General features: G+C 38.6%; 1 protein-coding gene across 1 annotated transcript; it reads right to left on the bottom strand.

Annotated features, from left to right (window-relative positions):
- Positions 1-51085: 51085 nt before the first annotated feature.
- TRPM3 (transient receptor potential cation channel subfamily M member 3) lies at positions 51086-200973 on the bottom strand. Its single transcript, XM_035558507.1, is given in 26 exon segments — positions 51086-52535; positions 62203-62335; positions 63517-63716; positions 64270-64420; positions 72515-72689; positions 77642-77893; positions 80025-80153; positions 84846-84986; positions 92596-92763; positions 95308-95536; positions 96432-96721; positions 100116-100256; positions 106785-106835; positions 109417-109551; positions 111541-111641; positions 120168-120240; positions 144903-145026; positions 159828-160002; positions 163033-163058; positions 172741-172747; positions 175463-175499; positions 178060-178067; positions 179580-179751; positions 188373-188497; positions 191407-191620; positions 200850-200973. Coding segments are annotated over 26 exon segments (4710 nt in total). The 5' UTR covers positions 200853-200973.
- Positions 200974-261208: the final 60235 nt, after the last annotated feature.

The raw sequence follows: 261208 nt of genomic DNA, 5'->3' as shown, positions 1-261208 counted from the left end.
ACCGGGCGGCCAATGGGAAGTGAGCCGGCTGACGTCACTGCGCGGCCCTCCGCCAATCGCAGGCGGGCTGCGAGGGGGCGCGCGGCGCGCGGGGAAGCCGCCCGGTGGCCACGCCCCCGCCACGCCCCCCTCCCGTGCGCCCCGTCGGGGCCGGGCACGGCGCCGCCCCCCCCGCAGCCCTGCGCCGGGGCACGGGCGTCGGCCCCCGGTCACGGCTCAGGGACGCGGCCGCGTTACCGCCGGGCCGACCCCGGCAGCCCCCCAGGGCCGCACCAAGCAGGCCCAGCCCGGCCCCAGCCCGTTCTGCCGGGCGGCGCCGGGACAGCGCCCGGCGGTGGGCTCGTCCCTGCTGCCGTACGGTGGGGCCTCGCAGGTCCCGTGTTAGCAGCGGGGACGGGCATCTGCGGGATGGTGCTGAGCGGGAAGCGCTGGTGGCTGAGCGCACCCCGGGCAGGGCGACGAGACGCTTGGTGTGGTGGTGGTGGTGGTGGTGGTGGTGGTGGTGAGCGTGGTGATGGTGACAGTGGTGGTGATGCTGGTGGTGGCGGTGATGACGGTGGTGGTGGTGGTGGTGGTGATGGTGAGGTTGGAGAGGAGGGTGGTGATGTTGGAGATGGTGGTGGTGGTGGGGGTGGGGGTGGTACTGGTGATGACGGTGATGGTGGTGGTGATGGTAGTGATGCTGGTGGTGACGGTGGTGGCAGTGGTGATGCTGGTACTGGTGGTGACGGTGGTGATGATGATGGTGACGGTGATGACAGTGGTAGTGGTGATGCTGGTGGTGGTGACGGTGGTGATGGTGATGGTGCTGATGATAATGGTGGTGGTGATGATGGTGGTAGTGATGATGGTACTGGTGGTGGTGGTGGTGGTGATGGTGGTGACAGTGATGGTGGTGACGGTGATGACAGTGGTAGTGGTGATGCTGGTGGTGGTGACGGTGGTGATGGTGATGATGCTGATGATAATGGTGCTGGTGATGATGGTGGTAGTGATGATGGTACTGGTGGTGGTGGTAGTAATGGTGATGGTGGCGACGGTGATGGTGGCGACGGTGGTGGTGATGATGGATGGTGATGATGGTGGTTGTGGTGATGATGGTAGTGGTGATGATGGTGATGATGGCAGTTACGGTGATGACGGTGATGGTACTGGTGACGATGGTACTGGTGACGACGGTGTTGATGGTGGTGGTGCTGAGGGGGGCTGGGCACACAGCCAGCCGGGGCACAACACGCAGCACATGGCGAGGACAGCTCAGACCCTGCCGGCCCTCCTCGCCCCTCCGGCCGCCCCGCTCCCGCTGCGGCCGCCCGGAGCCTCTCTCCCCGCTCCTCTGCTGCCGGCCCCGCTGCGCACTGCGGGCTGCAGGCGTACGTGCGGCGCGGCGGCGGCATCGCCGCTTTAAGGCTCGGCGGCGGGCGGGGGAGGCGGCGCGCCGGGTTCAGCCGAGGACACAGCCCCAGTTCTCAGAAATCCCCGCGCTGCGGGAACATCGCGCTCCGGCACCGCAGCCCCGCCGCCTGCCCTACATCGGGGCCGCCCCCGCCCGCCGCCCGCCGCCCGCCGCCCCCAGGCCCCAGCCCCGACGGGGGCCCCGGCCCCGTGCCCCCCGCTGTGTGCCCCCACCCCCCCCAGCCCCGTCCCGCTGGGTTTTGGGGTCCGGGGTTTGGGGTCGGGGCGTGTGCAGGGCGCGGGGCGTGCACACGGGACACGCGCGTGTGACATGTGGCGGTCGGGCTGCGGCCGGGGGCGCCCCCGCCAGCGCAGTCCTTTGTCATCGTCCCGCACCCGGGGGGGGGGGGGGGGGAGGGGGATCTTTTCCGTAAATTTTACGATTTTTTATTACATACGTCTGCGAGTCAGTGTTATATTTATATATATATAATAATATATGTTATAATATTGTATAATAATATATTATATATTATAATATATATTATATATATATATTTATAGATATTATTTTATTTATTTCATTTCACTTTATTTCATTTTATTTATTTCATTTCACTTTATTTCATTTATTTTATTTCATTTTATTTATTTTATTTTATTTATTTTATTTTATTTTATGTTATTTCATTTTGCTTTATTTCATTTTATTTCATTTTGCTTTATTTCATTTTACTTTCTTTCATTTTATTCCATTTCCATTTCATTTTTTTATTTTTTTTTATTATTTTTTTTTTTTCGTGGGGGCGCGCCCAGATCCCGGCACCAGGAGGGCGGGGGCCGTGGTGGGGGTGCTCAGCCCCCTCCCCTCCTTCCCCTCCCCCCCACACCGCCCCCGGGGGGAGGGGCGTCCCGCCGGCCCCTCCCTGCCTCACCTCAGATGCCCTCCGCCGCTCCCCCCCTCCCTTCCCTCCCCCTCCCCCCCCGTCCCCCCGCCCGCCGCCTCCATCTCACGCCCTCCCCCGCGATGTCACAGGCAGCGCGGCCGCCTCCGCTAACATGTCCGCCCCCGCGCCCGCACGGCTCCGTGTGCGGGTGTGTGTGCCGGTGTCTGCGGGTGTGTGCTGGGGGCGACCCCCCCGGGCCCCTCCGGACCCCCCCGGGCTCCGCACCCCCGTGCCCGGGCTCCCCCCTGCCCGCCCCGTCCCGGCCGCTCCGGGGGACCGCGGGTTCGAATCCCGCTGCCCCGGCCTCGCCCAGCGCCGCCAGGCTGCCAGGGCTGCCTCTGCACCCGATGCGGGCAGAGCCACCACCGGTGGCCCTGGCGCATGCACGGCTCCCCAAACCATTAATTCTCGACCAGCCTGCAGCGCTGATGCCTTCTCACGGGATATGTCCTGCGGGACAGCGCTGCTCGTCCAGGGGGCTCCGGGGGTCGGGGGGGGGAGGGGGAGGGGGCAGGCAGGGAGACAGGCTGGGCAGCGCCCGTGCTCCCTTATCCCAGGGATCAAAATCACTTTTCAGGCGTTTTCCAGTGTAACGCTGGGTTTCCAGCTACGTGCGGAGATTTGTCTCCTTTCCGTCCCCGTGAGTGGTGTTTTGTATCGGGAACAAAATACGTGTTTGGGAGGCTTGTCTGGGCTTACGTGAGGCTTCTGCAGCATTACGGTTGGAATCGAAGCCGTGTGTGTTTTTCTCCCTGGCCGACTCTCCTCGGGAAGCGAGGATCTGTTGCAGTCTCTCACCGCCGCGCCGCTGTGGCTGCAGTGCCTCCAGCAGTGGGAGTCCTGAGGCACCAGCGCGGGCTGGACTCGGAGCTTTCCGAACCGTGGCGTTGGGAAGCCACGCCGGGTGCTGTGACTGCAGGAGTACGTGTAAATAAATTTACAATAATGTTGCAATTGCCACTGCTGGTGGCATCACACAGTTCAGTTGTGAGAGGGTTCCTTAGGATGTTTAATTCATCCCCAGCAGAAATTCCTTCCGGACAAAACAAAGACCCAGAAAGCGGCTCTGCAGAAAGGGCTCTGGTGGTCCTGCTGGACACCAGGCTGAACGTGAGCCAGCAACCTGCTGCAGCAGCAAAGAAGGCCAGCGACACCCTGGGCTGCATCAGGAGGAATGGTGCCAGCAGGCCAAGGGAGGTGACCTTTCCCCTCTGCACAGCCCTGGTGAGGCCTCACCTGGAGTGCTGTGTCCAGTTCTGGGCTCCCCGGTACAAGAGGGACATGGGCACACTGCAGAGAGTCCGGCAAAGGGCTGTGAAGGTTCTGCAGAGCCTGGAGCACCTCTCCTGTGAGGAGAAGCTGAGAGCTGGGACTGTTCAGCCTGGACAAAAGATGCTCAGAGAGATCTAAGTCAGTATAGATATCTGACGGGAGGGTGTAGGGAAGATGCATCCAGGCTCTTTCTGATAGTGCCCAGCGCCAGGACAAGAGGCAGTGGGCACAGACTGGACCATGAGAGGTTCTGACTAAACATCACTTTGCTGTGCGGGTTACAGGGCACTGCCACAGGCTGCCCACAGAGGCTGTGCAAGCTCCCTCTGTAGAGACCTTTAAGAGCCTCCTGGACATGGTCCTGAGCAACCTGCTTGAGGAGGGCGTTGGAGCAGGTGACCTCCAGAGGTCCCTTCCAACCCTAACCATTCTGTGCTTCCGGGATCTGATAGTTGGGTAGGATCACAGAATGGTTTGGGCTGGAAGGACCCTTAAGGACCACCCAGTTCCAACCCCCTGCCACGGGCAGGGACACCTCCCACCAGACCAGGCTGCCCAAAGCCCCATCCAGCCTGGCCTTGAGCACCTCCAGGGATGGGGCATCCACAGCTTCTCTGTTCCACTGCCTCACCACCTTCACAGTGAAGAGTTTCTTCCTTATATCCAGTCTAAATCTACTCCCTTTTAGTTTCAAGCCATCGTCACTGCAGGCCCTGGTAAAAAAGCCTTTCTCCCTCTTTCCTGTAGATACCAGAAGGCTGCTGTAAGGTCTCCTCAGAGTGTTCTCTTCTCCAGGCTGAACAACCCCGACTCCCTCAGCCTGTCTTCACAGGAGAGGTGCTCCAGACCTCTTATCATCCTCGTGGCCCTCCTCTGGGCCTGCCTTCACAGGTCCATGTCTCTCTTGTGATGGGGCCTCAGCGGTGAATGGGCCAGTCCCTGCAGGTTCAGAGTTGGTGTCTGGGAACACATGACAGGTAAAGCAAAGAGTCTGAACACGTTAATTTCCTTTCACAATTTTGACTACTGCTGAGTAACGTCCTTATACTGATTCCCATGTGTTCACTTGTACCGGTGAAGGGGTCTGGTGGGCTCTGCAGTGTTCTACGGCTCATTCCTCTACTGCTTTGTCAGCTTTCAGGATTTACTTACGACACAGTCTTTCAGATATCAATTCACAATCTTCAAGAGAAATGCGAAATGAATGTGCCTGTGCTTGCACATATGTCCCACATTGTCAGAAATCATCTCTAATCACAAGGGAGAGACTAAAAACCTTCCTGGTGCCCTAAGCCCAACCTCTTAGTCCCTTTGTTTTTCTAAAACAAGATATTCCATTCCAGAAAGTTTTGCCTCAAAAAGTTATATTCTAAAAAAACGTATTCCAGAAGATCCTGTTTTGTAGTCTGGTTGTACCAACACAAGCTTTTTTTTAGTAGTAATCAGTTAAGAACATTGTCTTACTCATTAAGGTTATCTCAACAGTTACATTTTCCCTAGAATGTGAAAAATGCTATTATAGCCCTAAACCAGAGAAAATATTGGATTGTTAGTTTAGACTGACAAAATGCTTTTCTACTTAAGTCACCCATTTACTTTCATGGTCACACTCTTTCTTTTTATGCCACTGTTTTAAAGTTAACCTCTACTGAGTTTTAGGCAAAATCTCTTTTAGTAAGTTTTACTTTAAAATCAACTTTAGAGACTTGACTGAATTATTCTGAAGTGTGTGGAAAATCAGCATAGGTAGTGTTATTTATTTATTTATTTATTTATTTAGAGAGTCAGATGAGGTTTTAGGCACCTGGAGAAGCATACGGACGCTTGGATTTTACTCAAATTTGAATTTGCAAAGGTGTGATGGTTTCTAGTGCCAAGAGAGCTTAAACTCTAACTTCTCTTGATTTTCCCCAATACTCTGCTCTCGTGCACACCCCCAGACATAAACTTTTGGTTTGTATATCTGCCTAGATTTCAGACCCTGCTAAGAACACCGAGGCAGCTGTATCAAACCTACCAGGCGAAACATGCTGTCCGTAGCAGTGGCCTGGGAAAGAGTTTGACATCCTTCTTCAAACATTTTCCAGGCCTCTGGCCATTTGCAGGTTGGAGGCGCTGTGATAACTTCACATTTGATTGCAAAACGCCCAGGAGCCCTGAGAGCAGAGCCTAGAGTTCAGGCCTTGCCCGAATCCCAATCTCATACACAGTCGATGGGTTTTGTAAGGAAGGGTGGAGACCGCCTTGCCCAGCCCAGCCCAGCCGCCTGAGCACTGGGTTTCAAAGTGGGAACTGCGGATGTGAATCCCCTCAGGAAACAGCAGCTCCCTTAGATGCTGGGGTCAGCCACAGCCTCAGAGCACATCAGGGTGGGGAGGCTGGTTGTAAACTGCATGCTGGGCAAAGCCTGTCCCCAGCTTAGCTGGGTGAGATTCCTAATTTCTGGAGAAAACCGTGGCTAGAGGCTAATTTTCTTCTTGGTTGCTCTACTGGGTGCACTCGTTGCTCTGAGAGCCTCTCCAAGGCTACCATTGCAGAGCAGACAAAATCATGCCCTGCTCTTGATTCTGAGATAGATGATTGCAAGTCAGCTCCGGTGTGGGCAGTCATCCCAGTGCTGAATATAAGCTGGTAAGTCCTGCTGGGTTAAAGGGGATATTAGGTCATGCTCACTCTGCTGACTTAGCTGCCTAATTTCTGGTCCGTAGCACAAGCAGCGCTAGAGCAAGGCTTTGTAGCACAGCCTGAGATGTACAGCTCCTCTCTCACATGATGTACAGAGCCTGAAGTGCCCACCTCAGAGCTCCAACCCCCACACGTCTATGAAAAGTGCATAGATATTGTCACATGATGCATCACCGCTGCCTCAGTCATTCGCAAAGCAGGCTCTTGTCAAAGCAAAGGTTCAGGGCTGAGAAAGTTGTCACTGCAGTTACACTGATGCACACACCAGAGAGATGTCTTCTTTTTTTTTTTTTTTTTTTTTTTTTCCAGAGCTGTCAAGTAATTTCCACCTAATTTTCTCAAATATGAGTGCCTCCAACACCAGAAGACTTCTGACTTCACAAATGTAACAAGCTCCATGCTCAAATACATATGTTTTTGTGTCTGTGACTTCACCATGGTGGATTGTCGTGCATGGCAGCACTGCAGATTTGTGTAGTTCAATGTGTAGAGAAAAAAACTGTACAGATAAAGGAAAAGAGATGAACAGAGTTATCAGTTAGTTGGATTTAATTATAACTTGTAAGGAAAGCTAGTTGACTGAGCTTGCATTAAAAGAGCTTGGAGAGACAGATGATCTAATAGGTCTTTGATTTCTGAGGTGAGAAAGTGGGAAAGGACATGATTCTCTTATGAGTGTGTGTTCCTCCTCTTTAACGTAGATATTTTTATAGCTGTGCAACTATTTCTGTGCATTTCACTTGTTTGAAATCTAGTAAGAACAGTAATTAGCACTCATAATAGAGCATTAAGGTGAGTACTACTTTTTTCCTTTTTTTTTTTTTTGGTACAAATAGCAATACTGAGTCAGAGAGATGACGTATCTTGCTAAGGGCTCTGAAGTCCTTGAGAAAGTCAGAGTGCAGGACTCCGAGTTTAGTTACACGCTGTTCGGCATTTCAGGTAACTTTTGCTACTCTGAAGGGTAGCCAGGCCACCATTAGGTCAATCTAGCTGACTCTAAACCAATTTTTCTATTTCTTCTTTAGGATACAAAAGAGAACAAATCTTAGAATGAGTGTAGCAGTCAAAATGCCAATTTTGGGTGACTTTACGCTGTTCATTTAACGCTGCTGACACTCAAAATCAAAGAGTGTAAAAGCTGCAGAGGATTATTTTTCAGGTGAGGCAACAAGACAGCAGTAAGGGAACTTTTTAGGACTAATCACACAGTGCTCCCAGTACCAAGGCCATCTGCTGGCTTTGTCTACTTAGCCAACCTTCGCTGTGAGTAAGTTCTTATTTCCTCACTGATGCTGATCAAGGTACATCTACTGCTGCTGCAAATGTAAAGCTAGTATGAAATAACCTTTCTTACTGTTTGAAGGAGTTGGGTAGAGAGAGAGAAGAAATCTATTATTTAGGCTTTCTTAATTTTTGCAGCTCCCCTCACCTTTTTGTGTTTCAACCTGACTGAGAACCTTCTGTCACGAATGCATGTGAGTCAGAAGTCCATATATATTTAGCTAGTTTAGTTTAGTTTAGTTAGTTTAGCTAGTGACACTAGAAGTCACACCAGCCAGAACTGGTAACACTGAATTGAAAATACCGAATGTTTTCTGATGGATTATAATGAAAACATACATTTTGTCTGTCTCTGACTTCCAGCACCCGAAAGCCCACAAACATTTAAGCACGTTTCCACTGCTTGCAAGAGAATTATAATAAAATTATCACTTAGCTGCTGCCAGCATTTCACATGAAGTTCTTTATAAATATTAATCTAAATGACCTAACTTACTAATTAAGTAGTCATCTGTGTACAGCAAGTGGTACTTGGTGGTATGCAGTGGGTGTTAAGCTACCCCCAGCAGTTGCATGTACAAGGAACTTATTGCTCACAATGCTGGATCTGTCAGGAGCTTCTTTCAGATCCATAACTCGTCCTGCCTGGAATTCCGTGTGAGATCAAATGATGAAGGTTAATGTCAGTAAACATTTACCTGTGCAAAAGACATTAAATAACTATGATGTTCCTTTTAGTATCCATCACAGTTTTTTTGTGCAAGACGGTGGACTGAAATTCAATTTGCCTATTAATGTTTACACCAGCAGCTGTTTTGAGAATTTCAGCACACATTTCATCAAACAAACAAACAAAATATTTACTACTGTATTTCTCTCAAAGCAGCAATGGCTTTTAAGTGACAATAGAAGAAGTTCTGGTATTTCTGCAGAAATGAATAAATCTTGATTTTTCCTCCCGGGAGTCAACTGACTATTCTAAGCAGGAGATTTACATGGATGTACAACTTTGAGAAGCCTACTCTCTGTGCTTGTTAAGAATCACAGCTGTTGATTTCAGTGCCTATCTTCTTCTATTGCAGCCCCTATTTCCGATGACAAAAAAGTGATTGGGAGTTATAACTTTGAATTCCCATCAGTGTATGTAAAAAAGACCAACACTAAGACTTTTTTTCCTTTTTTATGTATTAGGGTTTGCTGACTTTCAATCTGCTGTACAGACAAGGTCCACAGAGAACAATAATACTCAGCAGGTGCCAATAAGGACACAATCTGAGAGCTAATTTAATCTGCTACTCAAGTTGCTGAAGGTAGCAGCTGGAATTTCCCTAATTATCTTCTTCCCCTTTTAGCTTATAAAATAAATGCACGTTATGAAGTAAGTATTGGGGACAGAGAGGATATAGAAAGGATTCATTCTTTCCAACAGATTAAAACTGTGCTTTGTCCTAAAGAATTGTTAGAGACCCTGAGCATAAGTAGTTGCCATTGAGAAATTTGTATATAGGAGATAACAGAGCATCCTTATTTTGTAGTACTTACTATGTTGAGATAACAGCCTTGTTTTTTAGGGGATTCCAATCCACTGTTCTTGTAGAGATGATTTAAAACAAAACAAACAAACAAAAAGGCATTTTGTTATTATAATGATCTTCCGTCTCAGTCCGATAGTTTCAAAGTGATTGCCACATTTAATAGATAATATTATTTCACAGTGGAGTAATCTGTCCTGCAAGAATGTAAAAGATGTAGAAACACTCTGATAAAGCATAACACCAGTTCAAGACAATATTTCTCCTCCTACCAGTGGTGAACACCGGAACAATGACAAACACTACCTGTCTTATCTGGATTATCACATATACAGTGCCCTCTGGTCCTCTAGGTATGCGGGAATGCAGATCCTCTTAGTGATGGTTCATGTCCTCCCTTTGGGAACAGCTCGCTCAAGAGTTCTCTTAAAGCCTGCCATGTATGTTCCTGGCAGTTTTTCTGTAGTCACCATGTCTGTTGATCACTTGATATCTTCCCATAGGTTGTTTGTCCTACTGCACTGTGAGTGGCTGGTGTTTTCGCTGCTGTCCAGGATGATTTGTAGCATTGTAAAAATGTGGTACAATACTTTGAATTGACTTAACATGCCAAGTATCTCATACTTTCATCCTTTATTTCAGTGTTGCACAATGGATTTGCAGTGCAATTTATTTTTAGGTGATGCAAGTAATAAACATCACTCTTTATTTATTTCTTTATTTTCCCCAGAAAGAGCGTACAGTGAAAAAGTCTTCTAGGAAAATAGAAAAAGGGGTATACTTCTCCAGATTAAACTCCTGAGGTATTCTCTCAGCTACCAGGACATTCCTAATGTAATCAATAAATAAAATAAAACCTTACACTTTCTGAAAGATGCCAGTAGGCATGGAACTCCCCCAGATTAATTTATTTATCACAAACATTTTGTTTCACTGACTGATTCCACTCTACTCAGCCATGGTGAGACTACACATGGAGTACTATGTCCACTTCTGGGCTCCCAGTACAGGAGGGACATGGACATACTGGAGAGAGTCCAGTGGAGGGCTGTAAAGATAATGAGGGGACAGGAACATCTCTTTTTTGAGAAAAGGCTGAGAGAGACAGGACTGTCCAGCCTGTAGAAGAGGAGTCTGAGAGGGGATCTTATCAATGTATACAAATATTTTAAGGGAAGGTGTCAAAGTGATGGGACCAGACTCTTTTTGTTGATGCCCAGCAACAGGATGAGAAGCAATGGGCACAAACTGAAGCACAGGAGGTTCTGGTTGAATATGAGGGTCACTTCTTTGCTGTGAAGGTGACAGAGCACTGGAACAGTTTGCCCAGAGAGGCTGTGGAGTTTCCTTCTCTGGAGATACTCAAAACCTGCCTGGAGGCCATCCTGTGTTTTAGGTGATCCTGCTCAGCAGGGGGGTTGGACCAGATGACCTCCAGAGGTCCCTTCCAACCTCACCATTCTGTGCTTCTGTGATGCTAATCGATCTATCAAAATAAGAAATTAATGTAACCTTCAGAAGTAATATATCAATTTAATATCAATTTTCTTATTTCTCTTTGAAAACATGCAGTAAATTATAGTGTCAGCAGAAAGTGAACTTCTTGAGTTACTTTATTCTAGTGTCCCAGACATAGTCACTCAAAGTGAAGTAACCCATGATGTGATGAACTCCATTACATCCTGGGTTAGTGTAGTTGGCAGTAGTAGTTAGTGCTGGTAGGGGGCTGATGTATGGAATTAAAAGTGTCAGTCCTCTGCTGTTGCAGGCAGATATTTTTATTTGCTAACAAAATGCACGATAGGAAAGAACTATGAGATGATCATGATATTCATTCTGTATGGTGCCCTCCTGAGGAATTTCCTAATATTTCAAGAGCCAGACAAGGGAATCTTCATTTCAGCCCTTGCTGAAAGTAGTTACTTCTTCACAGCAATGAAGAAAAATCAATTTTCAAGCGACACAGAAACATAGGGCAAGAACTGAGGAATGCCTTCTATGCAGTTGCAGTAATACATTCAGAGAGTAACTGTTTATACTGGAATTTGAACAGGAGATTTCAATTATCCAATCTTTCCTTGATGATGGCAACTTTTTAGCTGCCTTGTATGGACAGTTCTTCTTCAATGACAGCTGAACAACATTTCCTAAATCTACAGATTTCTAATTCCAAATAGTTTTATTCTGACCAATAAGGAACAATGCAACTTTTTGAATTATTCAAGTTGTTTTTCTAAAGGGCGTGTGTATTCTCTGAAAGTATTTTGTTTGATTGCTGATCAGCCCCATTGAACTCATCAAACTGGTATTGCTAGAAGACACTTTTTACTGAAAAATTGCATGCAATTTTGATGCTCAAATTGTTTTAACACTTCTCTTTCCTGATGTGTGTATATGGCTGGTTCTGCAGTGCTAACAGGCTGCCTTTGGCAGGGGAGAGAGCAACTTTTAACTCCCAACCTTCTGATGCTCATGCTCTTTTTTTTTTTTTTCTGTTTATTTTTTTGTTTGTTTGTTTTTGGTGTGTGTGTGTGTGTTTGTGTGTTTGGTCATTTCCCCCTCTCTACCCCATGTGTTCTCTGCCTATGCCTACAGTGTGGTACATGTACATCCATCCCGCTTCATTTTACCACTCCTTTTTAAGCCATCAGCCTGATAATGAAGCTCTTGATGAAACTGTGAAACCAGTAGCAGCAACAATGAGTCTTCACTGTTCCTGTAGAAGACTGGGGTGTTTGATATGCGTGAAGCTTTGTGCAGATAGCTACCACTACAAACTGCCATTTGTTACTGTCAAACAAGTGTTACAACTATGTAAAAGTGTTGCTCTTCTCTAGCAAGGGATTTATACTTGGAAAAGAAAACAAAAAATAATTAGTGCTTTATCTTTGTTTCATCCATGCCTAAAGTGTATGGATGTTGGCTGATGAACAGAAACCCTGTTCTCTGTTACTGCGTACAATGGGGTTGAAAATGACAAAGAATTGGCTTGAGCATATTATAAATAGCTGAGATAAAATGCCTGTGACCTGATACCTGAGTCACCAAATATTTTAACTATTTGCATATGGTTACTATGATTGTAAAACGTATAACCTTTCCACATAACTGTGTATTTATAGATCTTTAATAAATATGTAACAGAGACATACTGACAAAATCTGACATACTGATAACCTATTTTGCTTTTGGTTGTGCTGGAAGTGCTGAGTTTGGGATTCACATTGCAGAGAACTGAGAGGAAAAAAAAATAGCTTAATTACAAGGTACCCCTCCCATAAACATCTCCCAGAAAAAACCACAAAGTTTTATTGATAACAGTCTACTTATCTACAGGCAGTGTAGCTGATAAGCTTCCTGTCTGCTCAGACAGACTGAATATAGCACACCTTATGAAAAAATTTAGAGCTGTCTCTAATACTCAAATATTTCTACTTCACTTCTCATCTTTTATTTATTTATTTATCTGTTTTATTTATTTATTTATTAAATCTCTGATATGACCAGAGTTTTCGTTCTCCTGGGGCAGATGCAGTTCTAGTCTGTAGCTGAAGAGGTGAGGAAATGGGAATGCCAGGTTATATGGCTGGGAGTAGGTGGTGCAAACAGGAGGGTTAAAAACAGCTGAATGTTTCTGACCTGTATGTCATATTTCTGCATGTGCACACAGACATATGCACAAGCACACAAGTGCAAATGTGTGCCTGTCCTCACACCTCTCTGCCATTCATAAAACTTTGCAAGCTATTCTGGCACAGTCTTTGCAAAAGAGCAAGGGCAGTCTGTAGCTGCTGTGGCAGCATTCACAAGCTTACTTCTACTCCTGTGGCTAGCATGTGGATCTCCCTGAAACAGAATGGAAGAAATCAAAGCTAACTCTTGACATATTTTTAGTTTGCAGCTGATCAAATTCCTACAGCTTCTAAGGATCAAGGAAATTGCTGAGCAAGGCCAATCCAGCCCTGAACGCTTCCAGGGATGGGACATCCACAAATTCTCTGGGCAACCTGTTCCTGTGCCTCACCACCCTTATAGCAAATTATTTCTTCCAAATATTTAATCTAAATCTACCTTCTTTTAGTTTAAAGCCACTCTTCTTTTCCTCTCACTACACTCTCTGACAAAGAGTCCCTCCCCAGCTTTCCTATAGGCCCCCTTTAAGTATCAGAAGGCTTCTATAAGGTTTCCCTGGAGCCTTCTCTCCAGGCTGAACAACCCCAGCTCCCTCAGCCTGATTTCATAGGAAAGGTGGTGCCACATCAGCCTCGTGGCCCTCCTCTGGGCTTGTTCTAATACATCCATGTCCTTCTTGTGCTGGGAACCCCAGAACTGAATGCAGTGCTCCAGGTGGGTTCTCATGACAGCAGAGTAAAGGGGGAGAATCACCTCCCTTGCCCTGCTGGCCACGCTGCTTTTGATGTAGCCCAGGTTATGCTTGGCTTTCTGGGCTGCAAGCACACATTGCTGGCTCATGTCAAGCTTCTCATCAACCAGAAGAGAAGGGAAACTGAAATGTGTTTCTGAGCATGCGCTGTATTCTACACTATATTCCCTTGTATGGTGTAATTGGTGTTTTTGTAATTTCTTACTAGGATATAAGAAATGCGATTTGCAGTGAATATAAATCTATGTGGACAGCTAAATCATGGTCAGTCATTCTCTCTTAATTTGAGATGACTCTAAGATGGACAGTTCATTTCCTGGTGCTCTCATATTTAGAACCTTTACTCCATGGTACAGAGAGAGAAAAGCCTGTAGACTCTTCTTCTGGTTTTAGATGAAGACCAGGATGATCTGTGTCTGTTTAATCATCTACAAGGAAATCAAAACAAGGTTTCCTCTGTCACTCGGTGCTGAAGTAGTGCCACCGAGGACCTTGAGTTTGATGAGAGATAGTAGTCTCCCCTGTGTAGTAAGTCATTACCACATTATCAGGGGTAGTACTGGAGCGTGTTAGTATTTGGATATGTTTACCAACTCCAGATGATTGCCAAATATTTGTTTCCTGTCTACAGTATGAATATTGAAGTAAAAATAATCATATTAACTTACATAAATTGCTCAAGACCTATTTCTCAGAGTTTTTATTCCAAGAGGAGAATGTCCTTAGAGTATAAAAACTGGAGGAAGAGAAGTAGTTGTCCTGAGGGAGCATTTGTTCATAATGGGGAAAGATCCTGAATAGTGGGTGTGAAGGCAGATTTACTGATAAAAGACCTCAGTAAACTGCTTATTAACACTGTGTAGCTCAGCATCTATGTCATGAGAGAAAGAGCTGGCCAAGCCATTGGCTTTAAGAGGACTTTAAGCCTAACTTGAAACCCTAATTAGCAGTGGCCAGTACAACACGTGCTCCTGTGTTACCAGATGGTACTTGTGCATCCCTGCAGTCTTCCCTACCATGTTGACTCTGATTGATTTCCATCTTTAAAGGCCGTACTGTTGCATGGCCTTCCCCTTCACCATTGCAGCTGCATCTATCCCTGTTGGAAAATGCAGACCAACAGAGGATGTTTGCAGTACCTGTTACGATGGCATGCATCTGTACAGGGGAGAATAACAGCCATACCTTTCCTTTATGCTGATGTTGGCAAGGGGTGTTCTCTAGCACTGTGACATGATAGATGCTTATATATTTCTTTTGATTTGTCTCTATGGTAACAGACTGCCAAAAGAATGGATCTGGTGTCTGGGAGCTCAGCCATGAGCATAGGGAAAAAGGAGGATTATACCCCACCAGCAGGAAAGGCAAGCCCAAGAATAATTTATTTAAGCAGAGATTTATGGGTGGAAGACTGGAAATAAAATACATACAACATAAGATGCTCAAGAAGAAGGTATTCTCCCAGTTCTTGTTTGTCAGATGAAGGGCGAGTTGCAACATTTGTCCACACCTCATAGAGAAAAGGAATGGGCGTTCTCCAGTATCAACATTTGCTTTTATTGGTAATGCTTCGACACAAGTCCTAATGTTGCTTTGTGGGTAACCACCAATTTTTCCGCCTTTCTTCCACCTTTGTCTTCTACTCCAGTCCATTCAGTGCATGGCAGTGCAAGCATACTTCTGGAAAATTCAGTTTGTTCATGGGTTTCTCCACTGATTTGCTGTTTCAAGCTACAACAAGTTCAAACACCCTTGCTCACTTTCAGCTTTCTCTGTGATTCAGCCTCATACACTCCTTTTCATTTACTATGCCACGCTATCATCGCCTCCCTGCTTTGCAATTGGGTTGTTGAGCTACATGTATATTCACACCTTGCAGTTTCTAGGTTGGGAAACAGTTCCAGCTGCATTTCAGGGTGAGAGCCAAACGTGCAACAGCTTTGCCTGTGCCTTCAAAGCTCAACATGAGAATTGAAGGAAACAACAGTGGAATATACAGCATATCAAATGTTTTAGGAACCATTGAAAATGAAAGCCAGAATTAGAAAATAAAAATGATGAACTGCAGAGACCTTCTTTGTCTACCATAGGCTACAAATTTATTTTCTGTTTGCAGCACTGCTAAGGCTATCCCAGCCACTGTGCAGGTTCATGGAAAACACATGTGCATGTGTATTTTGTGCACACATACATGATGAAGAGGGTTTGCTGTAATATGGTAAGTATCAGTCTCTTCAATTTATTTTATGTGAAACTGACAATTTAAAGTATTTTAAGAGAAGGTGCTTGTCTTTCACGTTCATTGTTTTTTTTTTTTTTTTTCCTACACATAATAAATATTTAGAAAACTGTTCTTGTATTTCACAAGCATCTGCAGAATTGGGGCAGCATATTAACTGTGAATAATAAAAGATACAGAAAAAAACACTTGTGAAATCATTCCTTTGAAGCTGAAATAAAGACATGGTTACACCCGGAGATTAATTATGAAAAACTGGATACTAATGCAGTGGCAATATGCATAGAGACTTTAATCCATTCAGCTGAGGAGGGAAGCATGGATGAGTTGAGGGGGAATATTCTTCTGTCTTAAAATGATCAAAGAACTTTAGTATATTTGCAGAAATTGGTGGAGACAGATGACAGTCAGCGAGGGGGAGAAAGGGCGACAGTTTAAAATAAATAATGATATCAGATGAAACATGGAATGAACATACAAAAGATGGCAGGAATTTGCTCTGGAGGTTGTGCAAAAATTCTGCAGCTTTGCAGAAAATAGTAAACTATGTGTTTCCTTATAAATGTCTCTCTTGATTTGTGGGAATCCAGTTGTTTTCAGCTTTCAGCATGACAGTTATAAAAATAGCACAATGTAAAAATAATGTACGTACAATAAAATGGTAAAAATGTCCAAGGCCTGTTCACTAAATGAGAATGCCAATGCTTGAGTTGGACTTTGTATATTTTCTTTTGGCTGTGAATTTCATGATTCATTTCATAGTTTTTCCCCACCCTTTCTGAAACCCCTGCACCAACAAGCCAGAGGTTCAGTCCTGGAGGAGACGAATGAAGAAATGATGGGTTTGGACCGGACATGCATGTTTTTTAGGGAAGGAAATATTAAGAATGAGTAATGCTTGCTTTTTTTAAAAAAATAATATATTATTATTATTATTATTATTATTATTATTATTATTTATTTTAACCTACCAACAACTCTGGTAAGCCTATGGTAAATCTGGAGACAACGATGTCTGGCAGAGCGCCCTGTCCTCCATCCAAGATGAAGAGCCCCTTGTACTGCCCAGCTGGCTGGAGGCACCCAGCACCACAGCTCCAGCGCCCCATGCCCCAATGCTCTCAGCCTGTGGCGTGGCACTGGGCCCCCAGAGGCACTGCAGACCCCTGGGGTTCCTCCTTGGCTGCCTTCCGCTCTCAGGAAACTTTACCCTCCAGTTGTTGTCTCCATTCTAGGAAAGAACAAACGTTCCCTCTTCAGGGCCTTTTCTCCATCTCAGCCTTCACGAGTGACCTCGGGTTTCATTTCACTGCTGTGCCCTTGTGCTAGGAACCAGCTGTCAGAAAAAAAAGTGTATTTGGGATTTGTTATTTTTTTTTTTTCCAGACCCAGGATTCATTACAAGTGATTATGCAAGAATAAGCCTCAAGGCTGTTATGTACGTAGAATGCTTCTGGCCTTTGCAGCTTCTCCCACCTCTGTATTTCTTCAGAAAGAGGAGAAAAAGCCAGATTAGATGATGAGGGTATAGTACAAATCTTACTCTTCTATATTTAAAGCGTAACATGATCCAGTGACTGCTGAAGTAATGAATCACTGTGATTTACATATACAGGTCAGCAGAGGACATCAGCACACAGCTGAAAACATCCCCAAGCCTACACTCTCCTTTACTACTCCAATTCCAGCCAGATATGTGTGCTTTCCTGTTACAGATCCTGTTAACCAGCTGCAGGCTGGGAGATGAGGAGGTCGCACTCCTCGTGGCTGGGAGGAGGCCTGGCAGCGACGGCTCTGCTTGCTCCCCCAACCCACAGCCTAGCAGGGCAGGAGGTGCTCACAGTTTAGCCTCTGAGTTCCCTCAAAGCCAGCGCCTAGGTGAAGCCAGGAGCAGATCTGGGCTGCCATCCAGGGGTCCGGGTGCTGGTGACACACACATACACTTTCTCCATTCCCCGGCCAAGTCATGTTTGAGGGAGTTGAGAAGTGGGACAGGCAGGCTGGTTTCCTTGGAAATGCTTTTGCTATAATTAAACCCAGCGGGGGGGGGTGTGTGTGGTGCGGTGTAGAAGTGAAGGATCCCCCCCCACCACTTCTGATCGAGGGAAAAAATAATCTATTTGCACCCGGGGCTGGAATATGGAGGAATCCACCGGGCTCGATCCCTGCTCCACATGCATGTGCCTGAGCGCGCAAGCATGTGTTTTCTGTACACGGAGCGATCTCTGGACGGCTCGGATATTGCCAATGTCCCTCTCGTAGCGCCGCGGCTGAGATCATGTTGTTGATCTTGTTTTACAGCAGCCCTGACTGTTGTGCAGAGTACAGAATGTTCCCTCCCGTGAACTGAGGTTGAACTTCTCCAGCCCACTTTGTTTCAGGAACCACGCAGATATACGGCTGGGGGGGGGGGGGGGGGGGAGCAGAGAGGGAGGAAGGGAGGGGGAGCCAGTTTTAAAAAAAGCAAGAGGGGTGGAAGGGAGGAAGTTCCCAAAGGGTTTGTTTCATCTTAAGTATTTATTTTTTTTTATTTTTTATTTTATTTTTTAAGTTAAAAAAAAAACACCACCACCACCAAAACAAACAAAAAAACAAACAAAGCCAATCAGCATCAATAAATAAATATACTTTGAGGAAAGATGTAAAAAAAAGACAAGGCAAACCCACGTTCACAGAAATAGATTTATGGCACTATTGTTTCTTTGACTGTATGTCATTGTTAAACAAGCACGTCTCTTTGCTTTGCTGCACCTCTCCCCCTGCCCTGAATGCCTCACTTCAGTTCCTTTCCCAAAGGAAATTGAAAGTGCGGCTGGCTCCACCTGAGAGAGAAGAGGCCAAAGGTTTGACGGACACCTCACCTCACCCCCACAGACGACTTTTTTTTTTTTTTCTTTTTTTCCGAGAGTACACCTTCAAAGCCGGTGTCTCTCAGAAGTTTTCTGTCACTGTGGTGCAGTTCTCAGGCCAGGCTGCGGGGGGCTGCCGGGACCAAAGGAGCCTGTGAAAGGAAGGTGTTAAGGAATAAATAAGTCGAGGAGTTTCAGCCTGCAACAGGTGAGCACGCCAGCACCCTGAAGAGCCTTGCTGTCACTGGTGTGCTCCAGGGACTGCACTGCCACGGGCTGTCCTTATAAAAGGATTGTTGAAAGGAGTGACTGGATTAGCAGCACACTTGGGCATTCTTCTTGTTTAGTGCGGCCAGCCCCGTGCCAATCTTGGATCAAAATGAATCAGGAATCTCAGGAGACTTTGTTAGCTCCTTTGTATAATTTCTTGTATTTCATGCAAATCTCACACATTCATTGCTTTTGAGAGACTTTCTGTCTTTCTCTAATTTTCTTTCATATGGAGATCACAGAGTTAACCCGCTCACTCAATGTCTGTGTTCTTCGCAGTAGCTAATCTCACCACCTAGTCCAGTTTAACTAGCTTTTAATTTATTTCTCAGTACTGACTAGATACCATCTGCATATATTTTTTTTGGCAGCAAACTGGGATTTATATCACTACAATGTGTTATATCCTTGGTGTGTTCCACTCCATTAAGCACCTCATCAAATCCTTTAAGAATATTTTTTGTAGCCTGCTCAATAGCTAGATGATGCACCCTTTTGTGGTTTGTTGTTCAACCCCAGTGAGCTATAACTTTTTTTCCCCAAAACATACGGTAATCTTAACTCTCAGATGTGGAAACATGCAAAAAAGTCCCCTCCAGTCTCACTTTGAAGTTAATTCCCTGTGTATTGCAAGGAAAGCTATACCATGCCCCCTCTGAAATTTGGGTAGGCTGCCTCCTGGAAGATGCCCCCTGACAGTGCAAGAACAACTTCCCAGGTAGCACATGCTCAAAGCATAGCTCCAAAAATTGGTGAACCCGCAACCCCATTTTGGTCTGCACTGTGCCCTTTGCCATCTGCTCCCCAGCTGTGCATTGGCAGCTGGTACAGCCCATGGGTCAGAAGAAGGGTAGGCAGGGTGGAGGCACTGTGTCTTCCTTGTTCTCTTTCCTCCACAGGAAACATGTCCTTGTCCCATGTCCCCATGATACTCTTTTCCCTCTTTTTCTTTTCTCTCATCTCAAAACTGCCCTTCCTTTTATGTTCTCAGGTGCTAGCACCTAACACTGCTCTGCTCCTTGGCAGTTGATGTGGCTGCTTCACAGCCTGGTGCATTTTATCTTATCTGCAGCACTTCAGAGCTACATTAGCCCTCTCTCTCTGTGCTTTGCCAGGCTGCTGTGCTGTAGCTATCCAAGACCCATGCAAAAGTAATCCAAGGTCACTTCCTTTCTGTGAAATGGGGGTGAGCTGCTTTGCTCAGGCTGTGGACCAGGATGACGGACAGCTGCGGGCAGTTGTTACTGGGCAGCAGAGCAGAGCGATTTCACAGGGTGGGAAGTGGATGGGTATGCTTTGCAGGTACGGTGCTCCAGGAGACTTCTTGAGCTTTTTGTGGTGGTGGTCACCTGTAACCGATCTGTGTGCCGGATGTTCCCAAAACACAACAGACTTTTCCCCCTTCAGCTACAGCACTAGCATCTGTGCAGCTCAGCGGTGACTTGTGTCCTGGTTTCAGGTAGGACAGAGTTAATTTTCCTCCTAGTAGCTGGTAGGGTGCTATGTTTTGGATTAGGATGAGAAGAGCGCTGATAACATGCTGATGTTTTAATTGTTGTAGAGCAGTGCTTACACCAAGCCAAGGACTTTTCAGCTTCTCGCTCTATCCTGCCAGCGAGCAGGCTGGGGGTGCAGCAGGAGCTGGGAGGGGACAGACCCAGGACAGCTGACCCAAGCTGGCCAAAGGGGTATTCCATACCATCTGACGTCATGCTGAACAATATATAGGGGTGGCTAGCCGGGGTGGGGGTCTGGCTGCTCGGGGATAGGCTGGGCGTCGGTCAGCGGGTGGTGAGCAATTGCATTGTGCATCACTTGTTTTGTGCACATTATTATTAGCAGTACTATTACCATTATTATTATTATTATTATTATTATTATTATTATTTTGTCTTAATAAACTGTCTTTATCTCAACTCACAGGCTTCACTTTTCCATTTCTCTCCCCCATCCCAGAGAGGGAGGGGGGAGGGTGAGCGAACGGCTGTGTGGTGTTTGGCTGCCAGCCGGGTTAAACCACAACAACTTGGATAAGGGAGTTGACCTGTCTAAGAAGTGCTCTTTTCTGAGTTATTTTTGTCCAGATTAGGACAGTGACCTGACCGAGCTCACAGACCATGGGGTATGGGAAGGAGAGGAACTGGAGGTATGGCTAACAGAGGTAGGTCAACCGTTTTTTCCCCCACCTGTCTTATGTATGTTTGAAGTGACCTACCTTGAACAAATCCGTAGGATGAATGAGGCTCTTTGATGAGACACATTGGGCTACAGGCCATAAATTTGGGTTCCCTTTACTACACAGTGTTGAATGCAAGCCCCGCACACACAAAAAAGTATGGTTTAAAACACACCTATCTATTTACTGTTTGCTAATTCAGCTTATCTGCCTATCTCCTGACACTGCTCCCTGGCTCCTATGAAAGCTTCCTATCTTTCCATATGTTACAGAGCAGGTCAGTGTGCATAACAGAGCTATGGACATGGCACAAAGACTAAGACGTTACTTTTTTTTTTTTTTTTGTAGCTTTTTACACCACTTTGTGAAACAAGCTAGCTTTTATATTCTAACATTATGTGATGTGTGTCCTTGGTAATCTGGACTGCATTTACATTGTGTTTGGAGACACTGCTCTGCAGGAAGTTCCACTTTAGCTCTGTCTGCTGTAGAATTCATTAAGAACTATTATTATTATTATTATTTTAAACTTCAATATTTTCCCACTAGCTGCATCTTTTTAACTTTTATTTATTTATTTATTTATTTTTTTATTGGTGCCTCTTTGTAGTTTATGAAAACAGGGTCATGCCCTTGCAAAACATTTGTTTCATTATGTTCTTTGTACTTCTACTACTTGCAATGAGGTCTTTTTATTTATTTATTTATTTATTTTTCATCAGGGAGACTGTGATCACTTCTGTACTGGGAGATGGGATGGCATGTTTCTTTACCCTTCTGGTCTGCCTTCATGAGCTTCTGTGTGCACAGAAGCACGGACAATTGCATGAACTCGGTGTTTCAGTGCTTTCCTCTTAGAATCTCAGTTTCTACAAAACCTGCAAAGGCCTAATAATCTTCACAGAACCATGGCCATTTGTCACAATAATTTTGCTTTGACCTGGCCATTGGCTACACTACAAACTAATTTAATCCCTAATTAATCCATTTGATAGCAGTTCAAATTCAGAGGACTTAGCCTTATTCATTGGGGTGACCCGGCACATGGCTGTTTCAAAGGAAATGTACCTTCTGCAAGTGAATTCTTGTGCATGGGTGGCAGGAGTCACCACTATTTTTTGAATAATCCTTTCCAGCAGTTTGCAATTTTCTCTGCACATCCATAGGAACAGATTATAGGTCTCCAAAACCTCTGGGCTTGCAGCATGCTGCAGTGTGGAAGATTTAATTCTGCATCATTTTCTTTCAGTACCACCTTATCGGGCAATAATGGAAAGTGTTATGACCATTTCCAGCAATTTTGTCATGTTCTTTTCCAGTTTGGAAGTTGCAGAAAACTTATTTTTCTCCATTTTCAGTTGTTTTTGGTACTGTGCATTACTGAGTTAACACAAAAAAAGAATAGCTCCACTGTCGACTGTGAACTAATGTTACCATGCAAGATGAGCAGTGGAGGGCATTATTGTCAATTCATTTGATAATGATGGCTCACAATAGCCTATTACTTTTTCTACAGGCAGGACCTCCAGCCAGGTGGGATGAGCACTTCCTCAGTCATTGTGCTGCTGTCAGTCAGCACAAGGCAGACAATCTGACAGAAGACTTGGAGTTAGTCATCATTATGGTGATGATAACTGATGCTCTCCAGAGCAGCCAGGGAGGTGGAGGGTGATGCTGTCCTCATGTATTAGAGCATAGATAAAAAAATAACCAGACAGCAATGAAAACTGTGGAAAAGTCTAGATGAACAATGTTTGCTCTTGCCTTCTGTCTCTATCTACAGGTTCACAGATGTAAAATAATGAAAAGGTAATAATTTTTTATTTTTTTCCCAAAACAGAGTCTTTCATCTGTGTCTGGAGAGGAAGCAGATGTATATTGTCAGCAGTCCCCAGACAGAGGCATTGTGGTCAGGGTGAACTCAGATACTGGGAATCCTGGAGGAATGCACACAGTGCAGCCTGCTTTGATGCCACTTGAAGACGAGAGCACCATGTCCTTCCTCCACCAGCATAGCTCTGTTCTGTCAGCTCCTGCCTCCCACCTTGTGGGGTTCCAGCACTTCAATCAGTAACTGAGTGCTTCTCTGCTTTTCCTGGCCTTTCCTGGCTTTTTCATCCTTTGCAAGTTTGTCTGCTGTAGCCCCAAGTCAGAGGCTGATAGCTGTCTACAACTCTTCCCCCTCCACCTTGGGTTGTGGTTGGTGTGGTGGTTTTACGCGGGTGCATGGCCGAGCTCCACCACAACCACTCTCTCACTCCCCCTCCTCAAAGAGGAACAGGGAGAAAATATGATGGAAAGGGCTCAAGGGTTGAGATAAGGACAGGGAGATCGCACAGTAATTATCGTGATGGGCAAAACAAACTCAGCATAGGGAGATAGTAAGATTTATTGCTAATTACTAACAAGCTAGAGAAGTGAGAAACAAAGGAAAGAAACCAAAAGCACCTTCCCCCCCATCCACCCTCTTCCACCTCAAACCCCCGAGCGGCGCAGGGGAACGGGGGAATGGGGGTTATGGTCAGTCCATAGCGCTTCTTCTCCGCTGCTCTGTCTCAGTCACTCTCATGCCTCTCATGCCCTGTGCTGTGGGGTCCCTCCCACGGGATGCAGTCCTTGGTGAACTGATCCTGCGTGGGCTGCCCACAGGCAGCAGCTCTTCAAGAACTGCTCCAGATATGGGTCCGTACCACGGGGTCCATCCCTCAGGAGCAAACTGCTCCAACCTGGGTCCCCCATGGGCAGCAGCTCCTGCCAGGTCACCTGTTCCTGCGTGGGTTCCTCTGCACGGGCTACAGGTCCGGCCCGGAATCTGCTCCGGCAGGGGTCTTCCCCAGGCCGCAGCCTCTGTCAGTGCAGGTCCACCTGCTCCACAGTGGTCTCCTCCACGGGCTGCAGGGTGGAACCCTGCTCCACCGTGGTACTCCGTGGGCTGCAGGGGGACAGCCTGCTTCACCATGGTCCTCACCACAGGCCGCAGGGGACTTCTGCTCCGGCGCCTGGAGCACCTCTCCCCCTCCTTCTTCACTGACCTTGGCGCCTGCAAGGCTGTTCCTCAATCCTCTCACTCTCCCAGCTGCAGTGTGGCGCAGTGTTTTTTTTCCCTGTCTTAAATATGCTCTCACGGAGGCACAAAACAACATCACTTATTGGCTCAGCTCTGGTCAGCAGCGGGGCCCTTACCAAACATGGGGCAGCTTCTAGATCCCTCTCACAGAAGCCACCCCTATGGCCCCCTGCTACCAAAACCTTGCCACGTAAACCCACTACAGTTGGAGAAGCCAAAGAATCAAGATTCATGAAGACCTAACAGTATGAAATTTCATGTCAGTAATAGGGAATGCATGTATTACATTGTAAAACATGTACTAGGATGTTAAATACATGTGTCTATACACATACACATCTATGTGCACCTAGGTTTTTTCATATATACATGGAAAACATCCCTATCTCTATATCTATATGCAGGTATACTTCTGAGAACCTATAACTGATTACTTTAACATAGAACCGTAGAATTAGAGAATGGTTTAGGCTGGAAGGGACCTTAAAGATCACCCTGTTCCAACCTCCCAGGCAACAGGCAGGGACACCTCCCACCAGAACAGGTTGCTCAAAACCCCATCCAGCCTGGCCTTGAACACCTCCAGGGATGGGGCATCCACAGCTTCTCTGGGTAGCCTGTGCCAGTGCCTCACCACCCTCAAGAAAAAGAATTTCTTTCTAATGTCTAATCTAAATCTACCCTCTTTTAGTTTAAATCTGTTAATCTGTTACCGTTTGTCATGTCAGGCCTAGCCTGCCTGCCTGCCTTCCTTTCCTTCCTTCCTTCCTTCCTTCCTTCCTTCCTTCCTTCCTTCCTTCCCTCCCTCCCTCCCTCCCTCCCTCCTCAGGAGGCCAAGCAGCATTACAGTTCACTCTGAGGAAGCAAGATGCACAAATGTACCTGAGACCAAATTACATCTGGAGAAGGACAGTCAAAAATAGGGTTCAAGTTCTGATCCCCAAATACATTCAAACCTTGGTTTAGTGCCTAGGGTAGGAGAAAAAGGCTAGACCACCCATAGAAATTCTGGATTCTGCTGCACTCCAAGCTTCTGGACTGTGTTTTTAACTGTTGAGATCAAAGGTTTTACCTGTGAGTTTTTTAGCTCAAAGTGCTTTAAGAATACCTACTGTGGTGCGTTTTCGCTATCTACGGACTTAGAAAATAAATGTCTGATTTGAGATTCAGTTTGGTGGAAATCTGCAAGGCTAACTTTGATTTTGGCAGGATGGAATTTGGTTTCTCTGTGTAGTTAAGTGGCTTTCATTTAGTTGAATGAAAGTGGTAAGAGCTCATTGAAAAGGCAAATAAATTGAACAAAACGTCTTTCTAGTCCAGAATCACAGAATCACAGAATCACAGAATCGTCTAGGTTTGAAGAGACCTCCAAGATCACCCAGTCCAACCTCTGACCTAACACTAACAAGTCCTCCACTAAACCATATCACTAAGGACTACATCTAAACGTCTTTTAAAGACCTCCAGGGATGGTGACTCAACCACTTCCCTGGGCAGCCCATTCCAATGCCTAACAACCCTTTCAGTAAAGAAGTTCCTCCTAATATCCAACCTAAACCTCCCCTGGCACAACTTTAGCCCATTCCCCCTCATCCTGTCACCAGGCACGTGGGAGAATAGACCAACCCCCCACCTCGCTACAGCCTCCTTTAAGGTACCTATAGAGAACGATGAGGTCTCCCCTGAGCCTCCTCTTCTCCAGGCTAAACAACCCCAGCTCCCTCAGCCGCTCCTCATAAGACTTGTTCTCCAGACCCCACACCAGCTTCGTTGCCCTTCTCTGGACTCTCTCAAGCACCTCCATGTCCTTCTTGTACTGAGGGGCCCAAAACTGAACACAGTACTCAAGGTGCGGCCTCACCAGAGCCGAGTACAAGGGGACAATCACCTCCCTAGCCCTGCTGGCCACACTGCTTCTTATACAAGCCAGGACGCTGTTGGCCTTCTTGGCCACCTGAGCACACTGCTGGCTCATATTCAGCCGACTATCAACCAGTATTCCCAGGTCCTTCTCTGCCAGGTAGCTTTCCAACCACTCATCTCCCAGCCTGTAGCGCTGCTTGGGGTTGTTGCGCCCCAGGTGCAGGACCCGGCACTTGGCCTTGTTGAACTTCATACAGTTGACCTCAGCCCATCGGTCCAGCCTATCCAGATCCTCCTGCAGAGCCTTCCTTCCCTCGAGCAGATCGACACACGCACCTAACTTGGTGTCATCTGCAAACTTACTGAGGGTGCACTCGATCCCCTCATCCAGGTCATCAATAAATATATTAAAGAGGACTGGCCCCAGTACTGAGCCCTGGGGGACTCCACTAGTAACCGGCCTCCAACTGGATTTGACTCCATTCACCACAAGTCTTTGGGCCCGGCCATCCAGCCAGTTTTTAACCCAACACAGCGTATGCCAGTCCAAGCCGCGAGCAGCCGGTTTCTTGAGGAGAATGTTGTGGGAAACAGTGTCAAAAGCCTTACTGAAGTCAAGGTAGATAACATCCACAGCCTTCCCCTCATCCACCAAGCGCGTCACTTGGTCACAGAAGGAGATCAGGTTCGTCAAGCAGGACCTACCTTTCATAAACCCATGCTGACTGGGCCTGATCGCCTGCTTGCCCTTCAAGTGCCACGTGATGACATTCAAGATAATCTGCTCCATGAGCTTCCCTGGCACTGAGGTCAAACTAACAGGCCTATAGTTCCCTGGGTCTACCCTCCGACCCTTCTTGTAGATGGGCGTCACATTTGCTAGCCGCCAGTCGACTGGGACCTCTCCTGATAGCCAGAACTGCTGATAAATGATGGAAAGCGGCTTGACCAGTTCTGCTCGTTCTCTCAGTACCCTCAGGTACCCTCAGTACCCTCGGGTGGATCCCATCCGGCCCCATCGACTTGCGTACATCCAAGTGCTGTAGCAGGTCACCAACCATTCCTCGTGGATGGTGAGGGCCACATCCTGTTCCCCATCCCCTTCCACCAGCTCAGGGTACCAGGTATCCAGAGAACAACTGGTCTTGCCGCTAAAGACTGAGGCAAAGAAGGCATTGAGTACCTCAGCCTTTTCCTCATCTTTTGTAACTAAGTTTCCCCCCGCATCCAGTAAAGGACGGAGATTCTCCTTAGTCCTCCTTTTTGTGTTGATGTATTTGTAAAAATGTTCTTTGTTATCTTTAACGGCAGTAGCCAGATTGAGCTCCAGATGAGCTTTGGCCCTTCTAATTTTGTCCCTGCACAGCCTCGCAACAGCCTTATAGTCCTCGTGAGTGGCCTGCCCTCTTTTCCAAAGATTATAAACCCTCCTTTTTCTCCTAAGCTCGAGCCACAACTCTCTGTTCAGCCAGGCCAGTCTAGTTTTGTGCCAGCTCGTCTTTGGGCACGTGGGGACAGATCACTCCTGAGCCATAAGGATTTCCTTCTTGAAGAGTGCCCAGCCTTCCTGGACTCCTCTGCCCTTCAGAACCTCCTCCCAAGGGACTCTACTAACCAGTGTCCTGAACAGCTCAAAGTCAGCCCTCTGGAAGTCCAAGACAGCAGTTTTACTGGTCCCCTTCCTGACTTCGCCAAGAATAGAGAACTGAACCATTTCGTGGTCACTCTGCCCAAGACAGCTCTCGACCACCACATCTCCCAGCAGTCCGTCACTGTTTGTGAACAGAAGGTCTAGCGGGGCACCTCCCCTGTGTTGTGGTTTAGCCCGGCTGGCAGCCAAACACCACACAGCCGTTCGCTCACCCTCCCCCCTCCCTCTCCGGGATTGGGGGAGAGAAACGGGAAAGTGAAGCCTGAGAGTTGAGATAAAGACAGTTTATTAAGACAGGGAAAATAGTAACAATAATAATAATAATAATAATAATAATAATAATAGTATTAATAGTAATAATGTGTATGAAATAAGTGATGCACAATGCAATTGCTCACCACCCGTTGACCGATGCCCAGCCTATCCCCGAGCAGCCGGCCCCCCCTCCACCCCAGCTAGCCACCCCTATATATTGTTCAGCATGACGTCAGATGGTATGGAATACCCCTTTGGCCAGCTTGGGTCAGCTGTCCTGGGTCTGTCCCCTCCCAGCTCCTGCTGCATCCCTAGCCTGCTCGCTGGCAGGACAGAGCGAGAAGCTGAAAAGTCCTTGGCTTGGTGTAAGCACTGCTCTACAACAATTAAAACATCAGCATGTTATCAGTGCTCTTCTCATTCTAATCCAAAACATAACACCCTGCCAGCTACTAGGAGGAAAATTAACTCTGTCCTACCTGAAACCAGGACACCCTGGTAGGCTCTCTAACCAGCTGCATCAGGAAGCTATCTTCCACGCTCTCCAGAAACCTCCTAGACTGCTTTCTCTGGGCTGTGTTGTGCTTCCAGGATATGTCTGGGAAGTTGAAGTCCCCCACGAGAACAAGCGCTGACGATTTCGTGGCTTCTGCCAGTTGCCTGTAGAACTCCTCATCTATCTCCTCATCCTGGCTCGGCGGTCTATAACAGACCCCCACCAGGATGCTTGCCTTGTTGGCCTTCCCTCTGATCCTAACCCATAGAGACTCAACCTTATCATTCCCAGCCTCAAGTTCCTCAACATCAAAACACTCTCTAATATAGAGAGCCGCACCACCACCCCTTCTGTGCTGCCTGTCCCTTCTGAAGAGCCTATAGCCAGATACAGCAGCACTCCAGTCATGAGAGTGGTCCCACCATGTTTCCGTGATGGCAACCAAGTCATAGCCTGCCTGCTGCACAATGGCTTCCAGCTCCTCTTGTTTGTTACCCATGCTGCGTGCATTAGTGTAGATGCACTTCAGTTGGGCCATTGCCTTCTTCCCCGGCTTTGCCATTGTTCCCCCTGGTACAGCTCCAACAAGCCTAATTTCAGCCCCATCCCCCTTCTTTCCTAGTTTAAAGCCCTCTCAACGAGCCCTGCCAGCTCCTGGGCTAGGATCCGTTTTCCCCTTGGAGATAGGGACCCGTCTGCGGTCACCAGGCCGGGTGCCGAGTAAGGGAGTGCAGAGTGGGAAGGCAAACAGACCTCATTGCTATCTCAGGATGTATTACAATGGTGTGTTGTGGAGAGGTTTTGCAGGCCATGGTGGTAAGATGGGAATGGTTGCAGAAGTTTCTGGTAGAAGGGGAAAACCACTGGATGCTGAGGGCATCCCATCCCTGGATGATCTGGATGCCAAAAAGGAGTGCTTTGATTTTTGCTTGTTTAAAAGGAGTTGAGTTGGAGGTGGGCCTACTTTTGGGTAGCTTTTTCACATGCAGAGGATATGACTCATATTGGGAATGTAGTCTGTGATTTGAGTATAGATGAGTATTTTAGGAATATATGTGTACTTAGTAATGAAGGTATCTGGATATGTATCAGAGAAAGGGCTGTTTTTCTGAAATTTTGTGTTGAATTACCTGACATACATTTATTGCTTTTCAAACTGTTACACATATTTGAAGTGACAAATCAATAACACTAAAGTATCAGAGGTTGTAGCCTTATATTTGAGTGGTTGTATTTGTATTTAAATGTTAAATTAGCATTTTTTTTGATAAAACAGCTAAGTAGGTTTCTGTTGGTATCATTGATGGCCTAAAAGTTCAAATTTTACGCTAAAAAACCTTAGTAAGTAACATTTTCTTGTCAGACATTCTGACATAAATGTTTCCATATGAATACATGTATCATCATGATTTTTTTTGAAACTCCTGGATACAACTATAGGGACATTTTTCTTCTCTGCCAGGTTTGTTGAATATATAACGTATATTCTGTGAAATGTACGTGAAACCAGACTTAACAAGCCTGGCAAAGCAGAATTTTCTTGTGACAAGTTCTTCATTCTGAGAAGAGGCTGCAACAGCCAGTAGGAACTGATACTGGTGGTGGTGGTACAGGTGTTGAAATTCAGGGAACTCACTCAAATGTCTGCATATGAATTTAGATGCCTAATTTTGAAATTCCTGGCTAAGTGTTAGTCAGCCTATGAATTTCTACAAGCCATACCATGGATCTGCAATATCGAGTGAACTTTGAACTAAAGATGATTGACTTAGGGTGGTTATAATCTTTGACTTGTTTAGCAGAGCCATATGTGTAAAATAATAATTTCCTAATCACCTGGAACTATTTTTCTTCTCTTTTGGTTGTAGATCACAAAGAAGTAGTTTTATTTATTTATTTATTTATTCATTTATTTTAGAATTAATTTGGCCAAGCCAGATGTTAAAGTAGTGATAGTTTACAAGTCTGGCTACTAGATTTGTGTCATGCTTTTTCAGTGATCGTAGGTGGAAGAAGTTTCAAAGACATTTTTCTGGCAACCTCACAGAAGTTTTGAATAGAAGGTAGAAGAGTGACTGTCCATTTTTCTTCGTTTCTGCTGAATTGTGATGTCCAATAAGTTTATAATTATTTGCAGTTGCAGATAAAAGGAAGTTTGTCCTTGAAAATAAAGCTAATTTTGTATTTTTTTTTTAAGAACAAAGAAAAGTCATTAAGACCTCCTTAACAGTCTTGCCCTACGATAGAGAAAACTCTTCTATGAAACAGATATACTCAGTAAACTGAATGAGTGACAAAGTATGCCTGAAAAAGAACAGATGGATCTGTCCTAACTTTGATTTTTTTTGCTTGTTTGTTTTGTTTTGTTTTATTTTGTTTTGTTTTTCCTGTTGCTGTTAAGGTTTCCCTTTTAAATTCCCAAGTTTCTCCTGTATCACTCAAACAGGACAGTCTGTACTAAGCTCCTCTGAGGGCTGACAAACAGGGAGAATAGAAATCCTTGCCTATTTAAATACCACATGAAGACAAAAACAAGATACAATGTCATTCACACAGCTATGGATAATAAACACTGCAGGGGCTTACACCGCTGGTAGAGCCCTCTCTGGGAGCAGTGCAGCTGTGTCCCCAGCTGCTTTTTGCTACCTTGCTGGATGCAGCTGCTGTGGTCGCTCTGTGCTTGCACTAGCACAGCATCTGGGAGCCTGAGATGGCTGGGAGCTTATATTACAAGAGTGGGTAGGAAACAAGGAGACAAGTACAAGGAAGCAACCTGACAGCACCATACCACCTCACCAGCAACCCAGCTGGCTGAGTTTTCTGTGGGCATTTAGCCTTGCACAGGGCTTTGCAAGATTTCTGGTGGAGTCCTTCCCAGGGATAAAAGGCAGCATGTGAGGGAGGCTGGCTTTTTGACTGATTGGAGAAACAGAGGACAGGCAGAGGCATTTCAGTTTTTATTGGTAATGCCTCTGTCTTTATTAGTAAGGACAATTGTTCTCAGGGTACCCATCCCCCTGAGATGTACAGCACTGACATGGAGCAGGTTGAAACTCCTATAATCCAATGGAAAACTGTAAGTGACCAACTTCATTACTTGAACATTCGTAAGCCTATGAGGCCAGATGGGATTTATCCAAAGGTACTGAAGGAGCTGGCAGAAGTGCTCACCATCCCACTTTTATGACAACCCTCTCCCGTGCTTAGCAGATGAGGGAAAGGCTCTGGATGTTGCTTACCTGGATTTTGGTAAAGTGAATGACATCTTTTCCTACAGTGCTCTCCTGGAGAAACAGCCTCTTCATGGCTTGGGCAGGTGTACAGTTTGCTGGGTGAAGAAGTGGTGGGCTCAAACGGTCATAGTGAATGGAGTTCAACTCAGCTGGCAGCTGGACAGCAATGGCATTCCCCAGGGCTCGGTAAAGGGCCCAGTTCCTTTTAACATTTTTATCAATGATCTGGATGAGGGGATCAAGTGCACCCTCAGTAAGTTTGCAGGTGACACTAAGTTGGGCAGGAATGTTGACCTGCTTGAAGGGAGGAAGGTTTTGCAGAGCGATCTGGATAGGCTGGATTGATGGGCCGTGTCCAGCCACAGATCAGTCAATAGGGTTAAGTGATGGGTCCTGCACTTGGGTCATAACAACCCTGAGCAGCAGTTTAAGCCTGGGGAAGAGTGGCCAGAAAGCTGCCTGGCAGAAAAAGACCTGGGGGCACTGGCTGAGAGCTGGTTGAATGTGAGCCAGCTGGGTGCCCAAGTGGACAAGAAAACCAACAGCATCCTGACCTGCATCCGGGATAGGGTGGCCAGCAGGACTAGGGAAATAGTTGTTCTCTTGTACCAGGCACTGGTGAGACTGCACAACAAATGTGCTCAGTTTTGGGCCCCTCACTGCAAGAAGGATATTGAGTTGTGTTAGTATGTGCAGAAAAGAACTGAAAACAAAACTCATGATGGAACTAGAAGATGGAACTTATGAGTGACTGAGGGAAATGTTTATTTTTTAGTCTGGAGAAGAGGGGCCTGAAGGGACACCTCATTGCTCTACACAACTACCTGAAAGGAGGTCCCAGCAAGAAGACTTGGTCTCTTTTCTCACATGACAAGTGACAGGATGTGAGGAAAATCTCAGGTTGCAATGGCAGAGGTTTAGCTTGGACATTAGGAGGATTTTTTTCGTGGAGAGTGTGGTCAAGCATTGGAATGGGCTGCCAAGAGCAGTGGTGGATTCCACATTCCTGGAGGTATTTAAGAGACATATGGACATGGCACTAAGGGATATTGTTGACTGATGGAGTGTAGTGATAGGACAAGGGGTAATAGCTTTAAACTAAAAGAGTGTAGGTTTATATGAGATATTCACAAGAAATGCCTCTCCACTCAGAGGGTGGAGAGGCGCTGGAACAGGTTGCCCAGAGAAACTGGATGCCCCGTCCCTGGAAGTGTTTCAGGCCAGGTTGGATGGGGCTTTGGGCAGCCTGGTCTGGTGGGAGGTGTCCCTGCCCATGGCATGGGGTTGGAACTGGATGATCTTTAAGATCCCTTTCAGCCCAAACCATTCTGTGATTCTATGACCTGGTAGGTCAGGTGGTTGGTTGGACTTCATGATTTTGAAGGTCTTTTCCAACCTAAATGATTCTATGATTTTATGATTCTATGAAATAAAAAACAAATGTGTTATCTAGAGTAAAGTGTATTAGCTACATCCTCAACATATATTCCTGTCCTCTATTAGTCACTGTTAGTCACTGCTGAGAGCTTGTGTTGGCAGTGAGTCAAATTTTTCTCAGTTCAACAGATAGTTGCCCACTGTGGTCATTTGGATTTTGGAGTCTGTGAGGTTGTGGATTGCTTGAAGGTTAGAGTTAAACTCTCTCCATACCCACTGTGGTGCTTTTTACTGAAGTTCATAATTTTGCAGAGCAGTAACCTGGAGGAACGTGCAGCCCCCTGTTCTGCTGATGGATAAGATCAGATGCTTTCAGTACAGGCTATTATTTTAAACCAGGTTATAAATTAAAGAGGTCACAATCAACTTGAAAGTCAGATTTTCCTTCTGACACACTTTTCCATATTTCTGCAGATAAAAGACAAGACTCTTTCAGCTGCTCAAGCAGCTGTGCTGCTTTGTTAACATTTCTGTGTTAGGTGTAGCATGTAGATTAAGTTCCCTTTGACTTTTTCCTCAGGGTAGTGTGTTAGCTTTTACGTGGGTCTTTCACAGCAGTGCAAGGGTAAAGAGGCATTCAGGAGCTACTGAGTCTTAAAAATTAATTTCAATAGTTCAAAAACTAAATTTTGAGTTATCAATCACCTTATGGAGTCTGTGTATTGTATAAATTAAATGCTGGTCTAATTCTTGTCTTTTTTAACCTAGTAAGTCAGGATTAGTACCACTGAAGAGAAATGAAATATAACTCTTGTGAAGTTAGAGGTAGACAAGAGACCTCTTAGGCATATTCCCTTTCATATTCTTGGCATCATGGAGAGCCTTCACATTTTAGCAATTCATGTAAACTGCTAGAAGCTCAGAAACAGGATTTTTGCTGAGGAAACCATCTTTCAGCTGTCAGGCCATCTCTGGCATCTGAGAGGGAAGACACAGGGACAAGGATGTATGGTGCGCAGGGGCGGGAAGTGGTAGGCTGGGAGCTGCCCTGGGGCAGGCACTGGGACACTGTTGGTGGGGAGTGGGCACCCCCTCTGTGGCTGGCTGGGGAATGGGAACGACCTAGTCCCTCGGCTCCTGGCTGCCAGCCTTGTGGGTGACACCAGCTGCCACCCCTCACTCCTTCATTTCAAGCACAGAGCTGCCACATTAGAAGCTCCAGCTCCACTACGGTCTAGTACAAATGCACAAGGAGTACCTGGTGGGGCAGAATGGGTGGGTTGTTCTTTTCTTTTAGGAAAACTGCAAACAATTTAAGGTCCCAAGCTGCTAATATTAATCTTTGGAAGTTGCACATTCAGAAGTTGAGAAAGGTTGCCTTTGCAGGTGCCCATTCAACCTCAATTAGACCCCTGAGGCTTGTGTGTTCAGCAGTCTGTAATTATATGACTACATACCATCCTATCCACAGAATTTTTACTCAGTGCACAGGATGGAATTTTTTTGGGATGAATAATCAATAAAAAGATGTGTGGTACAAAGGAATAAATATTTTTTTTTTCTGTAGGAGTCAGATTTTTTTCTTTCCAAAGTCTGTATAAAGACAATTAGTATCTAACAACCCCTTATACATGGAAAAATATATTTGTACTTTGGTGTTTTTTTATTATTATTATTTTTTTGAAAAAAAATTTCTTCTCAAATGGGAATGAGACTTATCAGTTATCTGTTATCTTTTTTTTTTTTTTTTTAATAAATAATTTAGTTACCAAGGAACAGAAATAGTATTTTGGCTTCCTGGTTGCCTGAGTTTAATTTTGATTCTTCCTGCAGGCACACACTGATGATGACAAAGCCCTTTCAGCCCTGGTGCCATTAGGTAGGGGACTATGAATCCTCTCTTCCTTTGCCTGCTTCACAAAGAGGTGGAGAAGGCAGAGGGGGAGCTCAGCCTTGGCAACTGAGCAGGCAGATGTCAGTATGCTCAGACAGAGAGGAAAATTTTCTGGTTTTAGGTGGGCTGTTGAAGAAGGATTGTTTTGGCTTCTGTAGCTTTTCTGCATCCTAAATTATGGTATTTTCTGTCACAAAATACTTCCCAGTGGAAAGCTTCAAGTCAATGGTCATTACAATGAAGGAATAGAAAAGAAAATATGAAGGAGAAATGTTCACTGAAGGACTGGGCTTTGTCACCATTTTTGCCACAAAGTTCTAATGGATTTTGGTTAAGTCATTTCAATTAAAATTCTGACTGCCACCAAATGTCTCTCATTTTCCAGATACTCGACCTGAGGCTATTTTCAAAGGCAGCGTATGCTCACAGCTGTAAAAAATCTATCAAGATTATCTCAAATGGATAACGTTCAGTATAAAACATGTTAGAAGTTTGGATGGCAAATTTTTCAAATTGAGTTTCCACCATTACAAACCGTTTTGTAAACTGAGATTATCAATGCTTAGTCATGTCAGAGTTATTGCAGAAATAAATTAATTCATAAATATGTAAAAATATTTGTTAATTTAGCAACAACTATTACAGAAACCCCCAAAATGAAATTAAAAGTTGATCTTAAAAAGTAGGAGCATAAGGCATGGACTGATGAGAAAACAACATAGATGCTCATCAATTTAAACCAATCCTGGGGAGGAAGAATACAATAGTATTTGAATATGTAAATAAATTTATAACTTTGTGCAGAAAGAGAATGCATAAATGACCTTTATTTTGTTAAGATTTTAGGGCTTTGCAACATTAATCCTGCTTTATATTATAGGATATAAAGAAACTGAGGATTGTTACTAGAGTTCCCTGTACCTTCAAAGTATAATGAAAGAAATTATAGCATTCATTTTACCAGTTAGAATTTTGAGAGACCTGAGAGTTGTGCAGGAACCAGTGACCTGCTTGTATTGAAACAGGCTTGTTGTGCAGATCCCATAGTGAGCTAGACAGATAGCTGACGAATGTCAATAAATATCTGCTTACAATTTAAGTAACTTTGGTGAGTGTGTGACCCTTTTGAATAACTTTGATAACTAAATTACAAAAATACTGGCTGAAGGAGCAAAGCTCAGCTCTTTAATTATTCTGATATTAAAGCACCCATGAAGGTACTAAACATCTTTGTGCTAAACATATTTAGGTGCTAAACATCTTTGAATGTTTGATCCTGAGTCACAGACTGATTAAATAGAAGTAGAAATATTATCTTCTTATTGTCTAGACTTGAGTGGGGAGAAGACTGGCTTTTTCCTGCCACCTAAATACCTGTGTGTTTCAAGTGTACTAAGAAGTGAATTTTCCTTGAAGCCTTAATTGAAGCAGTGGTTCAAGTGCTAATTGCAAACTCTTTACAAGACATGCTTCAAATTCATGTGTACAAGAAAAAATTTTCCCCCAAAAAAGGATTTAGATATACTCCAGTTTGTCAGAGTACCTAAAATGTCCTGGTCTCTTATTATCTGGTCAGAGAGAAAGAACTGCTGGTGAATAATCAAAAACAAAGAAAGCATTTTCTAAATATTTGACAGATAGTTCAAGCAGATAATAGATCTGAGAAGACTAATACTACTTCATGTATAGTTCACTAACAGATGTGAACTTCATCAAGATCATTTATTGTATTATTGAAAAATATGGACCTCAAATGTTACAATCGTGTAAAGCTTATTTGAGATTTCTTTTTTCTTGTAAGACTATATAGGGCATTGCTCTTCCTGTCTTTTAGTTATTTGCCCATTTTCCAGTGCTTTTTTGAAAAAAAAAAAGTGAAAGTTTTCAAGATGTATGATCAATTTTATGACATTATTCAAATCTTGTTTGATTTTTTATATTTTTTTTTCTTCTACAAAAGCAGTTAAGGTGCCTGCAGAAGTACATGGATGTGTCAGTGCTTTTACAGGAGAGAGAGAAGGTCTGGGTTGGGGGCACTGCAGAATATTTGACCAGAAAATTGCAGGGAAGAACGGCAGGATCTGTGAGTGGCATGACCCTTTCAGCTGGTGTTCATAATCTACAGTCTGTACAGAAAAAGGTACAAAGCTCAGAAAACTCACAGGACCGTACATGGACCAGATACTGGTGCAGATGACAATAGTTAGGGCACTGTCAGTGGCCTGTGAAGCACTCACTCAGCACAATTGTACTCCTTCTGTGCATCAAAATCCAAGTAAATCTATGCCAAAAAAAGATAATCAGCAATCTGCTTAATGAGGCCCTGTGATCCCACAAGTGGTGGTTCACATTAGTGGCTCTGGAAGAAGTGAATGCATCTTAATCAACAACATGGTGGGAAGCCAGCTGCAAGGATCACCTGTACCCACAGACAGGTACCTGAAGCCATGGGACTCCAATTGCAACTGCAAGTTAGTGTATTGCTCTCAGGGTGTACCTTTAAATTAGGGTTTATTCAAATTTCCTCTTTAACAAGTACTTAACTCTTTTGTTACAGATTGCTAATTGTGCCTTGGGCCTTCGGTTTGGAAGATTTTTATTTATATATTTTAACAGCACTGCCCCTCTGAAAGCCAACTGTGGCATTTGTTGTGCCCTCATTTACAACAACAGTAAATGGCCTGTGAACTCCTCAGCACCTCACCTGTTGAAGCCCCGCAGCTTGCTTAATCACAATTTAGTACCTCCTTGTACCATGCAGTGTCCTCTGCTAGCAGGTGAACCATTGGTCTGGGATGATTCAGCTTGTCCTTGTTGGAAGATGGTAGATAGTCATGGCTTCTCTTGTACTTAGCCATTGCTACAGCTAGCTGAAATTATTGCAGTGTGTGGTGCACCACTATAGCTGCAATTTCACCCGAAGCCCGCCCCAGCTCCTGTGTCACCCAAAGCTGCCAAGAGAAGAGGTGGCAGCTGGCAGGCTGAGTTCATCCCTGCACCAGAGGTGGCCTCATCAAGTGCAGTCTGACTCTCTGTGCTATCCGTGTGTGTGGCAGCCATGGGATAGCAGGTGTCAATGGGTAAGTGTTCTAGTTCTTTTATTTCCAAGACTAGGCTGGGGAAATCACATGGAAATGCTGAATGAAGGGGGCTTATGTCCTTAACTTTTCATTGATTGCAGCTCTGACTAGTCATTTGCTATGAATCACTACCATTTGTGTGCACAAGTAGGCTTTAGGAGATTTGGAAAGGTGGCTATCAATACTAATGGCAGTAAAAGTAGTATGTTTCTGGAGTGTGCTGCTGTAACAGGAATAAAAGCCAAATATAAATCCGTTTCTTACAGCCCTGATTACTAGGACTGTCATGCTGGCAGCTAGGGCAGTGTTTTGGCCTGATACTCTAACAATAGCTTTTACACAGAAATTCAGAGCTGTTAAGTTTCCCTGTGTTATTAAAGAAGGGATAAAAAACCTTTCATGCAGCTACTATGTAAATTCTGATGAATCATTGCAGCCTACAGGGTTTATGAACAACCAGCATATATGAGAAGTGGGCAGAAATAAATATTTTTATTTTATTTTCTGTAGAAAGACATAAGAAATGTAAGGCTGATACATCCTATTAAGGCAAAATTTGAGGCAGCTATTACTCATGTGATTTTAGACGCTCCTTTACTTGGAGCAGAGAGCCATCACCACCCATCACACTATGTATTGCTGGCTCAGGATGGTTTCATTTGTTGTGTCAAGTTTTGCTTCTAGTCATTTAAGCATGCAGTCTGGGTAACTTGGTTGCTTCAATGGAGAAGACAGTTGACCAGTTTGGGCTTAGCCAATGTGAGACTTCAGTCTTCACAGTATCTGTTTCTCCGTGTGTTTGCATTTTTGATACTCTGTTCAGAAAACATGAACACTGATGTTCCTTTCGCTCCATGATTTTTTCTTTATTTAATGATAGGTTTATTTCTCAAAGTTTTCTTTTATTTGAGTACTGAAAATACTCCTTTCAATCTTTACATTCCTGTCAGGTGGTCACTTTCAGCAAGGTTTATTTATTATTCATATACACATAGTTACTCCTGGCTTGGACATGCTCACTCTGCTCCCATTTCCATTGAGCTATGGCTGCTCTACTTACCACAGTGGGAACATGAGCTGGTTCACAGCAATATAACAGAGGTTGCTTAATATTTCTGAATGTTCATTTAGTACTGTTTATTTTTTATTTTTTGAGATGGAGTGGGTAGGGCTTAGAACTGGCTTCAGAGGTTTCAGAAGAACAGACCAGGCAGAGATTGCCAAGATATATATATATATTTTAAATCATGGATAGTCTTACTTTATATTATTATTATTGTTATTATTATTATTATTGTTATTATTATTATTTTTTTATTTTTAATGCAATAGCAGTTGTGGTGTAGGTGGTCCTATGCTGTTCAGAGCCCTGAGAGAAACAAACCTGGGAGTCTTGTGATTGCTGAGACACTTTGAGACACTTGTGTGAAGGCGGCAGTCATTGGATTTCCTCTGTATCAGCTTTTGCACTACAGGAAGGAGTAGAAAAAAGGTAGCAGAAGATCCATCCTAAGTTCCAGATTAATTGACTGGCTGAACTTGTGACATTGCCACAGTAGGGGATTAATATCTTTAATGTCATTTTTCACAATTTCCAGTGCTTTCCCCTGTGTGATGTTTCTGTTGGCAGATGTGAAACAAGGATATGGTGGCTTATTACCAGATCACCAAAACGGCATAATGGTATGGCCATTTGAAGCTAGATCGATAGATCTGCTCAGCTCCTGCCTAATGCAGTAGGTGCTTACAGTTTCTAACGGCCCACATTTTCCCATAGTCCCTTGGGAGATACATAACCTGTACTTTCTATGCATGATTTTGCCAAACAGCCGGGGGCTTAGCTGATGTATGAAACCTCTTTTGGAATCATTAAACAGGTTTCCCCCTCTCTCTGCCTTTTTCTTTTGCTCTCCAAGCCCAGGAGGCTTAAAATAGGTCACCTCAGAACATGCCTAATAAAACAGGGAGCAAGGGAAACAGCTGGTTATGTCAACAGTGTCCCCTTCTATTATACAGCATATAAAAAGTACTCTGAACTTTGAAAGATTTCCCACATTTTATGATCCTTTCTCTGCCTGACACTCTTCAAACTGCACTGGGGTAATGCCTTAACCTAGCTTTGCTCTGGGCTTTGGAGCCCTATGGCTCAATGAGCAGCTTCAAACAGTCTCCTGGCTGAGGGTGGTTTGCCCAGGAATACTCACAGATGGAAAAGTCATTAACTGCTCTCTGGGGAGGTGGGAGAATAGGATTTGTCTGTTGAGAGGACTTAGAAGAGAGATTGTACCCAATTTTCCTGTATGAATATTGCAAAAAGAAGTGTTCTTGGTAGTGAAGGGTGAACATAGCATGAACACATTTTCTCCTACTTGTCTAAGGGAACAGAATGGGCTCTGTCAGGGGGACTTAGGTTCTAATTAGGGACCTGATTTTTCAGGAGATTTGTTGTTATACAGTCCTCTGCATGTTCAGAGAGTTCCCATTGATTTCTATCTGTCCTGTGTGCTCAGCCCTATGGCACACAAACAAACCAACCCAAAAATTCAGAAAATGAGAAGGACACAATAATTATCACATCACCTTGGAGTTCTTCAGGAACGTTGTTTTCTGATTAACAACTCCCAAAGACAGTGTGCCACAGTCTAAGATAGCAGCCAGTTGCCTGGTGTGTGATCAGTACGATACAGTTGACTTTCTGATGCTCCTCATCTTGATAGATGTGCAAAAGCCCCTTAATGGAAAAAGCTCTTCACACAGACAACCTTCCTCTCTCCAGACTTTCTGCGCCTGTAAAGCCAGAGCAGGTTTTTGTCATGGAAGGTTTTGTGTCTAAAGTGGTGTACTATTATGTGATTTTTTTTTTTTACATCACACTTTCCAGTGTCTGCTGTGCAGAATTCTGTTACGGGAAATAATTTAATAAAGAATTGTAGTGAGAATCCTCCTGTTTCTGCTTTTGGTGGCTGGTTCCAAAAAGGCATCCAATATCCCAGTGCTGTAGGTATAAGTAAGTCGTCATCAGTTCTGCATGGGTACAAAATATCTGTACGATAAAATATCTGTATGAAAAATAATAGTAATAAAAAAAATCCACATTGCTACTCATTGATTTTAAGGTATACATGCAAAATTCAGATTTTTTTTTTGATTGTTTATTTTTTCATTTGCTTGTGTTTAGTAAGAATAAGTTTTTTGTTTGTTTGTTTGTTTGTTTTTCATTTGTTTCCCTGGTTACCTTTACCTCCAACCAGGAATCATACCGGAAAACTTCAATCATAACGATTACAATGTTTAGCAACATTCTGAACAATTAAAACATGACTAAAGTTGCCTGACATTTCCATTTATAAGAAATAATATTACCATCCCCATATATGATTGAGTTTCAAACTGCAGATGATATCAACTTAAGGAGTTATGCTATTTATGCAATTCTTTTCATGTTGGACTTAGAGAAATTGTGATGAGCATGGGTAACACAAATAGATCAGGCACTCTGCTTCTTCCTCCAAAAACCACTTGTTAGCATAGTGCCAGGTCTATCTACAACAGAGCCCCAAGGATTTGTTTCAGAGGGCTTCCCACTTCAACCTACCCGTGTTCACAGTCCTAATTGATAGTACATGCCAACCAAAGTTCAGGGTGGCTCGGTCAGTTTTGGTTACAGCCAGGGCCTGCCTGGCCACTGCTGGTCCCCCGTGGCTCCTGCACCACCTGGGCCTTCAATAAGGGATGCTTCAAGCGGCTGTCCTGGGGCAAGCTGTGAAGCTCGCTCTTTCCTTTGTCCCTAAGGCCCTCAATTCCCTTATTTCGAGTCACAGAAATGCTGTCAGCGTGGGTGCCTCTCGGATAAGAAACAGTGACATCCAGCGGCCACTTGGACAGAAATGTCACCGTATCCCAGAGCCGCTGTCGGGACGGTGCGGCGAGCAGGGACCTTCGCGTCTGGGGAGGGGGGAAAAAGCCAGCGGAGAAAGGTTTGAAATGCTGTGAGTGCCTGTGCTTTACCATGCAGGACACACGCTTTCCTCCATCCTGCTCTTGAAGGCTGCTAGCTTTCAGTGTAAATAACTTTAGACACAGGTGGAGCAAGCCAATTTACCCCTTTCGCATCAGGAAGCTATCCAGATTTGCAGACAGCAGTACTTCACATGACATGTTACTGTAAATGCAACTTGGATCCTAGGCTCTACTCAGTACAGGAGGGTAAACTGGCGAGTCAGCTGGACCTGCTTGCCCTTAACACCTCGTTATGAGGTGTAGTGGTCACCTCCGAGTCCTGTAGCCATCGGGGTGTGGGACCTGGTTCTTGCATGGCACTGCATAACACTGACCTTCCTCACAACAACTGGGCTGCTCATTTCCATCTGCACCTCAGCCTCCGCTGCAAGTGCTTTGCCTCATTTGTGTTGAATCAGCGTTTCTCTTAAAACGTGATAAAATATAACATTTTGATTATGGTGTTAACTCCACCAGCAGAGAAAGAAAGGGATTTTTTTTTTTTTTTAATAGAGGCCAGGCAAAGGTCTTAGCCATTTCTTCAACATGAAAACATTATTAGGACAGTTTAAACAAATAATACATGCTGTACAATATTTTCTATCGTAGTGTACACTCTGGAAAAGTTAGGGATAAATGTTTAAAGGACTGCAGTGGTAATGAAGACCCTAGCTATGGCTCTACATAGTGAAATAAAGGAAAGGGAAAGAGAAAGGGAATTACATTGTGATGCCCTTTCCAAGATGTCTGCTGCCACTCCTTTCTGACTGGAGTGGAGATGAAGGCAGTCTGTTCTGGTTAGAAAGCCAAAACGCTTCAGGAAGAAAATGAACTTCATGGGAACTGGGAAACAGGTCACATTTTCTTAATCTTTGGCCTGCTCCTGCAACAGGGCAGCTATTCACCATCCCTTAGATAAGACTGGAGCAAACAGACAGAATGTCTTTTCAGATATTTATCAAAGCCACTCAACAGCCCCACTGAGAAGGGGACTGTTCATTCAGTAATAAGCACAAATTAATCATTGTAGCTCTAAGTTATATGCCTAAGTTATGATTCTCTGATGAACATACTACAGTATTAATAAAATAGATAGCATTGTAGAAATGGGTTACTCACGAACTAACCCTATTACTATTTTCAGAGATAATGTGTAGTTCCTGAAACATCCTCTATGGGAAGAAGCAGGTTCTAGCTACATAGCATGACTGATGTGAATTTTAGAGTTCATTGTTCATATTTTCTGTTAAGTAGACTGTTTCCCTTCTCCCGCCCCTAGATTATAATACAGTTACTGTAGTTCAGCAGCTGTGGTTTAGAACTCAAGTTTGAGTGTGACTCCTATTTTTAAGGACTGTTTTTTTTTTTTTTTTTTTTTTTTAAATTCAATCAACCATATTTATTATTTTTACTGATATTTCCAGAAGATTTGAATTTTGGTAAAAGTTGTATATTAAATTTCAAAATTTTCATTAACAGATAGTGCTTGGCAGTTGAATTTTTGTAATCTTTCAAGTAAAGGAAAAGTAGATTATCTGTTAACATTTTCAGCTAATGTTTCAGAACCTCAGCATGTTTTTTTTTTTTTTTTTTTTTCCCAAGGTTGTTAAAAAAAATTCTAGCTTTACACACTGAGAACCAAAATCACCAGAATATTTTGTGAGGATAATTCTGTGTCTTTCACAGCTGCTTCAATGATGTGCATGAGACTGTTTAACATTTGGCTATCTGTTTATGTTATAAGGAAAGGTGTGGCAAAAAAAATAAGTTTTTGAAGGTGGTAGGCTCTTTATCTAAGGTATCTCTATCTCTGTCTAAAGTATCAGTCTCTCTAGCTGTCTGAATAGCTGTCAAACTTCTTGTTTTGAAATGCACGCTAGCAAAGGCCGTTTTTTTCATAGCTCTTAACCCACCCTTAGCTCTCTGCAGCAGTTGCCTGTATTTGCAGTTGGACGTCTGTTCATGGGCTGCTATTGTTATTTTGCACGACCATACTACGGTAACCTTCCCTTAGATACTACTTGTCATTATTGTTTCATAAAATTCTGCAACTACTCATGCTGCAATTATTTGAAAATTTCATAATCACAAAATTTTGGAATTTTATAATTTTTTTCATTGTTGTTCCAGAAATATAAACAGGGTCAAATTTGAGGTTGATATGCAAAGACTGTGAAGATGTACAAGCATTCCTATACTCTAAGTTCTTGCTGTATTCAATTGTGAGGATAACAAATCAGGGTTGAATGTCACGGTCAACTTCAAATGGAGTTCTTTGCCATTATGTGTTAACTAGAGTAAAAGATACCAGACCACTGCCCTATAAGCTATAAGAGTGCAGCTTGTGGGCTTAAAAATCAAGTCATCACTTTCTACAGGCATATACTAACTGTCTGAATTCAGATGAAGGTTTTTCCTGTGAAAAATCTCAGGAAGGACCAGGTACATAGTGTTACCTGGAAAGAAACTGTCTTGCACAGATCTGTGTGCATATATGTGTGTGTAAGGCTTCAAAGCTCCTACAGTCTTTACTGAATGGCACTCTAGGAGAAAGGATTAGATAAAATCTCATTAAGGAATTTATCATTTCCTTCTGAGAAATCTGAAATAAAGAACACCTTTCTGAACCATTCCCCTCCTGAAGTGTGACTGATTTGTGCAGAACTATCCTGAGTATCTGATACATTTGTGTTCAATGGGATATTTGTTTCCTGTGTCTCTTTTGCATTTAGTTAAAACACATATTATCTCAGTGAAGAGTCACTTGCAGAAGGAGCAGATCCTGACCTTGACTTACTTTGTGTGAGTGCCTCTTTTTTCCAGCATATTTGTGAGGAAATACCAGGGCTGGTTGTAGAGCAGCATGAAGACAGAGGTAATGACTTCTTTCTTGAAGAAGCTGAGATACAAGTTCAGAGGAGGTCATGGGTACTTGTGGCTTCCCTGGTTTCTGTTGTTTTCAATGAACCTTCTTTAGCTACAGAGCCAATGATGCCACCCATCTGGGTAGTGTGCCATACAAATGAGTGTGTTTCTTCAAGACTATGTGGAAACAACTTAGAGTGGACCTGCAATCAATACTTATATCTAACAACTTGCTGAAGTGGGAGCTGTAAATAAAAGAAACTATCACTTCTTTTCAACAAACACATCAAGATGTCTGTCTGTCTGGGTTCAAACTTGGGTCTGATAATGACCAGGAGAAGGGATACCTGAATGACACCCCATCTCAGAGGTAGAAGTAACTTAGAACATTCAAAGTGTCAGTGTGCAAGGCAGCAAACCATTTTTTTTCTTTTTAAAGCTGTAAAGTTAGAACTAGAGCATTGGGAGGTCTTTAAGAAAAGCAGTTTCCATCACACTGCTCTTTTATTGCTTTGAAGTAAATGACCATGAATAAATGTACCAGTAAGTACAGATGTTTTGAACTACATCTTTTCTTTTATTGCAAAACAATTGTTACAGAATTTCAGAAAGTTCTACTGTAGTAATTGCCAACTTCTGCTTTTTATTACATATCTAAACACAGTCTAAAAGTGCATTGTGAATCCAGTAGACCTTTGGAAAATACCATTTTCCCTAGTGATATACATTTAGACAAATCATACTTGAAAAGCTTCATATTAGTAGGAATTTGTTTAAAATGACATTTTAATCATTTTTTTCTCCCTTTATAAATGATTGTTATACACTTACAAATGATAACCCAAATAATAAACGATTAAATAGCTATTAGTATAGTATATTGCAAACACTGTTCCAGACAGCAGTAGCAGCATATAGACTCTCCTCATGTACAACAACTGCAGTGGTGGAAGAAGAATATAACTTTAATACAATTTACTCTTGTGAAGGCATAAAATTGTATTTCACAGCCAATTCCCACTTCTGTCCCCTTCCCCCTCCCTACAAAATACTACAATAAACAAGACTTATCACTTCCCTGCAGCAGAAACAGCAGCAATTTCATAATCAAACATTTTTCTTAATCCCTTTTTTTTGAAATTAGTACTCTGTGGCTCTATGATAGATCTGAAAGCATATAGCAAAAAATAATAGGTTAGAGACTTTCACAACTGCTTTGGCTCAATGGCTCAGTCATGAGACTGCCCACTTGATGATGACTTAGGATAAGCTGTGCCATGACTCAAAGTAATATAGAGATAGCAGAATAAATCCATTCTCTGACAAATGTCAGAGTAACTCCTTAGAAATCTTTTTTTTTTTTTTTCCATCAGATTTGCATCAGCAGTGATAAGACCATAACTGTAGTCAATATTGCAGAAGAGAAAATTATATTACCCATAGTGTTCACCCTGTGATTAGCTATAAAGCTGCATAACTCTTACTGGGGTGCAGACAGTTGGTCCCTCCACATTCAGCACTAGTGTTTCTATGCAAAAGTGTGGCAAGGCCAGTGAATACCATCCAGAGTAATGCAGTGTTTCCTTATATAAGCAGACACCTCAATGCTTTACTTCTGCCCAGTTTGGACTATGCTGTTGTTTGAAGTGGATGAGGGAAAATTAATGCTATAAAGCTTTCCTATTTCTTTTGAAGAAGGTGATCTATACATGACATCATTTAACAGAACTGAAAATGTTGTCTTTTTTGAAACAATTGTGAATATTTGTGCAAAAATGCAAATATACTATTATTTTGAAGCAGGGGGGAGACTCACAACTACCTAAGCATTCCTAGGGAAATCCAGGAATGACAAGCTCACATTTTCCCTTCTGGTGATTATCAAATCCTCTTAACTGTATAACCTGAGCAACATAACAAGACATTTATACTTGTTTTAAAAATTTGCACCATGAGTTTATAGATAATTTTGTTTCACTGGCTCACTCTAAACTAATACCTTTGATAAATTCTGTTCTCAGGACAGAGATACTTGTTCGTTCCGACTGCAGTCATTGGACTAAGGCTTTGTGCTGCTATCAGCACATTTTTTTAGTAGTTATATGTGTAGTTGCATTTTCCACATGCTGACAGTTTCTAGGAAACAAATCATTTTCTTCTCTTACAAAAAATATACCTAACTAAGATATTTATCCCCTGACAAAAGGCTATCCATTCCACAAAAGGTACAAATCATTTTTTTTTTTTTTTTACCAAAAATCTATAAATGGAAAATGAAAAAAAGCGGTCTATATTTGGAACCCAGAGGGCTTTCCTTATGTGCATGAATGGATATTTTGGGTGTTCATTATATTTTTAAATTATCCCCACACTGCCATTTATTAACTGGCACTTGTGCTAAGAACAATAATGTAGCACCTTATCTCTTCCAAAAAAGAGAGAGCCAAATGTCTGAGGACTGCTGTAGGTTCGCATTTTGTGTTGAATATTTCAATTTCATAAAATACAATTGTCATTTAAAAATAATAAAAAAGTCACTCACTTTGATAAAGATCAAACATAATGGAAATAATGTAAACATCCAAAAGCTTGAATTCATTCCTAACTGGATTCGTCTTTACAGGCAGGCAATAGCAAAATGTTAAGTTTCATAGCAGTCCAAAGAAACTCATGGAACAATGCATGCATTTTCGTTGACACAAAAAAAGACTGGACTGTAAGGAAGAGAAACTATCTCAGTCATACCACACGGTTATTGTGAAAGAATAATGTGCTATAATCCAATACCTAGGACAAGTGTATACCCCAACTGTAGAATAGCATCACTTAAACTGGTAACAACAGAACAGATTACTATAGGAAAATATTTATAAAATACTGTACACTGCTTCCTCAGTTGGCCAGCATATGTAAACAAACAACTAAGTTCAGTTGAGTTTCAAAATATTATTAAAGTTCATTCATCTTATAATCTTTTGCATAACATGCCAGTTCATCTTTCACACTACCACAGCTCACCTGTCACAACCCACAGTGGCTCATTAGAGGTTTACACATCAGCTCATACAGACATTTAAGTGGAGCTATACAGAGAAATGTGTGAAATATACCTAACTCACACACTGTGACCAGAAATGCATATTCCATATGTATGCTAATAACTGGATAGTGGAACTTAATGCTTGATGCAACATGTGCTATTTTATTGAATGTTACAGATTTACAAACAAGACCTTATAATGTGATATTAAAATTGTCCTGTAACGTTCACTAATATTATCACATGTCACAACTATACTGGTTTATACATGGGAGATATGTATATATGTGTAGATATATAATTCATAAGCGCTATCCCTTGATACAGAATATGTCATATGGCACAAGCTATAGGTACATGATGATGGATGATAAGACTTTTACTCTCACTAAATGGTCATAGTACATTGGGAGGGGGCAATCTGGTCCCATTGCAAGAAATGGGTGTCTTACCACCAAATTCAGAAAGGAGCAGTTTGATGCAATACGTAAAAAAGAGATGAAGATGAAATAACATAACATCCATCATAATATATTCTATAGAAACCACATTATAGAATAAATGGGAAACATTCAGGAAAAGAAGTGTTCTGACATCTTGCAATCACACTTTTAACATCTGAATTTACATTTTATATATAATGGCAAATTTTAAGAGGTAAATAAAGTGTCCTGTTTCCTTTTACCTGGAATGTGTGTTCCAGATCAATAAAGTGCTGTATCTTAAATGTTTATACAGCTTCTGGGTTTGGCAAATTCCTTTACCCTGACAAACTAAGCGATAAAATCTACCCCAGAGGAGAGCCCTGTGCCTCGAACTAATCACTGCTGACGAATTTCTAATGAATTTGAAGTTCCTCTAGAGTAGGCCAGAAATATGGTGGAGGTGGAAGAGTCCACGAATAGTTTTAGAAGACATTCGTAAAAGTAACAAAGAAAACAGAGCGAGAAGATCCCCCTATACTCATCAAGGACAGATAGATTTGGAGAAGCCTTAGTAAAAGGCTGCTAACAAAAGTTGGCACATTTGAAGCAGATTGTTAAACACAAGTTCCTTTGTCCCTGGGCTTTTTGCTATTGTTCAACAATCAGCCTATTACAAGCATGCTTCATAATGCACAGAAAGGTTTCTGACCTTTCTTGGTGTTGCCATGTGACCATAATGCTGCACATGGACTGCAAGGCAATTGCATAAACATGGTGTCTTGGTGGAGTTTAGCTCACTGAAAGCTTGGTCAAATAGGATAAAGAAAGGAACACATTGGTGCAGGAAGCACGAAACACATTGTGCTTAGCGTGTCCGTGTTGCAGTTCTCTATGTAATGAACTTTCCAACGTAGTGACTCAGTACCTAAAGGTATTCACCTTCTTTGCCTCTTGTCTTGAGCCAGATGATTATTTTTATGTCTGCATTTGTTGCCTTACAGACTTTACTCTCACACGATCCTTAGAGTCTCCCAGTGCGAGATCCTAGTGAGAAAATGTCAGCCTACATTTTCAAAGCTGCCTTAGAGGTTTGGAAGATAATTCCCATTTAAATAAATGGGAAGCATGTACCCCACTTGCATGTGCTCTTATTTAATAACAAAAAGGACCTGATTCTACACAGATGTTGGTCATTGTAGAGATGTTTTAATTTTTAATAGCACTAGCTTCACTCTTTTCAAGCTTCAAAGTCCCTTCATAGAGGATGTGAAATTTGGTCCAGTTGATTTTTATGCTTTGCTAACATCTTCCTGTCTTCTGCACACCCTTTCTCCTCTGACCACAGTGATATCTTTCCTTAATAAGTTTGAAATTCCTGTTGATACTGTGGGCCCTTAGAAAGTATGTGAGTGAGGTTAGTGGAGTCTATTGTCTTTAAACAAAACCCACAACTGTATTACAGATCAAATATGCTTTCTCCCACTAAAATGCGTGTTGTGTAATATGTTGCTGAACAGTGAACAGTGGAAGCATACTTGCAACTGACGTAATTTGTTGTTAACAGACAATTCCAGTTTCATTCTGGTTCTTTAACTTACCTTAAAAACATATACTACATACCTTTTAGTGTTTTACAGTATTCTGCTAAGAATGCTTTCACTTAAGCAACCTCAGCCTAATTTGGTTAATCTGGATTTAGACCAGGTAAATCTTGATAAATCTTATATAGTTTGAAATGTTCAAATACAGCAACATCATCATTAAAAAAAAGAAAAAAAAAAGAAAAAAAAGTGTATAGTTTTAGGTGAGAAAAATTGGCAGCTCAAATGGAACAGCAAGAAGAGCCTGGTGGCAACCTCATGGGTAAACCTCTCCAGTCTGTACAATTAATTAAACAGAGCATTGAGAACCTGACAGTATTGCTGTGCTCTGCTCTGATCACCCCATTCTTACTGTTCCATCACATCCTTTGATTTAATGAGACAACATATTGATGACAGATGTGGTAAAAAAATAAATATATGTTATTCCGCTTAATTACATTCATCCTAAGCTTGCTCAGCTGTCCTAGAATCTAGAATGCCTATTTTATACAGGAAATCACCTGATATTTTAACGTAAGTTCTTCCTCCATTTAAGTTGCAGTACAAAAGGTGTTTCTGTTCCCTTTCTGCTTTTTTTTTTTAATTTTAATTTTTATTATTATTTTTTTTGTGACACTAGAAGTTGATACAAAAAGAGACAAGTGAACTTTATGGTTGTTATCTTGTTCATCTTTCTTCATTTACACAAGAGTAGGGAAGTAAGGTATTTGGGAGACTTTAGGTTTATTTGCTGCCAGTTCCTACAGAAATAACAAATGCTTTTCATCAGTCATCACAATGATGAAACAGATGAAAAGGAAGTCGTGATTGAAGTTTAGAACATCTAATTTGTACATTTCTTTTTGCCAGTTAATTCCTGTGTCCTAAAAACTTGTGAATAATAGATCTTAGGATGCCTTCTAGTAAAAGGCAGATTTCTGAACTCAGTTATTACTTGAGACTTCATAAAGGGGGCTTTTTTTTTTTCTCGTTGTTTACTGAGGTGTTCATAAATATTTCATCCCTCCCTTTTTCCTTAAGTGCAAATGTCAACTGGGTCAAGATGCAGTAGCTCTGCAGGAGCTGCTGAGACTGACAAATATGCTCCCTTGACCAGTGGCTGATGCCAACTGGAGTTGACATGGAATGATATGAGGTGTGTTAATTCTTCTAAGGAAAATGGACTGGAGAGCAGATGATCCTGCCTGCAAGCTTTGTCTAGGCCTAGCTGTGCTTGCTTTCAAAGCTACGGAAGGCTCCTGTTCTCGATAGTCTCCTCATGGACAGGTTGTCTCCTTTGCTCTCTGGCCTCGAGGACTTGCTCCTCTGGAAGGGGTTCCGCAGGCTCGTTGCATTTCGCTGTCTGTCAAGTTTATCACTGATTGAATAGCTCTTCCGTGTGTGCTGTGCATACAGCATGTTGGACTCCTCTGCAGAGTAGCTGTTGGCCCTCTCTATTTTTGGAAGCGGGATGCTGTTGGTCAGAGTTCTTGTGGCATTGCCATCTTGAGGAGATAAGGGGATTCCCTTCTTGTCTTTGGACTCAATATCTTCATGATCAGAGCTTGGGTGGCTTAGTTCTGCTTCTCTCTCTGGGTGGCAGCATCCCAAGTCTTCCACCTTGCCCCCAAGGCTTCCAGGAAAACTGGCCCTCTCTGCGATGGTCTGGGGAGCGCTCACACACCTCGTGTCTATGCAGTCTGTAATACTTGTGTACTCTGCTGTTTTGACTGGGACGCCAAGGCTGCTGAAGTAGCTTCGAGATGGTGAGAACATAAAACTGTGAGATTTCACAATTGGTGTTTCCTCCAGAATGAACGGAGTTGTAGCCAGATAACGACTGCTTTTGGATCGCTCTAAAGTGTGGTACAAGGGAGGGTCTGAATCCCAGGGGATTTGGCAATCTGTGATTTGTGAATAGTCTGAAGAAAATGCTCTTGTTTCTATTCCAGATGTTTCCTCATAATCAAGACTCCTGCCAGAAATCTTTTCACTAGGTGTACTGCTAATATACGCACTGTTAGCTAAAATGGAAGAGGCTATGTGAGCCTGTAGGGCTGCATCTACAGTACCAAGAATATTTATGGAGCTGTCAAGAGGCTCTGTGTCAGAATGCATCTCATCCATTGCAGAAACATAGATGTCTATACAAGACGAAGGCCTTCTGGAGTCTGGGGCAATTGACAAAGTGCTGGTAGGGGCTAAGGGAACCTTTCCTTCTTTTGCTATCGAGTGGGAACTGCTAGCCCGGTGCAGGCTTGGAGACCTTTCCTTAAAAATGCTTTCAAACTTTTCCAACCCACACTTGTCCTTCATATTTGTTGCATAGAAAGAGTGGCTTCGCATGCGGGGTGTGATTGTAGGAGATGTTGGGGACATGGACTCCTCTCCTGCAGGATCTATGCTCTCTTGAAGCTTGTAAGTATTTCCTTCCTGACTATTGAAGCTACTCTGCCTCACAATGTAGGCTGCATCTGTACAGTCAGATGAGGTCCTGGATCGTATCTTGGTTGTCTCACCTCTCTCTATGCCAGTCAATTTTTCTAAGGCTGTCACCATTCGTCCTATCATATCTTCCAGCTGAGCAAGCCTGATGTCAACAGTCTGCAGAGAAGCCTTCATGCAGTGCTCTCTCTCATTTACTTCTTCCAGTCGCATGGCCATGTTCTCTACCCTTAAAGAAGGGAAAATAAAATGGGTTAATTTCCACAAAGCAGTGATGTTCAGCCAATAGGTCATTGAAACAAATGGAAATAAATAGGTCTTAACATTCGGAATCAATGTGCACCTCGTGTGCATCAAACATTGCTAAAAGAGGTTCAGCAACCAAAGGTTACTGCTTACTCAGGAAATTGCTCCAGTAAGTTAACCAGTCAGTGTCTGCTCCTGATTGATTATAACATAGAGGGGATTTTAGGTATGCTCTATCCCAGGGACAGGGGCTATTACAGAAATGTTATTATGATTTGCTACCTCTCTGCTGCCAAAACTTCTAATTAAGTGGTTACAAATGAATAAAACTTTCCGCACATGCCACAATATTGCTCTCAGTTGTACTACAGGCAGAACTATTGTAGTTAACTCCTGAATTAAATGAAGTCATGGAAGTGGGTAATGTACTATAGAAGGAGGGAAATATCCCACATTATTCTTCTGGTGTTCCCCCCATATTTGTACCAGCTACTGCTGTTTGGCCTAACAAAACAGTTTCCTTGTTCTCTGATTCATATTTAACTCAGATACATAGAAAAAGATTATCAGCATAGTACAGAATGTAGGTAATATGTATATAAGAAAACTGCAAGGAGTGAGCATTGATCTAAAAAAATGTAGTGTGCAACAGGGTACACACATCAAGACTGTTCTGTTCCTGTGTTTGTACCTTTTGTAGTCTGTGGTAGTAGTTTAGGGATTGAAATGATGGGCCATGAAGATACTTATTAGCTCCCTATCATAATATTTAAGTACTAATAGCTAATAATTGAATGTGTGAGCTTAATTTAAACTTCAGTATAACTGTTCTATATACAGGATTGATTTAGCTCATTTTAAAATGTATTCATCTGTAAAGTGAACTGTGTACTAATTTATGCCAGTGGCTTTTAATCATTTCTGTTTGCTGGCCTAAAAACTTCTAAAACTTCTCTAAGAACTTCTAAAAACTTCTCTACTGCTTTTGTATGGAGTCTTCCAATTTCATAAAATAAGATTGCCTTTAGCACATATGAAATTCCTTATAATTACATTTCTCTGGTAGTAGTCCCTGGAGTAGACCAGGGAATTCCATTATCTGCCAAAGAGATATTAAAAGCTGCATATTTATGTAGTTTGTTTACTTACATATGCCTTATTTTAGGGTTGCACTTCTGGGTTTCCCTGTCCCTATTGCCACTGGAAAATGAACAGTGAAGTGACAAATACCAAACAAAAGGTTTTCCACACTTTTCTCAAGTCTCTCATTCTCTGTTTGTTACTGCAAATCATACTCAAAAGTTAATATGCACTCCATCAACCATAGCTGGGATTTCTGATGGGATAAATATTATACTCTACTACTGGTAGATAAATTTCCAACAGGACAAGTGATTTGAAACTGGAAACACCACAAACACTCCTGCTTGTCCAAAAGGAAATCAGATTTTAGGCAATAAATGAATATTGGGCAGCATTAATATCTGGTACGTCACAGAAGTTTAGGGAGTGAAACAGAAGTTTAGGGAGTGAAGTCTGACTACCATGTGGTGTTGAGCAGCAACCATCCATCCATACAAGAGAGGAGAAGGAAGAGAGTGGCACCAAACCCTGCAGCACGGCTTGTATTCCCAAGAAATACGGGCTTATTGTGTTGAAGACCATGAATTTTGAAAGTACAAGTAAAAAACTCCAATCTATAGATTTGAAGTGTTCCATGAATCAGCAACTGTATTACTGTCATCAGACTTCAGCAGATGAAAGATCAAATAAGCTAAGACCCCTGCAAAGAAATAAACCTGTAGTTTCAAGCAATCTCCTTCTACTCAGCTTATTATTATTTAGCCACTAGACTATTTCTTCTGTCAACCTCCTCTAACAAAACAGACTAATGTTATTACAAGCACAGGATATAATTTCATAGTAAGAGAGCAGTTTGTATAAGAAGCAGTTGAATTTTCCCTCATGTTATTAGTTATTTAAACTGCTATTTTATCAAAGAAATTATACTTTTGAAAAATTTATCAGCTAATAACTGAGTACCTGGTCACTCAGACTCCATAATAGCTTCTTGATGATGATGACGGATATAGCTTGACAGTTCGAGTACAGTTACACATGCTGAAAATCCTGAGTAACCCTGTGGTCTATTTGACCTAAAGGAAAGTGTTTTGCCTGGATATTAACAGAGCCCGACACAAGACGTAAGGCCAGTGGTATTGCTGGCCAAGACAAAGAGAGGATTCTGGGTTACTTGGACTGGTGGTTGCCATGGATGAAGCCCCAAATTTGATCACATTGATAGGGGTGGGAAATTTATTTAGAAATGTAACAAGGTAAGGAGAGTGCAGCCTGGGTTCAGAAATAAAGGGTAACCACAGATGTACTGTGAGGTACATAACTGAGAGGTACATACATGTGTTTACACTGGATGAATCCCAGGAAGGAAGAAGGAAGGAAGGAAGGAAGGAAGGAAGGAAGGAAGGAAGGAAGGAAGAAATCTTGAGTGTTAGTCTCCTCCAGTTTCAAAGCTATTAGCTGACTTTAGTCATCTTTTGTTTTACATATGACACGTCCACTCCTGGACCTTTCCAACAAATATTTATACTTTTAATTTTGGATATTCTCAATATTTTATGCTCAATTCCGTAATCATTCAGCACACACAATAGCACCATGCTCTGTGAGTATTCCCACCAGAAATGTGATAAAATCCCATCAACTAAACACTGAGGACATAAGGAGATATGCTCTGGAGAAATACAGTCATAATCTGGTCCTTAAAATGTTTCAATAAATGAAAATTTATATTGTCCTGTGTTAGATGATATTACACTCAGTGAAAAGACAGCCAGAGCTGTGTTTCCTTCAGGAATAGTTTCGAATTAAAAGACTATTTCAATGTAAAAAATAAGTTTTTCATAGAATCATATCATAAAACAGCTTGGGTTGCAAGGGACCTTAAAGATCACCTAGTTCCAACAGCCTTGACAACACCTCCCACTAGATCAGGTTGCTCAATGCTCCATCCAACCTGGTCTTGAACTCCTCTACGGAGGGGCATCCACTTCTCTGGGCAACGTGTTCCAGTGCCTCAACACCCTCTGAGAGAAGAATTTCCTCCTAACATCCAATCTAAATCTCCCCTCTTAGTTTAAAATGATTCCCCCTTGTTCTCTTATTTTCTGCCTGAGCAAAAAGTTGCTCTCCATCTTTTCCTATAAGCACCCTCTAAGTACTGAAAAGCTGCAGAGCTTCCCAGAGCCTTCTCTTCACCAGGCTGAACAGCCCCAGCTCTCTCAGCCTTCACAGGAGAGATGCTCCAGCCCTCTGATCAACTTCATGGCCCTCCTCTGGACCCGCTATAACAGCCCCACATCCTTGTGCTGGGGGCCCCAGACTTGGACTAGCACTCCAGGTGGGGCCTCACGGGGACAGAGCAGAGGGGCACAATCACCTCCCTCAGCCTGCTGGGGGCGCAATCACCTCCCTCCACCTGCTGGCCACCCTTCTGTTGATGCAGCCCAGGATGCAGTTGGCCTACTGGGCTGCAAGCATGCACTGCTGGGTCATGCCAAGCCTTTTGTCCACCAGAATCCCCAAGTCCTTCTCTGCAGGGCTGCTCTCAATGAGTTCTTCTCCCAGTCTATGGTCATGTCTGGGATTGCTCCGACCCAGGTGCAGCACCTTGCACTTGGACTTGTTGAGCTTCATTAGGTTCACATGGGCCCACTTTTCCAGCCTGTCCAGGTCCCTTTGGATGGCTTCCCTTCCTTCTGTTGTACTGACTGCACCACTCAGCTTGGTGTCATCTGCAAACTTGCTGAGGGTGCGCTCAATCCCATTGTCTATATCGTTGATAAATATATTAACAGCACCAGTCCCAAGACAGACCCCTGAGGGACACCACTCATCACTGGCCTCCACCTGAACATAGAACCACTGACCACTACTCTTTGCGGATGACCTTCAAGCCAACTCCTTATCCACTGCATGGGCCACCCATCCAGTCCATATCTCTCCAATTTAGTGATTAGGATGTCATGTGGGACCGTGTCAAAGGCCTTGCAGAAGTCCAAGTAGATGATATTGGTTGGTCTTCCCTTGCCAAGTGATGCAGTCACTCCATCATAGAAGGCCACCAGATTGGACAGGCAATATTTGCCCTTGGTGAAGCCATACTGGCTGTTTCAGATCACCTCCTTGTCTCACATGTGCCTTGCCTTGCATATGTTCTCTTTTAATTATTTTTTTTTTGCTATAGATAGTATTGCTGGATATATATATATAATATATATCCAAATACATAGCAAATATATATATTTGCTGGAGATAGTATAAACCTTTAGGCAAATCTCACAATATCCATGTATGATGCCTCTATTGCACCTGTGTCTTTCCTTACAGCAAGATTTATCTCATGTATGAGGGGGTGCCAAGCCATCTTAGCAGATGGGCATGAGAACAGAAAAAGAGAAGGCTAAATCTAAAATGTGCATTGAGTGTGTTTTGCTGAAGCTTAAAAAATTTTAATAGAAAAACACAGACCAGCTGAAGAGAATATTCAGTAACTGGGGAAAAATACAAGCTCAGAGCTGGGAATCTGACAAAGGTGTTACATTATCTGTGACCAACCTTTTAAATTATGGTTTGAAAGACGAAGGATTTTGCTGGCATTCTCTTTGGTTATAGTCATTTTTAACCTCTGCACAGCTGTTCATCTATAATTTAATTTAAGCAATGATTTAATGGGAGTGAGGTACTCTTTTCAGAAGTAGACCTCTTAACTGAATCAAACCATTAAATGAATTTTAGAATTGGGTTCACAAGTCCCTTTGTGGAGCTCTGTCCATTTTTTAGGCATCCTTTATGTCTGCAAAATCATTTTCAGCCGTTGCAAAGACTGTAGATGCTGAAAGTCCCTTAAAGAGGGGATCCACATTGCTTGTTATAGGTGACTGTAGAATGCTTTTACTTTTCTGGAAGCAGTTCCCAAGCTTGTAACAGGCTATTGGTACTGTACCTGATATTTTTTGGTAAGGTATCTCTGGTGTAAGTGGACAGCCAGTTTTTCCAAGTGTTGTGATTTTTGCAGGTTAAGGATATTGTGTTGTCCTGGCTGCCTTCCTGTCTGGATCCTAAGACCACCAAACTCTTTCTGACTATAGAGAGATGCAGTGAGATTAACAGACCTTTCCTAGCCCCACTTTGCACATATGGCCTGATCTGGTAAGGTCAGTATTGACCCTTTTCTGTGCACTTCATTTTGCTCTCTCTGAAACCAGGATAACAGCTATGTCTTCATTCTCAGACACTGTTAATGCAATTGCACTGAAGAACTGTAAGGTGTTAAGGTACTATAGTTATGAACTTCAGAGATGACATAATAATGTCTACTCCAACCAGTTTATCTGATTTTTAAATACTATTAGGATGTCACACTCCTCCCTTTGGAATCAACAAGAGGTTTTTATTGGGTCAAGACTTGGCCATATGGCCAAGAGTCTTGAAAGTAGAGTCCAACTCTACTTTCCTCCCTGGTCTCCAGAAGATTCACTAAGATTTGCCTTTGTGATAAATGCACTTAAAGAAAACACCTTACAGCTTTGTACTGCTTTGTATTTCTCACCGTAATCACTTCCTCTGATCTGTATCATTAACTCAGACCTACTTCCATGTGCCTGTGCTAGATCCTAGCAAACAGAAAAGGACAGACATCAAGAGTTTCATGTTTTTGATTTCTGAATGTCGAAACGATCAGGTAAAGGAGGCATTCTGTGTGGTAACAACAACTGTGGATACCTCTGTGATGTTTTTTGCAGTGAGAATGGTAAGACTGAACCCACTGAGGCCACACAAGATGTCAGGGTGAACTATTCCAATGTGAGAGTATAAACTGCTTCTTCTTTTAGGGGAGTCAGGCAAGGCACTGTGATCCTGATCCAGAACAGCCACTGAGACCATGGCTGAAATTGCTGGTTTACGTACAGTTCAACACATCAAGAAACAACATCTCTTGTTCTTTTGCTTTCCTGAACTCCTTCCTGCCTCTGGGACCAATATAGGCTGAACTTCAAGGCAAGACTTTGTTCCCATCTCCTATTGTCCTTCCAGTGCTAGACTTCTATTCCTTCTTCCAGGATTACTGGGGTTTGCACCCTGCTTTTGCAGCTGCTTTTCCTTCAAGTAGTTGTACTGGGTCTGGCTGGGATGTTAACTTTCCCTGCAGCAGCCTATACAGCGCTGTGTTCTGCACTTGTAGCTAGAACAGCAGTGGTATCACACCAGTGTTGTGCCTGCTGCTGAGCAGTGCTGGCACAGCATCAGGACTCTCTCTAACCCTTCTAGGGGGTGGGCAAAAAAGCAAGAAAGAAACAGCACCAGGGCAGCTGACCTAAACCAACCAAAGGGATATTCTACACCATATGATGTCACACTCAGCAATAAAAGGTGGAAAAAGGAAGAAGAGGGGAGGGGTGGGCTCTCGTTGCGAAAATGTCTGTCCTCCCGAACACCGGCTACGTGCGTTGAGGCCCTGCTTCAAGGACATGGTCAAGCATCGCTCATTTGTGGGAAGTAGAGAGTAATTTCTTTCCTCTGCACTTCCACATAGCCTTACTTTTTTTTTTTCCCTTCCCCCTCCCTTTCCCCTTTCCCTTTTTTCCCTTTAGTTAAATTGTTTGATTAATAATAATCTTTCCTTAATAATTATTTTTTTACCTTTAATTGAATTATCCTTATCTCAGCCCATGAGTTGTTCTTTCCTTTACTTCTTCCCCTCCTCATCTAAGGAGGGGGAGTGAGAGACTGGTTGTGGTGTTCAGCTGCCTAGCATGGTAAAACCACCACAGTAGTCCCTGGGGCATTCTGGTAGATCCAACTGCAAGTAGAAGATGTTTAAGGGGATGTTTAAGAGGTGAAAACATTCTTGTGAGCTAAGCGCATCACAGATGCCTGGAGGAGAGGGAAGGCTCTGAGCAGTCCAGGTGGATATGCATCACACAGGCCTCATCCCAGTTCTTCTTTCTCCTCCAGCTAAACAGCATCCTCAGCTTTCTGGAAAAGGAAGGTCTTCAGTGCAAAGGGAAACTCCACACACATTCTCAGGATATTCTGGGTTGATATTACACCATGTGAAGTTGAGTTAATTGGCCAGATGGCTAGGGTGATGATCTCATGGCTATAATGTACATACTGTGCTTGATCTAGTACTACAGGTTAATGACTGGACATTGGAAGAGAAACTGTAGTATTGCATCTTCTCTGTTTTCTTTGCTTTACATCTTGCTAATTGTACAAAGACATTTATATATAGAACCTATGAAGTACAAAGCTGGGTTTTAAATATTTAAATGTTCCACAAGTTGGGAAAAAGAAGTTTGGTATTTTAGGTCCTGAGCACTTCAAGGGATACAAGTCTGACCATAATTGCAGACAAAATGACAGACCTGGGAATGTAGTTCTTAAAGTGAGCAAGATTTAGGATACTTATACAGCCCAGATCTGAGCATATTTAATCTAATGCTTTCAAACTTGCCTTGTCTGGGTAGAGTATTGTAGTGGGTTTAGAGGAGAGCTGTTATGAGATGGGACTTCACTGCTGGAGGTCATAGTAGTGGAATATCCAACTTTCTTGTGTTTAGGTTTGGAAGTAGACTCTGTAACCTATCCTCACAAATCCTATCCTATCCTCACAAATGGCCTTCCATACAGAGCTGGGACTTGCTGGTTATACACTATTGACTAAGGAAAATGTACGTTTAAATAATTATTTCTCTGTGAGGCTCAGGTGTTTGTCTTCATTTAGGATTCATAATCACAAACCCTCCTCTGGAATGAAGTGCTTTAAGTCATTAACTTAAAATAAAGAGAAGGACTCCTTTCCTATAAAACAGGAGCAAAACAGAGAGCAAAGACTATTATAAATTCAGTAGACTATTACAAATTCATTTTTTCAGTTCATAGAGTATTTGCCTACAGTAGGGGAGGTCCCAGCATTTATTTATACAGACTTCTTTCCTTGGCCACCAAAAATAAAGCTATGAGCAAACAGAGATTTGAACTTACAACTACCATTTCCAGGTTAGTTTTCTGATCTCTGGAGTATCAGAACACAGGAAACCTTGGACCACAGTTCAATTTAGCCTGCTGTCTTTCTTTGAAACGTAAGTAATTCTTCAGTCTCCAGTCTTCAATCACCTTCAGCTTAGGAGTAAAATGATTTCTATGTATTTAGTAGTCCTAACAGGATTTCTCTTCCATAAGCTTATCTAGTCTCTGTTTTAACTAGCGTCGACTTTTACCTAACATCATCAGCTTCTTTTAGACCTCATAATCTTTCAAGAATTCACTCTATTCTAGTATTTACTGCATGAAAAGAACATTTGTTTTTATTTATTTTGAACAGTCTCCTGTTAGATTTATCTGCTGCTCTCCTATTTCTTGTTTTGGGAGAGACAGCAAACAATTGATTTCTACTCACCCTCTCCTTGCATGCAGAATTATATAGGCCTCTGTGGTTTCATTTCTGATTTTTCCCTTCCAGACAGAATAGAGTTTTATTTGAGGATTACCTTGTGAAGAAGCTATTCCATGCTTTACCACGCTTCCCCTCTAACACCCTTTTCTAAAATACGTGTCTTGAGAGTACTATTTTCAGGAACACAGATGATTAAAGGATATTATATTTGCTAATCCTGCTCTGGGATAGATTTAGTTCAAAAACAAATTAAAAGCACATTTTCTTGCCTACAGGAAACATATTTTATGCATAACTGCATCAGGAGCTGTGCTGGAAGTTTACATATAAATAGAAGAGTGTTATGCCCATGTACTCAATTACAGCGATGACTCTCCTGATTTCTTTTACATGCATTGATGTTAAAGCATAGTATTCAGTGTACAGAATATTCAGTGGTTCTTAAGTTTCATGAGTATTTGACAGGATATCACCCTAGAATATTTATTGGCAACAGTGCTGTGCATCGAACAACAAGCTCTGTACTCAAAATTTAGCTCTGTTGCTCAGCTGCTATATGATGAAAGCATGTATTGGAGATTAACAGATTCATTAAGTTTAGGACTGTTAAATTTGAAGACTAGAAACGTGCACTAAACTCATATATTATCTTAGTCCTCTGCGCTTGTTATCATTCTAAGTGAAATGTCTGGTTCCTTTGGAATTAATGGCAAGATCCCTGTTGCTCTCAATGAAACTAGTCTACCTAGCACGACCATCCCAAAGTAAAGCTCTTTCTTTATCTAAATGGTTATCAGGTCAGTGCTAAAGCTCTAGTTTTTATTGAGGAACTCTCATTTACTCTCCCACTGTGTTCTGACCACTTGTGCCTCTAAGTTCTGCTTCAGAAAGTGAAATGCAAAGAGGAATTGTATTTTCCTCACTATTTCATTTGCATACAATTGTAACTGGTTAGATGATCCAAAGTTTTCAAAATTTTGAGGAACATTTGCTTTAGTGAAGAAGAAAAAAAAAAGAGAAGAGAAATTCATCACCTTGTATCACTCTACTTTTTCATTAAGATTTACTTAAAATTACCTCAAATGTTTCCCTTTTCAAGAAAAAGAAAGGAAGGGTGAGAAAGGCAACAAAAACATATTTCTAGATCAACATATGAGAGAGCAAAGTGCACCTTTCTGAAGTGACACGGATTCTTTCATCATTGGAGGAATTAAATCTGTCATCCTTCTCTCTAAAATATTCTTCTATACACTGCTCTTCAAAATCATGGACTTTTTTCAATTCATCCTCAGTTATGAAAAGTTCTGTAGAAACAATGGAAAAAATGTGAATTTGGCAAAGCATTAACATGTGAAATTAGGTACACCTTTCTTATAGCAGAATTCACAGACTGAACTTTCAAAATTAGGCTTCAATTTTACCTGGCATTTTGGTACGAAAGCAAAGAGATGTATCTAATTTCCAAATTAGTGGCTTCAATTATAAGTGATTCTGGAGATAGCAACACTTAAGCAGGCAAATGCTGTACAAACATGAATGTATTTTGATTACATGAGACCTAAACACAGCTGTTGGTCAGGACCTGGAGAGACAGTGGGAGCCAAAACTCACCTGTAACCTAATATAAATTTAATCATATTTGGAGACTAGTAAGAAAGAAGTAGTAGAGTACAGAGGGTCTGCTTGACATGGCAAGAGATGAAATCTGCAGGCAGCAGCAAAGGCTATGTCAGACACAGTGTGATGTGACTGGGAGGAGAGCACTTGCATCTCTCATGCCATCACAGGACTCCAGCTCCTTTCTTGCGGAGAAGTGGGCTGTGGCATGGGTTTGAGTTGGGAAGAGATGCACATCCGCTAGCTCCCTACTTCTGTCATATACACTGGGGGAGGTGGAGTTTTTCTACTTTGAAGAACTAGATAAGGAAGAGTGAAGAAAGTGTTATCAAAATAATCTGTCAGGTTTTCCATCATGCTTATGGGAGTTCTTATTAAAGTGTCTGGAGAAACCACTCCTCCACTTTGAATCAATGTCAAGAAGAGAACATGTGTCTACAAAATAATTACTCCTTACCATCTCTCATCTTATCTAGGCATAAAGTGTGTTGAGGGGACACGTGCTATTTGCTCAAAAAATAGGAATGCTATCTCTGTGTTTTCTGCAATAAAACTAAAGATCTGGAAGTGCAAAGAACTGTAAAAATTCCAGTAACAACAGTCTTCTAGCAACAGCAAAACAAAACTCTTTGTTTTGAAGGGAGAAACAACCCAAAATATCCAGGAACAACATTGCCTCATTAATGCTCTGAGGAGAACTGAGTGTTAAGGAATGGAAGTAAAACTAAGTGATCAGGTGGGAGCTTGCAGTTAATAGTTCTCTGTTGAAAAGGTTATCAAAGTGCTGGGCTTAGCCTTCATTCATGTCAAAAACAGATATTACAAAGAGAATTGGAAAGTCCCACTCTGTAAATTGTTTAAGGCTTACTTAGTCCATAGTCTCTCTCATCTGGGTCACTTTCGTGTTTCCGCCATCTACAGCAGAGGTGTTGGAATATCATAGTCATGTGGCTGAAAATGATCAGAGGTGGTGGGAGAACTGGCCTTTCATGAAATGTCATGATTAGTTGATACCTTTGAAACTTCCATACTTGGTTGGATATGGATTTGACTTCAAAAAATGTATTGCTAGGAGGCAAGAAGAGAAAATAACATCAGATTAAAATGTTTTTGAGTACTTTGCCAAAAATGATATGACAGCACCCTAATTACACACATTTCACTAATAGTGGCAAACTTTTCCTTGTCATACATAAAAAGGAAGAACAAAAGAAAACAGCTAGTAAGTTTGTTCTTCAGTGATGCACAGTAGAAATCAGTCATTTAAAATGTTACTACTCTTTATTCTTGCTCTGTGCAACCACTTAGTTTTTCAACAAACCCAGTAAGACAGGCAAGTATTTTTATTCTTGTCTTCTATATTAGGAGTAAATGATGTCATAACTGAACTTCAAATTTTTGGATTTTCTACTCTCAGTCGCATTGGATGTCTGTCCTTGGAAATGAGATAATGTAAAAAAACTGGCATTTCCCTCACTGGAGACAAGCTACTACTTTATATCTTCTCACCTGCACATACTCTAAAAATGGCTTTCAGCCAAAGTCTTCAGATTAGCTGCCTTCTTAGACCATGAATAACGCCCACCACCCCCAACTCCATTCTTTGCAATGTGTCACTCACTTGAAAACAGCAATCAGAAGGTTCACCAAAAGGATGTTTGCAACCAAGAGGTAACAGGCCATGATGGCAGGAACAATCCATGCTCCTGTTTTGCAGGGAGGCAGCTGGATTATTTTACCATCTTCTCTTGTTTCATTCTGACCACAAGGGGCTGGGAACAAAAATACAAAAATACAAACCAGGAATGAATCTTATATTTTCAGTGCTTTTTACAGAAATATTTAAATGTTTATGAAGGCCTGCCTGCCAAAGCAATATCTTCTAAATAACAGTGCCATGGACACTCCTCCCAATAAATCTGCAATTGCTATAGGTGGTGGTGATCACATGCTTGTCAAATTTATCACTTATTTTAAAAGCTACACTTCTTGACGCTACATGTTATTTCCCATGAAAGTCAAGATATTCCCCTCAGAAATTTCAGGAAGCCTGTCTCATGTAAACTGCCTGTTCTGTTTAACTGAAATATCTTAGTACTCTGGTATTAATTAGTGGCTGTGCAAATGAAATAATCAAAACGGTTAATCCTGCAAACTATTTTTTAATGGTGAAAGTTTTTATTTTTTTATTTTTTTATTTTTTAATAGAAAAAAAGAAATACATGAAAATAAAAAGTATATATTATTTCCCGTGCACTGCACTTCCCACAGCCCCTCTGGGAAGAATTAATAATGGCCTTCTGCTATTGACTTTTGACTGCATTCCTGGAAAAACAGTGGGGGAGATTATCAAGTCTTTATTGTACCAGGTAAAGGGACATGTAGGTAACAGAGTTGCCACCTGTTTCTTTCACAAATGTTTTGGAACAAAAATGACCAAAATTTCCTCATTATGAGCATTGTAGAACTGAAGCAAAGAGGGAGAAAAAAATGTGAAATAGTTGTTATTACTATTCAGGAGGTTTAGCATGTAATTACTTCTGTCATACTACTATGACAGAAGGATACATCCTGCATCAGGTTCAAACATGAACTCTCCCAAAGTATTCAACACACAGAAAAAAAAAAAAAAAGAAAGACAAATACAAGCAATACTACATTTGCAAGCAGTTCTGCTGTGTCTGGACCCACATTATCTCTAGTCCTTTGTACTTACAGAGAAGCACTTTATTCCTGGAACAGGCTAAATATATGCAATTCTTTATTTCTTACAAAATATTATATTACAGGCCCTTTCAGTTATTTGCTCCAACCAGTGGCTTCATTTAGATGTTCAAAATACCATCTGTGAGCTGCTGGATTTCTTGAACTAGGTGCATTCAGCCTCCATCCAGCAGAAACTGGGACATTCAACACCTCTTGGTATCAGCATTCAAAGTGAGACTTTTTTGTTTATGTGGAAACAGTAATGTTGATTCAGAGCTACAAAGCTACAATAGAGTACCAAACCCCATCATGATCTTACCAGTAACACAGAAATCATTATAGCAATTGATGAAACCTGTTGTCCTTCTGTGTGTTACAGCACAGAAACAATAATGTCTTTTATGGTGAAGAGAAATTTCTGAAAAGCGTATCTTAAACTTTAGATCAATGATATCCAAAACTCAGCTTTAAGTCTTGCTATAATCTATTATTCCATTTTTCTATTAAAAAATATTTTCATCTAAAATATTTTCCATCTTTGACAACTACCAAGACAAAAATATTTTCTCTAACTTGATTTGACTGCAATAGAATATTTGGAAAACCATTAATGTGTCCCTGTCAGTTTATGGCACAGGGTGGTGTCTTCCTTGAAAACAAGCCCCCATAATCTATTCATACATAGGTGTTTGGCTTGCCTTGAGGTTTTGCAAAAGTTTTCTCTTCTGTCAGTTCTGTTGGAGAAACAGAACATAACATTCCTTTAAATAACAAAGGAATACTAATCTTATGCCTTACTTTATGGAGATCTAAGCCAACATTCAATCTTCAAATCTTCAGCTGCGTGAGAAAGTGTGACGTGTGTCCAAAGTTCTGAAGCCTGTGTTCTAATGCATATGACTGAAATTAACATCTATTTCCATTTTAAACCATAACATTAATTTTAAAGGATTGTTCTCCCACTATTAAATAAACTATTTGTTAAAAACAATTACTCCCAGAAAAAAAGGAAACAGAATTTTCACCCTTTGCTACAGGGAGGAATCTGGCAGGTGTCTAAGAGTGCGAATGATACTCTTTTTAGACAACAAAGACACTTGCTTACTTTTAAGAATTTAGAATTCTGATTGATGATTTATATTTTGAAAAATGTAGGAATTTTTGTAGTACATGCAGTAACATATTGTAATGACAAACTTTTTCAAAGAACAATTTTAAAGTGTATGAAAACATACTCATATCTTTCTACATGACAGCCTTGCTTTAGCAAAAATTATGTAGAGTTTGTAATTCTAGTGAAATGTTTTGTTAAAACAAATTCTGTTAGTATAACTACATACATATTCCAGGTAACTGAAAAACCCAGGTAGTCCTGGATTTGACCTGTAGGTCATTTGATGTAGGCAGGACATTAAGCCCTGAACTTGGGCTTTGAAAAATGGTAATCGGTTGGAGTTTTAATTTCAATTACATGTATTAACTTCCCTCAGCTTTCAGATATTGAACCTTGACAGCTGTGGTGGTATGTACTTTTTGCATCTTTTGTTTCTCTTTTCATAGTCTGCCTCTATGCTTATGTTTCCTTCCTGGCTCCCCTTTACCGTTTCCTGTGCAGGCCTTTCCTGTTACATATCTAATGCTTCCTCTTTCCTGGCCAGCAAACTGGTGCAAAGCAGATAGCAATAGCCCACATATCTGGTGTGCTTCAACCTGACCAGTTTACCAGGCTAGTCAATATTGAAAAAAGGCTAAGTGAGCTGCTTAGGGCTGTCCACTTCTTGACTAACAGAGAAAATACTGAACTCTGGGAACTCTGAATCTCACGTCACTGCTCTTTTCATCAGTAGAAACATTCAGGGAACTGAGAAGTATCTCATTACTTGAAGAAAGTTGCTTTAACTACAGTATTGTGACCTTACACATTGCTTCTTGCTCTCAGACACATTAAAATTACTCCAAAACATATCATATTTTAATCATAATTTATAGTAAATCTCTCTAGTTTTCTTGTTTTCTTTCTCCCTCTTCCTCCCTGCCTTAAAAATATCCATCCAAATGGAACCTAAAAAATAACCTCATGGGAGTGACAGGAAGGGGAAGACTGCTGCAGCTCAAGGACAGGGAGATTCTTGAAGTGGTGTGTAGGCAGTGAAAAAATATTATTCTCTGCCTTTGTCTAACAATACAAAAAATATTGCCTGTGCTGCAGAGTTGTAACACAGATGAAAGAGAAGGGAAGGGAAGGGAAGGGAAGGGAAGGGAAGGGAAGGGAAGGGAAGGGAAGGGAAGGGAAGGGAAGGGAAGGGAAGGGAAGGGAAGGGAAGGGAAGGGAAGGGAAGGGAAGGGAAGGGAAGGGAAGGGAAGGGAAGGGTGGGAAGGGAAGGGAGAAAGGAGAGGAGAGGAGAGGAGAGGAGAGGAGAGGAGAGGAGAGGAGAGGAGAGGAGAGGAGAGGAGAGGAGAGGAGAGGAGAGGAGAGGAGAGGAGAGGAGAGGAGAAGCATGATTTATTATATTTTGTGTGAAACTGCTCTGTTACTTCAAATTCCAAAATAATCCATGCAAATGACAACCCTTAGAGGAAGATACCACAGAGACATACAAACGATGAAATGTTTAAGATTGTATAGAATTTTGTATAAAACTTTCATTCATAATAAGAAACCTTTGAGAACTTAAACAAATTCTAAGAGACTAAGAAATGTAAAGAATTTAAATAAAAGTCATTTGTATTAATTATATTTTCCTCTGAAGTTCATTGGATAGTTGCATAATAATTTGTCTTTCATATTCTACTGAAACAACTGCATTCTGATTACTTGGCATTGCTCCAATATAAGCCAGAAAGAAAAGGAGGCCCCATCTTTTTCTCTTTACACATATAGGGTTTTCCAATATGGCAGTGGGCAAAGGGAACAAACAGAACTCAGATTGATCCTCAGATCCTCAGATTTCAGATGGCACTTGAAATACTGTCAGCTGGAAAGAAAATCCAGATGCAAATCTGACATGTGAGACTACAGGCAAATCTGAAAAAAGACCAAACAAAAAAAAAAAAAAGAGAAACCAAGCCCAAAACCATGTTGACTAACAACAGTCCCAGTTGCTCTACTTTCTGAATATAGGAAAATGTGAGGTCTGCTGCTTTTTTTTTTTTCTTTTTTTTTTTTTCTACAGGTCACTGCGATTTCTCAAGTTGTTATTTACATCATTTACCTATCTTTTCTACCAAACTTTTTTTTTTTTTTTTACCCTGGAATAATCCTTTCCTCTTCAGTATTTCTATATATTTCCATATCCTTAATATCCTGGAGGGACAGATAGCTTGGCAAGGTGAAAAGATAGTTCTTTGCATGTAACATCTGTGTTCTGAAGTTTTATGCTAGTATTGCCAGCAATAATGCTGAAGTAAGTGAGGCAAACCAAGGGAGAGATTTTACAGCATTTGTGGGTTTTCTTCTAGACAGGCCTTCACTGCTAAGCAGCTAAGCAGCTAGCTGCTGCCCCATGGATCCTATCAGGCAGCAGAAGGCTGAGCTAGACTAGGAAAGGCAGCCTGAAAATGAGACAATTCTACACGCCATAACCAGTTTCCTGGCCTGGACCCCCTCTTGTCCCCAGCTAGTGCAGCTGTGATGAACTGTCAGTCTGAGAGGAGCTACTTTGAGACTGGTTTTGCTCTTTGGTTTAATTTGCCTAAAAAGTTAAACACAATTCTAAAAGATTTACTTTGTTTTTGTTTGTTTTGTTTGCTTGTTTTTTACCTTTTACATCTGAATGTTTTTCACGAATTTGCAGGAATGTAGTACTTGTGTACATCACTGACAATTAACCATACCACTGGAAAGTGTACCCGTACTCCCAGAAGTAAGGATATATTTCTGTCCCTACTTTTGAGTTGAAGGTGTGATCACATTGTCAACAAGACACTAATACACACTCCAGTTAATATACGTATTTTAAACATGAAATGAATACAGACAGTATGGGTAAAAAGTGTAAGTGTACAAGACATGCATTATTTTAGAGAGACATATTTGACTGATGTTTTAACAGTGCAACGTGTTGAGATAAAAGTCAAACTACATGCAGTGGATGGTCAGGCTACCAGCTGATGAAATGTATCCAGACATTACATCTGGTCAGCCTTAGTGGCATGCTCTACAATAAACAGAAAGTGAAAGAAAAGAAAAATAAGTCAGGAACTTTAGAGTAACATACATTTTTTTGTACATTTCTCAGAAACACAAGGATAATCTCCAGGAGCATGGCTCAAATATACATGCATTTAAAATATTAGCATTTTTACTGAATTCCAAACTTGCAAATAATGTTGTAATATTAAGCACCAAAATATAAAGAAAAAAAACTACACAACTTTAGGTTTGCTATAATAACAACAATAATGATAATAACCTGCTCCGAGCTATAAAGTTCAATTGTAGTTTAGATGTAGCATAACAATTTTTATCTTAGTTGAGAAAGTACAAACATTGTGTAGTACTCTAACATGAATACAGTGGCTGATTTAGCTTAGAACAACTTGGAAAATAGATAACAATAAATTTCTGAACGGTGAAAAAATGTATCCTAATAAAACCTTTTGGGTGCCAATCCAGTCATTTTGATTGAGTAACAGTATCACCAACCATTTGCTGCCAGTCTATTCCAGAGGTAACATTTCTTGAGACAACCAAACCTCAGACAGACATGACATATTGCATATAATTTGTGCTGCAAGAGTGGCAGATTCTAATTCCCTGCATCATCTGTCTCTCAGGAAGGAGGAACTAGGTGCTGATTTTCATTTTGGCATCACCACTTTCTCTGCAACTCCTAGTTTCCTCGACAGAGAAGAGCAACACATCTACACCTCTAGCTGGGGATGAAACCATTAGGAATTTTACTTTCCCTAAGCCTCAGAAGTAATTACTCTGCATCTTTTTTTTTTTTTTTTTTTCAAGGTTTAAATGTTGGGCATCTTAATAGTGTACAAAACCACCTCTAAATTCTTATGCAAGGGCATGGAGCCTGCCACCCTCTTTTTATACTTAAGAAATGTGCTTCATTCAAAGACAGTTTATTTTGCTAGGTTTCAGGGTTCTAAACTATAATCAGCACTTCATTAAAAAATACCAAAAACTATTTATTCAGCCAATTGCCACATTTGTTTCACTATGGTAGTTACTAAGAACAACATCAATAAATGGCCACTTGCAGAGGGACAGAATTCTGCTTGTGCATGGAAGTCATAGTTTTAAACCTTTATCCTTCTATTACACCTTTGGAGCAAGCTGACATTTTGAATCCTCAAGTATTATGCCTTTGGAATGAAATGAATTTTTAAAAAGAAAAGAAAAGGAAAAAGGATAAAAATGAGGGGAATTGGGTGAAAAGCTAAACTCAGGGAGGAGCTTTGTGATTTTAGGTATTTATGATAGAATCATAGACTGGTTTGGATTGGAAGGGACCTTAAATGCAATCTAATTCCAATCCCCTTGCCATTGGTAGGGAGGGACACCTTCCTCTAGATCAGGTTGCCCAAAGCCCCATCTAACCTGGCCTTGAACACCTCCACAGATAGGGCATCCACAGCTTCTCTGTGCAACCTGTTCCAGTGCTTCATCACCCTCTGAGTAAAGAATTTCTTTGTTATATCTAATCTAAACCTACCCTATTTTAGTTTAAAGCCATTACTCCTTGTCCTATCACTACACTCCCTGACAAAGAGTCCCTCTCCAGCTTTTCTGTTGGCCCCTTTTAAGTACTAGAAGGATACAATGAGGTCTCCCCAGAGCTTTCTGTTCTCCAGGCTGACCAACACGAACTCCCTCAGCCTGTGCTCACAAGTCCTCATTTACATACTTTCTGGCATGTCTTGCTGCCTCGGAGAACAATGTGTAAAAATAATCATAAAAAAAGAGGTTTCATCTGCATCCATCGTAACAATTCTGTGCTACCCAGGAAAAAGAAATAAACATGAAACTGCTGAAACATCTGACATGGGATATGTCACTCTGAAACTCTGTAAGTTCTCTGTCCATCTGAAACTGTGTAAGTTGGGGTAATTCATGATAGTACAGATACATTTATTACCTTAACCATTTCAGAAAAAAGCAACACCTTTTTTCCAATCAAGCTTTGTCAATGCTAAAGAAGTAGAAGATAAATTATGAAAACACTTTTCCTAAGGTGGTGCTTAGGATAGAAAAGAATACCTTAAACAGAGTTTTAATGGATGCCATCTGCCACTGGAAGAGATACTCACTTCTAAATGCTGCCAAGACATTGCACATTTAGGTAGGAATGATTAACATCACTTGCATGTCAGTATTTGTTAAAGATACATTGTTTGTGATTCTTAGTTTGTTCTGTTTGTCATCTATTGCATCACTCCTCATGACCACCCCTCTCTTTTGGCATAATGCACCGGGTGGAACTAGAAGGTTTAATTGAAGTAGAAAACTGCCATTTTCCTGATCACCAGCCAAATTAATCCTGAAGAGATAGTATATGAAATACTGGCTTTTGTTCTGTTTGCATTGACATGAGCACACTCTTGCCTTCCAGTAAATAAATAAAGCAAAATTCTTATAACATATGTACTCTCCCCAAAGAATTGCATCACATTGTTTAGCATAAAGGTGGTGACAGTGAGTAGGTAACAGAGAAAAGAAAACACAGTGGATTAGATCCTCATGAAGTCCAGGAGTTAAAGGTCTAGCCAAGTACTATTATATTTGATGCTTAGTATGAAATTAGGTAAAAGCATTTAGGTCTAAAATCAAACAAATAGATGAAAAAAAAAAAAAAAAAGAAGTGACATTTTATGTCTCAGATAAACCAAAGAACTCATCATGGATACCTGGAAGGGTATCCCCATCACCCAACTGGTAAAAAGGAAACATTAAAACATTCTTTATATGCAAGATAATTTAGCATTACAGATATCTGGTTAAATAATTGCAAAATGATGCCAGAAGCACATTCTAGAACTGACACCACAATATTATAGCTGTAAAAATATTTTGTGACCATTCTCTGTGATGAAGGAGTCCTCTATCCTGAGCCATTTATTGAGCACACATACATGATCTGGTAGGACATCATCTGATCAAAGTTGGATACCTGACTTTGGAGTATGAGAATCATAAACTTGCTTACGGTCTATCTGGTCTGCAAACACTTCCCCATAGATCATCCAATAAGGCATGTAAAAAATGTTTTTTGCCAGCTTCCATGAAGGCTCCTCATTGGGGAAGAGAATAGCCTGTCTTGCGACACCGAAGCTCATCAGAACCACCAACATGATGATGACAAAATACATCATGTCGATCATCTGAATGTCACGAGAGGAAAAGAGAGAGAGAAAGAGAGAGAAGGGACAAGAATTAAAGAAATATATTTGTCCATGTTTCCATTAGTCTATGCTGCAAAAAAAAAGTTTTTAAACCTTAGAAAGAGAATTTTCAGAAACTATTTCTGAAAAGATGTTCTCAGTTTTACACATATCATTTCATTTTGAAAGAAGGGAAATGGTATTCTTGTGTCTTTGATTTTTCCCAGTGTTCCTTTTAAGAACTATATAAATGTTATGAATAGGCCTGAAAACACAAACTGCCATCTGGTCACACCAGTTGCCTGAACAATAATATAAGTCCACTGGCATCAGCAGCCTGGCAAGAACAAGGGTTGTGAGATAATGTATTGTTTACAGGCACCTATTGGCAACTGTATCAAAACAAAAGGTCCGAAATGGATTACCTTATTTGCTGGTACCCATTGTCTTGGTGAAAAGGAAGGAACCTGGATATAACATAAGGAATAATGAGTGGCAGACCAGCCTGTTATTGCAACATAAGGGACACCATACTGGTAACCAGTGAGAAAGGAAAGCTGTGATACTGGCTGGACTAGAATTCAGCCTGGTGGTGGTGTCCAACAAATGCCATATTAAAAAAAAAAAAAAAAAGGCAGATAACACAGGCACTCAGCCCTACTTTTCTGCATTGTTGAATACCTCATTAGCATATGCACAGCTTTAATTAGTGCCTGCAAACAGTATCTACCCATTCAAAATGTTCCTGGAAAAATTGGAACAGCAGTCCTAGGAGGTTCTCAGTATGGGCTGAAGATTAGAACAGCTGTGCTAAGCAGTATTAGTGAGATCCTCCAGAGAGTGAAGTAAAGGAGGAGCCTTGGGCGTCAAACAGGTACAGCACAGATATACTCAAATGTTTGAAAAATAAAAGTCAGTCCTGTAAGGTCTCTGAAAAGATCCCTTTAGAACTCTTAGTTACAGGTTTATTTATAGGCCTTTTTTTTTTTTTTTAAATAAGGCATGTTATGACAGAGGCATGTTACTTCCATGGCTGTGGAAGTAACTTCTGTCTCTGACCAAAGCTCAAACCAAAGAGCCTCAAAACTTTCTGACTCTTAAACCTGTTGGTCTCCACTTTCTCTGGCACAGCTACATTCTGAGTTCACTGCAAGGCAAGTGTGCAACCAACATGCACCTTGACTGGTGGCTCTATAGCTCCATGTTGGACCTGCCACAGCTGAGGACCAGAGTGGTTCATTTCAAGAGCCGGTGGAACCGGGCTACTCACTTCCAGCAGATGGATCTGCCACTGCTGTTAGGGTTTTTCAGTTAAAAGCACAAGGATGGGGACGTGAGGAAAAAGTAACACTATGAAACTACTTAACAGAGAAAAGAGAGGGATACTGAAGAGCAAACAGAAAGGGATATTCTCATACTTACTGAGAGAGCAACTGTAAGAGAAAGAGACCTGTAGGGAAGGGCCCTGGTAGGAGAGTCTTAACAAGACAGAATGAAGGAATTGAGGTAGGTGAAAAGAAGCAGGGAAAAATAAAAATCTTAAAATAATGCAGGAAAGGAAGAAAAAAAATACATCTTGGAAGATGAGACATGTAAATAAATGCCTTAAAGGAATAAAAAAATGGAAAAGTAAATCATGAACATTTTTATGTTTTTTTCAGGGCATTAATCTTTCAAGAAAACCTGGTTGAAGGGGAATTCCAGATGATTATATCTCAGACAGAAACCTGAAATGGGGAAGCTGCATAATTACACTTAATTCTTACTGCTTTTAGAGAAGAAATATGGAGATGAAACCTGTATTCTTCCTTCTTCTCTGATAAAACTTTGCTTTCATTTAGAAAGATGATATGATATGATAATATATGATATGATATGATATGATATGACTGATATGATGTAATAAACATAACGATTACATGCTGGAAATTAAAAAAAAAATCTTAAATGCTTCCAACACTTCTGACCAAGATTCACAGAGGTTTGAACTCACTTTGCAAGAAATTAAATTTTCACCGTTATTCTCCATTCAACCAGTGTATTAGTGTTTCCCTCCTTCAACCAGATATCATTCTAAAATGTCAGTAGCTTGTCTTGAATTGAGTGAAATAGATGGGTGTGTTTCCACTGACTGCAATGAGCAGTGTATCAGGCCCCTTGGCCTGCAGGCTCAAATTACAATTGCTATTTTAACAAGGCAATGACTGTTTCAGTCATTCTGAAGAACCCTTTAGTCACCTATTCAAATAGCTGATAAAACAAAGATCTTTTGGTGCAGTTTTATTAAGAAGTTGGCTCCATTCCCCTTCACTCCCCTTTTTTTAATCAAAGAAACTAAGAAAACGTAGACATTCCCATACAGAAGGGGAACTGATATACTTCTGACTCTCTTGACATGCACAGTGATTGCATTTCATTCTGAAATAGGCAGGAAGTAAATCTACCATTGTGCAGAGATTGGAAAAGCACACTATAATAAGCACATTCTGTAACTGAAATTAGTAGATAATAATAAACTTGGCCATTCATCTTCTTCCTCCTCTCTTCATCCTTGCTTTTAAACCTCTGAACACTATTTCTGCCTTAATTTAATTTGCATATTTGTTCACAAGGCCCACTAAAGCCTATTACTGCTATTCTGTTGGATGCAATGGAGAGGCAGGTGAAGAGAAAGTTCCTTTATATTGGAAAGATGAAAAGAGTCATCTGTTCCCTCGTGAGTCTAAAATTTGCTTAAACAGAAGCTCAGTATAAAAGCTCAGGCTATAGATTACATTAAATATAGTCTGCTGAGGAACTCAATAGCTGTGATGGGCTTACTTTTTAGAAACAAGTATAAATTTATTGTCTCCACAGCACTGAATGGTACTTGCAAGATGATGAAATGAAAAAGAGACAACCAAAGAGGTAAATGTGCCTGTGATTTAAACAGAAATACACAGGGGAGCCCATTGCAGCCCAGAGCAAGCAGGTGCAATCCCAGGGAAGTCTGTGCATGTTGTAAGTGGGTTGGCCATTACACAGGGGAATAAGCTGGCCAGAAAACAGTTGTGAGAAGCAAATTTATGTAACTCAAACCAGCTGGGCATTGCATATGTGGGCAAAATAGATGTGCCAGAGTTGCTGAGTGCATGGAAAACTGGATGAGGTGTGAAAATCAAATAACAGGAAGGCATAAAATAAAACAACTTCCCCTGTTAAAACAGATGCCCACACCTTCAGAGAAATCTGGTAGCTGAATTCAAAACTCTCTTAGTAGATGCTAAGCCTACAGACGCTAGTGATTTTCCTACATTAGTTTTCCAATGAAAGTGGAGTGAAGCTTAATTCATTATACACATGTAAGAATGACAAAGGAATGAATGTAAATTATATTGGTGATTTCAACCACTTCCTTTCTGTGTTGACTCCAGTGGAAAAAAAAAAAAACACAAAACAAAACACTGTTTAAACTACTGGTGAAGCTGGGTCCCTATCAGTCCTCCATAACTCTGATTGCTAGAAGTTTGTTATTCATGATTGACTCGTTTAATATTGAACAGTTTTTTGGGCTGCCTTTGCTAACGTAACAGCTCTGAAACTTTTTGGCCATGACACCTGTGAAAATTAACGCAGAATCGAAGGATAGTTGTTTTTGGTCCTTTCTTGTCCTGCTGTCCTTTTCCAGTAATCCACAGCAAGAACTCCTGAGTGTTCCTGTAGTGGTGCACTCTGGAGCACTGCAAATACCCAACCATCAACAACCTGCTGGCTTCCTTGAAGGAAGGTGGCAAACTTCAAAATTCTGTTTGCAGCAAAAACACTGGGCTTGTTGTGAGTAACATAGTATCAAAGAAGAATTGTAGTCCATGCATTCATATATGTCCCTTTTTCCTGTGATGGCGAGGAAGTAGGGTCATTGGCTCTTCATTTTATGGACAATGGTAAGGCAAACAGAACACAGGACCTATTTGAACTTACTCATTATTGTCCACATATCAATTAGACAGCAGTAATAATATTTATATTTAGGAAATTTAATATTCAGTTTGGCTCTTACTGAATACTGACCTCAGGGATTATTTCATCCTGATTTTTAAAAATAAATCTTAAGCTCTAGAATGCATGAAGCAGGCATTATTTACATAACAAAAGCTGGCTAACTGTATCTACAACATAAACATACGTGTTAGCACATATTTAGCTACGTGTGCAGGTACCCAAATATCAGTGACCTGTCCATGTGTTTCTGTAAACTCAACAATTTTCTTTAATGCAGATAAGCAAAACTGTGCTTTAATATAACGCTTCTGCTGACATAAATATACATATATATATATATATACAAAAAGGTAAACGTTATACATACAGCAATACATATCACTTGATCCACTTTATATGAATTTACTATTATGTAAACTATTAATTCTCGTGCCACACTGTATACATGTGATGCAGCCAGGGGACAGAGGCTGCAGTTAGGCACATAAATTTCTCATCTCACAGAAATATACCTGAACAAGCAAGAAAGACATGTGGCTACGGAACAGAATAGAGAAATGTCACAGTTTTAATCTGACCATTATGGTTTTGAACATACTTACTGTAACATAATTTCTTTGATTTTTTTTTCAAGCTAAACAAATCTCTCTCCTCTGCAACTAGTTGAGAATTAATACTCTATGTGTTTACTGCAAATGAGGCACAGAGGTGTAGATGGCTTTGCTACTGAAGAGAGATCTGAGAGAAAGACAAGCAATATATCATCTAACAGAATAGGGAGAGTCTAATCCCCAATTCTGGGGGTCTGTGCAGATGATTTGATTCAATAAGGGCCTGATTTTTAGCTTACGTGAAAATGCTAATCTGTTAAAAAAAAACACAAACCTGTAGTGATTTAATTGGCCAAACCAGAGACACTGAGTCAAGAACATGCTGGCAAAAAACAGAAGGGGTTCACCAACTTCTCTTACCATTTTTCCAATCATCATAACATATGGTCCCAAATACTTGTTTACTCCAAAGATGTCTAGTAACCGTATATACCAGTAAATGATGTTAACACAGTATATGACCCGGCCATCACTCCGGAGTGGCAGATCTTGCAGACGGAGGACCATCCCAACAGAGAACAGGAGGATAGCTATGAGATCCGTAACATTCCAGTACTCTTGGAGCCAAACTTTTACCTTCTGTAACAGTTTCCCAGGCTCTGACATCAATATCTGAAGGACACAGGACATAGAGAGGAAAGGAGCTGAATTGTCTTAATTTAAGCCTGAAATAAAGATAGGTGCCACACAGGCCACAGTCAAAACTGATAGCTTCCTAGCATATAAATACTGCATGTACTCTCTGATTTTTTTTTTGTGAAACCTGCAAATTCTTCTAGTCTTAGGCTGCATCTATGTGCAAAATATTTTTTTTTAATAAAAATATACGTAATATATATATTAAAAAATATTTTAAAAAAGGAAGAAATCCCCACAAAATTAGAAGAAATGTAGGTATGACTTTCTGTTTTTCAAATTGATTGATCCTAGTTAGAGTCTTGGAATAGAGGAAGAAACAAAGAAAGGTATTTAATCAGGAAATTCACTGTTGAATAAGCTATAGATTTAAAGAAAATTATTCTAAAATATGTATCAAATTGTCAAGAAATAGTTACTGACCATAAAGATCTGGGATTGGCATTAAAACCAGTAAAAGACTAGCAATCACTTGGACTTGTTTTTGGAAATTCAGTTCCACAGCTGACAATATAATTCATAAAAATAATTAATCTTACCTTATGAATTTATCATCATTTTATTTGCAAGATCATTTGGGAGAGCTGATTGTTTTCCTGAATTACTGCTGAAACTATTCCTCAAGTGATTTCTATGAATAATTCCTAGCTTTTAGTTAGTTAACAAGCTGTTTGTTTTAATTTTCTATATTTAGCCTGAGAACATTTGAGCAGACTCATACAGTTCCTTAAAGAGAGGAATGCCATTCTTATAATTTTCTTATAATTCATCTTCGGAATGAATTTTAGGCTCATCTTCCTTGAACAATCTCCAACATCTGCTTAGAAATTAATTCCCACAAATGCTCTTGATAAACTTTTGTGGAAAGGACAATTTAGGGTGAATGACTAGATATAAATGGCACACTCGATTCCTGCCAGCAGTCTCCCACCTACCGAGCCAGCGGTGCTTTGTCTCCATCAGTGCTGCAGAGCCCCCGTGTGGCTTGCCGTCTCTATTTCCCTTTTTCTTTTGGTTAGCGAAGGACACTCGCTCAATTAACGTCTTTTCCTCTGCTCTTTTTATTTATAATGTAGTTTGCCGTGCAGTGTTTGAAACCTATATTTGGAGTCTAAGTGGTTGTTGCAAGACCATTTTCTGCTAGTCCTCAAAAACATTTGCTGCAGAATACACAGACGTAAATGGCAACAAATTCAGCCCAGGGGTACAAATGTGCTGTTTCAGCTGAGGTCAATGGGACTCTCACCTACTCACATCAGGGATGAATTTGGCCTCTGGTGGCATTGTGGGATAAACGAGCATTTGGCCAAGTGAAAATGGCACAGAAGAGGCTGCAGCTGGGAGAGACCACGAGGGGCAGGGGATGGCAGAACAACGTCACTCTGCCTATAGACTGAGCACCACCTTAAATAATTTCTTAGCTCTACGTGTCTGCTCTAGCATTTTTAGGGAGACGCATGCTATTGCTGGACATAGTAAGAAATTTCAAGATTAAAAAGGGGAGAACCTATCAGAAATATGCTGTAACGCTCACCAGGGATTTAATTTTTCCCCCAGTTATGGCTGCTTTTATTTAATGCTTTCACATGAGATACTTGGACAGACAGAACAATTGTAAATTTTGAATGAATTCTACTTTTGGTGAAGATTCAGGCATAGACTTTTTGGTTATCATTCTACTGTCATGTCTCTGTGTCCATTCCATTATACTGTATCTCCCTTCTCTATCCCTAAAACATACTTCAAATCCTGGGCAACATTTCAAGGATGATGGCCAAGCTTTAAGGTATATCAGAATCCCACCCCATACTTGTGAATGACATTTGACATACATCATGCAGAAATCTGAACAGAGAAATTCCATGCAAGTAAGGTTATTATACAGAGAAAGAAAGGGATTCTTGATTTAAAAATGAAGGAAGATAGAACTTTTAATGCTGTGTTTTTAACAATCCATCTGCTTTTCTGAAAAAAAGAGAAATTTTATGTTAAGCCCATTCATCAAAAAATATCCTGAGAAAAACAATAAAAACAAATATTAAAATGCATAAAGACACACCACACATTGTATTTTTCATTCTGTCTTTTGTGGTTGGGTTGACTTTACCTCTCTCATCTTCTCTATTCCCAGAGTGAAAATGTATGAGATGACAATCCATTCCTGTGTAGATGGCCAGCGATCCATCTTCACTAACACTATATAATTGAACAGCATCAAGTAGCCTATATATGCCAGCTGTAAAGAAACAAAATTAAATGAATATCAGTAGTCGCTACATTTACATAGCTGAGCCAGTTTCTCAGGTATGATTTGATGTTCCTAATTCCAGTGTAACCAGAGTTAAACAGACCAAAGAAAGATCAGAGTACTCTGGGTTTTAAGCTCACATTAACATACTAAGTTCAGATTAAACTCACACTAATATATACAATGTGGAATCTACAAAATACATGTACATATATCCTCTCCTCTAGCTACACCTGCCTCTCCAACAAAACTATATTGATGCTGTCCCCTCAGATTTTCCCACAGTGGTGGGGACCACCATGTCACATATCGCAATGCCAACTACCAGACAGTGACTTACTAAGTTAGCTATGTGAATACTTCTCCCCCATCCACTCCTAATAACAATTGCTTGTCCAGCACCTCTGCTCTTTGTTTCTTCTCCTTGTTCACCTAACTTGGGGTCGCTGACAATTCATGTCTTTTTTGCACGATCCTTGCTTGGTGCCCAGAAGGTTCTAAGTATCGTTAGAGATGTCCCTACTCAATGAAGTACTGCTTTAACTTCCATCATCATTCCTCCCCCAAATACTGCCACTCCTACTCACTTTGCTGCAGCAAGTAGCCATGCAAAGTCATACATTCATTTGCCTTATAGTCTCTGCAAGTTTTTGTTTTGTTTTGTTTTCTTTTTTCCCTTCTCTAATACATCTACATTCTGGCCCAATTTTTGATACAAATGAAAATAGGGTTGAAGTTTTTGGTTTCTTTTTCCTTTCTTTTGTCTATGTTGAAAATAATCACTCAGTCAAAGAAACACAAGTGAGCAAATAGTACCATCAAATTCATGAAACTCAGAGAAGCCTAACTGTCACTCTGGAGTGTGGACTGTAGCAAAGGTGAGCAGCTGGGGCTGGGCTCTGCGGTGACCGGAATCCCTCTTCCTATCTACTTTGCCTTTCATACAGCAGCCCTACAAGAACCTTCACCTGAAGCCAAATTTAAATCAGAGAAAAGATGATTCAGTTCTGTGCATGAACATTTTAATCATTGTTGCAGAATGCTTATTGCATACATTTGTATTTCAATACAGTTCTTCCGCAGTTTCATAATATCCACAACTATTTTTTACTCAGTATCAGACTTCAGATGAAACAACCACAGAGGGTCTTGGGACTTTGGGGCAGGATTATTTTAAGTGTTCAGCACCTCACAAAACAGAATTTATAGTCTTGCTGTATTTGTTAGAGAAAATTGCTTCTGCTCTATGTAAAAGCCACAGGATTCTTGTTTTCCTTTCAGTTGCTGGTTTTAAGGGTACATGAGAATTCCTTACATTGACCATAAATATCTGCACAGATAGGACAACCAGTTGAATCACAGCTTCTCATATGCTTAAAACAGAGGAGGAAATGATTTCATGGGTCCTTCAGTTTGTGAGTGACAATGGATTGCAGATTTCAGGTCTGGAGATATCTTGGTTTTACCTTACCACTCCTGAAGGAAACTGAGAGCAATATTGACTTAGGTCAGCATCTAGAGTATCAGCTGAGTCAGCAGAAAAGCTATTTGGGCAGGCAGAACCACAAGATTCTTAGTGTAACTAGGGGCTTTTGATTTTTATTCTTTTTCTTTCCTTTGCTGTTGTTGTTGTTGTTGTCATCATTGCTGGTTTTTGTTAATCAAAATTTACTGAAAGTTACTGGATTTTTTTTGCATAGAAAAATTTGATTTAATCTTGATTTAATGATGAAGTGATGCTGACACCACACCATTTTTACCCCAAGAAACCATCCCTTCAGACCATGGGTGACTTCCTCCATCTCCCTCTGCAGGAGGGATGTTCCTTCCAGGAACATGTGCTAGTCCCACATTACTGTCAAATTTCAGTACAGATGCAAATACTGGTACTCAAGATTTTTTGAAAGTGCTATTAAACAAGTAACTGAACCTTCTTTATTTTGCTTTTACAAAGAGCTAGGGTCTGCCATTTTTACCCCTGAGTCCAGTGCCTGAAGACACTAAGCAGAGGAGTAGCTGCTAGGAAGTTTCTAGGATGGGTTCCTCCCTGCCCTCCTGTGGATGTTGCCCTATTTTGTGTATATTTGAATATGTACCACTGTAAGGGACAAACCAGCAAGAGAGTGCTTCAAAAGTGGGACTACCCTCCTCTTTTCTCACTGATTGCAATAATTAAATGATCACAAAGTGACTTGCTTCCAAAATTAAAAACTTAGGGCAAAGCTGTTCTGATGCTTGGAACATGACTCTTTTTGGGGATTCAATTCCCTTTGTACCTCTTCCTTCTCACAGGAGGTAGAAATGGGGCTTCTTACATCATGACAGCATCTCAGTGTAAAACTCACAGTTAAATGGGGAAGGCTGTCCTCTTCTCCTTGGACAGTCTGTGGGCTGAAACCTTTGGATCATGATTTTCAGTGCAACAGCCACAAAACAGAACAGAGTAGTTGACTTTTGAAACTACTGCATGCCCAGAGAGAAAGGCAAAATTTCTTTTTGGTTGAGAAAAAGCTGTTTATTTTGCCTCATCTGCTGAGCCAAAATATTTCTTACACAGAAATTCCTACATCTAAACCACTCTTGTTTATTTTAAAAATGAAGGTGGATAAAGACAAGTAGATATAAAATAATCAAATGATTTTAAATGGCATGCAGTAGCCACATTTCTTGCATTATGGAGTTTGGAATGTAAAATTTTGAAGATTGCTTTTGAAATCTATGATTAGTGTTTCTGCCTGTGCATTTGTCGTAAGTGTGATAGGCTGCACAATTTTAATGCTCATCTGAAACTTTTTTTAATTTTTTTTTTGCTGTCCTGGAATTCCTCAACATACCCAACTGGCCAAACATTGCAACTGGAATGCACCTTAATTTGCTCTTGAAACTTGGTATAGGCAAGATCCAATTTTAATAAGTGACCGTAAGTGAGACCTGCCTCAGGACATAAAACTGTAGAAACAGGTCTAAAAGGCAATATAATATTGATCTTTCTCCCATTTCAAAATTGAGTTAATAGGGAAAGCCAGGATGTTTGTTTCTGTTTACAGTGAAAAGACTTTTCTGGTTATACATAATATATATTGCAATTGATAATGAGACCAGGCTACTGATGAGCAGTTTCTAGACTCATCATGCTGATTAACTTCTAACGGCCACAGTTCAGAAAGTAGTAACTCCAAGTTGCCAAACTGGAACTATTTGCTAGCATAAGCAGTCCACTACAGTTTGGTTTCTATAAATGTGAGTTGTTCCTGCTTTCTGTAGACATATTATCTGGATTTCAGTAAGGCAATTTTTTCTTTTAAGAAGTCATCTACAGAAGGAAGCAGACAAATGCATTCATTGTTATTTGCTGTGCTTTCAGCAGAATGATGGAAAATTTAACTGGGATGGACAACAAGAAGTCAGCTGACCGACTCCATAGTGCCAAGGCACAATTAATTGCAGTGTGCCATATTGGACACGTTTTGACAAGATAAACTTAGAAATCCCTAACAATGGAAAATCTACTGTCTCCTTACACGATTTATAACAATACTTCTCAGAACACGTAGAAGCTGTTTCCTAACACCTTACCAAGAATTGCCTTGATGCAGTCCTATTCAGAAAGGATTTGGACAGTATTCTTCAAATGTTGTCCCTCTTTACAGAAACTTACACATATTTGAAGACTATTGCATTCCTTCTGCAGGACTTTTTTTCTTTTTTTTGGGTCCTTCAAACCGGTACACATTTTTCACATGATGCAGAAACTGAAGTGGGTTATAATATTCCAGTGAAGCTGATTGAAAAGACTAATTCCCGTGTTCATTTTAATTTTGATGTCATCCTTCTACATTCTAGAACCATTTACAAAACTTCATCATCCAAGTTTTGAATGAAAATATCAGATGGTACCTGATGTAGGAGAGACCCTAATAGAATCCTTTCCAATCCCTGATTCCAGCTGGATAGAGAATAACTAACATCAACTCTTGAGGATCAATCACCAAAAACCTTTTTATCTATGTAATAACTTTAATATAGCAATTACTAATATATTTGTGAGAATACCTAGTAAAGTTTTTGACTTACTAAAATATATGACCTCAGCTGTTTTCTGTCCCATGTTCAAGATTTGTTTCTTTGTAACATAGGGATATTAGCTTGGGTTGACATAGTTTGTCCCTGAAAAATGTATGTCGGCTACTATTCATATCTTTGTTATCTTGTGGCTACTTACACAAACACGTTCTTTGAGAGACACTTTGCAGACCAGTAAAATTAACAAAGCAAAAATGTTCCAAGAAAAAATGTGTTCTGTCTGTTTCGTATTTTCATCAATTATTATCTTATTTGAGATGGTGATTAAAACCAGCTTTGTATTGGGCTTACTATTGGAAACGCTCCTATTGGGTATTCCTTGGGAGCACTGATTGCAGCAAGCTACTACTTATTGTTGTACTTGAAGAAAAGTTTGCACGTAGTGTTTAACCATTAACTTCCTGAATAAAGTGTGCTGAATTTAAAACACTGAAAGGTTTGCAAGTTCTATTTGACTTCTGCACAAGATGTTTATTAAACTATTTAAGCCCTCCAATGCACACAGACACAGACTTTCAAAGAAATACACAATATGACCTTAACCCAATTCCGGTGCTTGTCCAAATCAGTAGTAATAAAACAAGAAGGATATCTTACTGTGTAAAACCAAAATTTAACAATAGGAGCATTGTAGAATTCATAAATCTTTCTTCCAACAGGAATCAGTCTGTGCCTGCTCTGAACTTCCTCTTCCTCTTTCTTTCTCGAGGATTCTCCATTCCCTCGTCCCAGCATCGCCTACAAGAAAGGACACTTTTATGTTCCTTTATTTCTGAAGAGCAAATTAAGCTTTTTTTTTTTTTTAATTTTCAAATGGAAATTATTCCAAACTTATCTGATTTCTTGATCTTAGATAAAAACAAGTGACCACAGCCATGTGCAAAATATTTCATTCTCAGATTTTCTTTTATGGAGGGAAGATGCACTTTAGTTCCTTCTAAATTGAAGAAGTAATGCTTTGGCAGAAGGCATCAACACCAGTGTGAAATCCTTGAATGGTGACCAAAAAATGAGATGTGGAGAACATTTCTCCTTTTGGCTGTATAGACAGCAAGATTTTTTACCTGACAACAGTTTCTTAGTATGCACTTCACAATAAACAAATACGCTCAGAAAACAGGTAAGTTTTGCTTTTAAACAAACAGAAGATCATAAAGCTGATACTGGAAGTGAACAACAGGAGGAAAGATGAGTTGGCAGCTTCTGGACTGGAAGCAATCAAACTAATGACAGTTCTTCTGTTGATCACAGGACGCATCATAGACCATGATACCATAGTGAGCTCCACGTGGATGTAAAGGACTGAGGATGCAGAGTTCACTGCAGCATTAAGGCCTTAGATCACAAGATCCTTCTACATGAACACAGCTTCTTCCATAATGAAGTTCCAGAGTGCTCATGCACTACCTCTGGTAACCATCAATTGTAACCATTGTACTACAGACTCACTGAAAATCTACTGTAAGCTACAGAAACATGTACTTAAGAAGTCTTCAGTTATGAGTACAAAGCTATCATGCAAAAGATGCTAATATTATGTTTACTCTTAACTTCATGCTCAGCTTCAGAGAGAAGTGGAAGGAGTAACTGAACGACACACTCCTGAAGTTAATGCTAAAAGAAGTTACCACTTTGTATTTAGAGTACAGACTGATCTATTAAATATTCTTCTGAAAAAATATATATTTATATATAGTAATAGTGGATTTTTTTTAAATATTTATATATAGTAATAGTGGACTTTAGTTCCCTGTGTACAGAGAAAGTTCTTACTACTTAGTTTCTTAGTTTGTGGCAACAGCTATAGGCTACAACACACTTCTGCACATGAAAACAACTGCAAGAATCAAGATACAACAGTCTTAAGTAATTATGGAGGGATTGCACAATGATGGTCTTATTTAAATACTTCTGCAATGTTTGTACAAGTAGATCAAAATATTTTAGTAGTTGTATGTTAACTGAAGTAAACTTTCAACATCCCTGAAGATAAATTCTTTACTATGAGGGTTTTGAAGCACTGGAACAGGTTGCGCAGAGACGCTGTGGATGGCCCATCCCTGAAGGTATTCAAGGCCAGGCTGGGTGGGGCCCTGGGCAATCTGGTCTAGTAGGTGGCATCCCTGCCCATGACAGACGGGTTGGATCTGGATTATCCTTAAGGTCCCTTCCAACCGAAACCATTCTGTGGTTCTATGATCCATAACTTAAAAATATGGGAAACTAAATCACTAAAGAGAACAATGATATGCCAAACATATTGTCTTGAAATTAAGAGGTCCTTCTTTTAACTGTCTCTGTGTTCTCTAATTCAAGAGGATATTCAACACATACTTAAGTAGTGAACTTCAGGTGAGCTTTTCAATCTGGTTCTAGTGCCCTGAAGGAACACGAGTTGCAATTCTCACATATTTGATTGTAAGAATCACATATGGGTCTCATACAGGTCTTTGGTCCAAAAAATAAAAAAAAATGTAATGACCACTTTTTTTTTTTCTTTCAGTCAGAGTAGACATTTGTAACATTATTAGGACCATGTATAGTCCTAGATGCCTGCTCTCTAATAGTTCCACTTCATTAATAATGCAGTTAGTTTTTTTCTCTGGTTTATTACTTTCCATGTGATCTTTTATATGCTTGAATATGACTGTGCACAGATGTTGCCCTTCACACTTCTAATAAAATTGAACAAAGATTCATGACACAGGTATACCATACTGAAACTAGCCTGCTGATAACATCTTGAAACTGCAGCCTTTTTGATGAAGTTACCTATTTCCTTTACCTTTTTATGCCTGCAGATCTCTAAGTTTATTCCCATAAATACATATAAAAAATGCATATTAAAAAAATTAAAAGACACCCCCTGTTGATTCTCATACAGCCCATAAAAACTCTTTAAAATCCAGAAAGAGCTTCATAAAAAAAAAAGAAAAAACTGAAGTAGCTGTTAAATAGAGAAGTAAGTTTCTTATTAGATGAGCAGATAGCCTACAAGAATGTGAGGCTTATTGCATATACCTATAGTAATAGAGGCTATACTACCTTCACAGAACCCCGGGTATCATTACCTGAAATCTACAAAACCAAACTGATTCCCCAGTCTTTAACAAGGATTTGTTAAGCTTTGAAATATTCTAGCCTAGGAAGGTAATTTCTTTGTTTCTCGCTACCTCCTGACACTGTTTAGGGAAAAATGCCATCTGGTGCTTCAGATTTTTCTGTAGTTTCTCCCAAGGCTTTGTCTCTGCTGTCCTCTGGTGCCCAAGAATTTTTCAGGAGAGTGAAAATAAATGCTGACAGCTTTAACAAATGAGTAGTGCTGTGCTTTTGTGAAGGGGATTATTTTACAGTTTAAATCCTTCAAAATTTTATAAAAATAGTATTTCTGACATACCCTTCACCCTCATTGAAATCAGTGAGTTGTGTGTGTTTTAAGGATAAAGCTCCTTCAGAGTGACGATTTATGCTCATGGATGCTGATTTCTTGTTTGTTATTGCTTTTTTGTTCATGAATGATGCTCTAATTTTATCTTGTTATATTTTTGAATTAACTGTGTACTGTTCAATACTATCCTCTCCCCTCCCCCATGCTACAGATGGGGAATTGCTCTGAGATGGCTGGGGATTAGATTTGTCCTAATGTCCCTGACTGTTAATTATATCATGGTATTAACAATTTGAAAAGCCTCCCCATCAGAAAGATACAGAAATAACCCAAGTCACTGTGTTAACTGAATAGCTGCAATGCCAAATGTGAACAAATGTGTTTCCACTTGGAGGGGGAAGCAAGAAGGTGGGAATAACTCAAGACACTGCTCTGTGTAGGCGGCATCTCTTTCTCTAATACACAATTCTGTCCATGATTCACTATGAGTCATGCAAGGTAAGCCTGACAGCAGTGCAACAGTAAATTACTGTACAACTGCATCATTGTGGCCTGAGGGGGTTGATGTGTGTGTACTTTTTACATGGAGATTTTCTGTCTCCCCCCCAATTTTGTTTTGTTTACTTGAGGACTGGTCATTGACACAAAACCAGGACAGTTTTGGGTTCTGTATTTTTTCGTTAAGATACGTTAATGATCGAATGATATTTTATCTGTTTTTATAATTAAATAGCAAGAGTTTTAGTCCTGTTAGCATGATCATAGCTCTTCACAGTTAATCCTTAGTGAAATGTACATGCTTCACATAGACTTACCCTGTACTCACAAGGAACCAGTGTGGAAATAGTACATAGATGGGTGGATATACATGCCATACCTCTCCCTGTACACCCCCTTGTATCCTGCAGTGTGCACAGAAATGCTGCCTCCATGCTAATTTTTCCAGGGCTACTGCTCTCTGCATTGAGCTGCTGGCAGGAAAAATGTTTAATGCCTTTGTGTTCTAGGTGTACAAAATTGGATTTTGCACATGCTCATTGGTTCTTTAAGGTGAATAGAGAGCAGAAATAAATCACCAGGAGCTCAGCTCTCCTAGCTGCTGAGCACTGTGAGACATGGAGAGTGCTGGAGCATGACAGGGACACAAGAAGTTTCTGAAACACTCAGAGAAATGGAGGGAAATCCCTTATTATGGAGGGGGCCAGCACTGGCGCTTCTGCCTTGTGAGCCCCAGCAGAATTTCCCACTGCTGTTTTCCAGATGGGCTACAGGGGTGCCTCACTCCTGGTGTGTGAGATGCTGCAAGCACTGTACCTTGATAGCATGGGTGAGATCGGGTGGGGGCATGATGGCACTGCTCTTCAACTTTTTCCACGTTAAAAACTGCATTTTTACTGATTTAGTTAGTTCTTGCCATGGAAAAAAAAGCTTAAGCATATGTACTATGGGTAAGACACAGGTCTACCCAGAGGTCTTGTTGCTGGTGAACAATCCTAACTCAGACTTTTAGTGCCCATGAAAGTCCAAACTTCCTATTCGGTGTGGAAAATTAGAAAAAAGCAGCAAAAAACAAACAAACAAACAAACAATCTTCTAAAGGACTTTAATGAGTTATTCTGTATTGTGAAATAACACCATTTACTGGGAAACTAGTAAGTGAACAATAAGGCATTGAAGGAGGATTAGGATGCTCCTAATTGCAGTTTGTAGAATCAGTGTTATTTTAAGATGAGGCTAGACCCCTGAGGTTTCTGACCAGCCTAAAAATTAGCACCGAAACTAAGGTTCTCACCAGGATATTGTACAAATACAAAACGTCTCTGGCCTTCAGATTTTAGTGCCTTTCTGCTCCTCTAGGTCTTAATAAGCAGGATTAATAACTAGTAGCTCCTTCTATAAATTCTGGTAAATTGCTTGGTGCCAAGGGAATGGTGATGAGAGCAATATTTGAGAGTGGTTTTGTGAGTAGCTGCTATAAGGAAAGTCTGTTGCCTAGCATCTAGGTGTTAAAGGAATGTGTGCCCAGCACTCTCAAATATGTGTTATAAAGCTAAACGCAGGTGTGAGTAACAAGTAGTTTACAGTAAATAAACACTGCATCTTTATATAGTATACCCAAATGTTCACCTACCTACCAGTTCCTTTGAGAGGAGTGTAAAATAAGTATATATTCCGCAGATGCACCCATGTGGGGACTTCACTGTTGCTATTGTCTATATGATCACATTATTCTGTGCAAGTGAGGTATAAAATAGTGCAAAAATCACACTAGAAAAATGCAGTCCAGAGTAAGAAACTGACTCTTGTTTTATCATTAGTCTGGGCTAAACTTCACAAGAAAAAGATTTCATAAGATATCAATTCACAGATCTTGATTATATGCGATCCCTTTATCTTAGTAATACCTTTATAAAAATTCATGTGGTTATAAGATTACAGGAATACGCAGGTTTCAGTAGTATTCTGTGTAAAGGATTATGAATAAAACTAGGCAGATTATTTGGATTACAGAGTATTTGCTAGAAATGGATTTTTGAGGTGACAAAAAGTGTTATTAGTTTGTAAATATTATTTGTTTAAGCTTGAAGCTGAACAAGGCTTGGAAGGCCAAACCATGGAAAATTTTGGATTTTCAATGATCCTGTGTCAAATAAACAGATTAAAAAAATGCACTGACCCCTTAAAGAATCGATTTGTTAGTCAAGAAAATGAAAAAAGGGGGGGGGGGAATGTGCACTTCATTTTGAATATAAATAATATTAGTCAAGATTAAAGTTAATCACTGCACCAAAATATCAGTTATTAAAACAGATTATATTACAAATGCTTTGCAGCAGGTGTTATGAATAATCGCAAAGTATGGTTAGGGTCAATGGCTGATCTATTGAACCAGAGTTCAGCAACTGATTAAACATTTGTGATATGAAATCATAACCATTTATTAATCTTAATGAACTATGAATAAAGTATCCTGAGTATAATTGTGGCTAAACGTTAAAGTTCTCAAAGGTGCTTCCCAAAATACCTGTTAGATATCCTCTCATTAGTGGAGAAGAGGCCAGATCTAACATGTCAGGCAATTTGATTTAGGTCAGAACAACACAAAATTTCAGTCTGAAAACTTTTCTTATATCTAAAGCATGATAGTAGCAAAACTCTCCCTGACACAGTGCTTGAAAAGGACCAGGTATAACTAGCTATGGTGTACAACAACAGAAATATATGCAAAGTTCTCTGCTAGCAAATAACTTCTCCTTACCATTGATGGGCACAGCTGGCATTGCTCTAAAACCCATATCAAGAAGCTGCATTAGAAGTCCTAAAACATGCTATAGATAATATGGGCAAAGAAAAAAAGTCAGCAGAAGTGTGTCAAAGATTTTTTTTTCTGTTCTGATTTGTCAACAACATGGGGGTACTCCTTATATTTATAGAAAAAGTTGTATCTGTCAGAAACTTCACTAGAAAGATGCATCGAATTTGAGGGAGTAGAAGGGTAGATTCACAAATGGAAAAGAGCAACAAGATTGTCAGCACACTGCAAGGAGAAGGGAGGGAAAAATCTAAGATTCATCTGGAAAAGAGTATACAGTTCAGCACATCACTTCCTTGTAGCAGGAATCAGAAGATAAAAAGGAAACAGTATTGTAGACAAGAAACCAGGAGCTGGATTATTAACTCCAGAGAGATGGAAATGACTTCCTCCCCAAATCTCTCCCCATTGCCAAGAAAAAGGCAGTTTACAAAGTGCTTATTTGATTTGAATAGGCACTTCATGAGTGGATCAGAAGCCAGGGGTAATAAATTGCAATTAACAGCTAATGAGTGGAGAACAGCCCATAGTGGCTATTCTGGCTTCTGGTCCTTCCCAACCGCCAGGTTCTTGCCTGCAAGCGAGTCCTGTAGGTGGGTCTTGTGGGCTGCTCCTTCGGCTTGCCTGCATATTGGGTCCTGTAGGCAGGTCCTTCTGCCTGCCTGCAGACGGGGTCCTGAGGGCAGCTCCTGCTGTTTGCCTGTGGGAAACAGTCTTTTTTTTTTTTTTTTTTTTTTTTTTAATTAAGCAGGAAAATCCCTTTTTACTTCTACTCCTCCGTCCTAACCCTGAAGGACTAGTGTTGAGCTTTAAGTCTGTCAAAAGACACCACAACCAAAATTAAAACAATGCAAACTAAGCTAAGCCAGGTCTGATAACTCCTGGTAACTATGGTTTTCACTCCTGATAATTTTAACTCCTGATATTTGCATAATTTTCAGATCTTTAGCTATCTGATTCTCTTTGTCCTGTAAATTATTAATCTAAGACTATGTTACTAATACAAGACCTTTCTTACACAGTTCTGTTGATCTATAAAAGCTTTTAGCAAGGGCTGAGCTGTCTAGCTACTTGCCAGTGTCCAGTCGATTAAAAATGCATGTGTAAATGTGTGAGAGGCACTGACTACAAATTCACAAATGGCTTTGAAAAATGTCACCATTGTTTTTCTTGCCTATTTGCACGCTTGCCATCTAATTAACTAAAAAATAGTAAATAAATTTCTAGCTTCCACAAATCTCTGCATATTTCCAACTGAAAAAATAAGAAACAATCCTCCCTTCCCCAACAACTTGTGAGCATCTTTTCTACCAGAGAGGTGTACTCCCTTTATCATGGTCAAGTTCTATCAGTCCTGAAATTTGTATTTATCTGAATCTTGAATTTATTTCAGGTAATGCAGCATCAAATTGGATCAAAATATGAAGATATTACATTACAAAGTGGTGCTTCAGTATCACCATGTACTACTGCAACATCAAGACACAATGATGCCAAATTATTTTGATTTGCGCTGAAGAGGTGGGAGCATTAGGAGTGGTATCCTATCATCTGCTAAATGTATCAGATGACCTACAGCACCCACAAAATAGCAAACTGAGAGCACTGAGGCTGCTCTCAGTTTGCTATTTATTGTCAGCTCTTACAGTGAGTTCCATGTCCTCCTCCTCTTTTTCTTTCACTGGTTTTTCTGGTTCTTCTGGCTCCTTTTCTTGAAGATGGATTTCATTGGCCTGAGACATGTAAGGCATATCATCTTTGTTCTTGAACTCCAAGCTGAGGATTGAAGGAGGAAGTAGAATTCCTAGAATTACCTAAAGCAATGATAATAATGATAACAATAATCATCACAGTAAACAGAACAATCATGATGGTTATTTAGAGTCAAATGGAACAACTCCCTTGGGACATTTGAGAAAAGAAATATACTTGCGCAAGTGAGTTTCCATGGCAATAGAGTATTTGTCACTTGGGGTAATGTTTTCAGAGCTCTGTAGTGAAACAAAGCATGTAAATTCTATTACCACTGCTATGAGTGCTATGGCTAATTGTCTCTCTTGAGTATTTCATCGAATGAGATAAAACGCTTTCTCATCAGATATATATTGTTAATATATGAATGCATTTACAAAATATTAAAGAGGGTCAATGACGGTGGTACCATGGTTATGTTCAGACTTTGGACTTGCTGATTTCTGAGTTTTATGTAATAGAGAACATCAGTGTAAATGACATAATAGAGAATATCAGTGTAAATGACAGACAGGAATTATCAATTTCTATAGACAGGGTCTCAAGCTCCCTGTGTCCATACTTAATACACACAGGTAGTCAAGACTTAAACGTGAATCTGAGGACAGGAAGCACAGCCATCAGTAGCAAATGTTGATGTGCTTAGCTATGCAGTTCCCTTAGATTTTGCTTCACTAGCTTGGCAGCCTACATTATGCTTATACTAATACCAACTACTCCTTTTCTGCCTTCTCTCTCTTATGCTGAGGGAGTGCAGAAAAAACATCACATTTACCTTGTATGGATATATGCAATGAATAACACTTGGGGTATAACTGAAGAGTTACCATAACAATACAAGAAGAAGTGGCCAGTCTGTATTCATAAACACAACAGCTTTTTCTATTTTTGCTGGAATCTCTGGAAAATCTCAGATGACAGTGAAACCAGTTAGCTTGTAAACTGGTTGGAGATGGTGACTGCTTGTGTTTGTCTCATCAGCAGACAGCATGTGTGTGTTACTGAAAACACCCAGGTTACTGCAGTTAGCAGCAGTGAGCATGTGCGCAGCCTGTTCCCAGCCTTGGACAAACTGAGCACCTGGCTGCCTGCACTGCTCCTGCACCCGGCCCATTTGTCAGAGGGTAAAAAGCAAACCTGACTTCCCTGAGAGAAGTCCAGGCAGGATTCACAATTGCCTCTCCCCTTCCCCTTGGTGCTGCACCTCCTTGGTGGGATGATAAGAGAATTAGGCTCAGCCTTCTTGCTGTTTGCCAGTTTCAATGAGAGAAAATTATTTGTGGGAAATAATCCATGACTCATACTTGTCAATTATCTCTTTTCTGTGTTGCCTCCTGCTCATGTACCCTGCTTTACCTTTAAACAGGGTCTGCTAATGAGCTTCAATGGAATAAAACACAGACTGTAAACTGAGCAAAGGATCCTTGTGAGGGGCCCAGCTGTTACGAGAAGCTGAAAGGAAACAGCATTTTATCTTTTGTTATTCAATGTGAAAGGAAGCTCTGTTTTATGGCTTCAGATGTATGTGCTGTAAAAGTGAAAGCATGCAGTGGAAAATTAGGTGCTGCAGGGACCTCCACCTGCCCAGGTGGAGTATCTGCAAAGCCAAGCAAGGAACAAGGTAGCAGTCCCCCATGAAGGGCACGGAGCCCATGACAGAAGACAAAAAAATAGTAAAAATGCCTCCAACTACAAGAATGCTTTCTATCTGTAAGCAGAACAACATCTAAGTGCAGCTCCTGAGGGAGGATAGTGAGGATCCTGTTAATCACTCCCATTCATCATCATTACTGCATTATACACAGTATGATAATAATGCAAGCAGTCATCACCGTTCTCACCATTACCAAACACAGCAAAGCAGCTGAGAAATTACCACTTCTCACACACAGAAATCATACAGGAAAGAGAGGGTCTTCCCTGAAAGTGCTTCTCTGTCAGCTAGGGGGAAGAGAAAATTCCTGACTTTGTGCTCTGGTGAGAACTCTGGTGAAAGTGGCAGCCCAGGTTTCTTCTGAACAGAAATTCACATCACAGAACCCACCTTGCTCTGTTAGCAATTATGCAGGTGGAAGTAAAGCTTAAGCAACTTCGGAAATTGGAGTATCATCTGTATCCCCTTGGTTAGTTCCTTCAGGGCAATCATCAGGAAGACTGGTGGGGGACTGCAAGAACATTTGTACTGCTCTCTTTGACCTGTTCTGGGGAAGGCTGTTGGATTTCTTTTACCTTTCTCTAGTTGTTAATTCACTTTCACATCCATTTTCTTTATTTAAATTTAAGAACTTGGCTTAAGAACCTCAAGTGTCCAGGCAGAGTGATGAACTAACCTCCTGGCTCGATTCTGATTGTGGTAACTCACTGACTTTGGAAGGGGCTTTGAGAAAGATAATAAAAAAAATAAGTAATGGGTTTTGAACTTGGGTTTGTGATAAGCTCTCTGATGAAATGTTAAAAACAGGAAGAATATACCTTGGTTAATACCACTATGAATAAGACCCCCAGCATAATGTTAATTGAACAAGTTATTACTAATTTGCTGTGAGCCCCATCACCATCTATCAGAACTCCTCTGGCTATTAATTTTACTTTAAAACAATGCTGACCTTTAGGCCAGAATTTTTGCGCATCCGGAGACGACCCATCCACATGTCTGTGAGCAGCATTTGGCTGCAAGTGTGAGCAATGAAGTCCCTGTGCTTGGCTGCCACTGCGAGCTGCAGGCATGTGGCATTGCTCCAGTTCTTCAGCTCATACGTCAGCAGTTTCATTGCCAGTTGCTCGTCTTGCTTGTACGACTGGTCCAACAGCTCCACTGCCAACTGGCCAAAGTCCCTGCAACAGAGGGACATTTGATCATTCCTCTTAGGCCACATGGTCTGCTGCAGAAAACACCCCTCAGGAAGTGACAGCCTCTGTAGCGGGTGCATCACCTTCCATCATGCAAATCGTGATGTTGACTGCATGCACACAAACCCACTTTTTCAAATGTGAGTGGCTAATGGTAGGCATATAAATAAATGGCCCAGCTTAGACATGCTGAGCACCCACAGCTACCAGCTGTCTGCTCCCACCTGCCTGCCCACCTCCCTGACATTTTCTGGTTGAAATCTGTCGGTTATCTGCAGTCTGGAGGACTGCTAGTCTTCTGTTTGCTCACGACTTCATGGTCAAGTCTCCTGGAACGAGGAGCATCTAATAAGATTTTTTGAATTATCACAATTTTCTGTCTCAGTCTTTTAAAATCAGAAAAGATTATTATGAAAAGTAGTGTTTTGTCCTGCTCACCTAAGTAGGAGCTATTGGTTAATTACCACTTCTGCCTGCATATGGTGTTCATAAGGATTTCAACAGTTGTCCTGCTTAGAATGAACACAGTGCCTTGCAAAAGCACAGAGAACGACTGCAGCCTGTCTGTTGAGGCCTCAGGGAGAACTCATATGCAGTATAGATAATTCACTAACTTCTTGACACCTTCTTATTCAGAAGTTGCCTTGGTTGCAATATTGCTTATTTGGCAGACAGATTGTTTAAAAGCCATTTAGTCTATCTCCAAAGGGAGAGAGACTTTCTCTACAATTTCCCTACAATTTAGAAGTGGAAGCAAGGTACAGATAAGCAAATTTAAGGCAGGGTCAGCAGCCTCTCTCCCTCTCTCTCTCTCTTTTTTTTTCCTAATTATTATTATTATTTTCTTCATCCATTAAAATGTGTATGAAAGAAAATCTACCTGGAATTATGGTTCAGCTCTTGGGATATGTCATCCACCATGTCATTTTCTGATGCTTCATGGGCCATGGCTTTGCAGAGCTTACAGGCCACCAGTGCTTTAGCCATAGCCTCCTCCCCATGCTGCCAAAAGAAGAGGGCCATCTTCTGACGCTTCATAAGCACGGCCCACACCATCAGCTCATGGAACGGGAAGGGAAAATGATTGATCTCAGGGTCATCCAAGTCAATATCAACTTCTTCTTCTCTTTTCTTCGTTGTTTTCCTCCCTCGCCGCAAAGGGACATCATCCTGTGAGAATTGTAGAGGTTTTTTTTTTTTTTTTTTTTCCCCAGTGAAGGAACTCAGTCAATTCACACAATGTATCGGTCAGTATCTGAGATGTCAGATACATTCCCTGCAGGCCAGCCCATTCAGCTTTTTTGGATAAAATATTTAATAGCACGAAACAATGGCAATAGTTTTTGTTCATGCACTGTAATTATGAAGTCAATAGGCCCATACCTAAATATGGGGAAAAAGAGCTTTGGACTATCACTCTGAACTGCTCTTTCTCCCTGAAAGCACAAAGCATGACAATGCCCAGAGAGCCACTTTGAAATAGCCATCATTAAAATAAAGCTAAGCATTCATTCAATTACAACATCTGTTATAAAGCATCTGCCTCATTCCTCCTACTGACAGTACATATCCAAGGGATGGTCTCATCTTCTGAAGACTTCCTCCCTTCTTATTCCTAGTATTTTGTATCTTTATCTTCTCAACAGAATCAGAATCACCTTTCTTTACACCCAGTCTGCCTTTCTATCCCGTGCTTACCTCTTCTTTCTCCAGTCCAACATTGTTTCTATAGCTAGCCTCAAATGAGAGGGCAGGGCAATCACCAACCATATGAGGTTTAACAAGAGAAACTGCTGGATTTTGCACCTGGGATGGGGCAACCCTGCCTGTACATACAGACTGTGGGACAAGAGGCTGGAGAGCAGCCCCATGGAAAGGGAGCTATGGGTTTTGATCATCAGCAAGTTGAACATGAGCCAGCAGCGTGCCCTGGCAGCCAAAAGGCCCAACTGTACCCTGGGGTGCATCAGGCACAGCACTGCCAGCTGGTTGGGGGAAGGGATGGTCCTGCTCTGCTCTGCGCTGGTGTGGCCTCACCTTGAGTACTGGGTACAGTTTTGGGCACCACAATATAAGAAGGACATGAAGCTATCAGAGAGTGCCCAAAGGAGGGCTACAAAGATTGTGAAGGGTCTAAAGGGCAAGACCTATGAGGAGCTGCTGAGGTCCTTTGGTTTGTTCAGCCCCGAGCAGAACAGGCTGAGGGGAGGCCTCATGGCGGCCTGCAGCTCCCTCAGGAGGGGAGCGGAGGGACAGGCGCTGAGCTCTGCTCTCTGGGGACAGCGACAGGACCTGAGGGAACGGCATGGAGCTGGGACAGGGGAGGGTCAGGCTGGGTGTTAGGGAAAGGTTCTGCACCCAGAGGGTGGTCGGGCACTGACCCCAGGGCAGTGGTCACAGTACCAAGCCTGCTGGATTTCAAGAAGCCTTTGGACAATGCCCTCAGACATAGGGTCTGATTTTTGTGTGGCCCTTGGTGGATCCAGGAACTGGACTTGATGATCCTTGTGGGTCCCTTCCAACTTGGGATATTCTATGATTCTCTCTCTCTCTCTCTTTTTTCAGTTTTAGCTTACTTTTAGTATTTTATGTTTTTTTTCAGATGAGCTGACCTGTTCTGTGCTGCATCTGCAGATAGCAAAATAAAAGTTGTAGTATAAATTAAACAAACAAGAAAACAACACTATCTATTTGAACTATCAGGGTAGACAGAAGCATCAACAAAACTGATGAAAATTTGACCCACAGAAAGATTTCCACACCAGTCTCTTCAATGGCTTCATTTCTTTGAAATCTTTCTAAAATTACATAGTAATCTGACTGAAATACTGCATAGGCTGACAGATCGAAGCATTTTGTTTAACCTTTATCAAAATAACCCTGATGCACAGAGGTTGCAGAGCCTTCTTTTCTTTTGTCTACCTGTTAGGTTTTTATTAAGAAATGTTTCTTAATCTGGCCCTTGCATAAACAAGTTATCTGGATGAAAATTACAACTGGTGTGGCACATTACTCATTAAAAATTTGAAAACAACTATTGGTGCCTTCATCAAAGTGAACTTAAATATTATCTGGATATCATTTGTATTTGTCAAAGAAGAAAAAGACATTAAGATTTATCACAGGTAGCCTACCTCCATTCCCAACAGTTTCAGGGCTTTTGGCTGTACAAAAAAGTTAGAAAAATGTTATTTCTCCCAGAAGGGTGATGAAAAATTACAACTATATGTGTATATATACATGCATGAGTGTGCAACGCAATGTATAACATATAGAGTATAAAATATGCAATATTTAATGTAAATAATCTCTATATAATGAAATGTAATCTAATCTAATACACACATATAAATCAAATAAATAACTACACAGGTGTTTAATTCAACCTTGAGTTTGACCCTATTTCACCAAAACAAACAACAGAAGACATACATATGGATTCAGATGTAAATTCCAGCTGGATTGTGTCTGTTCTAGTAGAATGGAAACAGGAATTACTGCTAAGAGCCACTAGCATGAGAGAGTTTCTGAGGAGTGCTTCAGTGTTTTGGCCATTTACCTGGCAAGCTTTTATTGATATGAATCTGCTCTATGTGTTGTGTCAGTGTCTGTGAAATCTCTACTTAAATGCTTTTCTTAATGGAATATGACTAAACGAAGGAGGTCTCTCCTCGCAGCTTTGGTTACTACCCTTCCTCTCAAAAGTGAAGTATGAACACGTAGGGAAAGAAAGAACCCCCTTGTTATGTGTTATGGCTGTAAATTTTCCTCAGAGCTGTTGCTCTTTATAGTGACTTTGAACAATATTCAGTAGTATGTATTGCTAAAACCTGGACTGAGGCATGAAATGAAAATGTGAGGCAAAAATAGGCAAAGAACTACAAATCTTGCTGGCAACAGTTGATCAGAATTTCCTTCAAGTTGGATTGGGTCAGTGGCGTTATTATTACAATAAGTATATTTTACACTTTAAAAAGATAACAAATTTACTTTGGATTCAAAATTTTGAAACCTATCAAGCAAGAAAACTCCAAAAAAATCTGAATGGTATTTTTGCTATGATCTCACTGACTTAGCTGGAGACACGTGCAAGCAGTAAAGCCTGTTTTGAGTTATGGGTTTCTTTGCTCACATAGCTTCTGGCCACAATCAAGAGGATGAGTCCTGAGACAGGACATGAATCTATAAAAAAACAAGTTTTCTCAAGTCTAACCCAGGTGCCCTGTGGTATTGTTGGTACAAATCAAAAGACCGGTCTTTTGAAAGCTGTGGATACTGGTAATTACAGATTTTAAATCCAGGGGAGGCTGCTTTATGTCGTGGTCTCACCAGGGCAGAAGGACAGCTCAACCCAGTAATTTTTTCATTAAACTCATAAAAAAATGCAGCTGACCTACTACAATGCATTTCAGTGAAATAGTTGCTATGTAAGTAATGGAAATGAATCTGTAGCCTGAATAGTGTGTGCATGCAGATTCCCCCCAAAGCCTGGAACCATCCAAGAAACTGTTGCAATCCCTGCCAATGGGTGCAGTCATACAGAGAGAAGCAATTTGTTCCTTACCCTCTTGGGGCCAAATAAATTGTGGTACAGTGTTCTGAACCGTTTTCGGGTGTAATTGCAGCGATATGCTCCTCCCATCAGGTACTCTATCACCAAACCGATATCAATCAGGCTAATTCGATAATCAGGAGGTAAATTTCCCTGTAACAAAAATAAGTAGGATTGTGGGGGAGGGAGAAATCATTATTACTGGCATTGTTAAATATACTTTATAAAGATGTTAGAATGAAATAAATTAAAATAGTTAAAAAAATAATGTATTATTATACTGGTTAATTAATTCACCTTAAAATAGATCCAACCGAAACCTGGATATTCTCGCTTGGAAAGAAGACACAAGTTAAATAAGAAGGTGAAGAACTTGTTGATAGTAACAGAAGATAGCATCAGTACACAGTGCTCATATTCTTCAGCTGGGAAAACAAGGAACATGACTGCAGAACAAAAAGCACGAGGATCAGCGCACTTGAAAGGTCAGGCACAGTTGCTGAGCCCTAGTCCTGCAGGACAGCACCTCTGCTGCACCATCTGTCCCTCACATCTCTTGTCCTGGCATCTCACGTCTCTGTTGGCATCCCTTTGCACTGCCTCATCTGCACTGCTGAGCCACTGTGAAGTGACATTGTGCAAAATTGATAACTTGCATGAAACCAGCTTATACATGTGATCTTCTCATCCTGAAGTGTTTCCTTGCCACATTCCAGGAAAGGAAGGACAGTGAGGAACAGATATGTTAGCTACTCTAGAAGACTTACACACCTGTTCTGGGGATGATGTACAAATAGACTACTATCATTGCTTAAATTTCACGCATATTATGAGGAAAATGTATGTATAAAAGTGAGTATGAAAATTGTAATAAACAAAATATCTATGGTTAATTCTTTGGGGGGTTGATCAAGAAGAAAAATATAGGACTAGCAATTTTCCTAGATGGGCCCTCCTTGAGCTCCCAAAGTATTTTACTGAAAAATCCTCTAAGCACAGTAATTCTGCTACCTAAACTCCAGCAGTGCCAAGGAGATTGTGTTCCAGAAAGGTGAACTGTGATTGTGACAAGGGTCATTAGCAGGATCCTGAAAAATATTTCTACATACTCACTCTTCTACTTCTGTTCCATTCTTATCTTCTGCTAAATATAATATGAATATCCTCTGACTTCAGCATGCACCTTTCATTTTGAAGGGAAAAGGAACTGTAAATACATTCATATCCACTCTGTGAACTCCCTTACAGATAACTTCCTTCTCTTTATTGTTGGGTCTGGAAATGGCAACACTGGTTTGAGTTCTGGGATATACATGGCTTGCTAAGCTACGAAGAAAGACTCCAATAACAGGTTGTCTCTTCTGCATTTTAGTTTGAGCCTTTGAATCAAGTGGGTATTTTGGTTCTCTTGGAACAGTAAGTCTGACAAGACACCTATCAGGCCAGAACAAATTCAGAGTGGGCTGGTCTCAGTGATGTGCTGATGCTCTTGGGGCTCTCTTGCAACAGAAGACCAAAAGCCCAGCACCAGCACACCTGCTTTTCTGTTTCCCCATGGAAACTCTGCAAGGCAAACTGGTCCATTTTCAGGAGGAGAGGATTAATGGGGAGGGGACACACCCAAATCAAAATTTACCTCTTTCTGTAAATCATTGCCACTGAATTTTTTGGACAGCAGTTCATGGTTCAGCAAGCAGTTCCCTACTGGAAAAGAAGGCATGATTCAGAAAATTCTGAATAGGTCACCCAAATCTGGAGATCTCATTAAGGACCGTACAGATTTACAACTCGGTCCTGTATGTCATAGTGCAAGAGATGTGGCCACAAATTAAAGGTAGAAATAGAGGTAAGTAGTCTGTTTGTGAACTGCAAGTGGTAGCTTTGGAAAAAAAGAGAAAATTACTTTAGCAAAAAAAAAAAATAATAATTTTTACAGTCAACACTGCAGAAGAACCAGGAAATTGTAATTTTTTGCTTCAAAATTATTCAGTCCACTTTAATAAAATAATCACATTTCCTATAATGATATACAGCACAGATTACAGTTAGCCTGTAGCTCTTTTTATGTGATCATCAAAAGAAGGTTAATAATTCACATGAAGCAATTTTATGACTGCCGTGTTTTGCTGGAAATATCTGCATGTCTGCCTGGCTTCTCTGCAGATTTGCTTATTAGATTCAGAGCAGAGAGGCACTAATGGAGAGCAGATGGCATCTGGTTCTGCAGAAGAGATAAAATGGATGCAAAGATCCTCCTTCCTCTTCTACTTCAGCCAGGAAAAGAGAGCTTTATTTCAGTCCCTGCTCACCCTGCTCACCTGACAGCATGCTGAAAGGCTGAGGAAGTAGAGAGAGAGGTAGCACTGTGGTGCACTGGCGCTGGGTTGAAATTCAAAAAGATGTAAGATCAAGCAAATTTAGTGGCAAAAGGTGAACTGCCAATTATGTTTCAGTGCTGTCACTTGGCATATCCTTTACCAGTCTTCCTACTCTTGGCCAGTCTGATGGGGGGAATATTGCTATGGTTTGCAGGACTGCCTATTTAATCAGTTTATTTGAAACCAGGCATTTCTATTCTGAACAGTTTAAAGAAAAATCAACATAAATCTAAAATTTTAACCCTGCTATGTTTATTTGTGTTCCCAAATATTCTCCCCTTTCCAGAATGCTTAAGACAATTACAATTTTTTTTTTCTAGAACAAGGTTGAAGTCACTAGCAGAAGTGGGAGTAAAAAAGACAGAGTTGTAGTTCTTCAGCAGACTCCTGGTGTCTTAATATAAGAGACTGAAACTGAATGTTCTGATGTTATTAGCTTGAAAAAAAAAAACAAAAAAAACACAACAAAAACCCCCAACAACTGTGCAATTAACAAAGCACAACAGGATTCAGGCTGCATCATGCATTACAATGTGTGACTTTCTTGATTATTCAGAATGGCAATCAGTTGTTCTGATTTCTGAAATTTCATAAAGAGATTTAGATACAAAAAAATCAATACAGTTACTTTAATGAAAGATGCTCTTAAACCTTCTAGATAATACTGAAACACTTTACTACAGAAAACTCCTAAAACCACAGCAGATATGTATGTTTTATGCAGACATACTTGTAAGTATGGCTCCATGCTAATAAACACAGAATTGCTTTTCCAAAGTGAGCAACCCTAATAAAGCCAATTGGACTAGCCTTGTCTCAAAAGGGGTATGCATATACCAAAACGTCTGCTGTACCAGTAGACACCTTGAACTACCCCAACAGCGGTGATCTGCCTATACATAAAACACACTGGTGCAAGTGGGCCAGAACACCTCCAAGAACAGCAAAAATTTGGGTGGGCTAATTCCAGAACAAACAAGGTGGTCAGGAATGACAGAGGAGAAGTTTTTTTTTTTTTTTTGGTGTGGTGAGGGTGTGATAACTACCCCAATTAATAATAAATTAAACTTTTAATGCTGAGACAAAATTTTTAGTGCTATTGCACTATCCTTTTCCTGAAGAAGCTTCAACTTTAAAAGACAATCATTTTTTTTTAGTGTTTTTTTCACCTCGTGTGTTTTTATGTTCAGCTGATATAAACCCTCTGATTTTGCATACTGAGGAGCAGATAATACTTTCAAAATTCTGTATAATACCTGCTAGTTATCTGGAAGAGTAGACAGTAGTGGCAGTCCAAAATAAAGGACTTTGAAAACATATGCTACCCCACAGTGAGATTAAGACATATTTATTATGTACCAGTTTTGAATTAAAGAAGAAATTGATCTGTTAATTTTCACTACTCATTAGCAAGTTGTTAGCAAAGGAGTTTTTCTTTACAAGCAACCTGTAGAGGGCAATATCTGCTTTTGAAAATGATGACAGGCACAACCAGTATTCTTCCTTTCTCTGGATGCATCAGTTTGTACAAAGAAGGGGAAAAGTCAACTGTGTAGGTTAAATTCTGTACCCCTGACAGAAGACGTCAAAAAGGTCATGATAAAAATGATGCAGGCAGAGTTGGCCTTGTACATAGTTATGGAACTGGGAGGATCAAAAAGAGAGGTGAACACAGTTCTCTCTAAAGCAGAGCAATTAAGAAGTAATTTGCCTTATGAATTGAAATATCTAGAATTTAAGTCCTCTGATTATGGTAAATTATTTAAGAGTCTTTCTCTGGGCCTCTTCAATTTGCTGCCTAGGCTGACAGTCTTCACAGCAATTTGCATTCAGGAATCCAAAGAAGAAAATAAATATTTTATTTTGTAGTTTTATATGTTTTTGTGTGTATTTGTGCATGCCTGTGTGTGCATTCTCAGGGTATGTGAATGTGACTTCTGTTGTGCAGCTTCTTTGTGCTGATAAGCAGACCGAGCGGTCTTTCAAAAACCTCCCAGTGATTTTTATAGCTTTGTAATAGTGACATTAAATAATACGTCTATAATTTGTTAGCAGCTCTTTTCTGATTGATAATTCACAATTACTTAGATGAAAATAACTTTCAATAGCATGTACCTTTGTGCATAATGCATGTTTTATTGGGATGCAGGCATAAAAAAGTCACATAGTATGCATGTCCTTCAAGTGTTGTCTCAAGGTGACACACTACATGGTTGTATTTATGATTTGTGATACTGTAATTAAATCTGAGAGTTTAGGTATCTGGCTTCAATATATATATATATATATACACTATATATATACTTTTATATATTTATATATATGTATATATACTAGTATATATCATACTCAAAAACTAGCATCAGCAACATGGTCTGGTTTTCATGCACAGTGGGCCACTTAACTGTCAAATAGCAATGTCCATTAAGAAGTTATTTCCAAGAAGGTGTTTTCATTTAAAGTGGTGTCAGATCTGCTGACAGATTTACAGCTTGGTTGACTGGTGAGGTATCTCACTGCTTGGGTACAGGCTATAGTGAGCTGTCACATTTTTTCTTGTGAACTGTAGTTGTTCCTCATCACTGACAAAATGAGAAATACATCCACAGAGGTGCAGTATTCTCTGTATTCTCTGAAGAAGGTGCTGAGGGGCTACCACAGACTATTTATTTTCAAAGCCCTTAACTATATTCTAATAACACTACATGTTGTCTTCACATAGTGGGAGTTACTGGAGACTTTAGATGTGGATAGAGGAAAGAAAGATGCATTTAAGGAAAAAATCACTGTCACCTAATATCTAGCAATCACCGTGGACAAATAATGTCGTTAAGTATAATGTAAGTACATTTAATGTCAATGCCTTTCAATGTACACCTACAAGTAATGATCCTATTTGACTATTTTCATTTTTCAAGAGCTCCTTAAAAATACATCTTTCCTTATTGACTCAGATAAAGATGATACTATTTTAATTACTCAATATACAAATTGTTATGGCTTTGAAGAAGGACTTGGAAAGGTGATGCTGGGAGGAGTTTGAAAAGTCTGTTTTAAAGTAAAGAGACCAACACTTGTTTCAAATTCTTAAAGGTGCATAGAGAACAGCATATTTAGTAACAAAAGAAATTAGTTAACTTGGAGAAGCAGACAGTCTAAATGTGTTCCAGCTTTTCTCTGCTCCAGCCAAGGGATTGTGTTTGTGAGAACAGTTTTGGTTTCTTCTGTAGACATTTCACATTTTTTGATGTCACTTAATATACTGTATAAGTGAACAGTACTGATGCCATGTAACACACTAAACGAAGAAAAACATCAGAACCTCTCTAAACATCACTACTGATTATTCCGTAGCGTTATTTAATAGAAAGATGAATTCTTAAGCATTGCCACTCCCCTTCCGTATTTCCTTTCAGTTCTGCTCAGCTACCAGTGACAGAAGAAACCGCCAAAAGCTGTGCTTTTACAAAAATTCTCCATTCCCTTCTCTCTAACTATTCCCATGTACAGAAATCTGCCCTTTCAAATACGCCAGCCTTGATGTCTGGGTTACACAGTGAACAAGGTTGCAATCTGCACATGCTTGGGAAGAATATCCAAGCTGATAAGGTCAGTTACAGGGTAAATCTCCTTACTTGATCCTTATTTTTAAAGGATGACAGACTTTTATTTATTGCTGCTGCTGTAACACTTTTAATCCTGCACAGCAAATACCTAAAGGTTTTTTGGTGTCTCCTCCCTGTCGCTATATCTTTCTATGTTTCTGCCCTACCCTCTTAATGGCTCTTTATAATTCAAGATGCTGGAAATTAACTTGATAAGGGGACAGAGAAAATTTGTGCTATCTTTTTTTATATGTTTCTTCTGAGGAAGACAGCTACATCATACCACAAAACACAGAATGAGGAACCATTTCAATGAACTAGGAGCCAACACAAAGGTAACAGTTATTTCACAGACTCAAAAGTTAATTAACAACATGAAAATTAGCTTTGATGATAGTTGCAGGTATGGAAAAATACAGATAACAGCATAAATCCACAGGGTATACAAGAGCCTACAATCCTGCTAGCAGAAGCACTATAACTCAAGCATCTAAGATCACAGCAAAACCAAGCCCAATAACTTGCTAATTGTGCATTGTATTCAGAAAGTTAATATTCAGTACAAACAGACAAGACATTCTGTAACAGCAGGGGAAGGAGAAGGTTCTAACTGAAAGCTCATGCAAAACAGAGATTGTATCTAGCTACAGAAAGCAATCATGACATTATTTCCAACCTACCGTCTGCTGGGCTCTTACCTTTTTGACGTCCCTGACTAGATGATACAGAGTGTTGGATGGTCCATGTCTCTGTAAAGGACAAATACAGAAGAATAAAATAGTTTTGCACTGTCCAGGGCCATGCAAGATATAAATGCTGAAATAGCTGTCTCAGTTTAGTAGCTTAAGAACCAGACAACTGAGAACAGTTTAAATATAGTGTCATATGTATATATATTTTTTTAATCAGTTAAAAGTATAGTGTTTTGACTGACCTTTTTTCACACAAAACCCTTCGGTAAGGAAACCAAAAGAACTGCCATACTACATCAAACCTAAGGTCCTAGTCATGCAGAATAGTCTCCAGCACAATGTGCAGAACCTCTGGATGAGAGTGGAAAGAGGAGCAGCAGGTCAGGCACCAGCCCTCCTGTGCTCAGCATCTCCACTTCCACTGTTGTTGACTCAGAGAACCTCTGGGCCAGAGGCTGCATCTGTGTTGTCTCCTCTGACAGCAACTAATAGTACACAGAGTCTGTGAATTTGCCTAATCTTTTGAATCCTGACCTGACATGCAAAGATCTCGCAGGAATGACTCCCAGAATTTTATTTGCATTTTGTGTGGAGAAGTACATTGACTTCAGTTGAGTTTTTGTACTGTTTCTGACGTTTTCAGAGATTGTAGTAGGAGGCCTCCTTAGCTATGACTGGCAATAGATGAGACTATTGCATATGTCAGTATTTCCGTACATACACTGCTCTGTGCTTATCAACAGAATTTTAGGTACCCCAATCACTGAATGTGATGAGACTTTTCCTGCAATTCTTCATGAACAATTTCAAATTTGCTTGTCCAAAGAGATGCCAAACCACCTGCACATATTGTCCCTTCAGTAGCCTCTGTCACATCATCTCTAAATAGACTGCATAACAGTGACCCTTGCATAAGCTCTTGAATCAACCATCTTTTGTGGTGAAAACAGACCATGTATTACTACTTCTTTCTATACGTCAAGCAGCTTTTAAGTGCCCCCCTTTTCTTCTATGTCATGACAACCAAATTTCTTTAGTAACCTTTGAGGATGAACATTATTAAATATTTTTTGGAAACATAGGTATATGAAGTAGAACTTCCTCATTCTCCTGCATGTTGACTTCAAAATTTGTAATAAATGTCTAAGGTTTTGCATTTTCCTACAGAATCCATGTATAATTTTTTTTTCTTGACATAAAATTGATCCGTGTCTCTATTAATTCTATTCTTTATTGTATTTTTAGACATCTGCCATGACAGAAGTCAATTTCACTGGTCTGTAGCTTCCCAAGTCACTCTCAGGGCTCTAATTGAAATTAAATAGTTTTTATTTGGTCATTTTCTGGTTTTGATGCTGAGGCTACCATGGATATGTGCCTTTCATCACACTTGCTAGCTTAGGGATTTCACAGGTAAGGTCTTTTGGAATTCTTGCATGAATAATTTATAGTGATTTCTATGGCTCACATAAAATTTGTTCTAAAAGGCCTTATTTTAGATGTTGAACATTAAGCTTTCCTCAGACCTACTCCCTGTAGAAACTCACCTTGGTTCAAGTAATACAGTGCTTATCTTTGTGACAAGAAATCTCATAGACCTTCTGTTCTTAGAATATAGATGTCAGATATTTGGCAAGATTTAAGTGATCAAAGATGGGACATTCTGGCTATATGTTGGCATAGGTACTTGTTCCTCCATATTTTGCCTGAATTTAATGAATTCTCACATTTGATATTTTTGAAAGACTGACTTCTGGTCACCATCAGTACAGAACACCTCTGGATAATAGCCCAGTGTGAAAGCTTATGGTGGCAAGGCTTTGAAAAGTACTGGCAAAACAAAACTTTTTGAAAAGGCCTATGTACTATACCATGGCCTCTTTTCCACAGACAGAACCTGTAATCCTAAAACGTAGGCAAAGCTTGAAGAATTTTTTCCATACCACTGTACCAATTCAAACTCCTTTGTTTCTCTCAATAGGCGATTATGATCTTAATGCCAGAATGTGTTTTAGAGCTGGGAACTCAGAAGCAATTTGAACCTGTGCAGTTTTATGTACATCTTAAAGGTAAAGATATAAAACTTGCAAACAGGCTTTTAAACATCAAAACTGTAATTTTTGGAACATTCTGTGAAGACACAGGAAAGTTCTTCATTGTAAAGACATGTGGCCCTCCTGAAATCATCACATTACACCTTTAACTTCAGAATATTATCCGAATAAGTTTTCTATCATTTGTTTTCTTGTGTGTGATTTTGGTTAACCTTTGCAAGATTTTTCAGGGCTTGTACACTCAGGAGTCATGTATCACAATCATACAGGTCCCAGCTTGCTAATTACTGCCTTCCATCCAGTGCAATTTGCCTAAGTCTGAGGTCCATCATATTGGAAGTACAATGACCAGAAATCAGCCAGTACCATGTGGGGCTTAATGCAAGTTTCATAAAATATGTACAACAGTTCAGGTGGGTAAGACACAGTGAGTTCCATTATGTGAGAGACAAAGCTAAGAGAAAGCGTGGACTTCTAACATGGAAAATTTCTGCAGCAGATGTTGGCTGCCTTGTTGTTGCAATATGAGTGGGGGCTAGAACAATGAATACAGAGTAAGAAAATTTGCCTTAGGTTGGCCCTACCGTATTGTACAATTCCTCTAGCCGGGAGATGGTGAGAAACCGATGCATGCTTACTCCATTTTCTATGAGTAATTTCACAAAATCCACTCTGTCCAACACCAGTGCATCCAGCATTGCCTGCTCAAGGGAGCCCACCTGCAAAGCAAGTGATTATTTCAGGCCATTCCTGGGCATCACAGGCCATATCCGGCTTGTCATGTCACTCTGGCACAAGCAGGGAAACGTGGCAAAAATTGTAAGGGTTTTTTTTTTTTTTTTTTTTTTCTTCACTTAAAGTGGGGTAATCACAGTTTTAGTCTATATTTGTTTCTCTGATTCAGGGCAGCATTTCAGAAATGAGTGTCAGAGTGTTAAGATTAACATACTCTAGGAAATCCAGATAAGGAACAAGGAACCAAAACATAGTAAACTGGTGATAGTACCTCTCCACTATTCAGTGTCTCATTATTTTCTTTATATCATTCTTTCCTGACAAATATTTTGTTTATATTGTGTATATTTGTTATGTATACAAACACTCACTTTAATTCCATCTTTACTAGCTTTTTCCTCAATTTGTGATGTTGAGACTCAAGGAAACTTTGACACCCAGGAAGTGGAAATAGTTTCAAAAATAGCATTTCTTTGAAGGTCCAAATGCAAGAGGTCTTCCTATACATAGCCTCTCCTTTTACATCACTTTCAGGTTAGGGAGAGGTGGAGGGATGAGAACATACTTCATGCTTTCAGCTTCTAGCTTGCAAAATGATTGCATCTTGCAACATTTATTTTTTATTGTTTTATTTATTTTATTTTATCTTATTTTATTTTATTTTATTATTTTATTTCATTTTATTTTACTTTATTTTATTTTATTTTACTTTATTTTATTTATTTTATTTCTATGATGTAGCAATAAAGATAAGGACAGCTTAGTACCATTTAAATGTCTGCTGTGTTTTGTTGCATGCTTATGCCCAGTATTTGAAAGCAAAATAAAAAGTCTTTTTCTCTCCATAATGGAAAATGCAAGGATTTTTGAAATTAGCTTTAAGGCACAGCAAACTCCAGAAACTACATTTTAAACAAGGATATTTAAACAGAAAATATTTCCTTTGTAATAATTTTCCCAAGTGGAAACACAAATGCTCATGCAATGAACACATGAATTTTTCATGCCAGTGACAAAACAATTGTCACAGTAATGAACATTGTGATTCAGCTAAACCTTCTGAGTGAAGATGTGGTAGATTTTAAGGATGGAGACAGTGTTTTTCAGCTTTTGCTGGGTAGCTTTTACCACTGCAAAAACTGCATTGTAAACAGGGCGTTATGGCACCGGAGACTGCTATACCACTGCCCCTCACAAGGTCCAATAGCCCCTCTATTTACTGCTCTCGCACTCCGGCGGAGTAGCTCTGCCTGTGGTGTCTCCTGGGGGACAATGCTGGACAGGGACCTGTCCCCATAGCTGGCAGCTGGAGCATAGGATGGGGAACATGTGAAGAAGGCAGCTCGGTGCAAAGCAGCAGTAGGTACAAAATTAACACTGGCTTAGGTTTGGAGCCACAGCTCATCTGTGGTAATATCTGCACAGCTCTCACGGTCCACCTGATGACCTCCCTACACCTGTGCAGCATCATTTGGTTGTCTAATCATTGTGAACTTCAGTATTTTCAAGTAAAAGCATATAGGGTGAAGAACAGAAAGAACAGAAAGAAGTTTCACCTTTCCTTTAACTTACAGACTGATATCTTAGCATAGCTGTTAAGAAATGCTTGTTTTTCTCAGGTTGCAGAATTGTTTCTTTCAATTCTTGATAGTATCAATGTGCCGCTTTCTTTTTTTGTTGTTTTTTTGTTTTTGTTTTTGTTTTTGTTTTCTTTCTTCTATTTTAGAGGTGTGGCCTCTCAGTGTTAAGGTATCGCTAGATGTCACCATTGCCTCGAACAAGTAAACATATTGCTGTGTCTGTAGCTTTACCTGCCTTCAGTAGCTATGAATGGATACTTTGTATTTGACTGGAAACACGACCCAGTACAATTTAAAATGGTTAAAAACCAACAAAGACAAAAGAATAGATTTAATGTTGTGTAAGGTTTAAGGTGTTTTCTGTAGAAGATGATGCATATATATATACTGTACCGGCCACTGCTGCCCGTAAATAAAGATCTGACTGCGAGCGATGTCTACTCTGTTCCAGGCTAGCGCCAGGCTCAGCTGGTCGGGAGCAGATGCGTTAGCTCCTGTGAAAACAGAGGGAAGTGTGGGAAAGATAGGAGGAGAAAGAAGAAATTACATAGTTTAGACTCAGTCAAGAAATCACCTTGATAATTCCTATTAATCAGAAATCTCACAGATGTCATTTCTGCAACTGATCTCTTAATATGTACCAAAACCCACACCTTCTACTATCCCTGCAATAAAACCCTTGTTCTCACACTCTCCTTGAAAATTTTCCTATGGATATTGGCAGCTGCAATTTTCAGTGGAGTGAACCAGTTTCCCTCGTCTCTGATGGGAAATCACAAAAGAAGCCAGGAGGTGTACTGATCTGGTACAGGAATGCACACACACACACACACATGCACGCATGCACACACACATACACATGCATGCACGCACACGCATATAGCAGTTACAAATGGGTTCAACTCACAAAGGCACTACCAATTTAAGTAAACATGCATTTTATACACTTCTTTTATGCCTTTGTGCCCGTACAAGCATAAGAATTCCTCCTCAGTTTGTAGTTTGGGGTCCTGGTGGAATAAGTTTCCCTTCACACGTGATATTCACATAAGAAAACATGCTAAAAATCTGCTGTCAAAGTGTAATATATGACAATTAAATAAGAAACCATGCAGATGATAAGATGGGTTTCAGGCTGTTTGTTTGTGGAAGGGAGGGTATGTTTTCTCTTTAGTCTTAATGGACACTGTGGGACATTCCTGCTCTGCTGCGCTTTTTTAATGTTTCACTAAGGACTTCAAGGTTATTAACTGTTTTGTAATAATAAGGTAGTATTTGTGCTTCCTTGTCACAGCTAGAACCCGCCTTTATGAACTGAACAACTGAATCGAAAGGGCCCTTCAACTTTTAACTACCTACTGGTTTATAGAGATTAGATGATTGTATACAGGGTAATTTTTGAAAGGCCTAATACCTTCGCTTTTTTCTTGTCTTCATTATTTCTTATGCTGACAAATGGTCCTCATGGAGAGAGAACAAACTAAAGCTTTTCTTTAGTCAAAGCAGTTTTGTCCCCATTTCAGTGCTATTCAAAGTCACGTACTGTTCCATCTGAAAGTGGACTCTAAAATTAGAGGCATAGAAAATAAATGGCATAATATGGTGGCCACTGAAATCTTCTTTGAAGGATCAGTTCAGCAGACTTTAGGGAAACTTAGCCTACAGTTTAATTTCCTAATTCATGGCTTTTCAGTCAGTTCACTGCCATGAAACTTTGCCAAATACTTGAACTTATCTAGAGAAATTATTTGGTACATATATCATCCAAATCATATTTATTTTATTTCAGAAATGAGTTCTGATAAAAAGGCAGGTGGTGCAGGAGCAGAGGGTTAAATAAAAATGAGGACAAGAAGAAAAAGCAATGAAAACAGTCAAACATCTTTCTGTGACCAAGAAGTGACAAGAATCCTTTGGTTCTCATTGCTATATATTATGATACAGACAAAAGCTGTTATGGGAGACCTCATAGGTGATGATTCCAATGATATCTGAACCTTTCTGAGTTTCATATGCAAGTAACATACAACTTTCAAGAACAGAATATATTTACCTCTAGGAAGGAGAAACATGCCTCTACAGTTTTATTTATGAAAACAAAAAACAAACAAACAAGCAAACAAACAAAAAAATGCAGTGGGTACAACAATATAAATTAAGAATAGAGAGAGAATATTTTTTTTCCTTTTTCCAAAGCAGTACCTCTCAAAACATCCTTGGATCTCCTCCTTCCCATCTGCATGCCTGCAGGAGAAGGGAGAGTCTTGGCAGGGATTCAAACAAGGTCTCTGCTGAGCCCTGGAGGAGGCACATGGGCGAACTCCAAAACTCAGGGGCAGTGATGGTGATCCTAAGGCCTGGCACCGTTTTGAACATGTGATGGAGGAGCTGCACCTCCTGACTTTGCTAAATTGACTGAAGCTTACAGTCTGGGTAACCAGAGATGCTGCTTGGATAGAAGCCATTTGGGACTGAGAGTGGGTCAGATAGACTTGGGAAAGGACTGAAGGGGCTACCTACGCTGCCCCCACTTCAGCCAAAGCTAAAACCAAATCACAGAGGTTTAGTGTACCTTCAGGTGAACACCTTCTGGCCCCTAGCAGGGAGACATCCCCAGTCTTTGCTGAGGTACTCAACAATGCTGGAACTTTTCATGCTTTAGGAAGTACCCAGCTGCAGGATGAGTGAACAGGGCAGGAGAGAGGAGACTCCAAGAGTAATAAGAAAGACCTTAGAAAGGCCAACACACGGATCTAATTCCAACAGGGATGTCAGAAAGACCAACCACACAAAGCTGTCTCAGTCTCCCACCTGCATCAGAACTAGTGCCACAAAGAAGGCACGCAGGGTGTTAGTCATTGAAGACTCCTCTCTGAGAGGCACTGAGGCTCCCATTTGTCATCAGAACAATCTCTCTAGAGAGGTTTGCTGCCTGCCTGTGGCCTGTATTTGTGATATTACAAAGAGGCTACTACGTCTGGTGGGTCCCAAAGACGACTAGCCCTTCCTGCTTTTTCAAGTAGGATCAAACCATGCCGTGACAAGGAAACTCCAAAATATCAAAAAGGATTTTACGTCCCCTGGATTTGAGTCAATAAAAGAACCCCAAACTTGACTTCTGTGAGTATTCATCTTGGTCATGACTATGACTACAATGTACTCAAATAAAAGTCAAAACATATTTAGGAGATCAGAAAATATGATAATTAAAATACTGCTCTTATCAACTTAATACAGAGGATCATAATGGAGCCACTTCTTAGGCCCTTAACACTGTCTGTGTTGAGAAATTAGCATTTCCTTTCCCTGCATTTTTTTCTTCCTGTCTTGGGGAAAAAGTGTCTGCTTAGTTCTGTTATATTATTTAATTACCATAGCATACATATTGCTTTAAACAACATTTTAGTCAAGATAAGACTAATGTCTATGTAATATTTACTCAATATCCTGGTGTTTATATCCCATAAGGTATGTTCCTCAAAAAAGCACTTTAGAGAATATGAATAATGTCTGCAGCGGGAATCTTTCTTCCCCTCATCTGCTTCTAGAAGTAAAATTCAATTTGAGATGCAATGCATTGATTTGGTATCATTTTCTTTCAATATAGAATTTGCTAAATACAGTTATATGCTAGAAAATGCAAGGATGGTGAGAAGTTAAATGAACAAGAAGGACATCTATGAAAGCTGTTCCTGCAGGTGTTAACTCTTAGGCAACTACCCAACGGAGATTCTTCTCATGAAAAGTCCAGTCACATCAGATGATCTATCCAATATCTTGAACCAAAAATGCAATATGTTTTGATGATAAAGCTTGGGACAATAAACTTGAATCAGTATCCTAGGTGGGTGTTATGTCCTTGCAAGACCCCAGATTACTGAGGAGATACACTACAGACTTTTAAATAGCAGCTGAGATTTACTGTTACCAGTGTAAAACCTCTGATGGATTCTCTAGCAATAGTGTAGAATACTTATTGATTAGGAATCTGAAAAGTTGAAATCTTAGGAATTAGGAAACTTAGGAACTTAGGAAATTTAGGAACTTAGGAAAAAGTTGAAAACTTAGGAATCTGAAAAGTTGAAACTGATCTATCTTGGCAGAGATGGTTGCTGGAGATTCATTTCCGTAATGCTTTTAAGCACGTCAGTGACCTCTTTGAATCATCATTTACAGAAAAAAGTAGACTAAGGGAAGTAACAATCCAAATTAACTTTCTGCTCTGCATTTCAGCAGGTCTTAAATTACCTTCTGTTTCACAGATTGCAAGGTTTTTGGAGAAAGGGGTTTCCACTGCATTTGCTACAAGCACATTTAGCAAACCAATTGGCAATAACAAAGCTGATAGCAAAAACAACTGTGGGGGCAGTAAACAGACATCTGGTCTAACTGAGACATACTGGACTGAGGTAACATTAATCCTTCAATATCAGTGATTTCATGGTTGACAGACCAACACACAATCTTCCAGGACCCCATGATGGTTGTTCAGTGAGCATGAATCATGACTTATTCACAGGCTGGAAGGCAGGCAGAGACATCATGTCTGCATTAGTCTAACAAGATTTATCTCAGAGGGTTACATGGCAGTCATAGCAATTTTAATATGAGCCAGCAGTGTGCCCTGGCAGCCAGGAGGGCCAACTGTATCCTGGGGTGCATCAAGCATGACATTGCTAGTTGGTCGCGCTCTACTCTGTGCTGGTGCAGCCTCACCTCGAGTGCTGTGTGCAGTTCTGGGCACCACAGTACAAACAGGATGTAAAACTGTTGGAGAGTGTCCAGAGAAGGTCTATAAAGATGGTGAAGGGCCTAGAGGGAAAGACGTATGAGGAGCGGCTGAGGTCACTTGGTTAGTTCAGCCTGGAAAAGAGGAGGCTGAGGGGAGACCTCATCGCAGTCTACAGCTTCCTCACAAGGGGGAGTGGAGGGGCAGGTGCCGATCTATTCTCTTTAGTGACCCAAGTGATAAGTGATACTTTAAGTGATAAGACCCAAGGGAATGGAGTCAAGCTGTGACAAGGGAGGGTCAGGCTGGATATCAGGAAGAAGTTCTTTGCTGAGAGTGTTGTCAGGCACAGGAACAGGCTCCCCAGAGATGTAGTCATGGCACTGAGCCTGCTGGAGTTTAAGAAGCATTTGGGCATTTGGACTGTGCTCTTAGTCATATTGTCTGAATTCTGATTTTTAGCTAGACCTGTGTGGAGCCAGGAGTTGGACTTGATGATCCTTGTGGGTCCCTTCCAACTTGGGATATTCTATTCTATTCTATTCTATTCTATTCTATTCGTTACAGTAGGCATAGACCACAAAGCACCTCTTTTCCAATATTAGCAATTTGACTGAGAGGGCTTCTGGAACACCAGCTGAAACCTGAGCGGTGCTGCTAGTATGTTCCAGACGTTGCAACAGCTTTGTGAACTATGATCTTTGATGCCCCTTCAGAAGAAAAACATTTTAGCACTTCTCAATAAGCTGGCTTTAACTTCCATGTCATGTACTTTCAGCTTCATTAGCAGCTGCAAAAGAACAAAATCCATTACTATTTGAGCTCCAACTGCTCAAGTTAAAAGAACACAAACAGTTAAACTGTCTCAATAAATGTACTTGCTAAAAAATCATGCAATTGGAAATTTGCTTTCCACATTTGCATGTCCCTCAAAATGAGAAAAAAAAAAAAAAAAGAAAAAAAGAGAAAAAGAAAAAAGAAGGAATCCACAAGCCGTATGCTGTTGTGACATCCATGCAATATAAACTGATAACCATTTTGGATCCCTGGCTTATTGGAGATCACTTCCAAGAAAGATAGATCTGCTGATGAGATTAAACAAGTGATTCACAAAAACAAACAAGGAAATAATCTCTCATATTCAGTGCAGGGTTTTGCTCTTGTGGCGTATCCATGCCAAGAGAGTTCTTGCATTGGCAGTGTGCCTGATGCAAGATTAAAAAGAGAGTAGCTCATTGCAAATTTTGCGCAGCAAGCAGGAAGTGATACTTTGTGTGTTTCCAGTCCTTGTCCTCCTCCTATTCCCTGAACAAATTACTCACATCAGGGTGGGATCAGTAATGAGCTAGTATATGTCTTGACTATAATGGCTAACAAGAATTGTAAAATCCTCATTGGAGTGTGAAGAAGTGACAGGTAATCACACACGGGTTTCATACTTTTCACTGTACCCATTTCACCTGGTTCTGATAAAGTGAAAGAGATTAGGTTCCTGAATCTAAACACTCATGAATTTCAAGATAATTCAGGTTCAGGCTTCAAATCGATAGGCAAGTGTCTCAGCACTGCTGGGATGGATGTCTTGATTTGATGAAAACACCATCTAAACATCAGACTTTTTTTTTTTTTTTTTTTTTTTTTAAGTGGGTAAATGTGTATTCACAGAAAAGCAGCATTTCAAAGCAGCATTTCTTTCAAGTTGGGTCAGAACTTTTGTACAAAGACAGGGTATGCACAAAGACAAGAGATTTGCTTGAGACAAGAGATTTCATTGCTGCACACGTTGATTAAAGTCATATGGACTTTCATTCCCTGTGATCAGAAAGTTCAGATTAACAAGATGTAAAGTGGTTTCTGATAAATCTAATCTTCTTTGAGTATCTTCAAAATCAGAAAGTACTGAGGATCAGGGAAGATGAGGAGTAAATTTTAGTTCCTCTAACTCTTGAGCAAGACAAAGATGCTGCTGTCATCAGTGGATTACAAAATCATGTCAGCCAAGTGTGAGAGGAGGTGTCAACACCACTTACAGAGGTCCAGGATCCTTCTGAGATAACAGAAATTCACTATGATAACTTACTTTTTTTTTTTTTTTTTTTTTTTTTTTTACTAAAAGGAAGAGTAGAAAATACTTACTGCAGTTGTTCATGTAACTATTGCAAAAGAACTTTTCCGATATAGAACAGTCCCTCCCAAGGCCTATAATTTATTTCCTTCAACTTACAGCAGTATTTCTTCCAAGGTGATTAAAGATTCCCAGGGATGTTGGGATTCAAACCTTGAAAATATACCTTGACAAAATACACCTTGACAATCTGTGTCTAACAGGAGTCAAGAGTAACAGTTTCAGTGACTACCTTAAGAATAAATGCCAAGAGAATATGCTTTACATTGACGATAATGAAGAATTCAGTTATATTTAAGATAAAAATGAAATTTGCAATTAAAATATTTCCTAAGGATAGAAAAGACAAAGTTGGTGATGGATGCAATTCTTGTTTCTTTGTTTGAATGAATTAATTTTTCTTCACATTGATTTATATTGTTTCTGTGTGAAGACGTCCAAAATGCCTTGAGATTTAACTATGCAGACTTGTTACTTCAGGGTAGCAGCGAAATAGTCATGTTACCTGTAGGCCAAACAACTGGTATCTTGATCAAAATGAACAAAGAGGAGAAAGTGGTACTACAGAAGCCTAATGATACAGAAGCTGCTGCAGCAAAATAATTCCTATCTGTTTCCATGGTTGATATGGTAGGTCTCAGTCTGCAATCCTGGCCAGTGTTTGTTTACTCTTCCTGTTCAGACTTTAAATTAAAATGTTTGAAGGCCATTTTGGGAATGGGATTCATAATTGTGTAAAAGGTAAAATATTCTTTTTCCTGGTTAGATGGAAATTATTCAGGCCTTCTCCCGTTATCTTTTCTTATAGCTCTTTTCATCCTACACAGGAAGTAACTGAGAAGAAAACAGTCCTGGAACAAGTAAGAATAATTCCTATTACCATTTCAAAAATCATTTTTTTTAATGATTCAAATTCAAGACTGCCACATGTCAGTATTTACCCTCTTACTCAAGTGCAGGAGAGTCAATAGCATGAAGAAAACTGCTGAAGAGTCTCAGAAAGCAGAACTTTCCCCAGGTACCTTCTGAAGTGCATTCCCTAATGATTCTCAGAATGCTCTTTAAAATTATTTTGTATGTCTTATTCTCTATTTTTAAAATGAGTATGGCCTGTGTTACATAACAGTAAACAGTCCAGACAATAACAAGATGACTGTGGTGCTATACATGCTATTTGTGAAAACCCCATCTGGGGAAATACCATATACATGGATGGGTATATCCTCCCTGCCCTTGCTTGATCAGTTAAGAACATGTACTTCAGAGCTTTCAAAATCTTGCCTGTATTTCCACCATATGGTAGTATCACATGGTGAAGGGAGCCGAACTAAATTGCATGTCTTTGCAGGACCAGAGTTTAAAATGAACTGTAATTTGGAAATATTTTAGCAACAGCAGATTCATTGTAAGATGGTCTTTTAAGAGCACAAGAGCAACATGTAACGGTTTAGAAAGATATAGCCAAATGAGAAGATTAAAGTTAAAACTCCTAAAACTCCAATAACTGAGTTCTCAGCTCAACCTGTGGAGGCTGGAGGGAATTCCAGAGTTCCCAGCCTTTTCTAGAATGACTGGAGATAACATTTTACAATAGTGCCAGTTTTGTCTAAGGGGAGAAAACCTCCTCCTCTTTTTTCCACTAGCCATGAAAGCAATCTAAATCTGAGAAGTTATTTGGCTTGCTGCTTGTGAGTGCTAATCTTCTAAAGTAACCTGTGAGGGTCACCACTGATGTTTTTTGTGACACATAAGCAAATGTAGGTGGTAAATAAAGACAGAGAGAGAAAAAGAAAAAGAAAAAGAAAAAGAAAAAGAAAAAGAAAAAGAAAAAGAAAAAGAAAAAGAAAAAGAAAAAAGAAAAAGAAAAAGAAAAAGAAAAAGAAAAAGAAAAAGAAAAAGAAAAAGAAAAAGAAAAAGAAAAAGAAAAAGAAAAAGAAAAAGAAAAAAGAAAAGAAAAAGAAAAAAAAGAGGAGCTATTAAACATTAAAGAAAGATCTGGATTTTTACAAAGCAGTTAGAACAAAAAGTATACTTCAATTTCATGGTATAAATTTACCTTCTAGATATGGTACATATTGTCAATAAATGCACGTTCCAGCACAGCAGAGACACAGAGTTAATCCATTTGGATTGTTACAGACTCACTGTGAAATGAAACTCCATTACCTTTTAGTAATGCTGTAAGGATAGCTAAATCAATATCCTGGTGTCCTTCTGATCCCATGCGAAAGACTGTGATCTGAAATGTTAAATGACAACACCATTACTGGAACCAGAGTAATATTTTAAAGTAAAAATTAGATCAGGGCAACATCATTTGCATCTCAAAATGTCCTGATGGCTACAAGCTGATAATCTTACTGTAGTCATTTTAAGTGGAGCTTATTAGATAAAATTAACACAGAGTATATATACACATATATGCAGTATATATATATTTGTGAGACAAAATTCACCAAAGATAAAAGTTGTATTAATATGCATATAGAAGAAAAATCCTCAGTGATACTTACAGAGTGAAATCGGAAATGAAAGAATATTCTTGTATTAGAATAACATTGGATTTAATGTTCCCAGTACATTACTATGACAAATTAGGTGTGTTTTAGGTTATGGACTTGATTTACAGCATATGGCATTGAATAAATATTTTCAACAAAAAAATCAACAACATATTCAACCTCATGACTTTGTATAACAGAAAGTTATCTACATAATCTAGGCTTCAAACAGGTCCCTGAACATCTTTAGGCACGTGTAGTCAGTGATCTATACAATACATAAGCTTTGAGGTGGTGAGGTTACATATACAATTCACAAAGAAAAAGAATGAATATTGTGGGGCTGTTCTTTCAAGGCAATTTAACTCTTGGTTGAGACAACACTGAAACATACAGAAGTGTAAATCCCCTTGCTCTTTTTGTTACTATGGCAATAGATGCTCTTGGAACTCTGTTTCTTGAAAGACAACCAACACTGCAGTCTTTTTTTTTTCTTTTTTAACCCTGTGTTAACATTTTTATCTGAATAAATTGCAACCGTTTTTTTTTTTTTTCCTTTTGCCACTACTGACTGCCCCCATAAAATTTGAAATAAGTGTTACATTTAATTAGCAATTTTGTAAACATATTTTACACTCATATTCAGGAACACACATAGTCCCTAAATTCCTACTTGTACAGCACCACTGAATTACAGCAGTATCTGGAACAGAAGTCAGCAAACATCAGTGTTCAGAATATAGTACAAGGAGATGGGAAAAGGAAATATATAAAGTGGTTAAGTCTAACCTTCAGTTTACCAGCTGAAATAGCCCTACAGGTTATATCCCAAGAAATTCACTGCAGACCTCCTGTAGCACCTATTCTAACTTAACACGACCCTGGGAGCTCTAGGGAGTTCAAAGAGATGTTAGAGATTTTGCCCCATAGTGCAACATTATAGACACTGAGAAGGCAAACTGGATTAAGCCATATGGAAACTGGTTTAACTTACTTAATCAACTGAGTTAAATTCTGCCTAACACAATGCGAAGAAGTATTTACATTAGCATTACATTAGGTGTCTTCCCCAGTTTAACTAGATAGTTGTCAAATTAGACTTGGTTTGACCCTTGAAGGTGTTCCTGATACAAACCATAAACACTACAAATGATACTTTAATGATTTATTTTCCTCCTTCATCCAGAGTCTACAGATGTTTCTGGCAAGCCACTTGATGTCTATCTTCATATCATAACCATTTTTTTTTATCTCTACAGCAACTGTCAAGTAAGCGTTCCCTGCAGTGCAGTCAGTCTGGTTCTTTGACTTGTGGAGCATAGCTAATATGGACACAAACATATATTTATATCTAAGTATCATCTCAGAACACAATAAAAACATAAGTTGATGGGATCAGGTCTTCTCTTGTTTAAGTGCGTGATGAACTATACCACAGAGGTTAGTAGTCAGGTTGAGGGAGGAAGGGAAGGGTGGATCAGAAAGCAGAGGAGAGAGAAAACCTTTCTCCCTTACCAAGAAGGAAAGACGAACATCTTCCCTCATGTAGGTGGGTCTGCAGCTGATGAAGAATTGCAAGTGAATACAGTGTTCCCACATTTGTTTGAGCATGATATCCTTGTAAAGATTTGCATTTTCCTGCATTATTTTTGAATCAAGAGGCACTTCCTTAACACTAAAAGGATGTGTGTCTGCCTGGAAAGTAGCTCAGATGGTTCTGGAAATGTGCCGTTTGCAGCTCTGGATTTGGTGGTACCAACACATGGCAAAATGCCCTTCTTGTTCTTTAAAGCCAGGTAAAGCAATCAGCTCATGGGAGCCTGAAAATACTCAGCTAAGGTAGTTCAGAATCTACAGTGGAAGAATGAAGAACATCTTAAGCCAAAATTGTGCTCAGTGAACTCCCAGCTTAATTAAAAGGTGTCACATAAATTGCAAACACTGAACAGCTTATCATCACAGGAAAACTAAGTGAAGAACTTTGCATGTGCATTGGACCACATATAACCTTAAATTCCAACTTCTCTTTCCTGCCTTTTCACTTCATCCCTTTCTCCCTCAGAAAAATCAACCCATTCCAGCAGAACAAATTTCTACTGTATAAAAAATAAAGTAGAAATATAAAATTTAGTTGCATCTAAATAAAAAGGTTACCTTTAGATGGTAACTGTTAATTTATTATAATGTGCAAGAGGTCAAGCCATAACCCAAGCACTAAAATAAAGAAAAAGAAGATAACCAAATTAGAGACAGGAGTAGAAAAATTATTTGGATTCAAAACAGATTTACAGTCATCTGGGGGCTCATACCCAAGACTGAACTAGAATTTTAGACAGACCAAGGCAAAATCTCATGGATATCCCTTTCAAAATGCTACAAAGTTGGTAGCTCAAAGATTTGCCTGTGGACTTTTGCCTGTTCTGAATGCACAATTTTTTTTTTTTTTTTTTTTTTTTTAGGGCAGAAAACAGGCATGCTCATCGTGGTTTAGGCTAACACTGACTGTCCATAGATGCTCTCTTTATGGTCACAGGTCATGAAGAAGATTTTGGACAACATGCAGCACCTTACCACTCTTATTCATGAACCTTTTTTTAGGAGAAACTTCTCACAGCTAGTTATCCTTTGAACTGATTTTTCACACAATTCTGTAGACGAAATTTTAGTCCTGACCTGCAGCATTTTTCAACCATAGTCTTGTTTCCCTTGTATCTTTGCCAGAAATATTGGTTATATCCACTACTGGACATCTTCAGAGATGATAGAATCATAGAACATCCAAGTTGGAAGGGACCCACAAGGATCATCTAGTCCAACTCCTGGGTCCCCAAAGGACCACCTCAAAACAAATAAATAAATAAAAAAAATCAGATCGTGTGTCTGAGAGCATTGTCCAAATGATTCTTGAACTCCAGCAGGCTCAATGCCATGACAACATCCCTTGGGAGCCTGTTCCAGGGCCCAACCACCCTCATGGTGAATAACATTTTCTTGATACCCAGCCTCCTGAACCTCCCCTGTCGCAGCTTCAAGCTGTTCCCTCAGGTCTTATTGCTGATCACCAGAGAGAAGAGATCAGTGCCTGTCTCTTTGCTCCCCATCGTGAGGAAGTTGTAGACCACGATGAGGTCTCTCCTCAGTCTCCTCTTCTCCAGGCTGAACAAACCAAGTGACTTCAGCTGCTCCTCATATGTCGTTCCCTCTAGGCCCTTCACCATCTTTGCAGACCTTTGGATACTCTCGAATAGTTTTATACCTTTCTCATACTGTGGTGCCCAAAACTGCACACAATACTGAAGGTGAGGCTGCACCAGCACAGAATAGAATGGGACAATCACTTCTCTTGACTGGCTAGCAATGCCATGCTTGATGCACCCCAGGATATTGTTGGCTCTCCTGGATGCCAAGGCAAACTGCTGGCTCATGTTCAGCTTGCGGTCAATCAAAATGCCCAGATCCCTTTCTGAGGGGCTGATCTCCAGCATCTTGTCCCCCAGTCAGTACTTATAACCAAAGTTTGCCAGGTGCAGAATCAGGTACTTGCTCTTGTTAAACTTCATATTGTTGGTGATAGCTCAGCTCTATAATTTGTCCAGATCTCTCTGCAAGGACTCACCACCTTTGAAGGTGTTGACAGATCCACCCAATCTTAGGGTTGTCCATGAACTTGATCAAAAAACCTTCAAGTCCTGCGTCTGAATCTTTTATGAAAACATTGAAGAGGACTGGTCCTCAAATGCAGCCCTGGGGAATCCCACTACTGACAGGTCGCCAGCCTGATATAACCCCATCTATAAGAACCCTCTGGGCCAGACCCATAAGACAGCTGTTCACCCATCTTATTATGCTTTTATATAATTATATTCTGGTCATTTTGTCCAGTAGGATACCGTGAGAGACAGTATTAAAAGCTTTACTGAAATCCAGAAAGATTACATTGCGTGGCTTCCTTTGGTCAACTAGCTGGGTGATCTTGTCATGAAGGAAATTAAGTTTGTTAGACATGACATTCCTCTAGTGAACCCATGTTGGCTGTAACCAATGACTGTATTGTCCTTTAGGTGTTTTCCAGTAACCCCCAGAATAATCTTCTCCATAATTTTACCGGTCACTGAAATGAGACTGACAGGCCTGTAATTTTAAGGATCTTCTTTCTTGCCCTTCTTGAAAATTGGGACCACATTTGCTAGCTTCCAGTCAACTGGGACCCCTCTGGATTCCCAAGACCATTGAAAATAATTGAGAGAGGTCCTGTGATGACATCAGGACATCAGAAGGACATCGAGGCCCTGAAGCGTGTCCAGAGAAGGGCTACAAAGCTGGTGAAAGGGATGAAACACAAGTCTTATGAAGAGTGGCTCAGGGAACTGGCGTTGTTTAGTCTGGAGAAGAGGAGGCTCAGGGGAGACCTTATTGCTCTCTATAACTACCTGAAAGGAAGGTGTGGGAGCTGGGGGTCAGCCTCTTCTCGCAGATAACTAGTGGCAGGACTAGAGGGAATGGCCTCAAGTTGTGCCAGGTGAGGTTTAGGATTTTTTAGGATTTTTTTAATCAGGAGACCTTTCTTCTCAGAAAGAGCAGTCAGGCATTGGAATGGGTTGCCCAGGGAGGTGGTGGCATCACCTTCCCTGAGGTGTTTAAGGAGAGGTTGGACTTGGTGCTTAAGGACATGGTTTACTGGGTGACATTGTTAGTAGGGTGATGGTTGGACCAGAAGATCTTGGAGGTCTTTTCCAACCTTAATGATTCTATGATTCTATGATCAGCCAGCTCTCTGAGTATTCTGGGATGAATCTGATTGGTCCTCACTGACATATGGATCCAGGAGGAGAAGCAAATCCCACACAAGTTTGGGGTTAACTGGGAGTTTATCGTTCCCATAGTAATGGTCCTCCAACTCAGGGCAGCTGGGGTCCCATAGCCCATCACTGGTGTTGAAGACAGAGGCAAAAAATGCATTAAATGCCTCTGCTTTGTCTGTGTCCCTGTTCGTTAGGTGACTGTCCTCATCAAGTATCAGACCAATGTTTGCTCTGGTCCTCCTTTTCCTGTTAGCATACTTAAAAAAGCCTTTTTATGCTGCTGGCCAGCTTCAGCTCTAATTGAGCCTTGGCCACAGAAATTCTCTCCCTACAAAGGTGAGCAGCATCTCTACAATCCTCCCAGGTTGCCTGACCTTACTTCCACTGGCCATACACTTTCTTTTTCCGCCTTAGCTCTTGAAGAAGATTTGTGCCAGACCAAAAGACTGTGAGGAATCATCAGCATCTTGAACAGACCTGGAATGTTACTCCAGTTGCAGCTTTACATCAGGCTTCCGTAATCATGCTTGAATAATTCATTAATGAAGAGGGTTGCATATGCCCCCTGTCTTTTCTCACAATTTCTATTAGAAATGCAGACACAGGTGTTGCCCCTTTGTCTTTTTCTCTGTCACTTTAAAACATGAATAACCAGAGAAAATAAACAAGCTTCATAAAACATTGAGAGAAACAGAAAATTGTTACACGGTTCATTGTTGGATCAGATTGTATAGCCTTATGTTAGACACTCTTCTGACATAAAGAAAGCACTAATTTTATTTCTGAATTTTATAACTACAAGTATAAGGAGACAACAATTGTTCCAAAAATACAGATTAATTTCTCTGCTTATGTACTCTTTGTAGTTTTTTAGCATTCTTTAATTCTTGTGGTTGGAGGACTAAGGACACGGGGACATATGTTATAGTATTTATGCAGACTTTACACTCAGAAATGTTTAGTATCTCTGTGTCTCAAAATAAACAAACAAACAAACAGACAAATCTGTCCATTTTGCTGGAGGTCTACCCATCTAATGATTTCTTTTCCTTTAAATAACGAGTAAGAATTTTGTGTTTGTAATTTACTCATCTAGTTTCAAGAATCATAAATGTATTTGACATCTTGCTGGGTGCTATTTCCCAGTATGTTGGTAGATAAATCGTTGTAGACAACTGATAAACAACACATTGATGTTGTTAAAGCAGGACATTGACCAGAACCTTGTTAAAATGGCTTACAGATGCTACTGCACCAACATACATAAAACTTCAGTGCTAAAGGAAAACATCTGGGTCAGTAAACTCTGTTCCCAGCTACCTTTTACTGGATGAACATCTGCCTCTGAGAAGTAAAAGCAGCTACTAACAAAAACTTGGAAACCCACTTGATAACCGACACACAAAAAAAGAAAGCTTTACTTCTTTAAAGAAAAAGAAGTGACATAGTTCCTCAGAGCCATTCATCTTGAAAAAGACCAGCCTCCTGCTTAAACCTACTGTAGTCCTGCTTAAACCTTCTATACAGTTGTAGCTTCTGTACAGCCTCAGTGAAAAACTAAAAGGAGAAATAAGTTAATAAGGCATTGAGATCCAGACCATTTAATTATATATATAATATATACATATATAAAATTATATATATATAACAACACAAAAGCAAACAAACAAAAAACAAAACAAGCAAACAAACAAAACAACACAAGCAAGCAAGCAAAAAAAATATCAAGCAAACAAAAAACCAAAGTTAAAATAGTAATGCATACTTAAGACTTGTTTGCCCTGGAAAAATAAAAGTAGTGGGAAGAGTTGCAGTAGCAGTCAGACTAACCCGAGGCATTCTTTGGAAATGCTGTGAAAGAGATTAGCTTAAACTGAGAAATTTTCTTTATGCTGATCTGATTCAAACTATATCTATAAAATAGTTTACTATATTTTCATAATAACCTTATATTACAAAGAAAACTACCATTTAACTTACTCAGCTATTTTTTTTTTTGGAACAAACGAAAAAAAAAACAATTTATGTTCAGAGAAGAAAAAAAAAATACTCCTTTTTGCCCAGACGTTTTGGGCCATGTTATTACCTCCATGTAGCCAGTAGTTTCAACTGTTGATGTTAAACTCAATTACTTTAAAAGGACTTTTTTTTTCTTTTTTTTTTTCTTATATTTTCTTTTTTTTTTTTTTCTTTTCTGTTCCTCACCGACTACCTTGGGTATTTTGGGATTGGTCTTTTTTTTGATTTCCTCTTTTCCTTCCTCAGTGTTCACCCAATTTATTGGCTTGAAATGGTTCTTTTGGGTAACTGCCTGAGGCATCTCAGTGTACAAGTGCGAATTTGAACAATGGCACAAGTTTTTTTCTTTTTAATCTATTTTTCTTCTCTTCTTTACAAATATATAAAAGCTGATGTTAACACTCCTTACAAATACAAAAATGTATTGCATTGCACTGAAGGAGTTAAATCTTCAGATGAAAACACAATTGAAACAGACATGCAAGAATAGCTCTAAGACACCAATAAAAGCTGCACCAACAAGCTGCAAAAGCAGCATTAATGAGCATTTTGATTCTTACTAAATATAGCTGTAAATTTTGACTTCTTTTTGATATGCCCATAGTGATCTATATGTAAAGTACAGTAGATAACAGCTCAGGTTGCTCACTTTTAAATGTTTCTGTGTTTGTGAGAGGCTCACTTTAATATTTACAGGTGAAACAGGGGACCTTCCTAGTTCCTTGATAAGTTTGTTGTAGGAGGAAGATGAAGAGCGGGGAGGAAGAGGGGACAGAGTAGAGATCACCAGCTCTGCTGGGCTCCTCACAGGAGGAGGTGATTGAGAGCCACCTGGAAAAATGTTGTCTTAGTTTTATAGTGAAAGGAAAAAATGAGGGTACCACAGCACAGAAGACTACTTCTCACTTACACCTACAAATTCTGCCTGAGTGAAATGGATGAGGTTTGTTCTTAAAAGCAGGAAAAGAAAAACAAAACAAAACAAAACAAAACAAAGCTGGAGTGGTCTTCTCTCTATCTCATTGTAGATTTTCTTGAAACATCTTAATGTGAACAGCAGTAACTTCCAGGAAAAACAAAAATGAAAACAACAACAACAAAAAACTAGCTGTGTCCTATTTCTTCCTAGGAAAACGCGCTAGGAAATCACTGAGCCAAAACAAACCTCTGCAAGCACAATGATTGCAGCACATTGTGGTCCTTGCCAGCAATAATTACAGTCCAGCAGGGTAGAAACCTAATTTTCAGGCAAGGCAAGTAGAAAGCAAGTGAAAAACAAAGGGATGAAGAAGAAAAATCAGCAGGGTAGAAATAAATGGAGGGTGGGGTAGTTGCAGAGATGAGCAAGAGGACGAGATTATCTGACCTTAGACTCTTTATTAAAAGTAGTTATATTAAAACAGTTCTTTGTTGTTGTTGTTGTTGTTTGTTAGTTTGTTTGTGTGTTTTGTTTAGCACCAGCTTCATTCTTGTTTGTCAGATTTTGTTTTATTTCAGTTTTCCTTTGCCTCTTCTGGCTCAGTACGGTCAGTTTAACCTGATATGATGAATCCTGTTATTCATTTATCTTCATGCTGGTACTGCATTGCACTTCTATAGGCACAGTCAAACAATACTGTTTTACCTGAGAGCAATAAATATGAGCCATACTTTCAGAACTAAGTGACATACTGGCACACACAGATATTACATTGGCATTTAGGATTTCCCAAGTTTTGTGTGCGTATAAATTCAGGGTTACCTTAGAAATACAGATTAGAGCTGTGAGTATGCAGATGAGTATAAGCAGTTTCCTTAATGGGAACTGCCAAATCAAAGGACCAACTAGGAAGAAAATACATCAAATAGATGCTGAAGAGGGAAGATGTGGTCAAACAGAAAGCAAATGAAGTCATAGGTGATTCAACCTCTGAAGTTGCATGGGCATTGAGACACTTCAGAGCACATAAGTATTATAGATTCCAGTATTCTAATCACAAAACTTCTGAATTATTAGTACTGGTTCCCCTGCCCAGTTCCTTTGTAACTGTTGGTATTTATGTCCGTTACTAATCTGGGTGAAGCAGGGGTATTGGAGAAGGCAGGAGAGGGTGCAGCAGACAGACAGACAAAATTCAAGTTATTTGATCAGCAAGTCATACACACCCATAGGAAAATCCTTGGCACAAAAATTGTTTTGTTTTATCGATTCCTCTTTAAAGGAAGTATAAAGCAAGAGACAGAATAGGTCTGTCAGTGTTTTCTGTTTTCAGGCCTTGTTGGATATATGAATGATAAACTTTCCTTAGAATGGACTGCGGCATGGTGAACAGGTTAATATTCTAAATGGATGAAGCTGATTGTACCACTAGAAGGAGAAGCAAGAGCAATAGGTAGGGACATCAGCCACTGTCAGCACTAACTGCAGATTCTCCAGGTCATGCTATGGGAATTCATTTCATACAAATATTTTGCAATAGTTCAAAATAGCATTTGGTGAAATTAATCACAGGATAAAAAGGTTATTCCCAGCTATCAGAATATTTGGTTCTTCTGATGCCTTTTCTAACCAAAAGTAAGTCCTTCCTTCCTTCATTCCCAACACTTTTTTTTTTTTTTTTTTTCCCTAGAACTTATTCTGGAAACTTGATAGAAACAGAAGAGCTTCTTCTGTTCAAGGACAGTTATAAATACCCAGGATTGAATTTGAATAGCTATGCAACACCAGGCTGCTCTAAGAATTTCTAAAGTATCCTATTACAGTTAACACTTTTTTATTTTTTTTTATTTATTTTTTTTACAGTAAGCTTAATGTCAGCCCCTTCAGAGTAAGAAAAAAAGCTGAAATATATTCAGATTTTTAGCTGGTATTTGTTTGAAGAAAGAGGATACAACATCATATCAGCAGGAAGAATGTACAACTGCACTGAAAAGCATTTTACCCACTGTCATGGAGGCAAGAGAAAAAAAAGAAATATCATTCTCTATACCTCAGATTGACAGTGCCTGCTGACTACATAATGGATAACTGTAGAGAGAGAAAAAAGCAGGGTGGAAATGATGGCAGCAGAGAAAGCAGCCAACAGTAGTCTCTTACTCTCTTTACATACTGTATTCTTAGCATCTTAAGAATGCTCCAAATTATTCATGCTTTTAGAGATGGGATTGTTTTTCACTGCCATTTCACTGTCACATCAGGAGAAAATACAGTGATTTCAAATTACTCTAAATGATTTTTTTTTTTTGCTATCTCCATACAATCTTTTGAATGTCCTTAAATCTCACCCATTCCAAATTCACTAGTTGATGTTTGTATGCATCTTGGTCAGAAAAACAAGACACCTCCTTTTTACAAAAAAAAAAAAAAGAAAAAAAGAAAACACACACACGCAAAAAAAAACCAGATACAATTATGAATAGGGCCTGAAACTCACCTGGTTGAGATGACAGGTTCAGAAACATAGGCAGTTCTTTTTAGAGTGCATGTTGACATTTATAATTTAGCTAGGCCTACCTGAATATTTCAGAGGAAAATTCCTCTGAAAAGAAAAAGAAGACTTTAATAAAACAAGGAGGTCTGTTATGCAAAGTCTCAAAATGGCTCAGATAATAGAGGAAAGCATTTTCTTTTTTCTTGCAATAAATAATCCTGTTTAGCTCAGAGGAAAACCTGCTTGTTGTGGAGGCATAACAAAGATCAAAGTGAGCAGGTGAGTAGATGGATAATACTGCAGAAGAAAGAGGGTGGCCAAATAAGAGGAAATTCAGGAACAGAAAGTTTAGAGAGAATTATGTTTAGGGAAAGAAAACCTAAATTAAATGGTGTGCTATTCTGAGGAATAAAAAAGGGAATTCCAAATGAGGAAACAAGAGGGAGCATACACATGAGGGGAGAAGTTTGAATGTTGACTGCAAAGTTTCAGAATTATTTACATTTCCTTTTCCTTTGTGGCAGCACTGCAACACACTTTACATTATTGCTTGATCCAACAATTTGTCACAGACTCATTTTCTGGTAACAAGCAGAGAACAAACAAAAAAATCAGTGTTTATAAGAAAGGCAGCAATTCTGCAAATGAGGAGCCATCTAGATGCACAGAAAATCATGTTACAGAAATTACTGTCAGTGTTTGGTTTCTCCAGTAATTGGTAGCTTTTGTTTGAGACTGAGACGGCTATGTCAACCTCTTAATGACTGGTGAGAGAATGCTATGGAAATGTCACAGCTCTGTCCCATGTAAAAAACTTACAGTGTACACATACTTTTTAAGCCTTACAGCACTGCCAACAGTTTGAAATGTAATAAGGTTGCATGTGGTGCTTAGGGACACGGTTTAGCGGGTGATATTGGGGGGGGGGGGGGGTGGATAGTTGGACCAGATGATCTTGGAGGTCTTTTCTAACCCTTGTGATTCTATGATTCTATACATATTTCGAGTACAATAAATGACCCCAAATAAGTTTTGGAAGTAAAAACATTGAAAACAATCCTTTTCCCTTGTGTTTTCATACTGTTACATTAGGCAATTTATCACTCTATACAGGCAGTGTACCAGCTCCTGATTTTAATGTTGAGGAAACAGGAATAAATATAAATTGTAACTCACAAAGAATATAAGCAGAGAAACAGAATTTAGATATTGTTCTTTAATTTACTGCGCATCAGCATATTCTGATGCTAAAAACAGATGTGTTTCCACGCACATATGTACTGCCTCTGACAAATGAATACAGAGAACAGGTAACAACAGATGAGGAGAAGGTAGAGGTACTTAACAACTTCTTTGTCTCAGTCTTCACTGGAGTCAGGCTTCCCACACCTCTTGAGTCCTCAAACATCTAGGCAGGGGCTGGGGGAGCAGAGTCCCTCCCACTGTAAGTAAAGAGTAAATTTGTGACCTCCTGACACACCTACAAGTCTATATGATGATGACATGCATCCCAGGGTCCCGAGGGAATTGGCTGATGTAGTTGCCAAGCCACTCTCCGTCGTATTTGAAAAATCATGGCTGCCAGGTGAAGTACCCAGTGACAGGAAAAAGAGAACACCACACCCAGTTTTAAAAAGGGTAGAATGTAAGACCCAGGGAAATATGGACCAGTGAGACTCACCACTGTGCCTGGCAAGATCATGGAACAGATCTCCCTTGGCGATGTTAAAGCACATGCAAGACAAAGATGTGATCCAGGACAGCCAGCATGGCTTCGCCAAGGGGAAATTGTGCTTGACCAATCTGCTGGACTTCACCAGTCAACAAGAGAAGACCAACCGATTTCATCTACTTGGACTTCTGTAAGGCTTTTGACATGGTCAAACACAACATCCTAATCATTAATTTGGAAAATCTCAATGGATTTGAAGAGTGGACCATCTGGAAGATAAGGAATTGGCTGGACGGCCGCACCCAGAGAGCTGTGATCAATGGTTCTATGTCCAGGTGGAGGCTGGTGATGAGCTGTGTCCCTTAGGGGTCTGTCTTGGGACTGCTGCTTTTCAGTATCTTCATCAGTGACATAGACAATGGGACTGAGTGCACCCTCAGCAAGTTTGCAAATGACACCAAGCTGAGTGGTACAGCTGACAGCAAAAGAAGAGGTGCCATTCAAAGGTCCCTGGACAGGCTGGAAAAGTGGGCCCATGTGAACCTAATGAGGTTCAACAAGTCAAAGTGCAAGGTACTGCACCTGGGTTGGGGCAATCCCAGGCATGAGTACAGACTAGAAGAAGAACTCACAGAACGCAGCCCTGCAGAGCGTGACTTCTGGTGGATGAAAGTCTTGACATGAGCTGGCAGTGTGTGCCTACAGCCCGGAAGGCCAACGGTGTCCTGGGCTGTATCAAAAGAGGAGTGGCCAGCAGGCTGAGAGAGGTGATTGTCCCCCTCTGCTCTGCCTTTGTGAGGCCCCACCTAGAGTACTACACCCAGGTTTTGGTCTCCCAGCACAATGAAGGTATGGACCTGTTAAAGTGGGTCCAGAGGAGGGCCACAAAGTTGATCAGAGGGCTGGAGCACCTCTCCTATGAAGAAAGGCTGAGAAAAGTGGGGCTGTTCAGCTTAAAGAAGAGAAGGCTCTGGGGAGACTTCATTGCGGCCTTTCAATACTTAAAGGAGTCTTATAAAAAGGATGGGGAGGAACTCTTTGCTTGGGTAGATAATGATTGAACAAAAGGGAATGGTCTTAAACTAAAAGAGGATAGATTTAAATTAGACATTAGGAAGAAATTCTTCACTGTAAGGGTAGTGAGGCACTGGAAGGAGGTTCCCCAAAGAACCTGTAGATGTCCCATCCCTGGGGGAGTTCAAATCCAGGTTGGATGGGACGTTGGCCAACCTGGTTTAGTGGCAGGGTGGTTGGAGTTAGATGATCTTTATGGTCCCTTCTAACCCAAGTCATTCTATGATTCTATGATTCTGTAATTCAATGAAGGTTTGCAGTACAGGAACTGGTTGAGAACAACTAGGAAGAGAAATGGCTTCGGGTAACAAGATGATAGGCATCAGCCATTTAGCTATTTAACCCCATCAAACTAGTGTTTACTCCAGAATGTACTCTTCTGACAAACAAACAGGCACCCATGCCATGGACTGAGGAGGTCAGAGTTAACTGAGGAGGTCATAGTTAACAGTTAACTATGCCTGCCTGTGTCTGGCCTGCTGAGAGACACCCATGTGCATGCCATTTGAACTTTACATTTACAGTCTCATTCATTTCAGGTCATCTCATAAGTGTGTGTCCCCGTACAAGTCCCTTTAAATCATTCTGGGAAATTAGGAACTGGCAGCAACTCACAGCCTTAGCCAGTGTTACGATTGAATAAATACATCGCTTTTGGCATTTGTCCTTGGATCTGCAGTGTCTTTGCTCTCCTGCTAAGCTAACAATCTTGGTAGAGTACTATTTCTGTAAAAACCAGCCAAGAAAGCTAATGTTATTCTAGGCTTTTATTTAGATAATTTAACTGATAACCTTTATCTTGCTCAAGGGTAGTAACCACTGAAAAACTAAATAATGTTTCAAAGCAAATTTTAATAAAAAAGAGATCAATGATGTAAAAAGCTCACCACTGAGATGGATAAACCTAATATTCTCTTATTTTAAGAGACCAAAAGTCCAATTTGTTCATTCTCACTGCTGTATATACTGAAAAATTATGTCTTGCAAACTACTGCCTTAAACAATGCTGTCTGTAGGACTCACATGCTCAGATACATCTTCAAATGTTGGTTTTAGAGGGAAGTGTGGTGAGTTGATTGGATAACAACAATATTAAGACTGGGGACTCTTGCTCTATTTTAAATCCAAATTTCACTTTTTTTTTTCATTTTTTTTTTCTGTGCAACATCTGTACAAATAGTCTGACAGAATATGGGTGCCCAGGTTGCTTTGTTATAGATGATACAGGTGTATGTTTATTCTGGATTTACGTTGTCAATAATGTTGTGATGACGCACAGAAAACAAGCAGCAAAATTAGTCACGAACCTTTAGTGTCATAACTGTCTTGGTACTGATATTAAGCAGGTAATACTTGGAAAAGGAAGCTCAGTTGATTTACATGAGCTTCTCTAAATATTTCTACAGGATGGCAAATTGGCAGATGCTGCTGTATCTACACAGAAGCTCCATCTCATATAGTGAGCTCCTCATCAATGAATAAGATATTATAGCATTAATGAATGGGTCTACATGACTCACCTGAAGCCATGGAAAGAGAAATTATATTTTCTAAGAATGGCAAAAAAAAAATTACAACTTGTCAGACATGACTGGGATGGGTAGTGAGAAAGGTTTCTGACCATTATGTGGAGTGTACACGCTGCATTGAATCCTTCCAACTTCCTGACTGGAAATATTGGTTTGTATTACATTGTGTATTATATTGTTGCCTGTATTATCTTGCTGGCCACATGCTACAGTTCTGCCTCAACTTTCATTACTGAGACAATTGACAGGGCTGTATAATGGCTCGGTGTGCATTTTGCATAATTACTTGTTGGGGTGGTTTAACACTGATGAGCAGTGTCAGTACCACACAGCTGCTCTCTTACTCTCATTCCTCAACTGGATGAGGATGTAAAGGGGTAGGTAGGGAGAGAAAATGAAAAATGAAATGGAGGAAAAATGAAAAAAGGCTTGCACATTTGATATAGGAACAGTTTAAGGAAAGGGAAAAAAGGAGGTCATACAGAAGCAAAAGGAGAAAAAATATTTTCTACTGCCTATCCTCAAGTGATGTTCAACCACTTCCTGGAAAGCAGGACCTGTATGTATACACAGTAGTTGCTTGGGAAGACCAGTGTTTTCATGAGAGTACCCCCTTCTTCTTCTTCCCATTCTCCAGGTTTTATTGGTGTGTGTGACATCATGTGACACGCAATATTCCTTTGGTTTGTTTAGGTCAGCTGCCCTGGCTGTGTTCCCTCCCCATCTCTTGCCACTCCCAGCCCAGTGGATTTATGGAGTGTTGGAGTGATGGTCTTGGTGCCGTGCCAGCTCTGCTCAGCAATAGACAAGACATTGCTGCAAAATAAATTCTGTTCTAGCTAAAAGTGCAGAGCACAGCACTGTGTGGGCTGCTGTGGGGAAAGTGAACTCCATCCCAGCCAGATCAAGTACACTTGTTAATAGTGTAAATGGTTTAATGGAAGTTCCTACAAACATATTTTTAAGGGAAAAGAAACAATCTAAATCTAAATCTGCAAAAAAGATGCAAATTTAATCATGCAATACATAGAAAAATGAGAGATTTGTAATAAGTATCTAAAAGGTGACTACACCTGTGATAATTGTGTATGCAGAATGCATCAAATAAACCTAAAATTGTCCACTTACTGACTGTAAACAACATACCAGATATTTGCTATAACCCTCTAGGTGGCTGGTGTCACGAAAGAACAGCACCAGACTTGTGCATCACAGTGGTTTAAGATGAACCAAATAACTGACTAAATCACAGAATCATTTAGGTTGGAAGAGACCTCCAAGATCACCTAGTCCAACCTCTGACCTAACACTAACAAGTCCTCCACTAAACCATATCACTAAGCTCTACATCTAAACTGTATGAAGTTCAACAAGGCCAAGTGCCGGGTCCTGCACCTGGGGCACAACAACCCCAGGCAGAGCTACAGGCTGGGAGATGAGTGGCTGGAAAGCTGCCTGGCAGAGAAGGACCTGGGAGTATTGGTTGATAGTCGGCTGAATATGAGCCAGCAGTGTGCTCAGGTGGCCAAGAAGGCCAACAGCATCCTGGCCTGTATAAGAAGTAGTGTGGCCAGCAGGTCTAGGGAAGTGATTGTGCCCCTGTACTCGGCTCTGGTGAGGCCGCACCTTGAGTACTGCGTTCAGTTTTGGGCCCCTCGCTACAGGAAGGACATGGACGTGCTCGAGAGAGTCCAGAGAAGGGCGACCAAGCTGGTGAGGGGTCTGGAGAACAAGTCTTACGAGGAGCGGCTGAGGGAGCTGGGCTTGTTCAGCCTGGAGAAGAGGAGGCTCAGGGGCGACCTTATCGCTCTCTACAGTTACCTTAAAGAAGGCTGTAGAGAGGTGGGGGTTGGTCTGTTCTCCCACGTGCCTGGTGACAAGATGAGGGGGAATGGGCTAAAGTTGCATCAGGGGAGTTTTAGGTTGGATGTTAGGAAGTACTTCTTTACCGAAGGGGTTATTAAGCATTGGAATGGGCTGCCCAGGGAGGTGGTGGAGTCGCCATCCCTGGAGGTCTTTAAAAGACGTTTAGATGTAGAGCTTAGCGATATGGTTTAGTGGAGTACTTAGTGTTAGGTCGGAGGTTGGACTCGATGATCTTGAGGTCTCTTCCAACCTAGAAATCTGTGTCTGTGTCTGTGTCTAAACGTCTTTTAAAGACCTCCAGGGATGGTGATTCAACCACTTCCCTGGGCAGCCCATTCCAATGCCTAACAACCCTTTCAGTAAAGAAGTTCTTCCTAATATCCAACCTAAACCTCCCCTGGCACAACTTTAGCCCATTCCCCCTCGTCCTGTCACCAGATATGTGGGAGAATAGACCAACCCCCACCTCGCTACAGCCTCCTTTAAGGTACCTGTAGAGTGTGATAAGTCCGCTCCTGGGCCTCCTTTTCTCCAGGCTGAACAACCCCAGCTCCCTCAGCTGCTCCTTGTAAGACTTTTTCTCCAGACTTCTCATCACAAGTTGCACACTTTTGCTTTGACATTTGATATCACATTTTTGGGCTTTTTGTAAGCAGAAGCTCTACTTCATCTGCCGGCAGTTGAAAAGCAGCTGCTAGGATCAAAAGCTGTTCAAGGCTTTGCTGTAATACAACATTTTTTTTTCTTTTTGTTAAGTAACTGTTTGGCTTGTTGAACTTGTTCACTGGATTTCTGAAATAATAATAATAATAAACAAACAAACACAAAAAAACAAAAACAAAAACAACAAGAAAAAGCAGACTTGTCCTTGCACAGACTTTGTAGAGTCAATGGCAAAGCCCAGTTGACTTCTTGGTGGAAGGAGAAAAAAAACCATGATATTGTCTTCTTAGCAAAAAGGAATCAAATAAAGCTTATAGAATGCAGAACTACTGGGTAGAACCCTAAGACTTATTTACAGAAGTAGGGCCTACATACTAGACTAAAGCTTTTGATCTGCATTGACTGCAAAGGAGACTTAACCTTCATCAAAATTAGGAGATTTGCTACAGTCACTACTGAAGATGACTGGCCCCTCCATTTGGACTCAGAGGACTAATTAACGTCAGTACACTTTATGCTGGAAATCTCATGGAATGTTTCCATGGGCGAGAGGAGAATTCCAGCAACCAGCAGACCATTAGTGACATGACATTCCCTCACTACAGATCTTTACTGCCAAGTTACACGGTGTTCACAGCAATTTTACTCCTGCAGGAACCACAATTTTTACTGTTTGAGAAGTCACCACTCCCTCTTCTGCCTCTGTGAAAAATACTCCACTAGCATTACAAAATCTTAGCTGAAATGATTTGTTTATGAAGCCCAACTTATTAAAAAAAATTGGATTAGAATGAAATTTCTAGCCTTCGGGAAGGGCCAAATAAATAAATAATAATTAATTAATAGAAAATTTGAAAATTAATTGGCTAATTCTTAAAAGTCCATTTGATTTAGCTAATATTTAATTCAAACATGTCTATGTGTACGTTAATAAACACATCCAGACGATGGGTAATTAGCATATTAATTCTCTGAACCTCTACATCCAGCTTAAAAACACACTGTGTTTTCTGTGTTTTGAAGCTAGTATATAGAATCATAGAATCATCTAGGCTGGAAAACACCTTCAAGATAATCAAATCCAACCATTATTATAGTAGGTTCTTTTTTTTTTTTTTTTTTTCCCTTGTAATCCATTATTTTCAAAATACTTAGCAAAGAAATTAAAACATACTACCCAATTTTTACAATTACAATGTTTGATTATAAGACCAGGTTAAGCTTTTTTCAGAACTGTTCCAGAAATGTGGACAGGCTCGCTCCAGGCTTTTCAGTCAGATGGATTAGAAACCACCGGAGATGAATAAGTCTTACTGGTAGTCCAGATAGAATGGAAACTGCTAGATCACTCAGCAGCTTCTCAGTACTTTGGGTAAATAACCAATACAATGAGTAAAAGCTGGGGTAGTACTGGGGTAAAATGTTAGCCTTACAATACAGGTTGCTTATAAACTGCATCTTTGCGTTTCTGGACAATTTGGATCTGCCTCTGAGGGAAAAAGGCAATAAATATTAAGCATCTTCACTATACAGGCTCTCCAGGTCTCTTCCCAATGCACCCAGCTACTTCAGAGTGACACCTGAATTGTTTAATTGGACAGCACCTGAGTTGCAAGTTAACCATGAAGACAACTGAAATGACCAGTTATATGTTCAGGAAAAACAAGCAAACAAACAAACAAGCAAACCAGAAACAAAACCAAAACAGCTATAAGGTCACACTTGTCCTCAGGTAGCCATTATGTTCGTCACAATGACCATGCACCAAGCCACAGGAATAGTTTAGAATAGGAGAGGCAAGGAAAAATATCTGTTTTTTGCTGACGTGAAATAGCAATGGGATTTTCTTGTTTTTCTTGTAGCAAGAAACAAGTTAAATTTTATCTGTGGCATCTATATGGAAATGAGCTCCAGGGATTGACAGGCGCATACAAACCTATGCCCACTACCAATAATCTCTTTCCACAAACCCTTCTTGTGCAGTCTTAGTAGCAATAAGAAAACAAATTTAAGCAACAGGCAGTACACAGTTAATGTACGATTTTTTATTTACTAAGGTACCAAGACTGGACCTATCCTGATTCATGGCAAAAGCCTCTTCTATGAAATGGATATAAGATTATGTCTGTTAACTCTCAAAGGACTATTTGGGAAACATTAATTTTATGACAAACCTACCTAGTTGCACTAAATGTGTTTTTTTTTTTTTTTTAATTTTTTTCAGGGACATGTACTTCTCTGGCTTGCCAGAGTGGCCTTTCCCAGACCCTGCCCAAACAAGCTTCCTTCTTTTGCTTCTCTCTGCTCCACTGATTTAGGAACAAATCACTCCAGCAATATGCCAGTCTAAGCTTCAAAATTATTCAGTACTCCTAAAAAAGTAGACCAGCCTGTTTTTGTCAGATAACTCAAACACCAGAATTATTGTTCTAAGGGCAAATAATAAGTACTGACACAGATACAAGAAACAAGAATTCTGAACTATAACCCAACACAACGTATTTCTAGAGTCTATCTGAAGTGAATTATCTGCTATCCAGTTATTTGAGGGAATCCCTTTGCAGCTGCTAGGGCAGAGCTGGGCCACTACCAGGCCTTGACAGGCTGAGTCCTCAGGCAGCGAATTGCAATGACCTGCTCTTTGAATTCTCAGAAGAAATTCCACATAATAATAATAATAATAATTAATTGTTATAACAATTATTGTGCTAATTTCTGGAATTCCAGTTCCATTTCATTGTGCCTTTGGACTAATCAATATGGGTGCAGATATTCTAAGTGGAAAAATTCTACTTTCAGTTCTTAAAAACCTCCTAAAACCTCCTTCCTTCTCCTCCCCTCCCTCCTTTTTTTTTTTTTGGTTTGTTTTTGTTTTTGTTTTTCAGTGTCAGGCAAGATATAAAATGGGCTCTTTTAGCTTCTCATGAGCTTCATGTATGAGATGGGAAAATATATTCACAGTACTTTTTAAAAAAGAGTTTTTTTTGGACTTTACAATACTGCTTCTTCTACAGTTAGTTTTTGGTGAGCCTTCATGCCATTATTCGAGGAAAATTTTAGGGTAAACATTTTTTTAAGAATTCTAAGGGTAACAGCAGAGAATCTCCATAAATTACATTAGAAAACATTCTATGCCCTTGTAACCTACAGTCATACATTCATAGTCTTCTTAATTTTAAATAGAATTTTATGCTCTATACTTTATTAATCACCTTGGTCCAAATAAGTTTCTGAATGTAAGTGCAGATGCATGCAACAGTATCATAACTAAGTTTACAATTGAATCAAACCTACTCATTAAATAGACAAGTAAAATTTGTTCTGTGCTGCAAACCTTACAGACTTAGTTCTCTCATTTGCAATGGCCTCACCTTATTATCTAGCTCATGTACTCAGATCGAATTCATCTAATAAACTTACAGTTCAGCAAACAAATGGAATATTATACATCTAATAATGACAATCCCTGTGCACAAAATTCATTCTTTAAGAGTGAAGCTCAAAATGTCAGAACTTGAAAAGTCTAATATCTTATGAAGGGTTATTATCATTTTTTTTTTCCCTTCGATCACCACATTCAAATCAGTTTTATAAAAGAGGTGACAGTCTTTTTATATATTCTAAGTAGGCAGAGTAGGAAAACTTGCTTTCCAAGACAGCTTTTTGTTCCTTTCCAGAGATTAAATTGTGTTCTATTTTCTCTTTTCACATTTCCTTTTCACATCTGTGACTCATCTGTATTTACTATTTTCCTACCTATACATGTTTGCACTTATCTGTTTAGGATGCATACTGTAATACTGCCAGTCTCTCTTCCACTGTCGTCTTTGCTTTCTATGAGTTCAGCAGCACCAAAGTTAGGCAGTCAGGTACACTGTACCCATAAACTTAACGAAAATAGTCACGATCAGTTTGGCTGACACTGAGTTCTCATAAGAGACAATTATCTACATCTCGCTTTTGCTAAGGGAAAAAAGTGTTTTCCCTTATTTTGTTTGTTTCTTTTGAGAGAGAGGAGATCAGGGTGATGATGAAGTCTGTTCACCAAGCAGTATTTTGTATTATGCACAAACCAAATTAGAAGGTCAACGCTGAGGAAGGACAAGAGCTGGGACAGATGTGGAAATATGAAACATCTGGCTATGTAGAACCAGTGAAGTCTCCACTCACTCCTGGGAATACTTCACATCTCTAAGGTCATCCATCTACTCTGGCAATGATTACGAAATGATTACTTCATCGTTATAAAAATGGGCATCGCAGTACAAAAAGTTTGTGAAACTGTTGGAGAGTGTCCAGAGGAGGGATACGAAGATGGTAAAAGGCCTAGAGGGATATGAGGAGCGGCTGAGGTCACTGGGCCTGTTCAGCCTGGAATAGAGGAGGCTGAGGGGAGACCTCATTGTGGTCTACAGCTTCCTCACGAGGGGGAGTGGAGGGGCAGGTGACCTATTCTCTTTAGTCACCGGTGACAGGACCCGCAGGAATGGTGTCAAGCTGAGGCAGGGGAGGTTTAGGCTAGACATCAGGAAGAGGTTCTTCACTGAGAGGGTGGTTGCACACTGGAACAGGCTCCCCAGTGAAGTAGTCACTGCACCAAGCCTGTTGGAGTTTAAGAAGTGTTTGGACTGTGCACTTAGTCACATGGTCTAAAATTTTGGGTAGACCTGTGTGGTGCCAGGAGTTGGACTCGGTGATCCTTATGGGTCCCTTCCAACTTGGGGTATTCTATGATTCTATGAAAATCCTCATTCTTCTACATTCATATAAAATGGTATGAGTCTTAAAGGAACCATTAGGCCAGCCTCAGACATAAAATCTTTCTGTCATACTGCTGCTAAAAATATCAGTGAGTACAACTAAAATACCAGAGAGAAACACTTGTGTTCGTGCGTACACTTTACATTTGGTTGGGTAAGTGTTATAAATACAGGTTCAGAACACCTGATTATGGGCCAATCATCTCCTGGCTGATGGCTCTTCACAAGACACATAGGTAAAGAATGTAAGTGGTGACAGGTTACATGGCTGTAAAGAAACTTGTAACAAAGGCACAGTCTTGCACAGAATAAAAATCCTGATGTGAACTCTGTGGACAAAAACTTCACAGTTAACTTTACAGGAGTAAAGATTGTTCAAAGCCTGACAACATATTCTGTTTTAGATGTCTGGAACAATCCAGAATTGCATTCTTCCCATCCTGATAATTCCATCTCTCTCTGTTACATTCTCTCCTTCCTGCTTTCCTGCCTCCCTTGTTCTTTCTCTTTTACATTCCCTCCCTTATTCCTTTCTGCCATCTTCTAAATAGGATTTATATATTTGCATGCAGAACACTGTTTCTGCATATACATATGCATTTTATTATTATTTTTGTTCTTTATTAGTATTATTAAGATGTTAACAGAAATGTCTAACAAGTGATGTAGAGTAAAGATTTTATTTGTTATATATATCTACTGATGGCACCTTATTTGATACAGTAGCTACATTACTGCATAAAGAAATATTTTCAAAAGCTTAGACTTGCATGTAAACAGCGTGTTCAGAACTACTAAGGTGTCTAGGCCTTGCAGCGAGACTAAATGTCTAGGCCATTCAGTGAGAGTACCTCAGGAGTGGAGCCTATCTCCAGCACCTTCTTCCCTCACATTTCTCCTGTGGACAATATTATATGCATGTCCAAATTTTTAAGAATGTCTTTCACTGTGGGTATCTGGTGTTTGGAGACAGACTACATGTGTGGGCATAAAAAAAATGGTTAATTTCTTGTGCCTTCTGCAGTAAGGCAGCCTTTTCAGAAAAGAGCTATGTTTGGTTTTTACTCTTTTATGTGGTAGCCATATCTGCTGTGATGAAAAGAAAGTAAGAGCAACTCAACATTAAAAAAGGTCTGGCTTGGATTTGGAGAGTAATTTATTAAGGAATTCTCTTTATTCACTCAGTTTATAAAGCTCTTCTACTCTCTGCATATAGCTACTACAAAAATCATTGCATGTGAAGCAGACTTGAGTGCCATGGAAGTCACAGTATATCTTGACAGTAACAATTGGACAAGAAAAGAATTTCTGTAGAATGATCACATTTTTTTTTTCCTGAGAGTTTTAATGTAAAGAGAATGTTGGTAGAATAATACAAAAAGAAAAATAACTCTATTTTGATGTAGTTCATCCGTGAAAGGGATGATCAGTCTATAGCTCATGGGCTGCACAGACTGCTTGTGAATAATTTAGAGTCTGTTATACAGTATGAATTCTGACAGTATGAGTAAGAACCCAGCAGAGGCTGCTGATGGTCATGTGCCCAGCTCACCTTCACCAACCATCTACCTTGCAATGGCACAGAAGAACTGCATGCTGCTCTCAGCTCTTCCCAGCAATGTTGTCTTTGGAATTCTCTCCTGCCATTGCCTAGGTTACATGTTCTGGGTGATTGTGATACATGTAAACGGTTAATTGTGCAAGAGGAAGACTGACCACTTCTTGATGGATGCATGAACTGCTTGTTTGTGAAAACTTGTTGAGGTAAACCATATAATGAATAGCTTCTATTTTGAAAACTCTCACTAGAAGGGAGATTTTTATTAACACTTCCTAATCATTATTTCCCATCAAGTTTCAGTGGTATTATTCATTATATGCCATATTTTCAACTGAAGTTAAAAGGCATTGCAGAGGATGAAGTCACAGAAAACTCCAATAGTTTCAGAAAACAAAAAATCTGTAAAACATCTGAGTCAATATTTCTTCTTGGTTTTTACCCTACACAAAATGTTGCAGCATGCCTTCAGTCTGGAATTTCAGGAAGCTGCAATATGAACTAAAAACAAAGCTAAGAAAGATTATATTACAAGATGGAAGGATGTCTGCTCAGTCAGTTTTTAAGAAATAAAAGTAAAAATAAAAGATCCAGTTTAATCCCAAGTGCTTTAAAGTGTGATTTTGCTTCTGCAAAAGGACTTTCATAGAGCTCCTAGAAATTATTGAAAGATCTTATGTTATGTATGAAAGAATAAGTATGAGTAAAGGGTGACAGATAAACATTTTTTTTTTTGTATTTGAAAGGAGTAGAATTTCAATCACAATATACCTGAGGATGACTGAAAACTAATGATATACATACACTATTAGCTATATTTTGACATGTAAAAGTAAATGCAGAGGAACTTATGAAAGTTGGAATAAATCATTTCAAATAAGAAAACAGATCAAAGCAAACAAAAGTCACCATAATATAGAATAATATCCTTTTAGAATGTAGATCACAGTCAACAGTTTTGTGAAATACTTCAATAGGCGCCTGAAAAGCTCAGTCAAAACAATGCATTGAGGTTTGTCTTTGTCCCTAAGGAATGTGTAAACATACCAGCTCCTTCTTCTTCATGCACTCCATGAGAATAATGAAGAGGTGTTGTGCCTGGGTTCGAGTGTATGTGAAAGTCTTCTGGATGGTAACTAGCAGCTGGTCCCTCAAAGACTCATTGATAAGCCTGAAATTCAAAAAGAAAAAAAAATAGAGAAAAAGTAAATTTCTGTTACTGAAACAGACATAAGGGAATATTGTAACTTCAGGCAAGGGTCAAAGAAATAAAAGTTAGATAATAAAGCAGGGCCATCTGTTCTGGACTGGCTTGAAGGAAAGGAATTGAAGGAAGGAAAGGAAAGGAATTCTGAGAGCATCAGAACAAAATTGGAAAACACTGTTCTAGAAAAACATATTGATCATGCTGGGGTCCCTCATCTCCAAAGTTTTTCTTTCAGTTCACATGTACTGCATGACAGAAGGTCAGCTCTGTGGGATTTCCTAACAGAAACAGGTACCAAACTGACAGTCTGGATTTGAGGAAGACCAACATGTGAATTGAAGACCTTTCTATTAATGAGTTAGCAGAATTCAACTCACAGTTCATTTTGTGAAATTGGGAACATTTTTGCTGTCAGTGTCTTTGATTTTAGCTTGAGTATCTCAACAGCTTCAACCAAATAAGGAAGGCATAAAAAACTTACTTTGATCCTGAATCCACCCAAAGAAACCATTTTGCTTTTACTGATCTTCCAGAATTTTAAACCATTTTTATGTTCCTCCTTGTTGCTAATGTTATTACTTGCAAAAAATGGCTCAAGAGCAGAAAGAAAAGATATAAGATGGAATATTAGTACTTGAACCACAGTCCTTTATATCAGAAAGTCTATTCCTCAGGACCGTTTTGGGTGAAACACTGAAGTCCTCAATGTCTTACAAATTAGTGGGCTCTAATTTAGAACATTTTCCTTTTATGTACAAAAGTTCTACACTATAGCAGTTTTCTCACAAAAAAAAAAATGTTTAAAATTAGCAGAGGCAAAATGTTTAAGAGTCACGTCAAAAGTCAATGTTGATCGCAGAGTCACAAGTCACTGTTGATCATCTGGGGCAATGAAAATCAAAGAATCTTCATGACTCACATTTTATGATAGAAGATAAACAAAGATATAGTTCTGCAGCAACCAAAAAGAATTATCAGAAGCAGCACAATATGTCAGTGTTGGCTTATGGTAACTGTTTCGGGAGAACAAAGACCAAACCTTCTTTCATTTCACGCTGTTGGTAAATGTCACCTGTACTCTGGACTGCATGAAATTCACTATACAATTGAATTTCAAAATGGATTTAAATATCTAGTCTTCCTGTCTACAACAAACATGTTCTTAGAGGGGACAAATGGGAATGGTGAATGGCAATGAGACCTAGCAGCACAGGACTTTCTGTGTGGAGTTATAGGAAAAAACAACCTGAAAAAACAACTCCTGTATAGAAGAAGATATGTTACAAGCAAGTGGGGACATGAAATGAGATGTCTGAGCACGGCAAAAATATATGTTCACTTCATGCTAAAGAGAATCAACTGGGAAAGGCTGACACCCTGAAGAGTACACTTTAATTACAGTAAATTAGGTCTCCTTAGTCTAGTGTATTTCAAGTTTCTTAGTAGGTCACATGCAAAATAAATTTTGAAGCCCTCTTTTTAGGGCTCTTTAAAAAAATTGGAAAGTTGTTTTTGTTAAGAATTCTGATTTTAAAGAGATAGTGGACGTAGAAGTTATCATTCTAAGTGTAAATTGTTAGACATGTTAAATTTTCCACATTTCAAACTAAGAAAGAAATAATGGATTAACCAGAAGAACAAATTTCCTGAAAACATGAAGTGGAGACTAAACAGAAATTTAAATAAAGCTCTAATTTCCATTGGAAATGATGTGAAATGTATGAAAAAAAACCCCACACATTAGGAAACATCTGAAATCAGAGACCTGAAACAGGAAAGAATTTCACAAAACATTTCTGAAGATTCAGTGATGAAAGATATCCTATTTTCTCATTGCAATTTATTTATTTTTTTTAAATATGGAACTTCAAGTTCGGAATTCTCTTGGGCTAAAGTAAGGGAAATTTTCTTTCATAAACACTGAGTAAAAGCACAATTTTTCTTCTTTTTCTTTTTCTTTTTCTTTTTCTTTTTCTTTTTCTTTTTCTTTTTCTTTTTCTTTTTCTTTTTCTTTTTCTTTTTCTTTTTCTTTTTCTTTTTCTTTTTCTTTTTCTTTTTCTTTTCCTTTTCCTTTTCCTTTTCCTTTTCCTTTTTCTTTTCCTTTTTTCTTTTCCTTTTTTCCTTTTTTCTTTTTCTATTCCTTTCATTCCTTTTTTTGTTTTACTCTTCCTTTTATTTTCTTTTTCTTTTTCTTTTTCTTTTTCTTTCTTTCCTTCCTTCCTTCCTTCCTTCATTTCTTTCTTTTTTTTTCTTCTTCCTCTTCTTCTTCCTCTTCTTCTTCTTCTTCCTCTTCTTCTTCTTCTTCTTCTTCCTTCTTCCTTCTTCTTCTCCTTCCTTTTTCTTTTTCTCTTATACACCTACATTTAGTTACAGGAAAAATAAATAATTCTTCTCATAAAGTTTCCTAATAGTGGTTTTTTTTTTTTTTTTCACTTTTCCTAAGGAATATCTAATTAATATTAGTTTTGGTGCAAAGTTGATCTTTATGATCTTACCATGAAAAAAGGGGAGAAAGATGTTTTGGATCCATTAAAAATGTTGAAATGGCAAACTGAAAAGGGGACATTTTAGTTTTGTTCAAGATATGCTGGAAGATTAAACAGCAAAGCAGAACTTTCTTCATTGCTTTGGCTGATCCTGTAGAGATAGGTGATAGCATTCTGGCATCTTCCCTCTTCATAAATAATTTTTTTTTGAAGTCTTGCCTAATATGTGAGGAGATAATACACACTCCCCTCAATAACATCACAGTCTTTCAGCCTCATGGCACATGATTTTGTAGTGAACACTGAGAGGATTTGAAAGATCTGGTCCATAGCCAGCTTCTTAAATTATTTAGTCACTTTTCTCCAGAGCTTTTTAGTATTCAAGTTGTACAATGTACTAGAGATTGATAATGATTATGGTATAACCCAATTTCAAAATATAAGTTCATTATAGATTTTTTAACTTACAGTTATCAAAATGCTTTGAAATTCTCTAAATGATACACTTCCATTCAATGAACTGCACATAATCTATTTCTAACTTTTCCTTCATGAATTCTTTTCTTTTTTTTTTTTTTTTTTTTTTTAATGATTATTATACTTTTATTCGAGATAAAATATATCCATAAAATATCAGTGTGATGTGAAAACAATTCCCTACCATCCTTAATGGGAAGCTTAAGGGATTTTCTGTTTTAATTATGGTTTTCACTGTAGACAATCACACCATATGTCAGAAATATGACGAGAGTCTCTGCTGACTTTTTTTTTTTTTTTTCCATTAGGATTGCAAATAAGACACAGTGGTGCAACTCCATGGGACTGAATGAATTTCTACTACCTTTGAATCCACATATTTTACACAGCATTCTAATGAGAAGAGACAGAAAATAAATGCAATTATTCCTTCATTCTATTCAAATAATGATAATTTCTCTGTGCTTCATAGAAGGAATCCTAGAAAGGATTGGAAGTGAGCTTAAAGATCATCTAATTCCCGCCCCCTGCCACCCATTTTTTTTTTTTTTAATTGAAACCTTTACTCCTTATCCTACCACTACATCATGCCCTGGCAAAAAGTCTCTCTCCTGTATGTCCCCTTTAGGTACTGGAAGGATGCTCTAAGGTCTCCCTAGAGCCTTCTCTTCTCCAGGCTGAACAATCCCATCCGTATGCAGTACAGTACACCTGCAGTACCAGATGATCTTGAAGGTCTCTTCCAACCTTAATGATTCTATGATTCTACGTTTCTATGATTCTATAACTCCAGATGAGGTTTCATTAGAGCCGAGTAGAGGGGAAGAATCACCTCTCTTGACCTGCTTACCATGCTGGTTTTGATACAGATCAGATATGTTTGGCTTTCTGGGCTGCAAATACACATTGCTGGCTCATGTTGAGCTTATCATCAACAAGCACCATGACGTCCTTCTCATCAGGGCTGTTCTCAATCCATTCTCTGCTCAGCCTCTATCTGTACTTGGAATTGCTCTGACCCTGATGCAGGACCTTGCACTTGGCATTGTTGAACCTAACGAGGTTTGCACAGGCCCGTATTTCAAGCCTGTCAAGGTCTCTCTGGATGGCATCCCTTCCCTCCAGCATGTCAACAGCACCACACAGCTTGGTGTTGGAAAACTTGCTGAGGGTGCACTAGATCTCACCTTCCATGTCATTGACAAAGGTGTTAAATAGTTCCAGTCCCAATACCAATCTCTGAGATATACCACTTGTTACTGAACGCCACTTGGACGTTGAGTGGTTGACTGCAACTCTTTTAGTGAGACCATCCAGCCAATTCCTTACCCACCAACTGGTCCATCCATCAAATCCATGTCTCTTCAATTTAGAGACAAGGGTGTCATGGGATACAGTGTCAAATGCTTTGCACAGGTCTAGATAGATGATGACAGTTGCTCTTCCCCTATTCAACAATGCTGTAACCCTGTCGTAGAAGGCCACCAGATTTGTCAGGCACAATTTGGCCTCAGTGAAGTTGTGTTGGCTGTCACCAATCACCTCCTTATTATGTATGTGCCTTATAGCATTGTTTCCAGGAGGATCTGCTCAAAGATCTTGCTGGGCAGAGGGGTGAAACTGACTGGCCTGTAGCTCCCTGAGTCCTCCTTTTTTCTCTTTTTAAAAATGGGGGTTATGTTTCCCCTCTCCCCATCAGTGGGAACTTCACTGGACTGCCACGAGCTCTCAAATATGATGGACAGTGGCTTAACAACTACATCTGCCAGTTCCCTCATGTCCTGCAGATGTATTTCATCAAGTCCCATGGACTCACATACCTTTATGATCCTTAGATAGTCTTGAACGTGATCTCCTACAGTGGGTTGTTCATCATTCTCCCAGTCACTGCCATTGCTTGCTGGAGCTTGCACTATGTGGCTGGAGCTCTTGCTGGTGAAGACTGAGGCAAAAAACTCGAGTACCTCAGGCTTCTCCATATCCTGGGTGGCCTGGTCTCCTGTTTCCTTCAGAAGAGGGCCCACAGTTTCCCTAGTGTCCTGGTTTCAGGTAGGACAGAGTTAATTTTCCTCCTAGTAGCTGGCAGGGTGCTATGTTTTGGATTAGAATGAGAAGAGCGCTGATAACATGCTGATGTTTTAATTGTTGTAGAGCAGTGCTTACACCAAGCCAAGGACTTTTCAGCTTCTCGCTCTGTCCTGCTAGCGAGCAGGCTCGGGGTGCAGCAGGAGCTGGGAGGGGACAGACCCAGGACAGCTGACCCAAACTGGCCAAAGGGGTATTCCATACCATCTGACGTCATGCTGAACAATATATAGGGGTGGCTAGCCGGGGTGGGGGGCCGGCTGCTCGGGGATAGGCTGGGCATCGGTCAACGGGTGGTGAGCAATTGCATTGTGCATCACTTATTTCGTACACATTACTACTATTAATACTATTATTATTATTACTATTATTATTATTGTTATTATTTTTCCTGTCTTAATAAACTGTCTTTATCTCAACTCTCAGGCTTCACTTTCCCGTTTCTCTCCCCCATCCCGGAGAGGGAGGGGGGAGGGTGAGCGAACGGCTGTGTGGTGTTTGGCTGCCAGCTGGGCTAAACCACGACACCTAGTCTTCTTCTTATCATTGATGCACCTTTCTTGTGGATCTTAATGGCCAAATTTAATTGTAAACAGGCTTTAGGTTTCTTAACCTGATCCCTGGCTGTTCGGACAATTTCTCTGTATTCCTCCCAGGCTACCCGACCTTGCTTCCACCCTCTGTAGGCCTCCTTTTTCTGTTCAAGTTTGGCCAGGAACTTCTTGTTCATCTGTGCAGGCCTCCTGGTGTTTTTGCCCAACTTCCTCTTTGTTGGGAGGCATCATTCCTGAGTTTGGAGGAGGTGATCCTTGAATATTAGCCAGCTTCCTTGGGCCCCTTTTCCCGCCAGGACTTTGTCCCATGGTACTCTACCAAGCAGGTCCCTGAAGAGGGCAAAGTCTGCTCTCCCAAAGGCAAGGGTAGTGAGATTGCTGTGTTCCCTCCTTGATGCCCTCTGAATGCAAAACTCCACCATTTCATGGTCACTGCAGACAAGGCTGCCTCTGAGTTTCCCCTTCCCCACCAGTTCCTCCTTGCTGGTGAGAATGAGGTCCAGCATTGCACCTCTCCTCATTGGCTCCTCAGTCACTTAGAGAAGGAAGTGTATCAATGCATTCCAGGAGCCATCCCACCACAACTCAATAAAGCTGATGAGGTCATTGCCCTGCAGGCATCAATACTTCTCTAACTTCTCAAGTTTATTCCCCATGCTACGTGTGTTAGCATAAGGACAATTAATATGGGCCCCTGATGAAGCTGACTCACTGGTTGCAGTGGCTGGAATTTCCTTGTGCTACTCTTCCAATGCTCTCCTATTGACCCATGACACTTCTCCAGGCTCTGGGCACCTGTTGACCCCTGACACCTCTCCAGGCTCTGGGCACCTATCACTGACACTGGCGTCAAACTGGGAGGAGCAGGATGGATTGAGGTTCTCTTCCTCTGGCAACTCTAGTTTCATGAGAGTTGCCAAGCTGGTGCTCCTCTTCACCGGCTTGGCAAGCCTGTGACTGAAGATACTCTTCCTTTTCTCGACAGAGGGACCCCATCAGCCCCCAGCAGAACAGGTTTCTCAAAGTCAGTCCCATAGTCTAAGTAGCCAAACCCCTGCCTGTGGCACCAGTCCTGTAACCATCTGTTGATTTGCCAGACTTGACTTGCCGTTTCAATCCCCTTCCCTTTGACAGGGACTGATAAAAAAACAAACAAACAAACAAACAAAAAAAACAAACTGGATTCCTGAGTCCCTTACTGCTGCTCCCAGGGGTCAGCATTACTTGCAGCTCTTCACTGGTGGTTGTTCTTCTACACTATTTTTCCCTGATTATGTTTATTGAATGGCTGTCCCTTGACGAAAGAGGTGGTTGCGCTTTAACATAGAAATGAGCTGCTTCTATCCAGCTTTTGATCTGCAAAGTGCTTTGGTGCAAGAGAACAGTAACGATATAAAGGTATGCAATGTGAAAGCAATCTTGCAATCTTGCATAAGATGCAAAAGAAACACCACGGGGTCAGAGAAGAGCCAAACTGCACGCACATTATCATCCTTTTTGCTCAAAGCAAAATATCCCAATATTTTCCCTATTAGAAACAAAGATACTTAAATCTCATACATAGCCTAAAAGCTCTGCCACAGTGGATGCAGAGACAGATCAATCTAAAGGCAATCTTTAACAATTCTCATGTGAGGCTGCTCAGTTAAAGAAGAAAGAATGTTTTATATGTTTCCTTATGAACGTTACGCAAGAAATACGTTTTTATGGCATTGAACTGAATTCCTTAAAGGTTTCATACTTGCAGGAGTAGATCTGATGGAGTAGTTAATACACTATAAACTCAGCTGGGAGACTGTAGTTGAATATTACAAGTCCGTTTCCATTAAGTAAGGAAATATTTGCCTAAGAAGTGACATAGTTTTAACTTAGTATTTCATTTTTCTCTTAAATTCAGCATTTAATTAAAAAAATCTCTGAGGATTAAAAACTACTATTGAATGATTCTATAAATAGTTGCACTTTGCAGTTGTACTTCCAGTTTGTGCAAGAAAGTGAAATGAGAAAACATCCTTGATAATACAGTCAAAAACATTTTGGCTTTATGTGGAGAAGAGTTATTAACTACTACAATATTCACTTCAATAGTTTGGGGACTACATAGAGGATAACTTTGGGTGCTTATGATTAACCCTATTTTTTCACCTCTCAAAGCACTTCAACACATTTTCAGCTTTTGAGAAAATGAGAAATTGTTTCAGAGACTTAGACATTTAAATCAGGGAAAATAGCAATAAGCAGCTAAAAAAATCTTCAAAGTCAGAACACAGGGAAGCCTATATTTCAGCCTGCTTCTCATTTAGGTTATCTCCAGTACATAGCTTGTTTGTCATTAAGATGTCAAAGCTACTAGGAGCTCAGTGGGTTTACAACTAAGACTTATTTGTTTGTAGTGAAATGTAGCCACCTTGTACATTCTTAAGTGCTGCATTCAACATTTTTCAGACTGAGGCGATATGTAGTCCTTGAAACTATAGCTATGGTTAGCTTTAAAACAAAAAACAAAACAAAACAAAACAAAAAAACAAAGAGTAACACTGCATTAATACTATATATCTGATATTCGTAATGCTCAAGCCTTAGCTCTGTGGAAACTGCCTATCTGCCTTGCCTTTCCCCTGAAATTTCATTGGACTTTTTGAGACATGTGGTATTGAGGCCTCAAAACTAATTTACACCCAAAGACACCTTTACTTTATGGTGTGCATCACAGTTCTTTCTGACCTGTTCTTAGCACATCATGCCATTGTAGAAACACCTCCTGCTAGGCAGGATGTAAATAGCATTCTGTGCTCACAGTCTTGTTCCACTGCAGTACAATAAAGTCTGCTTGTAGTTAGAATTTGCACTGAAAGTCAGACTTAGGTTAGTGACATGTCCAACTTTTCATGAGGCTTTCAACTTTTCACTAGGCTTTAAAACAAGGCAGATCCACCTTCCTACCTTTTGTCTGCTCAAGGATGTGCAAATATTGGCATTGCAAAAGGTTATTGCAACATGATATATATATATATATAAAATCTGTTTCTGCTATGTGAAATCAATTAGAAACGACAAACAATGAGGATAGAAGGCAGGCACACCACAATTTTTTGAAGCCCAATACAAAAGGACCTTTGGGGCAGATGAGCAATTGCCCAACATGCAAGGACCTCTCTGAGATGATGGATTGGTGTCACACTAACTAAAACTCAAGAAAACAGAACGATATTTTGTCCTCCTTCACCTCCAGACATAGTTCTGTGACCCCTGGACACAAGCTTTCAAATAAACTTGAAAACTTACAGCTGTGCTAAGTACACACATACACACATTCTTATTCTACCCATAGAGATTGAATCCATTCCATGTCTTCAGTGAGTGGGATTTTAAAATACTGGAAAAAAAGAAGTGTGATAATACCAGCATTCAAGTGCTGAGTCTGTTTTTGCCATGAATTAGGTGTTTTTTGAAAGATTTAGATCAGACATCCAGTGCAAAGCAGTGAGAAGATATATTTTGTCTTGAAGAAGTCCCTAATAAATTAAAATAGACTTTTGACTTTATAGTTTGATTGCAGGGCGGACTGCACAATTAAATTCTGGTCACACTTTGGATATGCTACATTGATTTAGTGTCTAATAGACACAGTTCTGTGTAACCTACTTAGACTCCATCTGAAAGAAGAAGCTATTAGTAATACACAATTAATGTCCCAATTATTCAGTATTCTGCTCATATTGCTAATCATTATTCAAAACTAGGTTAATGTAATCAGAGGGGAGGGAGTACCCAATTTGCATATGAACTGCAATATATTTGGGTAAAATTTTTTAAGCATATATATATAATACTGGTGTTTCACTTTGAGTATTCTTAATAATGTAATTGCATGTTAGACTGATGTTTTCAGACATGAGGCAATCACATAGAAATTGTCACTAGACAGCTTTACAGATTTCTTAGTTTCCTGTGGTTTATTTAGTGCAGGGTGAACAGAAACAAACACTACCACAGAAAGAAGACTCATTGTCAAAAAACCAAACACTTTCATGAAGAAAGAATTGAGCATCTCAGTTGCTCAACTGAGCAATTCTCTAGCAACTAGTGTTTCATTCACTTGCTTTTCTTAAAAGTAAGAGTTTGTGATGATGACATAAATTGCATTCATTCTGTTCTTGCTATATTATTTGTCGTGATGACATCAGAATGCAAACAAGATAGATGGAAACTGTATAGGTACATAGCATACAAAGGAATAAGAGATGTTTGAATCGGGTTATGGTAAATATATTAACAATAAGACTACTGAGAACAGAGAACTTTTCACAGATTAAGAGGAAACCTGACACAGTCAGATCTATCTCAGATGCAGCACTGGATTATGTGAACCTGAATATAAATCTGATTCTAGTATTTGTGGAAAACTATCTCACTCTCATTAGGAGCTCTAGGTTGAAGGAAGTTCATGATCACATTTATTTTTAAACAATACAGTACTGTTTGGTCTAGAGTTCAGTGTTTATTTATTCATGTTTTATTATTCACATTTATTTAATTAATTAATTATTAATTTTAAATTAAATAATAATTTTAATTAATTATTAATTAATTATTTTATTAATTAATTATTTTATTATTTGACTACTGTGGGTGTGAATACATACCTTTAAATATTCTAAAGTACCCCTTCCCACTAAATCCTGATCAGATTACTGCAGCTAATCAGAGAAAAAGTATGAAATAATTCTTAGTAATTAGAATCTGAGGGGGCCTTGATGCCCCTTTCATGCTTTGATCTAAAATTCTAAATGATCTAAATCATCCTTTATTTGCTCTTTCTTACTGTAAACAGCAATCTCTGTGTTCTGCTTTGGGAACTTATGGGTACAAAGTCCATGCTCTTAGGTGACTGCCTGGAAACCCTCTGAGGGTGTCTACTGTCACCGGGTAAAGACCAGGTAGTGGGGTCTACAAGGGTGTGGGCCTGAGGAAGCTCTAGAAGCTTCTAACCAGTGTGATCAGCTGCCCTTGACCCAAGGTGCCTGAAGCTTTTGTTGCAGCTACCTCCTATTTAGGGAGGGTCTAACACCCTTTTGGCTAGTGCCCTGCAGAAGCCTATATTACAGCAAGGACAAAAGCACAGCTCCAAGAATACAACCAACAGACGCAGCAGTGTGTGCAGCAGGATGCAAATAAGGGACCTTAGCTGAATTGGTACCAGCACAGTCTCTGGTATGGTGGTGACAAACCACAGGGCAGCTTCCCCAGCAGCTGCTGAAGCAACTGTCCCTGTTAAGGTAGAGGCTTTGATCCAGATAGAGCTTAAGAGAGTTGTTGCAGCCTTCTTCATATTGGTGATATGGTTTTGGGTTCTATGACCGTAGGACCCTGTTTGCAGGTCAATGTCTACCTGGGGAAGATGGCTTAAAGGTAACTTGCCAAAGTGGCTGACCTGTTAATGAGAGCTTTAAAGTACAAATGATGGGAGCAGAAGAGAGTAACATGCAGGCAGGTGAGGCAGTGATGGGTGACATTGATGGACAAAGGGCCTGGAGTCATTTGACAGGAAAGGATCATAAAGTTAACAAAACAATGCTTAAACAGGGTAGTCTCTAGCAGTTCTATTTAAGCAAGGAAGTTCCTTCAGGGCACCAATGAAGAAATCTCCAAAGTACTTATTGGGAAATCAGCATGCTAGGATGCCTCTCTGAAGTGCCTGTACACTAATGCATGTTGCACATGAAATAAACACAATGAGCTAGGTATGTGTGCAGTTGCAAGCCTATGATGTTGGGATCACAGAGAAGTGATGGGATGGCTCCCATGACTGGAATGCTGCAGTGAAGGGATACAATCTCTTTAGGGAAGACAGGCTAGGAAGATGAGCAGGTGAATTTGCCATTTCTGTGAGAGAGCAGCTGGAACACATAGAACTTTACCTGGAAGTGGATGATGAGCCAGATGAGAGCTAATGTGTAAGGACTGAAGAGAACACAGGTAAGGGTGACATTGTAGTAGGTATCCACTACAGGCTGTGTGACCTGGAAAAACAAGCAGATGAGGCCGTCTACAGACGGCTAGGAGCAGACTCACATTTGCAGACCCTGGACCTCATGGAGATCTTCAACCACCCTGATATCTGCTGGAGGGATGACACAGAAGGGCATAAGTAATCCAGGGGGTTCCTGGAGAGAATTGACAACAAATTTCTGAGAGAAGAACCAATGAGAAAAGGTGTTCTGACAGACCTCATGCTCACCAGCAAGGTGGTACTCAATGAGAAGGTGAAGGCCAAAGGCAGCCTTAGCTCTAGTGACTACGGCATGGTGAAATTCAGGACTCTGAGAAGACAGAGCAAGGCAAAAAACAAGATCAAAACCCTGACTTAAGGCTAGCTGATTCTCTTCAGTAATCTGCCTAAATGAGTCCCACAGGATAAGGCCTGTAGGGAAGAGAAAGCTGGTTAATACTCAAAGATCATCTCCAAGATCAAGAGTGGTCCATCTTATGATCAGGATGTCAGGGAAAGATGCTAGGAGACCTGCATGGATAACAAGGATCTACTGGCAAAATTCGAACATGAAAAGAAGTATAAAGAAGGTAGAAGGAGACAGAAATGCAGAAACACTCCCAAAGTGTACATAGATGCAGTTAGGAAAGCCAAAGCCCAGCTGAAATTGAATGTGGCAAGGGGTGTCAAAGTCAACAAGAAGGGTTCTGCAACTGCCCTGCTGACAGAAAGAAGTCTAGAAAAATGTGAGCTCATTGTTGAATTGGTAGGGGGGCCCTGGTGACATGGGATCTGGAAAAGTCTGTGGTACTGTTTGTCTTCTCTGCTTCAATTTTTATTAGCAAAACTAGTCTTGAAGAAACCCAGGGACAACAGGCCAGTGGGTAAAAACCTGGATCAAGGAAGATATATCCTCGGTGGGATACTTAAGCAAATTGAGTAAGTCCACGGACACTAATGGGGTGTACCCATGAGTACTGTAGGAGCTGGCAGATGTCATTATGAGGACACTCTTAATAATCTTTGGATGATTATGGTGACTAAGAAAAGTGCCTGAGTGCTGGAGGAAGGCAAATGTCACTCCTATCTCCAAACAATACAAGAAGGAGGACCCAGGAACCTACAACCCTGTCAGCCTCACTTCAACCCCTGAGAAGGTTATAGAGCAGCTCATCTTGGAAACAATTTCCAGGCACATGAAGGACAAGAAAGTCCTCAGGAGTAGTCAGCATGGATTCAGTAAGGGGAAGTCATGTTTGACCAACTTGATAAGCTTCTACAGATAAATGAACAGCCTGATGAATGAGAGAAAGAAGATGATATTGTCTACCTAGATTTCAGCAATGCCTTTGAAGCTGTTTCCCTGAAGGTTCCCATAGACCAGTTGATGTACGGACTGGGTAATCATTCAGTGAGGCTGATTGAAAACTGAATGGCCAGGCTCAGTGGGTATGAACAGTGTCTCAAAGTTCAGCGAGAGTCCAGTAACTAGTGGTGTACCCCAGGGGTCAGTACTGGGTCTGGTCCTGTTTAATGTCTTAATTAATGGTCTGGATGATGAGGCTCAGCAAGTTTGCTGATGACACAATACTGAGAGAAGTAGCTGATATGCCATGGAGTTGTGCTGCCATCCTGAGGGACCTGGACAGTCTGGAGAAATTGGCTGATAGGAGCCCCTCTCTGCAAGGATAAGTGAAAGGTCCTGTAGATGCAGAGAAACAGCCCCAGGTACATGTTAAGGGTCCCCCAGTTGGAAAGCAGTCTGGCAGAAAATGTTCTGGGAGTTCTGGTCGTCACCAAGCTGATCAAGAGCCAGAAATGTGTCTTTGCAGCAAATAAGATCAATGCTGTTCCCAGCTGCATTAGGAAGAATACTTCCAGTGTGTCAAGGGAAGTGATCCTTCCCTCTACTCAGCACTGGTGAGACCACACCCAGAGTACTGTGTCCGTCTCTGGGCTCCCCAGGACAGATAAGACATGGATGTACTAGAGAGAGTCCAGGAAAGGACCACGAAGAGGATGAAGGGACTGGAGTATCTCCTATGAGAAAAGGCTAAGAGAGCTGGGACTGCTTAGCCTAGAGAAGAGAAGGTGGCTTGATGGGGATCTTATGAATGTATATAAATATGTGGAAAGAGGGTGCAAAGAATATGGAGCTAGGCTCTTTCAAGTGGTGCCCAGTGACAGGACAAGAGGCAATGGACATAAACTTAAACACTGGAGGCTCCGTCTGAATATCACAAAAAAGCTTTGAGGGTGATGGAACACTGACACGTATTGCTCAGACAATTGTGGAGCCATCATCCTTGGAGATGCTCTAAGGCTGTCTGGACATGGTCATGGGCAGCATGCTGTAGCCAACTGCCTGAGCAGAGCAGTTGGACCAGATGACCTCCAAAGATTGCTTCCAACCTCAATCATTCCATGATTCCATGGTTGCATACATATTTTTGTGGTAGAGGGAAAAAAACCACACACAACCAACCAAACAAACAAAAAACATGGTTTAGGCATGCATGTACTTTAGAAATTGGAAAGAATACTTACAGCCTGATTCAACAAAAACACACTTGAATTTTCTATAATATAAGCTAAATATTATCCTTGCTGCACCTTGAGTCTGCAAAGAAAGGCGGGACAGCACAAATGCAGATCAGTGCACAAGCAGTTGTGTAAATACAGGCAGGTGTGCAGAGTCATGCCCAAAGTGCAAGGCAAATACAACCGAGGTTATGAACATTTGGGATTCATGTGATGGTTTATGTAGAAATGAAACCAGAGGATGGCAGTACACTGTTACAATGACGTAACTTGTCTGAGACAGTTTTGAATGCAATGAAAATAATTTTGCATATCTTTTGAGTGAATCCCTTGAGTTGTGACTTCAAGGAACATGTGCTTTACCTGTCCACATGCTGCATTTCACAGCACTATAATATTCTAACTATATGATAGAGTCTCTAAATCTCTGATTGTTTTATTCTGTAGATTTTCCTTAGTGTTACTTTAGCTTTTTTTGGACTGGGTACATTCAATACTTTACTCATGTCAATGACAGAAAAAGCCATGTGAGGACTGGATTAGTTTCAGAACTATATTTCTAATAGTTTTTTGGGCTCTATGTTATCACCAAATTGGTAGAAAAAAAGCTCTCATGAGGAAATGACTCACCCTCCTTCTTCAGAATATTTGTGACCAAAGGCAAGGATGTCAGATGCCCGACCACTGCCATCACATATCACAACAGGAACAGGAGGTGTGTCTCGCAGGTACTCCAGAACGATAGAGATAACATTGGGACCTCCTTCCACAATGAGGGCCACCACTGGAACCCCCTGACCAATTCCTGGAGTGAAAGAAAGAAAGAAACAAAACCAACCAACCAAACAAAAGGAACAACAAGAACCAATAAAAACAACAACAACAACAAGAACAACAACAACAAACAAAGCCAGCAAAGCAAACAAAATGTAACAGAAGACAGAAAAAAAAATCAAACTTAAATTACTGGATTGTGACTTTACAGTGTCATGTTAGAGAAAAAGAGAAAATGCCATTCATAAAATCATAGCTTTTAAGGACAGGAGAGACCAGTGTAGTCACCTGGTCAGTTTCATCACATAAATAAATAAAAAAAGAAAAAAAAAGAAAAAAAAAAGAAAAGGATTTTATAGATTTATTTTCTGTTTTAAGTGCCATATTCATGGCTGAAAGAGACCACAATTTTATTTATTTATTTATTTTTTAAAAGATCAAATCTTGTTTTGAAAGAACAGAGAAGCTACCACAATTATTTCTAACATGTTCTGATTCAGAACACAGCAGTTTTCTTGTAATCTAGATTTTGCATGGTGTCAGTTTTCAATCATTGGTTCTTCCAGTAGCTTTCCTTGGAGCTTCAAAATCATCCCTACCATGGTATTTTTGTTTCCATACTGCATATTTTAAGGGTGCAGCTGGATGGTCCTATAACCTTCTCCTTGACAAAATAATAATACATGTTACAAGCCAATGCAACACTTGTTTTCTAATTCTAGTTGGTCTCACAGTCGTTCTCCAAAATCACTTCAAATTTTCTGGCATATTACTTGTACTGCAGACCCCACACTGGACAGTGCTACTGAGAGAGCTGAACTTGTGCTGAACCAGAGGAGTGAAATTTTATTTTTATTTTTTATTTTTTTCCCCCAAATTTGTTATATAGTTAGATGGGAGAGCTCTACAAAATTGACAGTACAGACTTTGACATAAAAGCCTTGTGAATTTAGAGAAAAACAGTTTGACACCAGGCTTGTGTTTGTATGACTGAGAAAACTTTTATGCTTGTCACTTCTTGACCAGCTGAGACAGGGGAATCCAAAGGACTCAATCAGGAGAACGAGTTGACTGTTTTCTATTAACTTTTCTTGAAAACACAAAGTCTCAAAGTCTTTTTTTTGTTTGTTTGTTTAAATTTAAATTTAAATTTAAATTTAAATTTTAGGCTAGCTTTTCTTAAGTAAAACTATATGTATATACTATATGTATCATGCACAGAAATGTGATGCTCCGTTGAAAAATAGAAAGATTCCCCCAGTCTGTTAAGGTTGGGAAATGTTGCAAGAAGCCAGGCAACCATGGGTTTTGGTCTGACTGCCTGCAGTTTCCATTTAGAGAGAGTTCTAGTTCGTAAGAACAAAGATAAGACTACGGGAGTGGAACACTAAGTCTTGTTTGACCCTGTGGAAACATTCACAAATCAAGCCTTTTTTTTAGCCACCAAATTTTTTCAGGATTTGAGTCACTGTCAAAAGAAGAAGTGAAATGTTCTTTAGAAACTGAACAATTCTCATACAAAAGTGCAAAATATTGTAAGCACATTCTGAAACACTTTACAAACTCATACTGTTCCCTGGAGAGATTATCAGTGGCTTCATTATGGCTGTATCTACTGTCTGCTTGTTCTTTTTTTTATTTTTTTTTTTTTTTTATAAGTTAAGTGGTGTGTTTTTACAGTATGAAAACTGTAAGCAGAGTTATAAAATCCCAGCTAATAAAAGAGAAGTAAGAGGGTAGAACATAACAAGGTATTTAGCAGAATGATTACCACAGAACTCACTGTTTTTATTTATTTATTTATTTATTTATCAATATTAGGACTTGCCATGATTGCTGCTCTACCTAATCATTTATAGGTTGTTGAATTATTTTCAAAGGCATTAGTGAAGAAGCAGCTTATAAGAGTGGAATTAAATGAGAAATGGAAATTAGGAATGTTGATTAAAATTATAAGTGTGAGGGGTTAAACTACCCTTGTGTACTTCCTTTAACTTTAAAGTATTTAAGTTAAGGATGATTTTAGATGGGCAAATTTGGGTTACTTATTTATTTGACTTACTCATTAATTTTTATCATTTATAAAATCACACCTCTTAAGAGAACATTCTAAATATTAAAAATAATAAAAAATCCTAAGAATCTTACAGATATTATGATTTTATTCCACATCATATCAATACAATTAATATAATACATCTGTTTGCACTTGAGTTTTCATCAGAGAACCTCAATTCACAAATCTGCCTAGGTTTTCCTTTGCCACTAGATGACAAAAGAAATGCTGTTTATATTTATGTCTAGTGTGAGAAAACTTTGTAGTATGGCAATTGCTAACAGATGATGAGTAAAAATTAAATTAACTGACTTAAATACTTTTATTTAAGAAATATCCCAGTGTAATCACATAGTGGCTGATGAGACACTCTTCAGTTAGGATTTTAATGTAAGATAAGGAGTTGTTTTATTTCTAGTCGTCTGGCTAGAATGTCAAAGTCACCAAATTTTATGCATTTTCTATCAATACTTACGAAACTTTTCTTTATATACATTGTATCATATAGCTGATGCTTTTAGTATTTTTTCTTCCGTTGATTATAATTACTATTATTTTTTAAGATACGCATTTGTGGTAGTAGAATAAAGATCTCCCTTCACTGTTCTTGGTTCATCCCTCCTTTCTCTAAAGACTGATCTACTGTGAGATCTGTCTAGTATGCACACAATTCACTGAAATTTTACATCAACATTCTCTTCAGAAGTGTAGTATTTTCCTCTGGAATATAACTAGAACGACCCTTTTTATTTCATTGCAGATAACTAAAAAAAATTTTTTTTTTTTTTTAAAGCCTAACTCTAACAAGGTTGCATTTTGTAAGGTATTTGCTATTATGTCTCTCTCTCTCTCTCTCTCTCTCTATATAAACAAACTGAATAAAAATGGAAAAAATGTGAAAGTATATAATTTACTAAGGAGTAGCATTGTATGAGAAAGTCTAGCACCAACAGTTTCATAAAGAATTTGCACTCATCCTCTCATCATTATTAATGACTTTAGAACAGGAAGTAGAAGTGATTTGGCAGCTTCTGATAAGGTAAAATTAAGAAGTAATCTTTGTAAAGGGGTGGCTGAATGACATAATAGATTGAGTGATAGAAATGTAGGAAGTTCATAGTGCAAGATGCAAAGTACCTATTATCTGGGGATTAATAAAATCTGCTGCAAACTGGGAAGTCATTAGAAGGGAATACTGGAAAAGAGAAAGGTGTGATAAAGCTGACCACAGGAGATCTATCACTGGTGTTGCATGTCTTTGAAGAAGGTAGCTTAGGTCCTGAAATACAGAAATACAGAAGGAAATTTGGGTGCATCATTGCCAACATGTAAGCCACTGTACTGGGTCTGGCTGGGATGTTAACTTTCCCTGCAGCAGCCCATACAGTGCTGTGCTCTGCATGTGTAGCTAGAACAGCAGTGGTATCACACCAGTGTGGAGTCTGCTGCTGAGCAGTGCTGGCACAGCATCAGGACTCTCTCTAACCCTCAGTGGCTGAAATATCACTCTGTCTGGATGAGGAGAGATATGCTTGTTCTATGAGGTCATGAAGCCTTTGGGACAGTTTCTCCACAGACAAGACAAAGACCCATAGCAGGGGTGGGCAAAAAGTGAGAAAGGAACATCACCAGGGCAGCTGACCTAAACCAACCAAAAGGATATTCCATACCATATGATGTCATACTCAGCAATAAAGGTGGAAAAAGGAAGAAGAAGGGAGGGGTGGGCTCTCGTTGCGAAAATGTCTGTCCTCCCGTACAAAGGCCACATACATTGAGGCCCTGCTTCAAGGACGTAGTCAAGCATCACTTATTTGTGGGAAGTAGAGAGTAAGTTCTTTCCTCTGCACTTCCACACAGCCTTTACTTGTTTTGATTTTTTTTTTCCCCTTTTCCCCTCCCTTTTCCCCTTTACCTTTTTTTCCCTTTAGTTAAATTGTTTAATTAATAATAATCTTTCTTCAATAATTATTTTTCCCTTTAATTAAATTATCCTTATCTCAACCTATGAGTTGTTCTTTCCTTTACTTCTTCCCCTCCTCTTTTGAGGAGGGGGAGTGAGAGAGTGGTTGTGGAGTTCAGCTGCCTAGCACGGTTCATGCAGAATTATGCGTGTAGCTAAGACCCATTCGTCTTAAGACAACTTTATAAGTGAGCTTGGCTCATTTTCTTTAGTGCACTGAAGAGTGAATGAATATGTATGAATACCACCATGACATCAAGCTCATTAGGAAAGATACGAAATATTTTAAAAAAACAATTTCTTCACAAGAATAGACAGATATTGACCATTAATTGATTTAAATTGAGTTAAGAATGAGATTTCTGGCTGTCAAAGAAATGAAGTCTAATAGGCCTAAAAGGTAAAAACTTTGAAATGAAGTTTGGAATGATGCTCAGTAATCATTATAGATACAGTCACATTAGCTACGTCAAACTTTTCTAAACCAGGTTCTTTCAGATTACTAGAAATTTGTTCGATCTTGGTGGTATCTGCTGGATATTTATCAGTTAGGTAATTCTAATGATGTAAATGATGACAGCTACCTTTTACAGATGGAATAATTTTGTATTTTTTTTTGGCTAAAGAATGGGAAGTTTGAAAGCATTTCTAAAACTACTCTTCCTTTTTTTTTCTTCTATTTTATTTTTATTTTTTATTTTTATTTTTATTTCTTTTTATTTTTTTGTAAATTATTTTTAACCTCTGTAGTCACAGCAGTTCTATTGTAGTCCACTGAAACACTTCTGTGCAAGTGCTCCAGTTGTGTTTCACTGTTGTAAATCAGATGGTATTATTTCTGTTTCCTGATCCTGATGATCCGGTGATCACACCTAACATGAAGACAATCTTTTAATTTGAGGCTAATAACACAACAGAATCATAGAATCATAGAATGGTTTGAGTTGGAAGGGAGCTTACAAATCATCTAATTCCATTCCCCCAGCCATGGGTAGGGACAGCTCCCACTAGACCAGGTTGCTCAAAGCCCCATCCAGCCTGGCCTTGAACACTTGCAAGGATGGAGCACCCACAGTTTCTCTGGGCAACCTGTTCCAGTGCTTCACCACCATCATAGTAAAGATTTTCTTCCCCTTATATTTGATCTAAACCTACCCTTTCTTGGTTTAAAGTCATTCCTCCTTGTCCTATCACTACGCTCCCTGACAAAGTCCCTCCCCAGCTTTCCTGTAGGCCCCCTTTAGGTACTGCAAAGCTGCAATGAGGTCTCCCCAGAGCCTTCTCTTCAAGCTGAATGACTTCCTTAGCCTGTCTTCATAGGAGAGGTGCTCCAGCCCTCTTATCATCTTCATGGCCTTCCTCTGGATTCATACTAATAAGGCCATGTCCTGTCCTTCTTGTGCTGGGGGCTCTGGAGCTAAACACAGCACTCCAGGTGGGGTCTCACAAGACTGGGGTAAAGTGGGAGAATCACCTCCCTTGACCTGCTGGCCACGCTGCTTTTGATGCAGCCCAGGGTATGGTTGGCTTTCTGGGCTGCAAGCATACATGGACGGCTCATGTCAAACTTCTTATCAACCTACACCACCAGGTCCTTGTCATCAGGGCTGTTCTCAATCCATTCTCTGCCCAGCTTGTATTTGTGCTTGGGATTGCCCCAAGCCAGATGCAGGACCTTGCACTTGGCGTTGTTGAACCTCATGAGGTTCTCACAGGCCCACCTCTCCTCTCAAGCCTGTCGAGGTCCCTCTGAATGGCAACTTCTCTCCAAATCCACTTTTCAATGAAACTCTAGCTTTGAGTTTAAAGAAATAAAAGTTAAACAATTTATTCTGTGTGATTACATTTCAGATTGAAATACAACTCTTTCAATTATTACTGCAGATTTCTTTGTGAATCAGAAAAGATTTAAACATGAAATTGATTTCTATATCTTATTTTTTAATTCTTTTTGGAAATCCTCCCTTGGTTTTAGTGAATAGATTTTTTTTTTTCCTTTGTCATTTTCACCATTCTCCACTAATCATTTGGGTTTGGAAAAATATAAATATATCTTTTCTTTAGCAAGGAGACAAAATTAAAAAGTACATATTAGAAGTTTGGAAACAAATTCAGAGGGTCTACAGAAAACTTTTCAATGTGTAGGAAGAAATTGACTGACTATTACTAATTACTAATTACTAATATTAGTGCCATGTTTGTTAACAATTTTGTATTAATGTAATTGTGAACTGATCATGTTTTACCTTACTGTAACACTGGACCAATTTGAAAAATGTTGGAATATGATGCTAGATAAGGCAGAACATCTGATATTGGGATAAAGGTAGCTGATGAAGACTTCTCTTTAGTTGATGCTTGGAAATTTTTTTATTTCTCTGTATCTCTCTAAAAAACACATAAGTTAGAAATTCTCTGCAAATAACTATTTCAGCTTATTCTCTAAGACATGTACAATATACGGTAGCTCACAAAGAATTGGTGGGAAGTGCCTGATACATTCACAAGAAGCCTCTTGTTTCAGCCACACCAACCATTAAGGGAATTACTGAGATTTGAGATGCTAAATCTGATGGTAATACATTCTTTTTACAGCAAAGAATATCATCATTATAGATAGAGTTTCTTGCTTGAGTAGAGATTGTCAGAAAGGAGTCAATGCAGAGATAAAACCAAGATGAGGAAAAGCTGGACTAAAATACTAAAGTTGCTTTTTCCTAGCACACAATCAGAAAGTAGCAACTTTGTGCCCAGTGTTAAAACGGACAGTCTAATATTTCAACAAGCAATAAGTTTTCCTTTCATTTTTTTTTTTTTAATGGAATTTACCCACTGGTTTGGGCAAAACTAAGGATAACACTCGTTTTAGAATTATAGAACCATTCAGGTTGGAAAAGCCCCTTAAGATCATCAAGTCCAGCCATCATCTAATGATAGCCAAGTCTATCATTAAACCATGTCCCTAAGTGCCACATCCACACATCTTTTAAATACTTCCTGGGATGCAGCCTCAACCAATTCCCTGGGCAGTCTGTTTCAACATTACACAACTCTTTGAAGAAATTCCTCCTGACTTCTAGTCTAAAGCTCCTTTTGTGCAACTTGAGGCCTTTTCCTCATCTCCTATCCCTTGTCGCCTTAGAAAAGATGCTGATACCCTCACTACGCTGAGACTGACCACCTCACTACAACCTCTTTTCAGGTAGTTGTAGAGTGATGAGGTCTCCCCTCAGCTTCCTTTTCTCCAGACTAAATAGCCTCCATTTCCTCCTCATATGTCTCGCGTTCTAGTCCTTTCACCAGCGTTATTGCTCTTCTCTGAACGTGTTCCATCTTTATCAGTATCTTGTGGGGCTATCTCTGATATCATTGCTGTTTTCACTAGGCAATTGAAAATTATGTACTGTTAGAAATTGTGTTCCACATTTTGATAACTGGAAACATGTACATATCATGGAGATATGTACACATATGTTTCTGGGCAATCTGGTCTGCGTCCCTGCTTGTACAGGGTGATTGGATTTGATGACCTCCAAAGTTCCCTTCCAAAATCAATTATTCTGTGATTCTGTTATTTTATAATTTTGTGGTTCTGTCAAATATAGTAGCAGTGATATCCTCTGTTGAAATATTGTGCATTCTGAAATCACAGATTACCCTTCTCTGGAAAGGATAACATGCTATAACTGTCACCCGTGACTTGACCACTGGCATTGGACCAATTAAGTTTCAAAGATCTATATGTTTCTCTATTTCTTAGAAAGCAATAAAGAACATACTACTGAGCTTTTTTTTTTTTCTTTTTTTTTTTTTTTCTTTTAATATATATACTTTGTAGAAAAAGGCTCATCTTCTTTTAAATGTTCTAAATGTTTTCTTTAAATGTCTTTTAAAATGTTATGGTATTTTCAAGTCATCTGGTAGTTACATGGAGAATTTGTTTTTAAGTTTTTATATTTATTATTTTTTATTCAGCATTTTTTGGATGAGCTTTGGTTTCAGCAAATTCTTTGCCCTGGTCTATTGGAATATGGAAAAACTTTCTTGTCTAGCAATGTATCTACAGACTTGAGAATGATGACTATTATATAATCACTGTAAGGTTTATTGCTAGGTTAACACACTTGTTTCAAGAGAACAAAGATCTGATGAATATCAAAGATTTGCCTACTCAAGAATAGCCTCACATTTCTTATTGTATGTTATTGAAAATAGCCTGAGAGCCAGAAAGGAGATTTTTCTCAAACTTTCAAAGGAAATATTCAACATGTATTCAAGTGTGAAACATCTTGCACAAACTTGCATATTAATATTTCTCATTTACTATGGTCTTCATGTCACATACTGAAGTCTTAGCTTCCCTGCTCTAAATACAAAAAAGAAAGGTAGTTTCTCATGACCTAACTAACAGAAAACAGGCAAAACACTATTTTAATTTCCACTTTGTGTAGCCATTCATCCAAAAAGAAGAAATAGTACAGAAGACCTGTGAGTACTCTAAGGCTCATCCCTGTCTTAATTTCTAAAATAATAACTTTTATTTAGTGCACTTAAGTCTGTAAGCATAGCTTGTTGTAGGGTAGACAAGACTGGTAAGTTTCACAGAGTCAGTTATTGTGGATATGGTTGGTGTAATATTGTAAAGCAGACTGCAGTATAATGCAGAATTTTTATACAATCAGCCTGAAGCTTTATTACTGTGTTATTACTTTTGTGGCCAGCAACACAGCCATTGAAAGACTTTCTGGCAACTGTGATTCCACACAGGTATGTACATACCAGAACATTCATTCTGATATGCACAAGTGGCAACTTGTAGAACTTGATGTTATTATACAGAAAAATAAGCCCATTTTCCCCTTGACAGAGAGGTACTGCATAAATATGTAAGTTAAAACAATAACCTAGGAGAAATGAATGAATATGGAAATGCAAGCAAAGAAATACTTTGCCTAACACTCAGTGCAGTGTGAAAAGAGATTTAAAAAAACCTATCATGTTTTGCAGAAGCCTTACTTTGTTTTCCATTTCTCTGAAAAACATTAATATTTTAGAATGCGAGCATATTTATAAATAACCTATAGCAGCCCTATAAATTATTACTAATTCTTTTAATGAAGAGCTAAACATGGGTTATCCATTGCTTTGTAGACCAACAAATGAAAAAAAATGACTTATTTACTACTAAATAAATTTACTACTCATGTATGTAAGTGTGTTTATAAAAATAACTGGAATATACCAGTAGGTTATATATAACTTCTAAGTTCACCCCTGAGATCACTGAAAAAAAAAAAAACACACAAAAACAACACAAAACCAGCAGCACCACAACCACCACCAGCAAAAAAAAAAACACCCAACAACATCCTGAGATGTTCAATATCCCTGACAGAAATGTGTCTAATTTCTGCTTCTTAACACTGGGTAGTGGCAGATATAGTGCTAATTTCATGTAGGTCACCCTTGCTCCACTATTAGGCAAGAAATGCTGGTCTAGGGTTCCCATAGACCTACTTGCTGTTTCTATTGGAAATTTTAGCTGGAGAATTTAGTAATTATTTGGATTTGCCTGGGGTGTTGGGGCCTGTGACTATTCTACTGGTGTAGATGATCATTAAGGTCCCTTCCAACCCAAGCCATTCTATGATTCAATTATTCTATAGTGTATTAGTCACTCTCTCTCCAGTCATTTTCTGGATGCCTGCAGCTACAGTGTCTCAGTTGCTAAAGAGCAACCTCAAGATCAGACTGACAGCTGAATGGAAATATTAAAGGTTTGCTTACTGGTAACTCTTCCCAATACAGTTACACACAAGTAAGCAAAACTCATTCTGTAGATGCACCTACCCCAAAATGAAGAATTTTTTTCTGGGGACAAGTATTTGCAGAAAATATGTTATTGTATGTTCTCCAGCTTTTTGTGCAACCAATCTGGATTTCAGAAAACTATAGGATAGAACACCCATAGGTCTCCTCCTCTTAATTTTCAGAGTTCAGGGAAACACGTTCTTCATGCCATATTAGACATTTGGGAGTGGTAAACAACCTGGTGTGGAGCAAAACTGATGGTCACTGACATCTATACACCTACCAGATGTGGCATTGACAGACAAGTTTGTGGATCCAACACCTGGACCATATCTTTATTTAATATAGACGATCTTAAAAACTGGCAATAAGAAAAAATGATGGAAAAATGTATGAAACCCTCTTTCACTTTTCATTCCTGTCATTAGAAAAGGACAGAAAACTTAAAAAGTCCTCAAAAGAGGCAAGACTCTAAAAAAACACCTAAATCTTGGAAACTAAAAAACTAAATCTGAAACTAAACCTTGAGATTTCTGAATCTCACAACCCAGTAATAACCTGTTTGGTTACTTCCTGCAGGATGGCAATATTTAGTTCAAAACTTGCACTATATTCAAAGTAGAAGAACCTTAGATTTCAGTTAAAACATACCCTATGTTTTCAAATTCCACTTATTTATTTTGCCAGTACCACAGAACTTGTTTTGCTTTTCTCAGAGTTCACCAGCTGTAGTTAATGACCTAAGAGACTCAGGAACAATTACAGTTTAGGAATTTTCACAGTCTTCTCTTCCTTCACACCTTCTCTGGTTCCTTTGTGTATGAGCACCACCACATATTATAGTAATCACTTTATAAAAGTTATTACAGTAACATAACCAAATTTTACACTGCCTCAGATTACATATTGGGGAGTTTGTCCTTGTTATATTTTGCGTATTTCTCAACATATTGGATGCTATGTCTAAAAATTATCTCTCCTTTCACACCTGTTCTGGAAAATGAAGAGCAGAAATATTTCTAGAGAGTATTCACCCCAAATAATTTCCATTTCTTAGATTTATGTCTTCATTCTGATTTTTGCAGTGAATTCAGTAAATCTAAAATTTCTGACAATAGACTTAAAATGACCAATTTATTTTTGCCTGTATATCAATCATATGAGAACAAATATGTTTTCAACAAACACATCTGATGAAAATCAGGTTTATTAGAGGAATATATAGATCCTTTTGTACTCTACCAATTACTTATTTATCTGTTCCTCAGGAACAATTTTTAACCTGTATGTGCTTTCTCAGAACTTTCTGAGATATTTTTAACTCCAGTGCCTGATCCACCAGCATCACAAAGCTTCCAATGAAAAAGGCTCATGTTTCTGATCTCTAACAAACCCTGACACCAGTCAAGCTTCAAACAGTTCTGAGGTTTCCTCAGGTTTCACTGAAGTCCAATTTACAACAGATTCCTACCCCTAGAAGGAAATCTGTACCCACATCTCCCTAGCTATGTAGTTATGAAAATGCACCTAGTGGTGCACAGAATATGAAGGAAAAATCTGAAGCAAATGAGAATTCCAATGCATTTGATGATGGTGCAATGGTCAGAGAAGATGCCAGTGATGACAGTTGAACGTCCCTTTGCCTTCCCAGCCCCCTTCATATATTCTCAGGCATAGGATGACAAAGGGAAGTCCACGGGTCACATGAACAGACACTGTCGACATATTACCTGCCAAATTGCCTCATTTATCCAATCAAATCACCCAACTTTTCCATCTATTCTTTACTCAGGAATAAATTCTTTTCACAGGCCTACCAGAACTCATCTACATTCACCAACATTATAAAGAATGGCAGACCAAATACAAGGACACAGATACCAATGCCTCTCTGTTTTCGAAAAGTATACCCTAAAGGCAGGCCAGATCTTCAACACTCAACAGCATGTTTAAAATGAGAACAATTGCAGATTGATAATGAGTAGTAATATTCAACATGAAGCCTTATACGGTCTAGGAGACAATTCTTCCAGAAACATACCAGTTAAAAGAATAATAACATCACAAGGTGGACCTACATAACCTAAGGATTTTTTTGTGTGTGGTAATCTTTCCAAAAAATGCAAAGTGCATTGAATGCTTCAGTGCCTGGAATTGATTCAGAAGTGCAGAATGGTTCTAGGTCAAACTGCACAGAGGTTTGTGCTTATTTTCATTGAGGGAAATGAAACCAAAACACTGAGAACTTTAGTGTTTGTGGGAAAGACACCAGACCTAAAACAAATGCAGTAAAGAATGTATATTTTTTTCTGTTATTTTTACATGGTTCAGAGAAGATGAAGCATAATGAAGGTAACACTTAAGGTGTTAATGTTACAACATAAGAGTAGGATATGAAAAGTAGTATTGAAGATCACTATATATATTCATTGTGGCAATTTTAATGTGGACATTTGGCTTTAACAAAAATATACATCTTGTTCTTCAAAATCTTGTGTTACAGTTCACCTCTTCCAGAAGGCTGGCACACGGATAAAATTCTTCTGATGTATAAACCACTATGGTTTTGAAGACTATACACCAGTATGTCCACTTTCTGTTTGTGAACACTTCATACATATTAAAAGAGTGTTCTGATTAAAGGAGTTTATGAAAGATATAGAATAAACTAGTCTACATAAAATATTCTGACTTTAGAAGGAGTCTGCTTACAATTAAACACACTTCACCTTTATTCCACTGGCTTAACATTCTTGTTTCAAATGTACCTTTGGCATACATTTTAATATTTACCATACTTTGGAGTCTCATGGAAAAGAGAACTCCTCCCCACCCACCCCCAAATCTTCCTTAAAAAGAAGCTAATGTCACTAATTTTAAGAAGAATAAAGAATTTCCATAGTGAAAAATGCCACCTTCTCTACCACTCCCCCCCCAACCCCCAAACTAAAGGCTAGTCTAAACTATATTATCTATCCTTGTTATCTTAATTCCTCATAATGGTAAAGTCTTTTTGCCTTTTCACTTCTCTGCCCTTCCCAAGGTTGTATTTTATGCAATAAAATGTCATAAATCTAAGTAGTCCAGCCTGACAAGTAAATGAGCCTCTTTAATATTATTAGAGGAATCATTAAATCTTTCTACTTTTTAATCTCTGCGGGTAGCTGTTAACTCTAATTTGAACATAGTTGAGTCAGCAATGTGTCCTTGTGGCCAAAAAGGCCAATGTTATCCTGGGTGCATTCAGAAATGTTGCCAGAAGGTCAAGGGAGGTGATCACCCCCCTCTACTCAGTCCTGGTGAAGCCAGAGTTGGAGTATTGTGTCCGGTTCTGGGCTCCCCAGTACAGGAGGGACATAGAGCTACTGTAGTAAGCTCAGAGGAGAGCTACTGAGATGATGAGGGGACTGGAGCACCTGTTGTATGAGGCTGAGAGAACTGGGCCTGTTTTTAGGGTGGTGATTGGTGGCACAGAGTCTGGCTGGAGACCTGTGACTAGCGGTGTTCCCCAGGGGTCAGTGCTGGGTCTGGTCTTGTTCAACATCTTCATCGACGACCTTGATGAGGGAATAGTGTCTGCCCTCAACAAGTACGCAGATGACACAAAGCTGGGAGGAGTGGCTGACATGCCAGAAGGCTGTGCTGCCATTCAGCGAGACACGGACTGGCTGGAGAGATGGGCAGGAAGAAACTAAATGAGGTTTAATACGAGCAAGTGTAGAGTCCTGTACCTGGGAAGGAACAACTGGATGTATCAGTACAGGCTTGGGGACGACCTGCTGGAGAGGAGCTCTGAGGAGAAGGACCTGGGGTTCCTGGTGCACGACAGGTTGACCATGAGCCAGCAGTGTGCCCTGGTGGCCAAGAGGGCCAATGGGATTCTGGCATGCATTAAAAGGAGCGTGGCCAGCAGGTCAAGGGAGGTGATCCTCCCCCTCTACTCTGCCCTGGTCAGGCCTCACCTGGAGTGCAGTGTCCAGTTCTGGGCTCCCTTGTACAAAAAAGACAGGGATCTCCTGGAAAGAGTCCAGCGGAGGGCAACAAAGATGATACGGGGCTTGGAGCATCTTCTCTATGAAGAAAGGCTGAGAGACCTGGGTCTGTTCAGCCTGGAGAAAAGAAGACTGAGAGGGGATCTCATCAATGTGTATAAATACCTGAGGTGGGGGAGACAGAGGGATTTGGCCAACCTCTTTTCAATGGTTTGTGGGGACAGGACAAGGTGTAATAGCCACAAGATGGAGCACAGGAAGTTCCGCACCAACATGAGAAAGAACTTCTTCACACTGAGGGTGATGGAGCACTGGAACAGGCTGCTCAGGGAGGTTGTGGAATCTCCTTCTCTGGAGATATTCAAGGCCCGTCTGGACGCCTACCTGGGCAGCCTGCTCTAAGGAACCCGCTTTGGCAGGGGGTTGGACCCAATGATCTTTCGAGGTCCCTTCCAACCCCTACAATTCTGTGGTTCTGTGTGATTCTGTGATTCTGTTTAGCCTGGAAAAGAGAAGACTGAGGGGAGACCACATCATTGTATATAAATATCTGAGGGGAGGATGTCTAGATGATGGAGCTGGTCTCTTTTCAATTGTTCCAAGCAATGGGCACAAACTTAAGCACAGGAGGTTCCGGCTGAATATGAGGGGGCACTTCTTTACTGTGAGGGTGACAGAGCACTGGAACATGTTGCCCAGAGAGGTTATAGAGTCTCCTTCTCTGGAGATATTCAAAACCCGCCTGGATGCCATCCTGGACAATGTGCTCTAGGTGATCCTGCTTGACAGAGGCGTTCGACTAGATGATCTTCAGAGGTCCCTTCCAACCTTGGCCATTCTGTGATTCTGTGATTGCTTCACTGGTTGGACTTCAAGAATTTCCAAAATAAATTTAAAAAATGTAAAATCTCCATTGCATAAGTACAGAAAACAGAAAATTCTGGCCAAGATTTAAATCTTTTGATAGATGAAGTTTGCAACATAAGAAAGATATTTGGATATAAAAGAAAAATGTCACTAATACTTGATGAATATACATTCAAGACTGTTTGTCAGACATCACACAAACCTCTTATTCTGCCCTCTGAACCACTGCTCCGAGCACATTACTGCTTCATAACACATGCCAAACACAAATTTTATTATTGGTGTGTGTCTAGGACATACTGATATGTCCTAGACAAAGATTCTTATTCTGCTGAAAGACATATATTCTTCTTAAGAAAAACTGAAAACATTCTTAATTAATTTACATTCTTTTTCATTCAATTTTTTTTTATTTTTTTTTTGCATAGACTATGTGTGATCATCTTTTTTTTTTCCTTTTTTTTTTTTTTTTAATAAATCACGTGTGTCCTTTCCTTTCTCTACGGCTCCAAGAAGTTCACTCACATGAAGGAAAGTAGTGTGTTCATGTTAGAAGTGCTTGGTAACCATGCCAAAAGCACTTCAAAAATTTGAGAATATTTCAGTTAGTAGTAACTGACTGAGTATTCAGTTAATAGTAGAAATTATACCACAAGAACTGAAGGTCTTAATGCAAACAACAGGAATGAATGGTGAATATGCAAACTTTAATGTTTTTCAATGAATGGAAATGTGCAAACATGAGTGCAAAGCCAAAAGAGTGAAACTTTTGGTAGGATTTTGGAAGAGAGAATCTGTAAGCATTGGTAAAAGATCTTCTTACATAATATGAAGTATTTCTAGGTCCCATTTGATAAGGAAAAAACATTATTCTACATATTTACAAAATATACAAAAAACATGGCACGTCAACCTACTGTAGTGACTTTTTGCCTGAAAAAAAAATATATATATATATATATTTCCTAATCAGATAACTAAATCCTTATGAAAGAAACCTGGGATTACAGCAGATGGCAATCTGAATGTGATCCAACTGCATGCTCTCAGTTCATACAATACAAACTATGCACTGTGCTATATTAGAGAATTCTGTCAAGTGTAAGAGATTTTAACCTCCTTATCATGTTCACTGTTAGGTCCGTATTTGGAAAACAGGATTTAAATTTGGGCCATCTACTTCAAGAGGCACGAGACACTGCAAAGTATCCAGAGAAAAAATGTTAAACTATATAGTGGCCTAGAAAATATATCTGGCAGAGAGAATTTAAGAAAGCAAGGATCGTTTAACTTTTTGAAAATGTTTTTGAAAAGGTATCCATTATCTGCCTACAATTACCTGAAGGGGTATTAAAAAAGTGGTAGCACCAGACTCAGATCACTTTCAATATTTACTTTTGAACTTGAAACAGTGTTAGACAAGTTCATCTTACTTTTAACATTTTTTAATGCAAAATGACTCATTTCAAAACTTTGTAATTTTGAGAAAACTAGAGGCTCACCTCAAGGAACTGTTACTGAACTGTGGTAAAATCCTCTTTACTTGTGACAGCATGAAGGACCTGTCCTGAGCACTGAAGTGTCAAACTGACTATTTTTTTTTGTTTGTTTTTTTTGTTTAATACTTGTTTTGGACAAAACAATGGCTAGGGAAGTGGTAAAAGTTGAAAAAGGTGCAAGGGAAACAGTATTCAATAAAATCTTTATTTTTCTCTAGTTGTTATATTCTATAAATTCATATGTGTTTAAGGCAAGCTTTTTATTATTATTATTATTCTATAACAGTGACATTTATTCAGGAAATTAGATATTGCTGTATGACTTGGAGTGATGTCATATTAGGAAGAAAAAGGGTTTTAGAACTATCTGGCGTACTTACTGGCCTGATTTAATCTTAAGTTTTATAAGAAGAGAGACTGCTACTTTCTTAATGTATTTGAGAGGAATACAGTTTTCTGTGTCTTTAATAGGTGAGCAGAAGCTTGAAGTTTCTCTTTGTGAATAGCATATGATCCCAAACATCTAGAAGAGCTATCACTTCTCTGAAAAAAGATACAGTTAAAGCAAAGTAAAGAAAATAAGAAGTGACAAGGCTGGTTTGTAAAAGTCAGATAGGCTTAAAAATAAGAATAAAATCTGCTTTCAGTACTATTGTCCAGGGACAGGCTGTGAAATAAGAAGTTACAATCTGTCTATTTGTTCCCGTACCTGTCCCGGTTTTCAGTGCCCTATTTTTTTCGTTGTTATTTGTTTTGTTTTGTTTTGTTTTTCTGTGATTAACTAAAAACTGTATTTTCACAGCTCTCCAGTGAACAGAATTTTAACTCTGTCATCTTTTTTTCCCCCAATCCACGTTTACTACTGGAAAATGGTAAATAAGGACACACATGCACAACCCCATTCCTGTTCAGATAAAGATCCCTTTGCAGCAATTCCCCTGCGCACAGAGGGCCAAAGACCTCCACTACTCTGCTAGGACTGAGGCATCAAAAAAGGGCATCAAAAAGTGGCCATCTGTTTGGCTGACCCAGTAGGGCAGGTGGTCCTTCTCTCACCCATATGGTCACCTTCCTATTAACTAGGGGCATGGCAGGACTAAGTCACCTTCTTTTAAAGCAGAAGAAAGCAAAACAAGTCATAAAAAAAAAATCCAGATCCTTACAGTGTTAGGTATTTTGTTCGCTGAAGTTATAGTGTTACTCAGATCTGGAAACCATGGAAATTCTGGATGTCACTGGACGTAGGTGTAGAAATCTCACCAGCAACCTTCCCTCTCAGCAGTTCTATCACATTTCTGTCTTTGAAAGTGTTGTGAGAACCACGTATTTTTGTATTTGTCAAGGACACTGATTTGGGAGAAAGAAGTTAAATGATAGAGTGATTCTGTCACATGAGAAAAGGGGAAAGAAAATGACGATACATACTCCTGGGCACAGAAAAGCTGCAGAGAGAAACCAGAAAAGAGAAAAAAAAAATATATATATATATATATATATTTTTGGTAGGTTTTTGATGAGGTCAGGCAAGCATATGACTTGAACTGCCAAAGTTCAAAGTTTCTTCCATCAGTTACATTTCAGCAGATAAAAGCTTTATATAAATCTGAATTAAGTAAAAACCCTAATGAGATTTATTTTTTTAATGTAAGGTTTTTCCTAAGACAAAATTTTGCTGTAAACTGCACATGCTGACATTTTTCTTCTGAGCGTCCTCAAAATAATTACTATTTATGGCACAGTTTTCTACGGTTTTATCATATCATATATGCTATTTCATATATGATAATCCATTTTCAAATATGACTTTGTTCTGGTCAGCCTAGGCTTAGAACACACTATCTGCATCTGCTAGGGATACACATGAACACACCACTTAGAAGGCATACACACTTGTGCGTACAATACACACTATCTGAGAAAAAAACAATGTATACACTGATATCGTAGAACATAAAAGCCTGGCTTGCTCTCATTTTGAGAGCAACTTGCAATCAACTGATTCACACACTGATGTTGAAAGATCTAAGTATCAAAATATTTCAGTTTAAGCGCAGACTATACTCACGATACAGAAAGATACAGATCATCTGATGTCTGAGTGGGTAGATGTATTTCCTAATCTCATCCCAATTTCAAGTGCCCAAATCACAAAAATATCAACCTTTCTGGACTCAAAATTACATGTTTACAGAGCATCAGAAAGACTGTCTATGATTACTTTGTAAAATAAGTTCTGTTTTTATTCTTAAAGGTAGCTTATGGAGGTACAACGCTGAGGTTTTCTCAGTCGGGTTGGTGGTTGGACTTGATTTTGAAGGTCTTTACCAAACCAAATGGTTCCATGATCCTAAGACTGAAAAAATTCCTGCCTGGCAACTTTCCAGTGGAAGATTTTTTCCCCTGAGTAGGTCTTAGGCTCAATTTACAGAACAGATCTTTTTTTCTTTTGATAGCCCTAAGTTTCTAAAAACTAAATGATTGTAAATAGAAGCAAATACTACTAATAAAAAAATAAATATATCCAAAATATCAAAAAAGGTAATAAACTCCCCACCTAGGTTAATCATCTGTAATAGTACAGAAATAATAATACCAATATTGAAATTTAATCTTTTATGCAAATGATATATTTTTTCTCATTTTATGTAGAGAAGTGGGATATGCTTATAAAAGAAAAGATACAACTTTGAGAGAAGACATGAGGCTTCAGTCTGATCATGATGTGGAATGTGGTATCTCAAAATGGTCACAAAAGAAGAGACCAAAGGACCATCTGGCCTTATATTCTGTTTCTGACTGTGGTTAATGACAGCTGCCTAGGACTAAGAAACATAGTGCAAACATAGAGTAATGCTTATGTGGAAACACTCTGCCTCTAAATATTTCTGGCTCTGGGACTGCTTGAGTTGTGCAGTCATTTCTCCTGCAACTTTTCAATGTCGTACACATTTGTCATTTCATATACCTCTGTACATCCACAAATATTAGAACTTGCAAAGGCCTTGTCATGAAAAGCTCTCCCTTACTTTTGGTCACCCTTTTCTCTGCCCTTATTGATTCTACTGTCTTCATTATGAAATGAAGGGGACTGGAACTATATATAGCTTTTAGGAGATGGGGTACCAAAGATCTAAGTTGAACCACAAGAGCCTTGACAAAAATATAGTTTGAAACTTGCCAGAAGCAAGTTCATTTATCTTTTCATGCTTCATGCTCACCCACAGTACTCTGAAATCAAATTTTATTCACTTTGTTCACTATTATTTGCTTCTATTATCTCATACTCATCACTTTAGATAGTAGAATTACTCCCGAGAATATACAGACCTTATTGCCTATTTAAAATTAGTTACTTTGATAGAATTGTAATTATAAAATAAAAAGAGAAAAAAGAAAGAAAAAAAAGAAAATGTTACTCACTTGTATTTATCTTCTGAAGTGATATGTGCTTTTCCAGCTGTCTACGGAGTTTCACTTCTGCTCCATATTTGCCAGTAGTACCATTGTCAGCCAAAATGAAATGAGAATGCATACTGTTGAGCACTGTCAACTTACTCATGGGATTGGACATTGTCTGGTATGGTCGGACCACCTGCATTTTAGAGACAGAAATAAAAATAGTACTAAATAGAAAAGACCATCTGAACTAAATCAGTTAAAGATAACATTTGACAAGACAATAAAAACAAAATAGTTTGTAAATGACTATTGAAATATTGCATTTGAACACTGCTTGCTTCCTTGTGCAAAATAAAAAATAACCTTAGCACTTAAACCAGTGTGGCTACCTTTTACAAACACTGACTCTTTAAATGCAGACATTGCTTGAAGATTCTTCCAGAGTTATCCGTTTCAGTTACATCAATGGCCACTGTTTCAATAAGTACAGCTAATAATCTCCAAAGGTCTATGACACTACACACATGCAGTCTGTCTGTTGCTGTCTTTCAATAGTGTTGTCCTAACCCCTGTTCTCTTCTGATTTAACTCTTTGATTCTTCTTTGATAGCCTCCACAAGGACCAGGCCCCTGTTTTATCTCATTGAGAGCCACCAGCTCAGGAAGACCCCTAGAGACACCCCAGCACAGGTGAATGCCACTCTTGGAGAGGTATAAACATGGTATAACACCACATTTTCAATTTTCTTGGAAAAAAAATAGTGGGTTATTCTTATTGCAGTACAAAGACAGTTACTTACATTGACAATAGCTTCAGAAAGTTTCCATTCACTGAGGAACTTGCTACACTCCTTTTGATTTGTTTTCATCATGAGAAACTCTTTTGTAGACAAACAGATTAAATTACCACAGAGCTGTTCAACTCATAGCCTCCACTCAGACCAAGCAAAGCACTGTGTCATATTTGGCTGTCAGCTACTTCAGTGAGTCTACATAAATAAGGCTGCACTGATGTGACAAAAGAATTGGTGTTGTGTTGGGGGACTCTGGCTGATAGTTCAAATACATATGATAGAAATATAGTTCCCTGCAGTGTTTACATATACATTTTCTTTTTGGAAAGACAAAACAGACAATTTGTAAGATGAAGTCCTGGCTGAAGAAATGCTGAAGTGACTTGTTACAAAACAGCTGTGTTACGCTTCCTCTGCAAGGAATTTCCTTCACAGCTCTGGCATTGTACTTTTTGGAAATCTAACAAAAACTTGTCTTTTTTAATGCACAAAAATGTTTACTCTTACATTTTGGCAGGACTGCTTGCACACAGAAATATGGTTACTAATTTTTTTCTAAAATTCTGTCCCTTTCTGTTATTCAAAAGAATTCTTTAATTGACAAACGTTATTTTTAAATAAAAAAATATAAATATATTTATAAATATAAATATTTATAAATATTATGTGTTAGAATTTTTTTGGCCAGAGATCCCATCCCTATCTATTTCACTTGTGAATTCTTGCAGCACTTTGGTCAACTCATCAATGGCAAGGAGAAACCCATGGACATCTGCTGCTGTTCTAAACTGTCCCACAAAGGGTACTCTGCAAGCTCTCTGTCCTGGAAAAGCGAGGAAATAGCTCTGAGAATGTGAGAGGGCAGCTGGCCAACAGCAAGGCCATGCATTACACTGCAGGAACAGGTGATAGCTCTGCCTCATGTTTCTTTTTATACTATTTCTTTTGGAGTCCCATTCGTAAAACATTTATTCTACAAGGTGAGTATAGCTTAAAAGCTATCAGCATGCTGCTGGAACATGCTCATTAACTAGCTTCTACAGACACAGAACCATGTCTCTCTTGCTACCATCAGAAAGAGAAAGAAGGTTCTTTCTCACACAAAAAAATCCAAGCTAAAACAGTTACAAGCTTGGCAACTGATACCTGTCTTCTCAGTATGGAAGGCACAGGACAGCAAGATCTGCAAGAAGAGGAATGACTTGAGTTGCCCATTCGTTGTTCAATTACAAGAAAGAAAATCTGTTGCTGTGAATGTAGTTTTACTGAAGGGATGTGGTTTGTCCTCAAGAGCCATATCTCAGGATTTTCTAAGGGTGACAGGTTGACCTACATTTCTAATAAGATGCAGCACAAAAGACTCCACATGTTGACATAGTAATTGGCATAGTAATGCTGCTTAAGAGCAGATTAGAAGGCTATGCTTTGGTTCCATGTCTGATGATTAACTACATGGCGAATTATATTAATAAAATTTATAGACATAAAAACAAGGATACAATTATTTTCAATCAAACTGCTCACAGCATGCACCGTTCAACAACAGAAAAAACTTTTTTTTTAATTTATTTTTTTTAATAAAGTTCACAAACTCCTATTGTGTATAAAAGATAAAAAAAACTTCAGGAAGGCAACAAAATCTTAGGCTTTGAGGCTATTTCCTTGAGGCATATTGCTTTACAACATCACTCAGCAGATTTCAGTTTTTCACTCTTGCAGTTCCCATTCCTTTGTTCTTTTCAATCCTTTACATTTTAAAGGCAATTTAAAAGGTTGGAAAAAGTTTGACTTTAATTTCTTCTCATCCTCTTTCTGCACTGAGAAGAGCGAATAATTTTGATCCACTTTCTGAATTGAGAGAAGGAAATAATGCCCCCTGACAGCTTCCTTTGCAGAGTCGAAAGGAAGTATTTATGCACAATATAGCCCTTCTAAATAGGGGTTAATGAATGTGAAAGCAGAATGCTGTAGGGCAATATCCATGCTGCACAGGGTGAGGGCTGGGTCCCTTGGGCTGTCAACAGGTGAGGAACTAGGCCAACTGCAATGGTTGCCCTTGAATTAAAAACACTGCTATGCTTGGTTTTCATTCCCCATTGTCACATGAGATTCGGCATAGGGACAATACCTGAAAAATCACTTGGGATATCTCAACATGGACAATATGCAAAATTTAACGAGATAGGTGACAGAAGAAAAACCAGGTGCTGGATGCCCCAGGACTGGGGCATATCATTCATTAGCATTGACTGTCAAACTGATGCAGTGAGAGAGAGCCCAGATTGGGTGCTGTCCAGTACCACACCAACTAGCACATGCCCCCATCTGTCCCTATGCATGCTATCCAACACAAATCTGTGCAGTCTAGAAGAAGGCAAGGCATTTACAACTAACAACTAACTTAGTGCATTCACTGTTATGGTGCAAAGAGAAAGAAAGATGCGTGCTTTTCTTCACAAAGACCTAGCAGCTGTTGTTCAAATTATACCTTATCTGAAGCCTCACTGTTCTGGGGAACACCAGGGAATAGATTAGTTCTTGGTTTAATTTAAAGGATCCTGGAAGCATCCCTGTCTAAATCCTCTATAACATGCCTGTGCCCAGCTTTGCCTCAGGCATGGTTCTCACATTGTAGTTTACAATGAGAGCTGAATCTCTCTTCCTTACAATTTTTCTTAGAGTAATTATTTCCTGGCCCAGACTAGGCATGGAAAAGGGGCTCCATTGTTTTGACACTGGAAAAAAATCATACTGAAATGAACTTGTGAATCATTTACGGCTATCTGTAATCTTCTTTTTCAGCAATTCAATTTAACTTCAAGCCATAATATATTTCTTTAAAGATAGTTGCAAAATGTCTATCAAATGTAATTCAAAACTTGTAACAGCAAATCCTATGGCATAATGAATAATTAGTTGCCTGAGATTCATAACTTTTCTTGCTATTCTGAAACTTTCAGAAAGCAGTTAAAGGAAAACATAATCTCTCACAATGTTAAACAAAGACCTATGAAGGAGAAAAGGAAGTTGTCTCATGCTGTAAGCTAACATTATTATTCAGATGAACTAAGAAACAATGAAAAGAAAATATGGAACCAATTTTGACAGTCTGAGGTATGTGTTGTTTGGTATGCACATACAAACCAGGCAATATGAATGCTGTACTTATACTAAGACTCACTGGGATGTATTTTAAAGAGTGTGGTTTAAAATGGTGAGCTCTGGCTACATGTCTATTATGCTTGACAGCTGTATGATTTTTTTTTTTTTTCATATATGTAAGGAAATAAAAATTCTTAAGGAGACAGCAATTCTTAAATTAACACTTTTTTTTTTTTTCTGGTTTAGATAACCTTTGTTGATCTCAAGGATGTTGGTGGTATTCTGAAAACAAAGGGCAGTTAGTTCTGACAGAGTGGTACTCAGATGAAGTTATTTATAATGAAGGGTTCACAGATAGGATCAGTGAGAAAGGAGTAGAACTTGCTGTGTTGGTGAAAAAAAGCCTCAGTCAATCTGACTGTAATAAATAGCAAACAACCCCAGGGCTGTAAGCTTTTCTCATTAGACGTGTTTTCTACACGTCCAATTGTACTTGTTCTATAACTAGAGATGTGTCTGACCCATGCCCAATGTTATAGAAATAAATTACTCTCTATGTTGTATATCAGGCCTGACACTAAATTTCAGCATAATGTTCATCTTACTGAAAAAGTATTGTTTTATAAAGTAATCAAGTTGTTAATTATTAAAAAAAATAAATTGTACTACAATATGGAAGGACCCGACCTTCCCTGAATAAGTTGGCTAGTCAGTTATTGTGCCAGTGGTTTTGGGAGGTTCATACTAGTGCCTGTTCCATGAAAGTCTGACTTAAAACAACTTCACTTGTGACCCTGACATCCCAGATGCATACAACCTTCCAGTATCTAAATATCCTCCCTCTTCCACTATACAAATCAATACTGAAAAAATGAAAGATATAACTAAGAAAATTGAACAGGTCTGCAGTGTTCTGCTGTAAGTACTATTTGAACATCCTAGACAAAACTTTGGTGATGACATGCTTTAACATCCAATTACAGTTATGAAATCCAGCAACTGCACTGAGATAAAAAAATGGTTACTCTGAAACTGCAGTCTTTAATAAATCAAAAGTATTTTTCTAGACACAGACTATGAAAACCATTTTTTTGTTGTTGTTGTTTTCAACAAAACAAATATTTAAATTTTTATTCAACTTTTGTTTAATCTAATGTAAATCTAGGGTTTATATTAAAAGAAACAATTTTTTCTCCTCATTTTTGTGATTTTAGCTCTATGGGAGAGTAGGTTTCAAGTAGCAGTATACTCACCTCTTAAGTGTTATTATTATTATTTTTTTTCTTCTTCTGAATGTTCTGAACAGTACAAAAGAGAAAGAGAAAAAGAGCAGGCATCTGTTCTTGAACATAAGTGAAGTCCGTAAAGAACATTTACAATTGGAAATGGTTTTGTCTCAAGTATTTGAATGCTAAAGCGTAAAAAAGATAATTCTGGGACACAGAGTACATGCAAAGGGTTTGTGTATACTATATACATACACAGTAGTAATTATTAGGTTGATATATATATATATATGTAGCAGTTTACTGTTAGAAAGTATTTTTCTTTCTGATAGTACTTTTTGCTTACGTACTTTTTGCTTACATGCAGTACGTCTGCTTAGTTATGTTACAAGTCTGCAGAGAAGACTTTTATTTTCTATGTGTGTTCTGCTGTGCTAAGTGATTTAAGCTGACCTCTGTTGCTTCCCCTTCACTGGCTAGAGCTTTTGATAAAATAGTAAGTATTCCACTTTCTCCAAAATTTCAGTTGAGTTTCATTTTTTTTATACACTAGTTGTTGAATGTAAGTCAGAGATTAATGAAGTAATATGGGGAAACACTGTAACCCATGACTGTAATCGTACTCTAAGTAAGACAAATAAAAAACAAGAAATTATTAGAGAATTTAGGAATTTCTTCCTATGTCAATCTGCTGGATCCACATTTTATTTTTATAGTGGGCATGGAAGAGTGTGTGACATGTTTTGGAGTACACAGGATTTTTGGAGTGCAACAACACAGGAGGTCACTTCTAGTTTCAATGAATTTAATAAGAAAAAGTGTTTTGGCTATTGTTTTTAAAACTTTACTAAACCAATGCTTTCTACTTAAGTTAGTAGGTCACATACTACAGCATTGCTACTGATCAGTGACACACCATGCTGAAGATGTCCATTTCTTCATTATGTCACACAATAAAAGGATATTTTGATTTAACTCTAAAACACTCACTTCTGTGGACTAAAAATGAGACATCTTTTGGTGATTTTACTGAGCATAGGCAAAGTACTAAAATCAGTGCTCTACTTCTAATCCAGACACTGTTTCTCTGTGTGTAAGGAGAAACGTGGCTGTGATATAAATATTCTACAAGACAGAGCAAGCCACCTTTCTCAGTTTTTCTAACAGAAAACTGGAAATAAGACAACTGACTACCTTTCCCTCATGTGCTTTGGTTTTAAATTATAATTTAAGTTTGTTAAGATCGGCACTATTTTCTACTGTATTGCTTTTACCATACTGGAGTAAGACTAGTCTCCTCACGGACCTTTAACCATCACAACAACAAACAGCAGAACAGTAATATGCTGCTTAGTTTACTTGGACACTTCTGTTCAAGGGTCTGAGGAAGGCCCTTGGGCTTCCCAAGCTGATTTGATTGGTAGATGTAATAAAACTTCTCAGCTATGACTTCAAAGATGACAAGAGCAGGAATGCTAGCAGAGGCATGGCTCTGCTGAGCAAGCCCGGTGTGCCATGAAGCGAAAAGAGGAAGCATGCACTGGGTGATGTGAAAAGGCTATAATAATGTCCTCCCCGCCCCCACAAATATTCCATGACTAAGAAAACTTTCTATATCTGATGCTGCTCTAAGCTGTGAGGGGATGTTTTGACAACTCTTCAGTTTTGATTATAATTTAACTAGACATAGTGCATATAAACATAAAACCATGTTGATGCTGCATTTCAACAGGCCTTTTACTATTGGTTGACATTTCTTTCCCTACATAATCCTTTGTGCCTTGTGTTTCTTGCTTAATGGCAGTTCATTTTACATTCATATGGTATTATTTATATTTCCTCTTCTTGGTTCATTTCACAGCATTCACCTCTAATGAGCCAGTCAATATAGTGCACTTAGATGTTCACAGAATCATAGAATCATTCAGGTTGGAAAAGACCTCTAAGATCATCTAGTTCAACCTTTAACATAACACTAAACTCTACCACTAAACCATCTACCAAGTTCTAAATTTACATGTTTCTTGAAGACTTCCAGTAATGGTGACTTGACCACTTCCCTGGGCAGCCAATTCCAATGCCACGCAACTCCTTCCATAAAGAAATTTCTCCTAATATCCAACATAATATTTCAGAAACCTTCCTCACCAAATGTTTCAAAAGAAACTGCATGCACTGGACAAAAGGGAAAGTTCCTTTATGGTAAGAAGGTTATTTTTTTGCAACAATCAGAGTACTGTTCCATTTGGCTGGAACAGCTGGGAAGTCAACTTCTTTCTTCAACTTTTTCATAAGAGAAGGCTACAGAACGCCCTTAAAAGTGGCTACTTTTGGGAACTGAGATAGGTAGCTTCCAAAAAGTTGAAATATCTAATGGAGGAATAAAAATGTCCCAGAATTCAGGACCAATCTGATGTTCTTATTTGACTAATTCCTTCTTGCAATGCTTCCAGAAGAACTCCATTCATAGTCAGTAAATATTGCTTACTTGAAATCGATGTGTACATTAACCTTATATTTCTTTAACAAGATGCAGCTTATCTTTTTGATTAACAATTTCTGCCTTTTGCATTATACCTCAGAAGAATTTATAAGTGACTCTATATTACTTCTGCAGAACCCTATTCTGCTTGCATATGTATATATTGATAGCCTTATTATACAAGCACTGGTGGTATTGGAGAATATAAACCTATGTTAATAAAAATTCCCCTTGATAACCGTTCTTTGATAGTGAACTGCAATGAATCCCAACTGGATCAATTTCTTCACATTCATTGTAGTTCCTTTGGACTTAACCAGTAATTGAATCTTCTTCCCCTCCCCAGCTTGTTAATGGACAAATATACCAAGAAGAATGAGTTATATTGATTTAGAAAAGAAAATTATCATTATGAAGAACATTATGAAGAATATGTGCATGCACTGTATTACTTCTTCACTCATACTTATTTCCAGGTAGAAAGTTTTAGAGTGAACAAGAGGTGAGGCAGAAAGAAACTCAGAAAATCTTCAACTAGCCAGTGTAAAAAAAATAAAATAAAAATAATAAAAAAATATAAAATCACCTATTTCAAGTCAAGTGGGTTAAAGTTTCTGAGTGACAGTATAGATTTAAAAGAGAAGGATGATGTGAAGGAGTGTAAGAAATACCAGCTCTGCCTATTAGAAGGTGACTGGCACAATGACTCTGTGAGGTCTGATCTCATGGCCAATATTTATAAGTCTTTTCCCAGTTGCACTAATAAAAAGGAATAGGATGAAATATGTTATACAGGGAACTGTCTATAATTATGAATTTAATCAATCCATCATAGTGTTGTTGCAAAGTGTATCAGAATTCAAGCTTTCCAATCAGATTTTGCTTAGGCAATCTTCAGAGTGCGTAATGATGTAAGGATGGCGCTTTAGTATATTTGTTAGAATAACGTTTAATGAAATTATATATATATATTTTAGAATATATATATATATTCTAGAAGGTAATGCAAATTCCCATTTCTTGACTTGCTGCTGTTCTTGTTGCTATATCAAAACTGTTATCAACTGTAATGGCAACTCTATGTATGCATTGATTTTTTGCTGCAGACAATAATTCTGTAAGGAATTGTTAAGTGCAGGATGAAGACAAAAAGAAAATAACTGGAATATTTATATACATTGGAGGTAATCTATGTCCATATAGGGCTTACATCTTTGCCAATCAGGTCCTCCTGATTTTCAACAATCCCCCAGGGAGCTATGCCAATGGTGCATATCTTCCCTCGAGATTTTGAGGCATGATCTTTCAGTGCATCTCCAACATGGCGAATGACCCCTGGAAAAAAAAAAAAGGCAAAATATTATTATTATTATTATTATGGTAGGGATGCAGTATAGAATCCCTTTTTTAGGGAACTCCTATACAATTAATGCAAGCAACTTAACACTTGCAATTAAGTAAAGATATGAATATTTTCCTGATCTACAAAATTATTAAATGAAGTAGCAGGAAAAAAAAAAAAGAACAAAAAAAAAAACCACAGGCCATAATAATAATAATAATCAAATAAATATTGATAGCTTACTGCACCATGTTTATCTCTGCTTGTGTTCACACATGCACACAAGCAGACATATGGTATATGTATCCTTCCCAAGCATAGGAACAAGTACAGGAAAGAGAAAAATAAGTTTCTTTGTATCTGAATGAAGGATGGAAATATGAAAAAAATAATTTCACTACTCTGTGTTGAACTATTCAGTCATTCTTTCCAACCAAACTGCCACCTGAGGATCAGCATGAAAATAGAAATTAGTATAGAGAGAATGAGCGCTTCCCAGTTCTCTTCCCTGTACTTTCTGGTATTGCTGCTTATATGCTTTAGACCAGTTTTGTCAGTGTTTCAGAGGTGCAGAGGATGTGTCATTCCTCTTTCTTTTCAGAAAATAATTTTTGACCTGGGCATCAATAATATATATTTCTTTATGTGGCTGCACTGAAGCAGACCTGTGGATTTGCTGTGGATGTTTTCTGTTATTTGGTTTCTCTGTTTGCCTCTTGTTCTGATTCCACAAATTTTAAAATGACTGGATAGGCATTGTAACAGTCACACAACAGGTACAATTTTAGCCATATATTACCCTCACTTTAAATCAGCCATGTAAGAATGAAAGATAACTTTTAAGTTCTTGTGTCTAATTTCCTTCCTGTGGCACAAAAGGAAAAATAAACACCCTATACCCATGTAAGAATCAGGTATTATTTTTTAAATTATAACCCAGCAATCCACATGATTTGGAAAAGAAAATTTGGCTAGACTACAAAAAAAAAATCCAGATAATTAGGACAATCAACTTTCAGTATAGTTTGAATATTCAGAAAAAAAACGTGTTTATTCAACTGTTATGCTTATAATTAAGTATGTACCATGCCTGTCACATCACTGCTTCACAATTCAACAGCAGCATTTCAGGATTTTTCAATTATACATTTTGTTAAGAGAAATATTATGTAAAAATTCGTCATGAACAGAACTAACTAGATACAGAAATTCTAAGTTTTTACAAGTTCACATAGAGATTAAACACTGAATTTTCACCTAAACAATTTGAAAACCTAGCTTTGAGGCAACGAGATGTTTTGTTACACAATTCAAAAGGAGCAATGAAAGATAGCTGATAATGCAGAACAGCTTCTGAAGTTACACCTGTTTATAGTAACACACAGAAACATGAATTCAATTGTTTTGACTAGGTCACTTTTGATTAAAGGAAAAAAAATCCTTTTCAACAATAATTATATTCATTTTTCTGCTTTGTTCATTCTGTTTTGGCATTCACAACTATGATGTTTTGAAAAATGGTATGATGTAGTCATCCATTTGCCAAATGCAAATATTATATTTGGTTGTCATCCACAAAATTTCTGTAGTCTGATTTCCAGAGCCTTTGTGGTGTGTACACTGTAGCGAGTGTACAACATCTACAGTTTTCTAATATGTTTTTAACTTAAATTTTTTATTTGTCTTTACCTTTGTCATTGCAACAGTATCTGCCAACAAGTCCAATTATCACCACAGAACAGAGGTCAATATTTAACCTAATTTTCTTCCTTATTCATGGGGAACATGATACATGTGTGTATCTGTTTATCTAACAGTCCAGAATTTATGCCTCTTCTTTGCTATTTATATTGCTTCTGTGAATATTGTTTTAAATTTGATATGTCCTGGAAACTAAAAAGCCCAAGACTTCTATTAAGCATTCATATTTAAATACATACGAGTTGATCCACAGCACACTAAAGTTAATGCATGATTGATTATAATATTTTCCACAGACAGTAAGAGGATGCACTCTTTGAAATTACTAAAGCAATAAGAGTTATAGTGTTGTTACTGCCATAAATGGGAATGACAAGAATTGACAAGTATGTGTCCTGTCTCAAAACTTTTTACATTTATCTTTAGCAGAACTCTTTGATTTTCCCTTGGCTGTTTCCTCCTTTCTGCCTCCTTCAGGGAAGGTAATTGGGAAGCTTATTCCCAGTTTTTTTTTTTTTTTTCATCTAGGGAATTACATTTTATAGTTTATTCCCAAAACCTACATGCTGTCTCCCAGCAGAGCAGGGCCAGCTGCTCTATTGGGTTCATAGAAGGCCCTGTATGGTATGTTACAGATGTTCTTAACTTTGAATACAAATGGCAATATTATCTCTCTTGCTCCAGGGGTAATAGGAAAAAGTAGGTCAAGCTGTCTGCCAGAAAGGAAAAAGTGATACTTATTCACCATAATGTTTTCTATCACATCCATAAATCAGAACTTTTTTCCTTTCACACTTCAGATGGTCTTATAAGAGAAAATAAAAAGTCTTTTCTGAATGAAAGTGTTTTCCATTTTATGCAATAAGTGTTTGGCTTCTTGGGTTTCTGGTTAGTAGTCCTTCCCTGTAGCTGATTGTTGATTTTATAAAGTCTTCACTGGCAATGTACTAATATAATTGCTTCACAGGAGGCCTTATTTTCAGCTTCCCAGTGTACTTTTCATGCTTTAGTGAACCTTTTATTCCCTGGTAGCTGACAGAGTGGTATGAACTCGCCATTTTCTTGTTTACCCATAGTACAGCTAGCAGTAATAAACTAAAACATGCAATATTTTCCTGATCTGATCAGGCCTAAATTTTTTCTGTCAAACTGATGAAATCTCCTAGTTGCCACTGTGCTTTCATTTCAATGTTGCTGTTACCTGTGTTTACTCCTCCAGTGAATATCCATGCTCCGGTTGTCATAGCAGCCTTAATGAGGCCTTTCCCAAAGACTTGCTTGAGTTTTGGCTGAAGTTCAAAATTCTGAAGGCCCCCATGCACAGAGATGAGAAGTTTAGGGAGCTCAAGCTGCCACTCTTTGGTCATCAGGTGCAGAAGAAGGTCAGGCTTTGTGTCAAAAGACACACGTACATACTGCAGAAATAGGGGCAACAGTAAAGAAAAAAGGATTGGTTATACTCAGAGAAGTCTAATGCATATCACCTATGCCCAACAGATTACAGAAAAAAGGCAACTTTTATAACAAAAACATTAATTAACTGGTAAGTTGGTGATTTCTAAAAATGTAGAAAACTAGGCAACTATGTTTAATGGAACACTTGCAGTTCAGAGACTGGATGATTTTCCTGTATAAATACAAAATTAAGAAATTAAGTCATTGTTTCAATATTCACAGCAACGTTTGATAGGTATTTTTCTTTAATTTAAGGATGCAGAATCTTGAGCAAAAGTTTAAATGGTCCACCAAAAACAACCCAGGTAGTCAGAGTCACAATTGTGCATTTGCTTGTCTTATATTAAAATTAACAAAACCAAACACTCCAAAGGTAGGCAAGAACAGAAACATGTTTGGTTCTTCAAACATGCATGTGTTTAAACTGAGCAAGACTACTAAAGAGGTACTTTTCAAATGAATGAATGAATGAATTAGACTTACAGACTAATTTGTACAGATTCATAAATTTGCATAATAAAGTGCAGGCACCTAAAATGACTTTGAAACTCATTGATATGTTTCCAGTTCTCAGCTCTTCTGTGGTATGTCTGCAGCATTTTGTCCCAAGGGAGAACCTGTCCACCTGTGTGCATTCTCCAAGGTAGGAACTGCCTTCAAATTTTCTACAGCCGCACTATATCACACACATGCCTGTCTCTTCCTGATAAGCCATTCTGTATGGAGCTCTTCTCAGTCTTTCTATTGATGGTATTTGAATTGTTTCACAGTACCAGTGCCAGGGCAGATGCTTTTTTTTTGAATTCCAGCTGCACAGTATAAAAGGGTCAAAAAGAGGATAAAAATCCTCTCTATAACTTGTCAAATATGGAAGGACCACCGTAATCAAATAAAATGTGTTATTGAAAGCTACCCATCTACCAAATTTGTGACTGAACCAATGCATATAGTGTTATTTTAAGTTGTCAGCATAGCCATCAGTTATATAACACTGGCACCTTTGCTTTCAGCTAGAAGAATGTCCAGTTCTACCTTATTCATTGCAACATGACAGGTAATATAATATCCACATACATAATGCAATCATTTTGTCACTTGCTAACGGCTAATCAGTATTTATCACCATAAGATTGTTCTGTTTTAGTAAATAATAAGACTGTTAGATGGACTCCTTTATAGTTGACTAAGAAATAAGGCATTGAGTTTTTCCAGAAAAAATTGCTAATAGTTAGGTTTCTTTGCAGGAATGAGTTGTCAAAAATAGGACAACCATTCTCAGCATTTCTGGAAGTAGAAGACTATTCTGGCAAACCATCAGAGGAAAGCAAGAGGAATATAGACAAATAGAGATGAGCAAGAACTTGTGAATATTCCTTTGCTCCAGTACATTAGTAATGTTCCCTTCATCTGCCATGCAAATTCTTAACAGCTAACGGATGAAGAGAATACAGTACTGATATGTGGCAATAGTGCATGGTACCTTTGAGCTTCTATACATAAACTATGTTATCAGCAGCTACCCATTCAATTACTTGCATGAGAGTTAAGAAAAACCTTTCATGGTGCCCGATCCCACTGACCAGATGGTGAAGTTAATAGTTGTTATTAGGATTCAAGGGCTGTTGAATTTTTAACAGACCAGTGTTAGGAGAATAATTCTTATTCCCTTTGCTCTGGGCCTAGGGAGAACTGAGGCTACAAAGTGCTACTGCTTGTTACAGTTCGTTAATATAGAGACATCATCCTGTAGGGACCTACACAAATGCTATGCTGGTCTAAGTATGGAGATTATGTTTTAGTATCCTTGCCACCTTACACTGTTTGTAGCAAAGATAGCCTATGAGCTTTAAGCAGATTACAGAAAGTGAATTCATATCAGTAATGGCCATACAAATTTTTCTAAAGCAGGATACACATCATCATTTTGGCTTGTACTAAAATGAAGGCACGAATAGCTTCAGATATGTATTGTATAATCTTTAGTATCTTTTTATCCACCAGAATACGTGACTCTGTTGTCTCTACCTTCTTAAGTCTATGTATTAATTGGTAAAAAAATCTCTTTCATTCCTTATGCACAAAGACCTCTGAGTTTCAATTAACATAAACCTATGTTGAATCATATATTAGAAATATTTTCTTGTATTTATTTGAAATTTAGACATATTTTATTACAAGTGACTGCTTGTTCTTTGTAATGCAGGTAAAACTCAATATTGGTGATAATTATTTATAAAGAGGAAATTTAAGCAAAAGTGAATCGGAATGTTTTTTCATGTAAATTTAAATTTACATAATCATTGATGAACTTTACAGTTTTAGAATCTTTTGAGAAGGGTAATGGCACCTAAAATGATGATTTGACGTCTTTGCAGAGACCTTAGTTTTAGCTTTTACAGAGGGCATTTTAATTTTGGCATGCTTTGGATTGATCTTTTGCTATTTACATAACGTGTTAACTAGTAAGAACAAGAATTTTATTTATTTATTTATTTTTGCCATCATTTTCAAAGCATTGATTAAATTATTAATGAACACTTTTAAAGTAATTTTGTCCAAATTAAAAATTCGGTCTTGTAGCAGAATATTCAACTTTTGCAGTTTGTGTTTAGAAACTTAATAAGTATTTCTGCCATTCTTTAATTCTTTTGCTAAAGCCTCCAGAGGCAGATTTAAAACTTAAATGTAAACATAAGCTAAGCCTGGTGTATCCATCTATCAGCTGTAGAAATTACCACTTCTAATGGCAAATAATTTAATCTCTCCTTTACGGGAATGGTGTATGGATAGGATGCAATAATTCAGTTGTAGCCAGCAAGACAGGAAAAAGAAGTACAGTTTTGAACCAGAAAACATGCTGGCAGATTTGACTGACTTCAGCATAAGACCGTAAGATGAAAGATCTTCAAATTTATCATGCCCACTTGATCCCTAAACTAGTACAGAGGCTATCAGCAAGGGTGCCATTTGATGCCAATACTTATTTCAATGTTTTTATCAAATGTTTTCCTAAAACATAACTGTGTTTACCACCAGTCAAACAGCCAGATATTTGCAGGTTGAACTCCCATGCCCTACGGGAGAAGTCAAAGTTACTGAGTGGTAAAAATACTGCTCTGTTGGTCAAGCACAGCTATCTTACGAAAGATACGGTGTATGACAGCAGATGACAGCATAAATGTATAAAGGAGAAAGATTCAGAATAGAGGTCCATTTTGTTGTATTTCTTCAAATAAAATCTCTTCGGGTAATATTTTGTGATCTGGAAGGCATTTTAACATTGCTCCTTCAGTTCTCTTTGATGCAAGCAAAGACTGAGTGAATATTTAACCTACCTCAAATAAGAATTCAGAGCTGCAGATAGTCCTTCAAGCTCAAGATTCGTCCCTCAAAGTGTGATCTTCCTATAACACAGGCTTGATCTAATTCCCACCATATTCAAGAGTAAAATTGTAACTTAGACTGAAACCAGACTGGTTCCTTAAAAGTTAATATTCTCAACAGCTGAAGGCTCCATCTAAGTTCTGCTTAAGCAGCCAGTGGAAAAGCTGTCATTGACTTACAGGTTCTTTAACTAGATGTCTTTCTGTGTTATTTTCCCTTTTTCTTCATGTAGGACACCACATTTGAACCTTGTAAAAATCCTTTGAATATTAATTTATTATAAAAAAACAATGCTTGCTGCCATTTCCATGATTTATGTGAGTTAAAATATCTCTACATTTTCTCTCTCAGAAACACTGATGGATTTTAAAAAGTTTTTAACACAGTTTTGACAGAAATGAATAAATTTTAAAAGCAAAAATATACATTTGCGTGCTTGACTTCAATATCATTAGTAATTATAATATATAAAAAAACAAACATTGGGAAGTCTATGTAAGAAACAGTATATGTACTTTGGAATTCTATTGATGTGTTTTTATGATTCCATGCCACAGAAGAAACATTAAGCCAAAAATACTGTAATAAATGTCAGTTCTCCTACATCTGCAAAGATATGTTAGCTTCTTATTGTGCACATTAAATGTATTGTTAGAATGTATTTGATTAGGAAGAAGTTATTAAAAAATAGAACAAAAGTGTTTAATTCATTAAAGTTCCTAAAAAAGCCTGGCTAACCTTGAAAAACCATGATCAAAGTATATTTCAGTTCAGTGAAAAGTAGTCCTTAAAAAGAGACTGATATGGAATCTAAACACACCAATTAATGAAATAATGTCATTTATTTTATTTTATATTTTATTTTATTTTTATTATTCTATTTTATATTTTATTTTATTTTATATTTTATTTTATCTTATATTTTATATTTTATTTTATTTTATTTTTACAACCATCTGTTATGGAGAAGCAGACGTTAAATTTTAAAAATTGGTTTAGTTTGGTCATAAATTTGGTGCAAAATGCATCACAGCAAGATTGCCTTAAGCAGTGCACTAATCCCTGTTTTGAAATCATTCAGATTATTGCTTTAATTAGAATGGAATCAGTCACATTAGTTTAGTAATTGCTCTCAGAGTCAGGGTAATAAATTGCCAGTATATAGATAGATGAATTCATGCATATCATTTCTTCAATACTAAACACAAAATGATATAAGTAGATTGTTTTAGTAATCTTTTTTTGTTTTTTAATTCACTGATTGATTGCAAAAACTACTGAAGTAGTTTCTGTATCTCCACATCTTTCTCTGTTCTCAGCTGTAAATAAAGAGAATTTCTTTCAGATGCCAAAACTGACAATCTATCATAAAAACAAACAAACAAACAAACAAAAACAAAACAAAAATGCAATGTAAACATGAATAGCAAAATTGTTAAATGTGTTTCTTACACGTGAGATGACACAATAGGATGAGCCACTTGTAAAGAAAATATGAGATTGAAAGAGATCTAAAAAAACACAAAAGTGTTGCAGGATCAACTGTGGTTTCACAAAGACTGAAAGAAAGACCTCTTTAGTAACTGACGTCATTTACAAATCTTATCTAATCTCTGCTATATGTTTCTGTATAATCTGTTGTACAATCTGTTCAAATTATTGATTTAAGTACCTTAGAGTAGTCTCACTGAAGAAAATTTAACAACTCAATTGTATTGGCAAAATTCATCTCACTTGAGAACTTTTATTCTATTTGACTGCAGAATTCAAATTAACGGCACAGATAATTCTACTGGCAATACATATACCTAAATGTTCTTTACTTTACTGTTTTGTTCCAATCCCCATTTACTGTTAAATTTCTTTCTCTCCCCTTCTCCTGCCCCCTCCCCCCCCCTCCCCTTCCCCCCAACTAAACCATTTTTAATATTCTGGTGGCAACAGATGTAATATTATATCACTGCATTTGTAACTTGCAAGTAATGCAAAGTATATGTATATTTACCATCAAACTAATATATGTATTAATAAAATCCAGTTCTGTTACTTTCAGTGGACAAAATCATTATCTGTCAGTCTTATACATACTAATCTGTTCCATGATTTTACAGGTACTGGTTTCCCCATTATAAATCTGAGGTTTAAGTTGTTTCTGTTAATAAATATCTCTTGACATGCAAATTCATGAAGCATTCCATATTATTTTGAGCAGCCCTGAAGAGAGGAGTTTTGGTTGATAGCAGGCTGAATATGAGCCTGTAGTGTGCCCTGGCAGCCAGGAGGGCCAACTGTATCATGGGGTTCATCAAGCACGGCATTGCTAGTTGGTTGAGGGAAGTGATTGTCCCACTCTGCTCTGTGCTGGTGTGGCCTCACTTCCACTACTGTGTGCAATTCTGGGCACCACAGTACAAAAAGGATGTGAAACTGTTGGAGAGTGTCCAAAGGAGGGCTACAAAGATGGTGAAGGGCCTAGAGGGGAAGACGGATGAGGAGCGGCTGAGGTCACTTAGCCTGTTCAGCCTGGAAAAGAGGAGGCTGAGGGGAGACGCCTACAATTTCCTAATGAGAAGGAGTGGAGGGACTCAGTCACATTATCTTAATAATTGCTCTCAGAGTCAGGGTAATCTGACAGAGTCAGAGAGGGGCAGGTACTGATCCATTCTCTTTAATGACCAGCGATGGGACTGTGTCAGGCTGTGACAGGGGAGGTTCAGGCTGGATATCAGGAAGAAATTCTTCACCAAGAGGGTTGTCATGCACTGGAACAGACTCCCCAGGGATGTAGTCATGGCATCAAGCCTGTCAGAGTTTAAGAAGCATTTGGACTCTGCTCTTAGTTGTATGGTCCGAATTTTTGGGTAAACCTGTGTGGAGCCAGGAGCTGGACTCAATGATCCTTATGGGTCCCTTCCAACTCGGGATATTCTATGATTCTCATTCCTTGTAGCCTTGATTCAGAAAAAAATTACCAGATTTGCTGTTCACATATAACAAGATAATGCTTTTGTGTTTACCATGCTTAAAAAATTTAGGCAAAAAAGCATAGGCATCCATTTCAGGAAACAGAGTAAAATATAGGTGATAAATTTTATACCAAATTCTTCGCCCAAGTCTTTGATTTTTGTTATCTTGCCAAATTTTACACATTTATAAGATTATTCTTTTAGGCAATAGGAATAACATTAATTTACCATGAGTGTCAGGAAAAAGTCAGGTTGTATGCTATAGTTGTATTTGATATCCAGTAGTTAGAAAATAAATATGTAGTTTATTTTTAGAAAAGAACAAACATCTACAGTATTGCCCCCTCCACTCCATTTTTATGTTCCAGTTTCAATTCTCTTGGTTTTGAAAATGTGGTATCCAGGTATTACTTGAATAAGACTTTTCCGTGGTTTTTATGCACTTATTCCTTTTTCCAAGCCTTATTTTTCAATATACTATAACCGTTTTTTATTCCCCTTCTCTCCTGGCAAAATTGGTTCATTGTTTTCAGTGAGCAAAGGCTAAGTTTTCACATAAAATTTTTGATTTGGTAAAGTTAGTTGTTTATTATGAGAAAGACCTTGTATCCAGTAAATTCAGAGACAGGAGTTTCATTTTTTTTTAATAAAACTGCAATGACTATTTAGTCCCCTAACCTCCTTGACTATAATAATGTTTGGTACTGGAAATAAGACCATTAAGACACCTTCACACTCTTTTCAGTGACAAACACATAACAGTATAGCAAATTTCTTTATTATTATTACTATTTTCATTAAAATTTTGTCATTAAGGCTTTGCAAACCTCCTTATTTGTGCCTTGATCATATGGAAGGTGTTTTTCTCACTGATGGTAACCAAGTGGAACACCCTTTCAAAGATTTTTAGTGAATAGCTTATTTTGAAACACTTTTCTCACTAGCAGGATGATTGAATTTCTGAAGGTTTTATAGACATATCTAATTCATGAAGAATTTTTTTGTTTGCATGTTTCAGGTGAGATTTAATGACTATGACTAGATGACAGATGCAGCTATCTTCCTGTTTCTAGTATTGTCAAAATAAATCCAGAGATTTTCTAGAAATAAATGTTTCATCTATATTTGACTTGTCACTTATTTAGATATTTGAGATTCTAACCCTTTCTTGTCTTCTCTTTTTTAAATTCTTCAGGGCTTAGTTTTGTTTGTTTCAAGTCCCGACTGTGCTTTGTGACAAGATTTTTCTTTTAATGTTGACTTTGACTTTTATCTCTACAGTTTCACTTCTATATTACTTTGAACACATGGCATATACTTTGGAACATCTCCTATTCTCTTATGGCATTGTTCCCAAGACACCAGAATCCCAACAGAGGCCAGAAATACTGTAGCACAATTAGTATCATCTGCTTCTTTAAACTCTTAAACAGTTCAGTACTCTCCAAAATGACTTTTGCCTGGGCAGGGCAGTTTATTGCTTTAAAGAACTCTTCAAGGACATCACTCAAAATATTTAAAGCAAAGTAACCATATATAGGTAATAGCATGATGGTTACCACATCTCTGAATCTTTCTCTGTTTTGGCGAAAATCATTCTGTTTTGTTCTCACTCCTTGTGAAGCTATCAACAGCATGGTTTACTTCATTTGGGTTCTGAGGGAGGTGTCAATTTATTCACACTAAACAAACTTTATTTACTGAATCAGATTCTCTCACTAGCAATGGCCTTGCAGATTTTTAGGTGATTGGTTATTAACTGAACATAAGGCATCTGTTATGTTTGGAGAGAAATGACCTATTTTGAATGACACTGTTTCTGGGGGCAATGGTGTCTTCTAGTTTCTGCCATCAGAATCCATCCATCTGGGTGAACAGTACCAACCACTCAAGTAATATTTCCATCTCCACCTCCCCAACATATGCATCTGAGGAAAATATCTGGCTCTTGGTAGAGCAGTATTGAGCTCTTCATCATCGCTAATCCATCTAGTGCTGCAATACCTCTGAGAATCCTGCAGGGAAGTATTCAGGCAAAGAAGATTGCACTGGGTTCTGGGCAGGTTATTCTGCAGAGCATCTGGGGGTTCTGTGTCTGCCCTCACTCACAGCTGCTCAGAGCAGTCTCTTGGCCACAGTATACTAGGTATATACTCATCTTTCATTTTCCTACTGCCAGGTTCTGCAGTTTAGATATAGCCAGAGATTCTTCCTTTCCTACAATGCTGTGTAGAAATATACCCATGGGTTAGTGTGGGCACTGGAAACCTCTGAGTTAGTGGAGAAATGCATTCAGAATAATATACTTTGGTATCTCTCCATAACATTGCATTATGACTAAGCTCAAGGAAATCTGTGGCAGAACAGGGATTTCCCAGTTCTTAACTTAGACACTTAGTGTGCCTCTTATTTCAGTGAAAGATAAACAAGTAAGTCTAAGTGGTCTATCCTCCAACATATGTCTAGAGGAATATTAAAAAAAAAAAAAAAAAAGTCAAATTTGTCAGCCTTACAGACAAACACCAGCGATGGGAAACCATAGCTGAATTCTAAAGTTATTCAGAAAAAGATAGATGGATTATCATTGGTAGAAGATCAAGATAGTGGTACATTGGCATATTTTTGGTTATAAAGGTCGCCCCTTTCATGCTCTCTAGCTTTTACAGTTCCTTCTCTTCACCAGTTCATTGGCACGTAATACATAAAAACAGATAGCATGGTTTTACGCTAAATAATACTTAAAAATGATATTAAGAACTCTATTATTTGTGTTTTTTTTTTCGTTTGTTTGTTTTTTTAACTTAGCAGCATTATTTATCTAAGAGAAAAACATGGTTACCATAGCTTTATTGGAGTGGCCTCCTCCTTGGAACTCAATAGTTCCAAAAGCGTCCGTCGGGCTGAGCTGTGTGTGCTTGCTGATGGACCACTTCTCTGACTGGATGTCATTGCGAGTAAGCCTGCTTTCATTTTTCTCATTCTGGATAACGGAGATACTTGGAGTCAGTCCAACATGTTGACCTATTAGACGCCCACAGCAACACCTATGACATTAAACAAGCAGAAAAATTGTGTAACATGCATGTACAAAACAAATAGGAAAACAAGCTATAATAAACAGCCTACAAGTCTTCCCCATTCCCTTCCCCCCCTCCCCTCATTGCCAAAACCTTTCAATTCTGCTGAGCATGCTAACCAAAGCCTTTATTTTTGGAAGAAACATAGTATAGCTATTACCTTTCCTTTCTATGATTTAGTTTTCTTTGGGCTATACTTTAATAAAATCAATGCTTTGTTTTAAATATGTACAACATGAAATTAAAAATAGTTTTTTATGTTTCCAGATAACATCAGATCAATAATCAGCTATTGAATTGACCATAAGACATTCTAAATTGGTAGTTTACTGCTATTGTTTGCTTTTTTTTTGTTTGGTAGGTTTTGGTTTTGAGAGTATTGTGTATCATGCATCTAATTAATTTAGGCAAATATTTGAAAATCCAAAACTTTCACTAAGATGAGAAAATTAAAGATAGACAATATAGACCTTTAATGCCACTTTTTTGATGGAATACGTTTTCAAATGTAAATAAATGGTGCTCATGGGAATCCAGCTCTCCATATGCAATTCAACCACCTTCTGATTAAATGTACAGCTTTACAAATTATTTTGATCTCTATATATACATATAAACACACATATATAAGATATTTACTTGTAATTGACTTCATTTTCATACAAGTTACATGCAATTACCTATGGGGGTCTTTGGTGCTGGGTATGATATGAACACATTCCCTCTTGTAAAAAGCTCTTTCTATCCATGATTTCTGTGCCTAAAAAAAAGAGAGGAAATACCTTAAGCTCTGGTTGCTTATTAAACACAACTTACAGTACATCTGAAGGCAAACTTCAAACACAAAAGAAAACTTCACTGACTCTGCAGCTATGCAGTGCCCATGCTGCATAAAGTAAACATTTTGCATTGGAACTGAGGTTCTCTTCTAGGGCTAAGCATCCAAGAGAAGGTCTTAAAATTGTTTTCATATTCACTGGTCAGTTGACTTTGATGCTGTGAACTACATTCTCATAACAGCACATAGGAGAAAAATTATTTCAAACTTTAAATTACCTTAGTTCTTTTACACAGTAGAGGAAAAACTCACTTGTTAAAAATACTTTAAAAAAATAACAGTGATACAATTTAATCATTTCATATTAAAAAATGAAATGAAATCATTTCAAATTAAAAAACAAAACAAAACAAAAAAAACGCTCAAAAACTAGAAAAAATATAGAAGGAAAATTCATAACACCGTGATTCCTCTGCAGTTTTTAGTATAGACACTGATAATTATATTTAACATGGAGCTAGAAATTGCACTTTCGTACAAGAACAACCTAATAAAAAAAAAAAAATCTTTGTTACATTAAGACCAGTTGATGTAAACTCTGAAACTGAGTTCAGTGAAATTATGCCACTGATTATCACTTGTCATGATCTTGTCTCAGATATTCTCAGGAAATCATGTAATTTCTCAGTTTTTCCCTCGGCACAGTCTACATTATTGGGCAGAAAATAGATTTTTTCTTTTTTTTTCTTTTTTTCTTCTTTTATTTTTAATGTGGGTTTATTTTTAATGTGGTTGGGAAAAAACAAACTTACAAAAAACAAATTAAACCAGCCAAAAAACAACCACAAAAACCCACAAAAAAAACCAACACCAAACAGACAAAAAAAAAACAAAACACCCACAAAACAACAACAACTACAACAACAAAAGAGAAAACTTCAGAATCCAGAAATCTTAAAAATAATCTTTAAAATAATCTAGACAGTGCTCACTCCATGCAATATGAATCCTGGGAAAGTATCTAAAACATTCCCCCAAACAGAATTAAATTGTTCCATTCACTAAGGAGTTGAAATTTTCCTTTAAAAATGTAGTACATACAGATAAAATAAAAAAAATATATATCTGTTTGATTGCACACCATAAACAGAACTATAAGAACTATGAATAGCCACTTAACTGTTAAGTAGTGTGAAATGGACTTTAGGTAATTTAAATGAAATCTGAGCACCTTGCATCTACAGAAAGATAAAACAGGAAATTACCTTTGTATAATTCCCTATCTACTATCTAATGTCAACTTTTGTCAGCTAAATCAACGTCCTACTATTATTTTCAAAGACAGAAGCATGTGTTTCTGGGACTTTTAGAAATCATTGTAAACTTTGAAAAGTTATTGAGTCAACGTCACTAGAATAAATTACCAAAATAACCATTTCCAACTACATTCCTCACACCTTACTCACAAACTGTAAAAAGTTGATCTTTCACCTTTTCCACAGAACATAATTCCTTATGGGAATTAGTGGTCAGTCATGTTACATAACAATATTTTCTCTTTGCTCTACTTGCATTTTAATTTGTAAAAGCCTGGTAGAGTTCATGTTCTGCAGACACCCTGACAAGACTCTTACAGTCAGGGAAACAAGCCTATTAAAAATATTAAATAGATCTGTATTTGACAGTTGTTCCTTACTATATAGCAAATAGAAAGTTAATCTATTACAGAATGTGGGACATTTATTTTATTTTATTATTTATTTTATTTTATTTTCATGTTTAAGCTAAGGAAATTTGTATAGGGATTCTGAAAAAGCTAAAAAAGTTGTAATATGCATAGAGGAGATTACATTGAACTTTTAACTTTTTAATGTTTAAAGCCTTGTATGCAGGCATTAATAATCATAACCATCATCACAACATTACATAATATAGAATGAAATCAGCTTAAAATCCAGTGTACCATTGAGTAATTTCTCAATTTGTCAAAGAAAACTTTTTTAAAATCTATCTAGATTTCTCAAGGCATTCTGAGTGGGCATTATGAACTTCACTTGACCCTCTTACTGCAGGCATTTGAAGCAAAAATATGTGGGAAAATTAGGGCTTTCGTTCTTGTGGAGCGTTGTAGAGAAAGAAAAGGAGTTACAGTTATTATTCAAGTACTGCAATACTAACATTTGAAATTACATACTTTACTGTATAAATTCTTGAAATTTCATGTATTTGAGTTCCAAGAGTACAAAAGTTTTCTATATTGCCTTAAGAGCTACATTGATAAGAATCTGCATCTTTGTGAATACCCTTTGTTGTATATAGAAAATAACTTTTTGAAATGACACCTCCCCAAAAAACAAAACAGACAAATGTCAGTTTTATCTTCTTTGTTGTTTGTTGTAGAAGTAACTACATGTTAATAACATCTTCTGTTATGAGTGAAAAACTTTTTTTATGCTAACTTTTATTATTTGGCATCAAAAATCAGCTCTCAGTGCAGAAATTCCATACAATATGAGTCTCATTCCTTTTGTGATAAATCACTAAAGAATATCCATTATTAAATATATACCTTTCAAATATTTGTCTGCAAACAATTTACCTTGTTAAATTTACTTGCTAGATAGATCTAATGTATCTTTTCTAAAGATGGCCAGTAATTCAATTTTTCAAACAAAAAAATCCAGTATTAACAGGTTTTTTTTTTTCAATGAATGTATACAAACATGCTATTGAAAAAAAAAGAAACTGTAAAATTTGTTATTGTACTCTTTCATACTCTCTTCTCTTGTAGAAAAGAAATCCAGTTATGCTAAATGTGATAACAAATTACAATAGAATCTTCATCATACCTCTTCAAATGCAAAAATGAAAAGTAATAACCTGTTTTAAAAAGCTTTTTCTTCAAATTGGGAAAAAAAAAAAGAAAAAGATTTTCTGGATTTTAGATCTTAAACAATACACCATCTTACCTGACCCATATAAAGCACTAATGATTTATAGCACTATGATTTGGTCATTTCATAGTTCATACAGAGAAAAAAGAAAGCATCTGTTTTCTTCTTCATGCTAGTTATAGAGATCATTTGCAATAAAATACAAGGTTCAGAGGTAAAGTAATTATAATTACAATTATGTTACTTGCAGTAGCGTCTTCATAGCAGAATTAGAATAACTTGTGGAAATTATCACTATTAAACTCTTGTTTATCATATGAATTTATAGAGCAGTAAATAGTTTGGAAAAATATTTTCAAAAATAGCAGAGCAAGAAGCTTATTTTCTCTTTTAGTTGTCTCACAAATTCTCCTTCAATGTTAGTTCATAAAACAATTTAACATCCATAGTGAGCTCCTAAAGTACATGCTATTATTGATGCTTGAATTTAGTTTACTCTTAGATTGGATCTCAGTTAAATACCTCTGTTAGCTGCATGCAAAATCCCGCCAAGACCATTTTTGCCCCCTCTTCTTTACCTGAGTATTAAACTTGGTGTTTAAGTCTATCCTGGAGCAAACTCTGCTGTCCACATTACGCTGCTGCCGGTCATTGCTAACAACACATTTGTGACCACTCCCTGAACAAGGCTTTCAGCCCATCTGCAGTGCAGGGATGGGAGCACGAGCAGAGTCCTTGTGCCCATGAGTTGCTTGGAATGTGCTGCCACAGGATTAGCCTCATTAAGGGTCCAGTGGACATGCTTCCATAGCCCCTGAATGCCCCTTGATTTGAGCATCTGATCTGACACCAAAAGAAAAACAAATCCCCTGAGAGCTTGGTTTTGACTGACACAAGCAGTGACAGACTTTTTTCCCCCTCTTCATTCCCCCTCAGAAAGCAAGCTTGTGAAAGTGTGATAAGGTGCTCCGAGTCCTTAAAGTTCAATCCATGAAAACAAATCCTTCAAAAGAAACAGTGTATTAAGCTAGAAAGAACCTAAGCACACTAGAGAGATTGTTAATCTCCAAAGAATGAAACCAGTGTGTTTATTGGGTAACTGTGAGAAATCTATACACAGCTGAAATATATTACAATTAATCAACAATGGCATTTTTCCAGAGAGGCTGGGGTTTATCACTGTTTCTCACCACAGTTGCTGAATTGTAACGAATGCAAGTTTTCAGAAAATTATAAGCATAATTTTTTGTCTTTCTGAGAAAAGTAACTGCATTATTTTCAGCTTAATTAAAAGTTAGTAATTTGAAATACACCTAGAATGTTTACAAAGTCAGAGATTAATTCTTTACTGTACACATGTGATATCAACTCCAAGGATCATTTTCATATGAACAACAATTAATTTTTTAGTACATACCGATTATATCTTTTGAATCAATGACTTATTTCAGGCTTCAAACAAAAGTAAATATTTTTTACTCTTTTCCCCCCTAAATTTGGATTAATTCTTCTCAAATCCTACATATGCATACTCCTTTTCTTTTCAATGAGGTTGCTATCTAATACCTGAAAAATATGCTGGCTGCCTATTGCATTGATAGACACAAGCATTAAACAATCCCACATGTCCAGCGCTGCTGGACACATGATCTACCAGAATGAGCACATGCATCAAATTCTAAACTTCTTATACTGTCAGGCGTGTTGAGAAGCTTCTACAAGGCTGACTAATCTTTGAGATTTTTGGATATATATACATGGATGTATATACACATGCTGTTACAACAAAACTATCATCTGTGAGATCTGTTAACCACACAGTTTAAACCAACAGAGAATGAAATGTTTCCAAGCACATCCTGGAAGATTAGCACAGATTCAGATGGTCTGTGCAGGATGCAAAGACAGACAAAGTTGCAGCGTCAAGAAGAGAGCTAGTAAGCAACTCAGCAAGGTAAAGAATGCATCTGGGAATTCAGCAGAAAAAGACTGCTTGCTTTTTAACACAAGAGTTTGGTTTGGTTGGGACGGTAGACAAAACATGAGGGGAGGAAAGAAAAAAATGGGTAAAATTGAGTAAAAACAAAAATCTGACTTTGAAGTGAAATATCCATACTTGGACTTGACAAGATTCTTGACTTATCCATACTTGGACTTGACAAGATTCTGGAAGTCATTTTGGGATTTAGGTTTCAGCTTGCAATGTAGCTGGGGCAAAAGCCACATCTTTATTCCTTTTTAGAAATTAACACAAGCAACAATGGCTATACTCACTTGCATATATCACCCAGTGGCACTCTTAGCACTCTTAGAGTTGTGTTTTTGGGACTTAGTCAGTATAAACAATTGAAGCCATGGAAAACTACAGCTGTCTTCGTTGTAGTATATTCGAAGGTGCTTTAAATTTTTAATGATGAAAATTATTATTATAATTATAATTAAAATTAGTGATGAAAATATCAATAGCATAGATAAACCTGTATTTTGTTGAGTAGTAAGGATACAAACAATAAGAAAAGATTTTTTTTTTTTTGTTAAGCAAAAATATATTCTTTTTTTCCCTCTACAGCACAATCTGCAAGTGCTTTTAGAGAGGTGGATGCTGCACATTTGATCCTACAAACTTACACTTTATTAACATTTTCAACCCAGATCACTATTAATGAAACAAACTCTGAAGCAGTAGTTAGCAATGAAATCAGTACTGATGCAGGAGAAGAACAAATATTAAAAATGAATCAAGAAAAAAAAATCAGGAAAATAAATTCTGGTAGAATTTAACATGTAATATAGTTTAACAGCTTAACAGCTGACCTCAGAATTAAAGACATTTTAAAAAAGAGCACCAAGAATGACAATTTTAGAATCCTTCAATTTTTGTGGTAGACCAGAGATGGAGCAAGTTCTAATCCTCTGATTCCCAACTTTCTTAAACTCCAACAAGCGACTAGATTACAAAACAGGTTCATCACAAGAGAGGTGTTACAAGCTTTTCTCTACCTTTCAGTGGCGCAGAGCAGCTGGTCAGGCAATGGAATATTACTGAAGAAAATTACAGATAGGATTTGCAGGAACATCTGGTGACTGAATAACATCAGTGCTACTGCAATTTGAGTGGATTAGTTTACTTTAATCAAATGGGCACTTTTGGAAATCCAACTGTCTCTGAGTAAGGACCTTGTATTAGTAAACTTTATAGTTAAGTTAGTACAAAGGATAGCAATGCTTCAACATAATGTTGTTACTAGTTGTGCTTGAGGAAAATTTCTATCCCCCATTTCAGTGTTGTCCAGTTATAAGCATTACAAGAAGTTTTACGCCTAGCTTGAAGCATTAGGATTTTACCTTTTTGGGTATTAAGCTACATGGATCATTAGACCACCCAAAAATGTTTCAGTTTCTAACAGATTTTTATTACCAGTGGCAGCTTAGAGGCTGGCCATCAGGTTTTTACCCACTATAGCTTCATTTCTGTACATTTTTTCTTCTGATTCCATAAATGTTTTATCACCAGAGTTTTAAGAACATTGTTGAATAGTCTTGAAAATCAAACTGTCTCAAGGACAGACTAGGAGGTCATAGAATACAGCCATTCATTAATACAAGACTTTATAGAATTTCTCTATTGTCATTATTTACCGGATGTAAATCCTAATACTGTACTTAGATGAAACAGAGTAATTTTAAAACAATCAGGAACTATTTTTTTTTTCTCAATAATATATAATTTTAAGCATTCCATCTGACATTCTTATTTAAATAAACTAATAGAAAAGAAAATTGTACATCTTTGCTAGTGCCACTATGCAAATATTTATTTGCGCTTTATATATTTTCAAAATATTTTATACACTGAGCATATGTAGCCACCATTATTATCATGGTATTGCTAAATAACTGGAAAGATTAATAGATGTTTCAAAAAGAATCAGAGAGAATGATTAGGTCCAAGAATTGTGTAAACATAAAGGCTCCCACAGACTTCCTCAAAATCAGTAGGAATTCAAGGAGGAGATTTTAGAGAAAAGCTGATTAAAATGAAAGGTATGTTGTAAAGAGTACTTTTTAAAAGTTCCTTTATTTCCGTCTTATGGGTACTGGCACATGGACAGAAGAATTAAGCCTAATGACTTCATTTATGATGTTTCTTTGGTGAACTATTGTTGTGGTTTAACCCAGCAGGCAGCTCAGCAACACACAGCTGTTTGCTCACCCTCCCCCCTCCCTCTCCGGGATGGGGGAGAGAATCAGAAAAATGAGGCCTGTGGGTTGAGATAGAGACAGTTTATTAGGACAGAAAAGAAAAGAAAAAAAATAATTATACTACTACTACTACTAACAATGTGTACAAACCAGTGATGCACAATGCAATTGCTCACCACCCGCTGACCGATGACCAGCCTATCCCTGAGCAGACGGCCCCCCCATCCCGGCTAGCCACCCCTATATATTGTTTAGCATGACGTCAGATGGTATGGAACACTCCTTTGGCCAGTTTGGGTCAGCTGTCCTGGGTCTGTCCCCTCCAGCTCCTGCTGCACCCCCAGCCTGCCCACTGGCAGGACAGAGTGAGAAGCTGAAAAGTCCTTGGCTTAGTGTAAGCACTGCTCTGCAACAATTAAAACATCAGTGTGTTATCAACATTATTTTCATCCTAAATCCCAAACACAGCACCCTACCAGCTACTAGGAGGAAAATTAACTCTATCCTAGTTGAAACCAGGACAACTATTTAAGTTTTTACTAAATTTATCATCAGGCTATAATTATTTAAAGAAGAAAATAATTTTTTTTGAGCATTAACAACCCTACTTGATCAAATGATGGGTTCATTTATTGTGTCACTTGTGAGTGCCATAAACAAGTACTAGGGAAAAGAAAAAATGAGGCAAAAGTACATAATACTTTTTTTTTGTAATAATCTTTCAGCTTGCAACTATTTTTTTTTTGCTTATGGACTTCCTGCATTGTTGTGATTTCTGTGTTCTGTATTACTTTGTCGGCTTTTCTCCACAAAATTATCTCCTGATTTCATGTAGATTTTCAACATCCATAACATCCTTCTCCCTGCTGCAGGTGGAATTATTTCCTTCATTTTGCTTTGAATGTGACTCACACTTTCTCATGGTGTTCCTGTATTGAGAGAGGTATTGCAGAGTCAATGTCCATCCAGCCTGATGATGGAGTTCAGGATCGTACAAGAAGGAAGCAAGGCAAAAAATAGGATCACAATCCTGTACTTCAGGAGAGCAAATTTTGGCCTCTTCTTGGACCTACTTGGAGTAATCGCATGGGTTAAGGTTCTAGAAGGAAGAGGGGTCCGGGAGAGCTGGTCAATATTCAAGCATCACTTCCTCCTAGCTCAAGATCAGAGTAATCCCCACGAGCAAGAAGGCAAGCAAAAGAGGAAGGACACTTGCATGGATGAGCAAAGAGTTCCTGGCAAAACTCAAACAGAATAAGGAGGTATACAGAATGTGGAAAAAAGGATGGGCCACTTGGGAGGAATAGAGGGACATTAACAGAGTATTCAGAGATGTGACAAGGGAGATCAAAGGCCATTTGGAATTAAATCTGTGAAGGGATGTCAAGGACAAGAAGAAGGTCGTCTTCAAATATAACAATGCTAAAAGGAAGACAAGGGGAAATTTGGGCCCGCTGCTGAATGGTGTGGGTGCCCTGGTAACAAAGGATACAGAGAAGGCAACACTACTGAATGCCTTCTTTGCGTCAGTCTTCACCGCTAAGGCCAGCCCTCAGGAATCTCAGACCCTAGAGATGAGAGAGGATGTCTGGAGAAAGAAGGACTTTTTTTCGGTTGAAAAGGACCAGGTTAGAGATCATTTAGGCAAACCTGACACCCACAAATCATAGAATCATACAATCATTAAGGCTGGAAAAGACCTTCAAGATCATCTGGTCCAACCATACCCCTACCACCAATATCACCCACTAGACAATGTCCCTAAGCATCTTATCCAACCTTTCCTTAAACACCCCCAGGGACGGTGATGCCACCACTTCTCTAGGCAACTCATTCCAATGCCTGACCACTCTCTTTGAGAAGAAATGTCTTCTAATTTCTAACCTAAACCTCCCCTAGTTCAACTTGAGATCATTCCCTCTGGTCCTATCACTGGTTATCTGCGAGAAGAGGCTGACCCCCAGCTCCCCACAACTTCCTTTCGGGTAGCTGTAGAGAGCAATAAGGTCTCCGCTGAGCCGTCTCTTCTCCAGACTAAACAACCCCAGTTACCTCAGCTGCTCCTCATAAGACTTGTGTTCCAGGCCCTTCACCAGCTTCGTAGATAGGATGCACCCATGAGTACTGAGGGACCTGGTGAATTACTATTGCTAGGCCACTCTCCATCATCCTTGAAAGGTCACGGAGAACAGAAGAGGTGCCTGAGGACTGGAAGAAAGCCAATATCGTGCCAGTCTTCAAAAAGGGCAAGAAGGAGGACCCAGGCAACTACAGGCCAGTCAGCCTCACCTCCATCCCTGGAAAGGTGATGGAACAGCTCATCCTAGAGGTCACCTCCAAGTACGCGGAGGATAAGAAGGTGATCAGGAGTAGTCAGCATGGATTCACCAAAACATATTTAAGAAATCTTATAGCCTTCTATGATGAAATGACTGGCTAGGTAGATGAGGGGAGAGCTGAGTGGATGAGTGAATGTTGTCTACCTTGACTTCAGCAAGGCTTCTACATTCATAGTCTCCCATAACATCCGCATAGGCAAGCTCAGGAAGTATGGGGTAGATGAGCGGACAGCGGTGTCGACTTAAAACTGGATGGATGGCAGAGCTCAGAGGGTTGTGTTCAGTGGCACTGTCTAGTTGGAGGCCTCTAACTAGAGGTGTCCCCCAAGGGTCAGTACTGCGTTGAGTCTTGTTCAACTTATTCGTCAATGACCTGGAGGATGGAATACAGTGCACCCTCAGCAAGTTTGCTGATGACAAAACTGGGATGAGTGGCTACAGGACTGTTGTCATTCAGAGGGACCTGGACATGCTGGAGAGTTGGGCGGTGAGGAGCCTCATGAAGTTCAACAAAGGCAAATGCAGACTCCTGCACCTAGGGAGGAATAACCCCAAGCACAAGCAGAGGCTTGGGGCTGACCTGCTGGAAAGCACCTTTGTGGAGAAGGACCTGTGAGTCCTGGTGGCCAACAGGTTAACCATAAGTCAGCAATGTGCCCTTGTGGGCAATGAAAAACACCAATGGTATCCTGGGTTGCATTTGGAAGAATGTTGCCAGCAGGTTGAGGGAGGCGATGCTCCCCCTCTACTCAGTCCTGGTGAGACCACACATGAAGTGCTGCGTCCAGTTCTGGGCTCCCCAGTACAAGAAGGACATGGAGATACTGGAGTAAGTCTAGCAGAGGTCTTTGAAGATGGTGGTGGGACTGGAGCATCTGTCATATGATGAGAGGCTGAGAGAGCCAGGCCTGTTAAGCTCGAAGAAGAGAAGGCTGAGAGAGGATCTTATAAATGCCTATAAAATCTGAAGGGAGGGTGTCAAGAGGATTGGGCCAGACTCTTTTCAGTGGTGCCCAGTAATAAGACAAGAGGCAATGGGCTCAAACTGAAATACAGGAAGCTCCATCTGAATATGAGGAAACACTTCTTTGCCATGAGGGTGACAGAGCTGGAAAAAAATGCCCAGAGAGGCTGTGAAGTCTCTTTCTCTGGAAATATTCAAAACCCACCTGTATGCAATCCTGTGAAATGTGCTGTAAGTGTCCCTGATTGGCAAGGGGTCTGGAACAAATGATCTCCATTGGTCCCTCCCAAGCTCAACCATTCTGTGATTCTGTGATCTTCACGTCTACATGCCAGTCATGGTTTTCAAGATATCTTATTATTATTTTTTTTTCCCAGATGAAGTATTTGCCAAATTCTCCTTTCACTGAAACTATTTGTTTCAGCCCCTTTTGTTTATTGTCCTTGCTGCCATTTTCCAACCCTTTTACTCTTCACTTTATTCTTCTGAGAGGAACCAGAATTGTGCAATGTTGAACTACAGACTGGTAATGTGGCATTCACTGTTTTGTTATCCACTTTTTTCCAAATAATTTAAATAATTCCTAACAAAAATTATATGTTTTTCTTGACCACTACTGTAAGCACTGAGTTAACTCTTTCACAAAAGTATCTAGCATAACCCCAGTATTTCACTCCAGTGCAACAAAACATTTATAATACTAATTATAAAGAACTACTATAAAAATCAAGTAATTTTAATCAAAATCCAACAGAACAGAAGTATACCTATATGCAACTCTAATTTATGTCAAACACAGCCTAAAAAATCATAATGGAACGTGATATCACAGAAATGTGTAGGTGTACATACATAACTGGAAAGTGAACAGAAAATACAGAAAATATTTTTCTGCCATTCAACACTGCCAGACTATTTATCTCTTAAATCACTAAGCTTGATTTTATCTTCTACAAAAAGTGTAACACTATTCCTTCTCAAATTAAGGAAAGAAACTAAATACATTAAGACAAATCTCATTGCTTTCTAATGAAAAATCAGATTAAAATGTACATGTAAGTATTTTGTGCTGAATCTAATTTTCATCGGAGCTACTTGATTTCTGAACTGCTCATTCTACATCACAAATGCCTGAAAGCTATAACATTGTTTGTTCTTTCAGATTTAAAGATTGATGTGGTTTTGGTAGCCGCTGTGTGGGTGCTGACATAAAGAAGCAATTAAAATTAAATTACACATAATTGTATAAAATGACCTGACAGAATGGGGATTGCAGATGTTCTACAAGCCTAAATATTTAAATGGACCAATTATATGCTACTGTTCACAATTCATCTAATTTTCCGTCCCTACAACTATTTGAAATCCCTCCTGAGCTCCTGCATAATGTGGCCCTACAGGAACCCTTTGCTAAGAGCGTCTTGGTGCAGTTACTGGTTTCACCATACTCCAGCCTTCCTTCAGACAGCATTTTGGAGAAATGGAACAGGAGAAGAGCAAATTATGTAAGACAAGATATGAGACAACATTGCTGATTAGCTTTTCTGTCTGTCTCTTGCTCTGCTGGGTAGAACTCCTAATTTTCTCAGATGTTAACAAGGGGAAGCTCCCTTTAGTTCAAGAGGTGAAAAATTCAGTATGAAACACCCAGAGGGCAAAACATCCAGAAAGCAAAACACCCTTCTAGGCCAGGCAACATCCTTTTCTCCCTCTATGGCTTTCTGTGCCTCCTCACCGGCCTCCCTTCTCTTCTGGAGACTGCATACAGGTATCCCTTACAGCTCATCATTTTTGAAAACACCTTCATTCACCAAACCAAGGGCAAATGTGTTACTGCCTCCCCTGTTTATTAACTTTCCTTGGCACATCATGAATGGATAGAGAAAATCCCCATGTAGAAAGACCTGGGACTACTGGTGAATGAGAAGCTCAACATGAGTCAGCAATGTGCACTTGCAGCCCAGAAAGCCAACTATATCCTGGGCAACGTTAAAAAAAGTGTGGCCAGCAGGTTGAGGGAGGTGATTGTCCCCCTCTACTCTGTTCCTGTGAGAGAGCAACCTGGTCTAGAAGAAGGTGTCCCTGTCCATGACAGGGGGGTTGGAATTAGATGATCTTTAAATTCCCTTCTAACCCAAACCATTCTACGATTCTATGATATTAGACTAAGAAGCAGGACCCTGGCAGGAGGAACAGACACCTTGCCCAAGTTATGTCAGAAAAAAAAAGAGGACACAGATGAAAAGTTCACGTAGTGACTCTCACCCTGGCAGCACAGACTAGTGTAGCAGTGATGTTTCTTAATCTTTCTCAGTAATGTGTGGTAGTTCTTAATTCTATTTTTAATTGGCATTTTGTATCTGTGTGAAACTTCAGGCTAATTTTGAATTATATATGCACTTACTATTCAGATATGATAATGTCAATTGTCTGATATAGAATAAACTATATTGTGCTTCCTTCTCCTGACAATCATACAGCCCAAGCTGCAATTACTGGAATGAAACACTTTATGATTTCTGATTATCACTAGGCAAATGGAGTAAAGCAGAATTTATATTATTAGCTTAGAAAAAATTGAACCAGTTTTAAATCATATAGGAAGATTTAACAACATGGTGTAAATCCTATTATCTCTTTGTACTAATGTGGACTTTAACAGTAACTAAGAGAGATGTGGAAGCAGGCATTCTTTCTGTTGAATTCATACCAGCAGCTCTTCACAGACAGAGAGAAAAATGCAAAGTCACATACTCTTTGTATGTAGCACAATCTGATATATGAACATCTCATATGAAGGAGGGATAAAATATTATGGAAATATTTCTGGTTGATACTTTTGGATTTTTTTTTTTTCAGTTTCCAATGTAAATTAAATTATATGATCTTCATTTTTAAAGAAAAAACAAGCCTAGACCTGTAAGTTTGCTCTGAGACCTACTAGACTAGTGTGTCATTTTCTGAGCTATTCTAGCTTCTTATAGGACTGTCTGCCTAGGTTGACAACTTTTGCACATTTTTTGTACATCTACGCACAGTAGTGGACTTTCACTATAGATGTAGCAGGACAGATTTCTGCAAGAAAAGAAACTACAAAAGTTACATTTCAGAAAATGCAGGGTTAGATCAAGTGGATGAATATTTAACATATTAAGAAATAATTAGAAATTGCTGAAATACAAAATTACATTAGAATTCCAAAGCATAAAATGAAAGAAACATGCTCATAGTAAATTACTCCCACAAGCAAGCATGTTTTTTATCTTTCCTTTTAGTTTTCCTTACAATGAAAGACCCACGCTTATTTTTCCAAACGTCTTCATTAATAGCTTTATAAAGAGACCATTTATGAAGGTTTTCTTAATTCACTATGTAAAATTTCAAAGTGCTGTTGAATTGAATGAATGTTATTGAGAAAGAGGGGAGCAGAATTACGTGGGAGAAATAATTATAGATGACTGGTTTACAAAATAGGGTATAGTAACTCTCCAATGATAGCTCAGAGCCTTGCATCAATCACCTTCACTATGGGAGGAAAAAGGGCCAAAATTTTCATAAACTAAAAGGCTAATTAATGTGTCTTATTTTTTATGGGAAATCTGGTATGATGAACTTGCCAAGGTGAAAACAATATTATTCCTTGTTTACCATTGATTTCCAGTTCTTATTAAAAAAAAAAAAAAAAAAAAAAAGTCTCCAGGAATATGAACTGATATCAGAACTGGGCAACTGGGCATGGGAAAGAGACTGGGAAGGCGATGCTTGAATCACCTTCAGGCTCCAAAATGCTGGGGCACAGCAGACAACCCCAGAGGCCATAAATGACTACAAAGCTCAGCACAGATTTTCAGCAAGGCCCTTATTGTGGGACAGCTGTCACCAACAAACTGTGGTTTATTCTGATTCACTGAACTTTGGTGCCAACTTAATCTTGTCTGGAGAACAACATGGCAGAACCTATGGAGTTTATCTTCACAAATATGAAGATGGTCCTCCATTGTGATGAGGTTGTAATGCATTATGAATCGTGGTTATTCACTTCCTAAATTTTCCTGTATATCAAATTAGATATTATACAGACAGAGAATGATCACTGTATCCTGTATGCATGGTAATCCACAATCAGCACTGATATTAGAAACCATTTAGAGCACTAACTACAGCTAATTTTGGCAATCGCAGTAATAGGTTGGGAACTAAAACATGGATTCCAAGCCATAAACGCAGCATGGCAGATGGAGAATTTGGTCCCCAGAGTTTGTTAAAACTTCAGCCAGGGTCTCTAAGCTATACTTGTGACTATCTTTGTGTCAGATTCACCAGTGCGTAGACAGACAGGGTGCTGCTCCAAGTTAGGGTCTGTTCCTCGACCTCTCTTTTTTTGACCTTGCAAAATTTATTACACAGATCATGGAGATTAAAGAGTACGGATCTTAGATGTATATAGCTATTTAATTTAGTGTTTTATAGTCTTCATTTCTCACTCCTGTTTTCCCAGAACTTCAAGCACCAAACTTTCCTGGTTTCTGCCCTAAGAAACATCAAAGAAAAGAGAGATACATTGTAGGCATGTGTCAACCTAATGCATCATTTAGAATCTAATAACAAAATAATGGCACTGACAACAAAAATGAAAGCCAATTTTCTGCATTAGCTCACTTACTTATGTTCTCGTGAAGGTACGGTGGACATATTCTGAATGAAGTTACCACAATATCACTCTCTCTAATTTGCTATTCAATTTGCTATTCAAACAAGAGTATACACAACAGATTCTGTTGTAACTTTTATTTCAGTGATATGTTGAAATGAAATCAAATATATTACCTTAGCTAACAGTTAAATAAAAGGAAAAGTTTAATAATTGGTGCCAGTCATGTACTCCTTTAAACCAAACTGACTAAAATTCTAGAAAGTTTTGAATCTGATGTCAAACAGAGCTAACAAAAATATTTCTCAGCAAGTCAAAATGGATATTTAGACTGGAGATCACAGCTGACTTTCACCAAACATATACGTTGATGCGGAAAGTAGACACTTGAAACTTCTTTACTTCAGGTGTGAGAATTTACATCTAAGTCACAGATGTTACTCTGAGGCTTGTACTAAGTGGGAAGGGGAAAGAATTCAGACACATAATGTATTACAAAAGTGAATTATATATATATAAATATATATATATATTTTTTCTGTTTGTACCTGCCCATGTCTGACTAGAACAAAGGGAGAAGATGCACTTCCATGGAGAACCACTCACCTTGATGTTGCAGTTACTCCTGCAGCCACAAGGCAATTCTTTCCTCCCAAGCCCTGTTTTGGAGGGTTTGGATCATTCCAGACTACTGCACAAATAGCTATTTCTCTCCTCCCCATGCATATCCTTCTTCTCTGCCTCATCGGAGATAGCACAGTAGAAAATATCTGAGAAAGTCCTGTGCTGCAAGATAGATCTTCATCCATGTAACTCTTAGATACATTTTTTTTTGAGGGGGGAGTTAATAACAAAAATAAACTTTTATTTATCAAAAATATCCTTTAGCAGACATCTAACAAATATCTATTTCTAAAATGTCTGTTTACAAGTTTGTTTCTGAAAATGAAAACATTCTCTGAAGTATCAGTTACTTTTCTTTTAAAAACATTTCTGAGAAAATTTGGTATTACAATATTTAATTTCCTAAGGATGTAGGCATTATAATATTTTGGCATTGTTAGAATCTAGGAGTACATGGCTTAAGAGTATAGACAGCAGATTTTATTTATTTATTTTTTTTCCATCAAGAGCCTGGAGATTTTTGACAACTGTTTTTTTTTTTTTTCTGAAAAATAATATCCAAATTTCAGATGTCAACCTAGTGTAGTATTTCATACCAGAATTAAGAAAGAAATGATGTAAGAAAGAAAAAAAATGCAGACAAAGTATAATTTAATAATTAAATTCCTGAATTCCTCAGAAATGTTCTAATATCTTATAGGTACATTTTCCTTATAAAAATACCTATAGAATATTTGCATAACTGTGAATGAAATAGTTGAAACTATTCTGCGAATATAAGCATTTATGTACACATGGAGTGAATGATGAATTTGAAACATTGTCAGATAAACTCTGATTTAGATTCTGAGAGCAGTACAAGAAACTGTGCTTTTGTGCACTTTCCCTATGCTTTGAACACATAATGTTGTCATGGGTGAAGCATGTGTAATGCTTTAATGTAGGCAGCATGTTTAAAATATCGCAGTTCAGCAAATCTGAAACAGTTAGATGGTCCCTCATAGAGCTACAATTAATTTTGCTTCTGTTTTTAGGTATATTTCTACTCCAGATGTTTATAGCATTATGTAATTCATTTTTTTTTTTTTCCAGAAAATATTCAGATCAGATATTTTGCAAACTATGTTGCTTCATTAATGCAGAAATAAGTCATGCAAGTATCTGTGGCATATTTATAGTTTCTGACATTATTTAGACCATAAGATTTCCATGCCATACACATACGCTTAAAGGTCAACAGACAACCACTATTATTTTTATGCCAAAGAATTTTCATTATTTTTCTAATACTTTTGAGTCAGAATCATGACTACACGTGGTTTAGTGGGTGATATTAGAAGGGTGATGGTTGGACCAGATGATCTTGAAGGTCTTTCCCAACCTTAATGATTCTATGATTCTATACACTTCAGAACTCAAAGTTCATTGTTGTGCTAAAATATTTTTAATCTGGGTTGTATGCTCCAGTTGATGTTCACTGCTCATTTACTTCTTCTGCAATGAAGCATTATTATTTTTTTTTCTGTTAACAGTTTATACTAACTTAGCTTCAATTAAAAAATAAAAATGATTGTGACTAGCACTGTCAGCTCTTCCTTCCTTTCAGATGAAAGGAATCATCCTACCTGAACCAAGAACACTGCAGTGTTCCAAAAAAGGGAAAATTTCACACAAATAAAATTTAGAAGTGGATAACTCTGACACTTTTAAATCTTGAACCCCGTTGTATATAAATACATGATGCAGGATATATATATATATATTTTTAATCATACAGCTCTATGAATACCACAAGTACCTGTCTGTCCTTGTGATGTGTAAAATTTCACATTGTAACTCAACATGCATTTTCTTAATAGGCAAAAGAAGTAAAATATATTCAATCATATCTAGATGTATATGCAATCATTATCCCATCTGTTCTGTGACTCAGGTATGACTCTAAAAACACACACCTTTTCTTTTCAAAGAGGCGTGTGTAATAAAGATCTTAGCAGCTTTTTTTTTTTTTAATTTTATTTCATTTTTTTATTTTTCTCCTTTTGGTGGACAGGTTTCAATTACTCCTTTTTCTTTCTGAAGTTTGGTCCTGAATATGCATTTATAGTAAACACATAATATTCTCTAATAACAAAAAACAATCACCAAATATGAAGTTATAAGTAAAATTTCATGATATTCACGGTCAAACCAGAAGGCAAATAGTACCTTTGAGAAAGAATTTCTTATTAAAACACAGAGAAGAAAAAGAAAATCACAGAAAATGTAATTTAAGTAGGTGCTTTCATTGTTTCCTGTTTGATCTGAACAGAGTGTCTTACTTTAATGGTTTGTTGAAGAAAAGACATGATAATATAAAAACTTGGGCAGGATTTTATTTTTAATTTCTTGTGTAATAAACAACTTTAAATATGATCTATATCAGAATTTAATTGTACTAACCATGATATGTATTAACACACAGTTATTACCTACAATATATAAAACAGCAAATATTTCACCAGCTTTTCCTGTTTTAATTTATGTTTAAATTATGTTTATGTTTAATTTATTTAATCCTGTTTTAATTTATGGATTTAGCTTTGCTTAATGTTTGAAAGCTTTACTGAAAGGTGTTCTTTCAGCTTATTCTGACTTTGACTTAAAAAGACTATTAAGCCAGTTCTACAATTCCATTTCTAATCCTTGAATTAATATTAGGCTTGCTATTTTAAAGTGAACATGGGTGGGCCTCATTAAATCCCAAATCCTTGCAAATTTCTCTATCTGGGCAACCCACTGTGCTATGACTTTGGAAAGTCTGAAGGACTGGAGCCTAACACTGAGGAAAACAAGCCCCATGCTTTCACATTGTTACCATAATTGAGTGCTTCCTTATACACCATAATCCTTGCAAAGGTGTATATACAAAACAAAAATATGGTGGGGGGTCTGCTTTATATCAGTCTAGAAGTAAACTGCAAAGATGAATAAACTAAGTAAAACATTGGGAAGAAACTCTGTCCCCTGGCAAAGTGTTGAAAACCTTCATTGCACTATAACCCCACCATCTGGGATTGAACCTGCTCTCTTTCTCCCCACAAATTTGAAAACAGTTGTGGTAAAGGCAGCTGACAGATGATAGCCATTTGAAGAGGTCTGAGAAATATTTTAGTAAGCTTACAATTATTGCACCATTACAAGAAGTGGCCTGGCACAGTGCTGTGCAGGCATTTGAACATGAAAACAAGAAGAGAGAGATCTCTACTATTTTTTTTTTTTTTTCCCTCCCCTGCAGTATCAAGTAAAATATCTTATGTGAACAGAAACACACATTCTGGGGAACAACTTTCTATGAAGTGTTGAAACTGTTTCTAATGGTTAGTCAGTCCTTCCTTCTCCCTCTGAAAGCCTGGATGACTTCCTTAAGGTGGACCTGACCTCAGCTGTAAGCTACTGGCTCAAGGAAATAAGCGTTGCTATGGCCTGTCTTATGCAGCTGGTCAGACTGGGTATTCAGAGCTGAATTTTTTTACTTGAAAAGATATATGAGAGAAAGCAGAGCTGTGATGTAGGATATAGTTTAGACTATGTAGTATACCATATTAATACTGCTGGTATGGGAATTATTATTTCAGTATTTCAGCCTTATCAAAGGCTAAGGTAGAGCTCACTGTCATTGAAGGGTAAGACAGAATTGGTAAAATAGACAATTTTTTTATCCACTGATTGAAGTTCAACTTTGAGTCTACAGACACAGTGATACGGACTTTCCTAATAAGTAGTTTAATGTGTTTTATTCTTAACTTTAGCCTGTTATAAGACCTATGCAAAGGTCTGGAATGACAGAAATCAGATCATATCCGTGTATGAAGTTCCTTATATTTTGTGCTGAAAGTACTTGAGAAAACAAGGTGGCATGGGCCATTTATTAAATATAAACAAACCAAATATAGTCTGTTAAATGACAACATAGTGCTAATATTAATCACTCTGAACTTCATAAAGTTCTACATACAGTCAAATATACATATAGGATATGTACTTAGGGTAAAAAATACTACCACGCTCCAGCACTCTAAGTTGAGTACAGCTTGTGGTGTTACAGACGGTTCTGGAAAGAATTAAAAAATACAAATTGAAGCTAATTAGAGATCCTTAATTTAGTGAATACTCATAGTACAGAGACAGAAAACACCCAGTCCAGGAGCTTAATCTTACTTTCTGCAAAGATCTATAATGAAGGTCATTCACAGAGAGGGCAAATAAGTAGAATTAAGTAGTTTTAAATTACTTTCTTGTTTTGACTTAGTAATAAGAGTTTTAATGCTTTTGTTTTGTTCTGGTTTTTAGAATATTCAGTTCTGAATATGCTGGATATTAAAATCTAGTGATGGAAAAAATCCACAACTTAAAAACATGGTCTACTTCCTTCTTTCTCTCTCTCTCTCTCTTTTTATTTTTTATTTTTTTTATTTTTTTTTTGCTAAGGTGTAAATCTCCTGAATCTCCTGGAATTTGATTACACGGCACATTCCAGCTATCTGTCCTAGCAGGCCCCCCAGTCAGGACTTGCTGATTACTACTTACTCTTTGTTTCAGTTTGAGCCCTTGAAAGACTTAATTTAATACAGATTAGTACCTTTATTAAACTGTGGCTAATTGAAACCTCTAAGCTCTGCTAACTATTGTTCAGTGAAGTGGATTAATTATTTTAATTTGTTGCTCTCTCCCTCTCTCCCTTCAAAACCAAAATAAACAAATAATAAATAAATAAATTAAAAAAAAAAAACAAACAGCAAAAACAACAAAAGCCCGCCTAAAACACTGAATGAAATAATTACCTATTCACATTGGGCTACTGTGACAGTATGACAGGGCTTGTAGCTTAAATATTTTCAGAGAAGTAATTTTCTTATATACAGAGAAGCCTATGGTTCAACAAACTTAGTAACTAACTTGACCCCAACGTCTGTCTCTTGAACTGATTTAATTTTAAAATAGAATAAATTAATGCCAGCATCAAAAATGTCTTACCAAATGTCTAGATAAAATCCGTTACTGCTTCCTTTGATCCCACCCCCCGAAAAAAAAAAAGATACATGCTGCAACATTTTAAGTTGTTATTTTATGTGCATTTATTTTCCCAAGAGTTTGTTTTTTTATTATTATTATTATTATTATTATTTTATTTATTTATTTTTATCTGACAACTACTCTGTTGAAACACAATATTGGGAAAGATTATGAAAACTTAGGGAATAATCTTGTAAATCTTGTACTCAGTACAGTCAGTGACTCATTAAATAGTAATTTATTAAAAGTTTATTTTAAAAAGTTTTAGTTTCTAAAATAAGATATCATTCTTGTTACTTTTGAATGTTGACTTGTTAGGAAATGATAATTCAAGATTTAATTGAAAATAATAGATCATGTAAATGCTAATATACTGTATGTTCTAGTATGTTCTAGTATGCCATCTGTTTTAGGAAAAAAAATTATTCTTAGCAAGTCTTGGATATGAAGGTTTAAGGGAAGAAAATAACTGACCAAAAGCAACTGTCTAAATCACCTTGAAAAATCTCTCTGCTTCTATGATAGAGAAGATGTGACAACAAAATGGCTCTTGATTTTAGCCAGAAGTTCTGGTTAAACTAGGGGAAGTGTGAAGAAAGGCACAGTGCAGAGTCATACAGAGATAGCTCCAATTACTCATTTAATGCATGACTCTGGCTATGTTTGCAGACTGGTAACTGTGGAAAAAAGATTGCTCTAGTGGCTGCACACAACAGGTATGGTCTATACAACTATGTTTGCACTAGTTTTGCATTACTGTAGAGTGAAACCTGTTTATTACTGGCTTGCTGAAAGAATGAATAAGTACACTTTAATCACTGCTATTACTATTGATAAACTTTGCTACCTTTCCTATAAACAAAATTATTCATAATAGCTTGCCTTATTATAGAAAGGTAAGTTTACCAGCACAAAGGTTTGTTACTTATGCTAGGAACAATTTAGTCTACATTCTATAAATAAGACGTCACACCAAGTATAATAAAAATAATTAAAAATATGTATTAGAAATTCCTGATATTTTCTGCTATTTTTAGGTAGACAGAATAGAAAAAAATATTTTAGTAGAGATGAATTTCAGAGATAAAATAAGGAGAGTATCCAAAATTTACTTTCATCTTCTGAAACAACATAAGGTGAGGACTATGTTTGGCCAAACCTTTCTCTTAGTTTCTGACAGGCAAAGCCACTAAAATTAGTAGTGTGCATCAGTGATGCAGAGGTTAATTCCACCCTGAATATGTCTGTTTTTACTTCAGTGCTGGAAATACTTGTATGTATCAGGCTTCAGTGATTGAATTTAGTGATCTTTAATGGAGTTTCCTAAGTTCTCTTCAGGTATCAAGAATCTGCAATAAAGTGAAGCTAAGAGTGTTAATATTTCCCCTACTTCATCTCCAGGGAGAGGAGATGCAATAGAACATATTACAACTAGCAATGAGTGAACTGGTTCATCTTATGCAATCCAGTGAAAATCAGAGATTCACAGCATGAATGAAGGTCAAGTCTGCAACATCTGCTTTAAGAGTCTGCAGGCAGGAATGACAGCTCAAGGTAGAGTGGCTGCTGCTATGTAGGGAAGTCTGATTTCTTGGCAACCCAAAGTAGTGCACTGTAACACATTTGGGAATACTCCTCTCTTCCTTTTCCCTTTTATGTTTTCCCAGTAATTTTACACCTTAAAATAAAATAAAATAAAATAAAATAAAAGAAGAAAATGGAAAAGAAAAAGATAAAGAGACACTCAGTCTCTGAGGTTTTAAAGTGCTCTTGGCACTTCTTAATCATGCATGGAGAAAACACAAGTACTCCTTTAGAGTGCAGGAAGGTCACTGCTCCAAAAGCATAGACTTTTGCACTAGACTGGTACCTCAGCAGCCCCAAAGGAACACTGATAGTAAAGGAAAAGAGATGTGAGGGAGGAGGATAACTGCATCTGCTTTTCTGTACTCCTATGGTGTTGGAGATGTTGGAAGCTGGCCACAGAGACAATGCTGATTACAGCAGCCCGTGCTTCTCCGGCAGACTTGCCCCCAAGCTATTACCTGGGTGCAGGTGAAGTATTTTTTTTTTTTAAGTGAACATTTCAAATTAATCTCTGAAAGTTAGATTCTTCATCAAAAGGAAGAAGTCTAAATGCTTCCTTCACAAGGGTTCTTCATTGATTGTCACAAGTACCAGTATTTTATGTCAGTCCATGCCTCCAAGAGTCTCAGCTGAGAATCAGAAAATTACGTCTATGAAAATTAGACTGTAAACCTCAGAAGCTTAAACCTGTTTATGAAAAATACTTGTGTCTGGATTACCCTCTTGTGAAGTCACTTCACAAGACTGTGGAATTTTATGTGCCTCTTTTCACTAAATTGCAATTTTAAAGAATCTGAATACAGGTATAATTTGCTTGTCAAAGTGAAGAGTATGTAAAACAGCAACAATGATGCTCTGAAAAAAATAGTTCTCAATATTCTTCATTTTAGACTTTCTGCATAGACAGATGGATTCTATGATATAAACTTGGACTTCTCAACTGTACATTATAGAAACTAAGATGTTAAGATACCTCTAAGAACTTGATATCCATAGGACTTCTGTAAGTTTAAAACCCATAAGCTACAGGCTCAGAGCAGAGATGTTCTTTGCTTTAAATGTGTTTATTCTCAGAATAATGTGAGTATGACCACATTCTGCATTGCAGTGTACACATATCTATGACTATAAAATTACCTCTTTCAGTTACAATGTCATGATCTGAAAAACAGTCAAACGTATAAAAGCTCAAAGTGATCTTCCAGGGACAAAATCATCTGGTTCGAAGCACAAAACCAGAACATTCCTCAGAATTTGTTTCTGCTGATATGGAATGGAGCTCATCTTTGGAGGAAAAAGCAAATAAGTCCCGTATTTGCCTTTAAACATTTCTTTTCACTCCATAGCTGCTGTTTCAGTAGGAATTGTGTACTTCAGGGGACAGTGAACATCACAACCCTGAAACCTCATTCCATCTTCTCTTTGGCAGCTTGCTTTGGAAATCATTGTCTAAATGACACCTTTACTTCTCACAGTTGCAACTGGAGAGTTACAAAAAGCTGACTACTTCTTGCCACTCTTGTGAGCTTTCCAAAGTGAGTCACAGAAGTAATCTAGAAGCTCATTTATGGCTTTGTTACACATTTTCACTGTGTCAATATTGTAGAAAAAGAAGATAAGCCAAGAGTTTTAATAACAAACCTTGTGTCCCATGGTACACTTTTAAACAACATTTATACAGATTTTTCTCTCATTATTATCCATATATTCTACCTGTCTCTTACTGCAACAATACAAAAAGAAAAATTCCCACAGTGGTGTGATGAAATTTTATGTAATCTGAGTTTTTCAAAGGCAAGAAATTTTTGAATGTACATGCCCACACTCCATAAGTACAAATACCAAGCCATCTATTCATTTAAAATTTATCACTTCTAAGTTTTATCTGTAGTTACACTGTACTTAAAATCAGTAACCTGCAGATTTAAAAGTACTTAGTTTCATACCTTAACCCGTCTCTGTACAAAACATAAACTTACTAGACTTCAATACTAGCCTTAGATACCAGGATGACTGAGTCTCAAAATGAAGCAGTTCATCTACCTGATTCTCCTTAATAGAAATGAACGCAAAAAGCATACCATTAGTAGCAACTATCACAGATTTGGAGAAGAAAGTCACTACCTATACTTGTTTAGCTTTGTCAGGACTGAACGGCATGATGTTGTTATTTTGACACAGGGATATTTATTCTCTTAGGAAAGAAAAATCTTGTTATTAAAAGAAAAGTGGGAGGGGGAGGGGGGAGGATATTAGAAGAAAAGTCAACTGTTGTCAAAAGATCTTGAATCTGATGTAAATTTGAAAATCTCTGTTGTGACTAGCTGAGCTTGCTAATAGGAATTATGTTTCACCCTCAAATATTTTGTAATATTCAAAATCAGAACACACATTTGTATAAATCTTTAAAGGCTGTGGCTGTTTAATAAAATCCTAAAACCACTTTTATGCAATTGATTGTCACCAAAGAGAATAGATATTGAATTCAACAGGCTGAGAACCTGTAGGTTCTTTTTTTTTTTTTTTTTTTGGTGTTTAGGGCATGTAGAAGAGGAAGATCAAGTCTGTGACTGCTGTCTGAAGGTGTTGACACACATATACCTATATGTTACAGAGTAGAGTTGTCAGAAAAAAAAAGGTAGCTATCTGTTCCCTAGCTATTACGTATATTTATAGCCAATAAAGTTGCCTTATATTACTGCCCTTGGAGAAGCTCAATGGGAGCTAGCCATAAATCAACATATATGTTAACCAATTTTATATCTAAAATGCATTTATTAATATTTCTCATTTTAGACCAGTATGGCACCTCCACAAATTTTTGAGACACTTTTTTGTAATCCACAGCTTTATGAGCACTTCTTTAAGTAAACTACTACTGTCCTGAAATTGTGAAGGATTTTAAAATGTTACAAGTAACAGTACAGCTTTGAGTGGCAAGTAAGGATCTCCTAGAACAAAATAATTGCCATAGCATTATCTATATGGCAGCATGAAGTATACTTACACACAAGTCATGAAAGTTTTTGGGCTTTGCATATTTATTTAAACCCAGGTGGCTTAAGTCTGGATTTCCAAAACAATAATGCAAAAAGAAGGCAGGATTTTACTAACTCTCAATTGCAAACATATTTCCATTTCTTTAAGCTTGAAACTAAAAATGAAATTTATATTTTACTAAATAATTCAGCATCAGGCTATCACTTCACCTATATTAATGAGTTACCCATTTCACTACATTTTAAACATGTTTCATAGAGTGACTTGAATCTAAGCCACGTAAGAAAAAACACACACACAAAAAAACCTTAGATATCAATACAGTGGTAATTAGAAAACATGGAGGGGCAGGATATTGCTAACTCATTTCCAAAATGAATGCAATTTTGAAATTGGAATCACTCAAAAGACTGAAAAAACTACCATCCATCTTAAATATAGTTTTTCTTTGTGACTAAATGTATAAATGACTGACATTTAAATTTAAACATAGTGAGTAAAATTCAGTTTCAATCTCTGTTGACTGAAGTGAGAAGTGTGTGCTTACACTCGAGGAGAATTTGATCCAAAATACACAGGAGACAACTGTTTTCCCAGGCAGGTTTAATGTCTTGCAAAATTTAATTTGATTTTCACTGTAAGCAAATCTACAATGTTCTTCTTGGAACATTAAACCTCTTGGGCCATGGCTACAACATGAATGCTTTAAGCAGACTTTATTCAGGGCTTTTCAGGTAATCAGCTTGGAAAAAAAAAAATGTCGTACCTGTTTATTTTAACTGCAGTCAGTAATGAATGATCTTGTGTTCATGGCAAGGGAGAAAAATGAAGGTTATTTTTGAAACCTTTATTGTTTACTTAACAATGGAGTAGATTTCTCTTTCCCCATGGACTCTACTTGTGTCAAGGCTGTCCCTATATTCCAGAATTACTGGGATCTCACTTCCATAATGTGCAATAAACACATTAGCACCCTTTCACAAAGTGTTTCATGGTGCTTCATTGCCAGAAAGATCTAAAGGGAATAGCAGAAAACCCTGCAAGAGAGCAACTTGAACACCATATGTCTGTAACATTTTTGGAACAGACTTTGATTTTGTTGATTTAGGATGATGAAAAATGAAAGTAAATCCTCAGCTGAACCTGGTTAAATGTTTCAAGCAGCCAAATATTTGGGATGTTTTAGCTCTGAAGTTTTAGTAAGCTTATTTTATATATGTGTGTGTGTGTAGGTGTGGGTATACATACATACACACACACACACGTTTCTGCTCCAATTCTGAAACCTAAATCTAATTCTGAGGAGTTTTCTGGAAATCACATCACTTAGATTAGCTTCCTTTCTGTTAATATTTTAAAAGCAACATATTAAAATGCACCCAACAAAAATAAAAGCTATTCAATGCCTTTCTTACATAGTGGTCCTTCAAAAAGCCACAGACCTCAGGTAGAAAATCATGTGTAATTTGTGGAGAACCAGGATGTTGCAGCAGAGATTCTGCCGCCGTTATAACTAATTCAATGTGCTGCTAGGATTAAAGGAGAGGAAAGAAGAGGATTTTTTTCAGTTACGCAGGGTGTTTTGCATCCTGTTTCTCACTTCTAAATTCTATCCAACATGTAGAAGCACGTCAGACCTGTGCACTCCTGACCTATTGTGCTGTGCTCAGCAGGGAACACAGGAGGCTTGGAGTTCTCCCATCCCCCAGGACACCAAGTAAGGAGGAGGGAAAGCTGAGCATTTTGCTCTATCACCTCCCCTGCCCCAACTCCCCCTCCAAAACAAAACAAAGCAAACAAACAAACAAACAAACAACAACAACAACAAAAAAAACACACAGGTGAGCAGGGTTAGATGCTTTTAGTTAGATACTTTTGACAGGCTGAAGTGCTACCTCACGAAGGGAGGATGTCTTATCCTCTGTTTCACAAATGTGAAAACAGAGTAGTATATTCTGACCTCATAGAGTATACCTCTGTCTAGCAGATATAGTGAAAACATTATGTTTTGACCATAACTGAAATTTCTGCTCAGAGATACATATTTAGACAAATGGGTTCAGTTGTCTTATTCTGTGCATTAAGATTAATTCAATAGAATGTAAGACTTTAATAGATACCAAGTCCTTTCCGCTTCCTTCCATTTCCCTCACCAGTGTCCTCCATCCTACAATAATGTACCATATATGCCACAGCCCACATCAATTTCTTTTACTGCAAATGAACTGTACTGCAAATCATTTTTTTTTTTTCTTCTGAAAACACTAATGTAATAACAGTGACATGATCTGTTACTTTAAGGTCTCATGTGAAATCATAACAAAAACCTCTCTTACAGGAAAAGTCTTTTTAGTGATGTTTTTAGAGTTGTGTACAAACAAACAGTAATGTACTGTAATTAACTCATCTCTGTTTTAATCACCAGTTCCTCATGGACTCACTGCAGGTTGTAGAACGCAGTCCTGCTATTTATCTTATTTTAGCAATCTCACAAAACTACAAGAAAGTTGTATGGCTCTTCTCAGATCACGCTACTGATAGCTGAAATTGCTTGAAAGCTTGAAAAGTTATTATAGATGGGAACACAATCTTTTTGAGAAAAGGAAGTGAGTTAGAATATAAGCTGAGAAATAATATTAGCAATTTTGCTTAAAATTCATTGGCAGTAGGATGCTATATGTAATGTATTTAGTCCCAACTTCAGTCCTGTGAAATGGCCAAGAGAGCAAAACCTCATGTTTGCTGTTTTTCTGGCTTCAGTGAAGATGTGGATTACAATTTACCATTACCAAACCTGTGAACATAAGCCTCCAGTTTGAACTGCATCACAAATAAATGCACTAGGTAACTTTGGCAAATAGTGGAGATTATGCTGTAACTACTTCTATCTTTCACAGTTCTCTCCCTATATCACAGGATTAATTTAAATTAACTCTGCCATAAATTAAGCAAATTATGGTGAGGCATAGAAATTATGTTAGAGTTCAAGAAAAATTAAGAGAAATTGAAAAGATCAAATAGCAACTGAAAGAGTCTAGTGCAGATATGAGATTTTCTTTCTGAAAAGCTGCAAAATATAAGAAACAGTGGATGGTACAGAGCAGAGTGTGTTTTAGAAAACCTAAATGGATTATGAAAGATATGGTGTCAACAGATGTATTAACTAGTCTGTAAGTACTGGATTGCTCAGCTTTGGAAAGATAGTATTGCTACTGGGCATGCAGATATAGGATGCCAGAAGCTTTAATTTTTTAAACCAAAACTATGATAGCTAAAATAAGCATGCGGAAGTTCTGAGCATGGGTCTATTTTAAATGTTTAAATAACTTAGCAGACCATCAAGATGCCTTAAAACTTTCAGCTAAGAGAAGAAAGCCCTTAATCAGCAAAATGCAAATTAACAGTCATTCCAGAAGATTTTAGACATCTAAGTAACACTCATTAAGGCAAATTGAAATCAAGACCACTAGAAATCACTAATTTTGTTCTTATTGCTGATCTCTTTTCCACCAGCTGCAAATTTTCCCTTAACTTGATTACACTAAGCAGAATGTGGCAATTATTATTATTATTACTTTTTAAATAGTTGGTTAAAAACCATCCCTTAGCTTATGCTTCTCACTCTGAAGTCAGCCTCTGTTTTCAGAGGCTTTTTCCTTGTGAAACACAGATATTAAAATATTCACATGACATTATAGGTCTTTCCACAAAGATACAGTAAGGGGAGAAGTGATGATAACAATGGTGCAATCATGGGTTACAAAATGTGAATACCTCAATTGGTCTTCTGGAGCAGAAAGATGAGCCTGTTTTAAGTAATGTCACTTCTAGTATATTATGGAAGTGAAGAACAACTGAACAGCTTATTTCCCACAGATATTTTCAAAGCTTTAGACACTGCCATTTGAACCATTCTTTAATTATTCCTGGCACAGGCTTCAGAAAGCTCTGTGCAGCCAAAAGTGAGAATTCTAACTGAATTTTGACTTAGTCCTATAGTAGTAAATATAATGCTCATAAAATGCAAGGGTCAACTTTATGCCATATATAATGAATATGCAGATACTAAATATTACTAGAGGTCACTGCTTTTGCCATTGTGAAGATCCTGCACAGTGAAGTGCTGAATGATCTCTCTTCCCATTGAAATAGATGGGCGTTGTAGCTGCTCCATGCCTTGTGAAATCAGGATTTCAGTTCTGGCTTGGTCTGGTATGACAGAGTTAGGCCAGCCCACAAATGTTGGGTTGGGGTCTCCCTTTTGAGGCAAGTTTTTATCTCCAGTGAAAATCCAGAGAACATGTATGGGGGCTGCTTTTCCACACACAAGATGTACAAATTAGTTTTTCATCTCATCTTTTGCAGAACACAAAGGCTTGCAGTTTTTCCTTTGAAGAGTAAAGAAACATTTCTGGTGAGTAAAAGACAATTCTCAAAATGCATTTCTTAGGCTTTGAGTTGGCAAAGCATTTATACTTACAGAAGTCACATCTTTAATATAAACCTCAATGATTTGATGAATTTAATGTAAATACTTTTCTAAATACAGATGTTTTCTTGAATTAATATCTCAATTGGCCAAAGCAATTAAGCAATACTGTAAATACGGTCTTGGATTCTAGAAATTCTTTCAGCTTTTACAATGCACTAACTAATTACAACAACAGATATATGTATCATTTTAAAGGAGGGAAATTAGTGTTTTTTCTAAACAGCAGAATAATGTAATACAATAGAAAAAAAACTTTTATTTATGTTGAACAAATAAACCATAACAAAATGTAAAATGTAAGTCACATAAGGAAACAAACAAGCATCTTTACTTGACATAATCCTTATCCAGAACAGCTCTGGCAAAGCATTGCTACAGAATCTAAACCTGACCACAAATCAACTTGCCTGGCAACAAGCTTGAAAAACACCAGTGATATGGGAAATCACTGGAGGAGCTGTAATGGGATGCTTCTTAATAATAAAGTAACATTCTCAAGTTAGCCTTCTCTTTAATGCATTTCTTTTTGACATTTTTCCCTCCTCCTGGTTTTCATTCATTCCCTTCCTTATAATAGGAAGATCATGCTTCATCTCTACAAGGAAAATTTTCAGCATCTCTCTCAAATCCCCTTTATCTGCCTTTGTTAGGTTGTACTACCTATATCCTCCATTGACCCTTGTCTCACTGCACCCGTTCTGCTCTTTTCTAATGTGCTCTGTCAGCCTCTAAGTTGACAGCACAGGTAGCCCACAACTTCCTGAGCACTGCCTCCAGCCAGTGGTCCCTAGTCATAATTTGCATCAGCTGCTGGCAGATTAGGAGGCTTCACTGTATAACTAATGAGCCAGAAAATGACGCTTTAGCTAAAGTTAAGTCCAGCATTCTTAGCTGGCACTAAGAATAGCAGTATGGTGTGACCAGTGAGAAAGACTACTGCTTGATCAGTAAGGAAACTATACCTCATCCCTAAAGCACGAGGATTACATTGTCTCCAAGCTTCCTGTCAGGATTCTCAATTTTCATATCAACCTCTTTGCTCTTCCACATTGAAATTATCAGGCCAAAGATATTTATACAGGCTGTGATTCTGTCACGCATGAAGGGCTGTGGAGAATGAGCATCACGTGCCAAAAATGTTGCCTTAATTGTCAACAGCTTCCAGTGCATCCCATGGAAAACAAGCATAAACAGAAGCACAGCTGTGCTGGCCTGGGTTGGAAGCCCATAATAATGTCAGACCAGTACTGGCAATACAAAATGAAAGGACAGACAAACTGGAAGAAAGAACAGCGTTCATATATGACAGTAATAGAATTTTACTCTGGAAAGCAGGGTAGACACCTATAACTGTATCTGTCTCCCTACATATATTTGCATGGAGAAGACACCTTCCTTAAAACAGACTGGTGATGGTGTGATGTTAGTAACTAACTAGTTACTAACTACTAGTTTTTAGTAACATATATTTATTCTATGAATTGATAAAATTTAGTCTTTGGTAGCTTTAAGCCCAGCCTAACACAGGCAAAACTCTTACTAGAGACTGTGGGAATGTGTAACTAAAACACAAACCAAGATTTCAGGATAAGCAAACAAAATAAATCATATGACACATATGCAAACTGTCTCTTGTAACAGGTATATGAAAATGAGTAAGTACATTACCTTAAGTAAGTACATTAAGTAAGCACCTTAAGTAAGTACATTAAGTAAGTACATTAATTCAGCATTACCAGCGCTGAATCATCTGCCTTAAACAACAGTCTAATTGCCTTTCTTGGCCTCTGATGGCCACATGACAGTTTTGATTCTTTGTACACAGGAAAATGAATAACACAACAAAGGTTTGTTTTCCTCAGGAAAACGCTAAAGGACTAAACATAGCTTGTGCTCTAGTTTGCACTGTTTCTCTTTTACATTCTGTTGGTGAGAGATTTGTATGTCAAATTAATTTAAAATCCATGGCTGGAGTAGCTTGGTGCATGAGAGCTTTTGCTTAGTGTTTCAGTCAGAAGCCAAGATTCATGAACAATCTTTAAAGGCTCCTATTAGGTCAGTCTAGTTCTCCTGTGTGAAAGGACCATCTCTTCAGTCAAGGGCATTTCTAAATACGATAAAGCATTCTCCGAAGAATGTGTCTGTGCTTCTTATGACTAAATTTTCAGCTATTTTAAAAACTATTTTCTATCTTATATTTAAACAGAAAAGGGACATCTTTAAAGGTACCCTTAAAGAAAATTTATGTTCAACTGATATTTTCCATCAGTGTTTTATATAACATTTGTCCTGTCACTTTCCTTTTTTTGTTCTATAAAATTTAAAATAAATCAGACTGTGCTGTCTGTTCCATTACAATATATAAGCAATATATTCAGAATTGCATATTAGACATTTGCACTGGATATTTACATTCAACCTTTGTTATACCCCATAATTTTTATGCATTTTAGTAATATTGGATGTGCTGATTATTTTCTCTGAGACTGTTTCAGGCTCCCTGGTTATTTGGAAAGGGGACAAGCTGAAAACTATTTTGATAGATTTATTTGATGCAATCATCTAATACTACTTATTCATCTTGGTTTTTCTTTAATTGTTGCCAGGTTTATAATCTGACAAACAGTAGGTTTGTTCTGCTTCTGCTGACAAGTTAACCTTTTTCTTCTGCAGTATTTGACTGTTCCATTGTGCAGATAGAACCTGAATAGTATATTTCCACGGCAAAACTACTGTGATACATTGGTCTACTGTTTTTTTTTTTTTTTTAACCAGGGATGGTGTTTCAGTTAAGAGTAAGGGGGGGTTAATTTTATTGATCCATTTTAGGAAAAAAGAAAAAAAAGTATTTTCTTTTGATTATTACAATTTTTAATAACAAACAATAATTGGATCTAAACTCAGTACTCATATAAGTCTTACAGTGATCCAGCATTATGCAAGTGAACTGAATTCATCCCTCAAAGCATACATATCACCCACACAAACAAAACACCCACAGGTACTGGTCCTACATTTGAGGATAGAAACCAACCATTTGGTTTCCAACCCAAGCAACTGATCAGCATGTAAAATGAACAGCTCCAAACAAACTGAGGTTTGTAAGCATGAAAATGAGCAGAAATGAGGGATTAAATGAAATTTTTACAGAACACCAACCCAAATGGATTATCATAGCTCTATGGCTCTACTTCATGAATTGCAATATGTTCTCCTACTAAGTGAACGTGGTAGGTACACTTTCCTGGCAGCACACTGTTAATGAGAACAACTCTTTTGCTCCTTCTAACTCATGTTTGTAAAGAGAACAACCACTTGTCTTCCTGATATGCAGAGGAGAGTGAGGAATCCACTCCTGATGTTTTCTCTCCAGTCTTTCTACAATGGTGCAGCTGTGTTCAGAATCTTACATGCCCACCTAACTTCACAGGCCAGGCAAACACTCTTTTGTTCTGTATGCATGATGGTTTCTATTGCAATGCAGAAGAATATTACTGCATTAAAAAAGATCATCAATTAAAAAAAAAAGGTCTTCATATACAAAGTAACTGTCCCTTGTTTGTGACACAGATAAGCAGTCCTTTGTGCATGTCTCATAAGGGGCATGCACAAAGATAACTATCACATTTAATGTAATCCAGCAAATATACCACACCATGGAGTAGGTATACTGCATAAATGAAGATGGAGTGAGACTGTAAAGGCATCTTACTTTTGAGAATATCTTGTAGAATTCATCATTTGAAGAATAAAACTGTAATACAACAGGTTAACTTTAAAGTAGTTTGGAAACATTTTGTAAAGACAAATTGTGGCATCACCACCTGTATTATGTTGTGCTGAATTCTTAATATATGCTGTGATTATTAGACTGCATCCATCACTCAAACTTTAGAATTTCCTCCTTAGTTCCAGTCTAGTTATAGTATTCATAGTCTGATATCCAGCTGTGCCTTAGGCAGGTTAGTTCCATCTGAGAAATTAGATGATGAAAATAACCCCCAGGCAGCTCTGCTCCCACTGCTACTATTTCTTATCTGGGAAGTCTAACTTCCCTGCTCGGCTCAGCACAACACCAACTCCCTTTCCTGCTTGGGCAGGTGCCTCAGAGCTGCTGGTCTCAATGGCTGTTTATCTGTTTCACTGAGGTAGGGACTGTCTTGCCCCAGTCTCCAGACTTGGTCAGTACTGGTCTGCCAGAACTGCAGCCAGAAGCTTCACAAGGAAACTTTGGTCCCCTGTCTAGACTCACTGAAGACTGATCTGTCCTCATCACTTTATGTTTTGTAGTAGGTTCTTGATCTAAAGAATGTAAAAGATGCTGCATGCTCTTTCAATAGCAGAAAGTGATTTCTTAGTTATTAAGAACCACTTGAGAAATTTTCATCCTTTGTAGCAACAAGAATCCTTGTATGTTCAGCAATCTGATTATTTAAATGGCTAAAATTTTGATTTTTCTGGAAGTTCTTTGGCTTGATGCCTCAAACCTTGTAATTTCTAACTCTCTGTTAGCTTGAAACACATTTTAACAGTGGCAAATAAAAAGACAAACACTGAATAGTGTTGTTTTTATCCTATTGGTAAGTCCTACTCTACATATGTGCTTAACAGTAGCTTGGATTTCTTTCCTTACCATGACCTAGTTCTTACCCAGAGATAAGTACACACAACTAGAACAATATAAATGTCACTTTTTACAGATAATAGGATCAATTATTGTCAACCCTTTCTCCAATTTCAACTAATTTCTGGAAGGTATCAAAAGCTATCTGGAGGATATATTTGACATAAGGTGATGATGGCAGTTTAGTGGACTATCTTCAAACAAAAGTCTTCTCTCTGGATTTCTGTGAGCGAAGAGAAAAAGAACCAAGAACCCAGGATACTGAAAAAAGAATCAAGAATTATTTGTAGGATGTATTAAATAAAAATGCTAAGAAAGTCCAGTAGCTTACTACAAGAATTTTCATGTCTGTTCAGTGACAATTTCACTACCTACCTCACAGGTATTTTACTTTACAACATTAATGTGTCATTAGCTCTTCTGCAAAGCATTCCTGATCTGACAGTTCACAAATGTTGTCAGGTCTGTAAATACTTTCACCCTTACAACTAGCCTCTCTTAATTCATCATCAGCAAAGTGTCCTCCTTTGAACTTCTGATTCAGACATATCACAGTGAATTGAAGAGAGTGCAAAGTGAACGACTTCTATCAACAAAAAGTAATTAAACTAAGAGAAGGAATAGGAAACCAAATAAATATTCCCTCCTCCCCGCTATGGTCCTTAAGTTTTCTGTACGATTTTGGTGCAATGGCAGGAATCTCTCTCAAGACTAATATTTTCTTATAACTGAAAAAATAAAATGATGAAAACCCTTATTTAATCTGCAGATGGCTAAAATATCATCAAGACTTAAGCTGTAAATTGTTCTTATGAGCCTCTTACTACCTGCTGACAGGTTGTGTAGCACAAACACATTGCCCATCTTCTTCTCTGTGTATATTTTATTTATTTGCACTATAAATCTTTTATTGTGGAAAAAAAAATGTTAATTTGAAATATCTTTCATTTCTTTATTATGCTTATTGACCAAAATCTATCATTAGTTTCTATCGAAGCACTGCTACTCGTGTTGAATACATCCATAATTTTTTGCTTTTGAATTGGAAAATCGTGAGTAATTCCTGCCTCAATAATTTACAGCATTCTGAAGACCACAGTCATGACACTGGAAAAATATAAGATCCCACTCTTCTCACTGTATATAAAATAGCACTGCCTTTGCTGACTGGTCAACAACCACAACAATAACAGAAAAAAAAAAAAAACACTGAAAATTTAATAGGAAAATTTCATATATACTTGACTCTTACTCCTTTTCTGCCCTTCCAGTGGCCTTAGTGAGCCATGAGAATGCTCCAGTTTTCTTCCTTTGCATTTTGCATTTGCAAATTCTATTCATACACAGATCTATAGATGACAGCAAAACTTATATGCAGCATAAATCTTTAAAAAAAAAATCTAGTAAAAATTAGTGGTTAGGAAATATCCATTGTCTTGCCTACTTGGTCTTTACAATTATTAAAAGCCAAACAGACATGACAGTTTGCAAATAACATTTGGAACTTGGGTTGATAAAAATAACAATAATATCTTGTAGCGTTCATAACTTTTCTTTAGTTCTGAAAGTGATGCAGAAAATATAGGAGATTCTGAAAGAGAAACATCCTAAGACCTGTTCTATTTCCCTGTATTTCTGTCCCTCACATTATTTATTTATGTATTTTTTAAAACTGCAACCTTTTTCTTTTAGAAGGATACTTTAAATTATATAACACTCTAGTCAACATCATTATTGCAATACAGTAGAGAAAGTGGAATACAGTTTATGATAATATATTCTATGATACTCAGACCTACTCCCACCTGAATGTAATGACTGATTTAAGAGTCAAAAAAGTAGAAGAGTAGAAAAAAAAATGAGAAGAAACTTTTCTAACTCTTTTTACTCTATATCAAAATTGAAGCAGAATTGTCAAGGAAAGAACATGTAAAAAGCAGTACCTTCTGAAAAACACATCTGTGCCACTTGCCACTCACATAATTGTGTAGGGAACCAGTTTCCCTGACTGATTTCATATGCTTCAGTGAGCAAACCAGCTGGTCTCTCTGCCTCCTTTTGTTTCTCCATAAGCTAGGGATACTATTACTTGAAAGCCTTATAGACAGGAAGTGTAATGTTTAAAGTGTATGAATTGAGTTATACAATATTAATAGAATTATTAATAATTTATACCACACTCCTCAGACCACCATCTGAAATCAGAATCTAGTTGTTCCTGCTACTTCACATAGAAATAAAGGGAGTCAGAGTTCAGAGTCTAAAGAGCCTAGACAATGTGTAAGCAGAAATGCAAACAGGAAAAGGTGGACAGTGGGAAAACAATGTTGTATTTACAGCACCAAAACAAATATTAAAACTGCATTTCGGTCTATCTTTACTGATGTTTTATTAAAAATATCTTGTCATTTGATTTCTTGGCTAACAGCCAACACCTGTTTTGAACCACAAACCTGTCCCCCAAAGTCTCTCTTGGATTTATCGTGGGTCCCTAAATTTCTTTTGATTGCACCTTGCTTTCATCTTGCCAGTCCCTGTATATCTGACAGCTGTTGTTACAGACATTCACCCCCTTAACAGTCACACAATTTAATTCTAGCTAGCTCTCATTTATCCTGTGGCTTGGCTGTGGATATTAGCTCAGCTTTCTTACACCAAGAAAGATCTTAAGTTAGTCAGAGTCCTGGGGTTACAGTCAATTTATATGACTTCTAATATGATCCATATACTTCTTTAACATTTACGCCCTAGGCACACATAAACATTGCTAACATACTCTTTTTCATTTGCTGCTTTATTAGAGCTCTGAAAAGTAAGAGCTCAATATGAAATGGGAATCCCACTGGTAGTAGCAAATCTTTCATATAGATACTTCAGGCACTCCAGAGTCCCACAATATGGAATACACTTTATGGAATATGTCCACATGAAATACAAGAAATATTCACTAATATGTATGGCTTTTCAGTAATTTAATTTATTATTATTATTATTATTATGTATTTTTTTTTAATTCTTGAATGCTAAGTAACTTGCTCATACATAAACATCTTCTTAGACTTTGCATAACCCACAACAGCTCCTGTGAGGGAGGAAAACCTGCCTTGAAACGGCAAGAATTGAATGGATGGATCCCATATGACGTGCTAGCATCAAGTAGAGCTTAGTGTGGGTCAAAGGAATAGGCACTGTACATGGCTCGCTGATTCTTTAAGCATCAGTGATCTCAGACAGAAGCAATCTGTTTTTTCACCTGTTAGTTACTATTTCCTGATTAGTAGGACTCAGGTGCTTAAAAAAATTCATGTTGCAGCAGATTGTCACTGAAAATTGGAGCCTGCAAAATTTTAGCTAACCATATATGCCAATTCTATGTTCTCTTCAGTCTTCTTTCTTACAAGGATGAGTACAGGATATATTGAATATTTTCCTTCAGTGGTCAGAAATTTATCTCCGTGCACATACCATCTACATATACTAATACATCTGAAGCCCCAGTATTGCCAGAATTTGTTTAGAAACACTGTACAAGTAACATAACTGATATAAGCAGGGACTTCACACTAAAGGGCACTCAAACTCTTTCTGGCTAGTATGTGTGGTTTTGCCCCATAGTCATTTCCTTTCCCTATTTGGTATAAAGGGAATAAAGTTTCTTAGTTTTAAGTCAACTGAATTGTGCCTCAGTTGCCTAATGTAAAACACTCATTGCTCTTCACATGGTGACTCACTTTTTCACAGAATCACGGAATCACAGAATTGTAGGGGTTGGAAGAAACCTCAAGAGATCATCAACTCCAACCCCCCTGCCAAAGGAGGTTCCCTAGAGCAGATTGCCCAGGTAGGTGTCCAGACGGGCCTTGAATATCTCCAGAGAAGGAGGCTCCACAGGTTCCCTGGGCAGCCTGTTCCAGTGCTCTGTCACCCTCACAGTGAAGAAGTTCTTTCTCATGTTGGTGCGGAACTTCCTGTGATCTATTTTTTGGTCATTGCTCCTTGTCCTATTCCCACAAACCATTCAAAAGAGGTTGGCCAAATCCCTTTGTCTCCCACACTTAAGATACTTGCAAACATTAATAAGATCCTCTCTCAGTCTTCTCTTCTCAAGGCTGAACAGACCCAGGTCTCTCAGTCTTTCCTCATAGGGAAGATGCTCCAGGCCCTCTATCATCTTTGTTGCCCTCCGCTGGACTCTTTCCAGGAAATCCCTGTCTTGTTTGAACCAGGGAGCCCAGAACTGAACACTGCACTCCAGGTGAGGTCTGACCAGGGCAGAGTAGAGGGGGAGGATCACCTCCCTTGACCTGCTGGCCACGCTCCTTTTAATGCATGCCAGGTAGCATCAATCCTTAAAAATCTAGGTAGTTTTTAGGTAACATCAATCTATACCCAACATCTGAAATGCAATAGAAGGACTGTAAATGGGCAAAAAGGAGGGGAATGGGTCAGTTCTTTTCTTCAGAGAAAGTGAAAAGCAAAAGTTTAATGGTCATGGCCTTCACCTTATACATGATCTTTAATAACTAGTGAGTTCTATAACTATTTTAGTGAGGCATCTATGGGTAAAGCTATAAAATATGAACCAAAATTTCAGCAGCTTCAGAAACAGCAGATCCAAAAATAACCCACAAAGTTTTAAAATCCACGCATGACATGCAGACAAGAGGAATGGTTGATATATCAAATGGGTGTACTGCCATTGAGAGGGACCTCAATAGGCTGGAGAAATGGGCAGACAGGAAGTTCAGCAAAGGGAATTGTGAAGTACTGCACTGAGGGAAGCACAACGCCTGACACTAAACATTCTGGGGGCTACCCAGCAGCAGAGCAGCTTGTCAGGAAAGGCCCTGGAGGTCTAGAGGGACATCAAGCTGATCTTGAGCCAGCAATGACCTTTTGCAGCAAAAAAGGTCAACAGCATCTTGGGCTGCTGTAGGAGGAAAGCGGACAGCAGGTCAAGGGAAGTGATCCTTCCCTCAGTTCAGCACTGGTGAGGCCACATCTGGGGAGCTGGGTCCAGTTGTGAGCTCCCCACTACAAAAGAGAGATGGAACTACTGGGGAAACCACTGAAGAGACGTGAAGATAATTAAGAGACTAGAGCACCTCTCCTATGAGGAAACATTAAGGCTGGACAGTTCAGCCTGGAGAAGAGAAGGCTTAGGGAGGATTTTATCAATGTATATAGATACCTGAAAGGCATACATGAGAAGAAACTTGTCTCTTATCCAGTGTTGCTCAGTGACGGGACAAGAGGCAGAATCCATTGAAATACAGGATATTTTATTTAAACTTAGGAAAAAGCTTTGGCTTAGAAGTGGAACAGGTTGCCTAAAGAAGTTGTGGATCCTCCATACTCAGAAGTATTCAAAACCTAACTACATATGGACCCAAGAAACCTGCTACAGCTCACCCTGATTGAGCAGAAGAGTTGGACTAGCTGATTTTCAGATTCCTTATGACCTAGCTATTATGTAAAAAAGCAAAAAGTTTTCCTGTATTTCTAATTGTAGGTGCTTACTCTATCAAATATCTCCATTTCATCAACCTGATTGGGTTGCAGAGGGTGTGGGGAACATACAGATTTTGAAGCAGCTGCCACAGATCTGCATAGATGTAAATCGTGTTGTGATAAAGGTGTGAGTGTGATAAGAACTCTTCTGTGCCATTGCAGTGAATGTTTTCTGTAGTAAACCACAGGGATCATCTGTTGTTGATGTGAAAACTGTCTAGCATAGTACGAGCAGTTTCAACACATCATTTGAAGACATCAGAAAAACTTCAGGCCATGTAGCTTCCTCCCCTTCCCCTTTTTCTCTCCCATCTTTGAATCCATGTTAACTTTGGGAACATGCTGAGTATGCAAAATTTAGCTTGCTGTATCCTTTTCCAGAGCTCATTGATTGTATGTCATCATCTCACTGGATAAAGAAACAAAACATCCCGAAATAATGGAGAAAGCTCTGCAAGACAAAATGTCTTGGAATAAAGAGCAGCCCATAATGCTGTGGAATGACCTCAGAGGTTTATCCATGGTGAATTTTTGCAAGGAAGAAATTTCTCTGGTAGGCCATGGTGGAAAGACCAGTGCAGGACCAATGCTTTGACTGAGGTACAGGCAGTAGATGTCAAAAGTGTAGGGTTGCTTCACAACGAATTAGTCTGGTGGCTTGTTGCTACCACTGCAAAATGCTTGATAGTAGATATAGGTACAAAACAAGATTCATGTTTGCAAACTCAGGTATTAAGTGTCACAAAATCACTAAAACCAAATCAAGATGTGAACTGCAAAATCCATCCTGAATGCACATTGGCACATTATGACATGTTAACCTCTGTAATGGTTTGACTTCAGGACTCATATTAGCTGAAAGCTAGCTTGGATGCATCAGCATGAGTTGAATCAGCTTTTTATTATGGCATGAAATGTTTAGCAGGAATAATGGCTAGCTGTAAGTCTTTGAAACAGAAAAATGGATGGCATCACAAAAGAAAACTAAAAAATGCCCACGTGCTGCACTCTAGTATATTCTTTCGGCTTGCCATTCCCAAACTGTTCCTTAATAGTTAATTATGCTTAAAGAAAATTAAAAACAAACAAAAAACTATTTTGCTGGAGATCCTTTAAAGGAAGCAAAACATAGGTGTCAAGCTACTTGTGAAAAGCTCTATGCCATTACTCCCTTGCATTCCCTGTACTGAAACTCCTGACATTTCAAGTCTGTCTGTTAGTACCAGAGTTCTAGTTTCTAGGTCACTGAACCTGGACAATGAGGAGGACTTGGATATAGTCTTCATTGTAGAAGGGCTTTGCATTTGAAACAATTATCAGAGGCTTTTTGTTTTATTTTGTTTTTATTTTGTTTTGTTTCTCAGATGAGTTCCTGCTTTTCACCAGACCTTTTAAAATCTCAACACGTTATTGTGGTAGAGAATGACTGACAAGTTTGGTTGTGGGGATTACAGCCATTATATGTACATGACAAATCAAACCCACTTAACTAACTAACTAAATAAACAAATCCAAGAGTCTAAATGAAAGCTGGGTTCTAATTACCATTCTCCTCTGCAGTAGTCTCTCCCTTTTCTCTCAATTTAAAGGATCTCATCTTATCCTCAGGTATTTAAAATAATAAGTCTGAACTTTCATAAGGGAGCCATGAGTGGAACTGTTGTATTTATTTTTCCAAAGTGTAAGGACAATTTAGAGACAACACCAGGCAGAAATTAAAAAAATAATTAAAAAAAATCAATAGTTCTGCAGAAAGCTTAAAGGAGTTCAGTCGTGGATTTTATGTTACTTACACTTATACGTTTTTCTCTTACTGCCAAAGAGATGTTAGGAATTTATATCGCTCAGTTTTGAAAAAATTAAAGTAATTATTAATCATGTACTTTTAAGCAAACAAGAAAAAAATCTGGTGAAGCAGGATTTTAGTTCTTCTTCTCTGCTTTTTTTTTTTTTTTTAATTTTTATTTTCACCAAGAACCTTTTATACCATGAAATGGTGGCATTACTATTCATATAAAAATAAATCATGATTGTGGGATGCAGACCCACTATGATAAGTACTGCACATTTTCACATATTTACTCTGATGAATTTAAGTGTGGGTAAGTTCAGAGCCATAGCATCTCTGTTCTTCTTTTGTCTGAGTATTAAAAATGGAGCATCACTCAGGGCCTAAAAGAGGGGAAATGCAATTTCTTCTTCACAATAGCTCTCTTCTCCTTCTTCACTAAGACTGCAAAACATAGACTCTTTATGGAGATGAAAAGCAATATACAAATTTTAAATAACATGATTTCAGTGTATCACCAATGGATGAAAACAATATAGGGTCTTTCAGTTTATAAGCAAGAAAACTAAACTGTGACAGCTGCAAAAATACCTTTCCTCCCATGATATTAGTAATATAAAAAGAGATAGCTTTTGAGGTTTCATGATACCAATGGAACAGCAACCTCAAAAATTAATTTGAAATCCTACCAAAGTCACATTTTATTGTCACTTTCATTAACAAACAGAAAGCCTCTAGATTGAGTCAGTGTGGCGAAGGGCTATAAAACATCATCTGATTATTAAATTTAAAAACACATTTCTGATTTTTCTAGAAATGTGCATTGTTCAAGGTTAGTTTTATAAACAAAACCCCAATAAAACATTCCCTTCTTAACTAAAGTCATGAATCAAATACAAAAGCCAGCTAAATATCCTTATTTTTAGGCATATACTTTGACAACTTTTGACAACAAACATTTAGACTGGTAGTGAGTTTCTAGTAAATCCCCATATTATTTCACTCACTAGACTGGTTCATGAACCAGTCTCGGAGTGTATGAGCTAGACTCCCTTTGGAAAACATTAAATAGGAAGACCTTTTCCCTGTGGTTTCCAAATGAGTTCCAATCCCAAATAGGGATGCAGGGCTGATGACCTGCATGAAGTCCTCCAGGACATAATATACAATGCATGTGCCAAGAGAAGGCCTTTACACCTTCCACAGACAGCACAAATATCTGGAAGTGCTTTGTATATGTACAAGCCAAGCTATAGCAATATATATCCAAAGGTTCCTTTGGCTTATAGCCAAAAGGCTCCTTTTTCTGATCAATAGCAAAACAGCTGCAGGAGCAAAGGCTCCCAGATATTGTCCTAGTTTTCTTTCTCTCACAAAAGGATGCCCCTGTGTGATAAGGTCTATTTATTCAGTGTGTGCTCCTGGAACTTTTGCCATACTTGCAAGTTAAGGTCCAGCATGCCTCACCCCCCCTTTTTCTGAGTATTCTTTGGCTGCTTGCGTGAGAAGGAAGTTCAAGCCACAGGCACTATGGTGGCACCTGGAGGTAAGAAGGGGCAATCAGAAATAATGGGAGAAAATAAGCAGGAACAAAAATAAGTGATATTACCATGTTGCAGTGACATGCTGCCATCATCATCTGCAGGAGAAGAAAAGGTGGAGTGATGCTTCTTGGACCTCTTAGGGTTTACTGTCAGGAGAGCAACATTTCTTTGGACAGTTTCAACCATATTCATGACAGATATATTTGATCCATGGGACTGGTCTAAAGTCTGACTGAACTAAAATGTCTGAACTGATGTGCATGTCATATAAATCCACAACCTTAGCAACAACTGCTTTTGTTAGTGGTTCAAAATTAATACACACCTTTTTTTTTTTTTTTTTAATGTAAACATAGCTCTAGAGGAGATAGATCTCAGGACATTATCTCTGCTCTGTAGCCCCATGATTACTATGAAGCATTTTCTTTAGTTATTTTAAATTGCCTATTTGTGCAGGCAGAAAAGACAGAAGCTAAATACAAAAATAACTTTGAAAAGTTACACATTTCTTTTTCAATGTCCCAAATATAATTGTATATGGTGTTTTAATCACAATATGTATAGTATGTATGCTCATTTGCATATGTAAATTGTTTCCATCTTAAAAAGCTTAAGTCAATTCTAATTTTAATACTCACAAATTAAATTTTTTTTTGAATACCGGGTGAAAAAACAACAATCAGTAAATTAATAAAATTTCATAATTAACAATGCATTAATTCTTACTTTATCGGAGCTATTTTTATTCCTTTTGGATAGCTAGATCTCAGCTGTTACCACATTTAAGATGCGAAGCACGTAAATTTTATTTCTAGTTCCAGAAAAATTACTTACACAGACCAAACCACTTCTCCTTCACAACAGACTTCTCGAGTTACCTATATTCCCACTGAGGACTAAATTATTTCCTTGAATACAAGTACATAAGGTTTCTATAGACCCAATTACAACTGTGTATGACCATGAAGAATCATATGTTTTTAGAAGAAAATCAATCCAAACACTTCTCTAAACACAACCATCACAACCATAAAGGCAAGCATCTCTGTCCTTTTTTTTTTTTTTTTTTTTTTTTTTTTTTTTTTTTTAACTGGGTTTCTTTGTAGAGGCTTGTTTGATGCTTGTTTGATGTTGTTTTGGATCTGTGACGAATCTAGTTGTGATAACACACCAATGTTTTAGTTGTTGCAGAGCAGTGCTTGCAAAGAGTCAAAGACTTTTCTGCTTCTCATGCTGTCCTGTCAGTGTGCACAAGCTGTTGGGAAGGGACACAACTGGGACAGCTGGCTCTGACCGACCAAAGAGATATCCGATAGCATACAACATCATGATCTACAACAAAAGATGACGTAAAGAAGGAGAAAGGGCGATATTAAGAGTAATGTTGGTTGTCTCAAGAAACTGTTATGCATGATGAGCCCCGCATGTTAAGGAATTGGCTGAACACCTGCCTGCCTATGGGAACCAGTGAATGAGTTTCTTGTTTTACTTTGCTTGTGTACACAGCTTTTGCATCTTTAACTCAACCCATGAGTTCTCACACTTTTACCTTTCCTATTCTCTCCCCCATTCCACCCGAAGAGAGTGAGTGAGCAGCTGTGTGGGACTGAGCTTCCTGCTGGAGCTAAACTACAGCAATCTCAAACATAAAAAAAAAATATAGTTTTTTTTCTCAAACATATTCAAGTATTTTGCTCCTGAATTATATTCTCCAGAAGAAAATCTTTGGGTCATCTTGTAAACAAAATAATTTATCAAACAGAATTTAAATTTATTTATTTATTTATTTATTATTATGTATTAGGCTGCACAGTTCCCTGTGCTCATGTCAGGAAGCAGAGGTCTCTTACTGACTGTGTAGTGGAATATGGATTTTAAAGCCAGGAATTTATGCACCTGAAAGTAAAACCAGAGAAGGATGGCTACTGAAATATAGAGACAGAACACATCTGAAGATATCTTGCTTCTGGAAGGCAGTCACATCCTTTATCAATCATGAGAAAGCATCTTTTTCATTAAGAACATATAATCATAAAAAATGTTAACTGAATGCTCAGAAAATGGACTCAATAATTTTATTTACATAATATATGCATCTGTATATAAAGTAAGCAAAGATGAAATATTATTAACTACAAAAGTTTCTATATATATTTTACCAAAAATCAAGTAACATCTCAATATGAAGCATTTGATTGGCAAAGTCACTTATATCCTTTTCAGCAGCTGTTAAAAGTAGTTTTTGAGTAGTTGAATGGCTTTTTGTAATTTTAGTTGACCACGGTAGCATTAGAGTTTGAAGCTAAAAGAACTGTATCTTCTTATTCAGAACACTTTTTATACTTTATTATTTGGGTGGTAATTTAATTAGATTGATCTATTTCAATTGAATGTGATATGCAACATATCAAGTAAATATTTATTTTTACCTTTTTTTTTTTTTTAACTGTTTTTCTGCTTGTTTCTTTATTAAGTTGCTGGAAATAAAGTTACTAAACTGGGCCTACCATTTTGTCTAAGAAGGTTTAGTTAGAAAAAAAAAAAACACTTTGGAGTTTAGTTAAGAAAATTACTGATGTGACAAATTCTTTCTGACAATCCATTTTTATGGATATATGAGCAGCAAAATGGAGTATTAGTCCAACTCATGAAATTGAATAGCAGGCGGGCCATTTTAAGTAGCACCACAAAAATACTAAGCTCTGAAATCAAAACAAATGACAGTGACCATCTGCTGACATAGCCATTAAAATTAGCCTTTTCATTCCAACAAAAGGTTTTGTGGCAATGCTATAGTGGTTCATTGATATATTTCAGTAACTTCTTTTGGCAAAGTTTGAGAATAAATTTCTAGTTCTGCAGGTGATGGTAGGAAGAGTTGACCGGGATTCTGATGCAAATTCCCCAACGTACATGAAAAGGGCAGGTCCAGATCTTTCACTGCCATCATTTCCCTCTGTCTCTCAAATCAAAGAGGGAAAGAATGTGAATGTTCTTTGCCTACCACAGGAACCAACACCCTTGTGACTAGGGTTCGTGAAAGCACGCACTCACTACATCTATGGAAATAAAATATTCACATATTTTTTCTGTTCCAAAACAGATTAAAACCAAGTTCTGGAACTTCCAAATGACCATGAGATCAAAATACAACTCTCCAGTCACACTGAGCAGTAAAGGCACCTTTGAGTCTGTTTCACATGGAATGTTTGCTTCCATAACACATCAGCATGTATAGAGAGTACCCGAAAGGACCCATCTGCACCAGAGTTATTGATCCACCTTTATAAATACTTACTGTTATTTGTGACTTTTGGTACTACTGTGCCTCTAGTGTACAGTCACACTTAGAAGACACTATCACATGCTATCAATGATCTTGCTCTTTTCCCCATGCACTGAAGGAGAATTTCTAACTTCAAAACAGTATTACAATTACAGCGAAATAGATTGTGCATTGTTTCCTGGTTCTAGAATATGAGTATTTGACCATCAGACATATAATCTCTACTTTCCTTTTGGATGTTTTTTATATTGTATGGTTTTCTATACTAATGGTCTTACTATGACACATCCTTTGTTTTGACACTATAACAATTAATCATAAAAGTTCACTGATGTAAATGTCTGCAAAATCTCTTGGTTTAAATTTTGTTATTGAAAAGCTGAAGCTGTAAAGCTATTTTTCCCAGTAAAGTGAAAGTTCTATCCTTACGTTCCTCTTTGACCATAACATCCAGAACTGTTTTCCTTACGTATATATTCATCTAAAGTGATACATACAAAAACAAGTCATTACAACTAACAAATGATTGTGTCAAATAATAAGAAGCAAACGCACTGTCGTTTCAAATTTGTAAGACATTCCTTTCCTTCATTAGGGCTTAAATATATCATCCAGCATTTGGTTATAAACATATCTCTCCACTCTTGTTCTTTGCAGCCATTAGCAACATTGTTCACTAACATAAAGCCCACTTTCAACACTTTTCTAACTACTGATAATGAAAAAAAAATAGCTTGTTGAAAGAAATATCATGACAGATATCATGATGAGTGAGAACAATGTGTAGGAATCCCCTTGCTAAAAGAACTTTCCAAGATGTACCCAAGTAAATGAATTCCAGAAGAATATCACAAGACTGAAGCTGTCATTACCTTCAGGTTTTGGAAATCCACCAAAAATCTGCCCTGGGCACCTTTAGCGTTGTGCCACTGGGAACAGTTATTGTCACCTTTCTGACAAAGAGGCAATTCAAAAGAAATAGCCTCTGCTCTGTCAGAAGGGCAGTGCCCACACACAGACTTGCTTTACCATTCATGATGTTGCACTCAGTGCTCTCCTTTCAGGGTAGAAAGACCTGAGCACAAAGGTTATGGAAAACCTGGACACAGACTACTTATTTGAGGTAGAATAGTGCTTTAATCTAACCTTGACAAAAACAAACAAGCAAACAAAACCCATAAAATAAAAACAAAAACAAATCAAACAAACCAAACCATGACAGAAACCACAACAGTGGTAGAAAACAAACCCAGGCATCCTGAACACAGAGACCACTTCTTCATTTACATTGTCCATATCCTTCTAAATCTATGTGTGGAATCTCAGAGCAAAATGAAATTACAAACAAACAAACAAAACAACAACAACAAAAAAGCTTTTCCAGCTGATTAATACAAAATACTGTTAGTCTGTCTAAACTTTAATGCTTATTATATGTTTTTGCTACATAAAGGCCACTGAAGTGACAACACTACAACAGAAGTGTTTTTGTGATTGATTACCCTAATGAGATTCAGTATAAAAAGAAAAGAAAAAGACAAAATGGTAGCAATAAATGTATACAGTCAGTAAAGTATATGGGAAGTCAGAATTTGCGATTCAGGATAGAAAGGGGCATTTGGAAAACTCTGGTCTCATACCAGTGGGTCGTCACTACTTTTCAGCAGATGGCAGTACAGTGCTAGTACTGGACTTCATCATAAAATTGTGTATAAATCATTTGGACTTCCAGAATAGGATTTCCTCCTTGTTTATGCACCCTGCTTCACAAAGGGATTTCACACTTCACAATTGTTGGAGAAACAATAGCTCAAGGTTGCCAGACAAAAAATCCCCTGCGAATGCAGATAGTTCTTAAATTGTAGAAGTCAGCAGATATTTACTGTCATAAACAAATTACCAAATATTCTGAAAATGTAATCTGACTATGCTATATTTAAGAAATACATTGTGAAAACAATGGTGTCAGATTTCCCTAGGCATTTATTAGAACACTGTGATCTGTCAAAAACTAAAAAAACATTGCAGAAAGACTAAAATCATTTTGGCATATACATCTGTCTAGACAAAAAGCAAATGCAAATTGCATAGATTCTATCAGGATCTCACAGTAAAGATACCATTTTAAAAAAATAACACAGACTCAGTGAACACTAAGAAAGTGCAAAGAAGCATTTTTTCTTGCTGAGAACAATAGGAATTATAATCGAAGGAGATTCCCCACTAGCTAAGGGAAGGAATTGTTATGGCTTTTTACAATGAGGGCAGGAAATCTCAAACAACTCCTGTCGATTGCAAGCAAGTTCTCCTAGCAAACCATACATATATTTCATCTTTAAAAAACAAGAACAGCAACAAAACCACCAAAACCAAAACACCATCAACAAAAAATGACAACAAAACAAAACAAAAAAATCTTCCTGAGGTAAACAAAACAGATTAAAGAAAATCTGAGAGATTGAGATCTGGGATTGAGATCCCAGCCTTCAAAAACAACTCCAGGGTTTTTAATACAGCTGAAAGAAAAAGTTCTGAATTCTAATTGCCCAAGTGCATTTGACATTATAACGAATATGTGCTCTGTAATTCACAGTAGGCCATTCTCCTCACTTCCTGACTAGTTCTTCAGCCATTTGAGGTTACACTGGATATATGTATGTATTCAGTTGTATCAAAATTGACACCTGGAAGACACAAAATCCTATCTGAATTTGGTCCCAGAAAGTTAGGAGGTGTCAATTTTAGAAACCATGTCTGCTTCAATTTTTCTATATTGCACATGAATTTTAAATCAGACTTTTGACACTCTTTCCCTCCTGAGACTCGCCTGTTTTTCCTGCTTCTTTGGAGACTATAGACTCTCCAAAATTATAAAGTATTGAAGCTTTTTTGGAATGCAAATTCCAAATTTTCCCCAGCTCCAGTGATGAATTTATAATTTATGTAGAGCAATTTACCTCAGATGAGGAAACAAAAATTGCTAGAGGAAAGTTCAAAACAAACAAACAAAAACAAAAAACAAACAAACAAAAAACCAGTGGCACACTAGGGTGGCTTCCAAAATGCTGCAGATGATCAAAGAAAATGTATTATGACTATGTATGTCAGAATCCATTGAAAGTCCTAATAATAGCAGCATGTAATATGCCCTACATCTAAGCTTGTTATTGCAGATGCTGACTAACTTGACTGAAACACTGCAGATGTTTTTCAAAGATATATAATAACCAAGTTAGACCAAAGGCAGAGGTGCTATGATATTATTCCTCAGAAAAGAATCCTTCCCATCATTCTTTTAAAAGCTCTATTGAAAGCACAGCAAGAAGATGATATATTCTTTAAAATAATCTCATCAGGATCCCTGTGGAAAATGATGGAAATAAATAAAGAAGAAACCTTTTAAATAAAACTCTAATTACAGAGCCTTGTGATAAAAGGGTGCTCAAGTTAAAGTAAAATTTATTTATTACAAATTTTAATTAATTCTGTAGCTTCTGAAAAAGCATAAGCACAGTGCTCTTTACAGTGCTACCCTGGAATGTGGATGGCTAACTCAGAAAAAGACACCACGGACAGGGGAGGAAAAGATGCCAGTCTGATGAACCCCTGTGTAAGCAATATTGTGTCTCAAACTGCCTGAGGAAAATGTTGACACTACAAAGCTCCTTTACAACAAACAGTATAGTTTTACATCTTAAGTTTCCACAGTGCAGAATTATTGCCTGTTCCTACTACTGCTTCAGTTTGTGCCCATTGTGTCTTGTCCTGTCGGTGGGCACCACTGACAAGAGCCTAGCTCTGTTCTTTGTGCACCTTCCCTTCTGTATTTGTTGGCACTGGTGAGATCCCCCCGAGCCTCCTCTTCTCCAGGCTGAACAGTCCCAGCTCCTTCAGCTTTTTCTCATAGGAGAGATGCTCTAGCCCCTTTATCACCTCTGTGGCCCAGCTTTGGACTCTGTCCAGTGTATCCACGTCTCTCTTGTACGGGGGGTCACAGATCTGAATACAGAACTCCAGCTGTGGCCTCACCAGAACTGAATAAAAGGGAAAGATCACCTCCCTCAGTGTCCTGGTAGCACTCCTCTTAATGCAGCCCAGGATATTGCTGGCCTTTGCTGCAATGTCACACTGCTGGCTTATCTTCAACGTGGTGTCCACAAGGACTTCTTCTGCAAAGCTGTTTCCCAGCATGTACTGGTGCCTGGGTTTGTTCCTACTCAGTTGTGGGACTTTGCACTTCCCCTTGCTGAACTGCAGAGGTTCCTGTCAGCACATTCCTCCAGCCTGTCCAGGTTCCTCTGGATGGCGGGACAACCCTATGGTGAATCAGACACTCCTCCATCCTAGTTTTGTGTCATCAGCAGACTTGGTAAGGGTAAACTATGCCCCATCATTCAGAACATTATTGAAGATGTGAAACAGGACTGGACCCAGTATTGTCTCCTGGAGTACAGCAATAGTTACTGGCCTCCAAATGGACTTCAAGCCACCATGGCCCAGCCATTCACACAGCTTTCAATGTACCTCATTGTCTACTCACTCAGCCCATACTTCAACAGCTTTTCTGTAAGGATCTTATAGCAGAAAATGATGAAAGACTTACTGAAGTCCAGATAGACAATATCCACCACTTTCCCCTTATCTACCAAACCAGTCATTTCATCACACAAGTTTAACAAATTGGTCAAACTGACCCTGGTGAATCCATGTTGACTAATTTACTTCACTTTCATATTTTTTTGGAGCCACTTTCAGCTTGAAAATAGGTATTTTTGTTTACCCTATGTAGAAAGCAGGACAAATATATTCATTTAATTTGTAAATAGTTTTACTGATTTCACCAAGCAGTTATTATAGGGTCACGGTTTACCCATATGAGCTATTCGACACTAATATTATTTAAATACTTCTTTACACTCTCAGCGTGTTCTTTACAACATTTCACAGTCCAGCATCCTCTGTTACATTATATTAAGTCCAGCCCTATTGTTAAAATTTCTCCATTATCACAGCAAGAGTTCTAAGGATGGTTTTCTATGGAGAGACAGGTCAAAATCCAGGCTAACTGCTGTTTTCTATAATCCACGATAAGTGCATATTTTTCTAAATGTACCAGACCATCAGAACAGCAGAGGAAATAATTAAAGCAACTGAAGCAAATGTAATTCTTCTTAGTATTTCACGAGTCTTCTTAAACTTCACAAAAAGTTTGAGGTGGAGAACCAGTTTGAGCTCTTTAAAATATTTCCAAAAACATTTCCTTTGCTCAGATGAACTGTTGCTTGTCACAGAGCAAATATGTATGGTAGACAGTACTTCTTAAGCTTCAGTTTGGACACTGCTTTTGCTCACCGAAGTAGCACAGCAGAAGATAAGGCCAGATAAAAGAATTATCTTCTCTTCTATACAGAGCCACCTTTCTTGGATTACTTCAAAATTGCATCTTGTTTCCTTTAAATATGGTCATCCAGTTTTGACTGGTTTCCAACTCACAGCTAGATCAAAAAAATTTCTATTAACTCAGTTTTAGCTAGCAGGAAAGTTGAGACCCATTCAGTGCTGTAATTTGCCTGGTGAGATGTCATTCTGAAACATGTATTTTACATTATGTTCTATATTTAATTCCTACCCATTCTCACACAATAACATTTTTTTCCTATTTTTAAATGTTTAGTGATTTTCTGCCTGTTATTCTGTAAAGTCAGAAAGTAACAGCATTTACTCATTTATATCTGTTTACATCACAGCTCAGACGTTACACATGGCCTGAGAAAACACTCTTAGCTCTTAATTAACTGAATCACTACCTACATTGCATATTGTGCAATGAATGGATTCAATCCTTTAAGGCACATAGTGTATAAAGTTCTCACCTCAGTGATGTAAACTGAGCTGAAAGATTATGCCCAGAAACTGTAGCTTTTTGATGTGATAATATATATATATGCATTACTATGTATATATATATATATTTATTTATTTATATAGTAGTGCATTTTCTTTGGGGACCTTCTGATAAACGTATTCCAGTTTTAGGGCCTATTTTACCTGAAAAGAAGCTCACTTCTGCTTTAGCAAAACACAACAGTTATAAAAAGTATTCTCAGACATCACTTTCAGATGCTAACAATAGAAAGGGGACTTTCTACAAATCAGTAGAAAGAGAGAAATGTTGGGTCACAAGTCAATGTCTTTCAAATAACTGTGCAACCATCTGCAAACAAAATAAAGTCTTCTGGGTTACATAAGCTCTGCCATGTCTATTTTGTGAGGTACCTGGACAATTATGTAACTTGTAAACTTTCTTCTGCATCTGCCTTGTTCTCAGTACATTTTCCTAAATAATCAAAAGTCTGCTTCCAGTTAAATCAAACTGTCAGTACTGATTTTAATGGCAACAGAGATTTCAGCACAAAAAAAGGAATATGGCCAAAACTCAAATGCCTTATTGAAGGTATTCACTGATCAACATATTAACCTTCTAGTATTTACCACTAAAGTATCTGTAGGTTGGTGTTATGAAAGGGGTATAAGGCATGTTAATATTATTTTCCAGCAAAAATGTTTATTTGCAAAAGAAAATAGATGGCAAAATGGGAAATGCCATTGAAACTGTATGGCACATTCAAAGGCCATTCAAAGGCTTCTTTATACATTCACGTTCATATATTTATTGTAATTTTCTGGTAATTACAGAAGCTAGTACACCAGAAAACATGAGGTTTTAAGCAGTGAAATCAAGCAAGGTATTTGATAAGTAGAAATGAGCTTATGAGCTTACTACTCAGAGTTACTTCTGGATTAGGAGCTGTGGCTTGTCCTTGCTACACATAGCTGTGGTCAAATAAAAATTCTGTTGGACAGCTTACTCTAATTAAAGGAATTACTGTAATTGATATGCACTTCTGTGTACTCGCAGCAGGAAGAATTTCTCTTGCTTAAAAAAACAGAGTCAAAGCTAAACACAAGAAAAATTTCTGGGAAGAGCAGACAAAATACAGTAACCATTCTGCAATTCTTTGCACCCAAAAGAATATTTCACCAAGCCATGTGTGAGAAACACCCAAGAACATTTGCCCAGTACTTATTGTTTCCTTGCGCTCTCTCCCATGATGCTCTATGACAGACACTGGATTATTCTCAAAAAGTATCAAAACTACTGTGCTCTGAGGGTATGATAGTAAGTCAATACATTGTTTTACTACTGAAGGATGTTGCATGACCCTGCTTATAATAGCTATACTTGACTCTTGCAACTTAATGAAGCATACTAAGCTTGTTTCTAGGGTAATTCTATCCTCCAAGTTGGTGATTTTTTTAATTTTTATTTTTTTATGATGTATCACTTTCAACATATGTGCCTTGTAATCTCAGATTTAATGTCTTACAAAGCTGATATGTCCTGGAGATGGGGGGAAGGATGACACTGCATACAAATAATAGACAGTACAACAACTGAAGTAGAGATAATACATCAACTAAAATCTAGAGAAAAAATTCATTTTTCCTTTTTTTTTTTTTAATATTTACTCTTAATTTACACTGAAATTCTTTGTACTCTATTTCTAAAACTCATTTTCCAAACATTTCCCATCTTGCTTTTAAACCATGTTCTTTGTTCTTTTGTCCCCTATTGAAGTTTTCTTCTGTGTCTACCTCTTGACAACTGATGTAGCTCTTCCTTTTCTTTTCTTTCATTGTTTTCCCCTTGCAATCTAACTAATCTAACTAAAAAAAATTAAGAAAAAAAATTAGAAAATTTAGCTATTTTTTCTTCACCCCTTTTTATACATCGACACTCAGCTACCTAAGGCCTGTTTCTCTGTTGAAATATGTGATTTAATATTCTTCTACAGAATATGATTTCTACAAGAACTGCAGTGAAATATGACAAAGGTTTTCATGCTTCACATTGAGGCCTGATTTTGAGCTTTCTTATACTGACTATATACAGAGAAGTTCCAACTGCATCCAAGAAGCAAACTCCTAAGGAAGATGCAGTATGAAAACCTGATATGACAGTTCTGAGTTACATACTTTCAATTTTACTTCAGTAAGATCAACAAACTATATCAGGGGTAAACATAAACTAAGCACCATGCTAGGGACCAATATTTGAATTATACTTGAGAAATTCACTAATGCATTTTTGAAAACCAAGTAATTCAGCAGTATGCTTGTAACACTGATATATATATATATATATTTACTGGAAAAGTTTTTCAGAAATTACTTAAAGTCTTATGGAATTGTAATAGATATTAGGATATGAATAAAAATAAGTATATGAAAATAGGAAGGAAAATTCCTTCTGACCAAGCAGAAATTCTTTGCCAAGACACCCTCCATGCAACCAACCAGTTAAGAATGAGAGGTGCTCCACCACATTAATTCCAGATCTTTGCTTTGGAATTTCAGGGAACTCAAGCTTTTCATCAGTAGATCAGTTAAAAATTATTTTTACTATTAGTAGGGGATCATGAAAGAAGCTTCCACTGAAAAGGTAATAAAACAGTTGTTCCATTGTACTTGCCACATTACAGTTACCGTTACCTGTACTGCAGATGGAGTTGTACAGAAATAGAAAAATACATGTAAAACTTCCCAATGAGAAAGTGAGCATACATGAGAAGCTTGTATCATGGAAGCTCCTCCACATGGAGGTAAAAACTGGAAAAAATATTTGATCAATATTTCTGTGAAAGAAGCACAAATTGTTATAGTAGTGAGATGTCAGAAAATATGTAGTGTGAATGTATGAGAACACTTCAACAAAATTGTAAGGAAATATTTTTTTCTGTACTAATAAGATTAAAGAAGTAAAATTTTCTATAGAATGCCCTTTACTAACTAACTTATCCAAAAAAAAAAAAGAAAGAAAAATTAACTTGTTCAGAAAAAGTCTTCTAAATACAAAATGGGAACTGTTCCTACAAAACAGAATTATCTTATCAAATAACATTTTGTCAAAAAAAAAAAATACATGTGAATCAACACTACATGACCAACACAATGTGAACCAACACTACCCTTGCAAATCTTTAAAATGACATGCAATATATCATATCATCGCTACTGTGGCTGGACAACTTAAATATAGAATTTGGAATCTAAAACACTGCTATACTGCTAATGATTTTGATGAGAATTGCAACACAAATTGCATTAGACAAGTTCTTTGGTTTATAAATTACAAAATATAAAGTATTTACATTTAAAATATAATATCTGAAGAACAATAAATTCATGTTTATAAGTTCCTTTTTCTTTGAATCTTCACTGAAGTGAATTCTAAGTAACTGAGTAAATAGAATACATTCTGATAAAAGTAAAATCTACTTAGTTTTAACATGTAAATAAACCTCACAGAGCAGTATTTTGTACCAATTCTCTAATTATCTGTATCTTCACTGTTAGTTAATAATAAATGATTTAGATAATTCCTTGGATAATTTAGGGCTACAATAATTTTGAATTAGTATATTATAAACTATTTCTGTAATTCTGAAAAATTTCAGTTCACTGTGTATTTCCCTGTCTAATTTTTTTATATGTCAAGAAAAATTAAAATATACGTTAAAAAAATGGTAAAATTAAAAAAGAAAAAAGGTCATTAAATATTTAGTATGATGAACTTCATAGAACTAAGGGGTATACACTGAGAAGAAACTGAATGAAGAAAAATGAAGAAAAAGCAAAAGCTGGTGGTAGAGTTAACAAGAAGAATATATATTGAGGAGTTATAAACACTGTTCTACACCATTGCTATGAAAGTTTTTCTGTTTGCTTGTTTGATTTTTTTCCAGTAACCTGTAAGCCTGATCATGATATTTATTCCAAAAATAAACATAGACTGCAGGTAAATTTGGTGAATCACATTTCCAGCCTTCCATAGAAGGAATGTTAATCACCAGAGTGTTTAGGAGAAGGGTTTTCCCATTCTGTCCAGCTGACATTATTTGTCTCTGCATATGCAAACTGTCACTGTCATAAAGCATGGAAATCCAGTGCTGCTGGGTTTCCAGCAGCTGCTTTCACCAGGATTTTTCCTCACGCTCTCACTATTTCGTACCTTGTTAGTCATAGATGTAGAGTGGGACTTAAAACAAGTTCTGAAAAAATGTCCCTTACCTCTACCCCTCATATAAAAAGTGTTGAAGAGCAAATGTTAAAATACATGTAAAACTTCCCAGTGAGAAAGCGAATATACATGAGAAGCTTGTATGATTTTGTCTGATTTAAAATTTAACCTGCTGAAGCAGATAATAGAATCAGAATCGCTCTCTTTGGTCAATAATCAAGGGACATAATAACAGAACACCAGAATTACACTTCCAACTCCAAGCACTTAGTTATTTAGAAAACTAAAACAACATTGACTTTTGTTTCCTATGCATTGGAATCTAAGCTGCATACAGGCAAAAAGGTGGTCTCAACTGTCATTTTGCAAATCTAGCCTTTAATTTGCTTTGCATTTTTATTGCCAGCACTAACATATTTCATATCAAGTCTAATCGAATAATTTCCTTGACACAAAGACAATTCTTTTCTGTTCAGAAAAATGGGGAAAAGGAAAAAAAAAAAAGTGATGTTCAGTGGAAACATTTCAGAGTATTTTTTTTTTTTTTGGTGAAATTGATACTTTGATTTTTGAGTCAATTATTTCTCCTCAACTCATGCAATATATGAAGCATAACTGCAATACTAAAACAAAATTAAATGCAGTATACTTTTAAATATTGCTTTTTTGATATTTGCTTATTCGGAACCAAATAGTAATTTTGGAGGTAAATTACTGCGTTTGCTAAAGCTTTTCTTTGCATTGATCTGTTTGATTTACTTTTATTTTTCTACAGAAAAAAAAAAAAAGGTTCATAGCTTTCCTATTTTCCTAAAAGGCAGCCTATTTTTAAATCATGACACTTCATTTTTTCTTAAAAGTGTATTTATCACCATGAAAGCTAAATCCTAAATGTTCATTTTTCTTTAATATTGTAAATATGACATCCTTTGCATAGTGTTTGTGGATGTGATAAAATGTGTTTAATTTCTACACATGAAAGACTTTATTTAGAATTAAATATTAAATACACTTAATCACAGTCTTCCTCAAATGCTTGATATAAAAGTCATTTGAAATAAAATTAAGGCCTTGCAGCAAAAGCATTAACAATTTCTTACCTTCATTGTAGGTATTATCTATTCTACTTGTTTCTAAGTGTATCCCACTTACATTTCTACTATATCAATAAATACCTGTGATAACAGTTGTCTTTTAAAACTCCATTGCATTGATTTTTCCTAGGTTTATTTTCAATAAAATTGTTACATATGTTCAACAAATAATGCCAAAAATGCTAAACAATTAATGTATACTAAATAAGTGTCATATAAATCAACATACTTGTTGGTTCTTTGGAGGATCTGATAATCTCCATCTGTAACAATTTATAGTCCACAAACTGATCAAAATCAATAATTGAAAATATTTTATATATCATATATTACAAACGTTCCATAGTGCTCTCCTACAGTAGCTATTCTGGTAAATTTCATTTTAAGTCCATACTTCGATCCCTATTTATAAATTTATATTATCTGTGATAGTTTCTTTTTGTAAAAAACTCAGATCTCTGCTTCTTTTGGTACCAACATTGTTTAAGACAATATACTGCAGTTTTGCCTGTTAATTTTTCTGTAGTTTCAAGGGGTGAAGTTAATGAAAAGCAAATTAGAGACACATTATGTGCTATAAAGCACGTTTAGAAAGACAAAAGGCTAGATGCAGTGTAATATGTTAACTTGAGGGGACATGGGGGAAGACCCAAGGATGTCAAACTGCATGAAATAAGGAATCAGAGAACTGTGTGTATGGTATGCATATGTCCATCTCTCACTGGGCTACAAGAACCTGCCAATACAGTCATAGTGATCTAAAAATACTAGAAGCAATGCAAACTCTGCTGAAGAACTGGAATACTATTTCCTGTTCTCCTCTTTCCCAGACCAACTTCTAGGTTTTGGCTTGTCTGTTTCTTCTGTTTTCCTCTTTGAAACACCTTAAGACTTTATGGATTCTTATTCATATACACAAGTATCTAGGGAGCTTATTTTAAATTGGATGAACGCCATTAATTATATGCTATAGAAGGTTATATTTCCAACAGGGGTTCCTATTCTTTCACATTCTTTTGCAGTTTATTCAGCCTGCCTGCTCTCTTCTTGTTCTTTTTCAAATAACTTTTCAGATGTCACAGTAGAGAAAAAACACAAAACCTTTGTTTGTTTGTATTATTTAGGCCCAACAGTTAGCATCCCAAAGACTTAGTATAAATTAGGTTTCACATCATATCAAGATGCTATTGAGAGGTTCATTACGTTTTTTTCCGACATCCAGGCCGCTCGAGGGAGCCGCCAGGACCCGGCAGCCCTCGTGAGGCAGGCTGATGAGGCGGCTGACGAGGCATAGGCGGAGCCAGCAGCGCCCCCTCCCCGGCCGTTCAAAAGGAGCCCCTAGGGCGTGCGGCGACCAGGAGCGCGGCGACCAGGACGGGGAAACAGGGCGTGGCACGTCAGAAGGGCAGGGCGCGGCAGTTTGCGCAGGCAGGGCGAGCAGGGAGGGTGGAGAGGGCAGAGTTTCCCCCCGCCCATAAGAACAACACCTTTAACGGCTGTCGGCTGCTAACTAGGCTGCAATGGTCTACACCAGGCAGACTGCTCTCTCCAGAAAGTCTGTGTCCACCCAGACTGACTGCCCGCTCAACAATGCGGCAGTTCAGG

The sequence above is a fragment of the Cygnus atratus genome, chromosome Z (assembly GCF_013377495.2).
Source record: "Cygnus atratus isolate AKBS03 ecotype Queensland, Australia chromosome Z, CAtr_DNAZoo_HiC_assembly, whole genome shotgun sequence".
NCBI classification, from domain to species: Eukaryota; Metazoa; Chordata; class Aves; order Anseriformes; family Anatidae; genus Cygnus; species Cygnus atratus.
This window is presented reverse-complemented; position numbering and strand designations above follow the sequence as displayed.